The sequence below is a fragment of the Condylostylus longicornis genome, unplaced genomic scaffold (genome assembly GCF_029603195.1).
Source record: "Condylostylus longicornis isolate FDR11 unplaced genomic scaffold, ASM2960319v2 ptg000005l, whole genome shotgun sequence".
In the NCBI taxonomy this organism is placed as follows: Eukaryota; Metazoa; Arthropoda; class Insecta; order Diptera; family Dolichopodidae; genus Condylostylus; species Condylostylus longicornis.
In genome coordinates, this window is record NW_026577974.1 from 6,209,031 (window position 1) to 6,497,388 (window position 288,358).

Below are 288,358 nucleotides of genomic sequence, written 5' to 3' on the forward strand. Positions count from 1 at the left end.
GTATATGATATGTAAAATTCACTGAGAAAAGTTTTTGACTTCACAAAATCGTAAACGTTTTTAAGTACCGGGGATATTTTGATAATATTTTCATCTTCCAATTGCAAGAACACAAAATCATACACAACATTTTCTTTCAATTTTCCTTCAACCATAGTTACAAAATTTCTCTTTAAAAAAGCACATTTTTTCAATATACAGATATAAAATCTGATAGAGAAAAGTTAATTAAAATATTGAGAGGCCGCCACGCACTGTATTTAACGTTTAATTAAATTAAAGTACCAATATATGTATATATATAGTTACAACTAAACTAATATGGTAGCGATAGAAAGTTAATTAAAAAGTTTTATCCAACAGCGTTTTTAAAATTTACTTAGCTATAGAAAAAATAATTTTAGACTCCGGAAAAGAAATTGATAGGATTTTTGTTCAGAAAGTTCATATATGTAGGTTATAAAGTGCGTTATATGGAGGTTTTGTGTAGTATAAAGTGAATGCTGCATATTAAAATACATGAATGAATTTTTGTTGAAAATAGCGGTTTTTGTTTTTCATTAAATTTTAGTTGTTGTTAATAAAAACTAAAAATATCAGTCATAATTAAACCGGTTTTCCTGACCATCTAATATCCTATTTTACTTTTTACAAATAACGTAACATTCTAGGCCTAGTAGAATTTGTTTCTATAGAAGCCTAAAGAAATTTTTCAAAATTAATAAATAAAAATTTCATTACTATTTTTACCGTGGTTGTGAAGATTTTTAACAACCTGTGTGTAATCTGTTGTGTAACAACCTCCATAAAACATAGAAAAGCAATAAAAGAAAAAAATCTTCCACTGTGGTTTTAAAATTTTCGACCAAAAATTTTTTAGCTTTTTTTTTCGTGTGATCTAAAAAAGAAACGTGCCATTTTGTTACTCTATTTTTGGAACGAAATTTTTTTACAATAACAAAAGTTGTGAATTGTCTTCAATATTTATATAAACCTTGTCAACTTTAGGATAACAGTTAGGTAATGCCCTTAACTATGAGAACATTACAAGAGCAGAATATTTCAATTACATTTAATGCACATCATTATTTTAGGTGTATTTTTAAATTTAACTTCCGGCTTGCTCTCAATATTTCGGTAAACATATTAACAACGGTATAATATGTCAAGCTTGTTTTATTTAAAATTCAAATATAGACCTGATAAATTCCATGATTTTTGTAAAATAATTTTCAAAATCTGAACATAATAAAAAATTTTCAAAATGTGAACGTGTCACTTGTATATATTATTAATTCACAAAAATGTTTCCGAAGTTCAAACCTGTAACCGGTTTTTTCGAAGTTCAAACTTGTAGCTAAAATTTCTGCGAATAATTATTAACAACTTGAATCGTGTAATGCTATAAAAATATAGAAAATTTAATTCTCTTCCTCGATTATTTTAGAGTCTCTTTTTCCTTTAAAGCATTAGAAAACTAAATCAACAATTTCCAATATGCATTATATACGTAATATATATATTACCATAATTACGATACAAAATACACAAATAACCAAATAAGGACCCCCTCTTTTGTGTATGTTCTCGACATTATATCAAATCGATATAATACACGTGCTTCGAAGCAATTACGCGATTCTTATAATACTCCTGTATTTGTTTCTACTTGTTTTGTTATTCTTTTTATTTTTTTAACATATTGTTTTTAAATGTAGGTATATAGGGGAAGAGGATTATATATTTATAACCAATTTATATACTTAATTCCATACTGTTTGAATGTATTTTATAATCCTTCAATAAAATTTATTTTTAAACGTCGATATTAAGTTATAAGTATTAATAAAATGAAAATGCGTATGTTAAATAATCCTTGTGCTGCTTACATTTTTTTATTATAAATACATAATACCTATATATATTTGAAATATTCTGCTATTAATATATAAATAATCTACTTGTATGAAATCTTATATAATAATTTTGTAAAAAAAAAATATGAATTATTAAAATAATCGATTTTTACGGCATTTCGATATTATTTCAATATATACATTGTGAAAGCAGTATAGTTGCACCTATACAGGTTTGTCCGATTCTGGTGTAAAATAGGCAACTATACTAAAGAAAAATCCAAGATTCAAACGTTCGCTTTTGTATTTTTCTTTAGTATAGTCCTCTATTTTACAGGTATCGAAAAAATTATTTACAAAAATTATCAATTTAGTTGCAAACGGCACCCTTGTCACGAAAGTTTTGTCAACAATTTCGAATTGTTGATGTCAGTTTGATGTTCGAGTTCCTCTTCCTTCTCCCCGACCGCGTTTTGCACAAGAACTGGACCACCCTGTATAGATGAATTGACAAAAGCAACAATTAAAATAAAATAAATTTAAATACATATATGCACAAACCTACACACAATATAGTATAAGTACAATGTATATGTACGTGTACATTACAATTATTTTAAAAAAAAAAATTGTTTTCTTCAATACCTTCCTTTAAACACTCATTTACAAGTTTTAAACATGAGCTGATTAATTTTTTAAAATAATTTCAGAAAATTAATTAGAAATTATTTTAATGAAAATTTCAAAATTATTATGTAATGTGTAATGATTATTATAATTTTTAATATTATATAAATTTGGAATTTTATAATTGATGAAATTTTTTCAATAAATGATTTTTCGTATTAATTTAATTTTGTTCTAGGAAAAAATATTAGAATATTTGACAGTAATATTATGAAATTGTACTACATTAATTAATTTTCTCAAACCACAAATTACGAGAACTTCCGTCGTTGGTATTTCTAACCCCAATTCTTGTATAGCCATTCCGAATAAATTAATTGAATTGCCAAAATAAAACTTCTAATTTTCCAAATTTTTTCCATTAAATGCTAATCAAATCTCAACATTTTAGTGTTCTTTTGTTAAAAAAATCAGTAGCTTGAATTTAAAATGGTTCCTGAATTTCCTTTTATAACTTACGACCCTAAAAAATGTTAAACAGTATCAATTTAATTTCGATTATTTAAACCAGATATAAAAGTTTAATCGAATTAGTTGGTTCATGTATTGAACGACTTTGAATTATTTGGTTTTTAATAACTTATTTAAGTTCTCCGTTACTTTGTTAATTTTTTAAATTCTTTAAATTGCAATTAAAATTTCACAATTTCATTATTTTTTAATGTGTTTTTGTCGTTCTCGTACTCCTTCCATATTTTTTGCATTATCCTTGCTCTTCCTTATGAATTTTTTCATTGTCCTTATGTATATATGTATAGAAGTAAGTAAGTGTACATGTATATAGCAAATTAAAATGATTTTAATTCCTTTTTAATATCCGGTTCATCTGGAATTGACAAGAGTTCTTTTTTATTCATAATATATACATTATAGTATATATGCTTTAGCGTTTTGTATGTATTTTTCTAACACCATGTCAACAGCAGGCGAATGATAAAAGAAAAATTATTGATTCTAAATTAAACGATTTTTTTTCTTGTAGATTATTTTAGTCCTAAATACACACTTATTTTTTTTGCAATGCGTGTAATTTTTAACATGACTTTGATATTCCGTTTGAGTAAACACAATTTTATTTATTTGTACGTCGTAAGTATGTACTTTTTATAGAAAATTATCAATTATAGGAAAAAATTTTGTAGAAAAAAATATGCGTCTACATTGTGAGTTTTTCTCGATGGCTTTTTCACATTTTTTGAATTTTTTCTTATTCGTATTGGATTGAAACTAGAAATAGAAGAAATGCTATTTAAGGCAGTCCAGAAAAAAATAATCAGAATTAAAGATTTTTTTACACGACAACAACAGCTGTAATTAATTTTAGATAATTACAAAATTTTTTTATTTTACAAATCAAGTTGTAGTTTTAGGCGATGATAGAATTCTAAAGAAAAATATTGCTAATTACAGTATTTTAATTGAATTTACATGAAAGATTTAAGATTTATACCGATATTCAAAAACAAAGCACCTATTCCAAATTACTACACGATAACGGTGCTTAAACTACCAATGATTATTGAATATTAAATCTGTATAATTGCCACAACGCTCCTCTCTTTCCACAATTAAAAAAAAATCTGCCTATTTTTCCTTCTTAAATATTATTTTTCATAGACAATTCGAGAAAATATGAAAAAAAAAAACATTTTCTCATTATTAAATTAAAAAAAAAGTGGCCTACTTTTTTACAAGGTCTTCTTCAAGTTTTTTTTTCATTTTTAAAATAAAATATTAAAATAAATTTTTCATGACTTTATTTTTATATTTTAAGGCGGCTCTATATTTAACTCACTGTTCTTGGTTGTTACAGCAATAACGGAAATAGATTCTATTTTGAATATCAATCGTTCGATATTATTATTTGCGCAAGGTTATTAAAAATAGAATAAAAAAAAAATTACAATGTTCGTCAGTATTCTAGAAAATTTAATAGGATTAAGAAATTATACATAAATTTACATGCATTATATCGCGATTTAAAACGACAGCGAATAGAAATTTTTGGCTGAAGAGTAAATAAACTTGTTAAGCATAAGGTAGGAAGACAAGAATCTGGTATCTATTATTTTATTATAGGGTTTCATGCATTTCTTACCCGATCATCAGACTAATTTGTTTCAATTAATTTTAGCCAATCTTAAATATCCCATACAGTTTTAAGTCGAATATAAATTAAGAATTCATTTGATAAGTTCCATTATTGTATTTTTACAAATGTAGTTCCGAATTAACATTCTGGTTTATTCAAACCCGTTTTAATTTATTATTGTATATTTTAAAAATTGCTATACTGCTAGAAGAGCTTAAATTATTAATTAAAATATAATGTTATAAAAATAAATCAACACTATAGTAAATTACACGTAATTAATCATTTAACAACTACTATAAAATCTTTATATTAAAGGAATATTTTTACTTTGTTTTACAATAAAAAAGAATTCAAAAGGGTAAAAAAATTTTTAATTATTCAATTAGCTTCCAAAATGCATCAGTTACTCTCACTCTTTGTCTCTTTCTCTCCTCTCCCTCTCTCTCACTCTTTTTACCATAATTTTACTTTCTGCAATAGTATTTTTTAATTGAAATTTAAAAATTTACCACTGCATACCACTTTTTATTATAATCTCATATGTTTTATTTAAGTGGTAACATTAAAATTCTTTTTTATAGTACCTTGTACATACTTATGAAATTTTATGTTTTTCTCTATTAATTTATCAATTTTTTTTCTTTCTTCTTTGAGTTGAGGTCTGAGTTATTCTATACCAAATATATAATGTTAAATTTTAACATTTTTGTAAAGAAAAAGAAATATTGCTTTTGGGGTTTCGATCTTCAATAAATTTTATATTAGTGAAAAATTAAAGAAAAAAAATGTTAAAAATTCATTGATATTCGATTTATTAAAAAAAAATAAAAACGAGCAGAATTTATCATGGCAGTAACTACTAGTTACATAAGGTGGTAGTAAAGATTTACAATAAGCATAAAAAACAGAAGTAAGTGATGACGAACGTATATAAATTTGTGCAATATTTTCGCTCTTGCATTTACTTAAGAAAATAAATAATGATTTTTCACTTAAACATATAAAGCTTAACAAAATACTTTGTGCAAGGGCTAAAATTAAAGCACAAGGGGATTCAGATGAAATTTCCTTTTCTATTTTAAAAAATTTCGATTGTTATCAAAAAAAGATCGAATAAACCAAAACCTCACGTCTATTTTAAATGAGTCTGGCATTATATTATTTCTATAAAAAATTGCATATTATTAGGCGTTGGTAGAATTTTACAAAGTAAATTATAAGTATTTAATGTAAATAAATTAAAATATAATAGTCGAGTCAGCAACAGCAAACAAAGCCATTGTTTGAATGTAATTCAAAAGTTTTAATAAAAACATACTGAAACTTGAATTTAAATGCAGAATCCTAGAAATTCAATGATAATTTGCGTTCAGTACTAATTAACACTCAGTAGGTAGTCAGTAAAATAAAATTGTTCTTAAATATAAAAAATAATTTGTAAAGTGATAAGACTGAAGTAGGAGTCAACATAGCACCGGCACAAATATAATACGATACATTGGCTTAAGATCATCTATGAGTGTTGCATTTACTTAACTTACGTTCCTTGATAATAGAGCTGGTAAGGAAATCTCCTCTGAGCAATTAAATGTTGAGTTCTCCTTGTACAAAAAACACCCCGTCAGAATTTATAACTATCTTTATTTCATACTGAAATGCATTTTTAATATTTTTCTTTACTGATATTTCAGAGTTACTTTATCATCATAACCCTTTTATTATATTTTATTTAATGATTTTTTTTTTTAAATTTTATGCATAAATAAAAATGTTATATATGACTTTCATTTTATTCAACATAATATTTACCTACACCTTACCAAACTATAATAAAAATTTTTATGCAATTCAAAAAAAAAGGAATAAGAAAGTAAAAATATAATATTAAAGTAACGTTAATCTTCTTTAGAAAAAAAATCACTTTTTCATAAAATGTTCAGTATGCTAAGAAAGAGAAGAACCCCTATGTAATAATTGAAGCTCCCAATTGATTCAAACTGAAGAAATGTAATAAATTTTGGATTATTGTGAACATGAAGAGGAGTCGAGTATGATTTTTTATATTTTTATAACATATTGTAAATCATCTAAGGTTGTGTTGCTTATATGTATTTAGAATGTAAATGAAACTTATGTGAATGTGTACAGTAAGTAGGTGTAAATAGTATAACGTAGGTAGAAATATGGAATGCACTTTGTCAGTATAATATTATGTAATCATTATCTTGTTCAGGAAGGTATTTAAAAGAGAAGAATATAGTATTTTGAGAGAAAGTTTTAAAGAAAAATACGAAACACTTTATTATATATGGTAATGTGTACATTGGTTGGTAGGTTGATTGACAAATAGTGCCGTTTTGCTACCACCACCCCATGATTGTCATATCGTCATTGAACATACGATTACAGATGGTTTATATAAGCCAATCCGTTCTTTTGAGACATCCATTTAAATCTCCGATGCTAATCTTGGATATCTCGTCCAGTTCTATCACGCATGCCCTACCTCACACGACCAGTCTGTCCAGAGCCAAACACTCGCAGAGATGCAGAAATGGTCTCCTCCTTGTGTATTATCCGTCGGCTGCGAACTGTTGAAGGGCAATCCCAACATAGGTGCATGCTCGACAACAATGGATGTGCTGTGTAGACTGTCGTCCCTTGAAGACATCGCTAGGGCCCATTCGATTTCCTAAAGTTGTAGTTGGGTTACATATACACACGTGTGTGGTAAAATATATGCACATACTATAGTTAATTCATTAGAATTTTAAGAGTATCATTAGAAATTTTCCGAAAAAAATTAATAGAAATGAAAATTTCACATAAAAATCCTATAAAATTTAAACTGTTATATAAAATATAACAGTTGAAAGAAAAAGATAATGTTATTAGAGAAGAAAATTTTTGTCTGGAACTTTTCAAAATATTTTTGGTAATTTTTTTTTTTTGGGGAAAATTCATAGTTTTTTTAATCATTGTTCATTTTTACCTTAGGCAGCTCACATTTATGCTTTGTAATTATACGACGTATGTCCATCCAAAAAATTTACGTAAATGCTTACCTAAAAATAAACAAGAAAAATAAAATTAAATTACTTTATACACAAAATTTTATTATGTTTTTAAATAATTTTTTAGTATTTTAAGTAGAATTTGGACAATACTTTTAAGCATTCCTCAGCCTCCAAATTCTAACAAAATTAATTTTATCAAATCTAAGCTTAATTATTTTTACTTAAATATTGCAACTTAAAAACGGTTTAAAAACAATATAGAATTGAACGTTTCGTCAAAATTTCTACATAAATAATACGGAAGGCCTAAGCTAACACACAAAGAAGTGTTTTTAGCTTTCTTAAATTTCTAAAAGTTTTGAATTATTGAACTATAAACTCAATAAGAATAAAATAAGCGTGTAAATTCAATATTTTAAATTGTGAACGTTTGTAGTTTTTTGTTCTCAAGTAATGAAATGCTAAGATTTCTAACAGAATATAGATAAAAAAATTTCCTTTAAAATTTCTTAATTAAAAGCCTCTTTTAAAAGGAAAACCTTTACCACTTTAAAAACTTTTAAAGAAATTAAATTACCATATTTTAATTTTCTCTTTGATTTTATAAAACTCAATGGAAAGGAAATTCTTCTAATAGTAATAATAAAATGGTTTTCAAAGAATATTATAATTTAATGACCAAAAATTCAACGAACCGCTGTAACATAAATAAAAATTTTAATGGATAATTTAAAATTTAATAATCGTTACTAATCATAAAAAAAATGAAAGGAAAATTCTTATTTATTTCATTTAATAACATAAAATATTACTTTACAAAAAAACAAGCAAAGAAAATTTGAAAAAAAATTTCGTGCTACTTCAAATTTTATTACCAAAAAACCATAGCCGTACATTTCAAACAATCCCCAAAAAAAAAAACACTATTTTATCTTCATGAAAATTTAAAACACAACATCAATAAAACCATCATAAGAATCCTGTTGTAGAACAGGATTTTTTTTTTCATTTAATTCTTGTCAGAATAATGCCGAATATATCCTTGTATTATATAGTAATTCCAAAATAAATATGGATAAAATTAAAATGGCGGAAAATATAACATTATCTTATTAATTTTTTAAAATAGCACATAAGATCAGCTCAATTATTATTGTAAATTGAATTAAAAACTGTAAAATATAAAATCAATGCGAAATTTAAGTAAAGCTTGTAAAGTATAATTTTGAAATATTGGGCTTTCAAGCTATATAAATGAAAAAGGGCTGAATCTGAAATGAAAAAGGGCTGAATAAGTAATGGAAAATACCTCTTTGAATTAAAATTGAAGATTATATTATAGACTTCTAAGAAGAATGTTAGTGATTTTAAGCATTTCTTAAAGAAATGGAGTTGTCTTAATGACCTCTATCAATCCAGTACATAATGACAACGAAACTTCCTCATAATAATGGTAGACAAATTGTAAAATCATGATAATTGCACTCGTGTCGAACTCATTGTGCAACTAATCAACCACGAATTATAATATCTTAACAAATTTCAAAAACATTCAGGCTCCAATTTGTATTTACCGCAAATCTATTTTAGGAAAACGTTCAACCATTGGAATTTAATATATTTGCACTTAATTTTTGAATTATTCAAATTACAAAGATATAAAGAATCATACAAAAATTGGGAGAAGTAGGCCGTAACAATGTTTTAATTACGCAGTATAAACACAGATAAAATATTCTTACAACCTCACAAAATTTACACTTTTAGATTATGAACATAAGACGGAAATTAATTCGCACATAAATAAACAGCAAGTCTTACTTGTATTATAGCCAAGAATCACCCTATATAAAACGAATTCTTATTATAATTACACCACTCAAATATTCTTTTAGCAGCACGATAACATAAATGAACAATATAACAGTTTACTTATACAAATTTTTACATTAAAACTAATTATAATCTTCTGTAATGTGCTAATCGTATTTTTAAATGCACAGTTTTTTTTTTAATTTTGCTGTTAGTGTAACAATAAATGATAAGATTATGTAATTAAATTTCATTTGAAGAAGAAGAGGGAAAACAGAATATTTAACTTTAACAGTTAAATAAAGATATTACGAATAGTTACGGAAACAAAGTGTTAAAAAAAATTAAATGAGGAAAATAAAAAGAGAAAAATTTGTAACATGTTGAAATCATATTAAGTTAAATTTGAAATAATATTTCTTCGTACACAGTCTCTAAGGAATTGAGAAGATTAAAATGGCAGGAATGAATAAGATACTGAAAATTTTTTATAAATTAATATTACTTGTAGGTACCTACTTATATATACTCTGAAATTACAATATTGCCCATAACTATACGTATACTATGTTCATATCTTCTTGAAAAATTTATATTCTTTTTATGAGAAAAAACCATACGCTGCTAAGAGGGGAATTCCATTAAATAAAATTATAAGAATTGGACGATTTTTAGAAAAAACAATTCGAAGTCTTATAGCTCGAGAAGAAGAGGCCCAAAAAACAAAACATCACTTTGCTTTTTTTGGTTTATCTGAAGGCATGCTACCACCCTTCTTCGGTCCATCAGCTCTGGACTGCTGATTCTATATAAAAACAAGTCAAAGAAAATATATTCTTGGTTCTTGATCTTGTTGATTTTTTCCGTTGATTAATTTAGATACTAAAGAATACACCACCGTTATGAGTAGAGATAAAATTATGTTGGATATACATAATTATGTTGCACAGAAGTTAACTAATATTTTTAGTAAAAACAGTATGACCTAAGTAAATTTATAGGTTATATGTAGTCTGCTACATGAAATAACTTGTTTACATAAATATGACTTTCAGTAAACAGATTTTATAAGCTTTAAATACTACTACTCTCATCTATTAGTCAACTAAAGGGGCGGAAGAAGTATTTAAGTATTTAAAAAATCATACATATTTACTCTCAATAAATATTTTATTATATAAGTTTTGATTAAGCGCACTCATTCAATAAATAAAAGATGCAATGAGAACGAAATCTTCTTATCTGTCATATTTTCTCATATTTTGTTTTTTTATATTTATAAAGCAATTACACTCTTTGTTGCATTTTAAACTTATTAAAACTCTCTTAATTTGAGAGATTATTTTTATTTTATTAAAAATATTATTATATTGTGATAAAATTGTTATACAGTATAACAATAATAAATTTAAAACAAATGTTTATTTATTCTTTCGACATATTAAGTATTTGTTTGTTTTTTCTCCTAATTTATGGCTTTATAACTCTTTATTTTATTATTAAATATAAATTCTTAAAATAGTTTTACTATTTTTCAATTTTAACTTTAAAATATCTAAAAATAAATTATTATTTAGTTATTATTCTCATCTTATCTTGAATATTTGTGTTATACATGTATAACTATATAATAAAATAATTTAAAACAAATTTAATTTAATAATCCTTTTATAATATTAAAAATATTATTTTTGTTTTCCTCCTTCTATATTCTAAAGAATGATTTGAATTGAAGATTATTTTTAGCACTTTTTAAAAAAATTTGTTATTGTATAATTAATGTTACTCTGATCGTCTTTCTGGGTTTCTGTTCACAAAACTTTTATACACTGTAATATATCCAAATATTTTATACACAAATAAATATTTACTATAGCGACTTATTTTTGTAAAAGAAATTTTTACCCATAACTTATCTCCCCCCCTCTCTAAAATTTATAGCCCCTTAAAGTCACAAAAATACAATTTTTTGACTATTTATTCTATCGGAACTACAAACATTTCACACACTAACAAATAATTCATTTTTTTAAACAAAAAATTTTTTTCTACCTCCAGCCCCATAAACATTATCGCCTCTTAAATTTTGTAAAATTTGAATTTTCGGGGCCTTATATTCGAAAATACAATCATTTTTAAATTTCTATTAAAGCAACAAAATTCTTGCTATGTACAGTATGGATAGTACATCAAAAAGTGTACTTATTCATCTTAAAATAATTTATTTCACTGCGAATTCAAACCATTTTTTGTCTTTCATCCTAAATGTATGCAAAATCAATTTAAATATGTAGCTAGTAAGCTGTTTTTCACTTATTCAAGGGAGAAGTGCTGCTTTACAAGCCATTAATTTGATTCAAATTTATTTAAAGTAAAATTCAATATACACACACATACTTGTACATTAAAATTGTATATGATAAAAGAAATTTCCTTTAAAAAAAAATTAATTTCTTAAAGTTATTTTTCAGGATCTTTTTATTTTCTTCCCTTATTTTTTGCTCCTGTTTCATTTTTAAAAATATTTTTTTTATTTTATAATATTGAAATAAAAGTTAAAACTAGCCTCTAGTATATTTTATTTATTAAATTCAAATAATATCGAAAAGGAAAAAAACATTATTGTCATTTTTACCTTTTTCCTGAATTTCTCCGAAAATTTCAAATTTTAAAAAAGTGGGTATAACGAAAGCTCACAATATAGAAAGTACAATAAAATTTTTACGATTATCACAATAGTACGAACATTTCATGCAATAATATGATTGGAATACAAGAATTGTATAACAGTTTCAAAATATAGGTATATTAAAGGATGTTTCTAAAATTTTCTTTTTAACATCGACCCCATTTTCTTATATTATTACTTTTAGCTCTATATACCCATTTTAATAATAACATCATAAAATTATTAACTTTATTATTTTGAATTTAAAATAATACATTATAATATGTATAAGGAATAATAAAATTAGAAAATTTAAAAAAAAAAATTAATATAGGATGAAAATTTAAGGCTTTGGGCTCTAAACTCTAGGTACATTAAACTAGTGCTTTACACAGGTTTGACTGTTTTATATTTTAAATAATTTTATATTTTTATATTAAATTGCTTTACTACGATTATAAAGTTAAAAATAATATGTGAAAGCGGTCTAAAAAGGTTTCAATTTTGTTTTCTTTGTATTTTTTTTGATATTAAAGGTGTGTATTTTTCGTGCCCAAAAATTATTTGAAATATAAGCACATATACATTGGGTCAATAGAATAGCATTTATGTATAAATATATTTAAGGACCTAGCTATTTAAATTTGTATGAACATAATAATATACATGTCACGTCTACATATTAATAATTTTTTTACTGCACGTCCTTTAAATATGAAATTTTACTCTTTAAAATTACTTTTATAAGATTATAATTTTGAAAACTTTAGAATTATTTAAAATTTAAAATATTTTCAAAACTACTTAGCAAATTGTATTTTTAATATTAAATATTTTTGTTCCCTTTCTATTTCTCTTGCTATCAAAAGGTTGGGTTCGATTTTCATACATAATATTATAATATTTTAATGAGTTTTGAATGTATTGTACTTTGATTTTACAATAGTATTTTGTTGTAATTAACATGAAACTAGGTATTAGTGTTGATATTTCCGATAATATTTTCAAGACAAATCGAGTTATTGAATTATTGCTAGCTGGGTCCATATTAAGAGTCTTTTAGAGATTATATTTCGAATAAATTTTATTGTCAAATTTTAGTTCCAAAGCAAGCAACTTGTTGAATATTTTAGTTTTACTTTTATTATAAAGTTTGAATGAACCTTAAATCAAAGTAACCACATGTATTTGGTTAATCGTTCTATGCCGCCATTTGTGTAATTTCTAATAGACATTGCCTCTATTCTTCCACGTTCTTCTTTTTAAATTAATCAAAATAATTCGAATATTTGCAATAATAAAAATATTACCTGAACATTAAGATTATTTTTTTAACTTTCTTTTTTTAACCCAAATTAGTAATTATTGGATGATAAAATTTTTTATTACAAAATTTAAGGAAAATTACAGGCAATATAATTTTTAAGATTGTCAAATTAAAAATTTTACCTGTATTACAATTTGAATTATTCCTAAGGAACTTAACAAGATCCGACCAAGTTGTTTACCAACATTACCTATTTTTTTTACAGTATAATCCTAAATAAAATAAAAATTTTGGATCTGGAATTTATTAACAGCTTATCATTTATCTTGTACTTTAATTCTTTTTTCCCAACCAGTAATTTTAAGGTGCGAGCGAGATCTTTTTAAAAAATATTTTTAAAAAATTTGTTTTTCGTAAATTTTTTTTTTATTTTTTCAAGTTGATGATAACGAAATGATTCTCGATTTATTTTTATTTTTTATCCCAAAATATTTTCCTTTATTTATTTTAGATTTACGGGAAAAAGTTGTTTTGAAAAAGAAATCTAGATAGCGGATAAATAATACCGTTTACCAAAAAAAAAAACAAAAAAAAAGGGAAAAACACGGAAAACATTCCATTTCATACAGCGAATAACTTAAAAGAACAACATATTAATATTATAATATTGATATTAGAAGAGCAAATGATACAAACTGTATGGATCAAACGCAGAAATGAATCGTTTTTCTGTTCGGTTCTATGGATGTATTTTGCACATATGGATATAATTCGGTCCTATTGATATATTTCGATGCTAATGATATAATTCAGTCCTATGGATATAATTCAGTCCTATGGATATAATTCGGTCTTATGGATATATTTCTGTGCTGTGGATATATTTCGGTCTTAAGGATGTATTTTCGTCCTAGGGATATAATTCGGTCCTTTAGATATATTTTGGTCTTGTCGATATATTACGGTCATGTGGATGTGACTAGGTCCAATGGATATATTTCGGTCCTATGGATATAATTCTGTCGTATGGATATAATTTGGCACTATGGATATATTTCGATTCTACGGAAATATTTTGGTGCTAGGGATATAATTCGATCCTATGGATATATTTCGGTTCTATGTATATAAATCGGTCCTCTACATATATTTCGGTACTATAAATATAATTCAACAAACTAGCTGATTCTGATCTTTATCACTGCAACATCTAAATGCATATATTTGTGATATTTTTTATTCATATTTGATCAGGAATTTTTGATTACTCTTGATTTTCAGTATTAACAAATACTACATACATTTGTAGATATTTACATAAGCATAATAATCAAAAATTTTAGAAAATTTTTATACTTTCTGTAAATTATTGTTCACCATTCTCCTTTTTTTGTTTTTATTTAATCTTCTCCTATGTTCGTTGCAATTTGTTTTTGTATTTTTTAACTTTTAGATATTATTCTAAGGATTTAAGTAATGGATTATTTCTAAGGATTTAAGTAATGGGTACAACACACATCCATTCTTACATATGTGAAATTTAATGTGTGCATCACATGCTTTGATAATATGCGGTCTTTATGGTTTGTACCTCTCAAATATGTATAACGTCTTGGTAAATATAAGAATTTCTTTTTTGTTGCTCTCATCACTTTTTCTCATTTTTCTATTAAGTTTTTCATTATAAAATTTTCTCAAGGAATATTACTTTAATCTAGTAAGCTATTATAAGTATATCCGATGTGTAAGGAGTATATATAGTATAATTGTAGTATATATAGTAAGGAGTATAATTGACGAATAAATGCGGGAATTATGTTGTGACGAAAAAAAAATGGTATGCATGTATATGTATATTTATATGAGTGCAAAAAATTTGGTTTTGAATTTTTGTTTGTTCGCTTTTTAATAAGAAAAGATCTAAAGGAAATTAAGTGAAAAAAAAAGAGAAATGAATATTTTCTTGAAAGATTATTCCCCCTTCAAGTATTGGTACATGCTGTGCTATAGAGAAATTTTTAAAATATTAGTGTTGAGGACATTATTTGAAATTTTACTTTCATCTTTTTCATTTTGTAATAATTATATTAAGTGTTTTTTTGATGGTATTGACATTATGTATGTGTGATTGTGTGTGAGAATATTGAAAAAAAATTTCAATATTAAAACTAATTAGAAATTACAAAACAGGAGAGGTATATTAAAAAAATTTTATAAGGTATATTATTATTTAAGTCACCGTTTCCCTGCAAATAATGTAAAAACGTATAATGATAAGAAGCTTATACGACAAAATAATATTATTAAAAAACTTCTCTCTGTCTCTTCTTATGCAGTTGCGGAATTCGTAATGCGGTTGCAGACTGCAGTACAAAAAAAAATTGAGAAATTCAGTTGAACTTAAATAGAATAAAAAAACTTCAAGGAGGGTGAGAAGAGAGAGAGAGAGAAACAGAAATTTAAACTAAATAAACTAAATGTAGTTTTCCGATTCAATCTCAGTATGACATTTTGAAATTAATGAAAATGAGTAATATATGACTAATGAGTTATATTATTTGTTAATGTCTTAAATATAGAACTACTTGACACTTCGAAAAATAAGATTGCCATTGCAGATTCACAATCTCTACGAGTGAGAATTTATTATGGAATAAAATTCCTCTGCAACAAATACAATTACTAATTTTTTTTTATACAAAATAGACGCAATTTATTTTATTTTACTTATGATAAAATAATGATCAAAGCTAGCAATAGTAATTTTAATATATTTACTAAAAATTGCATTTAATTAAAATTCTTATGTGTCCTTCAGGAATTCTTATTACAAATATCAATATGCCCGAGTAAATAATAAAAATATGAATAATTTTTATTTTTTAACTTTCAAAATTTATGCGTTATACGAAGGGCAACCCAAAAATTTTATATGCATAAAAAAATTATAACAAAAATTGTATCCCAAAGGATACCTTCTTTTTTTTCGCTATTTCTAAAGAATTTTATATAAAATATTAAATGAGGACAAGAGAATATTATCCTTTCAAAAAAAAAATTCTTTTTATTTTAAATTCTATTTTTCTTTCTTTCATTTTTAATTAAATATTTATAAACATTATACAATGTATCTATATAGGGGACCTTGAATAATAATAACATACATTATTGTTAAAACTACTTATGAATTACAATATTTTTTTTTTGCTATTTTGCTTTTTGCAATATTTAAATTTAATTAATATATTTGTTTTGTTTCATATATATCAAGGATAGAGATATATGTAGTTTTGTTAGTACAACATTTCAAATTAGTATTTTAAATTGTAATAAAATATATAACAATTTTGCTGAGTATGTGTTATAATATATGTTAGTATACAATATTAAATGTATAAAGTATATGAATATTTTATTAGAAAATATATTTTACGAACTCCCAATACGATAATAATAATTTTAATAAATATTCATGTATATATGTAGGTACTAATTATGAATCAAAAATTTTAAATTGCAATTCTCTTATATGAATATACGAGTCTTATAAATTATTACAGTTAATTTTTATGGATGTGTGTGTGCATAATGATTTTCTTAATTTGTATTCCTAATTTGTTATATTACCATTTTTGAATATAATTATATTTTGATGGTCCATGGAATATGATTGAATTTAATTTTTATATTAAATAACATGTAATATCCAATTAGTGAGTGCGTCGATATAATCGGGGCTAGTTGCAATAGTTTAACGCTGATTTGAGTGGACTCCAAGAATTTTGTGGAGCCCACCAGGGAGCGAGAGAAGGTGTTGACCTCGTTGAGTCGTCTAGACTTGAAGCTAATGGTTGGAGTATTTACTGCGCATGTCGTTCACCTTAACAGTGAACAGTGCCATCTCTGCTTGGACGATGATGATACGGCTAAAATCGGTCATACGATTTTAATACTATGGTCTACTTAAGGGTCTACTTAAGGGTAAGGTACTTAGACTGGGGTTTGTAACCCGTTTGTAGGTCTCACTGCTCTCACCGGACAAAATACTTAAATTCATCAGGGGTTTAGAATAGTGCTTCAAACATATAGGGGCCTTGAAACATATACAACAAAATTTTTGTATATGTTGAGTGGAGAAGAGAGATTTTAGAATTTATTAAAAAGCCTTTCAATCTTACAACTTCGAAAAAATTTCGAATTAATTTTATTACTAAACCCCGTAATATAAAGTGTTTTAAAAAGAATTTTTGGGAATTCTTAATTAATGTTATTAATGATATTTTGAACCAGAAAGTATGGCATATGTTAAGTTAGAAGAGATAAAGTCTGTAGCATTTCTTTTATATTTCTGTTGTCATTTATTTTACAATTTGAATTTATCAAGACGTAATATAAAATACTAACATTTTCATTGTATATACGTACAACATAAATATTTAAATGCTCATAATATATATATATATATATATGTATATGCAAATATATATATATATATATATATATATATATCTTATACACATTATGTTTAAAACAACATATTATTATATAAGCAAATATTTAAATAATTCCAAGTAAATTATTGAACTATAATATTAAATGAATATACAATGTTGATAACAATAAATTGAAAAAAAAGACAGAGAGTAAAATAAATAAATTTAATGGAAAAAAAGAATAAGAAAAATAAAATAAAAAATAAAATATAATTTCATTAAATTAATCAAAATATAAAGGACATATTATCAAAATAAACTGATATACTTGAAAAAAAAATATTATACAAATATAAATTGAATGTCAATGTCTGTGAATAAACAATATTAAAATACAATTGTAGTAAGTTTTATAAATGTTGCCAATATAATTCGCTAAACTGAGACATAAAGTTTATTAAATTAAAAATTGTTTTCTTGAATATTATGCTTTCTCATAACATTTTTTAAAGATACTGCATATACAATGAAAAAATTTTAACTTCCGTTTAATGACAACCACGGCTGATCATTACTTGTTTGGCGTCCTAAGCTGTTTCTAAAGTATGCGCTCCCTTCCCCCATCCTATTCCCGTTTTCAAAGCATATGCAATAAATTGTCCATAATAATTCACTTTATAACTTTATTACATGCTAAATGTAAGATTTGTCATGGAATTAAAGCCTACAATTAAGCCTTCAGCTTTAACTTTTTAAGCCAACTTAAAAAGTTAAATTAGTTCGGAATTTATTTAAAAGTTTTTAATAATAAAATTTATTCATTTATCAATTAGTTTCAATTTCATATAACACAAAATTAAATTCTAAACGTATTTCTCTCTAGAAATTCAAACTCATAACTAGCATACTTTTAGGAAACACTAAAAATTAAATGATGGCAACACTACTTATTAAAATTTACTTTTAATAAAAATATTTCTTTTATCATTGATTTCTTTTCAACTCCAGTAAATATTTACTATATTTATATATGTAAATATGTGTATATGTTTTAATTTATATACATATAAGTAGTACTTATATATTTTACGATTATATTTATATAACACTGTCAGAATTGTTAAGAAAATTAGCTTTCTATTTCATTAAAATATATGAAAGTAGCTCTAGTATTTTTCATTAAATTAGCGTGTTACTTTCTAAATCTATATACAATATTATGTAGGTATACATATAAAATATACGCCATATTGTATACAAATACAATATTGAAGATATACAAATACACATAAAAAGGAAAAATAATATTTTGAATATTCAATTTTGCTTTGTTTTCTAAAAATGACAAAATAAAAATATTGAAAAAGAAAACAAAAATAAAAACACAAGTTCGCAAATAAATACAAATAAAAACAAAAAATATACAGTAACTATTAGTATTATATAACGGGATAAAACAAGTTGAATTAAAATAAGTTAGAGAAAGAGACAAAAGATGAATAATATATATAGCAAAAATAATCAGGAGAAAGAGAGAGTTACAATGACGAGAAAGTAAAAATAATAAAAACAAAAATTTTTTATTTTAGTTATTGTGAACTATTTTGCATGTCAAATAACAATACGCCATATTTATTTCGAAATTGTCATTATTAATTTTATTTTTGTTTTTGTTTTATAATATTATATAAAATGCTTATTTAGCATGTTCTTTTTTCATTTAAATAATAAAGTAATAATACAAATAAAATATGACAAAAAAATAGAAATGTGAAGACAACACAAAGTAGCACAAATTATCGAACCCACGCTGTCCATACGGTTAAATTTTCACAGGGGAGAAAATTATAAATTTTTTTGGGGAAAATTAAATAAAAAATTTTGTAATAGTTGAGTAAATTATGTATAGATGCAATATTAGTACGGTCCGTAAAATGTCATTAAAATTGAACAAAATTGATTACGTTGAATTCGGGTTTGCAATTCTAACTACGAAAGATTTTATTAGCTAAAACTGCACTGCAAATTTAAAATATATTTATATATTTCACTCATTAAGTCTCAACAATTATAATACGAGTATACTCTCGAGAAACAAAACACCGCCATATTCTTTCGCTTTTTCTCAATTATTTCTTTAAAATGACAGTAAACATTTTTATGAGTATTGTTGGACTGTATAATATATGTAATTAACTGATACAGTCCACCAATACTCATAGGAGTAATATTAATTTACTGATACATAATTATGCATATTTAAAATTTAAATTTACTGTGGTGGAAGATGAGAGCCAGGGACTTACTGTTAGATAGGAGATTATTCACATTTTTTGTCTCTTTTTTTCTTACTTTAAATAATGATCTATAACTTCATAAGTTAGTTGAGAAATTTATTCATTTTCAGAATTTTCCTTCACAATTTTAAACCATTTAATACCTAAAGTAAGATTTTCCTGAAACAACATAATAATTTTAAAACACGTTGTAATTTTTTGTAATATTATTTAAGGATTTTTTTTTCTTTTATACTTATATTAACCCTAATTTTATTATTATACATAAATACGTTGTAAATACTATTTTCCATATACTGTTTTTAAAATTTTCCACCAAAAGCAGCAACGAAGCATTAGTATACGTACATCATAACGAAACAACGAAAAACCAAAAAAATGGGACAGCGATACAAGAAAATATTGAAAATCCTTTTGGGAAATATTCATTAAAAACTTATAAAATAAATTTTAATTAAACCAATACATAAAAAAAAAAATTCAAATATTTTTTTTATGAAAATCTATGAATGGAAAATTGGATTGTTAATTTTTAATGGCAATAATTAGAGTTTGAGTTTTTCTTTTTTTTTTTTAAATTTGGAAAATGAAGGATTTAGAATGCTTATATAATTTTTTTGTTTTTGCCTTAGTGGTTGTTGGTTTTTTCGTTTGATATTATATAATATCATAAAAGGATACTTTACTATAATAAAAATGAGGTTAAACAAAAAAAAAATTCGAAGTGAAAATAAAAAAATTTCGAAAATTACCAATTTTAAAGTGGAATTTTTTTCAATTTTCCATTATATTGTAAATCTATACAAAATTATGGCTTTAATATTCTTAAATTTGATTTTAATTAGAATAAATAGCGTATATACTTGGAAAAAAATTAAATCATAATAGCGGAAATACTTTCATTATTCGGACAAGTTTTTTTGCCAAATTTCTTTACCAAAGTGCGAAAAAAAGACGGATGAATACAAAAAATTAAAACCAATATGGCGTCTTTTTTCTTATAAAATATTTCTTTTAATTAATGAACATTAGTCAGGTAACGTTCACCATGCCGGATTTATGTAATCGAACTGAACTCAACTACATAATAAAAAATTTTATATATCAAATTTGTTTACAAAATTATTCGATTCAATTATGTCGATTATATCGACTTAATTAAGACATGTTCGGCAAAGTTTGATACATTATTTAAATTGATGTGTTTACAATAGTTTGATACAAGAGTATAATTCCATATTACAAGATTATAATTCCATATTCTGAGAGATCATCTTCGAAAACATATGGAAGTGTTACTAATCGAAAAAAATATGAAAGTAACGTATGCATCAAAGTTGTACTGAGACGTTGAAATTTTTTCCTATAAATCATATTCCTATTCAATAAAGTCTCATTATTAACTAATTTCTCTCTTAAAATTTTTAGCAAAATTTTACAAAGAAAAAAAATTCCCATTTTTTAGAACACCTCAATGAACTCATACATTAATTTTCTGAATATCATTAAAAATTTCCTTCTAAATAACCAAAATATTATTAAAAAATAATTTTCAAAATAATAAAAGAAATTATTATAACCTGTTATAAATCTGTATAATAAAATTTTTTTTTTCTTTTGAGAAATTTATCCTAACACCTTTTATTTTATATTATTGTTAATACTATTTTAATCCATCAGCTAATGTGTAATAAATATAATGAATTCCCCTATATTTATCAAAAAACAAAACAAAAAATATCCTGTTTTATAAAAAACTTTTACTTTTTCATTTATTATTAAAAAAGAAAATCTACAAAATATACAAAATCCTTTAATAATAATAATGAAATACGTGCTCATACCTATTTATATAGTATATGTATATATACTGTTATAAATTATTTAAAACAAAAAATTTTTAGGCTAAAAAGAACAATATAACAGCAATAAACTTTTATAAAAACTATAGATTTAAAAGCAAAAACACAAAACAAAAAATATTCTAAGCTCTTATTTTTATAATACCAAAAAATATCCTCTAAAACTACAATGCATTACATTATACATATACATTCATATTAGTATACAATATGTATAACAGTTATAAATATGTATAACATTATATTATAATAAAGTTGAATATTCTGTTAGGGTTTTTTTTTCTTTTTTTTTTTTAACTTATAAACTTTTAGATATTCAAGGATAATTTTTAAGTATCTTAAAAATATAAAACTATAAACAACAAAACTGATTTCTGTTATACCTTATAATATACATAGAAAACTTATATTAGTGTTTATTGTTAAAAATTTCAGTATATTCGTTTGTGTATACGGTAAAGATCTTAAATAACTTATTTTTCATAAAATTTAAACACTTTTAATATAGAACTTTTGTTTATTTTTTTTTATCTAATATACACGGTATATATGTATAACAAAAAGTATGATTATAAAATATAAGACCTTCTTCATAAGAAGATATGTATAACAGTTTTATCTGTTATACCCTACACTTTACTATTCTTTTTGATCTAAAACTATAGGTTTTTGGCATTGAATTTTTTAATAATAACAGTTCTTAAAGTTAAAAGTGTACAGCTTTAAAAACTCTCAATACATGTACAAAAATGAAGCTTTTAAAACTTATGAATTTTTTACTTTAAAAATTGAAAAATGAAGAAATCAGAATTTTGTTTATAACTGATTAAAGAACGTCTATCGGGGGCGATTTTGTAATGTTAGTAATTTTTATTGGAAAATTCTTGGGAACTCAAGAATTGAATCTTTATTTTCTTTTTCGTGTTGAAGTTTTATTAGAACCTTTTATTTAGGTATCAACCTTGCTTGCAAGTTATTGGTTTTGTCCAACTAAAATATTGCTTCAAAAAGCAGTTGGTAAAGTAATTTAGAAAAATTTCAATTTAAACAAATGTTTCCTGGAAATGCCGAACTCGTTACGAATATACCCTATGTAGGGTATATTCGTAACAGTTTATAGTAGCTGTACCAAATGGCCTACCAAAACTATTTTTTCTCTGTTTTAAATTTTAAAATCCTTTTTTGAGATTCATATTTTGTGTATCTTTATAATATTTTTATATACTATACTGTTGTAGTATGTACTGTATAGAGCATATTATGAAAACACATTTTACTTTTAAGGTACTAGATATTATATAACAGTAAATTTTAAATTTAGTTATAAGTTTGGTTGTTTTTTCTTTTTTTTTTAAAGGATTACGATTTACGTAGAGATATGGATATGATGTTGGTCAATAAACTTTTATAAAATAAATTTTCGGAAAATTTGTTCCATATTTTTCACCATTGATGAGCATACAGAGTAGGAAGAAGACCTGATAATTTTTGCTTTAATTTTAAAAAATTAACCTTGTTTAAATTATTTTGATTTTAAAAATTTTCGAAATAGTGAAAGTTAAAGAACATTTAAGTTGGTAACATGCATTAATTTAATAATTATAGTAGTAAGTAGTTCAAATATGAAATGCAAAATGCATGAATTAAAATTTCAATAATATTATAGAAATTAAAGGGCTAGTTCCAGTTTATAATCAAATCCTGAGACTAGAAAAGTAGTATTCTGTGAGGCAATGGGTAAGGAGATTTAAGCTGCCAAATTACATTAGAGCATTCCTTGCGGGTAATTGTGTAGGTAATTACCCACAAATTTACCCGCAAGATATGCACTACAATTGGTAGCGGTTTTCGGCGTAACCGATTTCTTCAACTTTCAAATTTTGAATTTGTGAGTAGAAAAAGGGAAACAGCGTTTTGGGGATATACCGATTCAATGGCTTTGAGGATTATCAGGATTATTTTTTAGCCTTCTTCAAGGAACTTTAACAGACCTAACGAGGGGGATGTGTCGTAAATGGGTGCCAATGCTAAATAACGAATTAACTAGCTGCGATTCTCTTATATACATAGTTCGTTCCATAATCTAGTACTAGTTGTTTGCGTAATATTATATTACTGCCATCATTGAGGTATCATCTACGCATAGTGCTCCAAATAATGCACTCTGAAGCTCTTTCCCAGAATCTATCCTCCCAATAAATTGTTGAATTTTATTGAAACTGTTTACTCGCAGATCTTCTCTTTCCTTTGAGTGCTGTTCAAGGGAACAAAACTCAAATAAATATTTAAACATTAAAATTTAAACATGAAATTCAAAACGTGAAATTTAAAATATTGTTGAAATTTTGTTCTATATTCACCATGCTGCGTATATCTACATACATTACATAGTATTAGACATAGTATTTCACTCATGACTTCGTATTATATAATTTTTAAACTTCCTGTTTAACATTAAATTTATTTTTTCTTATTTTCACTGAATTTTAAATTTTTGATATTAATAATCGCGTATATTATGCTATAAATTTTAAGGATGTTAATTGAAACTTTTCGGAAATGAATAAATAACATTGCAATTTTAATAATAATTTCTCGGAAAATTATTGTATATTATATACATAAATCTATATTATGTACAAAAAATTTTATTCTTACAATACACATAAACTCATAATATTTACGATAACAAAATATTATGGAATATTGAAATCCCCACGAAAAAAAAGGAAAGAAATGTAAAGAAAATTTTATAATTAAATTTAAATGAATATCCTGTGATTTTGCACGCTATCATTATTACTGTTATTATTGTAAAATTTAAAAATTGTTATGCAAGAAATTTGTATACTATGAAGAACCATTTAATTAAATTTTCATGAAAAATCTGGAAAATATACAAATATACACACTTAACATTGCATTATACCGACTTCTTCTTCTTCTTTTGGCTCTACAGTTCGGGGTGAACTTTGGCCTTCTTCACGATCTGCCTCCAACTATCACGATCCTTTGCTGTTGTTTTCCAGTTTATGATTGTAAGCTTTGCAGCATCACTTTCAATATTTTCTTCCCATCGTCTTCTGGGTCTTCCTCTGTGTCTATTTAGACTAGGTCTTGCTTGCAGAATTTTGCTTTGTGGTCTATGTTCATCCATTCGAATTACGTGCCCTGCCCATTTTAAACGCTGCGACTTGCTATACCTTATTATATCCTCGCCTTTAATTAAGTCGTTAAGCTCATCATTTGTTCTTCTCCTATATTCGCCGTTTTCTAGATTTATGGGCCCAAATATTTTTCTTAATACTTTTCTTTCGAATATTCTTAAATTATTTTCATCTACTTGATTTAGGGTCCATGATTCGCAGCCATACGTTACTACCGGACGAATAATTGTTTTGTAAATTAGAATTTTAACTTGTCGCGATAGCAATTTTGATTGAATTAATTTTTTATTCGCAAAGTAACATCGGTTTCCTGCCCTAATTCTGTCTTGTATCGAGTAAGATATGCTGTTGTCGTTACATAATAATGTACCGAGATAATTAAAGCTTGTCACTCCTTCAAACTCAAACGAACCTATATTTACATTTTGTGGTCGTCTTCTTTCGTTGTTTCTCGACATTCTCATGTACTTAGTTTTATGCTCGTTGACGCATAGACCAACCCTTTTTGCTTCTCTCTCTATTTGTAGGAATATTTCTTCCATTTCTTTATGTCGCTTTGCCACTATTGCTACATCATCTGCATACGCGATAATCTGATACGATTTAGTGAAAATAGTTCCACCTCTGTCAAATTTGCCTATCGCGTATTGCAATACCATATTAAATACTAATGCCGAAAGTGCATCTCCTTGTCTAACACCACTTGTAATTGGAAATTCTTTTGATATATTTCCCTGTACCATTATTTTGGCTTGTGATTCATTCATTGTCATCTCTATCAGTTCTGTAATTTTCTTTGGTACGCCTAGCGCCAGCAGTGCAACCGTAACAAATTTTCTGTTTACACTGTCAAACGCCTGCTTAAAATCAATAAACAATAAATGTATGTCGATGTTGAACTCATAGCATTTTTCCATTATTTGCTTAATAACAAATATTTGATCTATTGTGGATCTCTGACTTCTAAATCCCGCTTGATACTCTCCTATTTGCTCCTCATAATAACTTCTCAACCTGTTACATAATATTTTTGATAAAATTTTATAGGAAGTGTTCAATAATGTAATTCCTCTATAGTTATCACACAGTAACTTGTCTCCTTTTTTGTGAATGGGACATAGTATTCCAGTTCCCCATTTTTTCGGCATTCTGGCAGTCTCCCAAATTCTACATATTAACTTATGTACTCTTAATTGGAGGTGCTCACCTGCCATTTTGAACAGTTCCGCTGTTAATTTATCTTCTCCAGGAGCCTTACAGTTCTTTAGATCCAATATTGCACTTTTCACTTCTTCAATCGTTGGCAATCTATCCTCAGGTTCTGCAGTATACAACTCGAGATTTCTATTTTCTATATCATCCTCATGCAACGTATTTAAAATCTCACCAAAATATTCACGCCATCTATCAAGGATCTCATCCCCATTGCATTATACCGACTAATGATTATAATTTTTGTATTAAAAGAAGAATTTTTTTTTGGAAATTATAACTTTTTAATAGCAGGAAATTATATAATTATTACTTTAAAATTTTATCATGCAATTTTCAAAAGATTCAGATAATTTTCGTATCCTAAAATAAATACTTTGAAATCACAGTGTATTTGGATTTGCACTTACCTTTGTAATGGTATCGTTATTAAATAATAAAATTATGAAATTTAAAGTTATTTTTCGTCCTTGAACTTTTAACTTTGAATTTATTTTCATGTTGCATTAAAAAATTTAAGGATTTTGTAAATAATATAATAAGATTTTGTAATCGATTCATAGCTTTGTAAGAGGAAAATGACAAAGTAAATTGAATTGAAATTATTCGATTGAGGAAAGTTGGGGTTTTTTGCAAAACTGCAGCTAATTTTAAATAAAACTTGTTGGGGTTGTAGAAAAAAAAATTGTAGATTATTTAATAGACTGTGCTCAAAATTTGCTTTAGTGATAGTGAAACAGCAAATAAATAGTATACTAAATTTTAGTATGGTATTTTTAAATTTTCAACAACAATAATATTTTAATATTCTATTTCGGTTTTAAAAAATTTTGCAAATATTTCAAAAATCTTCAGAATTTTACAAGTTAAGATATTTATAAACATTAAAATTTCAGGCATATTTAGAATAATATTTTTACATTTTTAGGAAACAAAACTTATAGAATTAATATTTTATTATAGAGATTTTCATTTTCCTTAACTGTTGAACTTAAATTTTACCCTATAGAATACAGGGTTATAATTGATATAGTAGTTGCAGAATACATTTAGAGTATTTTAATGTGCACCGTCACATTCAACGCTTTTCTCTAATTCAATATAATTTTGGATTTTATAACTTAATTATTATAAAATTTTTTAATTCAAAAATTCTAAAATCTAGCAAGCAATTACTTACAATATGCATTCTACATGTAGATAGACGAAATAACAAACAAATTAAAAAAAATTTGTACAATTGAAGCAAGTAAATCTTTTTAATCATAAGACAGAAAAAAAAATTCATTTTCATTTGGTAATTCATGTTCAAATTGGATAAAATGGAATGAAAACAAGAAAAAAATCATTGACATAACGAGATTTTTTCTTTTTATTTTCTATATCCTTTAATAGTATGTGCAGGAATGAAGCAACAGGAGTTTGACATTTTATTTTGTATTTCGTTTTAATAAGAAAACCAGAAAACTACAAAAAAAATGTAGGTACATTACATTATAAAATTGATGTTCTATTCATGCTTGGTTGTATGTACAAAGAATTCAATTCATATGTTCTTTTTTTTTTATTTTTCTTGTCTACATACATAATTATAAATGTATTTTTTTTTTATCAGAATCAAATTTCACCTCCGAATTAAGGTGAATTTTATATATGTATGTATGTATTTATGTTAATGTCCTTGTACCGTAAAGATAATTTGACGTGATAATGTATAACATGCATTATAAGTTGCTGTTGGGTGTTCCGATGAATTTTAAATAAATAAAATTCTATTAAAATCATTTCCCTGAGTAGAAGTGCACTTGATTCAAAGTCAGACATTATGAAATTTCTGCAATTATTGCTATGTGTTCATATACAAATTCTTGTATTTATAAATTTGAACTGAATTAGCGATTTACATTTTATTAAAATGACATTGAAACCTATGCAAGTGCATTTAGTAACCCGAAAGACGGTTTAATTGTTAAAAAATTAATTAGGATTATTGAAATAATTTTGATTTTGCCGAATAAATGTTGCTCTGATGATTATATACCAATTTGATATGCCCTCTTTAATTTGATTTTAAAAGCATTCGTTCAAGAATTAGTTCACAATTAGTTCAAAGATAGAATTAAAGATTGAAATTGATTCATGCTCTCTTCAAGAAAGACTTACTCAGAATAATAGAAATCGCTTTAACAGGATCCACCTTATCCACTTGACATTGTCTAGGAAAATGTCATCTGCCCCCAAACAAATCTGATTCCTTCTTTTACATATTTATATCTGATTCCTTCTTTTACATATTTATCAATAATATTGATATTAATCTTCAATTTTGATCAATGATATTGAATCCCCAGACGGTAATTTTGGGGGTTTTAATGGGTTAAGCAAATTGATTTATCTATAAACACATAAATATTATGATTATATAAATTTTCTTAATTAAAAAACAATATTCCACGACTATATTCCACATTTTCCTAGACAAATATACAAGCTTCCCCACCAATTAATAAAAAACAGAACAAAGTATCAAAATTTTCGAGAAATCGAACTGTTATCCTTTTATTTTATATTCTTTCCATTTAAAAAGGTATGTCGTTAATATACTAAATATTATTTTACCATTAACATTTCGAGTATAACACAAATATTCAAAAATAACAGTATAAAATATTTTCCAACAAAAAAAAAAAATCGGGGTTATCTTATAAAATATTATTCTTTGTTTCGAATTGCAACAGTTTGCTTTTATATAATAGAGGTAATAACATATTTTTTGAGTTGGAATATACAAAAATAACAGGGAAAATAATAAAGAAACTATTAATACATATATAAAGAGGGAAAGAGAACAAAAATTGTTTTTTCTGTTTATTATTTTTATTATTGTAAACCCTGGGGACTGCGCTTTATAGTTAAAACGAACAAAAAAAGCAAAAAAAATAAACTAAAATAGAAAAAAAAAGAGGGAGTTGATCCGGTAAACTCTATGATACTCGGACGACTTGTTTTAGCCTTAAAAAATTTTAAAGTAATAACGAATTCTTTTTGGAACCTACTAACAGGGGGATCCTGTTAGCAAAATTTTTCATCACTTTAAAAACCTATTCAATTCAGAATTAAATTTTTCTGACGCCAAAAATAATGCGTCAAAAAATCTCAATGGGTTTTTAATTAATCGGTGAAACAGACAGCCAGACACGATTAAATTGACTCAAAACTTGAGGCTGATCAAAAATATACATTTTAGCCCAAATTTTGTACGTCTATGCCTAATCGTAACAAGGGAATCGCTAATACCATTCGAACATATTTTCGTACTTGTATAAAAATGTATAAAAACTCTATAAGTCTGTATGTAAAACTATTATGAAAAGGATCCTCTGCACATTTCATGTGCACACACGGAAAATTCAGTGGGTACTCTACATTTATCATACAAATTTTTTTTTTGCATACATAAAAATTTCAAATAAAATGTTAAAATGCTATACACATGTGTTTGGAATCGTATATGTTGTTAAATTGAAAATAAAATATTTTTGAAATGAATTTGTTTTCTTTCTTGTTTTTCTTACGAATACCTAAATAATTGTTAAACTGTACATAATATATGCTCTTAATATATGTACATAATATATGCTGTATAAATAATGAAATGTAAATATACATAATACATAAATATTATATATATATATATATATATATATATATATATATATATATCAATGCTTAAGGATATGACGTGTAAGTGAACATGAATTCTTATTAAAAAGGATTCTTCATTACATATTATATGTATACATGTTCTGAGAACTTATACTTGTAATTATGACTGAATATACAACTGATATATATGGATGTCATATACCACACGTGCAATATCTATACTTATATAACATTTGACATAGACAAGGAGTTTTTGTTGTGATCCTAAATCAAATTTCAAAATAAAAACAAAAAACTTTTTTATCGTTGATAAGTTGGAGTTCCATACACTTGTTTTGTATAACCGAAAAATAAACAAAAAAAAAATAATCTTAGCCCTCATTTCAACATGCATGTACACAAAATTATTTACATATACCCTTCCTGTCTTATGTACAAAAGTTATTTACTAACAAGCAATATGTGAAAAAAATGTGATGTGGTCAGTACATAGCCGACCGCAACATCCAATTTCTGGGGTATCGAAGGCATGCTGCTCAAGATTACCAAAATATCAGTTAAACACTTCTTTTAAATTTTAACAACGCTTGTAGACTTATGATTCTAGGAGGGAATGAGGAGACTAGGGAATGAGTACACCTTCATAAGAAAAGGAAAATGCTAGGGGATTATTTTCACGGTGGCAGAGTTGCGGCCTTCTAGACCTCACAGAGTGCTCGAGTCAGGAGGTAGGGTCTCGATCGGCTGTTGTAGGGCATTTTTCGCACTCGAAAGGGGAACAAAATACAGCTCTATACCCAGCCGCGATGCACTGTTATCCCGGTTGCATAAATCTGTCACCAATATGTCACCCGAGTTCATCGAAAAGTTCATTAGTTCCTTTCAGTAAAAAACTTGAATCATATACTGTATCTGAAAACAATTTCGTCGACTATCATGCAGAAATGCATTTCCACCCAAAACTTAATACACGAATTTTGATGCCATCACATAACCTCCCTCGTTGTATACAATACAGTCGATAATAAAGAAAATTTCATCAGAAACTGTGTATAAACTCTGAAAATAAAAAAAAAACAAAAACAACAAAAGAGAAAACCTGAATTTTCTTGAGATAACGAACAAATATAGCCGAAAAACAAATAGAAAAATTCTTATTAAATTTTATATATGAAGCAACAGTTAGATTATCGCTTGATTACTCACACACACACACACCTACAAACAGAAAAAAACAAATAAATAGAAGAGTTTATTATTTTTCTATTCTCATTATTTTTCTCTTTCTTACATACATTATTTTACAAACACACACTTATAGGTAAAAGGTAAAACAGTAAAATTTATCTCTTCGTATTTTATTTTTATATTCTCCAATTTGATAGCATCGCTCATATCCTCTCGTTCACTCCCTCTCCTTCTGTTTTTTTTGAAAAATTTATTTGCTACGTACAAATGAAAAAAAAATAGTGCAAGCGAATTAAGTAAGGATTTTATATTAGAAAATCTTTTGTTGATAATGATGAAGAACATGACTGTTTGCTTGATAAATTTTAGTATATTAAAAAAATGCTAGCATACTATAGGGGAATAAAGTATTATGGTTAACAAAGATTTAGCATGACTAATAGTTGAACAAAAATAAAAAGATTCAAAAAAAATTAGAGAGTAGTGTTCTTAAAATTTAAAAAAATGCTCTTGAACAAAAAAGGAGAACATTATAAAGAGTTCACTTTATTTTAAATTTAATTTTCTTGGAAAATTTTCTTTCATGGAAATTTTATCAAAAAATTTTAACTAGTTACTTAAAATTTGAGTGGAATTTAAATTGAAAGATAAAGTAATTAAGACAAGGTGTTTACACTATGATTAAATTATCTCAAAAGCAAAGTTCATACTTATAGTTAACAAGAGTATTGGTCGTTGTAGCAAGGCAAATTTGCCATTTTGCTTAACATTAACAGGACTATAGGGAATATTCTTTGAAACTCTTTCGACGTAAAATATGAAAATGGAAAGAGTGAAATTTAGTTTTCTTCACAATTTTTCTTAAGTTTGCAAATTGAATAGCCTATTTTACAGCCTATAGAAGGTATATTAATCAGAACGTAGAATATCTAGTTATTATTTGAGTTAACTCTTTTACCTATGGGTCTGTAATTCTTTACCCGTTATTCCTCTAACTGATCAATTTATAGAGAGAGGGATTTCAGACTGATTAATGTAGAGAATCGGAGTTATTACCGTAGTTCCCACTTGATTGCTGCAATATTATGTGATCCAAATTATAGTATACTTGGAGTACATCATATTATAGGTGTAACAATTTGTTTAAGTTTGTACTTTCTTAATTAAATGGTAATATACTAAATGAAATACTGAAATTTTGTACTTATAAAAATCTTGATTAAAATTTTCACTTACTTCCTACATTAACAAAAATCTTTAACATAAACAAAAAAATTGCATATACTTAGGGGCTAATTCACATATTTTCATAAATTTTTCTTTAAATTTAAAAAAATTCCATAAAATGTTAATTTTTTTTTATAAACATTCAATTTTTTTCTTTAACTCACTTAAATTTACAAAATTTTCCATGTTATCCAAAAAAATAATTCACTTTTCAGGTTTAAATTTACTTGAACCAATTAAAAATAGGAATTTATTAATTTCAATATTTTCGACAAAAAAATTTTCTATTAGCTGGCATAGTGGATCCAAAACCTTTAAAAAAGCCATATGTAATGAATTACGAGTAAACTATAAAGAAGAACCCTTAAAATATTAGAGACTTTCAAATTTTATATGATAATTTTCAAGATTTATTCAGTAACTAGCTGGCTGTATAATAAAATATTTTACTTGTATCATATGAGATTATTAGCAATATTATGATTCCAATCTAATAGCAATGAGACCTCAGTACCTAACCTTATTTTCAATAAATTTTAACTATCCTCCTTTATTTTATATTCAAAATAACTTATTTTCCTTGAGTTAATTAAAACTAAGTAACTAAAAATTTTTATATTTTCTGTTTTTTATGTTTAATTTTACAGAAAATTACCAAAATCAATATTGTCCCATACATAATAATGTAAATATAAAAAAAACTTTAAGTACTGTCCTTCTGTCCTTAAAAAATAAAATAAATAAAAAATATTTTTTTATGTTAAAAACAAGTAAAAAGTAAACTTACTTAAGTAAATTAACTAAAAATGTTTCAAAAAACTTTGTAATTAGAAAATTGTCCCATGATCCTTTTCACTTTTGTTTTTTTCTTTTTTTTTTCGTGCTTAGGGAGTGGGAGGGGGAGAATGAAGAAGGACATTTATTTTTTCAAATTCAATAAGTATACGTAAACCGGAAACATCAATCTTCTCTTGGGAAAATTTTTATGAAAATACTCACAAATAGAACACAAACACACACATACATACAAATTTAAACTGAAAATCCTTTTATTTTATTTATTTTATTCTGGTACTAAATTTTCACATACACTATTAAAATACATAAATAAGATGAAATTTACATGAATTTTCTAAAGTGATCTGTTGAAGCCCTTTTTTTTATGACCTTTCCTTTTCTAACTTTTAATTTGTTGTTTATTTTTTAAGTTTATTTTTTTTTGTTTTTAAAAATTTTTAACTAATAATGCTACAAGCTATATACACGAACAGGGCATTTTCATTATTATGTAAATCGCAGTGTTAAATTGTAATCATTTAATTTGTGAGAAACATTGTTTTGGGGTTCGTTAACAGGCTATTAAACCATTTTACAAAATTTGACTACAATATGCAAGTATACATGTACAAATTTTAGTAATTCACTAAATATGTAGAATTTAAGGCCATCCCGTCTCCAAGTTTCGATAAACTAGTTGATCACAATTGATTCTTATAGAAAATATTGTTATTTACGGTAAAAGAAATAGCTTGGATTAGGCTTTTCTTCTTTGATCATCATATTTCATAGGCAAGATTGGTCTATCAAAAAATGAGCCTTGTTACTTTCTTACACTTAAAAAATCAGTCATTTTTCGATTTTCTAAGATACTTATTAAGTCAATATAAATGAAAAATTAATATTCAAATTGAAAAATTGCATACTTTTCGGGGCAGTAAAAATAAAACTAAAATATCAAGAAAAAATCTGATCAAAATAGAAATACAATATTGCCAATTAATCGTTCTAAGGCCTAAAAATTTGAAAGTATCTACTTTTAAGCGACCAGAGTATTTCCTAGAGCATTTTTTCTACAGCTCACAAAAACAGCAGAAGAAATTCGAAGAAAATCTATCTCATTCTATTTGTTATGTGTTGTTCGCGATGTTTTCGTGATATGTGTAAATGGGGTCTGAGTCATTTGTTATCAATGACAATTTTAATAACTGAAAACTAAAATTGAAAAATTGCATACTTTTAGGAGAAAACCAGAAAAAATCTTAGTGAAGCAAAAAACAAAAACTTTATAAAAGAGCCCCCTATTAAAGGCTTTAGTTTTCTTTTATTTCAAATAATTTAATATGTAAAAACATTACACAAGGCACAATGATATTTTACACTCATCATAAACCATGGGAAAAGTGAAAGGTCAGGTAATGGTAGTTTTTTTTCCGGAAGTTTGTTATTTTCTTCTTATTCAAGTCTTTTTGTATTCTTTTCTCTTTATTTTTAGTATTTATTATTTTAGTAGTGTTTGTTACTATATGTGCTCATTATTATTGTTATTTTGTGGACTATTGTTCTTTTATAAAATATATAGAAAATGTGTATATATGTTACGTGTAGGTTCTTTTGAGGCATAATATTTGGTTAACCCTAAAAGGACAAAAACAATTAAGCCTAATTGCTAGGGTTATTATTTGGATCCATTTTTATTTTCTATCTTTTTTTTTTCTTTATTGTTTTTTATTCTTCCTGTTTTACTTTCATATTATTGTATATTATACTTTTTTTTCATAATGTCGCCATCTTTTTAAGTCATTGTTTTTGCATTGTTATTCTTTGTTTTTTCTTTTAAATTGTATTTTATTTTGTTGTAATATGTTGTAAGAAAACTTATGTTAAATTCTTAATGCTTGTGTATTTTGTGTACAGGATGTTACAAAATGTAAAGTATATTTTGAACTGTCATATAGAGCAATAAGGATTGTGTGAATGTTAATTTATTGAAATATTTAAGGTATTACCAATATTGGAGTGTCTAAATTTTAAAGTCTTAAAAGCAAAAGAGGACTTTGCCCTTTTTGAATCCTTTTTTTGAAATAAACTTAATTATAGGAGAAATTGAGGTCAATTATCTCTACTTAAAGAAGAATGATTGCGAGACAAAATCATACACGAACATCGAAAGCAGAGGGCTGTTTACTCTCTAGAACATTCAGTAATTTTGTTTAGTTGCAATACTGAAAAGTTATTCGTTGTAGTTTTATTCACAATCAGAGCATTTTATGCTCCTATAAATGGCCTATTTAATACATTTTTTAAGTGGAGCCAGTTCTAGTGTATTGATTTAATCTGATATAGTAGACTATTGTTACAACTTAGTTAATATTGTGAATTTTTTATTGAAAAGTTGTTATGCTAGTGAAGAATTAAGAAAAATTTTTTTTGTTAGACCAATAAACTGACCCTTAATTTTAAAATTGATTTCTCATTTCATTGCAATTTTTAATTAAGGCGTTTCCTGTATGAAAAACATCCTGTACTTCATTTTTGGTTTCGAAATAATTTTTTCGAATTTGTCTACTTTTTCTTTCTATTATTGTTTCTGTTGTGTGTCTTCTCCTTCAAAATTATGTAAGAAAGAAAAAACAATGTCAAAAAGGAGTTCCAGTAACTCTCTTTTTTCTTCTTCTAATCTTTTTCATATTTACAATATTTTACCGTTATATGATGACTAACCGTTAACAAAATATATTTTCATCTTTAGTTTCGAATATATTATTGTTATTATTATTTTTTTTTACTTTTTAATATAATTTTCTATTTATTACTTTCTCTTCTATTTCTTTTTCAAAATGGATACTTGGATTTGTTACAAGAATGATGAAAAACTAACATAAATGACATTTTAATATTAAAGAAAACTTAAGATCGTGAACAGAATTTTTAAATTGTCTTATAGCTAGTTAGAAAAAAAAATATGGTGGGAATATAAGAAATAAATTTAAAATTTTCGATTATTATAATGAAATAAAACCTAAGAATTCTAAGTATTATAGGCATAGGTTTAACTATAATAAATGCTAATATTATATGGAGCGTACTTAGGGAAATTTGTCAATTAAGTAGAGAAGGCTTTCTTAAATACTGAAAGTTTTGCCAGGATATGCAATTAATAGAATGTAGATTCCGATTTCAGATTTCCAATGTCATATATGCACTATGTGCTTAATTAAGTAAACGATTTCGAAAATTTACGTCAGGAAACCTTAGTTCCAAGATGTATTCAAAGATTTTCATAATTTTTTACAGAGTGTTTTTGGCCGAATAAAAATCCCTCTGATTTACCCACAAAATAGTTTTAAAACTTTATAAAATTGAAGTAAAAATAGTCGGACGACCAAATTGTTTTCTTTCATTTTTAATAGTTTATGATTTCTAGAATACAAATTACTTTTATCCCCTGGATATCGAAGGCCTGGTAAGAGTAACTGAGTATTGGGTAGTTACGCATATACTTGCAATATTGATATTGTGAAACACATTAATTGTAATAATATTTGCGTTTGCATTTTAGGTATTGGGTACTGAGTTAATAATAAATTTTTCTGATATACTAAGTTATATCGAATAAGAGTCATTATCCATTATGGTAAATATTACAGAGCTGGCAGATCACCAACATTATTAAATCTTCGGATTATAGTATGAATACGACAAATTTGTATATCTACAGCTCGAGTTACATGCACCCATTCGGATTAATATTATTCTGTCTCGTCACAATATAATAAAATTATAATAATAATTTTTTTGCTCAATAACTTCTGTTTTCTACTCACTATATTGACAATAATTTCCTAACTCAAAAAAATTCTATTTCTAAATCAAAGTCTTTTAAATAATCACAATTATTTCAACTCAATAATTTTTTACTCATTACTTATTCTGTATATAACGCAAAATTTCTCTTTTCTCTTTTTTTTATTTATTCATTGGACGTATACCAAAGTTCTTAAATAATTTCTGAGAAAAAAACCTTGAACCAATCTGTAAAAATAACATTTTAAACGCCTTAAAAATTTCGCTTTTTTTTTTTTGCCATAGGACACATAACAACAATAAAAATACAAAGTAGAAAAAGACTTGTCTAAAAATTACCTTGGAATTTTCATTTTTCATAGCACAAAAAAAGGCCTATAGTGTTTTATTAAATAAAATATAAAAATTTTATATTTTTTTTTGTATTTGTTTGCAATTATAACAAATTTTATATTCATATATAGTCAGGATAGTCAAGAAAGTCAAGATTTTTAACATTATCCTATTTAAAATATTTAAAAAAAATTTTTTTACTATTCTTTTACAAAAGAATTGGTAGTATTTGTAAAATATTTTTATTGGGTATTTGTAGAATATTTTCTTTGGTTTATTGGGCAAAAATTTTAAGAATAAAGATGAGAGAATCAATAAAGAGTAATTATAATGCGGTAATCAAAAGGGCATGATAATAATTGATTAGAATTTTTTTTCTCCCTATATAAAAATAATTTCCTATTTGGAGAGTTTACACTCAAAGTTTAAATGTATTAGAAAGATCACTTTAGTTTAAACTCAAAATTTGAATAGAAATTACAAAAACATTTGAAACAGTAGGCTGTTTCTTTCCAATTTCAACTTACTCCTTGCTAATATCAGCTGATTACTAAAGTAAGTGTCCTCTTCTAATTGTATTTTACAATATTAATTCCATTACTCTTACAAATGGTATCGTATTTATAGAAGATGAAATTTTTTTAAAATCCTAAAGCAAAAAAATTTTTTAAAACAAAAAACAAAAAAATCAAAAAAATTAACAGAATTTTTTTTTTTTTGAATTGCCCATAGCGGCGACTTTGAACCCAATCAAAAACATAAAATTGAAAAAAAAAAAATATTAAATCAATCTTCAAGTTGACATTCAAAAAAAAAAAATTTTTTTTTTTTAGAGAAATAAAAAACTTAAAAATTCAAAACGAAATAGAAAAGAAGTCAAGAATTTTTATTGTTATTTTGATAGAAATGGAAATTCAAGGGACATTTTTATCTTAAATTTTGTGCATACTATTCGTAATAAATCGTGACCGTATTTTATTATCATTGATTTAAGGGGACAGTGATTTATTGGATGGAGACAGTGATTCCCAAGCTAATACTGGTTTATGTTACTCAATAACTTTGAAATTGTTGCAACAGTACATTTTCTCTTATATTTCGTTGATAAAAATAATTATTTTCCAAATTACAATATCATCTCAAATTTAAGAACTAATTTCTTATACAATTTCTTAAGAGAACATTAAACCTATCATACGATACCCATCCAGTTGTATTTTCTATATTATTAATTTAAAATATACTTAAAAACTTGTTATATTTAAAATTTTCAAGTAATATTTTAACAGTATCTTCATATATTCATATAAATATACATATATATAAATATATAGTAAAGTTGAAACAAAATATTCAATATAAACTTTTTCAAAATTAGCCTTATTATAATTCTAGAAAGGGAGAGAGTGGAAAAATAGTGTACGGATTTAAAACTTTTAACACCATAAACTTTCAACAAATAGTTTTCAACAACAAAAAAATTTTTTTTATGTGAAGTACCTTATTAAGGGCACACTTTGTCTACAGTTTAAAATGTCTCTCTTAAGAAGTTTTACATGTGAGAATTGAAGAATTATTTTTCTTCTCTCGAAAAGAAGAAAATTAGAGCATTCTAAATATGAAATAATTTTTGTTTCTCTTTTTTGCTATTTTTGAATGAATTTACGTGAGTGCATATTCTTTACCATATACATTTCTGTGTGTGTGTTAATTTATATTTTTGATGAGAAAATATAAAAAAAAAATAGAAAATTTTTAAAAATAAAATTCTTTAAAAAATTTTATATAAACTGTAATATTAACTAAAACATAAAATGACATAATGACATACTCACTTCCAATAAATACTTCAGTTCACTTTTCTTAATGGGAAATTTAAAATGAGAGAAAAATAGAGAGAAAATATTAAAAAATAAATCTGTTATAATGTAAAATACAGCAATAATTTACTGTATATAAAGAATGAGGTCAAAATTCTTCGAAGTGGTTTTAATTTTCGATAGAAATAGAGAATAATAACAATAATGAGAAACTAGAATGATGTTTTTGCACCTTGAAATATGCTATTCATTCACTAATATAACAGTAACACTTTTTATATATTAAAATTTAAATAACAATTTAAAAATCTTTAAAATTGTTAATTTTAATAATTGTTCGGCTTATGCGTGTATATTCAGTGTTATATTTAGTATTGTTCAATGTTTAAATGTTATAATTTATAAAAATTTGTCCTAAAAATATGCAACATTAATTTGATAAATGTAGTTTAGAAATGATTATACGAGTAATATAAATTTAAGGATAAGCTACTAACAAAATTTTAGATCTAAAATACACTTATAATTAAATTTACCTATAATTACGCGTATACTTACAATATTGATTTGAATATTATTGTGAAGTACATTAACTGTTATAATATTTGCGTTTGCATTTTACTCTTAGTTGTTAATTTTAATCTTTTGTTTATGATCATCTTACAATCTTGAAATCCGCAATGCAAAGTCATAGTGAACGATTGTATATTGATGAATTTTTAAAGAACACAAACAATTTACAATAACATTTTGTTATACACATTTAAGCCTATATAAGTATGTATTCACAATTATTATACAGGGTGGTTCGAAATTGACATCAAAGCTCTCGTATGGTGACTTTCATTATAGAATATTTTTAAAATGAAAATAATCAAAATCCAAATTCCTACAATAAAATTATAAAATTAAATGAAAAACTGTTATACAAATAAAATTTAATTTTAAGATCAAAATTACAAATACCCAATGATACTGCTAAATTTGTAGTAATTTTTCGGGTGTTCATACAATTTAAAATAAGATGCGATAATTCAGTATAACACTTACAAATACATTTTATAACATATTTTTGTAAATTTTGCGTAAAAAAACGTATTTAAAACAATTATATATTCGATAATATCATGTTATATAGCCATAGTTATGTATAAATATTAAATGTATCTTCTTAGCTTCTGATAAATATTGAAAAGCAAACGGTATAACAAATTTTCATATAGATATACCACTTTTCTTCTCTTAAGAAATATTAAAATGAATATGAGAAAAGTTTATTTATAAAATTTACATACAAATTTTAACTCGAACAAAATTATGTATAAATATCACGTATTTTTGAAGCTCCTTTTATATACCTATTTATTTATTATTATACAAGTATATATACATAAGAACATTATACAAACTATATATAGAAATTTTATGAAAATGTGGCTAGAATACAGATAATTCATAATAAAATTTGTATATAACTGTATATATGAATTTTAAAAATTCAATCCCTTGACTTTTTCATATTTTGGTTTACCATATCTGTTATACAGCGAATATTTGATATATATATATAAATAAATATTATAATACAAATAATAACTTGGTTAATTTGAATAGTGTTTACAGGTTTTCTAAGAATATTTATTTTAAGACGATTTAGAAATTTTTGGTGGATGCAATTTATAAATCATAATGCTTTATATTTGAAAAAGGATTCAACATTTTCCATTCAAGAATTAAAGGGAATAATACAATAATTTAATATTGTAAGAATATAGCTAAATAATAATATGCTCTATTGAAATTTAATTATTATTCAAATAATTTTCATACTACTTGCATATAGGCACTATTATGCTACTGAGAATATCATAAGCTTTATATAATTGTGTTGAGACAATAAGTGTTATACAAAATCTGGTAATTTTATTGTAACAAACGCTAATTTGTATTTATGTATTGTTCAAAATGTTTATGAAAGAAATTACGAGATTGAAACATGAGATTTAAATTTTCTGCTACACGTATGTATGTATATAGGAAGAGAATATGTATTGAAAAATATGAAAAGGAAGGAAATCTATTAAAATTAGGAAATTTTATTATAAAACAAATTGTTTATTACTTTATTTTGATGTTAAGTCATAAACAATAAGGCATTTAATGAACATTTTCTATTTTACTAAACAGCTTAAATGAAATTTACAAGAATCTTGAATTATTTTTATACAAAATGTTTTCAATTTCTAATTATGAACAGTTCCTTAAAGGTATATCGAAAATATTATTTAATTACCCTCAATATATAATTGAGGGTAATTGTGTTGCGAGAGTATTTTAAAAAAAGCACATAGTATATGCCACAACTTAATTATTATTACTGTCTTAACATTAAGAATTATTAAGAGCGTAAATTATTGAACGCCAAACATTAATAAATTATTCAGTATTGTTTATTTTACCCTTTAATATCATTATTCTCTAAAATTTTTTATGTATACACATTCTCAGGTCACACTTACTATCTCCATGAAAGACTATTGTATTTGCTGACATGCAACTATGGGAAATATTCTTTATTATACAAGAGAAATGTTTATTATATAATATAACACTTACTTTATTTTTTTTGTTAAACATGCTGCAATTTAAAGTGAGATGAGACCACATTATAATTGAAAATAATTAAGAACCTAAATTTTTTAATGTTAACGAAACAAAACACAATGACAAGCAATAAAAACGTCTCCCGGTTAATGACATTTCTATGAGCATTAAGCGTAATTATTAATGCATTACTTAGCTGTAAGTAAACATTCAAATATATTGTATAACTATATAATAATATAATATTTGCTGAATCATGTTTACGTAATAAAAAAAACTCCGTATTTGAAAATAAGGTCGTTATATAAAGGAAAATTTCATACAAGTTTAATTTTTGTCTTTTTGACAACTCATTCAAAAAATTAGGGAAATATTTTTTGTTATCCTTAAAATTAAATTTTAGACACTCTTTTATTTTTATGCAATGTTAATTTTTGAGTATATTTTTTTGTAATTATTGGCGTTGGTGGGTTTACACAAAACCAAACCTAAAAACAAAATTCTCATATTAGTAAACAAAGCGTAATTTGTTTAATTTTAATTGGGGAAAATTCTAATGCAATTGTATAAATAATTATATATATTTTTTTTTACACTTGCTCTCTTCCTTATTTAAAATTCAAATTATTTTATTTTGGAGGGAAAAACCAAAAAAAAAAAACAAATTGTATTTCTATATACATATAAAAAATTGAAAATAAAATTCTGAAATTCTTCTATGTACGTGTACTTGTAGATTTACCCTATATGTTTGATATGAATGTTATTACGTATATAATACATATATGTAATACTTTTAGTGGTTTGAGGTATTTGAATCATGTTGGAATATGGTAATTAACATTTAAATAAAATTAGAGTTGAAATTTCTAATTGATGAGGTACCTCACTCAACTCTATCGGTTTGAAACCAGATGAATGAACAATACAACTATTTGTTTGAAACAACATAAACAACCAATTTGTTAGCAACAATTTATAATCATACTAAATGTTGTCAGTTTATACATGTTTGATTTCAATATTAATACAAAAATATTGAAATGTATTATACAACTTTCTTCTTAAAAAGGTAATCCATAAAAAGGGAGCTTATAACTTGCTTTTACAGTGACAATTGCAATAAGGTAAATTACCACGAACAATCATGAGCCAGCCGATTCTCAAGAAAACAAATTCTCAAACTATTTAACGGCATCTCTTTAATTTGTGTCATAACAACTAATTATCACATTCTGCGTCTAACAACTCTTGCATGAAATTGGTGGAACAAATACATGTGCCTCATACTCCTATAAGTTTACAAATCCAAATCATACCAAAAATAAAATATTTCAAATTTTTAATCAGACTCCCTATATGCATAAGCATCCTGTATACGAAATTTTTGATTATATTTCTGTAATTATTATTTTCTTTTCCCTTTCTGCATTTTTTTTTCTTTTTTCCACATATTAAGTATTCACAGAACTAAAAATTAAAAAAAGAAAAGAACAAATGCAATCAACATGTCCTTTTGGCGTTTTCATTTGAAAATTGTAATAATTCTTTTTTTGTTATTGTTATTGTTGTATTATTTAATAAAATGAAACCAAAAGGAAAAGGAAGCAAAAAGGCAAAAAAAAATCTGTCGGAAACTACATCAAGTGGAGATAATTCAAATTTTTGTTTCTATCGCCCTTTAAATACACACACAAACGGTATATATATTACACCGCACATGTAAAAATTTTTAGCATTTTTCCAAAAATATTTTAGAGAAAAGTGCCTATTAGGTCACTTCGTCCGTTCGTGCACTTGTTTACAAAATTTCTACACCCTTGAAGATAGAAAACTGAAATTTTGCATTTATAAAGATCTTTACTAGAAACTTATTTCTATCTTTACTTAATTCTTACCTACCCCCTTTTAAAAGTTATTAAACCCCCTCTTTCTTTAAAAGTTATAGTTCCTCAAAGTCCGAAAAATGCCATTTTTTAAGTAATTATTGTAGCAAAACCAGATACATTTTTGAAATTCCAGGAAGATAAGGACTGACTTCTTCTACTGCGACATACCGCATTTGAACTTTACCAAAACAAAATGGCCATTAAAATTTACCGTTATTTAAAATCCAATTTTTCCAAATGTTTGATATTGTTTTTCTTCTAGATCTTCGGTTGTAAGAGTCTAAGATTTTAGCAGTTCTTACATAGCAAATAGTTGATTTTGTTAGAAGAAAATTTTAATAAAAAATATGATTATTTTTCTTAACTCACGAAATTATGTCAACCCCTTAACCATTATGTCAACGTCTCTTTAAATTTTTTTTTAAAGAATACATTCAATGTTCATCCTAAAGTTATGCAATTTTAGAAATATGTTCGTATATGAATGAAAGTAATTTTAAAAGTGAAGTGCATAGCTAGATTGTTTTCAAAAGCAGTATTTTTACTTGTAGAAGGAAAAAGTGCTACATTACAAACCATTGGTTTGACCCAACTTCATTATATATGTACACCAAAACTAAAGAGAGAACTAATAACAGAAAATATCCAAGAGTTCATGAGCCACACACACATAACCTTTATTTATTCTAATTCTTTTTTTTCTGCTACTGCTTTTCTTTTCATATTTACTTTCTGATTTTTCTTTTTAGGTTTTTTTTTGTTCACTCTTCTATTTATATTCTTGCATATCATTATTTCATTATCCTTTTCATCACATACTATTCATATGGTGTGCCTTATTTTATTTTTTATATTGTTATAAGAAAGAAAGGGAAAGAGAAGGGAATAATGCAAATATTAAAATTTTTCTAATTTTTTTTTTTTTGTTATAAAAAGTGTTAATTTTTGCGCCTTCCTTTTTAACATTTTATTCCTATAAGTTATTTTTACAGCATCAACACTATTATAAGTTCTTTTGTTCGTATAACATTATCCTTGATAGTATTTACTAAAAATTCAAATATTTTTATAAATTGGCTTTATTATCGAGGCCATATACTATTTTTATTTTTGTCACAAACTATACATATTATATGCTTAGCTCCCTTGATTTACAACTATGGTTTATTCAAGGGTAATTTGTGTTGTTATTTAAACAATCTCTAGAGAAATTATCTAAGATCCCGGGTATAGAAATTTAGAAATGGGAATTTTTTACTGTAATCAATTAGAGGATTTGGAACATACAAGACGTGTACGTAGAATGAGAATAAATTCACCAGTTTATTCAACAACACAGTTCTCATCCATATAACTCCAACAAATTAGAAAATTCACCAATATTATTATGTAACATATTACCTTGATCTTTTTATAATAAAGCATTTAAGGTGATGGCACTAAAATTTCGTATGTCGGATTTTCGGGAAAAAAGTAAGTACACTATTTTTAGCGGGATATCGGTCTTTCTGTTCGGCCCGTCAGTCTGTGTGCGAATTCTTTTATTTTAAGTTCAGCTAAATCGATTTGATCTGGGGGGGAATCCGATTTGATTAAATTTTGGGATTTAGATTTTTACAACGGTTCGAATTTATATTTCAATCTATTTTCCAAATATTTAAACATTTGATAGCAAAATTTTGCATATTTTACATATTTTACATATACTTACATATTTTGTCATATTTAAGGAACTTCGGCATTGAAATAATCGGCAAAGAAGTTGAAATAATAGAATTTTGTTCAAATCTAATATTTGAATTCTTGAATGAGAACGAAAATAAACGGGAAACTATTCAAAGAACATTACGATGATGTTAAGCAACACCTTAATAACACAGTCTATTATATGCCGTACGATAGTCTTTTGAAATCTTACGACGCAAAGTTTACCTTTGCTATTTTAGCTTATTCAAAAATTTCTAATCAAACATGTTCCAATACTGATTTCAAACTACTGAAAACCAGTTAAATAAAAATCAGTCTACATACCTATGTAGAAGTTAGAACACTTGGAACGAAATTTCACCGGAACCCTATACTACTAACCATTATACCGGGAATTCTATGCCATTAAAACTATTCTATAATCACAAAACTGAATCTACAATACAATACTATAGTAAAAATATTTTGTTTTTCCCATAAAAATTATTTAAACAACATTCAAAAATTTCAAAAAAAAATTCTTTCCTTCTTTATACAAGAAATTCCAATTTTTCTTTTCCTCATTTTTTTTTTTTGCACGAATTAAATTTTATGGAAAATAATAATTAAATTTTTAACATTTTTTTTTATTTTATTTTCTCTCTTATATGCATACATAGTTAGCATCGCGCCTTACTAGATTTTAATTTACCGACATTATAATATTATAAATTACTCAAGCAATACAAAGTCGTAAATTTGTATTAAAGTGACAAAAGACCTGTTGATTAAAATATTTAAAATTTTGTTAAAGAAAAAAATACATTTGACAAGGGCAAAGAGACTAAAGTTTTTGTTTTATAATCGTAATCAAATTTTGTGTATCTGTATATATATATATAATGTTATAACCGAACTACATTGTGTTTATAACGGGAAGCTATAACGTATACGACAATAAAATACCAGAATGTTTTAAAGTTGCAACAATTTAGTATGTAAGAATTTGGAGTTCCCGTGTGAGTTTTGAATTAAAAAGCTTTGTATTTTTCATTAATTGATCATTAAAAGTAGAATTAATATCTTAAAAGTTGTTCCAGGTTTGTTTTCTCAGTGTGATAAATTAACTTAGATAAAATTAAGGGAATCTTTATGAAAATTTCATGGCCACGGCCATCTCATTGGAATAGCCATGGTGAATAACATTGATTCACAATGAATATTCAATTTTTGCAATTATAAATAAATACCCAAGTTCTGAATGCAAGAAATTCTGAAATAAATAACCAACTTTCTCAACTTGGTAAAAAATTCAATGACGTAAGAAACTGAACCATGGTTATCTACAATATTATGCACCAGCGAAGTAGGACAAAAAAAACTCAAGTTCTGAATCTTTTCATAAAATTTCTTATGTCTGGTAACACCATTTACTTTTATTTTAGTTTTTCAAAAAAATTACGTGCAAAATTTTTGCCGTTTAAATATGTGAGAAATAAATAAATTTTTTATACTCGTTTCGTTTCTCTGTTCCTATTTCTTTGTTACTCTCTTTCTGCCTCTGTTATACTCACTTTGCCTTTTATTTTTCAATTTTATTCAACTTATTTTCTTTCTTTGTTCATCGTACAACATTTTTTTTTTATCATATGTGCACGTAGACAGTCAAACGTTTTCATACAATTTGGTAATATTTTTGTTTTTTTATTTTTTGCAATTTTATTTTGCTTTCCTGTTGATTTTCTTAATATCCTTTGGATAAATTTATTTCGCGCTTTAAAAAAAACAAGAATCCATTGTCATGTCATATAACAAATGTATAAGAGCGCAACGAATAAAAAAAAAAATAAAAAAAAAATTGTATAGCAAGGATAATAAATTTCCTTTTTTTTTATTTAATTTTTTCTATATCGTTTATTTTTGGTTTCCATTTTTTTTTTTTGTTTTTTTTGGGAATAAAGTAAAAAATTCAATTGAAAAGATGAAACGAAAATAGAAAGTTATTACTATGGCGTAAACAGTGGTCGGACATTTTATTATTATTATTATTATTAAAAATAATATAATCATATATTTAATTGAAATATCGTAAAAGTATTATCGTAAATTTATTGAATATTTATTTGTACTCACAAATTTTATTTGTAGCCACAAATTTTCTTTTCTAATAAAAAATATCGTAAAATTTGACATTTTCTGTTATTATAGATGACACAATATTATTATCTCAATATATGTCTAATGGTATATTAGAAATCTACATCGTGCTGTTGGTGAAGCCACGCAGGTCGCAGAACAAGTTTAAACCGTGCCTAAATACATTTCGATATATCGAAAAATCGATAATAAATTTAGAATTTAACTCGTCGCGTCAGCTGTACTTGTACTTGCAAAACTTAATCAAGCTCTATCACTGTTAAACAGAAAAGAGAATTATGGTATAAATAACCAAATGAAATATGAAAAAAAAACAATAGTAGAAAAAGAGAATAAAGGTGTACGATGCGAGTATAAAAATAGAAAAAAATTATTTTGAAGATCGATTTAGATTAGTTAATTCTCTCCCTCCTCTCACTCTCTCTCCACGTACTCTTACATTTATTGTTTTCGTTCTCGTTTAAAATTTCGTTATTTTTTTCTTTAGTGTTGTTTGGTTGGTCTTTATTATTAATTTAAAGTACTATAGAGAATAAAAATATATAAAGAGCACATAGAGAAAAATAAAAAAAAAAATAATATTTGTTTAAGTAAAATTTATGAGATGTAAAAATGTTTATTAAAAAATTCTTTAAAAAAAAAAAATACTTTCTAATTTAATTTTTTTTTTGCACTTTTTTTTTCTCTTTATAGACAAAAGAGAGAAAAAAAAACTTTGTAACAATTTTTATTTTGCAATTTACTTTCTCTTGTTTTTTTTTTCTTAAAACTTCATCAATAGCATTGTAATAACATGTAAAACTGTTTAAAATTTTTGTAATAAAGAAAATTCTTTATAAAACACAATGAAGAAAAACAAAGATAGAAAATTTCAAAAAAAAAAAACTTTTTTTTTTCTCATTTTCAAAAAGTTTTTCTTAAAATAAACGAAAATTTACGATTACAAATACAACTATAATGTTATGTAAAAAAAAAAATTTTAACATAATACTAAAAAAAATCTTATACTATAAAAATAAATTCAGGTGCCAAAAGAAGAAGAAGAACACCAAAAACAGAATGAAACAGAAAAAAATTTCTTTTTTTAAACTTTACCTATAAATTATTTCTCTCGGTTTATAAAAGTATAAATATAGAATATATAGAATAAGAAGAACAACATGAAACGAAAGAAAGAAAAGAAAATAATTTTTTAATCCATAATTGTTATACTTGTTAAGATTCATAAATTAAGCATGTATCTCCACCTACCAATTATTGTTATAAGAGAATGGAATGCTTAAATATTTGTTCAAACTAGCTCAGATTATGGTATATAATGTTAGTAGTCTATTTATATACATATATTTAGCACTGGTATAGTATTATAATGGGAAATTCAAAACTAATTCTAGTAACACTATGTAAGGCTATATAGCGCTATAGTAATACTACCTACATAATGTACGAATTTATTGTAAATTAATTCTTTCAAAATGAATTCATACCGGATAATTTATAGGAATTATAAATCTTAAAATTTTTGACAAGTTCAAATTATTTAAATATTTTTCAATATTGCATATACATAGGCGCATATTACATATGCATATATATATAGGCGTAAAAATTATGTCTCTATAGAAATTAAATTATAATTGATTTATAATATAACAAATTAATTAAATTTCATTTGCGATGTCGCGAATCCCTCCATCAGAAATAGATTGGGTATAACCCAAATTTCTAGAACAAAAAAAAATTTTGCAGTAGAGCGAAACGTAGTTTTCATGCATTTTCTGTTAAATTCTGGCCATAATATTAAAAAATATGTCTGAAAAAATCTACGTCTATAACTTTCGTTTGTCCGATTTGCAAAAGTTCGGGTTAAAACGCCCGAAAATTCTCACATCAAATTAAATTTACTCAGAAAATTAATACTTTAGATCCAAATTTTCGCCTAACTCACCTGGCTCTCACAAATTATAGCCCCTAAAACTCCTTAAAATTTTTGAAAATTCACTTTTGAACACAAAAATTTCATTATTTTTTTTAAATACCTTTATTGAATTACCAACTTTAATCTTAAACAAATTCAAGATTTAAATATTTTTAAAACTTAATTTTCATTCTCCTTCACATACACAATCATACATACAATAAAATTTCCATTTTTGGGCGAAATTTGAACTATATGTAATATAAAATGTACGTGAACATTTAAGGTAAAAACAAAAAAAAATTTTTAATAGGCCTTCGTAAAAAAATGATATTAAAAATTAAAATGTCAAAAATTTTTTATAAAAAAAAACCAAAAAATTCTTCCTTAAGGATTAATTTTAGTGAGTCTTTTATCTTTGGTAATAAATCGAAAAATTCAAAACAAAAAAACACAAAACTGAAATTAGTTTACAGGATGAACGTAAAATTTTTGAAAAATGGCTATAAGCTATAAAAAATACCACAATATCCTTATGATCAGATAAAATTATAATTTCTTTTACAAAGTCTTGTTGTCCTACACGCAGTATACAATGCAATAGTTATGAATATTTTTGTCAGAAATCTAAAAATCACATAATTATTATTGATATTAAGGTAAATAAAATGAACGTAAAACGGACGATCTAATGTGGACCAAAAAACAAGGTGTTTTCATTTTAGAATTTTTATCTTATGAATAAATCTCTTTAAATATTTGAAAATTTTTGGAAAATTTTGCAAAATACCATAATAAAAATAAAACTACATTTTAATGTTATTTTTTTTATGTCTGTTCCCATAAATTCGAGCGATAGCAGTTATAGAACTGTTTTTAATTTTGTTTTTGAGAGAAAACCACAAAAAACATGCTTTTAAAAACGAAAATGTAAAATGTGTATAAAAGACTTTAGCAAAGGCAAACAAGAAAACAGATTTGGTTGAAGAGCCCATTTTGTTAAGAAAAAACACTAAGGGTTCAGGCAGACATAAAATTTTTAATTTTACAATTGTTTGATTGCTTATTTGTATTCCATTTCATTTATATTTAAGGACTGTATGATCGCATACAATGAAGCAATCAAACAAATTTTAATTTTTTACAACCTGATTGCAATTTTTAGTTAACGCAATCGCATTTATAATAGAACAGCAATTGTAAAACTAAAAGTTGCATGTTTGCCTGAGCCCTTAGTACTCGTATGAACAATGTTTGGTAGACTTTTAAGAAAAATTTTAAATCATACATGTATGAAAGCATGAATGAAATATTCATATTTGTTGTACACTTAAAGAAACGAAGATATGCAACATGTTGAAACGAAATTGCAACATGTTGGTTGTGAATTTGAATAGACAGATTTTGAGAATCTTTTTTGAACAATGAGTAAAGAAAAACTTTTGGTTTTATTGATCAATGAATATGTTGCAAATAAATTGTTAGTTCATACCAAATTATTCAAACTCGTTGCAAACAAATTTTATAATATGTAACCTGTGCGGAATTCTTTAAACTATTTAAAATTTTCATTTAATAGACTTGCTTTAACGACTATAATTCGTGAATTTTCGTGAGTAAATATTGTGTTTACTTCAAGTTGGGTACATTTTCTCATTAAATTTTCATTAAAATATTAATCTTTGGTTGGTTCATTTTATCCGTTACACTCGGTTTTCTAAATTTATGTTAGGCACATTCAATTCATAATATAAATGAAACTACATCCAGTATAACACATAATTTTTAAATCTCTGCGGTTGTTAAAGTGTCCTTTTTAATGTTTTATATATTTTATGTGTGTGTAGTGGCGAGCTACATTTATTATTTTACTCACTACATTTTTTCTCTTGTCTTCTATATTCTGTGTGCTCTTCTGACGCCATTTTTTTTAATTTTCCTCTTGTTTCTTTTTTTTTATTAATTTAGTTTTTTAATACATTTTCTTTCTTTATTCACTTGCATATTGTTTATAGATAATATTTTTTTTTAAAAAAGTTGGACCAGGATAATTTCTTCTGTTGTTCAGGTCCTTTTTGTTGTTTTTGTAAGAAAAAGACATAAAATTGGCTGGAAGTTTTGTTCAAAATTTTCTTTTTTAGTTTTTGCTGACATTTTCATCTTAATGTTTTTTGTTTTTTTGTTTTTTGTTGCTGTTTGCTTTTTTAGATTAATTTTTACTTTTGTTTTGCCCTACTTATTCTTGTCTTCATATATACAAAGTAATTTTATGAATATTAATAATAAAATTTTTTTTTTAAATAAATTGAAATGTGACACATCGTTAATTTTTTAATGGGAGAGAGGGGGGAGGGAGGTGAGAGCTTATGATTAATTCTTTAAATTTATTCTATGAGTCAATGTTGGTTTTATTTATGAGAATAAAATTGGAAGGTTATCAAATATAAATTAAATATTTGTGAAAATTAAACCACTGCTATTCTTATACATTATAACTGGACCGCCATATTAAAGTAATTTAATAAATTACTTATATAAACGGTTCCAAACGGTTGCTTACTTGCAAATGGTTGCTGTTATAGAATCCATTTCGGAAATAAAAAAAAAGTAAATCGGAATAAAAAATTTGTCCGAAAATTTGTTCGAAAATTTGTAGTTGTCATCTGGGAACACAGCTAAAAATAAAAGTTGTGTTTCCAGCGCTCAAATACGACTCACAACAGTTCGTTATACGCTACACTAGGTTATTGAATTAATATGGGATTAATATGGAAATTATGGTAAAGTGTGGATTTATGCTATACTTTATTATTCAAACAGAAATCCAAAATGTTTTTAAGTTCTTTGCCCGATTTGTGAACGTTTAAACTTTTTACGAAAGAAATATTCTGAAATATTAATAAATTTTTTATATTTAAAAAAATCTATTTTTAGAAAATCTGCCATAATACTACCCAAACCCTAAGAAAATTTTATTAATAAATTATAAAATGGAAAGAGAAACAAAAGAAAATAGATGAAGAATTACTGAAATTTTTGTTTTTTTTTTTATTTATCAACAATTCTACAATGATTAAATCTTAGATAGCAGCAAGCAGTATGTATTTCATTCAATCCATTCATTTATTGACCATAACCAAGAAAATAAGTAATAAATTTCGGAACTCCAGTCTCCCTTGACTTGGTTCTTCTAAATTTACACAAATCATAACAAAAGCAAACTGAAATTAAAAATATTGCAACATTTATCATAAAATATTTTTTTTCTTATACTAGAAATCTTAATTTGAATACCTTCAATATAAATTTTGTGGTAATAATTGCGGTAGAGCCGTCCATATATACATTTCATTTCTTTATTACTGACAGCAACTGGTATGCAATTAAAAGGACATCTCTGATTATTTTCTAAGAACTGAAGAAGCATAAATTTTGAGAAAATTGTAACAAGTTATAAGAGGCTAAGATGATCAGGAATGAAATCGGCTCATTTAGCTATTCTAAAGGCATTATAGCTGTTGCATTCGAAAAATCATTAAATTTAGAATCAATATGTAGATATGAGAAAGCCAGATTAATTTCATACTAAGAAAGATTACAGAATCCAAAATGTAGTTTAATACTAATCCATCCTAATCTTAAGTTTAGTGTGAAATAGCCTAACCTATCATGATTAAGTTTCACAAAAAATTTCTAATTTTAATAACTGCCGTATAGATCTTCCTTATATTTCAATCAAAAAATCTTGTCATTGCCGTTATATCAAATATTTTTAATAAGTAGTTTCCTATTATTATAAAGAATACCTCATAGTAGACAATGCCAATTCTTTTAATTTGTTTTTCATTTTTAATTTCCTCTGCTTTTTCTTCTTTCATTCTAGTTAACCCCCTATGTTATATAATATCTATAGCAATAATTTAAAATGTTCATCACGGATTTTTGCCTTATATTTTTGACTCCATGCTACGTTAGTTAATTAAAAAAGAAATCGTTATTATTATTAGATTAAACGGTAAACGAATTAAAATCATTTAAGAACAGTGTAATAAGTTTAGTGACCACAAAGGATAATAATTATAATAAATTGTATACAAGCAGCACCTATATAAAAATATACCTGAAAATTAAGAGAATGTAGAATTATGATAATTGATGTCCTTTGAAAAACCTGAGGCAATGTACACTTAATCACAATAATGATAATTTTTCGTTTTCATATTTTTCAGTCTTCTTTATTTATTATCTTGCAGATAAGAGAAAAGGATTTGTCAGAACTGAAATTAGGAAGACATAAAAAAATAAAAAGGAACAAATATAAGAGTTTTAAGAGAATCGAAAAATAAAAAAATTATTAATTGCTCAGAGAGAAATCGTATTAATAACGGTAATTTGCCGAGACAATATAAGGAAAATGAAACTCACAGTTTATTATAAAACACAATAATTTTAATAATGATCGATAAACTGAAGATAATTAAGAGAAAAATGGGAGAGGTGTGAGAGAGAGTTGAGTAAATTTTCTTTACCAATTAACAAATTTCCTCATCTCTTCTGGTTTAAGCCACAAAATATGTTTGAAATTTTTTTGGAAATTTCCAAAATCACGATATCCTTAACATATACAATATTTTTGGCTTAAATATAGTCAAAATATAATCTAAGATTTAACTTGTATATTTGCTTAAAATTTTGCAAATTAAATTTGAAATTTTATGCGTAGGACAAATAAACGTCTTCTATATTATATCGTTTTATGTTTTTTCGGTCCTTTTTCAAAATATAAGCAAATCTATTTTAAATAAAAAAAAAAATTAATCCGGTTGAACTTTTTACCGATTTCATAAATAATATAGAATAGGTCACTAAAAGTTTATAAATTTTAGTAAAAATACTAGCATGCACAGTGCCGGATATGTTATATATTAAATAAGTAAGCATTTGCAATGAGTGCCGGAAAACAAGGCTACCATTGAAAACTTACAAAACAAAACTAAATTTTAAAAAATAAAAGCTCATTTTTTCCAATTCTTTGAATTACTTGTTTTTTAGAAAATCTTGCACTTTTTGCAAACATCGTACGGCGCTGAACCAAAACAAGAATCAGGCCTGAGTATACCAAACCATTTTATCGATAAATAATTTGATGTGATCAAATGAAATTTTTAAAATTTAAATTATTTTTATTATTTTTGTTAAACATTGTGAAAATATATTATAGCCAGTGCCGGATCTGCCTTATATGCAAACAAAGCATTTTCAATAGGCGCCTGAAAACTGGGGCACCACTAAAAACTTAAAAAATAACAAAATTTTAAGAAATAAATTTTTTTTTTCAAAATTTTTTCATTACGTTCACACACAATTCAGAACCGAGACTGCTTATACCACACAACATATGAACACCCACAAAACATGTCTTGTTTATACAAAAATCCTTAATGACTTTATACGGAATAAAATTAACAAAATCTAGGTATAGACTTATCGTTAAAAATGTTTTGTTGTCAATTTATCTTCATTTCTAAAGATTTGTCAATATTTTAACAATAATAATAAAAAAAGTACTTAAATCTCTTCAAAAAAAAATCAAATCGTAAGTGTCTTAAATTTTTTTTGTAAATTACACAAAATAAAAAAAAAGTATCAAAGCAAGAAATAAAATGGAAAAATAAAAATCAGAATTCAATTCGATCCTATCTATCAATCAATTAGATCTTATGTCATTGAATTTATTTTTTAAAAATGTTAAAAATAAAATTATATTAAAGGAAAATACATAATATAAAATCATTCCTATTTAGTATATAAGAATTAAGTAAATAAAAAAGAATTATAAAAAAAAAAATGAAAATTTAATTTTACAAATTTGATCACTCAGATTCGTGTATATATGTACGTTACGTATTCGTCCAATTCCCACTTGAATTCTCTCTTTCTAATATTCAATATTTTCCTATATCTAAAGTGTAAATGATAGTAGAATATAGCAATAATATATTCATTCTACAACCCCCCTCTCAACTCATTCTCTTTTCCTGTATCTAAGTAAATTTTAACAGAATTTACCAAATAATATTCGCATTCTTCTCCGCCTCTCGTAAAAAATTTACTCTCACTCTTTTTCTCCTCCATCATGTCCTCATTATTCTATTTACAATTTAAATAAATAAAATACTAAAATCTACAAAACATAAAAGAGAACGAAAGACAAGTAAAAATTTAGAGATAAAAACAAAAACAAAAAACTAATTCAATGCTCTAAAAAAAAAAAACTCTCTGTTCTGAATACCTAATTTACTAGTAATTTTCGTAACACAGAATCAAAAAACGTAAAAACAAAGCAAAACCTAAAAAAACACTTTCTCCACATAAGTCTACCTACCTCTCTTATACCATTCTATATTTACTCATTTTACATTACAAAAGTTTTTTTTTTATGTTTTTCTCTTTATTAATAACATTGCTCTATACTCAATTGTGTGAGTATGTAGTATAGGTACCTCATTTCCATGTTTTAAGAAAACCTTTAAATCTACGTTACTCATGTTTTCAATCTTTCTCATTTTCCGAATTTAATAATACGTATAACGAAAAAAAATACCAGATATGCAAAATTATATTGCGGCACTTTTATTAATTTTAAAGAATAGAATACCAATAAATTCAGAAATTTTTATAAGCCCGAGGAGGAGTTTTCAAAAATTGATAAATTTTTCTTTTTTTGAGTTTAGTTCCAAATTTGATTTTGATTCAATACAATGAACTCAATTCAGTGAGTGATTATAATACTTACACTTGATTATATTACTTACACTAAGAACTTCTTTTGTAAAATAAATTTTTTCTGTAATATGGATTCTTCGTTGACCCCCCAACTCCTCTGAAATCTGTATTAATTACAAACAAGATTTTATTATACATCTTTGCAAATTAATTTAAGACTTTTCGGTTCAAATAACAGTTAGTAGTTAAAACGGTTTTTAGGGTCTCTTCAATTAAAATAATCTCACGCTCCTTTTATCTTTGATTTTGAAAATCATAGTTATAGCTTCAAACATTATACTTATAATCATACATGAAGAGATATGGTCACTCCAATTAATATATGAAGAGGTATTTTTTTTTATATTCTACTTCGCTCCTGCGAGAAGCATAGGACTGGTTAATGATATCATGAAACAATGAGGCAGTTTCTTGCGTCATGAAGTTTACTTGCTAGTTTAGGATTGATATATGAAAGAGTATGGTCACTCTAAAATATATTTCATCAAAAAACTGCTTATGGATAAATAAACAACGTAACAAAATATGAATACCAAATAATAAAAATAACATAAAAAAAATAGAAAATAATAAAATGTTATTATGAGTATGTGTGTGTATGTACGTATAACAGAATGAACAAAATATTATGAAACAAATTCAGTTGTTTTCTTTGCTCAATTTTTTTTTCTTTCATTATTATCCTTATTACAGGATAATGTATTCAAATATTCTCTAAGTTTCTTCTTTTAAATGAAAAATAGTGAAATTATCATGACGTATTGAAAATCCCAATCAAAAAATATTGTTATAAACGGAATACATAATAGAAATATCATAAAAATTTTTGGAAAATATCTTCACTGATGACTGAATTTATGGGACAAGGTATATGAATTTATGGGACGTAATATCCCAACATAATGTACACATATAGCTAGTATAACAGAAAATTTTATTTTTTATTTAAAATAATGAAAATATTTTGATAAAATTTTTTTTATTAATTTGAATAATAATAGCTGGATATTGTTGACTAATAAAATGAACTTACTTTCACATAAATGAATTCTTTGTGTCTAGCTCATATTGTTAGAATCATTATAAACTCTTATCAACATATTGTTATGGCTATTAAAGACCTACTGCAATAGAAATTTGTAAAAATGCAATTTCAATTTAAATTGTTAATATCATTTATTTAATTTCTTTTGGCAAGTACCCCCAGCACAGCACGTATTGAACTAGTAACAGAATACTGTAATATTATATAAAACATTGTGAAAGGGAGGAGTGAGTGAAACCCCATAATCGAATAACATTAAATTCTTACTAAATAGCTAGGCGAAATTCTAAGAAATGCATCAACGCATATTTGAATTAAAGCACGTACAGTCCATTTGCCTACCTCTTCAATTATTGATAATTAAAATGTTACTTAAAAAATTGGCATACACTGGAACAAACAAATACTAAACTAGTGTTTTACAAAAATTTTCTTAAAATTTATAATTTAAAATTGAAAAAGAGCATGAAATATAAAAAAAAAACAATATTATTGAATTGGTGCCCCAAAAAGTATGCAAAATTTTACAATTAAGCGAAATAGTACAAAAAATAGCGATTTTTTTTGTATTTTTGGTAACATCATTAATAAAATTAGGTATAGAAAACATGGAGAACAAAATGTAACAACGAAAATTATTCAATTACACACAAATGTAAAATGGGGAAACAAAGGAATAAACAGGATTCAGAAATAAAATAACAATATGAAAATAAAAAAAAAGAAGCAAAATCAAGGAAACATAAAAAAATTAAAATAAACATGAAAATTTTGTATGCTTTCTTCACATACAAAATGTAGTCTCACTCTGTAATTGTATCTTGAACTTGGAATATGTGCATGTGTATGTAAAAATTATAACAAAAATTCAGAAAAAATCACTTGAAATTTTGCTCGTCTTTTCTTATTTTAATTTTAGTTGTTATTATTATTGTCCTTTTGCCTCACTTCAATAACAAAACATTGAAATTTTCTAAATCAATTGATTGGAAAATTAAACTTTGAACAATGAGCAAAACAAAAAGCAGAAAAAAAAGGAGAGAAAAAAATTGTAGTAATCGCCATTATTGTTGTTATCATTGTAATTTTTATATTTTCATACAAAAATTTCTTTTGTTCTCTTTTTCCAGTTCTCTATAATTTTTCTTTGACTATCATGTTTTATTTGAATAGAGAAAATTATAAAGAAAAACATTACAAATTTTTACTTTGAATAAGATTTTTGAAGAGCAAAAAGTGACGTAGGGAGGGAGAGAGGAAGGGAAGGAGGGGTTTCTCTTATATTTTGTTTTTTTTTATGTTAAACTTTACTTGACTTTATTTTGCTCTTTATTTTTTTTGGTTCTTTTTCTCTCTTTTCCCTATTTTCAATGTTTTGCTGAGTAATTTCATTTTTTTCTTTTTTCAAGTAAAAATTTTATTTTTGCATGAACAAAAACGACCCAGAGCAACTAGATATAGGACTTTGCAATGATGGGAAAATGACAAAAAAAAAAATATGACGACGATAATAAATAATATTATTACAAGAGAATAAGATAATATGAGATTAGAAAAAATGTGTATATACATATAAAAATGGAAATGAATAGAAAACCAATTTCGGGACATAATGTACAGTAAATCTTCCTGAAAATGGATTACTTGTGAAATTGTAAAATTAATTCAAAAATTATTAAATTTAATTGAGTCTAATTAGATAATTTGCAGAGAGATTAGAAAATGTTAGTTAATTTTAATGTGAGCAGTTATTGAAACACGATAATATAACTGTTATACACTCAATTAGATTCTTGAACGAAATTTTAATTGGGATATTATTTCCTTTAAACCATGTGAATGGTTTTCTTATAGAAAACATGAGCCCTAGTATTGAAATATTCAAATTAATCTTATAGTTATCGTAACTATAATAGAGCAACAGCATAATAATCTAAATAGAAAATGTATTCATAACTTAAGAGACAAAGACAACCAGTATAATTTTTTGCATGTTATTCTCATACTGAAGTCAAACCTGAAGTATAACAATAACGCTCTGTAGTAATAAGTCTCTGTTGATATTATGTACTCTAATATTATTCAATTTGTTTTTCATATTATTATTATATTTAAAGTATTTGCCGACATAAAATTTATATTTACCCATGAAAATCACACTTAAACTCATTAAATTAGTAATAAATTCTATTTCTTGCGCCTAACGATATGCAATTTTAACTTTTTTTTATATTTTAGAAATATTTTACTTATCTAGGACATTATAGTCTAAAGCCTTAATACAATTCTAGTTTGAGTAAATTTTATCTTTTCAGATAGCAACCTATTGAATACTTAATTAAATGCCCCCAAATATATGCAATTTTTAAAAATTTTCACAAAATTTTCTTAAGTGTTATCGAAATGTTAAAAAATTTTTCTTATGTACTGTATATAATCATATAATATTTTTTATTAGGAAAATATAAATCTTAAGATAATTTTAAAATCTAAAAAATAAAAAAAATAATAAAGTAACAAGGATTTATTTTTGTGTATGTCCATAAGTCTGTAAAATTAACTGTGAAAAATTTTTCCCTTATGAATATCAGAAGGTAAAATCAATTGGGAAAAATTATTTAATATTTTTCAAGTGTAAATAAACATCTAAATGAGCCTTAAGATATATTTTGAAGTTAACAACAGAGAAAAATATTTTTCGTATAAATGATGGTTTTTTGCGAATTTCAGGGAAAATTGTAATAAAATTTATCTGCAAAAAAAATTTTTTGACAAAAATTAAAAACCGTGGCCGTTAATAATTAAATAGCATATAGCACGTGTAATTTTTACTGTTTGTAAGCTACAGCATACAATTAAAATCAGAATGATGTATTAAAATTTGTGTCTTCATTAATAACACTTTGACTAATTGTTTTGTTAGTGAAAGAGTCTCACAAGAGTGAAACGTTCTACCTTAACTACCGTAACCACGCTTAAACAATTTATTTTGTTATTTGTTTCTTAAATTTATTCCTCAAAGTACTTATCGTAAATTTATTAACACTTTGCTAGTTTATACTCTTGTAGCCCTCATTATTTTCACAATATGCAGTAATACAATGGTAATAATACTAGATAAATATTATAACTCAGACAGAAGAAAAAAAAAGAGAGACGGAAATATAAAAATCACTAATAAATATTTTATTATTCCGTTTTATATATCAACTCTCTTATTTTAGCTACATACTAAGTAAAAAAGAACACAGCTTATGCTCATTTTATAAACTCTCATAAATAAAATATTATTTTATTTTCTTGATTCTTGAAATTTTATAGTTCAAAAATATTATCTAGTCTATAACCAAATGTACTTCGGATAATAAAAATAAATAATATATGCATTTACTTTGAGTATAAGAGAACATAAATATATATATATATATAACTATTTTATATCCCAAATTGGAAAGTAAATTAAATAGTAAGAGTAGTAAAAAATAAAATAAAAATATAATAATAATTTTTAAAAACTTTGTATTGTAGAATTTACAATGCAAGTCTAAGACATTTATTTACTCTATTTTTTTGCAAATGGAAGAGAATGTTACTAATATTTTATTTATGTTCTCGTAATATATACAAAAGTACTTATTATCCTAATAAAATTTATTATCCTTTTTATTCATCTTTTTTAAGTATTAATATTCAGAAAATTTTGAAAAATTTTCTTATTACTCGTATAAGTGCAAACGGAGAACTGCATTTTATTGTTTTTAAAAAAATTTAGTAGATCATTTCTACGATATTTAAATTTTGCATTCTCTTTTAGTATTTAATTTTCGATTCTCTTTGAATACCTTAAGTACATTTTGAATTCTCTTAAAGTATATTTACCAAATTTTAGATTTTCTGTGCATAATTCAAGTAAATTTCATTATCTTAATTCCAAAAATTAGTGTTCCCAAAATCGTGGGAAATTTCCCATTTTGAGGGAATTTCAAAGCATTGAAGGGAAAAAGGGCAAAAATCGTGGGAAATTTAATTCAAATTTTATTTTCTCTAATTTACTTATTATAATTTCTAAATTACTAAACCTTAGTTTAAAAAATGGGAAACTTTCCAACATAAGCTGGTAAATTGAGCAAGAAAAATTTGGCAACGCTGACTACAATGCCAATTATTAAAATGATATACTCATTTGGAAAAAAAATTAATTATGATCTCTTTTTAATTGCAATATAAAAATCTTTGAGTCTAATATGATAGTGTCATAAATGTTTTTACCACACATGTACTTTGCGAGTTGGTCTAGGTATAATAAATTAATTATTTATTAAAATATCGCGAGTATCGAAAAATGAAAAAGACTGAGTACTTTAATAAATATAATTTGTCACAGACGTCACAGTACTGTTTTTATTTTAGTACACATTTATTTTCTGAGAGCTTTTAATATAAAATTTTAATTTGTCTCTCAATAAATGGCATGGCGGTAGTTATTTAGTGAAAATAGTTACTAGTATTTCATGTTTTTATGTCCATTTTTTTATTACATTTTTGGAATAATATTTTTAGTTTACTTATATAAACAATAATTTCAATATAAAATTTTTATGACGTCTAGTAGGATTCACAAAATTCGCTATATTTTTTGAAGGGGATGAGTAAAACACATTCAGTTACGTACAAGTTAGTGTCGTGCTACTAGAGTAAATGTGCAATTAGAGTAAAGTTAACTGTACTACTTTTTAGAACATCCATTAAAAATTCATCAAAATTTCAATAATTTAAGAATAATTTCTCAAGTGATTTCCAAAAATTTTGTTTCTATATATCAAAAAATTTGTGTACGAAAAATTTTAAAATCTTAATTATCATTCTAATTACTATTTTAACATTTAAATATTCATCAGAAAATGAAAATTGTCAATTTATCTTTTAATTGGCACAACAATGCACACACAAAAACAACGTTTACAAAAAATATCCTTTTTCCTAAAAAAAAATTAAGAATTTTGTTTCTGGAATAGAAAATTCATCATTTCTTTACATAACCTCAATAATTATACTTCGGCTATATTATTATATTTAACCCTTTCGAATCGGTTGGTACACATATGTACCGGTAAAATCAAAACATCCTTAAATATAAAAAATGGCACAGTATTTGGTTCTTGGGTGTGCCATTTCGATTTTACATGATTCGGCATACTAAATTTTAAAGCGGATTTTTTGTCATTACAGACAGTTTGTTTTACTATTGTGCTAATTATACTATTTGAAAGCAGGCTCGAAAGGGTTTATATGGCTGGGACTTGATGTAACAAGAAAAATATTTTTTTTAAATTATTTTCATTTAAAATTGAGTGTAGATTTCCTTAGAGAATTTTCTTTTAAATATAGTAAAAGATTAAAGTTCAATAGTGAAAAGTAAACAGACCTAAATATAAAAGGACATCTTGTTCCCTTCCCCCCTCCGTTTTCCTTATTTTTATTCTTTTTTTTTTGTTACAAAAAGGATGCTATTAACTTTATACCGTTTTTTAAGTTTTATTTGTTTTTATTTTCAGTTTTTTTTTTGTTCTCTTCTCTCTCTTTTTTTTTGTTATAGTTTTTATCCTTGCATAATAATAAATAACATTAACATAGAAATAAAAATGAAAATAAAAAGAAAAAAACTAAAAAAATATCACGATTTAAATTAAATATGTATAGGTTAAAGTAACGGTATAAAATGGAACTTAAAATGTGATAATGATTGTGTAAAGAGTTATTCAATTTAAATGATAGATATAATATTGAGTGGTTGCATCCCCGCTGCAAGAGAGCTGAGAGAAGACGCTCTTAATTACATAATCGACTGTATCAGAATGATAGGTCTCGAGAAAGCGTTTTAAGCATGATAGTCGGAAGCGGGGTGGTGGGAGAACAATAGGTAAACCTCTTGGGTCGCGCTGCATTATTACCCAGTGTCTGATCTAATACAATCTAACCGAATTGATAAATTTTCCGAATGAATACTGTGAACATTTGTTCAAAATTATTAAGTGTAAATAAAGAGATTAATTATGAAGAGTAACTAACAGGATTAAAGGGAAGAAAGATTTTCTCTCATACACAAATATGAGAGAAATTCTGATTAACAATTAAAATTTTCACCCTATTCAATTATTATTTGACAAAATATATGCGAATATTCTAGAAAAAGACCCGTTGATTTGCTAGGAAAAGTTAATGGTTTTCAAAACTTGAAGGAGAAACATAGCTAAGTAAGCAATTGATACAATAAATCGTTTCGTCGGGATTGATTAATCCGCTGATAAAGTTGAAAAATTTTTAAATGTAAGTTATCCACTTTAATTAATTTGATTTCAATTGCTTAATATCACTCATGATCCGGACAAAATGTCCATATTGGAAAACTCTCTTAGTATATAAGCAAAACATAAATAATTCTTTATAAATTTTTCTTGAATCTACACTTTATAAATATATATACAAAGATACGTAAACATAAAATATGAGTATATACACACAATACATTTATTCACCCCTAAGCAACTTGAGAGAGTAAAATGAACAAAACAAAAAAAAAATAATAATGAAAATAAAATGAAATTAAGAAGAGAGAAAAAACATGAAAACAAGAACAAAAAAATAATAAAAAATAAATCACCATAATAAAAGAAAAGAGTATAAAAAAAAATTTTTTTTTTAAATAATTGCAAAGAGTTTATAGGTTTGTTTGACATAATACGTCATAAAATGTCAAAAGAGTTGTCATAAGTTTTTTTTTTTCAACTGTAACCTACTAACATAAATTGTTTAAAATAAGTAAACAGGTTTATTTCGTAATATTTAATATTTTAAGTGAGTTCAAAAATGACATTTAAAGAGAAAACTTTAGAGAGAAAATTTTTATATAAAATAGAATTACTGATTTCTTATAGTTTTTAAACAAATTTAGCGAATATATTAGAACGGCCAATATGTTTAATAAAAATCTTTGAAATTTATTGGCTCGTTGTGGTAGCCGGAGGTTGTATCCTCATTGGTTCTGTGTTCATAGCTCAGAAATTATTCAATTTACAAAACTGAATTATTGAACAAACAAATTTAATGCTGTGGCCATCATTTTTAATAAAACTCTTTTAGATTGTATTTTTTTATATGGTAACTATCATATGTGTATAAAATAGCATTATACATAAAAAGCAAGAGATTCTATGAAACTGGTATGTCAATTACCTCCGACAGTTTCCATTCATTCATTTAGTGGTATGTGTATCACAGGGTTGACACGGTCAACTATATTGAATCTCATTTTTAAAACATATTGAGAGAAATTTACGTTTCACTCAAGTACTATTAGGAATATTTGAGTTCAATCAAAAATCTGAACTATTGGTAACTTCGTATATATCAAATTATTGACAGATTTAGTTGAGTCAAATCATAAAATTAAATTGAGTTTTTCAAAATCGATTTTTGCTTTTTTCGGAATTTTGGTGATTTCATATTTTTTTGAATATTTTTCTTTTTGTTTATAAAATCTCAATACTATTCTGAAATTAACTAAATTTTTCTCTGAATTATCCACAAATTCACAATATTCCAAAATTTACAATGACACATATTCACAGTAAATATTAAACAATTTTTTCTCAAAATTTAAAAAAATTTTCGGCTTCAAATTCGTAGTGACACTTAATATTTTTTCCAAAACAACTTGACGCAAGAACATAGGCACCAAATAATTCAATGAAGTTTATCAGAATTTAATCATTTTATTATACTTTTCGCACTACTCCATTAAAAGAAGAAGAACAGCCATACTAATTTGATCACGCACATCTTAAGTTTTAACAAAATTTGATAAGTAAGACACTCACATTTAAAATTTTTAGAATTTAATTTACTTTTCGTCTTACGAAATAGTTCAAAGGACAAATAGACAGAAAATGTGTTAGTGTGTGTGGGTTATAAAAGATATAAAAAAAAAATTGCTAAGTGAAAGAAGAAGAAGAAAATATTATGTTAGAATTTTCAAGGATAATTTTTTGTTTGTTTCTTTTTTTCTTAAATAACGTGTTTTCTCTTAAAATTTAGTATATAAGATGACTGAAATCATTTTATGGCAATGAGATGTTATCGAATGTTAAAAAGAGTGTTAAAAAGTATAAAATAAGACAGAAAATACACTCGTACGTTACACAATTTATATTTTTTAGTGATAGTAGTGATAAAATTGCCTCTGGGGCCAGAAAGTGTAAAAAATTGTTTTTATTTTATTATTTTAACTTTTATTTTATGTTTTTTATTTTCTTGTTTTCTACGTCTATTTTTTATTTTCTTTTATATATAAAAAAACATGGTCTCAGTAAGGACCAATCACTTCGAAAACATTATGACTTTAAAACAAATTCTATTTTGTATTTTTTTTTGTTACAGTAGAAATAAAACCCGAAAAAAAAAATTAAAATAATTTTTATAATGTGTCTGACTGCCTTGCTAAAATGAAAATTTTTTCTTGGTTATTGATCATTAGGCTCTCACACAAATTAATCTTGAAAATGAGGGATTAAAATTAAAATATTAAGAGAATTTATAATAGTTATAGAAAAAGAACATTACTCATAACTCTCATACAAACCAAAATTTTAAGTTTTCTCCCATACGGCTCTCTGTATTTGCAAAAAAATTATTGACAACGTAGCAGTTGTGCGACCAATCCTTACCTGTGGAACACTTATGGTCAACGGTGGGAAAAACATGAAAACAGTGTGCTGAAATATGATCGGTCACAGTAATATCCTAGGGTCGCTTATGGTGAACAGCAGATATGAAAACCCCAACTACATGCCCAACAATTTATTAATTATGGAAGTATGCCAGTAGGCTAACATTTCTCCTCAGAAAATTATGTCGCAATCGCGAGGTGGACCTTTTTTAACAATATCTGCTGGTATCCGGCTCTAGTCGACATCAAACAGCTCACGTTGGGTTGAAAATTAATAGGGTGGCTGGAAGGGTATAGAATATTGATATCGAAGATCCGACAAATTTCTCAGAAGAAATTGATAATTTAGGGGATTCGACTCATAATCGAACATTCTATGATAATTTGGTAATACGTGTTGGTGGTAGAAAAACAGCCTTTAGCGCCAAATGCATTAACTAACCACATCAACTAATCTGATTCTTATACAACAATAGCTCTATAGTTCAGTTCAATTTTTTTTTATAATTCAATTGCATTAAATTTGAGCTCAACTCTAACATAAGTCAACCTTATACATAATATGCTTTAACACTTTATTCGCTATTTGCATTTCCTTTAATAAAACTATCAAATTTTCCGGTTATTTAACACTAATAATGACTATATAAAATATTTTTATAATCTATTTAAATTACTAGATTTAAAAAAAAAAAAAAATGTTTGAATTTAATTTTAATTTATGAAATAATATAATAAAAATTAAAATAAGCTTTATGAAATTATTTTTTAACCTATGGTAGCCAATCTCTCTTCCAGATCATTCAATAAAATTATAAATTAATTTTTTTTTTTTGTTTTATTATTAAAATATCTCACTTCACATTACAACTTTAATTTTTTTTTAAATACTTTAATAACTAATATATATTTTATAAATAAATTAAATTGAATATAATTGAATGTATCCTTTGAAAAAAAAAAAAAGTCAAAAATAAATAAAAATAAATAAAAAAATATTTTAAAATTTAAGTAAATTCGGATTCGGTCAATGGTTTGTAAAGTAGGAAATTTCACTTAAACAAATTGAATTTTCTACTTAAGTCATTCACAAAGTACATCGCTTATTACATTTTGTACTAAATAATTATTGCATAGTTTTGGGATGAGAGCAATAAAAAATATTGCATATATTTAGGAGATGATAAAACATATGCCGTTATTCTACTGCATACTACAGAACAGAAATATTAATTTTGCCATAACTGATGACACACTCTACCTCTCTGCTGTAAGAGAATGCCCACAGGGCGGGGTTCTTTCACTCCTTCTGTGGTATATTGATGTGGATGACTTGATCGTTCCTCTCAGAGTCTCTGGAGTTAGAGTATTAGAATATGCTGACGATGTTGCTTTTATCATTCGAGGCAAGTCTGAGAGCATGATCTCTGATCTTCTACAATAGAATCAAAATGTGTTAGGAGAGTACCGCAAAGACGTGGGGCTACATATAAATCCCAGGAATATCACATTAATTTTCAGAAAATGTAAGCGCAGCGAATGATTAACGAGTCCCATTTTGTTTGGTGAGCATTTTTCGTAATGCGGGTAACCCTATTTGATTGCTTATCCTGGAATACTCATATAGACAAAGTCATCGAAAAAATAACGACGGCTTTTTGGACGTACAGCAGTTTTGTTGTCAAAACTTGCTGTATTAGTCCCTGGAGGGTCTTCCAAGAAATATTCTGGAGGAGTTTGTTAGCAGGAAGGTCGATTAACGACTTACCAATTTCTTACTGGTGATAATGTCGCCAGGGTATTTGTAAAGATTGTATAAATTTCATAAACAGACGAACGAAGAGAGCCACTTTAATGAGCATATTTCTTTTTACATAATTTCAATGGAAATATACTCAACATAGATTGTGAAGAGTTTAAAAAAATACTGCATAATTATAATTTAATTTTGGAAATTTAATTTATTTTTTAATGTTAATCCGAAAAATATTTTTTTTATTAATTCAATCAAAATTAAAATCATCCGATGAATGAATGAGTTAAGAACATTTTTCCATCATTTTTTTTTTAAATATTTTAACCGGATATTAAATAATGAAAAACGGATATAAAAGTACAGTTTAAAAAAAAAAAAAGAAAATGAATTCAAATTAAATATAAGTAGTGCAAATTTGTTTGTTTGTTTTTTTTTTTTAATAAATAAATTAACTTTAATGTATTTGGGATAAAATTTTGTATGTAAATTTCATATTTAATTTTTTTTTCTTGTTTATTTATTTAAATTAATATTTAAATAAGTTGATTTTATTTTGAATTTTTTTTTTTTGTAAGCTTTTCCTGCTTATTTTTCTTTGTTAAATATCACAACCAAAAAAAAAAAAAATTAACCAATCAAGCATAAATCTATATATCCACGTATATCAGGAGATCCAAATGATTTATGACATTAATGAGAAAATTTTTTGAATACAAGCTGGAGGGAGAGGGTCGGAGTAGTTTTTTTTTACATATTTAATGTCCAAATAACTTTAAGAGGATTAATGCATTTAATTAACAAAACATATTCGGGCATAAGCAGAAAAACAGAAAATATGCTCACATAATAATTATTTTGTATTAAATATGACATTAATTTAAATATTAATTAAATAAGTATGAGTATAATTTGCCAGCTTAAAAAGTTTTAAAGTCTCTATATATTTATAAACATCCGAGTGGATTATTGCAAACAAATACTTTTTTCAGATTGAAAAATAATTTCCAAGTTTCAAGGGAATTTTATTTTTCTTTTTCGCAAATGTATATTTAGAGTTATAGCAGAGTATTTTGTAAAATTATTATGTTTTGTATATAATATGAACAAGGTCGGCTATAATATAAGCTGGAAGAGTCGTATATTATAAATAGTCCCCTTCTTGAAAGAATAAAATATGGTTATAGTCATGTTAATTAAGGTAAATAAAACTACGGCAGATTAGTCACCTACCTAGTTAAACTCTATGACGCTATGAAACTAGTGCATGAGAAATCGTGCACTAGCCCTATGCTCCTTCTAGGAGTGAATAAGGAAAAAAAAAAAAAAAAAAAAAAAAATAGTCATGTTAATTATAAGAACAGGGTGAGAATGCACTTCAAACCATCATTAGTTAGTTCTATTGAGCCCGACGATTTCATATAGAAATGGCAGCCAAAGCACTTCCCAGAGGGTCAATACCCTTCCGATGTCAAAAATATAAAAAAATACATATAATTTTTCACCTCCAAGCAAAGTACAAGGCTGCTGTATGACATATAATAGAGTCAGTCATTAGTCATTTCAGGAGAACTATAGGCTGCTAATTATAGTCTACCGCATAACTTGAAAGTTATCAATATATTGAAAGTTTAAAGTACTGGATACTGAGGTCTATAATGTTGAATAATTTTTTTTTTTATTTGGGACCTGATTAAAGTTTGAACCTAAGAGGCTCCGGTTGAAGAATCGGTGCTATTACTACTGCACTATTGGTCAGATTACAAATAATGCAAAAAAGTTGAAAAATGTGACAGTTAAGCTCATTTTTCAAGACAAGCAAATTAAAAATGTAAAACCTAGGAAAATTGCAGTAAAATGAAATTTAAAATCTCAATCAACTCAAATATATAAGCTTACGTAAATCAAAATCCTCAAATAGCTAAATAGAAAACACCAGCAAAATGAAGTTAAATGCAAAATTCGGCAAAAGCCGGTTTTTCGCAAATAACATTGAAAATTGAGAAGAGGGTTAATGATTAAGATAAGTGGGGCGGGCTTTTAATCAAGTTTAAAAATTTTCTACCAACACTTGTTTACTGATGATTTCACTCTTATATGTTCCAGATCCACCCCACGTAGTAGGTTTATTTATTTATGGTATTAAATTTTTCATCTTTATTCGTTAATTCCATTAATAATTCACTGATTTACGACAGAAATGAAAAATTTCCCCGTATAATACTTCGGTTTTTATCCCACTTTTTTGTTCTCCCAACATCCTTTTTTTAAATAATTTGCAACACATTATGTAAGCATTAAACTTAATTAAATTTATACAATATTATAACCATAAAATAACCACTCACCTCACTATCATTGCTATGCAATTCAAGATCAAAACCAGGTAATATATTTGGTGAACGATTAACATCAACCAATGCCATTTCTGCAGCTGGCATACATGCTTGTCCACCCTGCCATCCTCCTTTACCTTGTATTGGAAATATACCTCCAATATGTAATTGATTTGGTTTACCAATTGTCACAGCTGATTTTAATATAAAAACTAAAAAGATAAATAATTTCCAAAATGTCACAACACCATCACATGTCATATCCTGCAGAAAAAAAGGATAAAAAATAATTATTAAAAATCTTAAAGAATTTTTTAACAATAATTTTTCGGTAATTTGTTGAGTGTGAAAAATAATGTATAATATATTCTATAATTATGTAATTGGAAAAAATCCAAGAATATTATTAAAATTTAATTAAGAATGAAAGTGAAGCAAAATTAAAAAATTGTGGCCACAATATTAAAAACAATGAAAATTTTTCATTAAAAAACCAAAGAAAATGGAGCATGATACGCCAACATTCGACAACGTAAGTTAATAAAATTTCTTTATAATTAAATAATAATTATGAAAATTACATTTTTGATAAGATTTTGTAATATTCTGTTCGAAAAATTAAAACTTAATTATTAAATGCATTTTTCTTATAATCAGAAATTACTTTTCTCTCGAATGATCGAAAAATAGAGGCAATTGAATTTTGTTATTAGGGACAACGACGGATGCACTGAAGGCGTTTTGTAATGAGTTCACGACAATCGTTTGTTGGGTTCTCGGTCAGAGGATGGCACGTTAGAATTGAGATGGCGAACTAACTGTCTTAGTTCGCCATCTAATTCTAAGTCCAGCAAAACCTTCAACGGTTGATTGTGCTGACGTAGTAGATAGATCGATGTTTCTGCCGCTAAAGGAATTTAGAAATATCAGAGATAAGGAAAGTAAAAGAATGAACGAGGTCTTGTTGAACCAGGCTCGCAAGTGCAGAATTTCTGGAGCGATGAGGCGATACAGAGATGAGAAATGTACGAAAGCGTTTTTGGAATATAGTCGTCTCTTGTCATCACTGTATTTTGGTGAAGACGGTCAATAGACTGATTTCGAAGTGAAAGAGGTGAAACAAATTCTCTGTAATAGCCTGTTTCTGATGTTAAAGAGAAATGGGAGGCCCTCTTTTACAATATTTATCTTTACCTCGGTTTTTGGGATTCGTTAAAAATATTAAATGATTTACGCGCGTTCTTATTTCTCTCGGAAGGGCTAGTTGGGGTCAAAGGTTGTCGAATGTTTTAATTTGAACATTTCCGATTAGCATTTTTATTGGCTCAGAGCGGGGCAACTATTTTAGGGTATTAAAACACATGCTACATATTTTGTAAAAAAATTATACAAAAAAGTCTAATCTTTCAATTATTTGAATTTTCCAAAATGCAATTTTGGAAAGAACAAATTTTTCATATCAAATTAAAACATTTTATGCAATACTTTGTTTAAAAAATATTAATATAAGAACTTTTCAAGATTTCGAACAGATTCACAATGTTTATTTTATTCAAATTTTAAGTTTTAAGAGAAAATTCTCACTCCCATTAATAGATATTGGAAATTTTCATGCTAAATCATAAATCTATAGAATTAATTGAAAGTTTTAAGTAAAAAATTTAATTTAAAGTTTTTTTTTATTTAAAACTGAAATTGCATAAACTTTAGATAAATTTTGTTAAATCACAATAATAAACAATTTTATATTGTGAATTTATGAAAAATTTTCAGAGATAATAAAAACTTTCATGATTTTTTCTTAATTGTTTTCAATTTTTATCTACTTTAAAAAATTTACTAAACTATATAGAATTTTCTTACACACAACTGTACACAAGGTACTTTTTAATAAACTAAAATTTCTTATCAACTTTTAAAATACAATATATTCTTAAAAACTTACTTTAATTAAAATTTTAAATTTGATATTAAAACTAAAGAGGCGGTGGCTGGGGGAGGGAGGCGAGGAATTTGGTTTTTTTCTTGAAAAAATATATTAAACTTTTTATATCACAACTTTGAAATTGCAAGTTTTTCAATTTGACTATACAAAACAATTTAAGCAAAACAATTAAAAATAATAATTGAATTTTTTTTTTAAAAAGCTTTTACGTTTAGAGAACATCCTAAACAGGATATTTTTAAGGGCGTCCAAGGCAATTTTTTAAGAAATGAGTTGAAAATTATGTATAAGAAATTGTCAAATAACACAAGCTAGCTCGTTTATTTATATCAGATGATTGCTTATGGTACAAGTATTTAGTATAGCAAAATTAATGTCACTCATAACCGACACATAGCCGTGACACTTATACCTAAAACTCAAACCTATACAACTAGTGCAATTCGAATAAGAAAGCGTCATCTTCTAAACAAAGAATAAATTAAACAAGATCAATGTTACCATAGATTGTGAACTTATAAGCACCTGCTTACTAATATTCGTACAAAAAAGTCGACGGATATTTTAAATAAAATTTTTCAGAAAATTTTTGATTAAAGTGTAAAGTTTTTGGAATTAAGTGCTCAACAAATTTTTAAAATAATTTTAATAATATTATTTTTTTTGTATAACAAATTGAAAATTCTCTCAATTAATTTCAATTGCTCCTTTATTCTCAATTAATTGCTTCTTGTCATTTATTCTCTTTTATTGTCATTATTTTAAATATTCTCTCGATGTTATCACCAAAAACATGCAAACAAAAAAATATTTAATGCAATATCTAAGAAAATTCTCTTTCTCTTTATAACGGTATGACATACTCTACAATAAATTATTAGATTGCATTTCAGTTGCAATTATACTCAATATTTTTATTGAATTTGCGAATTTGAAGTTCCGAATAATTGCGGAAAAATAATGAATAAAATTCCGTAATAGTAAAATATTATTTTTTCACCGTTAATATAAGAGTCACGTTTGTTTCCTGTAAAAAATTGTTTTTTTTTTTCCTAATTCCTTCCTCTCGTATAACAATAATAAAATATAAAAGAAGAAAAGTGAGAGAACCTACATTTATACTCAACTTTCCTATTCACATTAAAATTTCTCATAATATAGAAAATATTGTCATCAAAATCTTGAATATTTCTTTTCTCTTTCTACTGTATTTTTTCTCTTTTTTTTTTGTTGTATTCCATAAGGTATAATAAAATTTCATATAATAATAATAAAGATCAGAAAAATACTATCGTTTACTTTAATTTGCTTTATAAACTTTTAAGTAAAAATCACTTCAAAAATGCAAAAAATAAAAAAATAATAAATTTTTATATACACATTGAACCATCTTTGATGCCATAGAAATATCCTTAAAATAACACTTCAGGAATAAGGAAAACAAAAAAAAAGTGGAAGGAAAAAGAAAGATGAAATTCTATTTTCTAGCATTTGGTTATAAAATTTTTAGCCACCAGCATTTCCTTTTTTTTTTTTCTTTCTTCTTATTTGAATGATCTTTTCATTCTACCCAAACATAAGGAAGACTAAGACGAAGCAATTATGTGTGTGTGTATAGTTTAGTTTTCCTATATATTGTGTATAAAATGTAAACAAAAATATCTAAGAAATTCTTTTTTAAATATACTGTGAAACGAATCAAGTAATTGGAGCACAACAAAATATATTCTATATATACCAACAACTGGTATACAATGATAGGAAAAAAAATGGAGTATGTAAGCAAAGTTATCTATATATAATATTGGAAAAAACCAGATGAGTTAAAATTGTTTACGTACATTAAAGAGATTTTTGCCATTCTTTGAGCTACCTAAAATAAAGTTTATGATGCATATACAGAAAAAATATAGAGACTAAGTATGAATGGATGTTGGCTACTTGATAACAATAAGATAAAAATCAATACTTGAATAATCTTGGTCTATATGAAGAGACAACCTAGAAAAAGAAAGAAAAAATATTGTTATAGAAAAAGACAAAAAATTTTTATTTATTTTTTTTTGTAGATTTTATCAAGAAAAATATTATAATAAGTTTGTACAGGGAAAAAGGATTTCAATAAAGAAAGAGTTTAGTTCAACCTAATTGAACAGAGACGAGTTTTGTACAATATTTTTAACAAAAATTTGATAAAAATATGGTAATTTTAATGCTAATAGCTATATTGGAAATTTCGGGGGCCAATTGTTGCTTTATTATTTGCACCAGATTTTTTTTTTTTTGTGAAGTTGCCCCAAGTAACATCCGTGAAATACTGAGGAACACAAGGGACGAAAACTATAGAAAATTCGACTGAAGCTCAAAGAGGCACACGAGCTTCTTGGAAATTACGGTGTTTGAAAACAATTATGAAGATGTCGAGTGACCCATGTTAGAATGATCACGAATTCAGGCTTAAGTAACATCTGAAAAACTAGGAAAGGGGAATGATTGGTTTTATATACTCTATAAGAGAGAAGAAGAGACACCAGTGCACCTTGCTAGAGAACGCACATCGTTGTTTTATATGGGAAGCGATTGTTTAAATACGACTTCAGCAATGATAATGTATTAATCCAAGATATTGCTTCGGACAGTTGCTCGGGTTCATTGAAGTCGTAGGTCTTAGAGAAGTAAGACCGGATACTAAGTGCTTTGAAAGAAGCCTCAATAGATATTTTAGGTAGCGAAATTTAGGGATATAATCTACAATCACCATAAAAATTCTTATTAATAACAATTTATAGGGTCCGTCATTGAGCACTTGAAAACAAAACAAAGTTAAAATTAAATTCTCTAACTCAAATTCCATAAACTATTGAACTGCATACTAGAAAGAAGAAAAGACAGAACAATAAAACAACAACAAATAACTAAAAACTGGTTAAACCAGTAAAAAAAAACCCTCACTTTAACAGTGAAGAGATTATTCCAAGAAAATATCTTTGGGATACTTGTGTAACAGTAGTTTTGCTCATATATTTCTTTTCTATATATGAGAGTATAAGTGACGTGCAAGTAGAAATAACATAAAAAACGCAAAATTATTATTGGTGCGGTTTATTATTTGTTTTTTTTTTTATTTTCATTGATTTGTTTTTGTTTTTTTGCTATTTTAGTGGTTGAAATGAAATTTAATAAAAATGCTGAGTTTATTATACAAGTGTAATTTTCATTTTTCCTATTTCTTATCTTCTCAATTTTATTATTTTTTTCTCTTTCATATTATTATCTACTATAAAGTTATAACTGTTATAAATATAATAGTTATATAATATTATTACTTTGATTTTATTTTTGCTTGCCTCTCACATAAATGCTCACACTCTCTCTCTCACTATATATGTATATATAGATACTCTAGCCATATATTGTGAAATTATTATGTGAAAAGACTAAAAATGTCAATGAAAAACTTACATAAATGGTAATAATAATGAGGATTAAACCGAGGTTCTTATATAAAATCTCTCTAATATTCAATTTATTGAAAATATGTTACCAGAATTTCCTTAAAATATGAAAAGAAAAAAAAAATTATTATTTTTTTTTGTTTTATTTCTTATTACTTAAAGGCATTCGATATTGGCATGTTGTTAAAGAGAAGGATTAAAGATTCACTCATATAAGTGAGTGTTATAGGTTATATGGATATTTTGATTAGACTTAAGACGCACACATATTTATTATTTTGTATATTTAATTAAGAACAGATGTTATTTATATTTTTTGATAAATGCCTAGGTGAGAGAGGAATTCGGAATCAACTAAATAATTGGTTCATTTTAATGTCGAATACAGGATTAAAATATTCCATTAACATTTTTTGAAAGGTTTCTTTATTAAAAGCACCAAAAGAATTTTTTGTAAAATTTACAGAAAACATTTATGTATGTATATATAAGTAATTTTTCCCTCAAACGAAATATTAACTTGTGTGGCGGCTCAAAGTGGCTCAAATTTATCTCAAAACATTTCAGCTATTGAATATGACTTATGAACTGTAAGTATACTTGTTAAGTATTATTATACTTATAGTTCAACCAACTTTAAATATGTACTTAAAAATTACAATCTTTTTAATAATATTTCTAGGGCCCTCAAAGTTAAAACCTAAAATATGAATTTTGTAGATTGTTATATACGCGGTAGTGATAACCGAGCCCCTGTTACATAATATTACAATGAATGATTTTCCCTATAATATTAAAAAAAAAATATTCATAAATATATGAACCAAGCATAAAATAATATTATGATGTATACAAGTGTATACTCTAAGAGTCCTTTTGTAAATACAAAAAAAAGCAAAAATTTTGGTTTATTGTTTTGTTTTTTATTTAGTTTGTATTTCCCTTTTCTTCTTATATATTTTGAATATTATTATGCTATTCATATTTTGATTACAGGGTACTGCATTGGTATGGTATAGCTCCCCCTTGTACAGATTTTGTGCGGACTTTGACGAGACTGCTGTGCACATTCTTTGCGACTGCCCGATACTGGCTGTCCAGGGTCGCAATTATTTTGGACAGGGTTTTCTGAGAATTACTGTTTAACTCCGTGGAAACCTTATGCGGAAGTTACAATAAAACGGGAATGGCTAAAAGGAATGAATTTTTTTTGAAATCTACAATTTAGAATCTACCAGTGCGTAGATTATCGCTTGTAAGGAAAATAATGGTGGAACAATAGGCCTCTATCACAAATGGTTTAGGAAGGAAAGGTTCTTATGATAATTTTTGTTTTTTTTTTTTTTGGACGACTTTATTGAATGTATAGGCTATAATTTTGGCTGTATTAGACATAACAGTAATTTAATACTTTTATTAGAGATTTAGTACAATAGGCAATTAGACATACCCGAACCGTGTAAAATATTAATTTTTGAAAATTCTATAAATAATTCTTGTACTAGTAAGGGGTTCACCCCATATAGAAAAGAAGATACAAAAAAAATATTATATAAAATTATAGTAATATAAAAAAAACTATATAATGGACATTACATAATAATATCCGGATATAGAGTCAGTATTGTCCTTTTGTTCTCTATTATTGGATTTTGTTGGGCGAAAAAGAAAACAAAAATAAAAATAAAATAACAATGAGATTTTTTAAGAGACAAAAGATGATGAACTCTTAAGATGAAAATCATAATAATAGAAAAAAAAAATATAACAGTATGCTGAGAGCACTGAAACAAACAAAAAATAATAATAACAATAATATTAAATTTTATTATTGCGAAAACATTCAAAGTTACAAATTAAAAAAAAAAAGTTTGTGGTGGATAAAATAACATTTTCGAGAATTTAATAATTTAACAGAATGTCTAAAATTTCATATTTAAACCTGTAATTATTGAAAAAAAATCCTGTACTCTTATGCTCGGTTTGTATTGCTGCGACCCTGTGAGTAAGAGAAGAAGAGCGGATATGTCATTGTCGCCATTTAATTTATATTTTAGTGCGGTATTTAAAATAAAGCTTATTAATCAATTTAAAATTTCACAGTTCCGTCGTCTCCATCAACCTCAAATAGAGCGTAAATTTTTGAGCAAAGAGAAGAATTTTATTAGTAGAGAGAGAATTACATTACAATACAATTATAACAGTGACAAGATAGTAAGTAAAGCTTAATTAATAAATTATTTTGGTTAACACCAAAATATTTTAATTGAGAGAGATTAAATAATCACTTTTCAAGAGAGAACTATAAATACAATTATTTAAACAACTACATATATTATAATTTTTAATGAGAGAACAACAAGATTATTATTTAACAAAGAGAGAGATAATTATTATTGGGGTGAATTAATCAATCAAATTTCTGAAAGTATTCAAATGATCAAATCAGTAAAATGAATTTATTTGAAAAAATCTTTATAAATGAGCTTGTATAAAAAATTAAAACTGTTATACATTTCCGGTTACTTATAGTTATAATGTTATACAGCCTTTTATTTTTTTGTCTACCACATTATATTATTATGATTATTATTACATGGTACATCAAATCATAATTCAAAATTTTATAATAATAAAAATTATCATTTACTTATATACTATATTATATGTATAACATTTAGGTCATTGAAAAGATTCAAATATCCGTATGAGTATATTATTACAACTATATATACATACGAGTACATATAATATAATAATTCTCTATGCTCATTTTAATAAATCTCTTTACTTTTTATGAATTTAGGTACATTATGTACTACTGCATTCATTCAATATTATTTATATAAATAAAATATTTATATAAAATATCTACAATGTTGTATGTAAGCATCCGAATTTAAAGATTTCATCTACTTATATATTTATTCAGGCCTGTTTTTCTGTTCATCCAATTGTATATGTGCACTACCTAAACATATTGTATGAGGTACACATATTACTGTATAATGTTCGTGTATGGTATGGAAATATTATATATAATATTAGTATATAAATAGTTATTGCTTATATAAATATGAAATGATATGGTAAAAGAAAAAAAAATATGAATGGAAATGTAACACATTTATTAAAAATCTCTGATGTCCTTTTTCTCTTATATAATAGTATGAATGTATAACACTTATAATATAATATGGATTTGTGTATAAATGTATTGTTTATGTGTTTGTTGTATATGCATATGTTACTTGGAAATGAATATAATTTACTTATATGAACCTTTATGCACCTATATCTACTGTTATACATATATTGGGTAAGGATCACATTTTTATGATATATGAATATTATGCTCTGAGGTTTTATTTCTCAAAAAAAAAAAAAACAAAAACAATATTAAAAATGATTTTCTTATTATTTATTGCAACACTATAAATATAGATATTATGAAAATGTCCTTAAAATAAGTAGTTAGTTGATAAGTTCATATAGGTACTTAGGCAGTAGCAAAATAATATTATTGATATACATACTATAAGTATAAATATGTATTTTATAAAATTGTATAGTATACAAAAGAAGATTTTATGACCTTATGTGGGTAATACAAAAATAAAAAAATTTGTTATATAAAAAATAAATATGTAAAATTGCTACAAATAAAATATAACAGTTTCCTATACATAAAAGTACAGTCGAATCAGAGTATTTCGAATAATATTGTACACTTAATTCAAATAATTAATTAAATTGTCGAAACTTAAAACAAGTCACTTCAATATATAAGAATAGCAATAATTTAAGAAAAAACTGTTTTATTGCATATTTTTAGGGGTAAGTCAAAAATATTGTATTATAAATAGCTAACTGTCTGGTAAATATTAAAATAACAATAAAATTAATTAGGCCATTTAATTATTAATATTAATCATATAATTATATGTTAAGAACAGGAAAAATATTTACTGTTACAAGGAATACTGTTAAATTTTTATAACGGTAATCTTCTCACTACGTTCCGGTTAATGATATTTTTAAATTTGAGCTTCCTATTAAAAAAAGTATTATAATTTATAAATTTAACTCACATATTACATATAATAATTAAAATTTAACAAATATAATGTATGTGAATGAGTTTGACTTTAAAGATTTATTGTACTGTCTATTCTTTTTCTTCCAATTTCTTGTAATAGTGTTGTAATAGTAATTGTCTTTTGGAATCATTTTCCGTAATATGTATAGAGGACATTAATTTATAAATAGTGTTATACAGGTACATTAAAGTTTATATACATATTCAATGCATCATATTGTGAGAGATTTCAGTTAGATAAAAAAAATTACCCACATACTTACCCACATACCCACATACTTACCCACATACCCAAATCCTTACCCACATACCCACATACGTACTCACATATATAACTACAATAGTACATAAATTTAATGAATTTATATCAAATTAACTTTTGGATTTTTTTTTAGATTATTTGACTCGTAATAATAAGTTATTGTCATATAACTAATTAAAATGTTAATATTGTACAGTACATTAAAGAATATTAATTTGTATATTATATAATATAAAATGTACATAAACTTCCCGAAATTATGGAAGGCTCTTCCGAATACTGAATAGAAAATTATTCGTAAGTTATGAGAGAGATAGGGCTTTTGTCCTTCTTAATAAGAATATTCAGAAGTAGCTTGGCTCTCGGATACATCGCTGAGTCCTAACGAGCGCATAAGGGGGTCTTTATCCGCAAGTAGGGTACAATTCCACTCTAATCAATATTTTTTTATTTTTTACAAAAACTTTTGATCTTTTAAGGCACACACAGGTAGTCGCCTAGTTTCTATTAATAATTTATTTTTGTTTTTTTAATTAATTAAAAATTTTATTTCAATTAAAATTTTCTAATATTTTCCTAGAAAAATAAAAAGTTTGAGCAAAAGTTGTACAATTTTCTTTTGTTTTTATTTTAATTATTCCAATGGTGCTTTTTTTACAATAAATTTTTTTGTTATTATTTAGTTTTTGTTTATATTTCTTTTTTATTTTATTTAAACAAAGATAATATTCAAAAAAAAAATGAACTTTTCAAATTAAAAAATAATAAAACTGTAAACTTTTTCAATACAATTTTCTTTTATTTTTTTCCAAACTTTTTTTTTTTTGGTTTGTTTTCTTATTGTTGGCCCTACTCTTAATTGAAAATCAAAATAAACTTTTAAAAATTAAAATACGAAGAAAATATTTAATTTACAAAAAAATATAAAATTACTTAAGTTTTACAAAAAAACAACAAAAAACAAATAATTGGGACTAGGACTATAAGGATTTGTACATTTTAGGTATTATAGGAAAAAATTTCCACTAATTCTAAAGTAAAGTTTAATAGCTAGTTTTTTTTTGGGAAAATAATTAAAAATAAATGAAACAATAATCTCCATTGAATTACAAGATTATCATATTGTGGTCTTACTCATACAAATTAAAAACTCAAACTCTAGATTAAAATTACGATCGGGCAGTCTCGGGCAAGGCTTCTTGATAGGTTCAATTGAATGAATTTGGGTATAGGCAATAAACCAGACATGCTTTTTCACCTTAACATCATCTCTTTCGTCTCCGCCCCATCCCCTTCCCTCCCTATGATCTTATGAAACTATGTTGGTTTGCATAAAAGTTTGAACTTATAATTAATAGAAATTAGACACATGGAACATGTTAATTGAGATGAATTGGCAGATTGTTAAACAAATTATTTTTAATAAAATTTTAAAACTTTTACATATATATTAATAATTTTGTCAGGTCAAATACCGAATAATGTAATATAGCAAGCTTATATATTGAAACTTAATTTAACACATATAAATAGTCCCGCAATATTCCAAATATTTCTTTATATTTAAAAACTTAATTATGAGAGCGAATGCTTACCTAAGAATATAAAAAAAAAATTTTTAATATGTTCTCATGTAGAATGCCTCTCCTATTAATCACTCTCTTGTGTTTAACAATACACTCTCTTAAAAACCATTTTCAACAGACAATTTAAGAGCGTAATTGTTGTTGCCAACATTTTAATGATTTTAATTTCAGCATTAATTTCTGAAAAACTATTTTACTAATTTAAAAAAAAAAATTCTTAAATTTTAAATTCTTAACTTTAAAAATTATATTTGAGAATTAATTGACGTAATAATTATGTGAGCGCATGTCTTTTAAATCACTAACAATTTTATTTGTACGAGCAGCATAAAAGAAATGTTAAACTATATTACAAATTTTTTCGCATTCCAAAGAAATTAAAGCGAAAAATTCCATAGTATTCAAAAAATAAAATTTTCCTGTTGTTTTTTTTGTTAAAAATCATAAAAGAAATAAATTTTCTTTTTTAAAATGCTCACAGTATGTAAATGGAACATTATAGATTGGCATATACTACAGTGTATAGTCAAGAAGAAACTATTAAAAGATTACAAAACAAAACTATTAGAGTATGTGCAAGTTAAACAGTGTTGCCTCATAACTTAAATATCATTTATTATTATGTAGGTTAAATTATTATTTATTTTTCTATATAAAAACAAGAAAAAAAAACACAAAATTCTTCCTTTTCTTCCTCCAATTCTTCTTCTTTTTTTTCTTTAAAAACTTTTTCTCTTGTTTCTAAAGTAAACATTTTAGACATTACTCTAAACAACGGTACCCTCTTTATTCAACAAAAACTGATTTTAATAACTTGAGTTTTTATTTTTTAAAAGAGAATTTTTGAAAGAAAAAAACGCGCGAAAAACTGAAAAATCTCATTTTGCAAGGTTAAGCAGACTGGAATAGAAAATGATGGTGGTTTAAGTTGAAATAAAACAAAAAAAGAAAGCAAAGGGAATGAGATTCTAGTTTTCTAATTTGGTTTTTGTTTTTTTGTTAGAAATTTATTTTCTATTTTCTAAGAAATATTTTTTTAGTAAAAATTAAAAAATTTTTTTCCCTTTACTTGTTGTTTTTACCCGCACTCGTGATTTTCTATTCCTAAATATTCTTGTATTTAAAAATAAAAATGAATAGTCCTGAATATCGTAACTGAATAGCGCATATATTAGTATATACTTTCAGAATGACAAATTTACATTGTATTTAAAATGAGAGAAGGGGAAAGCAACTGAGTAATACGAAAGTACCTAATATGTACTTCTATTCATACGAGCACAGAAAATATTTGCATTATGATCTTTATTGTGTTTTCCCCTCTTTTTTTCTATAGGAAGTTTTAAAATTCAAAACCTTTTATAGTAAACGATATTTAAGGAAAATACAAAATCGGAGGGGATGAGTACATAGTGGAAGGCATTAATGTGTACTTCTTTTAACGTAATACCTACCTACTCTGTTCCAATAAATATATTGTAATTATTTAGGTAAATATGGTGATACTATTGCAGAAGTGATTAAAAATTTTTGAGTATCGTCTATCCAGGGCCCAGATGTAAAAATGGAAAATCGGTCTCTGTTATATCTCCCCCTTCCGGAACAATTTTTGAATATATGCATATGGTAAAAAATATTAATTTAATCAGCTATAAAGGGTTAATATTATTGGAACCAGGTTCAGCTAAAACTTAGAGACTGGATTCAACAAAAACCAGATGGACCGAAAAAAGAGTGACAGAAAGATAAAAAATTAGCCTAAATATAATTTGTTTTCATTCAAGATGAAGGATTCATTCAAGTTGTTCAATTAAAAATTCGAGAAGAGAATTTCATTACATTGGCAATACTTTGTTTATTTTTTTACTGTATGCAACACGACCGGTAAAAATGAATGTTTCTTGTTAATTTTTTAAGTGTTTTATATTCCAAATATAAGTAACAGCCACCTAATAGCCAACTTAAAACAAAACAGACCATCTTCTTTAATATATTTTTAAAAGCTCAGTTTAAAGAATTTTGGCATATAGTTATTATTATAAATGGCAAGAAACTAAAAACCTCTTCAATAATTTCGGAATGTAACTGCATATAAAAAAAAATTTGTTTATTTTTTGTTTAGTAGTAAGTGAGTCACTGACTCGCAATAAGTGCTCCACCCTTTTTGTTCTCTTCCAAGCAGAGATGGCAGATTCCGTCCTCCGATTTGCCCATTCTTTTCAAATGGACCATCGAAAGACTGTGTCCCATGAGTACATCTACCGATAGGCTCAAATTGCACGGCCCGCGCCGTCGGGTACAAGTGAAACATATTTTTTTTGTAGATGAGATGATGATTAACCCTTGTCCGTTCCTCAATTCCCAAATTTGGCCCGTTCCCAATTGAGTCAAATTTTGTTTTTTTTTTTTTTTGAATTTTGTTTCACAACAAATCATTTAAAACAAGAAAATTTTTTTTTATTTCAAATCAAAAAATTTGTTATGTGGGCAAAAGCAAAAAAAAAAAATCTTTCCCTACAGCATTTTCCAAAACGAACAACTTAGTATTTAAATTTAAAAGACTGAAAAATTTTATTTCACATCCAATATACTAGAGTATCTCGTATCTCATTTAAAAAATGTAAAACAACAAAATAAACAACTTGAAATGCAAAAATTGTTGAAGTGAAAAACTTTTTCTTTATAATACTCGCTTTCGGTACAAATTTTATATTTAATTTTTTTATTTGATTTTTGAAATGTGAAGGTATTATTTCATGTACATTACATATGTATGAATGTATAAAATTTATTCTTTATCTATAAAAATAAAAAGTAAGAAAAACAGATTTTCTTTCAAGTTTAAAAACTTTTTGGGCAATATTATTATTACTTTTTATATTTCAAAAGATAGCATCGCAAAAAAAAAAATAAAATAAAAATTTTATTATTTTTCATAAACATTTATACATAGATTTTGAATAGTACACATGAAGTAGTAGTCGTAAGAGAACAGAGGCCACCACCTTACACGAACTCCCGACACTAGTCCGCCAAGAAGCCCATTAGTATAACCTTGTATAACACATTACATCCCCTAAAACTAGCCGACTTCTTTAACAAAACCCAACAGGCCTCCCAAAAACACTTCCCACAGCTTCCTCAGATCGCCAAACTGGACATTAACCAGATATTTCCTCCTCCTCATCATCAAAGGAGGACACTGTTCGATATAAGAAAATTAGTTAAATTAAAGTGTTTGAATAAGTTCTTGCATATCTTGTTATAATGTACGGCATGCTTATTTGAAAATTTCTTAGAAGAGATTTCTCTTACAAAAACAAAGTTTTTCTTAAAATTTACTAGACTTTTGCGAATTTCATTGTGATGTTCGAAATTTTTTAATTCTGTATTCAGGTGATCCAGGAGTTTTTTGCTGAATTATTACACAAAACTGAGTTGTGCGGAGAAATTTTCTCAAACTGAATTGTCCCAAAACTATCCGAAGAAGGCCGCAGAATACACCACAAATTTCTATAATAATTTTACCAATACACAAACACAACTTTATATTGTTTCCAATTTTTCGAAAATTTATTCGAAATTTCGAAAATTTATTCAGAAATAATCAACAATTTTCTGTAAATTATAAGGGTAATGAATATCATTTTCAAAAAATTATTCTTAAATATTATTTTCATTATTACTCGTATTTTCTGCTGCTTTGTATTCTTTGATTTCATTAACATCATTAATTTTTAAAATACAAAAGAAAATTATTTTTCCAACGTTATTCCAATTTCTATAACTATTTGGACGTCCTAATATTTCTTAAAATATGCTTTTGTTTTAGATTTTTTATTATTAAAAATTTTTGGATAATCGTCTCTTAATGTCCTTATCATCACCATCATCAATAATTTTTGTATTCAATTACAAAAATAATTACATATAATTCAAAAATATTTTGCTCCCTTTCCTTCTTAGTTAGTAATTCATCCTTAAGATTATCCTCGGTTACCTTATAATAACAGAGAATTAAACACAATACCCTCCTATATAAACCTAAATTATAACATTTTAATAAATTTTAAGTTTGTGTATAAGGAAAACCGAGACAGATATATAATATCAATTTAAATTTAAATACAGGAATGAAGAAAAAAACAAAACTGAATGTTGAAGAATATAAATCAGGTAACAATAATAAAATTTTTGAAATAAAAATAGGAAGAGAATATCGAATTTAAGAGTGGGGTACATGAAATGAAGAGAGGAGAGAGAAAAACAAAGATAAATCATTATGCTAAATTTTATTTCATCTTTTTTTTCTAACAAAAAAAAAATATGAAAAACAACAAAAAAAAAAAGAAAAATCGTTTTTGGTTGGTAACATTTTCTCACACAAAAATAACAAGAGAAAAAAAAAACAATAAAATGAGAATGAAACCAAAACAACTTAGAAAGAAATATTTTTTTTTTATTTTTCTTCTTTTTTTTTCTCTTCTTGCTCTCCCATCTCTTGTTCTTGGTTTGCAAACAATATGAGTATGAAATAAAGTTGGATCATATCAATGATTTGCAATGTAACATTTTTCACTGAAAACTACAAAATAAGGAGTTGGAATTTTGTGCGTTTCTGGACCTTGAGGGGGCCTTTGATAACACCTCACACAAGGTAAAAGAGAAGGTGTTGGGGAGCAGGGACGTAGATACTACGATATTACTCTGGATGTCTATAAGTACATGTAGTCAAGCGGAGCCCAATAAGCATCTAAAAAACTGAGGTCTGTTGACAAAGTGAAGTTCTTTCTCTACTGTTATTTAACGTGGTGGTGAACGGGCTACTTAAGGAGATTTGTTGCCGGTCCATCGGCATCTAAGCCTAGGCTGATGACATTCTTATCATCGCTAAGGGGAAGTTTGAAGAGATTCTTTGGGACGTGGTACAGAGGGACCTACAGATGAGGCTTAAATTTTAACCGTTATTTTGTTACTTCAATATGTAAACAGGTAAACGGACAGACAATGAAAAAAATAAACAATTTTTTTTTTCTGAACTTTTTTTATGGAAAAATACTAAAAATAAAGCGGTAGAAATTATTATGAATAACAACAATTTCTTTTCTCTGTGAACCAAGGTTTTTTTTTCCTTGCTTACAATCCCAGCAACAAGAAAAATCAATGTAAAATATATAAAAAAAAAAATGAAAATAAAAAATTTTTCATGTTCTACATTTCCACATTCTCTATATACGAAATGATAAACATTTTTACATGTACATTTTAACGGTATTATAGAATTGTATTTCGGGCTATTGAAAACTGTTTTTATATAGAAGGCAATTATTTAACACTGGTTGTTGCAGAGGGAAATATTTATGAGAAAAACAAACCAATCATACAAAAGGCTCATACTAATACAAATTTAAGTCAATAAATACTCATTTCAATTTACACTCAATTCAGTTAAATTTCACTCACTTCACTTCATGAACACACATCAAAATTATAATACTACTAAGAACTACAATAACAAAGTATTTCTAGCGCCTCTCAAGTTTTGTTCACTTTCAGGAGCTTTTACATGATCTGATCATACTGAATTTCAAATGTTCGGGATCTGATCAAACAAAATCTTGCTCTCCTCCCCCCCCCCCCCCCCCCCCCCCATTCCTCTTTTAGCTTAAAAATCTGGCAAAATAATTTAAAGAAAATTAAATTACCCTATTATTTTGTACAGAGACTAAAAATATAAAAATTTCCATTTTAAAAATAACAATGTATGTAATATTGAAAAGGTAAGCAGAGAACGAACCTTTAAGCGTAAATTCAGAGAAATGTGAGTAATATACAAAAAAAAAACAAAATTCTCATATAATCGTTAGTCTTTAGAGAGAACAAGGAACAACAACAAAAAAAAAAAATTTATGACACCGCAATTAGATGTGTAATTTTGTTTATATTTATGACACACAATATCTCATTTCGCATACATACCTACCTACAAACATGAACATATGAGATTGGAGAGAATGTTGTTATTCTTGTATATGAGAGAATGTTGAATGCAATTGTTAAGCTTGATTACGTTTTTATTGAGAAAAAATTTATTTTTAGTTTTCTTTCATAAATTTAAATAAAAAACAAACAAACAAGAAAAATTTTTTTATTTTTTTGAAAAATTAAGAAAAAAAAACGAACGTAACAGCATCGGGGATGAAAGATTTTTTTTTCTGAATTTTTTTTGTGTTCCTATAGAAGCAATAAAAAAAAAGGAAATTTTTTTTCTTCAGAGGCTGAATTGAATTTTTTGAAAGTTTAATTAGGATGCGATTTAAATTGCGTTCACGAAATCGATATTTTTTTTATAAATAATATCGAATACTTTAGATTAAAATCGAAAGTAAGAATTACAAAATTATAATTGAAATAAAAATAGAGAAAAATATTGCAATGTCTTCATTTTAAATTGAGTTTAAATTTCAATTTAGTTTTTCGTAAATTAAAGTACATAATTGTGTCATTACTTATGGCACATTAGAGTTATAACATAAAATTTACGTCATCATTGTGTATATTTTCCTTATTTTTAGTCATACTTCTTCCGAGCTCTTATAATCATTAACATTTTCCAGTAATAATAAACTTACAGACAATAAAATGTTAGCCTTAGCTTTCAAATCACGTTTTCCGAAGCAATCATACCCACAACATCTTTATTATCCGTAGAAATTGAGATTTTCGATATCCGGTTAAATAGTCCCACATATCTGCTTTAGTCTAGATCGATCGCTTCCATTTGTATTTTTCAGGTATCATAATAACTCCTTTTCTTCTATAGTTGATCACTTTTTAGCACTGTTCCAAAAAAATTTTGAAAAAAAGTGCTTATTAGTTTCACTCTGTCCGTCCGTCCGTCCGTCCGTCCGTCCGTCCGTCCGTCCGTCCGTCTGTCCGTGTGTCTGTTTACAAAACTTCTACACCCTTGAAGATAGAAAGCTGAAATTTTGTACGTACATAGATTTTTACTAGAAACTTATTTCTGTAGAACAAAATTTTTACCTATCTCCCCCCCTCTAGAAGTTATACCCCCCCAAAGCACTAAAAATGGCCTATTTTAACTATTTGTTGCAATGAAACCATAAGCATTTTTGAAATTTTGCAAACGCAGAAAGGCAGTGGCTTGCTTCCCCTAGCACGGTATACTATAGTCAAAATTTAGAAAAACAAAATAGCCATTCAAATTTACCGTTATCTAAAGTCCTTTTTTTCCAAATTTTTGATGTCATTTTTCTTCAAGACCCCAGCCTGTAGAAGCTTGAAATTTTAGGAGCTTTTAGACATTAACAAATAATTCATTTCGTTAGAAGAAAATTTTTTTCCTTCTCCACCCCCTCTCCAGTTATCGCCTCTTGAAATTTGTAAAATTTGAATTTTTGACACCTTATATTTCCGAACCCCCCAGGTTTTTCAAATTTCTATAAACACAAAAAGCTAACGGTAAATTCCATAACATTAATAAATATAATTATTTTTCTTAACTCACACAATTAATCCTTAAAATCGAGCATTATGTTAACCCCACATTATATTAATTTTTGCTTTATTTCAAAGACTGCATGTATGCATCATCCTAAATATATGCAATCCTAGAAATAGTTTTGTATATGAATGAAAATAATTTTAATAGTGTGATAGGCATACATACTCGTAGACTGTTACAGAATTTTCACTTGTTGAAGGGAAAAGTGCTACAATACAAACCATTGGTTTGACCCAACTTTATAATATTATTAAATACTGCCATATAATGCAATATTTGAGTTACGATTGTTTCTTGTCACCAACTCAATTATCAAACCATTTTCAACCCATCAAATGATTGAAAAGGAACATGAAGGTACTGGTTCCATAACCGGTTATTGTGACTTTACTAAAAAGAATGAATAAAATGTAGTACTAAACCAAATGACTCAATTTAATTGACTTCAACAGTTAATTAATTGATTCCAACAGTTAGGAATTGAATTCTTTTTGAATTTTAGCAGGATTTTAGAGCAATTTTAGAGTTTTAATAAATTATTGTGAATATATACACATTATTAAGAGATATATTGCTCATTTGCTGCAAAAGTATTAAAGAATCTTCCGTTTGCATCTTCCTTTTCAATACTAGAGCTGCGCCCATTCCGATAAACATTTTCTTTATTACAACCACAATATTTGGAAGTTAATCCAAAATCTATTGAAAACCAAATAAATTTTTTATTGGTAATTCTTCATTTATATCATTCATCTTTAACATAAAATTAAAAATTATTTTATATTTTATTTAATTAGCAATAAAATTCATTGAAATGGAATGAAAATCAAAAATTCTTAATTAATTTTTGTAATTGTCATAGCAACAAACATAGTTTTTTTTTATTTTAATTTGAAAAAATTTTTGACAGTGTGGTTATTGCGTCAATTGTCGGAAATTTTGTTCAAGAATCAAGAAAAATTATTAATCAGGAGATTAAAAATAATAATAAAATTTTCTCGAATTTTGGTAAAATAAAATTTTGGGTTAAAAAATTTTCTCAGCGGAATAATTAAATTTTTAATATTTTTTAATTATACACGCAAATAACAAAGTAATTTCAAATCGTACAATATAAAACCGAATTTCTCATTTAATTAAATATTTTTTTCAAAGATTTTTCATTGTCAATTAAAGATTAAGATACATAGTTATTCCGGATATTAGAAAAAGAAGAAATTCACTGAAAATTTACAAGAATACTATGAAAAACTCTACATGTTAATATTATAAAAGATGGACCCAGTAAAGGACGACAACTAGGGATTCCAAGGCCTCAAAATCACGGATTCTAAAGTTCATAAAGCCTATAATGAAATTATAATAAGTATGTATTATAATTAATAATTAAAATATAACAATTGCTTAAATCACAAAATATATTTTAAACAGAGAGTCCAATTTTTATATTATACAAATAAAATTTTAAAATTCCCTTTACAATTTCTTACTCTTAAGAAGTTGGATTCGATGTTATTCGTTTGTTTCCCTCCAATTAAATTACAAATAATTTCATTCCATTTTATCATAATTTATTGCTCTTCTTTATTTTCTAACTTCCCCCCGCCCCCCGCCCTTTCTCTTTCACAGTTCTCTTCAACAATCTATATATAATCGCAAATTTCTCTTAAATTTGATTGCCTTAAGAAGAAGAAAGAAAAAAAAAGAAAGTAAGATTCAATTTTGAGCAGATGAAAAGTTTTCTTTTTATTTCTTGTTGTTTTTTTTCTTTTTTTTATTTCTAACCCAATTATATTATAATTTTCATCACTAAAAAAATAAGTGTTTATTTTAATCAAATAAACCAACCTTAAAAATGTGAAAGAGAAAAAAAAAGAGAGAAATAAAATTTTTAAGTATTTTTAGTAATAATTTAAAAAACCAAAACAAAAAAAAAGAAGAGAACAGAAAAATGTAGCTTTTTTCCTTTTATACCTATGGGATATTGAAAATTATATAACAATAAGTACAAAAATGTTACGTACAAAAAATTGCTTTAAAAGAATTTTTAAAAAAAAAACAAAGAATCAAGAGAGAAAATAAGAGAGAGAGAGAATCAAGTCAATTACTAAATTTAAAGTTTTCAAAAGTGAGCATTTGTTTTAGTACAATTTGGGCGAGAAATTTTTCCAAAATTCTACAATCAGTTAAAATTGCATAAGCTTGTTGCCCATTATTTTTTTTTAATTGCATAATTTTAGGGGAGATTTTTTTTTCTTAAATTTTACCATTCCCGTTAAGTAAAACTGAAATATAAAAAATTCTTTTCGGAATAAATTTTACAAATTTTAAAATTTCACACTCTGCATAGTTGTTATCACTGTGAAAGCTTCTGGTTTTTAATTATTAGAGTACAGAGAGTCATAAACAAAATTATTACAGCCAGTTTAATAGTTTCCTCTATTCTTTATTTCTAAATCAAAAAAAATAACTTAAAAATGAGAAGAGAAGAAAAAAAAAATTATTAAGTTTCAAATTTAGTTTATAACACATAGGTATACCCTTAAATTATAGATTTAATAGTTACTACCCACGTCTACAATTTTTTACCCACACAAAAAATTAAGTTGTGTAAAACTTTTGTTAACGCACGACTTACCTTTTTTATACACATGTGATATTAAATTACAAATATTTTAACTCCAGATGTATAAAATATTTTATTAGGCGTAAGATAATATGGTGTAAGTATATGGTATATTAAGAGAAACAAGGGTAGAGGGTGGAATTGAAAAAAATAAACAAGGAAAAGAAATTGAAACTGTTTTTAAATTTTTTTTTCTCTCTTATTCCTCTATTTCACATTTTCAGGTGAAAAAAAATAATGAAATTTCATATGAAAATAAGGTAAATGTAATATATGTTATTATTTTGTTTCCATTGTCTTCACAAAAATAAAGAAAACATTTCTTATATTACAGAGAAATAAAGATAATTTCACTTTCATTTCTCCATTATGAAAATTAAAAATACACAACTGAGAATTTAATTTTGTTTATTCAGTAATTTTAATATGAAAAGAAATCTTGATTGTTTCTTTTTTACAAACCAGCTTTCATAGCACACACAAAGTTACTTTACAAAACGAGTATAACAGTGCAATATACAAAAACAATGAGTAGAAGAGAAGAAATGAAATTTCTTTTATAGTTATAACAAGTTTTCGTTACGCTCTACTCTACAATTTACGCACGCTGATATGCTCTCCTTCTCATACCAATTAATTTTCTTCTTAATGCTTCAAGGTATTTTTCTTTTATAAATCACAATTCTCCTAATACGAGTACACGTACACACTTTCCATGTTATTACGTTTTCCCTCTCTCCTCTCTCTTCTCTCTCCATCTATCTCTTTATTAAATATATGAGAAAGAAGAATATGAGTATATGAAGGTATAACATTTATGTTTAATTATCGTATATCTTTTTTTAAAATTTAAAGTTTAAAGTGTTCCCATTGCATGGAACAAAGCGCGAAAAAAAAAAATTTACAATTTTAAAAAATGGTAATAATGAACCAAAAATAAGAACACAAAAAAAAAAGGTAATGAAAAAAAAACATGAGTAAAAAAAAACAAAGAAAAAGAGAACAAAATCCTGACAAAAGAAAAAAAGTTCCCCATCCCAGACACAAACCAAACAGTAGAAAAAAATTCTATTTCTGTTTTCATTTTTTTTTTTTTTGGGTCTTATCTCATGAGAACAGTCCTTGTTAATAAATTCTTTTTCTTTTTTTTTTATTTCGCCTTTTTTTTTGTTTTTGTTCTCTATCTAATATTTACAAAAAATTAACAGTTATTTTAGGATACTTATATGTGTACGAATTCGTTTGAAAGAGTAAATGCATTGTGTATTTGTACACGCGCTCATCAAAGGTAAATCAAGGTTGCAAACCGTAATTAATTTTTTTTTTTTTTTTAGAGAAAAAGATATTTAATTTTCATATTAGAGTTATTTAGAAGGTCATTTTTAAATTTTTATTAATTTTTATAATATTTTCCAATTATTTATTCTGTGACACGTTCTTACATACTATTTTATAATTATTATTCTACACATTCATTTCGATTAATTTTTATTCATTATTCATTAACAATATTCAATTATTCAATATTAACTATTAATCACTTAGTGATTACAGCGTTTATTTAAAAGTGAAATCTTTGATTAAGATAAACGACGTCGTTGTTAATTTAAATAGCTTTGCAAAATTATAGATGGGGGTCCATATTTCGAGCCCTGCCTCGCATATAATGCAGAATCCATAACTTCCAAATGAGATACAGCCATTGCATGGAAAAGATTCATTGATTTAATGTTCTCAGCTATAATCAAAAATACTCTCTAACATGAAATTACGAATATAGACGATATTCGTAAATCGATATTCAAAAATATGAAAGCAACGTTAGAAAGTATTGATCTCCGAGATACGAGAGTAGCCGGAAGCTAGATGGAAGCAAAATAAAGTAACAACAGGCAACAGTAAGAACTAAAGAATACCTTAAAAAGTCTCCGCGTGAATATTTTAAAAGAAATGGCAACCTTATACACAATTGAAAATTTATTTACCCCCTTAAAATAAGAAAATAAGAAAGTACTTAATGTTAGAAAACGTTAAAATTAAGATTGACTTGATACTAAGTTTTGCTTTTCTTATTTCAAATTATTTTTTTTATTTTTTATAAGCTGTCATGTCATATATACAACAGTAATAAGGAGATATTTTAGGAAACAAAGAGAAAAAAAAATAATAACAAAAATTAATATAAATAAAATGAAGAAAAAAAGAAAGAGAAGACATAGAGAAGAACAAGAAAAATAAAACAAAAAACACCCATAGCCTCTAATATAACAAAATACTAATATCCTTTTCTTATCCCATTGCTATCCTTTTTATTTCTAAGAAATTAGGAATTTATACTTTTCTTTACCCTCATCTTTATTTTGTTCATATTTATTCGTTTTTACTTTTCTTTTTCTTTTTACTTTTCATTTTTTCTTCAGTTTTTGTTTTGTTATTCTTTTTTGTTATTACTTTTTGTGGTTTTTGGAAAAAAGAAATAAATATCCTTTATCCTCCAAACTACATTTTGTGTACGTGTACGTACTGTTCCCTTAGATTGGAACAATATTAAGTCCAATTTTTTGTAAAATTTGTTTTTCTACTCTCTGTTGTTAAATTTTAAAACACTTATTGCTGCTAGTATTATGAGAACATATTCCTCCTGTAACCATTGTGGTTAAAAATAAATTAAATTATAAAATTTCTGCTGAAGTTATACATTAATTTAATCTGTATAGCATCTACGGTATTACGAAATTTCAACTGAATTCTGGCTACAACCGGACTTCTGGCATTTTCCGCAACTTTTCTTTGTAGAAAGACGTTTTGAGCATAAATATCTATCGAACCCTTTGTGTCGAATCCAACCTTATCTGGCGGAATGAATTTATTCCGTATTTCTATTTGTGATTTTAATTTGTCTCGCAGAATACTTTCAATTCCAAATCTAGGGTTAATGTTGTTAATAATTTCTGTTGGTGAATATTTGATTTTCAAGAGCATTACTGAGCTGTTCTGTGAAGTTTTGAAGAAATTTATGTTGGCTACTAGTTTTCCCTTTATTACTTGAATTTCTATATAAGCAGCCAAAGCTGCAACATCAAATATATTAAAGAAAAAGGACAACGGCCAATGATTTATTGACTTTTCACTTAACATTTTGTCCAAATTATCGGAGCCGTCCTTTGTACGATCAAAAAGTGAGCTTGAGATTGTCTAAAACTTTCTGTATAAAAAATTATTCGAAGTCACAAGTGAGACGAAAGTTTACTAACTTAAAGTCAGTCTACCACAAAAAATTTAAAATAGGACTTAGGATATTAGTGATCTAAGGTGATGATATATATATATAGAAAAGTGATATATATGAGTGTATGTGTATGTATTTGTATATGAATTTCATTTTTCCAATATTTTCGGTTCCCAAATATTTTTATTTTTTTATCTTTATTGTTGTCTTGGTTTGTCACTATGCCAGAGTTTTCTGTCAAAACTTTAAAATATTTGTTTTCTTTTTCATGTTTTTTTTTTTGTTTTTATTCATTTTCTTAAACTTTTATTACAAAAGTATTAGTATTTAAACAATTTTGTATAATAAGAATCTAGGAACAGACAGTCAAGTTTCCTAAAATATGTTTTATCTTACCCGTCTTGTTATGAACACTGGCTGACTTTGAATATTTTAATAAAATGTTTTCCAAAAGTGATAAAAAAGAAAGATGAATTTTACTAAAAAGAATACAAAAGTTGACAATGTTACTATAAGATGTCTTTATTTCTATGATAGGAGGAAATTTCCAGCATCTATGCCAGCAATAATATTAAGTGGCTTATAAAGAAAAAAAAATTCCTTGTGAAAATTTTCTTTCTTCTACAGAAAATCTATGTCGTATTTGGAGCTCGATTTATTTTATTTATTTTTTAGGAATCAGGATCCTTAAATTCAATCTCAAATCGCCTAATAGACGGAAATTGGAGAGGACGGGTTTGAATCACTATAAAGTGTTCGAAGAAACGTTGTATAATTGATCAGTCTTCGGGCTCTTCTAGAATTCTAGACCCTATCAATATCTGGGGATATTTTAACTAGAGAAATATTGTATTGACATTAGTTTTCATCAATTCCTTGACTATTCTTTCAAGAAAAACTCGGTTTTGTTAGTGCTTCAATTCCCTTCGCTTGATGGTAAATATGTTCATCAAACGGGCAATGGGACTGTTATTCAATTTAAGGCATAAACGAATTAAAAAATTTAAAACATTGTTTTGCAAAGACCAAGAAGGAAAATTCAAATTTCTAAAATTTGGACTTGAAAACCCTAAAAAAAATATTTTCGAAAAAGTTATAAAAAAACTTTTAAACGATAAAAACAAATTTAAAACTAAAAGTCATTTTACAATAACTTGAACATTTTTTCTATATTTCAAAAATATTTTTCTCGCCATAAATGTAGAGAACTATTAAATTTAGAACGAAATATTTTTTTAGAAGATGGTAAAACAAACCGATTTTCTTGTTCTTTAGTTTCTTGTGTTTTTTATTTTTTTCTTGTTTTTTTTTTTAGAATATTTTAAGAAGTTATGAATATTTTCTGTTAACCTTTGTTATCTGTGAAAGAAAATAGTTTTGTTTTCTCATCAAAAATCATTTAAGATATCATGCTGTGTCAGTATTTACTAATATATTCAACAATAAATATTGTGCTCTGGAAATGTTATTAAAGGTTAATGTTATATTCATTAATGTTTTATTTAGTTTCTTAGTTTCATACTGGTTCTGTCTTTATTGTATACTAATTTTCGTTCTAATATAAAAATATAGTTATACGAACATTAACTTTTGACTAATGGTTATCAGCATTTGTTCTTATTAATTAAATACATATTGCGTCTAATAAAATATAATAATGAAACAAATGTATGCATTTAATATCACAGGACTGAGATTAAAAGCAAGCACTGTGGTAAATATAGCTACTGCAAGCAAATGCTTGTTGCTCATAACGAAACAATGATTGAAAAATACAAAGCAGGAATTTCTGAGGAGAATTCAAGACTAAGAGGATCAGATAAATCCAGAACATGCACAACTAGTGAAGAGTGAAGAACAGGGATCATTGCAAAACTTTAAAAAACTGTTATACAAACTGTTATACGAACTGTTATACAAATCAAAAGTCGTTAAGATTTTCAATAGTATTCAAATACAGTTCAAATAATAAGTATATCAAAAAAGTTCAGTAATTTTAATATAATTTACAAGTGTACATTAAATTTGATAGTAACCTTAGCACAGTATATTAATAATAATTTGTGAAGAATGCTTATGTCTGTATAAATATAACACTTGAGATATATAATTTATTCTTTTATAATATACATAAGTATAACAAAAATATAATATTAAACAAAAATGAAAATTTATCAATATCTGAATTATAACAACATTCTCCCCATATTGTTTCTGTTCATATTATTTCATAAGTTTTCTTATGAACTTTTATGTTATTTTTAAAACAAATTCTAATATATTAAATAACATTTTATGAAAAATTTGTTTATATGGGAGAACAATGTATGAAAATTGAGTACTATAAGATTATAAACATGTAAATACTTTAATATTGTAACGCACATGTGTGTACACAAAATCAAGTGTTTTTTTTTTGTTTTATATTATTAAATTGTTATACTTTCATTCACTCGATACTCAAATATTCTTTTCGTAGAATGAAATAGAGTATGATATTATTATCCGTGATATAGAGTGTATATATATAATATTTATGTATAGTATGAAATTGTATGTTTTGTTATACAACATAACATAACCACACTGTTATACACATACGTTACATAATAGAGAATATTATAAGTATTCAATTATAAAAGCATATTTTTATTATAATAAGCAAAATATTACTATGGTATGTGAAGTGGTTACGCATGGAATTAAGAGTGACTGTGGGGTATAGTGAGTGAGATAAGTAACCTGAGAAACAAAATAATTTCTTTGAAAAAAAAAAAATTTCATTATGAATCAAATTTCTTTTAAGAATCAAAAAAAAAAATCTACACACATTTTTTCCTTTCATTATTAATTTTCTTGTCTGCTCTTAATTTCTATTTACTTTTTTCTTTACTATTTTTCTTCTCTTTTTGGGAGCCAAACAGGCTGCAAAAAAAAATATAATAATAAAGAGAAAAAAAGAGCAAAAAAATTATGATATTGTCTTTTCTCTTTGTTATTTTTTTTAATAATTAAAATATTTTTATAAAGCTTTTCAAGAGTAAAAGATTAACATTTTCCTACGCTTTTGTCTGTCTATATTAAAAATTGTTAGACTTTGATCATCTTTAATTTTTCGCAGCTCAATTAATTTAATTTAATTATAATAATTATTAACAATTTTACTCAAAACTCTTTGATTTAATTTAGAGAATTTCAAATATTTCATTAACACAAAATAATTAATTGCAAAATTTTGTTTTGTATAATTACACAATAATCAAAAGGAAAGATTTCTCAGAATTATTGATTTTCTTACAGAAATTTAATATATTGAATAAGCGAATGTTCCATTTTGGTGTTGCTACATCATATGTGTTTCTGCCTCTATTTTATATTATTCTGACTATAACATCTAATAAAATTAAATTAAATAAAGGAAACATAAAATTTATTATTGAAAACTAGAATAAGCAATGCCTCAGTAAACCGACCGTTTTAGTCTAGTAATTGACTTTCACTTGTATACACTTTTAACATTTTAGTACACTATTTATGATTTTTGTTTTACGTATTTTTAAAAGAGAGACGAATGCCACGTGGCCTTTCTCACTACGACCCATATGATCTTTTGCGATTCGGGATCCAGCAAAATGAGTGCTATTTTCAGACCCCCAGCGAATCGCAGTATTAGATCAACTTGAAGTAGTGAGAACTCAGATGGGGTTACAAAGCCCCGCTCGAAACGTTTTAACCATTAGCGGACAACAGCATCACACTCTACCATCTATTCCTCTTCCAAGCAGAGAAGACACATTTCACCTTCCACCTTGTTCATCGTTTTTCGATCAACCATGGTAAGACAATTCAGTTGATAAGATAATTCAGTGAGCACTCCAATCACCACCCTCAAACCTGAATTAATAAATTAGATCAGCTCCTTCCCAAACTCCCTGGATAGCCTCACAAATTTCTTAGAATCCGCCATTTCTGATCACCGACTCCACATGTTATTTTTAGTCGTCCTCACCCAGCACATTTAACGATTAATTGATTTTAATAATATGGTTAAGACCCGGTCACTCTAAAAACATCACATTCTATATTGTATTTCTCCTTGCCCATCACATAAATATTATCTTTGCATTGTTGTACAATATGAAAATTAAAAAATCTTAATGGGCAATTGTAATTACCCTATATTAAATTTTTATATGAGATTAAAGTATGTTTAACCTAAATAATCTTCATTATTTCATATATATACGCATTTTTTTTTTTTTTGTAGAACACTATTCTTGTGTTACACTTATACATATTATTATTACAATATAACACTGTATATGCACACATACAAGGATTTTTTATTCAATTATTTCATATTAAAGGATGTTATATTCGGAATTGTCCCTTTCCGCACACACTTGGTATACATAGTACTCCTTTATTGTTACATATACACTTCGTCTTATTTTATTTGTTATTCTCATCCCCACAAAAAATTTTTATATTTTTCCATCTATCAAGCCGATTTGTAAATCTCTTTATTCTCATTTCTCGCAGTAATCTTTATACAATTTAAAAAAAAAAAGAAAACGGAGGAAATCCTCCGTTTTATTCACACTACAAGTGAATATCAAACAATATAACAAATTCTATATATTTTATATATGTGTACACATATACACATAATAGGTCTACATAGGAACATTTTATATTTCATGTTTATATAAATAATTTTTATTATACAAGGATATAGGGTGCCTACATTTTCTATATACATGTACTTGTACTTGTATGGATACAAGGTAAATGTACAAAAGTCTTCATATTTTTTTTCTCACTCGGTTCTTTTTATGGAATGGCGCATGTGTATGAATGATTTTTACCCAGGAGATGAAATTATTTTCTATAAAAAGAAAATAAGAAGAAAATAAAATAACAGGAAAAAATTTTTTTGTTTAGGTTTCTTGTTGTCTTTTTTTTTCTTATTATTGTTCCTTGTGTTTAGTTATCCTTTCAATTTTATTATTTGACATTTGTTTTGTTCTATTTTTTTATTGTTGTTGTTATTTTCTGTTTTATTGTTTGAAATTTTCTTAAAATAACATCTTTCATGACCATCAGTAGTACGATCGTTGTAGTAAAGTAAGAGTGACCGTAGTAACCCTCTTTTAATGAATGTATAGTGTTGCTTCAATAATAAGAATTGTTACTGTAAATGTTATACTGTTATAATAAAAAAATTTCAATTTAATTTTAGTTAATTTAATAACTTTAATAATTTAGGCCAGCATTTAAAACAATTCAATTGAAATTTGTGCCAAATAATAGAGTAAATTTCTGGATCTTTTGAAGCCAGTCCATCTTAGGCATGAATATTACTAAATTTATTTTAAGGTTTGCCTAGTATTTAATAATCCTCTCACCTACAACAATTTTACAGTACGATGATATAAGACAAGACTAAAAGAAAAATATCATAATTCAGTAGCAGTTGTAAAGAAAAAAATTAGAATTCTGTTACAGTATACAGCCGCCAATTACTAAGTAATAACTTCATAATTTAATCGAAAGGAATGGTTTAAAGGTGTTAGTTTAAATTAAGAAGGAAATTACGTTAAACACACATTTCAATATATTCCAAATCCATCATCACCACAGCATCTGATAAGGTAGTGAAATTACCTCTAAAGTTACTCTTGAGAGTAGCATTACTAATATAAATGTGTTCTCCTAATAAAATTTCTTATATTAGTCTGTCACATTGTGAAAAAGTTTCACAAAACTCAAGTGTCTCAGGTCATCACGTAACAAAACTTGCAAAAAGAAATATTACAATACCGGGTACATGTTCATGAATTAATTCAAAATTTCTAAGGAACAGAACTTTCTTAGCAAATAATTTATTCTCAAATGGCGGCAACATTTAATGATCCTGTAAAGTTAACCCTCCTATAAATACAAACGGTAAAAATCTTCTCTGAAAAACGTTAATGAATCCTCTTCCGCAACGATATTCCTCGCAAAATGCTACAAATATCTGAAGAACGTATTTCGAAGTAAGCCCATCGCAATTCACGTATAAATTCCTGGAAATTAATATGAATCCATATGTTTCCTTATCTGAAAAAAACCTTAAATACAATTCGCTCTACTGTAATAGCCAATGCCCGAATCATTAACACAGATATCGGGTGACGACGAACGGAACTATATAACTGATATATTAAATTTCCTAAAATTCAACAACCAGAATAGCATAAAACCTTGTGTTCGTCAAATATTTATTTAAGAGGAACTCATTCATATAATCATAATTTTAGTTTTATTTTTTTAAAACTTTTAAAATTAGAATATAAAATTTTGGAAAAAACGACATATTATAATTTTCTTACGTACTTAAGCATCTTTCATTTTAAATTACATTAAAAATATAGTAAAATATTTTTCAGCATATGAATGAGTGTAAGAGAGTAAGAGACAACTATAAAAAAAAAAAAATGAACGGAAAATAAAAACAAAAAATTTGTAACTATGCCATTGAAATTCCAAATTGTATCCTTAGAGAAATTAATTTCCTTTGCCTTTATATCCTTTTTTTTTCTTGGTTTTTCTTACTTGCTTACTTGCTTGCTTATTTCTTATTATTTTCTCAACATCTTTTGTAAGCAACGAAATCCTTATTTTTTTTCCACAGTTGTTGTAAAAGTTATTTTTGTTTTCTTTGCATTCTTGAATAATTTTCATATAATATCCTAAATGTTTACTCATACCTCAGGTTTTCAGAGATGAACAAATAAAAAAGAGAACAACTAAGGAGCAGAACATCATAAAGGAATTGCTCCTAGGTGTAAAACATTGAATGTTGTAGGTTTTCCATGTATGTAGGTGTATATAGGTATTTTGTAGACCTAAATTTTAAGAAAAAAGAATTGAAATTTTTGTTTTTTATTTAGTTAAGACTGAATCCACCGAAATGCATAGATAATATGTAGGTGTAATTTTTTGTATTTCTAAAATCACTATTCCGAAGACATCAGGGGATAAAAAAAAATATGTAGAGATTTGGGCGGAAATTTTATGTTCATTTTAAATACTTAATCTTATTTTAGTTTATGGAGAGTATGTAATATGATTTGGCTGAACGGCCTCTGGCCGAAAAGGTGTATTCCAACCCCCTTCTTGGACAATGTATTAGCCGCAATATTAGTAAATTAAATGTGGTTAGCAAATTTATTTCAGAACTATTTCGAACTTAAACACAATAATAAATTAGAAACTAATTATGGCAAGATTTAAAGGCTCTCTAGCATTCTCATATTTTTCAGCTCTACATCTGATGTGCCTTCTTCTAACAAAATATGAAATGACCTAAAAATTGAGAAAATCCTTGCTTATCTCTGTGAACTTCAATATTATTTATTTAATTTAAATTCTAAAAGAAAAATTTAAATCTAAATAAAAAATGAAAGAAAAAGCAACCATTAACCAGCTTTCTAACATTGGGTACCACAATCAAAGTAACATTAACCGCACACATTTACTTTCTCTTTTTGTCATTTTCTTCTATTTTCCGTTCTTTTCATGTAAAAATTTTTCATTCCACATATTTTTTTACATCTGTTTTAAATAAATGACGTAAAAAAAATCATGTTTTTTTTTTTGTTTTCTAAAGAAATTCACCAGGAATTCATTTACTTTGAGGCAAAGAACCAACAACACCAAAAAAAAAGAAAACTGAAACCAAAAAGCAAAGAAACAAAAAAAAAACCCATTGACATCAATGAGTAAATAAAAAGAATCACCTCTAATAAAATGTAGAACTATCCAGGATATCCTGATGAAAACTTTTCAATTTTCTTCAAGGATATCTTTCAATTTATATTAAAAAGAGAAGAAAAAACTAGTTATGTATGTTGTACACATAATTTGAATACGTGCATAATATTTTTGTGTATACACGTGTTCCACAAAGAAATTTCAAAGAAGCACAAGAAAAGTAGAAGATTTTTATCATAAAATTGAAGATTTTTAAGTATTTATAAGTTACCCTTCATCTTTATGGAATTTAAAATGGGGACTCCAATTAAAATTCGAAGGGTTCGAATAGCAACAAAAGTAAAGATTTTACGTGAGTTAAGATTAAATAAGAGTATAGTAGCAGCCATCAGATCAAGAGAATCAATCATCTTCCCGATTATCATAGCTTCGTAACCAAGTAGAAATATAAAGTATTTAGAAAATCAGCTGCTCCTCCAACAGCCAATGTCTAAACACGATCACACCAGGCAGGCTATGCCTGCCGAAATATCATCAAATTCCCTGTCTTTTTTTAAGGTCGTACTTTAGTCACATTTTCCTTGTTTTCGACACATGTAAAAACATGTCTTTCCAACTACAGTCAGTGTACAATAGATTATTTTTATATATCGCAGGTATTTGATGGTCGCAAATATAGAATAAAAAATCGCTCATACACGAGTCTTGAAATTATTCGCCTCCCCAATAACATATTTTCCTGGGTAATTAATAGCAAAAAGTGAGTAAAATTCAAAATATCTTTAACAGAGCAAATTTAATAAAAATTTGAAGAAATCTTCAATCATCTGACAGAGATTAACATAAGTGAATCTATAAGCAATATATTGGAAAGATGAGTGAAATACTCATTCATTACTTAAGAAATTCAAATTGTTGTATATGGCCCTTTAATCGTTTTATAAACTAATTTTTCAAAAAGCAAGCTTAAATTGTGTTTATTCGTGTATGAGATTGGAGCTTCCACAATATTCTCCAAAAATTTTCTCCAATAACAAAAATTTGAATAATATTAAATCACTCTCTCTTTCTCTCTCTCTCTTCCTCTGTTAATAATTATAAATGAAATTCTATCTTAATGAAAATATTCTCTTACCTTACCAAAAAGAAAAAACCGAAAAAAGAAGTGAAAAACATTAAGGGCTCACTATTCAAATAAAACATACGTTGAACACTACACGCAATACACAATTCACTTTCTTATGCCTTTAAATACCTACTAAGGCATGGGGTTAATTTTTTGTCTTCTCTTTCTTTCTCTTTTTTTCTTTCTTTGCGTTTTGTCATCTCTTAGAGTAATTTAAATTGTCACATTTAAAATTTTTATCGTTTCAAAGTATGCCTGTGGTAAAGGTTAGAAAAACAAAATAAAGAAAAAGATATGTGATAAAATTTTATTTTCTCCTTTTCCTGCTATATAGAACACTTAAAAAAAAAGAGTATATATAGTTTAGAACCAGCATACACATAGGTCGATATTATGTATATAAACTTTTATGTACTAAGATCGCATAGTAAATTTATAGTGTGTGTAGTTAAAGAACAAGAAAAGAAAAAATTTTTCATGACTGAGCAAAATATAAGAAAACAAAGATATTAAAGTTTTTTTTTTTCTTAAGCCCAAATGTGAATTACGTACGTACAGATAATTTATAGTGTTAATGTAAGTAATACGCGCAATACATATGTATGTATGTATAGTTATAAAATTGTAATAGAAAAATATTTTACTTACTACAAGTAAATTGAGATTTAGAGGCATTTTCTTTTGAAGAGGAATTTAGAAAATTTTGTGAGAACAAAAATTAAAAGTAATTAAATTATTAACAATAGGTTTAGAATAAGGTTGTCAAGTGAATAATCTCGCAACTTGTTTAATAATATGTAGAATATAGACCGGAAATTTTATAACTCGTCCATTGATCCACAGCCAGTACTGTCTGAGATGTGAGAACGGCATATTCCCACAAAATGTTCGCGGATATATGCAATGCATGGATTTAGATTAAATGTAGTTAGTCTTCCAATAATAACTTTCATGGCATCATACTTTAGATTGGATTTACTGGGTTAGAATTGACCTGTTGTGGCATCGAACGGATCTTTCGTTCTCTAAATCCTCAATGAAATCGGCTGAAATTTTTCAAAAACCAATTAAGGTTCCCTATACATTTACACTCATCAAATTTACAAATACAAACCACGTTGTCAAAAATTGAGTCACAAAAAATATCTGCCTCTAGCTCGCTGAGCAACTGGAGTTGTTTGTAGAAGGTGGAATATGGGTTAGATTTTTCAAATAATTTTCATTTTCACTTTAAAATGCAATTGTCTAACATAGGACCCTGTTAATGCTATGACACTTTATTAATTTATCAATATTGATTTTTAAAGTACTTGCCCTGTATTTCTTTTAGTAATTTGTGTTTTGTTCTCCTTATTTCTTAAGAATTTCACTAATAATTCAATATTGAAATGAAAATTTTACTTTGACCTTTTTCAATATTTTTTTTTTCAATTTTTAATATGTTTTATGCATAAAGAAAAATTCTACAAAAAAAAAAAAAAAAACAGAAAAAAATTGTAAAAATGAAAAATGCTTTAAGCAAAACATTCAATTTTTAAGACAGTTTCAATTTTTTTTTATTTTTTATTTTCACAACCTTAAAACGTAGCAAAACCTTAAACAAAAAACAGAATCCAAAACAGAAAAAAAAAGAAACTGAAAACTTTTGAGAAAAGTTTTCATCTTCAGAAATTTTTAAATTTGACCCAATTTTTTTTGCTGTTGCGTTTAATGAGCAATTGAGTTGAGAAACTGAAACGTTAAAATGGCTGTAACAAACATTTGAGAGAGAGAAAAAAAGAAGAGAATTATTTATAGCAGAAAGAGTTTGAAAAGAAACAAACAAACACTCTTTGGTGGTGGTGCCGTCAAATTTGTCATTTTGTTTTTTTTTTCATTCCTACTTTTTGTTTTTGAGTTTTTTTATTTGCTTATTTGTTTTTTTTGTTTGTGACATCAGCTGCACTTTAATTTTAATGAACCCCAATTTTTGCGAATAAATTTAATTTTTTGAACAGAAGCTGAGAAAAAAAAAATTTTTTCTGGAAAAAATTTTAAAATTTTTTGAAATATTTTTGTTTTTTTTTGTCGTAATCAAAAATTTAAAGGATAAAACAAAATAAAATTATTTTTAAAATTTCCTGTACATGTTTTTCTGGACATTTGATAAAGGACTTATGAATTTGAAGTTCTCTGAAATTTTTAAAAGTTTCGCGATTTTGGTCACTTCTTTTTTTCACTTTTAGTGTTCACTTAAAGTTCTTTGAATACTGATGAGTTTACTTGGAATTTTATACAATAAAGTAATAATTTATAGAAAAATTTTAAAAAATTGCATACCTTTAGGCGAATATATTGAAAAATTTTTTAAACAATATGAAAAATTTAGTTATAAAAATAGTGAAAATAGCTAAATGCCGGTTTTTATCATGGAAATTGACAAATTTTTTACAAGAACAAAATAATTAGTATCATAATCTATTGATTTCTCCTGCTTTATAATAATATATTAATTTTCTTTCTTTAAATCTTTGTGATAATATAAAGAGAATAAGAGAAATAAGGTGTAAATTCATAGAAAATTTAAAAATATTCAAATTTAACCTTTAAAATACAAGATGAAATGTTTAAAAAACTGATCGAGTTGATATTAATTATTAAACCTCTCTCCCAAATTCTCTGTAAGTGTTTTACGAACTAGAAAAAAATTAGCGCTGAATAAGAAGAGCATAAACCAATATAAAGGTACAGGGAATATGAGAGTGTTTGAGAGAGGCAGTAATTACAAAATTAACAGCGGATGGTGTAAAATTTCCTTCTACATCGTTAGTTAAAGGTTATTACCACAGCAAATTGCTAAAAATTACTGGTTTTTGGAGAATAAATACGTTTTATAATTAGAATTTTCATGTGAGTAACTAAAATTTTCATTATAATGTTCATTATATTTGCTTCATAAGATCTAGAATAGTTTGAAATTTTTCATATTTCAAATCGCATCCAAAATTATTTGATTTAAAGAGCTAATATGAGTTTTACAAACCTAAAATTTTAATAGTTTCCAATTTGATTTACTCTAGATTTTATAATATAAATTTAAAAATGAAATTATTTTCGACCGCGCTCTGGTTTGCTTTAATAAATTTTTGGAAAATTCAATTAGAAAAATTCCTTTTTTAAACAAATTTTCTCAAATTTAACAATTTTTATAGCAAAATTTTTATTAATAAAATTACCAAAAAATTTATTTTTAATGACCACATAAGAAGATTTACAAGTTTTTTTCACGCCTCTCTCACACCCCACCCTCAGCAAATCTTAATCAGTTGTAAAGAAAATGACAATAAAAGAAAGATTCCAATAAAATAGAAAAAGATCTTTTAAGATCTTTTTTTTTTAAAATAATTTTCTTAATATAGCCCTGGTATACAAGGATTTAAAATAGATTAAATAACATCCTTAGAAATTGTGTAATCATAAAAAAACAAAAAGAGAAAAAAATTTTATTTTTATTTACTCATTTCTTAAAGTACCCAATAAATTAAAACGATTTATCAACAAGAATTTTTTTTTTTTCTGATATTTTCAAATCCACTTCAGTATTTTCTTTGTCAAATTGTCATATTGTTTGTTTGTATGTATATATATACCATAATAATCCTTATGGATATACTATCAAAATTCAAGTACTTACTTAAATTTAAACAATTAAAATATTTGAAAAAAAAATATACAATATAAATTATCCTGTTGTTTATAGATTTTGATATCCGACAAAAAAAACGCAACAAGAACAACAATAACAAAAATGTATACCAATAAGGATATACACACATATTATATACAAAAACAACAAAACAAAAATCATTTCAATTCAAAACACAATTATACCATTAAAATATTGTTATTTTTTTTTGATTTTTTTCAATTTTTGTTTTTGTGAAAGGATATTCAAGGATAATTCCTGAAACATAGAATAATAAAAATAATATACCGTTATAAAATGACATTATTTTTCGCTTTATCGTAAAATATTTAAATTATTCAGGAAACAAGAAAAAAAAACATAAAAACAAATAAAATAAAATCGTATAAATAAACGATTAAACATATCGCAAGATCGCGGGGGGTTTTTTTATGAATTGCAAAAAAAAAAAAAAAAAAAATTTTTCAAAATCACTTCAAGAAAATCAAATAAAAATATTTTTCTTTTTTTTATGTGTTTTTTTTTTGTGTCTAATTTTAATGTTTCTAGCACTTTTCAAAAAAAAAATTTGGAAAAAAAAAGTGCTTATTAGTTTCAGTCTGTCCGTCTGTCCGTGAACCCGTTTAGAAAACTTCAACACCCTTTTAAGAGAGAAAGCTGCAATTTCATATGTACATAGAAACCTTTACTAGAAACTCATTAATGTAGAAGAAAATTTTTAGCTATCTCTCACCACACCACAAATTTTCATCTATCTCTCAAGCCCCACCCCCATCCTTTCCCTCCTATAAAAGTTATAGATGCCTTCAAAAACCTAAAAATTCAATTATTTTTGCCTATTTATTGTAACGGGAACACAAATATTATTTAAATTTTATAAGCGCAGAAAATTCACAAAAACAAAATGGCCGTTCAAAATTTACCGTTACTGAAAATCCGTTTATTTTCTTTTTAAATACGAGTATGATATTGTTTTTCTTCTAGATACCAAGGTGTAGGAGGTCTAACAGCTTTAACACCATAACGTTAACGCTTCTATAAATTTATTTTAGGTCTCATCCCAAATGTATGCAATATTTCTAAATTTGATAATGTAGATTGTTTTTTTTAAGCAGTATTTTCACTTGTTGAAGGCAAAATTGCTACATTACATACCGTTGGTTTGATCTAATTTTATATTTTTGGTTTCTTCCTTAAAATCAGATATTTTTTGTTTTATATTAGTTTATTTTTCTATAAATATTATGTTAAAAATAGAATTAAATTTTAAATAGTATACGCATACATAAATATAGTATTAAAAATATAGGAATAAAAATTTTATTTTTGTTTTATATGTATAACAGATTAGATAGTATAATAATATACCGGATATTTTAAATTAAATTTATTAGACAATCAAGTAAAAAAGTTAATGGAGTTCATCAGAATATTACGAAAAATATTTTTCTGTTTTCATTTTTAGATCCACTAGTTAAACCAGAAGAGATAAGAGAATTCTAAACGAAGTTTTAAAAACTACATATTGAATTGTTATCTTCAGTTACTTTATATTTGAGTGTCCAACCCAAATCAATTTTGGATGGCGCATACGGCGACGAACAAGTGAGAACCCGGTCAGTGTGCAAGCATTTGTTTTACTCAACAAATCTATTCCAACACTTCCGCATTCTATAACCACACTTCGTATAATAAATTAATTTCTTTATTTGAATTTATTCTCAATAATTTTAATTCTACTGAATATTGAAATTATTTTCTTAAAATATTATTAATAAAAATTCTTTTCATTATGTTAATAAAATTAATTTATAAAAGCCTCTAAATTATTAAAATTACCATGAAATTGTTTTAAATATTATTTTATGTAAATATACGATCATTATTATAATTTACAGCTGTATAAAACTTAAACATTATTTTTATTCTGAACAATATCGAAAATATTGCTAATATAAATAACTGGTTTTTTTCTCCCCGAAAATATAAGAAAAAAAAATTTTATTTAATTATGGTTTAATAATAAAAATTTTTATTATTTTTTGAACAATAATTCTAAATGAAGTAACAACAATATGACAACAATTTGACATATTCACATAAATATATACAATAAGAATGAGATAACGGCATATTTTTGATAATATTCTTTGACATGTTTTGTTTTGTTTTTACCAAATTATGCTCCGACAACCGAACCACTTTAATTTTTTTGTTTTTTTCCCTTTTTTTTTAAATATTATTCCAAGTTAAAAGTAATAGATTCACTCACTTATAATAAAAAATAAAAAAAAAAAATCATTTAATTATCTTCTCTTCTCTTGTTATGCTTGTACTCTCATATTCTCTCTCTTTATCTTACAAATTTCTAATAATTCAATTGTTAAATGAAGAAAGGGGGAAAAAAATTATGGTTATTTTTTGTAATATTGAGCCCGGCTAATCTAAAACCATTGAGTTGATTATTTTTTTTTCTGAGTAAAATAAAAAATTTTCTATTTAAATTTTTGGTTCTTTTCTAAAAAAAAATTTCATAAGTTTCTTTTCATCTTTTTTATTTTTATTTTAATTTTTTAGTCTTTGTCAAAAAAAAACAAGAAAGCGAAAATGTTTTTTACTTGAATCTTTTTCATTTATTATCACTTTTTCGCTCTCTAAGGCGAAAAGTTGAGGTTGCCAAAAGTAAGTATGAGAGTATGTACTTTGAAAATAGTTTTTTCTAGAGAGTTCTGCTTTGTACCCTATACTGATTGTGTTGAAAACATTGCTTTATATTCACTTTTTCTCTTTCATGGTAGTGGATTCAATTCTTGTATTTTCAAAAATTATTCTCAAGGCAAAATAATTATTTCAGGTATATTCTGTTTTTTATATAATTATTACCTTTGAACGTATTATGAACGTATTCAAATAAATTTCATGATTTTTGCGACTCCTTTGAATATGGTACAATCAAAATTTAAATTTGTTTTAATAAACAAACAGCTTTATTATATCAGATTATAAAACAAGTCTTTTTGATATGAGGCTATTTACGGTATTTGCGATATTTACGATATTTACGATATTTACTAGATTTACGATATTTGCGAATTTACAATGTGATTGAGATCATTTACGGTATTAACATCGATTTGCCTTTTAAAGCAGTTTCTCTTACGATAATTAAGCTATTCATTTCACCTCACTCTAAAAACCTCCATAGAAATGCCTAAAAATTTTATTCAATCTTCTAAAACATTTTATTATAGTCACTTTGGTAACCCCAAAAACAACATTTTAAATTATTTAATTCTATTTCTTTTTATTTTTTTTTAATCTTGTTCCTCTTTTACACACTTTTTTATTTTCTTTTTAATTCAACTTTCTTATTCTATCTTCATATACTTATGCAATTCAATCGATATTAAAGAGATTTTATTATCCTGTTTTATTTAATTTACGCTAAAAATTTGTATATAATTTGAGATAAGAAGGATAATAAAAAGAAAACAACAAAAATTCAAATAAAATATAAGGATAATAGAAAAAGAAAATGTTTAGTTCAGCAAAAATAACAAAACAGAGGGCAATGAAAGCAAAACAAAAATGAAAACACAACAAAACGAAAAAAAAAAACAGAATTCCCTCTTGATTGACCAAAGTTGAAAACGAAAAGCATAATAACAACAAACAGAGAAAAAAAAAATCCCAAAACAGATGAATATTTTCTTGATTTAACAAAAAAATAAATAAAAATAAAATAGAAAATAAACAAAAAAAAAGCTCACGTCCTTTTGAATTTTCTTTCGTGAATGAATTCAAAAGAAAATTGAAAAAACAAATAAAATTAATAAAGAAAAAAGCCGACTATACAGAAAAGATTAATTTTATACACATGAATCATTTTTAAATGAATAATTTTTGAACTTGGTTAGTCATTTGACATGGTTATTGTAGCCAATCTGGTGACAAATCTGTCAGCAATATTGTTTTCTTTTGCCATTGTACTGTCCCTAGCAATTAAAGACTCTTATCCAACACGATCTGAGAATTCGGCTATATCATTCAGGGCTATCAATAATTGATTTAATCAGGTAATAATGACAAGATTATTGTGATTAAATCAGTCCCGCTATTGCATCGTTTTGATATTTTACTATGCCCAATGGCCATTAACATAACCTCGAAACATTTCCTACCCTGCTTACATATAGCCAAATATTTTCATATGCGCCTAGAATGGCTGAAATATTCGTTGTTAACTTTAATACACTCAGAAAAATTTTATAGCTAAACTGTTTAAGAACTATTACAATTTAATACACTCAGAAAAATTTTATAGCTAAACTGTTTAAGAACTATTACAACCCGGAATTTTCAAAAATTTCAAAAATCACTTAATATATGACAAAAGCTCCAACCTTATCTACAATATGCAACTCTGCATAACTAACAAATATCTAGAATAATTCAATAAATTTAATTTAATTTAAAAGATCCTTCAGAAAACCATGATTCTACTGTAAATCTTAGACATAATATGATTTTCTAAAGCTATTTAAATATATTATTTTTAAGTGTTCATCGTAACATTTATACAATATTAAGATAATGAATGTTAAAAAAAAAAATAAAAATTCCATAAAAAGCATAATATCAAAAGGACATGTTGTTTGTTACTCACATAAAAATTGAAAATAAAAAAAAAAATTTAATTTTATTAAAAACATTTTATTTTTAATTCTTTTATATTTTATTTTTGGTTTCCTGTATTGTAAATTTCTAAATTCACATTTTCTTTAAATATATTGGACTTTAATTAAAATGAAAATTGCAAATTTTCACTTAATTTTCTAAAAATTAAATTTGAAAATTTAAATAAAAATTCAATAAATTGTAGACTATTCTTTTGGAAAATTTGAGGCTTTATTGTGAATTTTAAGTTGAAAATTTGAATAATATTGCAATTTTAAAAATATAATGGAACAATTGAGTACTGTACAGAATGGATGTAGAATAATGAAGCAATATCAATATAAGACACGCATAAGAGTTAAGGATAGCCAAGAATATCAGAAATTGGGCTCCTAGAGTGCTATTGAATAAAAGTTTTAGTTCCCTTTTGGAAACCGTTTGGAAATTAGGGGTTGCACTGTATCTCTTTTCGAGAATTTCATAGCTCTTTTCTATTGCGACCTTTGTAACTTTGGCTGGTAAAATTATTTTATAAATTAAATTTAAAAGTTATTGAAAGTTCGAATTATATGCAATGTGAAAACACTCGGTTATTGAGAACAGAAAAAGGCTATTCCTAACTAAAATTCCTCTCTTGGAATAAATTAACGAGCAAGTAAATATTTCGGTAAAAAACAGTTCAGTGATGTGATGATTGCATGTTTGATTCGTTAAATTTAACACTCTCTCTTATACAGGGTATGCTCACTCATTTTCTCCTAATCCGATATGTAAAAATATTGAATAACGGACGACGTCCAATAATCCCCAACCATAAAGTATAATAATTCAAAAATCAAAATATCTGTTTTCTCCTAACAGTATGCAATTTTTTGCAATTTTGCAAATTAAATTTTATATTCAATTTTTGCAAATATTTAATTAGTATTCAATCATTTGACATTAGTTTTTAATAATACTATACACATATCTAAACTTTTATAATCATATAATTGCCCCTTCTATATTGCAGTTTCTATTTTGCTTGTATTATGATGATCTAATGAGTAAATTTCCAGTTATATATCAATATTATTTAATAAATTACTTAGTTCATTAAAATATATATATATAATATATATATATATATGAAAGCTTTGTAGTGTGTTTGCTAATTTGCTTAATAAATAAACTATCCTTTATTTTTAATGAACAAATTTAAAATATTTATGTACCTAGACTATATTTACTATATACACGTCATGCTAATGACTATAGAATAAGCAATTAATTAATTAATAAAAAATAGAATTGACATTAATGAGTACACTATGGGTGAAGAATTTGTAGAAGGTAATAATTTTAATTAATATTTACTTTAATATTTGCCTTATTTATTAAATTATTTTTGTTTATTTGATACTAGAATTCTGATATATGGGCAAGAGAAAAATTTCGACATTCTTAAGAAGTCGTTGTGATACGGCGAGATTTACAAAATCCCCCGCATTCACGTTAATCAACCCGAGTTTTTCAGAAACCGGCCAAGAGACCTGACATTTACATTCGCCGGATTCATAGTCCGCAAAAAGAAAAGTGACCCAAGGAATCTACGCCTTCTTCCTGCTAAAGCCAGACAAGAACAAAAGAGATAGGCTATCGTTTTCTTTTCTCCCTTCTCACAACAACTCCTCCAGAAATCGTTCGCAGGGCGACCTATTTTTCTGGCGTGTTCACCAATAGGACAATGACCCGTTATTACCCCTATTACAACCCCTACATCACAATAAAATCAATATGAAATTTATTATTTTGTTAAAAAGTTGGCATAATCGCCTATAAATAGGCAATAATTTTGTGTTTAAAAATATTTTATTTATAATTAATTAATTATTTTCTTTTATAATCGTATAACACATAATGGCTTCAATGCTTCTTCGTCTTTTAATAAGAAAATATTAAAATATTTCTCAACAAAAATTTTACTCCTCACATTTTGTGTTGCACCTTTTATTCTAGCAAAATAACAGTACCATTAGCTATAAATACCAAAAAAATTTTTATTCTTTAAGTAGTATGAGCATATAATAAATACATACATCTGTGGTATGATATATAAGCAACAAGTTGAAAAATACAAAAAAAAAAATCAATGAAATTTCTTGATTAATTGAAGGACATTTTCATTAAGACTAACAATTAATTATCAAACAGAAATATACAAGAAAAACATACACAAAAAAAAAGAAAATCACAAAAATCAAATCTAATTATTACAAAATTGTTATTGCCGTTTTGGAATATAAACACATTGTTGAAAAAAAAAACAAGGACTTAATATTATTTGATTAATTGTTTGGTTCGTTAAATTTTGTATTAAATGAAAGCAAAATTTATGAGATGAGAATTTATTTGTATGTCATATAGGCAACTTTATTGATTTTAACTTTTACATATACCTGGATCCTTTATTTTATAGTACAATAATTTTTGGAATACAATTAAAATAATTGCCATTGAAGTCAATTCATTTACGTCAATTGAAAATAAGTTTGATCCTATAAGTATGCTATAATCATATTTTATTATTACAATTATTAAAAGTAGAGAATTTTACAAAACTTAAGCGTTGTATTAGTAAAATTAATAGTATTTAAACAAGGATATTATTCACTTTAATTTAAACAACAGCACTATTCGCAAGAGAGCAAATTTCGAATTTTTTTTTTTGGTGATTTTAAGATTATAGTCATAGTATAACTGAGATATCGTAATTATCGCAATAACTTCAATATATTGCTAACCACAACAATAAAAGAAATCTTGTATGCATTCAATATGATGAAAACTTCCGTCTGAAAGAAGCACGTTTCGTTTTGAAGACGATATTATTCAGGCACCTCTTGTATCTCAGAGAAAACTTCAGCATCAATTTTGTTCTCATTTCTGAACTGATTAGTGAATGCAGATTTTATATACGAATATTCGTATCCAGTTCTCAGAATAAGTTAATTATCCAAACTTTAATATTATTATCCAAATTACCAAATTAATTTCCTATTGATCCCAAGGATTTCCAATTAATTTTCGTATTTACCAAGGAAAATCTTCTGATTTCCATATTGGATTACTAAAATTATAAAAATAGTTAATTGTTTTTTCGTCTATTCAGATATTTCAAAATATTCTAAATAGCTATGTCTAATTTTTCAAATCGCATATGCATTGGTCGTTGGAACATTGTTGATTTTTAGTTTATAAAAAATTTCCCGAGGAAAAATGTATTTTATACATTTTGCATTATTCGAAAATTATTTACTGTATGCCTCAAATTGGTGAGGAATATCGAGACAAATTTAATCAGCTGGTGCGAAACCGGATTCCTTTAGAATCTTTTAAAAGTAAAGAATCAGAAATATAGATTTTTTTAGTGAACTCTCTTCCAGGATATTGTAAATGGAAGCGCGCTCGTATTATATCTTAATATTTGAAATTTTAAAAATTACATTCAATTAAATTTTTCTCATATCCGTAAATTTTTATTTAATATCGTATTATTTGTATATTTATTAACCTTTAAATTACATAATATAAATAATATTTTTTTAAATATGCCTTAAAATATTGTAACTTTCACCTACAATCATACAAATAATTTAATGTGTTCATAAAATTGCAAAAAAAAAAAAATTATTAAAATTAAAATTGTTAAAATATTTTTTTCTTTTTTTGGTGGCAAAAAGCACATAAAAATGCACAATATGCTTCCATTCACTCTTTTCCGTTTTTATTGTTTGTTGCAATTATAAAACTCTTTATTACCATTAAAAAAAATAAAATTAAATATTTACCGTTATTGTTGTTATTTTAATTACATATATAAAATATTTACTTTATTTTTATGGTGTCCATTTTCTTTTCATACAAACACACACAGACAAAAATTTTTATTTATTTTTTACAACCTGATGTCAGTCCTTCCTATCAATTTTCCCAATCATTTTCAATACAAAATAAATTTTTGCAATTTATTTTTATAAATAAAAACGCACAAATACACAAGAACAGAATAATGAAAACAGAAAGAGAGAAAAAGTGTTATTGACGGTAATATCAAGAACCTTCTGTGCTCACTATCAAAATTATTAACCAGGTAAAGTAATTTTAGGTGTCCAATTTTATTATTTTAGTTTTATAGTTTTTATAACACTTGAGTACTTCACTTAAATTTTTCTTTTTTGCGTTTTGTTTTTCCGTATAATATAAATAATTTTATCACTTCATTTCTTATAGTTATTTGGCAAGATTTTCTTCGTTTTTTTTATTGTTATTGTTTTTGCTCTTTATTTTATATTCTCTTGTTATTGAACGTAACACATTTTACTCTTTTTACTCTTCTTCACTTCTATCGCAACACTATATAGAAGAGCGTGCAAATATTCTTCTCACTCATATTGAAGTGAGTATTAAAAAAAATTCTTTAATTATAAAAATTTCACAATGTGTACGCACTCTTAAAACCCGTTTTCTATTACTTTGTATCACAATACAAATATAAATACGATAAATAAATAAATGTATATATTGACTGAGCTTAATAGGTTCCGCAAATAAAATCAGTCTGTACATATACAGGTACATATATAGCAAAACACGAAAGTCAATAAAAATTCCATTGTTAAATATAAAGAAACAAAAAAAAAATAAACAAAAGTACTATAAAATAAATGTTGTAATAACAACCGGTAGTACAATATTAACCTTATACACTACCAATACCTCTATATATACCATAATAACAAGAACAATAACAATAACAACAATAATCAACTACATTAAAAATATACAGGTGACTAAAAGTCAAATGACCATCAATGACAATTTTTTCCTTTTCTTTTCCTTATTTTGATAACGTAACCATCATCCGAAAACCAAACAAAATATCCAAAAACAAAAATAAATTAAGAACAGAAGAAAACAAAATCCCGAAGACAAAAAGGACAGAGCAATATTATATTGGAATGTAAGAAAAAGAAACAGAAGAGAATAAAATAAAAACAGAAGAGAATTAATGGAGAAATTTCTTTCGGGAATTTTAAGTCAAAAAAAAAAAAAAGAGGAATTTTTATTATACAGGATAACCATCATAAAATTAATGTTTAAAATACACGAATAAATTTTTTTTTTTTACAATATAAATATACAGTGGTGGATAATTTTATATGTATGTATATACAGTGCTAATATATATATATAGGAATTTTTATGAGTATTTTTTATTTAAAAAATTTTGTTAATGAATTTCCCAAGGTTTACATAAAAATTTTTTAATTGAGAAATCATAAGAACTCTAAGAGTAATAAACTATAAAAACAATTGCGAGCTTTCATATTTCGTCAACCCTCTGCATTCTCATTACCCAACGAATATTAAGAAATTTTGTTACTTCTCCGTGGTCAAAATTTGTACAGCGTCAAGGAATATTGTTCAAAATTTTTCAATTAAAAAAATTAGTGTCACCTAAACGTTCATGCAATAGTATCACAATTTATTATTGTTGTCTTGTTCCTGACCATATTTTCACCCTTCGTAAAATGCACTTATTTTTTGATTCCTTCCTAAACTTTTAAGCTTTCCCTTTTTGCACTAAAATTCGAGTAAAACTGCTTATATTTTTGATAAACTGTTTACGTTATCACTGACACAATGCGAGTATATTAGTACATTCAAGTGCGTGCGGGTACAACAGGGTTAAATTTAATAAAATAAAAAAAATAAAAATTAGAACTGAAAATAAGAACAAAATAAAGGAGAAAAATGTTTCAAAATTACCTCAAATCAAACATAAAAGTATAATAACTGTGAAATATAAAAATTAACGGGAATTTCCTTTTATTTTTCTTGAGGTTTTTTATTTATTTTTCTTTTAGGTACTTTTTAATGTTTCGTTGAAGGTACTTTGTCGAATTTCACTGAGCTAATAAACGGTAAAAACGAAATGATCGAACGTATAAATGACACCAAAAACCAAAAGAAAAAAGTGGTATTTCAAGGAGAAGAAGAAGAAAAATGAAAACAAAAAATACAAGAACAATTTAAGAGTGAGAGAGAAAACAAAAAAAACCTCAATTTTTATTTTTTTACCGTTACATATTTTGTTTTTTTTTATGATTTTTGTTATTTTTGCTTTTTTAGTGCTTATTTTTACACCCTTATTGAAATTGTTCTTCTTTCTACACACTTTTCACCAATTTTCAATCAAAATTGGTAAAAACTTCCTTTTAAGTTTCTCTTTGTCTGTCCACCCGTTTGTCTGTTCGTTCGGCCATCTGCCTGTTTAGAAAGCTACTCCACTCTTTAAGATACAAAGCTGAAATTTTGTACACAAAATAGATCTTTACTAGAAAATTATTTTTTTTTATCATAATTCACTTAACCGTTGAATTTTTCCCCGAAAAGTATGCAATAATTTTTTATTACATAAAATAATTTTTCTATGTAAATAAGACTAATTTAAGCAGAAAAACAATTTTATAATTGTTTTTTAAAAAAATCCTATTAAAAGGAAAAGTGCTACTTTAAAAACTATTGATTTAATTCGATTTTATTTAAATTTATAAAAATTTTAAATCGAAAAATATGTACAGCAAAGAGGAAATAAAAGAACACTTAAGATTTTTGTTAGTTATTTTGTGAAAAAAAATTTTTTTAGCTGCACTTCTTCTGCATATTTTTCCTATGGTGATTTTTAATATTTCGTCATTCCAAAGATATTTATGTATACAAGTCAAAAATCCCCAAGTTCGCCATTTTAAAATAAAGAAAATCTTAAGCAAATATTTTGTTTTGGTTTTCTGACGAAAACGGCTGGGTAACTTTTTGCAATTTAATTAACTCAGCTCAATTTTTTCTACTCAATTTCTCTCACTTCCCATTTGTTTTCAAAAAAAAAATTATACCTTTTAATTCCATTGAGAAAATATTTAATCCTTAAACTTATTTTGGCGCTAAATGAGAGAAGATTAATATCGGACTCACTCACATCATTTCCCCGTTAGGTTGGGTAATAAAAATACCCACAGTATGCAAGCATGTGATACGCGTCCATTAAGTTCCAAAAAAAAACCAAAGGAGTGTGATCCAGCATGAACGACTTCTTGGTCTTCGTCTGATACCATAGGGACTGCAGTAGCAAAATCTGGCTTAGGTTAATATGTATAACTACTTATAATATGAGTAGCTCTTCCCCTATGGGAACGAAATTAATTGATTTTACATGATTAAGCTCAGGTAAGAGTCAGAAATAAACTGTAATTTTCATAATTATTATAATTGCTTAATTTAGCAAAGTTAATTCTCTTATTTTTTAAATAATATTTAAAAACTTTTCACAATAATTAACTTTCTTCTAATTTTCTGGTCAAAAAATGATTTTCCATTACTCATTTTTTCCCCCCATTTCCACCCTCACAGTTTTCAAACTCAATTTCAAAAGAAAAATTAAATAAATTTACAATTTTTTGATTAAAATACAACGATAAAGAAATAATCAAAAAAAAAATTAAATGAAAATATCACGAAAAAACTGAATGAACTTTCAATTAAAAAAAAAAAACAAAAAGTTAATGAAAATTCCGCGTGCTAATATAAATTTAATAACGTGTAAAAGAAAAAATTAAAATTAAACTAAAAATACAATTTCACTCCTATACTGTTATACTGAGTAAGGGTATAGTGTTATACTAATTATATAAACAGTTATATACAATAAAATAGTTATATACAATAGTCAAAATATGTCAGGTATGGTGAACATTACAATCAAAAATCGAAACTAACTAGTACGTACCTAGAGCATAAGAATTAAGAAACAATTTTTTAAAAATTAGTTGAAAGTCAAGCACAAGACGTGCACACAAAAATTCCATTTCTTATAAAGAAGGAAAAGGAGGATGATAGGGCCGAGTAGGAGAAGGGGAAGCTGGGAGTGAAAAATATTATGTAAAAGAAATAAAAAGAAATAACGGAATTAACCACTTGATAATGAAAACGAATAAAAAATGTTAAGATATCACGCGATTACTGTTTAATTTTTCTGTTATTATTTTTTTCCCTCTCTTTCTATTTTTCTTCTATTTTTGTCACTTTTCGTTCTCTTTCGTTATTTTTTATACATACATATATAAATTTAATGTTGGTTTGATTGTAACTTTTGCAAATTTTTATTGTTATTTTTTAACTCACCACCAACTACTGTTATTGTTACACATATATTTTTGTTATTTGATTTTTACACCATAAAATAGTGGTAATTTTTAAAACTATATAGCGGTTTATTTTTATTGTTGATATTTCATTGTTTTGAATTTTTATTATTATTTAGTTTTACTAGTGTGGATTGTTGCCAACGCGTATATTGCACGCAATAAGGAAAGTACTGTGATGGCATTAAAAATATTCCAAATTCCAAGAGTTTTTCGTTCATAAATGCAATCTCTCTGTGATAGAGAAACGTCAATAAATTTTTTTTAGTGTTCAATGATGATTTATTGGTCAGTTGACTGGCGCGTGCTCTGCAAGAAAATAATACTAACTTCGAATACAATTTAATAAATATCCCTTATGAAATATATGAACTGCATTCCTTATACAAGATGTTTTCCGAGAGCTACGCAACAAAATATACAGTTATATTTTTGTTTGTTATTCCGAAAGTATTTCTAAAGCCGCTATTTTTCTTAAAACCGGGAGTTATGAATTAAAAATATAGCAAAATTACGTAAAAGCTCTACCAAATTTTCTAGGCAAATGACTATATCCCAAGAATTATTCAGAATTACCATTTAATCCAGAACAAAAGTTGTAGTCATTTTAGATTCTCTTTAACGAAAGATTCATAACATATTATTGCATACCTTTCACAAAGCTAATAATTTCTCATTCTGCATTAATTATGAGAAACTTATAGCTTTGTGAGAATTTGAAAAAAAATGGCGGTCGGTTATAAGCTGCTCGCATCACATTTTTTTTTGCAATAATAAAATAAATGTAAATTAAGGATATTTGTCTGGAATTTTTATTTAAATTGTTCATTTGTTTTTCTTTTTTATTATTTGGTTATTTTTTTTCTGTTTTCTATTTTTTTTAACTTTGCTTTTTCTTGTACAATGAAATTCACTTTCACTTTTCATTTTCTTATAAAATTTTCTTTTACACATTTTCTTCATGCAAATTGTTGTGTATTTTTTCCGTGTGGTTGCGAGTATAATAACCAATATACCATTATTGCAAAAATAATAAAATTTAAAAAAAATCAGAAACAAATATTTAAGTATTTTTTTATTTAATTTTCTCTTGCATGCATATTTTTTCGTTAGAATTATTTTTATAGAGTAACTAAGAGGGAGAGCGTGAGAAAGTGTATGCGAGAGTGTGAGAGAATTTCGAACTAAATGTTTATATTTGATTAAATCTGAATTAAAAATGCAAATGATGAGAATTTATTTGATTTTTTTCCCTCCTTTTAAATAAACCACAAATACACGTGCCTATAAATATATGAACAAACATAATCTGTTATACTAATATATAGGAATTTGCATTAATGTCTAGCTTTTATATTTTATAAGAATATTTTAATTTTTGTGCTAAAGGTTATTGTATATTTAGTGTTAAAAGGTTAATGTTCAAAATGATTAGTGTTAAAGGTTGTTGAGATTATAAAAAAAATAAAATTGCAAAAATCATGTGTAAGTATAACACAATTTTTATTTATAGTAATGTTAATATTGTATGTAGCTATTATCTACATGTAAATCAAAAGTACAATTAGAATATTTTGATTGCATGTACCTAAAGTTCTTGAATTCGGAAACAAAAATTTTAATTTTAGATTTAAGCAGAATTCGGAATTTAATTTAAAAATTGCAGTTAATGCGGCATTGCCTTTAAGAATGTTAATAATTTGGTTACTCCTAAAAGTATGCAAAATTTATTTTATTTGTTAAACGAAAAGATATTCATGATCTATTATTGAATTGGACTTGACTGTTGTCGTTGAAAGCAATAACAAAGAGCAAAATACCAATCGCAACTCAAAACGAATAAAATGTTTAATTTAAGGCTCTGAAATCGACTGTTTTGTTTGTCATATAGCACAATTATGTTACTCAACTATTCTCTCATTTATTTTTCTAAATCTAATTAAATTTTTATTGACAATAGCATGCCAGTAAATTCCAGTAACAAAAATTTATAATTTACAACAATTTTTCATATTGTTTTCATCTCTTCATTAATTTTCATTTACATTAATTTTTCAACATTAATCGGCAACATCACAAAATAAAAAGCCTCTTGGCAAGATTATTGCAAATTACATTTTTTGTTTAATTAAATGGCAAAGACTAACAATCAAATATTGTACACAAATTCTCTACTTTATAATATTGTAATTTTATTTTATATTTTCTATAAAATTTCTAACTTTTGAATGCGGTTCAAAAATTTTATAATAATAATATAAAATTCTCACAAACGCATATATTATGCGTTTATCTATTATAATGAAAACCACAATTAATGGCGCCTGCTATGATTTTACAATAAACTGTAAATATTTAAATATGTGGAATACCTCATTTGTTATAAACCTAAAATATGTAAGCATAGTTAGTTTTTAATAATATAAAAATGTATTAAAATAAAGCCATAATTGATAAACCACAAATTCTAATTAAGGAATAATCATGCATATTTTACTAAAAAATTTTCTATTTATATTATTCACCTTTACTATTATTATAGAAGTCTTCATTTTATTAAAATTAAATGATGTGTAAAAGAATTTTCCATTTAGTATTTATAATGGTTATTATGTAAAATTTGTTTAGAATTTGCATATAGCTATGTATGTGAAATTTTCTAATTTTAGAATAATATTTTTTAAAATTATTGAAGGATTCTGGTAGGTGAAAATTTTGTTTCCAACGAAATATTCTAATTACAATGGGACGCACTTGGCTCTGAGCAGTATTGATTTAAGAAAAATTTTAAAAATTTTAAAAATTATCAAATCCAAATTTAATGAATTTTTGTACAAAATCAGTCCACCATCATTGTTACACGCAATTCTACGCAGAATATGTAGTTTCTAGAATTACCTCCAGAGGTTTAACAGAGCAGCAGCCAATTACCAACGTAAATTTTATTAAATTTAATATTATTTTATTAACTAGAACCTAACTAGCCTATATTCAGCCAGAATAATTTTAATTTACATCAAAAATTTTTAAATAATTATAAAGATGAAGAATAATGTCTTATAATCACCTAAATAAATGATTTTTTGCCTAATGTGATTTGGAAATTTATTTTTAGTATTTTAAGCAAAAAAAAAATTGAACTTTTGAACTTTAAAAAATTCTTGTGAACTTTAACATACACGTAAATTTTATATGATTTTTACACAATATTTCTTAACGCACTTTTATAAATTATAAAGCGTATACACACACACATATATTCTCTTATTTAAAATTTCGAATAAATTATTCAAATAATAAGCAGAATTGTTTTTCACAGTCATAAATTCACTTTGAAACTTATACAAAGATTATATAGGATTAAAATCTATATAACTATATGAGTGTGTATATACAGGGTGATTTAGAAAGGTATACAACAATTTGTACCGTTAATATTGGGTGACAAATATTGAAAGTTTCCAAGATACAGACCCTTAGATAACGTTTAGAATTCGCTGTCCAAAATAATTGCGATGCCGGACAGCCAGTGCCAGGCAATCGCAAAGGTTATGCACGGCGGTCCAGTCATCGCTCTCACAAAATCTGCACAGGGGGAAGCTCGATTTCTCAAGCCTATGCTGATGATACTTCACTGGGATTCGAGAAATTCCCAGTATCTCGTAAATCATTGGGATTTTCTATTCATTTCGGAAAAAAAGTTTCGGATACTCTAAGCAATGACATAGGTTACTGTATACCTTTCTGAATCAATCTGTATACAAAGTTGAATTCATAAAAAAATCAAGAATTTTTACTTTTCTTTTTTTTATTCCAAAATTTTACGAATGATATAAAAAAAAAACAAATATTTTACAATTCATAAACGCACATATACAATTGAATTCCCAAATGATCTAAAAGAAAAGTAATTTTAAAAAAGGAAACGGATATTCATTTCTTAAATAAATAAAATACAAACACATAAATTTGAAGTATATGACATGAACAACAATAATAACAACAATAAGAACAACAATAACTATAACAACACTATTCCCTAGATGATTTGGAATCTCAAAAGTTGAAAATACTCCCATAATTTGTAACATTCACTTTTAATATCTTTCCATTCTCAAATTTAAATAAAATACTCTTCACAAAGGTTATTTTTTTTTGCTCTCACATTTTTGCTTCTTTTCTCATTTTTTCTTTTTGTTTTTGCTGTTTGTTCCATTGAATATCAATCCCATTCTGTTATAAAGAGCACCACAGTAGGACACAAACATATTTGAATACAATGATAGCAACAAAAGAAAAAAATAAAAATGAAGAGAAATTATTAACAAAAAATCAAAAAATAAGAAAAAAGTAAAAATAAAACATGTGTTTGTCCTTGAAATGTCTTGAACTTTATTCGGAAAAGTGAAGAAAAAAAACAAGACATGAAAATACTTTTCGTGTACAAATCTTATTCTATATATAAAATATTTTTATCAGAGAGTACAGTAGATTATCGACAAAGTTCTTTATACTTTTAATAAAGAATATTTTTCGGGGTATGATGCCCATATATTAATAAGGATAATGAATGTAATCAAAATTTAATTGACAACAGTATTAGAAAAATTGGAAGATAAATTGAAAATATCCTTAAGAAATTAATTTGGGGAGAAAATAAAAGTATAATCTGTATGGGATTTAATATTCAATTAATTGTGGTTTTCTTGTAAATTCATTTGATTACAAATATTTTGAGGAATATTAACTCAGTGGAAATTTCTTCATACAACTGCAGAACAGCTGAATGTTGTAATCAAAGGAACTAGTTAGAGAACAGAAAAATAAAACAAATTTTCTCCTAGAACTGGCCTACTGCTAGCAGGACCTACCGCTCCCCCTCTGAGCGGAAGCTCTACCAACTGAGCTACAGAGGTATGAAGCAATTGCCAACGAATTGTTCTTAACATTACTTTATACTGTAATCGACATGATTTTGAGGAAGCTCTGAATTTAAAATTTTCTTCGAATTTTTCCCTAATAAATTAAAAAAATAAAGGTATTGACTTTTATGCAATAATCTTAACATTACATTAACATTACATTCCATCGATTGATTTGATTCCATTACGGTATTTACTTTTGCAAGCAATGAACGAAATAGCTCTTACAGGACTACAACACATTAAAAATATTTGAGGTTCTAAAACGAGTATTACTGGCAATTTTATAATAATTAGAAGAGTGTAAAATTAATTATAAATTGGATTATTATAATTAATTAATGAGTGGCAATGTTATTGCACAGGTGCAACATATACAACCATACTTAGATCATCAATAAGGGCGAGAAATAGTAGTCATGCCGGATAGTCAATAAACCAGTGAAAAACTAAGCTCGTTCTCAGTATATTCTCTGCTGTTGCTTGATATTATCTGGAGGGACTCACTGAACTGGGTAGACAGAACCTGGTGATGCTCTGCTGGATACCATGACGCAGAAATGTAATTTCATATTTTACTTTATTAATTTTTTTCAATGCAAATTTTCAATGATCCAAAACATTTACATGTTTAGTACTCTTCTGTTATTATTCTTTCTTTATAAAAAAAAAATAAGTACAAAAATGTGTTTTCTTCAAGGATATCATAAAGATATAAGACAATAAGAATTAAAGTATAAAATAAATTTGACGTTTCTATAACAATATCTTAATAAAATATTCTATTCCTATCCAAGTAAGAAAAGAAGACAAAATAATATCTACTTAAACTAATTCGGTACGTGCATTACAAAAAAAAATTGGAATATCAAATATCAAAAATTTTTACTAAAAAAATTAAGCTAGAATACGAGTACAATAATTAAGCTGAGCTGTCAAAATAAGATTTTCAAAAAAAATTTTCCTCCTTTCGAAATTTTGTAAAATTCGAATTTTTGCCACCTTATATTTCCAACACTGTAAGCTTCTAAAAATTCCTCTAAGTAAAGAAAGCTAACGGTAAATTCAATACCATTAGAAAAGTATAATTATTAACTCTTGCAATCAACCCCTAAATTCGGGCTTTATATTAACGCCTCATTTAATTTTTTTTAGATTTATTTAAAAGATTGAGTACATTGCTCATCCTAAAGTTATGCAATTTTGTGTAATGATTAAAATTAAAAATCATCACAGTTATTGATTAGAATTTTTGGAAGCTGCTAAGTTCCTAAAGCTTAGGAATGAAATGGAATTTTTTTAGTAGTATTTTAAATAAGCCTACCTCAATTACTTATAGGTATTGAAATTTGAAAGTAGTGCAAATCAATTAATTCACTGTTGTATCCTAAAATATGAACATTTTTCTATGCAATGATTAAATTTGTTTTGTTACTCTACATGTTGTTTTGTTACTCTACAGTTATTGCTTGTCCTAAGCAGTTCCTCTTATAATAAAAAGTGTGATGACTGCAAAATGACACTTAAGCGGGACTCTCTCCTGGCACGAATGGATCTAACTCAAAATACAACCTTTTTAAATAAAGGACATAAAAACCGCAATTTTAAGAACATAATTAAATAATTTTTTTATAGTTCTTTAATAACAAAAATTTCCCCGAATTTCCTTATTTTTTTTACTATAAAATAATTTTAATTGTTTTATTTAGATTTTAATTTTATAAAAATAATATGTTTAGACTTGAAATTGAATTTATTACCATACATTTTCCCAATTTAATATTATTTATACTTTAAAATTAAAAAAAAATGTATTGGAATTAAAGCAAAAACAATTTTAATTAAAATTGAATTTATTCAACAAATAATTTTAAATATAAATTGCATACCTTCAGGCTAAACATTTGCTATTAAAATAGAAATTTTGTAATTAAATTTATGAAAACAACAATTTATAATATTAGAAATAAAACTATTAATATTTCATAAATTGTACAGGTCTATTATTATTTTTGTCTTTTCATTATGAAAATTTTTCGGCAAATTAATTTCACCTCATAAAATCTGGATTATAAATGTATTTTTGACAAAATTAAATAGGACAATTTTAATAATATTACTTAGCAAACAATTTTTTGAGTAGAGCAAAAAGATGGGGCAAGTAATTCGACTCATAGTTTGTGACGTCATACCCTATGATTGGAAGAGAAATTTTTGATTAAGCATATTTTTGCCAATATAATTCTAAAATTGAAGAATTTTTATATGGTCTTTAAAAGAACATTCTTTTCAAATTGTTGCACATTTTAAAAGTTAATTTGAGGTAGAATTTAAAGCTACGAGTTTATTTTTTTTAAATAAGGTACTTAAATCTTAAAATGTTATAGAGTTTTTAGAAAATTTTCAAGTTTATTTTGAAAATTATCAAAATTTATGAAAAATTTTTACAAAATAATATTAAGCAAGTGCAATATTTTCACTTGCATTTCAAATAAATTCAAAAGAATGCCAAACAAATTTAAAGAGATGAAGTTGTATCAAATGAAATGAACATTTTTGCTCATCATTGCTCAATCAATATATCTCAACTAAAGCTACTATTTAAATTCTAAAAATTTTTATTAAAAATATAGAAAATTTTTAAATAGTGAAAGATTTTTTCTATTCCTTTCATGTTCAAGTTTTTCCCATTAATTTAAGCAAAAACGAAAACTCAATTTTCTTTTATATTAAAGAATATTAAATTTAAATTAATTTTCTATGAAAAAAAAAAATACTGACATTTTCCTTTCTTTTTTTTTTTTGTCCTTGAAAATTTTTCTCTTTTTCTATTCTTCCCAATTTTATTTTGTATCCACTTATGCCCACGGATTCGTTAAAATTCAATAATGTTTCATAGAAAATTGATTTTACGTTCTTTTTTTTTTGTCAAAGAAAATTTAATAAATTAAGAATGTTGTTCACTTAATTCAGAAAAACTTACAGTAAAAAGTATTCCAAAAATAATTTTAATTTTAAAAATTGAAAAAAAAAGGAACAACCTTACTTTAACATTGAAGTTCCTAAAAGTATGCAATGAAAAATTTACTAAATTTTAATTCTGCCTTGTAAATTACAATAAATTGCGCCATTTGCGGTCACGACACTCTTATAAAATATTAAAATATTCTTTTGAAAAAATAATTTGTAAAGTTCCAATTGAGTACCTCAAGTGTTTATCGTAATTTTTAATTAATATGCTGAGAATATGCCGGTGCAAACTTAAAACTATTCATTTTGATTTCATTTTAATCAACAATTAATACTTCTAAATTGGTTGAGAATTTCAGTTTAAGAGTGCTGAACCCCATGAAATTAATATGAAATAGAACTTGAATTATTACCCTATAGTTTTCAAAGAATATTAGAAAATTTTCTATAGTAATAATACAAGTCGAATATCAACTAATAAAAAGTTCTAAATAAATCCTTATTAAACCCTAAAACAATTGTTTGCTTCAAAATGACAAAACTATCGCAATAACGAGTTTCCACATTATGTAATAATCAAATAATCAAAGTTAAGTTGATTATAACTGTGTAATTGAAATGAATATGAATGAACTACTTTTAAAATACTCTTAACGAATTCCTGAAACTATAAACCATAGATGTCAAGACTTTTGAAACTATGGGCCAATTTCCAATATTCTATATGACAAAAGGGCCACAAAATAAAACAATTAATTCAATTTTTAAGGTGTATAAACGTTTATTTATTTTTTATTAGAAGTACTGGGAGCTGAGTGACACTGCTTCTGTTGAACAAGTCTTAAAATATTGGGTTTATAAGTCTTAAAATATTGGGTTGGGTCAAATAATTTTTCATACTACAGCCACCAAATATTTTTTTTGGCCAACAAAATCAAAACAGTTTAAACCATAATAATATTTTAACAATTCGTTCTAGAGGGCCGCACCAAAATAAGAAAATGGCCGCATGCGGCCCACGGGCCGCACTTTTGACATCGATGCTATAAACACTACCTATATATTTCTAAAAAGATAAGAAATTTATTTAAGTGATTTCAACAGTGAGAATGTAACACAGTATGTATAAAATAATTAAACTTTTAATTGATAGTTCACTTCATTAAAGAATTTCTTAATTAGAAAATTTCTTAGAAATTAATTTTACATATTAAATATTTTTATAAAATTGCTTCTACTTTTGAAATTATTTTAATTTAAATATTTTGAAATTAAATATAATTAATTAACATTAATAATTGTTTAAATGATTACAAGATAAAAGAGAATTTTAACACAAATATTCATGTACGTTTGATAACAATAAATTCATTAACAGCAGCTACAAATGAGAGAATAATTATAAGAACTATGATTAATTCTTTAAACAAAAAATTATATCATCATTAAACACCACATTGTAGTTTGCTACTTTAGACTGTATTATTATGCCAATCACTGTCATGTCGGTTTGCTCTCTTTCTATGTTACAATTTAATTTTTATAACCAGATAATATTTTTATAAATTATAATTTTCAGGTAATATTGAGAACATATTGAAAACTTATTGAGAACAAGATTAAGAACTAATTGAGAACAAAATTGAGAATATATACATACTTAATTTACGATAAATTACAGGAATTTAATACCGAATGTTGGAAGAGAATTTCAATACAAATAACAGTAAAATATAATTAGTATTACAGTTTTAACTCAAATTAATAATATTTGAATCAATTTGTTAATAATTTACATAATATTGCGAAAAAAATGTAATAATTTTATTAATATCGTAAAAATATTTCAAAAAAAATACAAAATATATATGTATTATAAAAAATAATTACTTTTCAATTAAAGTGTTATATCCAATTCAAAAGAATTAATAATTGCTATTTTTTTTTAATTTATGCCCGTATATTCCGAAACTTGCTTTTACCGTATGATTATTATTATTATATTATTATATTTTGTGCGAATATACAATTTCACTATATATATATATATTACAATTAAATAAGTATAATATTTTATTATAATTTTTTCATAATTCTAAATTATAATTTCAGGAAAGAAAAAAATTAATTTTTTCCAATTTCAAATAAAAATTCACAATATTATTTTTTCTTCATCATATTTTATACACAACATACATACACACGCATTTCAATTAATTTGAATTTTATTTTATATTAATTTTATATTAATTTTAAATTAATTTAATTTACAATTTTGTAATTCACAAAACAATATGAATATTTATTTAATATAATAATTTTTATTTAATATTATTTAAATTTTTAAAAATTACGATATACACAATTAATTTATTTTTCCTTATAAATATTCACAACACTTTTCTTTTTTTTTTTCTTTTTTTTTTTGTTAAATTTTAATTTTTTACAAATTAATTATTATTTTTTTAATTTTAAGATTAAATATTTGTTTTTAATAATTGTAATTTATTTTATTTAATTAATCTAAATTTATAAATAAAAAAAAATTCTATTATTTTTATTTTCCTATTATAAACTACTTAATTATAATTTATAATATTGTATAACAGATTAAATAACATTAAACTTAATTATTTTTTTGAATTTACAATAATTTTATAATAATTTTGTTCACAGCAAACAAAAACTTTCCATTTAAATTTGAAATTTAATTTTAATAATGACAATAGTGTTATCCTAAAGGTATGCAATTTTTCTGTAATTTTAATATTTCTTTGTTATTTGGTTTTAATAATATTAATAAAATCTTAACGCAAATTTTTAAAATTAATTTCAATTTAAAATAAATCAAAAATTTATAATTATTTCAATTTTTCATAATATTAACAATTAATTTTCTTTATAATAATAATTAATTAATACTATTATTTTTCATTTAATGTTCAATTATTTGTATATTCTATTTTTGAATTATAGTTTGGAACTGAACAGAAATTTTATAATAAATTTTCTAAGGAGCATTTAATTGAAATTTATAATTTTAACAGAGAATTTATGTAAAATATTTTTTTAACATAATTATTATATTGAATTTAACATAATTATAATAAATTTTAATTAACAAATTAAATAAACAACACTCTATATAATTATTTAACATTCAGTATAAACAAACTTCAGCTGTGGACTTTGCGATCTGGTCTACGATTTTAAATAATAAAATAATTTCTAATATAAAAGTAATAAAATAAATGCAAAATATATTTTTATCATATACTCAAAATATTTGAAAATTGCAACGAAATATTTAATTTAATAATAATTATTAGGAATTTATAATTAATTTCCATTTATTTTGTTTAATTTGATTGTTTCTATAAATATTGAATATTTCTATTTTTTTTTTTATATTTTAACAAAATTTAATATTTATTAAATTTCACAAAGAGTATAATATAAGAACACACACATTTTTCAATTGTGAATTTTTCCGAATCTGTATAACAGTTTAAATTTTTAATTAATATCAAAATAATTTTAATTTTTCAATATTTTTTTTTTCAATTCTAATTCTTGTTATTTTATTCCTTTATTAATTACCAATAAAATATCTTTATATATATATTATGTGTACATGTCCGTACATGTTTACTCATTTTATATACACATATTATGTGTGTGTGTATAGATTACATGTAGATAATTTTTTTAAAAAGCATATAGAAAGATGTTCTTTTTGACACAAATACATTAATTTATAACAGAAAAAAAATATTATAATAATATAACTCTTGTATATTATTAAACATTTTATAATTATAATAAGGTATGTATGTACATATAACCATTTATACATATATATTTAAAAACGAAAAAAAAAATTAAATAACCGGTCGATTAATATTAGAATTTTTTTTTTAATAATTTTTTTTTTTATTCTTGTATATTTTTAGTTTTTCTTTTTGTTTTCTAAAATTTTAGAACAGTTAATTTTTATTATCTCTTTTTAATAAAATTATTTTTTCTTTTTTTTTATTGAAAAAATCCGCACGATAGAGTTCCCACTGTAAACCGAACAAAAGGAACTCCATGACTGAAGAGCAAATTTACTTACAAAAAAATTTTTTTGCTAAAAAGAACAGAATTTTTTTTCTGTATTTTTTGTTTCCTTATTTTTTTTTTTAGCTAGGATCTGTTGTAAAATATCCTTTTGTTTTTGTTATTTCTTTTTTATCAAATGATGATATATCACAAATTCACCTCATTTAATATTATGTATGAGGTGAATAAAATTTATAGAATACATAATTATTATTGTATTCGTATGATAGTACTTATTTTATATTACAGAAATAATGAGAGAGAGAGGGAAAACTTGTGTAAAATAATCAAGGGATTTTTTTAAAAATACAAAAGAGAGAAAATAAATATCTATCTATAGAGAGAGTAAAAATACAAGAGAGAACAAATATATATTTAATAATAGAGAAAAGAATATTATAATGAATAAAATTTACTGTTCTAATATAGGATTTTTTATGCTCCAGAACAGCTGATTTCTAATTGTTGTATTCCTCATTTTTTGTGTTGTTTTTTTTAAATATATATATAATATTATGTTACTGGCATGCATACATCTAATTATTATTATACATTTGCCTATATGCCTTGTTATAATAATTTTAAAATATTTTTCTCAAAACTCTAATCTACATATTGTATTGGTGGCCATGACCTTATAAAAATTTTGTCCATAATATTTTTTAGATACGTGATAAATCTTGTCTATTTTTGACTCAAAATTATGCAAAAATTAAAATATTCTTGAAATATTTCTTTAAATTGAGCGTATAACAAATTAATACAAAAATTTTTATACTAGATATTTGCAAAATTTTTGCTATGAAAATTTTTAAATTTAATAAAAGCATTATAGATATTATGAAAATTATTATTAAAACTATAAATTTTCAATAAAAATTTGATTAAACCTCCAGATTTTTATAGTATAATTTGATAAATACTGAAAAATTTCTCGGAGAGTAATATTAATGTCGTGGCAAGTACATTTTAATGTAGCGTCATGATACTAAACTAGTATGAAGGTGAAAATAACAATATTATATTTCTGTATATACAAAATATATAATATAAATTTGTATACTCTCCAATTTATGATTTAAAGAATAAATAACAAATTCTCTCACAATTAGAATTCTCCTGACAATCGTTCAGTAATGAGGTTTTTTTTCTAGTTATTAACGGAACAGCGTTTCTTGTGTTAATTTTTATTTTGCTATTTATATTAATTACAATACAAATTATATGTATACATATTTATAATGAAATTTTGTATACACACATATATGCATGTAATATGTGATGTGTATAACCTTAATATTTATATTTTATAATGTGTACATGTTTCTGGAAATTTTTTCCATAATTTTTGAATTCATAGAGAACTCTTATGTATTTTTCTATAATTTTTATATATTTATGTGCATGTATACAAATATAATTTTCAAAAAATATTATAAAACATAAATAAATTCTAGTTATACAATAGTATTATTTATTATAACAGTAACATAAGTAATAATTTTCTTAATTTTCTTCTCTAAGATTTTTTTATGTACACAATAATAGTTCATGAGGTCAAGGATTTGAAAAAAACAAAATATAACATAAACATGAACTTAAAATATTAATATGTAAGCAATAAGCTCATTAAATATCAGAGGCATTTTTAAAATACAAAATTTTGAGCATAAAAACAAATAGAGTATACCTTTGTATACCTATACAATAACAAATGCAATATAATAATATTTTAAATGTATGTCATGAATTTCTATACATATCGTATATTATGTATGTATGCACATACAAGTACGTACACAAATAAATATTATTCTAAAATAATCACTATTATCATATTTTGAGTGATATTTCAAAAGTGAATTTTATAATTCATAAATTTATAATAAATGTTTTGTATGTACGCTCTATATATATAATTTAAATGAAGGTCCCTTTGTATAAGAAGGACAATCATATTATTATTTTCTATTCTAAATTTAATATGTGTGTAATGTAAACAAACCTTCAAAACGGAAATTCAAATTTAATTCCCAATTTAAATAATAATTTTTTAGAATTTTCATTGACATTAATAATAAATATTTTAATAACAGGAACTTTGAAGTTCAATGAAAATTTAAATTGAAAAATTAAAAATTATAAATACATATTCGTGATTGTATACAATTTAAATTGAATTATAGACGATTAATAAGGCAATATTCTAGAATTGCAGGCATTTGAAATAAAATATTTCCAAAACCAAGTACTAAAAAAAATAATCCATCCAAATTCTAAAATGTATTGTTCATTGTGATAACAAATTGTCATGGCAGTAAAAATACAGCATTTAAGAAGTGATTCCCATTACAACTAATTCTACATTCAAAATCTTTATATCTAATTCTTAATGTTCATTTAAAATTCAATATTGGCCATCGCACCATACATAATTTTAACAAACTTTTCTGTTATATGTTATATACATAAATATGTTGAATATACCCTAGATAACAGATGAGCCAATTAAGAGGAAAAAGGCGACAATAACTTAACAAATTTTACCTACTTTTAAGAAAAAAAATTTTTAAAAAATTCCAAAATTTTTAAATGCCTTCTAATTCCATTAAAAATATTTTAAAATAAAAAAATATTATAAAATTTCTCTAAATTTTTCTTCTCTTTTCATATATGTATATTTTTTTTGCGGAACAATAACGAAAAAAATACGTGTGTACTTTCTTGCCAAAAAAACAGGGTAACAATAAATTTATATTTAATTTTATCCCATAAAAAAAAAAAAAAAATTTTTTCTCAAAATTCAGGTTAAGAAAAAGAAAAATAGTTATAAATTTTCTAATTTTATTACAATATTCCAACAACAATAACATCATTTTACAAAATTTCCTTTGACGTAACTGTGGTGAGAAACTGAATCGTAAAAAGCAAATATTTTTATAAGAAATCAATACAAATACAAAAAAAAAATACAGAAAATCTCTCCTTGAAAATATTTCAGTAATTGCTCTTTGTCTCTCTCTCTCTCTCTCTGAGTACATCCGAACCGAATTTTTCTCTCGTTCTTAGTACATTCAAAACAAGAAAATTCTCAATAGAGAGTTGCCGTTTTATAAAAAATTCTATTGATTAGTAATTTTGAGTTTATTTATTATCATATAAAAACAAAAACAAAATAAAAAGAGAATTTCGGATAGATAAGAAAAGCATTTCAATTTTTCTGCTCTCTTTTTTGTGCTCTTCATAGTACGATAATCAGTGTTCCCACTCAATAAAAACAAAATGTATCCAATTTCGAGAAAAAAATGTATCCAAAATGTATCCAGCCTCCTAAAGTAGAATTATTATACTAAATCATCTTATTTTATACCAATAAACTCGTAAATAATATTAATTTGCTTTATTCAACAATGTGAGTTTCGTTATTTATAGTAAATTCTTTTAGAAATCACACGGAATTTCTACTACATTTTAAAATTTAAGTTCAGAAAATATATGTTCTGTAGCTGTTGAACTATGCGGTAAAAACGATTCAGCATGAAAACGGGCAAATTTTATTTAGTCAGCAAATTAAATTTTTTGGAAGATAAAGCACTTAAAAGTTACAGCACTTTAAAAGTTTTCTAACATTTATTTAGTATTCGAGAAAGAAATGTATCCATATTTCAGCAAAATTTTAAAATGTAGCCAATTTCGACATTTTAGCAGATTTGAGTATCTTTGTATCCAAGCTAAATTTTAAAGCAAAAATGTATCCAAATGGATACAATTGTATCCAAGTGGGAACGCTGACGATAATAAAATTTTTATTTACAAAATTTTTAAATTTTTCACTTTTCTATGTTTGTATTAGTACAACAATGTGATAGTGTATTAAAGAGAGTAAGGATTTTTTGTAAATTGTGTATTGTTGTTAATTTCGTATGTATTATGTAAATATAATTAGTATTCAATTTTCATCTGACATATCATTGTTTCTATGTATTTGTTATATCAGTCACATGGTTTTTTTTTTTTTTGAAAATGACATTGAGAAGAAAACAGAATAAAAAAAAGCTCATCTTATCGTGCAAATTTGACCGGCTTTTGTAATTTTATTAAGGATATTTTAATGTATTTCTAGTGTTTTTCTCTTGCTTTTATATTTTTAGTATAGTTTTGGTTTTGTGCTTTTTGTTTTTTTCAAAATGTGTAATATTTTCTACTGTCATGTTTTCATTGAAAAATTTGTTGAGTTTTATTCATTTCAATATTTAAGGATTCAACAAAATTTTTAGAATTGTGTTTTTTATAAAGCTTGTAATATTTTAATAATTTTAATTCAAGATTTGTAAATTTAATTAACAAAAATATAATAACAGATAATTTTGTTTACTTTAATAAACACATCGTGTTTGACTCGAACAAATGAAATTAAAATGTACGCTCTTATACTCGTATATACCTTACTTATGTTGGGACATAAATTTTTCTCTAAGACGACAATTTCATTCCAAAAAAAAAACTCTCATATTTCTCATTATTCAATTTTATTATATACAAGCTCATAAAGAATTTGTCGCAAATTCTTAGAACTTTGTAATAAAGAAAAAATTTGGCAAACCAAGTTTTAGTAAAATCACTTCAGAATTTTATTAAAAAATTGCAAATCATATTAATAATTTTTTCAATTTATTTTTTTTTTTTGCTATATTCAGTCAACTCAATAAAAAAAATCAATGTTTTCAATATTCTTTTTAATTTGTATGAAATTCACTTCCAATCAATATTACACAAAAAACAAAATACACAAGTACTTTATTCGCTTGGTCAACACTATTTATTACATTGAATAATGATTTACAAACTTGAACGCATTCAATTTAAAAAAAAAAAAAAACTTTTTCTTCTTACTTTACAATATAGTAAAAAAAAAGTATTATGCAACAATTATGATCAGACTGAATGACTGACTTCCTTTGTAATTACTATGAAATTTTTCATTGAATCTTGGAGAAAATAGAATATTTTTTATATTCTAATTGTAGTACAGTTTAAATTTTTATTGTATTATATTGAATAATATTGAAAATATTTTGGAATTACACATTATTTAAGATTTAAATATAAATACAATGCCGAATTAATAATTACTGTACTAGTAAACTGTTATACTGTGAAATTATACAAGTAAATTTGAAAGAGAAATATTGGTTGTCAATTAAATATGGGATTTAATTACAAAATAATCAGTATTACTAATTCTGGTATTAAAATAATTTAATAGTTTTCAAACAAAAATAAATCTTATATTTAAAAAAAAAAATTGCATACTTTCGGGGGCTGTATATTATTGACTCAACTGAAATAAAATGTTCTAAAGCTACTTTTTCTCATCAGAATATCCTTCGCAAAAGCATTTATTTTTTTTTTTATTATTTTTTTAATATATTCAAATTTTCAAGACAATTTTCATTAGTATAACAATATAATTTTGATTTTATTTAAAATACAGAGGAATCTCTTAATAACAAACCCACTGAACACACAATAATTACGCTAAAATTACACTAAATCTTGTTTTTTTTTTTTTTAAGAAAAATTTCATTATATTAAAAATTTTTTAAAACCAAAAAATAAATGCCAATTTTAAAGCAAATTGTTTGCTAAATAGTAAATGGACAGTTTGTTATATAGAGATTTCACTGTTGTTACATTTTTATTTCATCAACATTTTGAAATATTTTATATCATAATAAATGTTGTATGTGGAATGAAATGTTATTATAATAAGTAAAATATAATGCAATTAGTAAAAATATTTACTATAAGTAATTAGTGTCTGTCAGATAGTGCAAGGCTATTGGTAAATTCTTAAACGTCAAATTTTACAAAATCTGAGTTGTCTGAGTTTACGAATACTCTACTGCGTTTTTACTTTCAGTCAAAGTTTAAATTCTTAAACGTTTAAAAAAAGTCAATTAAGCGTCAAAATTGCAGATTTTTTTTTTTACATGCAGACAGTCTGAAGTAGTAATTCAGTAAATAAATTTGATGTGTTGAGTGACTATCATTACGTTAAAAATAATATAAAAAATATTTTTATTGTTAATTTTTAATATGTAAGTATAAAATTATTTGAAATCTAAAAAAAATTTTTTTTTTGTTTTGACGTTTAGGGATGATCAAAATTCAAAGTCAATTACGGGTAAAAAGTTTACTACATTTCTGTCCGTAAAAGTTTTATACGTCAGACAGTTTGCAGACTGAAAACAAAATTTTGACGTTAAAGAATTTGCGGTATTGATTTTGAAACCAGTTCATATTGACCTATTTTCTAATATTTTACTGAACACAAAACTTATTTTTGGAACACAAAGGTTCTCCACTTCATTTTATAATTAAACTTCTTCAAATAATTATGAAAATTATTTTATATTATTCCCCAATCAGCTGATCCCAATCACCTCAATCTTATTAAAACTCAAATTTTACTCAAACATATTTTAAATATCACAAACATTTGATTAAAATCACACACAAATTAAACCAAAATTTTGAATACAAATAAATATAATGTAGTGCGGTTGCATATACAAGGAAAAAAAAAATAACGAAAAAACAAAAAAGAAATTTATTTTTATAAGATTATCTGGGTTAAACAATTGAAGAAAAATTCATACAATCACACAAACAAAAAGAAAATTCAAAAAAAAAATATATATAAAAGGTTATTTTATTATTATTGTTTCAAACTGTTAAGAAATATGTAAACCGATAGGTTTAAATATAAAAAACAAAAAAATAAAAAAAAAATAATAAAAAAACAAACAAAATTTATAAGTCCTTGAGAAAGGATATTAGAATATATGGGAACAAAAACAAATGGTAGAAAAATTTTTTTCAACTTTTTTCAACTTTTTTTTTCTACATTCACTTTTTTTTTTATTTTTTTTCTGTATTTACTGTTAGTATTCTTTTTTTTTTTGTTTGTTTTTTATTTTTCTTCTTTTTATTGCTGGAACTGCATATCATTTTGCATTATTGTTTAAGGATCAAAGTAAAAACAATGTAAAGGGGTAAGAAAAACAAAAAAAAAAATACACACAAAATTTTTCTACATGCTGGTTGCAAATATTTAAAAAAAAAAAATAAGGAAGAACAAAAAAACATAGAGAAAAAAAATTAAAGGAAAATGCAAAACGTTTTTTATTACAAATTTTTTTCGTTTTCATTTTTATTTTTCTTTTCTACAATTTTTATTATTTTTTTTCTCGAAATTATTAAAGTGAAAAAATGTGAATCAATCATATTTTTTTGAGAAAAAGGATAATTTTTTTTTCTTCTGTTTTTTGTGTGTTTGCTTTTTGGTTTTTCCTGTAATGCTATTGGAATTTAATAATAAAATGTACAGATGATAGACAGAGAGAGAGAGAGAGAGAGAGAGAGAGAAAATAACAAAGTATATTGAGAGAATGCAGTAGAAAAAAATTAAAAATCTGAAAAAAATTTTTTTTTATAAAAGAATGGATTTTTAATTTTGTTTTTTATTTTTTTTTTACATTTACAGTAAAAAAGGATTTTTTAAATTTGTATGTTTGCTATTATTTTTTTTATATAAGAAATGATTAAAGATTTATTATTTGTTTCCTTTTTCATACTATAAAAATGTTATATTTTATAGCTAATGAATTTTGAAAAAAAAAATTCATAATAGAATTGAAAAGGGTTACAAATAAATCTTTTTTTCTATATTTTGAATTTATTCATTTAAATTGATCACTTATGACATATAAGAATGACTTGAAAATTTGATAACGGAATAGTAACTAAGAATTTATGTAATAGTAGAGTAAAAAAAAGAGTAAAAATAACAAAGAGTTTTTTTTTGTATAAGAGTCATTCGAAATTTTTCTCTTAATTTTTCTGCTAATTATCCAGTAAATTTCATCTTAAATCGGAGGAGGAAATGGTGACGTACCTGGTATGCACACGTTCGGCTCTGACAAACTCCACATACAGATTACTTGAGTTTTAATTCTTCGGGCGCGTTACGGACTCAACCGAAAATGTAAGTGTTATGTAAATGTTAAAATTCTCAGACTCAATTCCTCAATTTTTGAGGAATTGAGTCTGAGAACCAATCGGACTGGTTCAAAAGAGGGGTGGAAAAGAAGTTATCCAGCGGTAGCACAACGATCCTAAATGGCCTAGGTGTACCTTTCAGGGGGACGGGTCAACCTTACATGACATATTCATCTTCTTAGTTTAATGGTAAAATTTTGTTGGTTAAAAGAACGTTTAACGTTTTAAGAATAACGTTACTTAATTGATATTGAATGTATTTAAGACGCCAAATAATTAAATAGATTAAGTTTATAAGTAATTCCGTTTTAATATAGTGTGAAAATTACCATGACCATTGAACTTTTGACTAGATTCTTAATAATTTTCATAAAATATCTTAAGTGAAATTGTTTTAAATTACATTTAAGAGCACATTATACTTAACTAAAAATTTTTAGAAACAAGCATAGGGCATAAGTAATCAAATTATTAATTAGAGTCGCGATTACATTAAATAACGAAGGATTCTGAATAGTAAAAGTATAAAGAACGAACTCATATACTCTCCTTAATGATGCTCTATTTTAATATAATTAAAAATATTTGCCATAAATTTTTAAGTAATATTTTATACCCGTGTAAAAAAAATTTTTCTCATTAAAATTTTTTAAATCACAAGGTAAGCAATAATATTATGCTGTAGACACCTTTTTATAGCTGTAATTTTTAATATATTTTTTCCGGTATACTTTTTTTCTAGCACAAATTTCTTACCATGTTAATGTTTTTCTTTTAATTTTCCTACCACAAAAAGAAGCCCATTTCATAATAAAAATAAATCTTTTCAACAAAAAATAAACTCAAAACAAAATATAATAGGACGAAAGGCGTAAAATTTTAACATTTCAACATTTTACACGTTTCAACAATAAAAAAAAAAAAGTTTTGAGAGAAAAATTAAAGGCAAGAAGCTCTAAAAGAAAGCATACAAGAAGAAATTTCTTAATAATATTTGGAAAATAAAGAAAAAACGTCAATAAATTTAAGGATAAAATATTAGACATGTGATTTTATTTGGAATTTCTTCTATTTTCAAATGATAAACAAACACATAACACACGACCATACACAAAACTCTAAACTTGTATTAAGTTTTCGTTTATCATGTTCAAATACACAAAAATATGTTTAAAGAGTCCTTTAACTCAATAAATTCCTGAAACTGGTATACGAAAGTGTATAAATCCTTAAAAATGTGCTAAAGATATTTAAATTCATATTCAATCTTCAAGTGATATATCTTTTATACATTTCTACACAGTTTGTGTTGTTGCCTGTAATCTAGATTACTTTGCACCGTGAGTATGGTTGAAAAATTTCAAAAATTTAAAAGATATTTTTTAAAATTACAAAAAGTGAAAATTTTTAGTGTTATTTGGAAGGATTCATAAGTATTATTCTTTATAAAAAAAGGGAAACAATATAAAAAATAATCAAAGAATTTTTTGATTTTCCCTAAGTGTTTAAATTTTACATTCTTTGATCGAATTAAAAATATTTGTTTCTAGTTTTAAATTGCACAATTGATTACAAAAAATGTTATGGGAACAACGTTAATAAATCACTATTATAATTCATGAAACATTGAAAATAGGTAAAAAATATCATTTTGAGCATAAATAACAAAAAAAATTTCATAAAACCAATTAATTTGAAACTGCCCGAAATTGCCCGAAACTGCCCGAAATTGCCAGAAATTGCACGAAATTGCAAGAAATTGCCCTACATAACCATTTTATTTTAAATCTAAAGTTTATCATGTCATATTAAACATTATTGATACTCTTTCCTTTATGAGTTAGAGTTATCTGGTAACCGAAAACGATAAAGCACACGAGAAAACGACTTCATGTAAGAAAAGGCGAAAAGACTCTTAAATGAACAAACATTTCATAAAGGAGTAAATTAAAATTCCACAACCCTCAGAATTCAATCAGGAAAATTATTTCAAAATTTTCAAATATTAAAAATGGCTATGCAATTTGTTATTTTCAAATAAAATTTTATGAATTCTAATGAAATTGTCTTAATTTTTCTTTTAATAAAAATTCTAAATATTTTTTTAATCGAAATCCCAAAAATAATTTCCTAAAATAACTTTTCACTTAAATTTTTAAAAATATTCGTGTAACGATTAAGTCTTTATCACATTTTCCGTATATGTATATTGTCGCCATTACCTCTCTACTTGTATATGGAAGCACGTTTCTCTCTTAAAATTAATAAAAATTTGATGATGTTTTATGTCAAAATAAATTAACGTTTTTTCTTTTTTTATAATCCAATAATATTTTTGTATAATTTCATAGTCGAGAGAGGTATAATAAAATTATTCTCTTTCCTTTTGTATTGTTTTTGAGCACTAAGCGACTAAGCGTCGAATAAGTTCATTTGTCAAAACATTTTCATTTTATAATAAACACGAAAACGTAAAGTCTTTAAGAGAGGGATAGAACTAAAGCGGAAGAGAGTGAGATCGAAATTTCTTTGAATAAAGAACGAAATATAAATAATATGAAAAATAAAATCAAAGTGATAGAAAATTAAAAAACAAAAATTCCGAGAAAAAAACAAATCTGCTTTAAATTGACCTTTGCGATTTCATTCGTATTTATGTTAAAGTTCAAGAGTACCACAATGTACCATAGTATTTTCAATGAGAAACAAAATATGAGAGTATTTTTAATTTTTTTTTTATTATAAACTTGATATTTTCTTCTGCGCAATTAAAAAACGTAAATCCAATTTAAATCTCTATTTTTTTTTAAGGGACAACAAACATTTTCATTTTAGCAATGTCCTGCAGCTAAAACGTTATTATTGTAATGAAATTCCAAAATTTTTTTAAATAAAGTATTTTATCTATTTTCATTTTTATATTATTAATTGATTTACGGTGATAGATCATGAGATTAAACACGATTTTTAATCCAAAAAACAGAGGGAATTGTTTAAAAAATTTAACAAACATAAATTATTCAATAAAAATATTTCGAGATAATTTCAGAACACGAGGCGCACGAGCCACGAGATATGGTCAGAATGTATTTTGTACACCAAAATAGAAATGAGGTCAATACACCAATATTTTTGATATCTGTTAAAAAATATCGCCCCCATTTTATAATTTTTCTATTTACCTGATCTGGCACGTGAACATTAATAGTGATCAATAATAGTTGTTATCAAACACAAGACTGCTGTGTTCGACGGAAATCAAAATTATTTTTTAAAAAACTTTAAAAAAATTTCTAAATTTTTTATTTTTATATTAAATTCCAATATTGAAAACAACACTCCGAAATTTAAACATCATAGACAATGCCCCAGTGGAAAATCAAATATTTTAATTGTACACTGTTAGAATTTTTGAAGTCTTCTCCTCAATATCACCTTGAAAATTTTTGATATTTAGAAAAAACTACAAGACAAATCTTTAATTTCTTTAAAATTTTTTTCTCTTTTTGTTCTTTAAATTAATTTAATGTACATACATAAAATTGGTGAGAAAGAGATAATGAGTTTGGTGAATAATGATAATTCCCTTTTCTAATCAAAGTTTTGCTGTTCTAAGGGTAAAAAAAAAAAAAAAACAAAAAAAATTTCTTTAATCACAAAACAATTCACAAATTTTCCATTTCTCTACATTTAAACTTCTTCTTTAATAGAATTTACATGCACTTACATAATATACTAAGAATCACATATATAGATATACAGGCAGGACACATATTGGATCTATTCCATCCCCTACTTATTTCAATATAATTTAAATAATCAAAAAACGTACACCTTATAAATTTATTTCATGTCCTTTCATATTATATAAAAAAAAAATAAATAAATAAATAAATCGTATCACCAAAATCATCAATTTTATATCTAGGTAATTTATACCTACACCTTCACATATATATGTATATATATATCGGTTTTATAACATTTTCTTTTAAGATAAAGGTTAAAGTTAAAAATCATTACAACATTTTCAATCTCTTTGGGCGAAATATCATTGTATGAAAAAAAAAAATTGTTAGAACCTTTAGTCGAAAAAAAATTATTATGTTATCATTGAAATTGCTCCTTGACAAAGCTCAACAGATCTCCCACGGGCTCTCCAGAGAGCTCCTCCAATCCATGAAATCGATATCATCCCAAAAAACTTCTTCATATTGGCATTATAGCCGCTAAATCGCAGCGCACGTATTGTACATCCTCAACCATCCCGACGACCTATCATTCTCGGCAAATATCCGATGAGAAAATGTGCAGTCTCTTTGCCATCTTTCCCAAAAAATAGGGTCCCGTCAAAATGCCAACAATAATACTGAAATTACCTTTTTCAATACCAACAGATAACGCATTTTTGCACCGCTTATCTTCGCCAACAAGGCTCTTATCATTGCACAGGTTCACCCGTCATCCCAAATCGTCTTTTCCTTTCTTCAAGTTACATAAGGATGGAAACACCGAATAATTCATTACCGCAACTGGCAACTTCTAAAACACTTTTATTTTTATATTACATATTTTTATAAACGAAAAATTACTCAACAAAGAAGAGTGGTATTCCTTCAGAAACGAGTAAAATCGTTAAACTATTTAGCGTCATTGTCATGCTAAGTATAAAATGAGATGCTCTAATCAAATAAACTGCCCAATTCCTATCAAGTCACATGTTTACTTTTACTTTAACAATATTCAAATTTTTCTAATTGTTCGAGGTCTAAATTATTGCTATTCAATACTCAAACTGTTTCTTATTAATTTCTCGGTCTCTAGCATGTAATTGCAATATTTTTTCTAAAATTAATCTAAAAAACAAAATAAAATGAACACAACTTTTGAGAAATTTCAGTAGATTTTGATTTCAGATTTCAACTGTAACTGAAACCATAATATTATATGTATATATACATATATATATATATACATAAAAGTGAAAATTATATGTGAAAAGAAAAGATCAACATTTTCCAGGTAAATTGCTTTAACGCCATGTTCTTTTTTCATTTATTTTTTTCTCTTATATTTTGGTTCCAATTTTTCCTTGGGTTTTTTTTTTTTTTTGGTTTTCAGATACACCTATGTACGTTTTAATCCTAAGAAACCAGAGAGAGAAGAAAAGAGACAGAAGAATTTTTTTAACATAAAATTTCTCATCGTCACGCAATTTTCTCTTTTTTTTATTTCGTTGCTTTTTTTTATTATTTTTGTCCTTCTTTTTTTAACAAACAATTAACTGTGATACGGTTTTCTTGTAGCAGAAAAAAATGAAAACAAGATCACGAGAATAAAAAAGTTCGGAAACAAAAGGACAGAAGAAAAAAAAAATTTTATACATTTTTTTCTCATTTTTTTTTTTCTTTAGGACAAATTTCTTCTTAATGTTTACTTTTACTTAAAATGAGCAGGACATCCCCAAGGATAACCAAATAAAAATAAAGAAAATTAAAACAAGATGATTATTTTTTTTTGTTTTTTACTATTCTATTTTGGAATGTGAAACAGGACATGGAGAAAAGATTCAATTTTAGAATAAAAAAAAAAATTAAAAAAAATTTTTTTTTAAATTTTCTAAATTTACAATGGAAAATCTGATGGAAAAGCTTTATGAATGAAAAACTATTCCCTTAAACCTGTTCACCTGTTTATATTTATTTTCCATTCCAATTTAAATTTGATCAAGTAAACAAAAACCTCCATCTCTTTACTCTAAATTTTGGCTAAGGCGTATCATATAGCTGAGATAAGGATATTTTTGACGTAAAGTACATTTAAATAAATAAATCATGAATATTTTAATAATCCAAATTAGAATTTGTGTTTACTAAGAAATCTGGTCCCTTTATATTTCTTAATTCTTGAATGAATATCATATTTTTAAAATCACTAAAATATTCATATAAGAGAATATCATTTATACAGTATTATTGTGAGCATACAGTATTATTGTCAACCATTTCAGTGTCTTCTCTGACAATTACTGCCAGAAATTCTTAAAAAAAAATGAATTTTTTAAAGACTATGTACAACATAAGAATACCACACAACGTAAAGCTGCTTTAGTTCATAGGATACTGAAAATCAGGAGCTTTTTGAATGGGGCTAACATCATAATAACCCACTACAGCTAGAGTAATCCAGGATAGCTACGGCTTTCTCGAGATGACCCGCATTCTAATCACAGTAATCACAAATATCCCGGTATCCCGGGGAAAATAAGAGTCTATTTTAAAAAATTAAAATTCAAATATTAAATCAATTATACAAATGTATGATTATGGCCCTTTCCCAGTATGTCAAAGATTTGACGATCATGTCAATCACGTCAATCGCTTGATTTAGCAAATGACAATCACCTGTAATTTGAGCAATTTTCAAACAAATCACTTATGCATTAGCCTTTAAAAACATGCGAAAAAAAAACTAAAATGACAATCAATTGCGTTAGCAACATATGTTGGGATTTATGACGCTAGCGTCATGTTGCCTTGGGATTCATGACTAACGTCAGTTGCATGCATTTGACGATACTGGGAAAGGCCCTATATAATGAATTATACAAATTTACAAGCTGTTTCAATGTGATTATAAGCCGAAACATTTTACGATAAGGTAGCATTTACATATCGAACAATGTTCATATAAATTCGCATGAAAATTGCATGTGAAAATGTCCCAGATTATGTTTGATTTAAAAAAATAGAAGGTCATTCCATTGAATATTGAATATGTAAACGCTGACTACCAAAAAAAAATTCTCTTTCTTGTAATATCAACCAAATTCTAAAAAAAAATTAATTAAGTATTTTGCTGACCACATTCTTTTACATTCAATATTATGTTACATTTACAAAACAAACACACAACCAACACAGTAATTACAAATAATTAACAAAATTTTTAAAGATTGTGAATGAACAAAGATTTCTCTTCTTTTTTTATATTATTAAAGTTACAATAATTATAAGAACAAAAAAACATATTTTTTAAGGTAAGAAAAAAAATTCCTGATTAATTTTATTGGCAAGCAAGAAGGAAACAAGTTTTAATATTTTTGTATACAAGTAAACTTTCTCCCTCCTCCACCGCCTTCATTTTCATGTTTTATAACTATGCATTATTATTCTGTTTTTTTTTTTTATAACATCGTTTGTTTCAATTATGTTCTCTTTATTTTTTTTAATAAAATCTTAATTATTGAAATGTATACATTATGACCGTAAGGAGGGTACAAAGTGCTCAATTTTAATTCAATCTTATTTTATTTTAAATTTATTGAGCATAATGTTATTTAAGCATAATTATTTAAATCCGCAGCTACTGGATGTATAATGGCTCTTGCGGAAGGAGGGCCTTACTATTGCTAGTTTTCGTAAATAAATTCTTAAGATTGCCCAAACTAAAACCGTGCATAAACATCCCTCAAAATTCGCGCAAATTCTCAAACTGAAACTCAAAACTACCCGCCCTTCGATACTAAGTCTTGATATAGTCGTTGTTTTCGTTCTTAACCCTTCCTCGACCAAAACGACTTGATCGTCCGGGGCACTTTTGCTTTATCCAAAAATATTTTCACTTTGTTTTGTCTATAATGTCTTTTCAAACTCTCCTCTAGTTAAAGCAGCATACAGTAAATTAGTGTTTCGTCATTCCAACCCACCTAAAAATAATCAAGTATAATTAACAACCATAATTAATCATTATCGTAATAGTTTTTGCTTTTAGTGGAGCACCTTAAATGGAGTCCTCATCCAGTCAGCTATATAACAAATCCTTATCGTCCACAATGCTATGTCAAACAAAAACAAATTTTTTTATTTTCATATTCTCTCAAATAACTCAAATTTTATCGCTCATGCTGTTCTTCATTTGTGAATACCACAGGCGTTCATTACCTCTGATAGGAGATTCTATTTTTATTTTCATTTGTGTATGAATTTTTTAATATTTTTTTTTTGTTTTTAACTTTTATACCGTATAACAATAACTTTCCTTTTAACAGGACTTCAAAAAAAAAAAAAAAACAGTATGTTTAATATTTTACTTTTATTTTTTATTATTGGCAAAAAAAATCCATTTTTTTTTTTACCGAAAATAATAAATATTTCATAAAAATAAAGGTATGTACAAATTATAAAAAAACAAAGAGAAACAAAATTGAAAGAGAAAAAATTTTTAGCCTAGGGCGCAACAATAAATGAAACAGTGAATAATGAGAACTAACGGAAACACAAAACATGAATAAAAAAAATATTTTTTTTTAATAAATCAACAATTAAATTGCTTAAATTTCTCGGCCAGTTGACCGCAGAACAGTTAATGATTTAGTTGTCATCATACCCTATCGATATGAAACAATTAAATAAGATTACAAAGTCGAAATCAAAATCGGGTCCGTTACACCAAAGCGTCTAAATCCGTATTGTAGGGTGTTTTAAGCTGAAGTACACGCAATAGAAATCTTAGATGAGAATGAACTTAAAAGGGGGATGTAAAAATAGATCTATCTAGGCGTTGTCGACGTTTCAATCGACTCAGATTCTTCTCAAACTGAAATCAATAAACATTTGAGTGCAGGAGCACCGGGGTGACGAGATTTAGATCCGCTGATCTCCTTCTTTGGATTGTCAAAGTACTTAATATAATAAAGCCTATAATATGGGTAACCACATATTAATAAGGAGCTTGTTACACATCACGTAGTGGTCCTTTGGCGAAGGTGGCAAGGAAAGAGGATATTTGAAAATTTATTGAAAAGTTCGAACAAGGCATTTTCTAATATGTATATGGTAAGTTCTTGTTAAGGATACGGAAATAATAGTGTTTTGTTTTTCTCAGTTTTAAACTTTAAAAATTTCATACTATTGGTCTAAAATTTTCCAGGCGTTCCTATTGAAAAATATTGGTCAGATTTAAGAACTCTGCAAAATGAATTTACAATATTCTTCTATTTTATATTACTTTAATTTTCTACTTTAATAAAACTTTAACTTTTTATATATGAAAATGAAAACAATGAAAAAAGTTAACAAAAAGAGAAATAAAAATCAAAAATTTCTTCTTTATTACTTTGTGCGGTTTCTGTTTAAATAAAATTAAAAAATCCCAAAAATTACTCTATTCATTTAGTAAAGCACTAATTTTAGCTCTATAATTTTTATCTAATTCCAAAAACGAGCCTCCCTTATACTGATACACAAACCCTTAAAAATATTGGAGTGAGTAACAATAAAAATGTCAACTTAATTATCTTAAAAAAAAAATCAGTATTTACCACACATATCCTTTTCATATTCCAAAAAAAATACATACGCACGCACATATAGGATAATACATAGGCACAAATTAAAAAAAAAAAGCTCTCTACTACCCCTATATTATACCGAAATAGAAAAAAAATTCTTTTAACCCCTTAAGAGTAAGTAGCATAGAATTTTTTCATTTAATTTTTTTCTTTTTATAAATTTTTATAGATTTTTGAATTGTAATAAAAGTTTATATTATGATTTTATCCTTTAATATTTTTTACATACTTCCACACATATATACTTTGTGACTATACTGCATATATTAGTATAATTATGAGATTTTATGGAATATATCTAGATTATAGTTAATACTGCTATAAAATAATCCCAGACTGCTATAAAAATACAAATTATTTTTCACTCTAATGACCAATTTTAATACTTTTTTCTTTCTATATAAAAATTTATTACTTTTCTAAATATTATATTTGAATATTTGAATATTCAAGAGATGTAGATGGGCTTCATCGAGAGTTTAATAATTTTATATCTCACAGTATATAGAGTTCGTAAAATTCTTAAAGCGAAATTGGTCGACATTCCTGGAGAGAGATTTGACGATATGAAGCGACTAATGTTTCTTGTTAAAATTCTGCTTGAAATTTTTCAACTCTGAATCTAATGTGATTACATTACAGCCGTTTTTTTAGTATTTATCGGATTGGGTATACTTCTCATGCAGATTGGTGTATAAGAATAATATACGGGTAGAAACAAGAAAAGCTGCAAAATTCCTGTTCCATCGGAAAAAAGATAAACAATTTTTAAGGAGACTGAAACTGTTATACTTATTATTAGAAATGAAACTAATAGTTTCAGTTAAACCATCATGAAAAATTTCCTACATTGCAAAGTTTCCTCTATAGAACCTTTTAGCTAAACATTTAAACTTAATTTGATTTAAAAAAAAAAGTTTTCATTAAATTTTAGTCCGCAAATATTAACGCACCACCATAACGCAAATCCTCTTTACCACTTCGAAAATTTTTCAATATATTTTTTGTTGCTACAAAAAAAAACAAATATTTCTATTTTATTTTGAAAATTAAAATCCAATTATTCGGCAACAAATTTTAAATTTAACAACGATTTAGGATTACTCAAACCAAAAACGAACTTGTCATTCAACTACAAAAAAAAATAAACGTTGAATAAAACGTGAATTTTGTATTACTTATGTACATTGAAAAATATATTCGTATCGCTTTTGTGATTTTTATTTAAATTAAAGAAAAACAGAAGAGAAGAAAAAATTTGAATTGATTTTTTTTTCTGTTTTCTTTTTTAAACCCTTATTAGCCTTAACAACTCAAAAACAAATATGTAGTTAGTATATAGGTACCTGTACATTCAGATGTACAATATAGAAGCAAAAACGAAATCAAAAATGTAAAAAAAAGACATTTAATACGAAAGGGATATGAAAAAAAAATAGAAAACAAAAGCTTAACCATTTATACATTTTAAGGACATCATCACGCGTATGTGATATAATTGAACCTATTCATACTTTTCTATATGGTAGCTCAGAGTACATACTTATAGTAACATAATACAATAGAAAAACGGAATAAGAACAGAAGGTAGGATGAACCGGAAAGGATATTCTTATTTGTTTTTTTTTTGTATTCGTAAATAGTTACTGTAGAATAATATGGGTATTTAAAATTTTCAATAGATCGGGTCCGATTTGAAATTTTTAGCACAGAAATAATTTTTCTTTTCAAATATTTTTCAAATTTTTTTATATAAAAAACAAAATGTGCTTAATATTTTTATTTTGTTTTACTCGTTTGACTGACTCGATAACTGAAAAATTTTTGAGGCAGTTTCATTGTTGAAAACTATTTGCGAATTGAATTTGAATAAATTGTCCAAAATTAATTTTAAAGTAAATTACAAGTATACCCCAGGATTCCTCAGCATTTTAATTAAGTATTGAAACTCAATATTTTTCATCTACGCTTGTAAAATTTAACAATTATATTTTACTATCGCAACAGTAAAATGCTCTCATATAAAGAAAAATTATTCAACTTTATTCTGATTCTCACTTCGCTACATAAAATATGAATATTTTTTTTGCTTTTGAGAATAATGCACGGAGCTTTTATTATTATTTATGTAGAGGTACATATACGTGTAGTTACAAGAACAAAGGAAACAAAAAATAAAACCGGAAAAGGATTATTATTTATTACATTCTCATTTTTTACTTAAATTTTTATACATACATAAATAAAAAAAAATGCATATATGTAGGTGCACATACAGGTCTATATTGTAATATTCATACATTTGATAAGGGTCACTCACAAATAATACAAATCAAATAATATTTTGAGAATATATTTAAATAAAATTCTCGTGCCTCCCATGTAAAACTCTCCTAGATTTATATAATTGTGTATTAGCAATTTGTTGCTATTATACTTAACTTATGTTTTGATTTAAAATCATGTGTCAAATAGATATTTATGATTTAAAAATATTAAATGAGAATAAAAATATAGATCAGGTAAACTATAATAAATATATTTAAATGCTATATTATATAAGACAATTAATCTTATTCAATTTATCGTCCGTGTATTATTACAATTTAGATATTATATTTGGTTATTTGGTAATTTATTGACGTCAACTGTTGAATGTGGAATACGTGTTGAATGATATGGTAGTTATTTACATTGATATTTCTCGTTGAGAAATGACTTGGAATCTCAGACCGTTTTAGAAGTAGACATGGCCCCTGACTATCCGTGAAAATGTTGATGCATCCACATAATATCACATTGCGCGGAAGCCGTTTTAAAACCTCGTTTATTGCGACTACCTCCACCTGAAAAAGGGTGCAATGTTCTGGAAGATGAAAAGAGACCTCCACACCAAGTTGTTTGGAGTTGATTACTGCTAATTCAGCGGAACCATACTAAATTTTGTATTTCCTGCTGAAGATGGCCAGCTCTGTCTTAGGAGGTTATTCTTTCAATCCGCAGCCAGTGGCCCTTTCATTAACGGCTTTCTGAATCAACTCATATTTAACCCCAACTACCAATTAGTTGGGGTTAAAAGTTTATTCACTACAAGATTCCAAAGAAGGGAAGAGAGCACATACCCTGGAGAGACCTGGGGTGTGCCTTCCAAAAAATCACTTGTTGCACGACCCCTCGAAATGCACGATGGTAATTCTGCATATGTTCTATTAGAGACGTCAGGGACTCATGAATCGACGCGTCTGCCAGCGCTACACCAATTAGACTGATTCGTCTACGGTTCTTTAAAAAACTATGAGAGCTTCTCCCAAATATAAGATATAAAGACCACTTTAGCTTAATTCCAAATTCTCAAATGTAAGTTAAGTCTATACAGCGTTCATAGATAATTTTAAGCCAGAGAAGGATAACCTCCATTTCGTTCTGCAGTTCTGCCGGCACTATGTCATCTGGACCCACCGACTTGAAAAATCTACAAAACTATAATTTACTAATACAGAACTATAATTTCTAATGTTCACAATTTATTAATATTTTTATAATAAATTTTAGTGGCCTTATACTTGACTAATTTCAAAAGTACTGATATTATATTTTCGATTATTTATTCCTCCATTATTAATTTCTAAATCTAGTCTTTGAAAAAAAATACAGTTCCACATTTAAAATTCTTATTATTATATTATATAATAATTAATTAATAGTATTTTATTTTAAAATTAAAAATTGTGCAAAATTTTACCGGAAACAATATAACCTTATATAAAGTGCTAAAGCTTGTTATATAATTTATTTTAAGACTAATTTTAATTTCTTTTTAAATTTCTCCGAAATATTTTTATTTATTATTTAGATTTTTAAACATTAAAATAATCAAAGAGTCACAAAAAATAACAGCAAAAAAAAAACCAAATTAACAGACTTTAAAGCTCGTTTTGATAGACTTAGCAAACACTCAAACACATACAAAATCAATAAAGAAAAAAATAAATTTGAAGATTTTGTCTGGTTATTGACCACCATTATTATACAAAATCTTCTAACAAATATCTTAATTTACTAAAGGTCAACGAAAAATTCGTCATTTTGTCTTTTACACTTAATTTCAAACTAGAATCTCTTAAAATTTGATAATATAAAGTTGCACTATTCAAATTAACCTAGATATTAATTATAGTTTTGTGTTTTGTTAGAAATCAAATAACTTGATTTAAGATACTATAATACTATTATTATTATTTATTCATTAAACTGGTTTTACCATTTTCTGTTATTAAAGTAAACTATTATTATTGTTGATGCTAAATTATTTCCTTTAATAAAAATTAAGAAAATATAAATAAAGAAACACAAACATAAAATCATTTCCCATTCATTAACATATTAAAAAATAATATGTATACAAATTATTCTTTAGCAAATTTAAATTGGGATTACCTATATATCGAAAATTCTTGGAAGTAAAACAATACTCTCCTTTGAACATTTTCTGTTTTATGAAAGTTTATTATGTTAAGTAGAATGGTGAGAAATAGTCACCGTTTGTTGACAGTACCGACGAATAATCAGCAATAATAACACTTTAACAGACAAACATAGGGTGGTTATCCTATTTACCTACAATTGTAATACTGCAAATGTCAATGTTCTTCTCATTATATTGACGTTGCGATATATTTGTGTGACTTCTATAATAACGAGTTTATTGGAGCAAAATCCTCTTCCGATATATGAGTCGTTAAAATTTTCTCTCTTTTTTTAATTTGGCATTAGTTTGAACATCGTTACGTTTTTTTCACATTTTTTAATATTTTAATTACGTCCTCAAACACCACGTAAATGATTTACTACTTACTTATTTAATACTTTTTTATTTTTTGCTAATATATTTCGTGCGCTACATACGCACTTTATCAAAGCTGATTTTCTTCTAATTAAGACAACAAACAATAAAAATTGAAATCTATTAAAATTAGGAATATTATACCTGACTTAATATAATTATCTACCTGACTTAATCTAGAATTTGATTATTTATTTTTTTGTTATTATTTACAAACTAAATTTATACCTGTTTTAAACCTTAAAACTGGTCAAATAATTAATTTAAAGAGCCAAGTAGCCGCGTTACCTTCGTCCGTGTCCAGTAGGCAGTCCTTGTTTGATTTGAAAATCTGCATGCTTTCATGAACTTCTCTCCTGTGTTTTCCTTTTACCTCTTTTAATACCTTTAAGTTATCTTCCGTGATTGTGTGATCCGTTTCATAAATGTGTTTTGCAGCCATAGAATCGAAAATCCGGTTAAATCCTACTCTCCTTGCACGTTTTATTTCACTTAAATGTTCCTTAAGTCTTGTTGTAACGGGTCTCTTCGTTTGTCCTATGTAAAATTTATCGCAATTATTACAATTGATTTTGTACACACCGCATTTTTCATGTATCTTCAATTTATCCTTAGCCGAATTTAACAAACTCCTAAGTTGATATATTCTATTGGTTTCCGATGTCCGAATATTGTGTTTCCTTAGTTGTTTATTTATCAAGTTTGTACAGTGATGATCATAACTTAAAGATGCCCATATTGTTCTTTGTTCTTCCAATATCCTGTTCTGTTTAAACAATGTGCTCATATTCTTCTGCTCAATTTTTCGTTTTTTCTTCCAAATGAGTTTGTTAATACGTTCAGTAGAATAACCGTTCTTCACAGCCGTGTCCAAAATGAAGTTTACTTCTGATCTATAGTCTGATCTGCGATAGTGTCTGTCCATCGGTGAGGTTAGCATTCTATGGATCATAGAGTTGAACGCCGACATTTTATGTTTCGTTGAATGGTACGAATCCTTTGGAATGCATCTTTGTGTTGTTGTTTTCTTCCTATATATCTTGAATTCAATTTTTTCAGATTTTCTTTTCACCAGTATGTCCAAAAAAGGTAACACTCCATTTTCCTCAATTTCGTATGTAAATTCGAAATTAATTTTGACCTGAAAGACAGAAAAAAAAATTTCAAATTTAAATAATAATTAAAAATTTTAAGTGAATTATGAACTTACAAATTTTGACACTTTCTAACATATGACAACTCTTTCAATACCTAGTCAAAATACGCCTTTATACGGTAAAATATTATTGAAAAATTAAAACAAGAAAAGAAAAAAGAAAATTTTTATTCACAGCATAATTTTGATTTTTTTTTTTTTATTTCAAATATTGATCAATTCATTAAAATGTAAATTAGCCGCTGTGTTAGCAAAAGATGAAGCAAAACTTAGACGGTTAAAATACAAACGAAAAGAAAACAAGAGACACACTAATTTAAAAACTATGATAATTTGTAATGATGGATTGCTTATGCTTTTACTCTCTTGTGCACTTTGTTCCCATAACATTTTATATGTTTCTCTTTTCCATATTGCTTTTACTGTTTTAATCAGCTGTTGAACCAGTTTTTGACACGCGCTTACATATTTTTTTTTTTTTTTGCTCACATCGTTTATTAATTTCGTTTTAGACCAAAATTAACTGCGATAGTTTTATCAACTTAAATTTTAAAAATATAGTTTTGTTGTATAGCAGAAATTGTGATGACAAAATTCTATTAACAGTGAATGAATGAATATTAGCTCTGGTACACACCTGTAAAATCAACATAATAAAAGATTATTGCAAGTTCAAATTAATAAAACAAAAAAGAAAAAATTGTGCACAAATAATTTAGACATTTTTTCAAGGTTGATTTTAATTTTAAATTAATTTAAAAAATTTTTACTTTTCATATAAATATCGTTGAAAAATATTGTAAAAGCATCAGTTTCAAAATACATTTTGTATTATCAACAAAATTAAATTCTCAATTTAATTCAAAAAAAAAACTTAATTTTCAAAAATGGTAAAAATCTATTGACCATTTAAATAAATTCAAATAACTATAATATTATTATTTTTTTTTTGTAGAAATTCACATTGATCCTTTGCGTTTTAATTGGTGCTGCATGCGCTCAATATGATTATCAACCACAAATTCAAGAAGAACCAGAAATTGCAATCTCTCATCCACAACAAGAATACATTCCACCACCAGCTCCAGTTGCTGCAATCGAACCAGAAGGTTCATTCGATGAAATTGTTGATGCTGCACCAGCTGCTGAATTAGCTTCTGATGGTTATCGTTATAGAACTGTTAAAAAATTCAAATATCGTCATCGTGTCTAAAAGAAAAAGTTTTTATTAAAATTTTAAAATGTTAATTATTCATTTAAAAAAAAAGAATGTTGTTAATGAAAATTATTATAATATAATTGAATAAATTATTTTAAAGATCAAAATCTAAATGCAATTTCTTTTTCATTAAAATTAAAAAAGTTGTTGAAATAAAAGCATAATATTATATCTCATATTCAAATTACAATAATTTTATATTTCTGCGCAATTCAGCAATTAATACTCTTAAGCTGAATTTTAAAATAATAGAATGTTGCTACAAAATGGATATTGGGCTGTATTAACTCATTTTATGTATTAAGGAATAAAAAGAAACACATAACGCTCTATATACATATATTATATAATTACAATTCGGCTTATTCAGCTTTTAAAATTGTAGTGCTGAATAAGTCAAACTAATCATTTTTAACAAAGACCCCAATATAAAATGAATTTGACTTATTCAGCAATATTACTTCAATAGCTGAATTAAGAAGATTCCACATTAATCTCTATTTAAAAAAATATCCAACGTTTTATGTACTTTTTAAAATCATATACCTTAAAATTTTCCTAAAAAAAACATAAACAAATTTTCTCCTATATATGTATATGCAACAAAAAGAAATACCTCAAATCTTGTCAACAGGAATTTTCAATGTAAGCAAAATAATTTATTTTGTACCAAATTTTTCTAAGAATATATGAATGGCTTCTCTATATTCTCTTGCATATACATATTGAATTTATTTTAATTCTTCAACTGACATTATAAGTGAAAAATAACTCTAGTCTTATGTAATACTCGTACTTTTAAAAATGTAAAAAAATCAAAATTGTTGTAGCAAAGTTTTTCAAAATCCATTAAAGATTAGTCCTAAAATTCTTATAGAATTATAATCTCTGTCTTATTTCACACTTATATTGAATAACTTTCTTTTCAATATGTTTAACATATTATTGATTATATAGGATTATTAACGCATACATATTATTAAAATATACGACTTGATATAGGAATATAATGTAAAAATATAATTTTCCTTGAATATCGTATTAAAATGTAATATAGAAAAAAGCAAATCTGACTATAATACAAAAATCAAGTTAAAAAGGCAAATAAAATGAAAATTTCAGGAATATTAAGGATTACAATATGTGAGAAAATAATGTTAAAGAAAATATAAAATTTAAAGTTCAATTTGAATATAATAAAAATTTCCAATAACAGATAACATTTTCTAAGTGCATACATATAAAAGAATTAAATTTGTATGTAAAGAATATAAAATTTTTATAATACAAAACCTTGGGCTTATTGGAATTTTATTAAAAATTCACATTATTATATTAAAAATAAAGCATTTCTAACAGTAAACAGAGAGTCTTTGAGGTTAGCGGTGATTTGTAGTATAACAATTGCTGGTGTTATTTAATATTGCTGAATAAAAATAGCTTCTCAATGAAAATATTTTGTTTAAAAATCATTCAATTTATAATATCCAAACCAAATACAAAAATTATTATATCAAAATTTTAATATATTTTTCATTATAACAAAATAACAGCTTCATTTTAAATTCTAGTTTAATCCTCGAATACGGTCACACGAAAATCTAATATATAGGTATACATATTTACTTTAATTTAAATATTTTTACATATAACATATGCAACTTCATCTCTTATACATATATAATAATAAATTATTTTTGATATATTAAAATTTGGATTTTTTAAAGATTTTAATAAAATATAAAAACGACAACTGTTTTTTTATAAAATTTTATAGAACACAACACTTCATGTGTTCAATTTGCTTCTGTTATAATTTTTGTATACAAATTCTTCAATATTATAGATAACAAAGACTAACACCAACAATTGGCTAGAGAAAAATTGTCAAGTAAAATGATATTTATGAAGAAAATTATTTAAAAAATTTAATTAAATTATTTTTGAATAACATAAGAAACGAGTTCTAAATTAAATTGTGACTTGGTTTGACGTTATGTTAGCTCTATAACATATAAAGATAAATACATATTATTCCATGTTTTCGAATCCACAAGATATATTTATATAATTTGAGAAAATAATCAATGTGTTATAAATTGTATAACAGTTTTAATAACGTAGCAATTTTAAGATTACATAATGTTTCCATTAATTTTAAAAGGTGTTATAAATTATGTAACAGTTCAAATAACTTAGCAATTAATATTTTTAATGTGTTATAAATTGTATAACAGTTTAAATATTGTATAACAGTTTTTAATTTTATAAAACAAATTTCAGGTAAAATGTTGTATATCGGTTTTTAATTTTATCAATTATCAATATTATATTTTAATCATTAATTTGTGAAGCTGAACTTTGAAAAAATCAATTAGAATTCTTTAATGCTCCCAAGAAAGTCATATACTCCCATAAGTTTCATACAGTGACTATTCTTTAAGTTTCATTGAATTCATTAAAGAAGCCTCTATAATTATATTCTAATATCTTAATGTTGGCTAAATCAATTTCATTTATTTTTGTTTCAATTTTTTTTTTCTCATTTTGATTTTTTTTTTTTTTGAATTTCATAAAAAATTTCATTTGGAAAATATTAAAATATAGATTTTTTTTATCATATTGCTAGTTAGGTTCTATGTAATAATTTCAAAAGAAAATTTATCAAAAAAAAAAAATATATTGGAAAAACTAGGCGTATAAAAGAAAATTTTTTTCCTTTAAACTTACTTACATACTCGTACGTTCGTATATGAAAATTCTACTTTATATTTATAATTTGAATTCCAAATTTAAATAAAAATATGAAAGAAAAAAAAATTGAGATTCTCTACTTCCTACTTTTTTTTTTTTGCTCAGTTCGACTCCTTACATGTCAACCATATAGTCTTTTAATATCAAATACAGCATCCGAGCGTACATAATAAATTGAAGAAGAGAAAATATATTAAAGAAAAATTTATTATAATAAAGAGAGTAACTATGAGTTAAAGGGGGCCAGAGAGGGTGAAAGAGGGGAATAACTAGAAGAAAATAATCAAAAACTCCACATGGCACAATATTTAAATATTTTTTTCTTTTGGCTTTGGCTTTAGCTTTAAAGGATATGTTTTATTTTACCAATAATATTTTGTATGAGTAGATCTCCGGAAATTGTGAAAGTTTTTAATAAAAAAGACAAAAAAAATTTTTCTTAAATATTGTCGTTCCAAAAAAAAAAATCACAATATTTTGATATTTTATATTGAAAATTTAGCATGAAAAAGTTTTTTATCTTATTTTTTATAGATAATTTTTGTCCTTCAACTAAAAACTTAAAACAGGAAATTATAAAAATAATTGAATTATTATATAATATGAAAATTGATAAAGAATCAAATAATTCTAAATTTGATTATTAATGGATATTGGTTTAGTTCGATATTGTTAACTTACTTGAATAAATTTTCGTAGTTGAACGTTTAAATTTGCAAAATTTAAAAACTAAAATTAAATACAAAAGAAATAAATTTTTTTAAATTGAAAATTAAGAAGAGAAGTACAAAAATTCTTAGCTTCTATGTAACAAAATATAGATTGATTCTGGGTATTTCTTCTGTAATCACTAGTTTCTAACAAAATTTTGCAAAATATATATGGTTAAAATCTGTGAGAGAAATATTTTGAGAGATACGTACGTACTTGAGAAAAGTTTTAGCAAAACTTAAATGTGTTTTTCTTTCTGGATAAGCTAGAAGAGATAAAAGCAGATTTTTAAAGATATTTTTGGAAATTTAAATAAAATTACTTATGTTTTGGAAATTACTAAAATTACTATGGTACTAAAATGGCTAAAATCAATTAAAAATTAAATAAAATTATGAGATTCAGCCATCTGCTACAAATATCAACGATTATATAATCACACAATAGGAACAGGAAATTTTCTTCTTTTATACTAAAATGTGCTATTCTGTAAAAAAAATTTTTTATTAATACTTCAATTATTAAAATTTATTATTCCAAAAAATATAGATCTGTAAGAATAAATTCAACACAGATTTAATAATATGTATGTATATATATATGTATATACATAATGTATTTATATGAATATAACAGTATCCTTTTACTTTCCTTACTGTTTTTTAGTATCCTAACAGTAATCTTTTACTTTCTTTCACATTGTAGTCAATTTATTTAAATACTGAATATTTAATAGGGTCTTTCCAAAGTCCCGCCTTGATATTGCTTTAAGATAAACTATACAAAATTTCGAAAATACACTATTTGTCTATCACAAGCACGTCTACAAACTTTCATATGAAAATCAAAATTTTCAAAGATTCGCTCACAAATTATTACATATATGGAATAATCCCCGCTCTGAATGTTAAACTCCATTAAACTACTCATTTTAGGCTTTTTTAAAAAGTATAAATCTATGTGAATAAAACAACAACAGAATTCCAGAACTGAAACACAACTTTCAAAATGAAATTGCTAGGCATTTCAAATAAAAAAAATTAGAACATCTACGTTCGACTTTCGAAAGACCCTATGCAATATATTTAGTATGAAAAATAACACTAACTAAACATGTATTACAAATATATAGAGAGGAATATAAATTTTTTTGGATATTATATTCATAAATATAAAGCTAGTTATCTAAAATTTTGTAAAGGATAAATCTGTTTTATGTAAAACTTATTTAAGAAAATCAATTTTTTTTTTCTTAAGAAAATTTTACTTATGTAAGAATTAAATCAAGAGAGGCAAGACTTAATCATGCAACCAGTTAACAAAAATCTCTAAATTGTAGTAAACAAAATATTTTAAAAAATCCCCTCAAAAAAATCCATTTTTTTTAAATTATTTATTGAAATTTTATGTTTAAACCCTTCTTCTCCCTAAATTATAATTAAATTAAGTATTTCTAATGTCAGACATATTTAACTTTTTTTTAACAATGTAATATAAAATTGTCTATGTATAATAAATTAATTTGTAGTTAATAAAATAATTGTATAATAATAATTTAAGTACATCTAATTTAACCTTTATTTAAAAAAAAAACAACACTCATAAATTTTCATACTTTCTTTCTTATATGTACGACTAATATTCTAAGAATGCAATAAAAAGGGGGAAAACACAAGAATTATGTACTTTTCCTTTTCTTTTCTCCAATTCGGAAAATAAAAGAGAAAAACTCACATTGATAAGAAAATGAATTGGTTCACCTTTTTTTTTCGAAGCACCCCCCCTCCCTTTACTCATTTATTTCAATTAACTAAAAATAAATCCTTTACATTCATTATTGTTCTATTAACCTTTTACATGTGGTTACTGAAAGATTTTCAAAATATTTTTCAATTAACCATTGGTAAATTGTAGAAAATATTATTGTTAGAGATTTCATTTTTTTTTTTTGGTAATTTTTAAATATGAATTGGGATGTGTTTTGATTTTGGGTTTTCTTATGGTTTTTTGACTTCAAAATTGTAAACAAGATTGAAAAGTAATCCATTAATAATAATTTATTTAACCGGAACAATTCAATTAACCTGAAATTGCTTGTAATATGGTTACTTTAAAACTATAGAGAGTAATATGGAATTAAACTCAGATCAACGTTTATTTACTCACACAATGTGTTTGATGAGAGAGGAGATAATATTACTCTATATTAGACTTATAATTTTTATTTTCTCGGAATAAATTTCACAAAGCATGTTCAAATTTTTTGAATTTCACGACTTCGTATTGAAAATTTGAATTTAACTCAGAACTAAAACAAAATATTAGATTATATTTCGTCTTTTAAAATTTATCGTTTTTAATTATTGAGAAAATGGAAAAATAAAACACAAATAACAAAATCACTATGTTAATTCTCTCTAAGATTTCTTATTCTGAGTGAGAATGGAAAAATTTACTCTTAACTAATATTGAAATTCTAAAATAACTTACATTCGCTTTTTTAATAATAAAATTTATTTAATTTTCATCATGGCAGATTGCATATTTCAAGGGAATCGAATGGTACCTCTCACCATACTATGTTAAAAACTTAATTTGAATTTAAAAAATTCAGAGAATTTTGAAATAATATGAAATTTATCAATGAAGGACAAACTGCTTTAACAAATTAAAATACTCAAATTATTCTCATTTATTAAAATTGAAAAATAAAATTCTTCATTCTCGTATATTATTGACGATTAAAACGATTTTTTTTTTTAGATTCAATAACTATTAGAATTTCTTAAATATTTTTATAACCTCTAAATTTATTTTATTGAATATAATTTTTATAATCATTTCGGAATTTTTCAATAATCCCACTTAATACTAATATAATATAAAAGTCATTCTGTTACACTTAAAACACACACATATAAAAGTCATTCTGTTAATTTTGTTAAAAAAAATTTATAATCCTTTCGGAACTTCCAATTTTCTTATTTATATATTTTTATTTTTTTATTTTTTATATTACATTTTTTATACATTTTGAATAATTTACAATCTAAAGGTCGCAAACCATATTTTAAACAATTTTACAAACGTAATGTTTAATATACATATCCTTTATATTAAGGATAATATTCTCAATGAATCCATACAAATGAAATGAAAAGAAAATTATTTTTCTTTTTAATTCTTCTTGTTATTGCTAAGATATTTTAAAAGGACCTCGTATAATATTGCGAATTAATTTCTGGAGAAAAATAAGAAAACATTAAGAAAGTCAAACTAATTCTTAAAAAACGAGAAAAATTTCAAGCCCTTTTTTTCTCCATATAGAGGTAGAGTTCTAATAAATAGCAATATGCACAGACATAGGTGCATATTTATAAATAAAATGTACCAAGAAGGATATTTTATTTCTTGTTAATAATTCATTTGCGAAAATGAGGCGAAAATACAATGGGAAAAGGATTTTGTAATAACAAAAGAATAAAGGGACCATTCTATTTTTTCTTTTCAAAAAAAAAAAAAAAAATCGCTAATTTTTTTCTCTTTTTCTTATTGTCTACCATATACCGTTTCTCTGCCCTCTTCTCTTTTATTCCTTTTTCGTCTTCTCTTGTTATTATTCTGCTTATTTCATGGAATTTTTTTCTGGCTGTGCAATAAAACAAACAATAATGTGAACGAATAAAAAATAATAAATAAATGAATAATGACGGAGTAAAAAATTACGGTTTATTTTATTTTCTCTTTCTACCTGTGTGTTTTTATTTTAAATCATGTTATATAATACGCAATTAAATATCTAAAAATCAATAATTCTTTTTACGTAATTTACCCGAAATCTTAATATACTCTCATATTATTATTATAAAGGATTATAGAATTTATATAATATACGATATAAAAAAGGAAGAAATTTTTTGAACTTTTGATTTTTATCTTAAATTCTTTTATTTTATTTTTTGCCTTCTTTCTTATTGTCTTCTTGTATGGTACATATATAAGGATTACAATTAAGGTTATTAACTTCAATTATCCAAGAACCATATAAAACCAAATATAAATCACAATACACGTACCTAAAATACAGTCGAATTTGGATTAAAAGAATTCCAATGATTTTATTCCTATTTACGCCAAAGATGTTGAGCCAATATTTTTTCTAGTTGCAACAAATCGGATATTATTCTATAAAAAGAATCTTAATGTATAAATACTACTAATAATTTGACTATAATGTAGATTTACCGAACGTAAAATAGCTTTTTATCATGATTCCATTTTATCGAGTACCCCTGTACAAAATTCAACTGTATTATGTGCACAGATTTTAATTAACAATTGCTTTCTTAATTTAATTATGGAAATTCGACTTACACATAGTCATTTGTTTAAATTTATAGCACAAACACAATTTTGTTATAGAAATTCTAACATATGACTTTATATTCTTAAAATTCTCGATTTCTTAAATTTTAACTGTATCATTACCATAGAACATATTTTCCATTTCTTTTATTTTACAAATCCTAAACCCTTTATATAACATATTTCGATTCGATCCATGCAATTCCCACCGTCAACAATAATGCTAACAACAAAACAACAATTAAATATGCCGAACTTGCGAGGACGAATATACTAAAACAAAAAACATTATAAAGAACCAGTAACAAAAAATAAGACCAAAAAAAGGGTAAAATAATTTTTGCACAATTATACCCAAGACTCCATAATTTCAAAAATCTTTTTTATTTTCAATCCTTTTATTTGATTTTTTAGTTCCTCCTATGTTTGATATTTTTTAGTGATTAGGAAGGATTTATTACTTTTCGTATACAACTGAAAAGTTGAAGATGGAGAAAAAAAATATCTATCGGATCTTGTTTTTCACGGTCACTTGGTAAAAATGTAAATGGCATGACTTAACGGTAAGTGTGATAAAAATAAAGGCACACTCCAAATTAAAATTTAAGCATTGATTAGCAAAGCTACAAAATATAATGGCAAAGAAATGTTATCCCAAAAGTATGCAATTTTTTTTTAATTATACTTAGTTAAAATACTGTAAAACATGTTTTCAAACATGGAAAAATACTCAATATTGCGAATAACAAAGCGCAAGAGGTCAATTCTTCAAATCTACTTGCGTAAAGCTTAATACTTTTCAAGTACTAATACAAGTTCCCCTTTGAACCAAATTTAATACCTACATCCATCATTAATATTTCCGTCGTCGACCATCATACAAGTTAGGCACACTCCATAAGTTAGGATTGGTCGCACACTATATAGAACAATGCTAGGTTTCAATCAATACCGCTTCCAAACCATTTTCTTCCAATTATAGTGATTTATGTAGGTATGTTAGATTTTGAATCCAGCACAATACCCAAGTACTTTTTAGCGCGGAATCTTTGTTTTTGTCGTGAAAAGTACGAGCTCCGTTTTGTCAGTTTTTACTCTTTATCTATATTTCTTGGAAGTACAGCTTACCGCGGTCAGTCATTCTTCGCAAAACACAGCTGATCGTTGGAAGCTTAAACTGCAAAACTAGAGTAGTCCGCATATGCAACTGCATCAACAGTATTAGACTCGATTATCGTTATATATATTGATATATAATGATTTGCTTGCGAAATCAACCATTCTATGAATAAAAACTGCCGGAGACAAAGTCTTTTATTAAATAATTAAATAACAGTCCTTATTATAGAATCAAATCATTAATAAAATTCTTTTTTTCCTTTTTGGTTTTTAACTTTCATTCAGTCATGGCACCCAATTCTTTATGATATGGTCCACAAAACTTTTACATTATCATAAAAATTGGAAAATTGTTGACATATTCTTGTTAATCCTTAATCAAATTGAAAACATTTTTTGTAACTATAAAAGCAAAAGATTGAAAAATTTTACATCCAAAATCATGTTTTTCAATAGTTTTTTACCTTCCAATCTAAAACAATTCTATTCTTCTCCATTATTTTTATCCAAGAAATCATTTTGAAATTTGCTTTGATTAATATTTTTCATTTGCAACCAAAATTCGTCCAACAAAATTAATCACTTTTTCAAAAAACAAATTTGAGAAAGGAACTTGTAAAAAAAAAATTGATTTTGTTTTTTCTGTACTTCTCTACATAATAAATCAGGAATTCTTCTTTGTAGGTGCCTAATTTTAAAAACACAATCTAAAAACTTTTCACTTGTTCTATTTAAATCATTTCTTTTTTCAGAAAACATTGAACAGCAAATGGAATATTCGTTGCTAATTTTATTACTCTATGATTCATGAACTGATTTCTAAGCTTCGTTTCGTTCCGATTCTTAAAATAATTCAAAATTACCAAACATTTATCCTGATATTCATTCAAATCAGAAATATATTGCAAAGTCATCCCCGTGCATTTGTTCAGATTATATGCTATTATGAATATTAAGTTAATTATTCTATTATTTATACCACAATTTATAAGACGTATTGCTTCCATATAAAATCCCCAATTTAAAAATATTTTCACAAAAAATATATGAATTCCTTTTAATACAAAGCACCATCATATAAGCTTTAAGCGAAAATTTAATTTTTTTCCTTCAAATAGCCACCAAAAGGCAGCTGCATTGTTTCAAGAAAAAAAAATTCAAATATTTGTTATACAATATTTTATAATATTTATACCAACATATTGTAATTTCCTTTGAATACCTGCATACTATCATATCTCCTTAAAAGAAAATACCAACATAATAACAATATATTGAAATTCCACCTTCTTTCTTTCAATCTTTTCTTTATATCCCTGAAAATTCTTCAAAACAAAACAATGTAAAAAAACCTCATTCATCTTGACTGAACTATGTATTTAAAATGCATTACTATTGCCTTCCATTTTTTAATGTATGTAGCATAACTGACAAGTTTTTTGAACAATAACAACGGCAAGAAAAAAAAAATATTATAAACATTTTCTTTTTACATAAGAGAATCAAAAAAAAAAACAAACCAAATACAAAACGAATACCATAAGTGCAACAAATTTTATGCAACAAAGTTTCTATATATAAAATATTTAAAGAGAGCACATATGAGCAATACCATAACATAACATAAGATATTAAAAATATTCTCTTAGGAGAGAATGTAAAACCATATGTGATGATATTATACGAAAAGTATCATCGTTATCATCATCACCATTATCATTAGCATTTTAATGCCCCAATGGTATTTGAAGAATCGAGAGAGAGCTATATATAATACATGACTATTATTATATAGTTAATATAAATATGCATACACAATCTACTTGCATATAAAAGAGAATATAACAGTATACAATGGAAGTGAAGTTTATAATTTAATATAGCTCTAAGGATACTCACTAAGAGTTCTTTTGCCTCTTCTGATTCTTCTTTTAAACTGCTCATATATTACTTTTGCCATGCCAGCATCAGGATATAATAAAAATAATATTAAGAAAGTTCATAATCTTTTAACTTTCATATTATATAAAAAGAATGAATAAAGTTTGCATTTTTTTTAATTCTCCACTCTGTTGCTATAAAAAAGAAGAGTCGTAAGTAAAATTAATTGCTCACAGTTTTAAGCTTAAATATTTGCATAAAAATTTTATAAAATACATTTTAAATGTTGATAAATAAACAAATTTCTTTTTTTTTGGAAAAGTTTAATGAAAGTTTTTGAGGACGTGATTTCGAAAAATAAATATTAATTTAGTTTTCATTTGTTATTGTCATTAATTTACAGCTGCAATATAATCATATTACTGCGCAAAATATTCACAACAAGTTCCTTTAATTGTCACCAGTAAACAATTACTTTTTGGAACGTGAATTAAATTAACTTCAACTATACACAGTAGATGTTCGAAAATATAGAACTAAATCCGAACTTTTTTCTTAAATACCAGAAATGTTATTGAATTCATTTTGTTACACAGGTAGATTTTTCCGCAATTAATTTCAACAATACAAATTGTTTTCAAAATTATAAACATAAACCTTTTTCAAAAATCCAAATTCTAATCATGAGGAAAAAACAATATTCCACCATAAGATCAATTATTACACGTCACATTCTCCACCATATTTGTATATAACGTGACTGACGTTCAGTATATATGACGTGGCAGTGTACAAAATAAGAATGCTGTAATGCATGTTTGTATAAACATATTCAAGATGGATAAATCATCATCCATTGCACATGAAAATAAATCATAACTTTTTATACATATTACATATTTTAAAAGTACATAACCAATATTTTCAACTCTATATGTACGTATATGTAATGGGTATAATGTGTTATACTTTTGAATTTAAATATTTCGCACAAGGTAACATTATTATATTATTTTTCAAAACTTTTACGAATTATTGTTAGTTTTAGAAGTGGAAAAACTCATCTTTTATGGTATTATCTATATATATATAAAAAATATTATAATATTTTTGAAAGTGTATATAAAATATCCTTAGGATATTTTCCAAGGAAATTTATTGCTTTAATAATATATTATTTAAAATAATAGTATATAAATGGTTTGCGTCTGTATTGAGTGTTCCAAAAAAAAATCATATATTCGAATTATAAGAGTTTACAAGACAACTCCTCAACCTATACATAATTTATTGAAAAATATTTGATAAGTGTGCCTGTTCTACGGCGTAACACCACTTCACTTTAAAAACTCTCTGAGAAGTAGAATTTGTAATAAATGCAAAATATTGAGAATTATGCTGAGCACTTAACCAGTTGGAATGTGTATTGTCTAGTTTAGGGAAAGTGTTACAGGAGGTTATAAAAATACCCTTCAAACACTCCTGTCTAATTTTAAGGACGGTAATAAGCTTATAATTAAAAAATATATCTGGAAAATTTGGCTCTTTACTTGACAGTTAGTTGTGGCAATAACCAGAATACAATTATCAAATCTCAAGAAATTCCATCAATTTGTTCCGTAGATATTGTAAAAATTGTAAAATCAGTCCCTATTTCGAATTCGAACTCTGGTCTTTCCCAAAAATTCGTAGATTCAATGTTTTAAAACTCCAAATTTAAATATGAAATTTTAGTTTATTTACGTTTATGAAATTTTTAGGTTATTTACGCTTCCCTACCATGGAGAAGTGTGTTTCCACTGAAAACTTGATATGCAAAATTTAATACCATCACATAGCCTCGCTTTTTGTACGCAATTTGGTCGATAATAGCCCAAAAATTTTGAAATGGAAATTTAAAAATTTAAATTGGAATCTGTCAATTAAGTTTTATACTTAATTAAATAGGGACATCTCCCGGAATTTTCATTGAACCAAAAATATTTTTTTGTCTTTTAATACTAACAACTTAATTTTCATTTTCCTTAAATAATTTTAAAATTCCAAACAGCCTGCTCTTGCTAAAGTTACCACTACTGAGAAAAATATATCGCACATCTGGCACATCTTACACATTAGTAATTCATGTGTAGTAAACTGCATTTCACTTACACTTTAGAACATGAAAAATGAAATAGAAAAAAAGTAAGTAAAAATTAAAATTTTAAAAGAATAAGCGATGCACGTACTTTTCTTATTTGTAGTTCACACACACTTGCACATTCACTTAATATTTTTACATCTACAAATATTAAATATTATAATCAACCGAACAATATTATAATAAATATTTAAAAAAAAAAAATACATTTTAGAAGGATATTAATGGAAAATTCTCCTTTCATATTAGAAAACTAAAATATTAATGGTTTCACATTATTATCTAATAAAACGTGCATATTTCTATTCCATGTTAATACACCAAAACAACATTGTTATCGTGGGGTAGAATTAGTTTTACAATTTCATTTATTATCTTTATTATTATTGGTTATAAAACAGAAATTTATTTTACTTTAAATACATTAGTGTTGTATATGAAACTTCAAATATAAAGGATATTGTATAAAATGATTTCGAATATAAAAAATTTAACAAGATTTTTATTAAAAAATTGAAAATTGAAATTTAAATTATAGGATTATTGTTTAACTACAAATAACAATATTTCATTCGGTTATATGAACAAATTTTTTGAAAATTAAAAATATTAAAATGTTAAACAAAATTAATATTATTTTAGAAACATGTTTTATGAATTTGTTTAACATAAAGGTATAAACGCTATTTCACACTTAGAGTAATCTTTTTCATCTCAAATTTTGATATTTTTACGGACTCTACTTTGATATCAGTCAGTGGTCAAGGAACTTGTCAGAATTTGGCAGACCTTGCTTCTAACTTCCATTACGTATACCACAAAAAAGGCAACTGAAGACGATGATACAATCTACATATTATCACGTCCTTGAGATCCGGTCGCGTACAAAAATGTAAGAATTTTTCTTGCTTAATTGCATGATGCTTCTAATAATATTCATCACAATGGTAAAACTAAATTAAATATGAAAGTTTTTATTCAAGATGAAGGCCTCTCTGCTGAATATACACATTAATCCAAGCTATTTAAAAAAGAATTGGGAGACTGTAAATTTATCATCTCTTGAGGTGTATAAAGATTTAGAAATAAACTGGAATCGCATAAAAAGTAAGTAGATTGATTACATGCATCAAAAAATATTTTGAAATAATTTAAAGATGGTGTAGAACTGGTATTGAAGCCCTCAGGTACTGATTTCTGACAAACGTTGTTATGTTACTCGATTAACGAAGAAAAAACAGATTTTTCTAACTTTCAACTTTTTTATGGATACTAATCGGACAAAATTTCTTCAATCTGGTTTTCTTTGCGAATCTAATACAACAAAATAATAAAACATTAATATCCTTCTTCTTTTCTTCACCTTAAATATAATCATTTATTTATATGGATTATTTTAAAACAAAATAATAAATATTCTTGCATAATACATTCAAGACTAACGAGTGAATAGCAGATTTTTTTTAGATAGTGTTAGATAGTTTACAGAATTTAGTTGCGGAGATGTTAATACTTGCTTATCATCAAGTCTTGAATTCAAAATTGAGTTATTTTAATAATGTTTTTGGATGCATAACATAGAAAATACATGAATAGTGTAAAGTACTTTTCGATTAATGAAGCACTCATAAATTTATACAATAAAATTATGATTTTTTCCACCATTTTTTTACACATACAAGACAGAAACATACAATCTCCCTATTGAATCAAAATTTTTTATTTGGAAAACGAATTATTAGGATTAGTTGTAGTTATAATTTTTATAACTACAACCGCATCTAACGTATTTTAACTCTATTTTCAATAACATATTGCAATTCTATTTTTACTTTCACTACTATAAAAATAATATTTGTATTTCCGCCCGTACTCTAATCTTATAATCGTCTCTCTATCTATCATCCAGCATACTATCAACTTTTCATTAAAGTTTTTAATACCACCCCATTCCCTCTCTGTACCACTATTTTTTGCCTTCATATCAATAACAACAGCTAAAATATTTTCATTACTATTATTGTTACTTTCTATTTATATACACATAATATTAATTATTTAAACTTTTTTCATTAAAACTCTATGGTTATAAACGCGATAATAATAATTATTATGTATCTGCTTTCTCCTTACCTCTACTGTGGTATTATTCTAAAATTTTCTATTTTTCTATAATTTTAAAACGTGCACTTATTTTAATTTAACAATAAAAATAATAGAGAAAAAATACCATCAAATAATGCACACACATACACCCATTACTTTATTTGAAAATATTATAAGAAAAAAAAAACAAAAAAACTAAGTGATCATAATAATAATAATATTATTCTTTTTTAAATCCATTCACAGTCTAGTTACGGGAATTATACAATAAACCAAAAATATAAAAAAGAAAAAAAAAATAAACAAACTAAATTTTAATTAAAAACGAGAAAAAAAATAGAGTTGACCTTGTCAACTCTGTGATACCCGTACGAATTTGTTATCCTATGTGCGAATAACTAATGTGCCATAACTAACTATGGGGCAGACTATGACTTTAAGTTGCAGTATTACCATATTAATTTATGCAAAATTTCAGTACTATGTGTTATTCAAAATACTGGTTGTGCCAAACTACTATTGATGTTGTATGGCAGCTACCAGAAAGAGCCAAGAAATTTCAGCGAATTTTATCAAGCACATCGGCCCTACTAATATACTCACTTGTGTGAAATCTCAATATCACAGCTTTTATAGTTTCTGAGATATAGTAAAATAACTTTTGAAGTTGTATAGCAGGTACCAGAAGGAGCCAAGTAATTTCAACGACTTTTATGAGACACATTGGCCCTACGAATATATTCGTTTGTGTGAAATTTCAATACCATAGCTTTAATAGTTTCTGAAATATAGTCAAATAACTTTTGAAGTTGTATGGCAGGTACCAGAAGGAGCCAAGTAATTTCAACGACTTTTACCAGACACATCGGCCCTACTAACATATTCACTTGTGTGAAATCTCAATATCACAGGTTTTATAGTTTCTGAGATATAGCCAAATAACTTTTGAAGTTGTATGGCAGGTACCAGAAAGAGCCAAGTAATTTCAACGACTTTTATGGGGCATACTGGCCCTACTAATATATTCGTTTGTGTGAAATTTCAATACCATAACTTTTATAGTTTCTGAGATATAGCCAAATAAATTTTGAAGTTGTATGGCAGCTACCCGAACCGGTACCCCGATCATGTCCAATTTAAATAGGGTTCTGGCACTTACTACAATAAATCATCTGTGAAAATTTGGTGAACTTAGCTCAATTAGTTTTTGAGTTATCGTTCGGACGGACGGACGGACGGACGGACGGACGGACGGACGGACGGACGGACGGACGGACGGACGGACAGACAAAGCTAAATCAACCCAGAATTTGACGCTGATCAAAAACATACACTTGAGTCTATATCTAACACCGTTATTTCTTAGCGTTACAAACGGTAAGGCAAATTTAGTATACCCTTCGAACATACGTTCGTACGGGTATAATTATTGAAAAAGTTCAAGAAAAACGTGATAGTTATTTAATATTTACGATTACTATGAAATAGAAGCAAAATTTAATAAAAAACTTGCATAAACTTAGGCGCACTGAATATAAACGTATTAGAAGATAAACAGTGGTTTTAATAAATTTTTAATTTTTTTCATAACATTTAAAAAAATTTTAATTTAAGAGCCATAAATGCTTTCAGGTGCAGAATAAGCTTAACTAGTATTGAGATTTTTGAGCTTTATAAAATATTTTTCAGAAATTTTTTGAATTTTACTTCAAAATTCATACCACAGATAAGATGTTCGAATAAATTCATAGCATAACTCATTTAACTGCAAAATATTTTTATAGTACCGAAATATTATTGTCAAAATTGCAATTTTTAGAGACCAAATCTGAATTTTTCATTTTGCCAGTAAATTGTTTTTTCATGAAAAAATACCACATTTTACAGTTGAACGATGTTTATACAGTAGCCTCAACCGTATAATATCCAGTAATAAAAGTGCTTCCCTTAAATTGTATACGGGTACTCCCGTATTTCGTTACAAATTTTCTAATATTTTCGAAGAATTTTTTATTGTGTCAAACTGATTGTGACTGAAAATTGTGTTAAAGTGATTAAACTAAAGATTAAAGAGGATAATTACACAAAATCAGAGTAATTAACAATCTCGAGAGTAATTTTAGTTGTTTAATCTTTCATCAATATATAGCTTGCAATTTACAGCTTGTCTTAGCAGCTTGTCTTAGTCACCACCAGTTCTTAAAGGAATAATGCTTCTTCTATAAGAAAGATAGCTAAAATTTAAATATAAAACAAGAGCTCCAATATTTTTTTGGGAAAAAATCATTTCTCTTTTTTTTTTTTTTTAGCTACAAATTGTTGGAATTTCAGAAAATTTAAAATTTCTAGTTTATTTTTATAATTTTTCGTTTAAAACAAGAAATAATGCATACCTTAATTTTTAATTCAATAACAAAAACATTGAAAAATTAACGTTTTTCTACGGTAAACAAGTTGTTAACCTAAGAATCATCATTACCTAACTTATTAGATCCAAATAAACCTGTTTATATCTATTCATATACATACGTATATGCATCTGTTTAACTACATTTTATCCTTTCTACACATTTTGTCTATTTGCTATTAAACGGATATCAACGTCAATAACAATGATAAATGTTGTAACAAAAGGTATACTACAATATACTTTTATAAATTATTGTGCTACTGACATTAATGAAGATTTTTTATAAATAGAAAAAGTTTTACTCAATATTTTCCACTTTAAAAAAAAAAAGGTTTCCACCAAAATGAAAAATCAAAATAGAATTCCGTACAAATAAAATATTTTTTCAAAGTCTTAATTAGATTAGGTGAATCTTGTGTTTTTATTTGTTATCGCATAGATATGGTAAGAATCAACTTGTATTCCTTGCAACTTTTTATACAATTGAATTGCATTTTCACCATAAATAAATGGTTTTTTTCTTCATTTTTGTTTTTTTTACTTTTGATATTTTCATTTCAAATTCTTTTCCATCTCTTATGTTATTTTTTTAATCATTCTAGTTCAATGTTTTCCTTTCAGACATATAAACTTTTATTATTGGATTGCATTCCCACCGAATTAAGGAATTTTAGTTTTCAATTTTTTTGTTTTTTCTATTATCATCAATTATGGCAGTCATGTGTATTATTTAACACAATATGGGCCAAATTTAAAAGAAGCTAGTATGCTCGGATTGGGATAATAAAGAGTGAATAGGTTTCTATAGACGGAGAACTACAGATTTTTAAATTGCCAAATCAATTTTACTTATAAATTGTACTACTGTTGAAAAGCAGTTCCAAAGCAAAAATATGACAAAATTTTTTTGATTTTCCTAATTATTCACTTAAAAATATAAAATTTAATTTCTAAAAAAACAAAATTCCTAATGAATTTGAGCACCTATTTCTTTATAGTTAACGAGAAATTGGCGGAACAGATCAATTAATTACGCGAACCGTAGATTAAGCACTACTGAATTCAATTATTGTTGATTTATTTTGCTTTCAATAATTTTTAGTAAGTATTTTTCCTGAATTTTTAAAACGGATTCTTCATTAATATAAATCGAAAATTATTGGAATTGAAAAGTGTAAATATCCACCAATATATTATAGCTGTTTATATCCCAATTGACATCGGAATTATTCGGGCATAAATAAAAATTAAAAATTTTCCCTTTTTTAGAGCTTTCATTGAACATTAATCCGCGAATAACCAAGTATTTTAATCTTTTCCTATTTAAATTTCAGGTATAATTAACAAAAAATTCTTCCTGACAGAAAATATGCTGCACCTTATACCAAGTAAATAGTGATAAATAAATAATAATGCAAGAATTTGAATATTAAATTTATAATACTCGTACTTCTTTTGAAATATCGCAGATAAAATTTTGTTTTTATACTTAAGCGAAATAATTCAAAGAATACTTATGAAATTCCTAAAATTACACTAAAAATCCCATAGTATTCAAAACAAAAATTCAATAAAGTGATGATACAAAATTTTCTGATAAGTACTGCACAGCTATTTTTATTTTTATTTTTCTTTAAAGTTTCATAAACAATAATATAAAATATTTAAATACTTTATATACCAATACAATCTTTAATAAAAAAATAAATTTTTCACTTGAAAAACTACTTATAAAGAATATCAAAAGTTTCTTGCCATACTTAGTTTAGAAAAATAAAACTATTTTTCTATTTTATAACAAAATTCTTTATAAACAAAATGAATTACTATTCTTACAAACTTATAAGAATAATTTTAAACTTATACACCATACATGTAAATAAAGTGTGCCGAAACGGGAATGTTCAAATTAAATAAAAATGACATGGAACAATTTGCAGAGTATAATCAATTGTCATGCTATCGCTTTGGTGCTTTATATTTTAACTTCATTCTCAATATCTGGAAGAATCATATCGGCCGGAGATATGAAAGAAATTGAAATAATAGGAAAAGGCGGATAAGGGAAAAGACTAACGAAAGAACTGAGGGACAGGTTAAAGGAAAATTAAGAAAACAGGCAGGAAATTAAATTTTTTCTTGTGGAATTTTGAAGTTCAAAGCACGGTCTACTTAAATTACAATGAGTTTGTGTGGTAATTAAGCGGAATATGAAGCTCATATATTTTTTTTTCCTTTTTAGACTTTAAACTGCTTTAAAAACTTAAAACTGCTTTAAAAATATAAAATAATTTAAAATTTTTCATATAACTAGTCTTATTTACAAACTTATTAAAAATTGGGAAAAATTTTTCTTTAATATCCGGGTAATAAATAAAAGTTTTGCATACTCAATATATGAAAAAATTTACTGACTATTTTAATATTCGGAGAAATTTGGGATTTAATAATATCCTTAATTAAATCTTAATTTTATTAAAAAAGTATTTTCAAACAGTATAACAGTTTTTTCTTAAATACCAGAATGTACTCGTATATGATTCTGAACACAATTAAGAATAAAAATGATGTAAATTTTCAAAATCGAAAAATTTAACCTACATTCCAATTTGAAAAAAAAAATTGCATAGATTTAGGGGTAATCACTTTTCCATAACTCACACATAAAAAATGCATTTGCTACATATAACATTAAAATTGATTCATAATAATATAAAATATTTTTACTTTAAAATTCTATTCTTCTTATTTATCTTTGAGCCATCCACACGCGTAAATGTGCAATAACAACATAAGTGAAAATGTATTCTGAAAGCATACATTTCAGTCCATTTTTATTTTTTAAAATCTTCTTTAATAATTTTCTTGTTTTGTTGTTTGTATTTGAGAAAAGGAACAAATAAAGTGATAACAATAGATTTCTAACATATTAATTCTAACTTTAATATGTCCCTGTTCTAATTTTTTTTCTTTAACTAGGATACATAATAGTATCCTAGGAGAATAAATAATACTATCTTGTAAAAGCGAGTACAAAACTGTTACAAATATCCTCGTCCTTCAACAATTTCTTTTTTAATGGTTTCCTTTGTTCAGTCAAGTCAATCAGTCTTCTATATTCACCAGGTATAAACTTTAAAATTAAAATTGAAAGAAAAACTTTTGTTTTTTTTTCTTTTTGTACAAAATTTTTATATATGAGATAAAAAATTTAGAGAAGAAAACTTTATACAGGAGAAAATAACAATAAAAAACAATGAAAAAATCAAAAAGTTTTTCAATCTCATAAACAATTTTTTCTTTTTTTTATCTACATTACTTTATGTATAATGGTAATTTAGTTTGTTTGAATGTGTGTGTTTCGATAATAGTTATGTTAAGTACTATTCTTATATATGTATACACTAAATATGGAAAAATATTCTTATATTAATTGCTTTATAAACATTTTTAATATCATATTATAAAATATTTAAATATATATTTGTAAGTCAGTATAAAAAAAAAATTTAAATTTATGAGAACTCTGGGAAATTATTTTCTATAAAAATAAGTGGCGTAAAAAATTGTTGATATCTACATCAAATAAAATTTTATTTTATTAATATATTTTTATTAAGAAAGATATTTGCAGTGATACAGACACTTTGCAGAATTTATGAGGATAATTTAAAAGATAATAAAATTTTCAGAAAATTAAAAAAAAAAAAAAACAGGCCATCTCTTTGATTTTAGTGTTCAAATAAGTTAATTCTGATAAAACCTCAGTCTCTCGATTGTTTCAGTCTTTCTATAATGTTAAACGTTATTAGGTAATAAGTAAGAAACTTTTATACATACAGATTTTCATAATTTTATAAATATATCTTTGTATTATAATTTTTTTATCTCACCCTCATGGAATGGAACGGAATATATGGAGCAATGGACTCAACTTCTCATGAAAATTCTTCTCGATAGCATTTTGGTTATCTGACACCTCGATGCGGCCCAAAGTGTCAGATAATAAGATTCCAAGTAGTGAAGGATTGAAGTTGGACGGCCCTCATTTGTGCCAAATAAAGGATCAAACAGAGATCGCTCTATGTAGCGCACCAGAGAACTATGTTTTTCTGTATGTTATGCTTCCAGCAGTTTTGCGAGGATTTTTAATAGAAATGACGTAAAACTGATCGAATTAAGGTCCTTTGAGCAGATATGAGAGCTTTTCCGAGCCTCAAATGTGAAGTCTACTTTAGTTACATTTCAAATTCTCGGAATGTAAGTCAAGTCTATACAGCGCTCACAGATTCTTAATTCCTCGCAAAATACCTTCAAGCAGAGCTTTTACACTCACCTCAACTCACTTTTGTGATTCCTCGATTTCCTGATTCGCTTCGCTACTGTTGAATTGGGTGGTAGAGCTATTTTGTAGGACCTTCCAATTTACAGTCCACCATCACGGTTTTCACTTTCTTCTTAGTCGAGTTAAAGAGCATGCCAACCTGGAAGCATTGTTCATGGCCTCTGTGAGTGTCCCAACCAACCCTTCCAGATCTGCAGTCGTGCTGGGATAAGTGAGAGTCTCGGACCCCAGGAAATTGCTTAGAGAGTCTCTGTATTTTGACCAATCGGTTCTTTGGCGATTTCTGAAGGTCCGTGTAAAATTCTGCTAAGCAGTAAATTCGAAATGTATATACCGATTTGCTGATTTTTAGTAATAAAAATGGGTTCTGAGTCTCGATTGCATAGGCTTAGTTTAGTACTCAAGAAAAATTCTAAAGTATACTAATGCTCCCCAGGACTTCCTACCTCCGTTCTCCAGACTGATTGCTGCCAAGTTCTCGTTACTGTGAAGAGACAGTAAAGAAGCATTTCAGTTTCTTTTAAAAAATTAGAACGATCTTACCTTTCCGCCGCTGATAATATAATAAAGCTTATAAGCATCCCGAACAGATTTGTCCTCCCGCAACCAAAGGTTTCTGAATCAGAACTAGATCTTCTCCGCCCCACTACTTCAGCGCCAGTTACTCTTTGTTGAGCATAATCCAGGCTATTTTGCTAGGCAGAGCTATTTTGTAGGACCTTCAACTCTACAGTCCACCGGTTTTCGCTTTCCACTTAGTCGAGTTAAAGGGCATGCCAACCTGGAAGCATTGTTCATGGCCTCTGTGAGTGTCCCAACCAACCCTTCCAGATCTGCAGTCGTGCTGGGATAAGTGAGAGTCTCGTACTCCAGGAAATCGCTTAGCGAGTCTCTGTATTTTGACATATCGGTTCTTTGGCGATTTCTGAAGACCCGTGTAAAATTCTGCTAAGCAGTAAATTCGAAATGTATATACCGATTTGTTGATTTGATAATAAAAGTGGGCTCTGAGTCTCGATTGCATTGGCTTAGCTTAGTACTCAAGAAAAATTTTAAAAGTATACTGATGCCAACAGGACTTCCTACCTCCGTTCTCCAGACTGATTGCTGCCAGGTTCTCGCTACTGTGGAAAGACAGTAAAGAAGCATTTCAGTTTTTTTAAAAAGTAAGAAAGATCTTACCTTTCCACCGCTGCTACTATAATAAAGCTTATAAGCATACCAAGCAGATTCTTCCTTCCGCAATGCAAGGCTTCCGAATCAGGACTAGATCTTCTCCGCTAAACTATTTTAGCGCCAGTTACTCTTTGTTGAAAGTAACCCACGACTATTTGTAGTCACCTTTTTTGTCCTCCAATTTTGCAACCTTTCAGTTTGATGTTGGCAGATTTGGATTGCATATATTTTGCTCGGATTTTTATGGACTCATACACAAGCATGCCTACTGACGGCGTTACTGACCAATTCACCGGGAATATGTATATAGAAGCCCTCCATTATGTGTCGGCATCGTACCCTGTGAAAACAAATAAATCAGGAAATAAAACTATATAAGCAAAAAAAATTATATATAAAAACAATTTAATCATTGTATACTAGAAATTTTTTGATTACAAAATAAATTGAAAATGTTTTTGGTATTTTCCCATACATTATGTACAACATCCAATTTTCATCCCAATCTCAATTACTCTATGAAGAAAAACTTTTTTCTTTGAGCATCTCTTTGAAATATGGCATACACATATATACATATTATACATTGCTTATAACCTTGTAGATAAAAGAAATTTAATGGTTTCTAACTATAAAACAAAATCATTAAAATAAATAAAAACTCTACTTACCTTATAATTTTAAAAAAGTTATCAATTTCACAAAATTAAGTACAAAATACTTGAATATTTTAGAATTAGTTGTTACAAAATTCTGAAAAAAATTATAATTAGCTTTCAATTCAATTAAAGTATTTGAATTTTTTTGTTTTCCAATAAAATATCAAAAATTTTAATTTTGAATTTCTAATATTGAATCCGTTAAGAGCAGAATTCCCCATTTCACATTGTGTGGTTTAGGTCTGATCCTCTCAAGTTCCCGCCGTATGAATTAACTTATTTCGCCGAACGTTGCTTCACCGTTTTCGTTGGGGCACGTATCTTTTAGAGAAAATTCGAACAACTTGAAGCCGGTAGAGCTTTATGGTAGGAATGAGCCGATGACTAGGATGTTACGTGCCACCAATTCTAACTCTAGTTATTTTGATCTCGGTATTGGTAAGGGTGCTCTGAGGTCTGTACTTTATAGGAATCTAAATTATGTTTAATTATGAGTTATATAACAGTGTTAACGACCTCAATTCTTTTTCATTTCTGCTATTTTTTTTTTTTTTGTTTTTCCATAACACTTTTTTGTGTCCCTCACACTGTAATCCTTACTAACAAACTGCAATCCTTACTAACCCTCCACGATCCACTTTTTCTGGCTCATCAAAAGATAGCAAATTTGCTAGCCAACCTGATTGTGTTGCATAAGGAATTTAATTTATACTAAAAAACTTTCATATTACTCAATACTCTTAATAATATATTATAATATAAGGTAAGTAGAGTATCGATATTAAATTATAGTAAATTTTTCCGGTAATTTTGAATAAGTTGAACCTTTAATGTATTCATTATAGCATATTTTGAACATATGTTCAAATAACAAATTTATGCATTCATCTAAAAATTATATAAGTTCCTATTTTATCCACATCCTCATTTATTTCCTGATTTAGTAGTTTGTACAGTTCTTCCCAAGGATTTAACATAAAAATTTAATTACTTATATGTAAAATATTATTGTAGTTTGTATATGAAAAATTTAAAATTTTTAGTACAACCCTCCTCTCTATATCATAAACAATATAAAATAAAGAAAATTTTTGAACAACTTATAAATTTAAAACACCGACAAACTACTTAAATTTTACAAAATTTTGTTTTTTTTTTTTTTGTTTAAAAAATTTATTTTAAAAGAATTCAAAAAGAACACATTGTATTTAAAAAAAAAAACAAAATTTTATTCAAAGTATTATTTTTTGTTACATAGAAACAAACCAATTTTTAAATTTTTGTTCTAAATTTATGCATTTACTTTAAAAAAGAGCTCATATTACATATTGTAACTGTATACCACAAGTACAGGCAAGCACTTCAACAATTTTGTAAAAAAAAAAAAAAAACAAAAATTTTTTTAATCATACAAGGTACTGAAATTAGCATTCAAATAGTTTAAAAAACAAAGTATTTTTGAGAAATTTTTATAATAATGTTGTTAAAAATTTCTTCTCTTTAAATTTAGTATAAAGGGTCAATGGAAAAATTTTAATGCAACTATGTAACTTAAAATTTGTTTTAATTAAAATTACTAGTTCTAATAATAATACTAGTACAGTGTGGGACACTATTGTAGAGAGGTAGCATACGATTCTGACCTTAAAATGATTTTAAACTTATAAAACCCATAGTTATTCTGTGGAATAACTATACAAATCGCTGCGTGAACTTCACGAAAGTAAAAATAAAAAACTTAGAATTTATCGAATTTTTTATACTAAATGCTTCCATATAATGGCGCGTCAATTGCAAATATAATTTAATATCTCTAAGATCTCGTATCACAACATATTTTGTACTCCTATAAGTCTACAACTTATTGGTTACTCTCAACTATAATTTATATTTTGTCGTGCCAACAGCCTAAAACGAAAAAGAAAATTAATGATTATTCGTTTTCATAAAATAATATTTCAATTAACTAAGATAAATTATAATGAAAATCTTAAAATAATTCTAAAATCTTGAATAAATAAATAATAAATCTTGCCATAAATAAATTTCAATATTAGTATAGTATGGACCCAAAGAAATTCCCTTTACATACCAATATTGACAACAATTGACGGTTAAATTATTTCTAAATAAAAAAAGTTATAAGTACAAAAAAATTTGTTTTTAAAAATAAAATATATGTAGGTGAAATTACAAAATAAAAACTAAAACCTATCATACACATAAATATTTATATAAGGTACACCTTGAAAATAGTTTTACACATATATACGAATACATACACATTCCGACATATAACACTTAAACTTAAACTAAATTTTAATACCTATACAGTTTTTAACAACAAGCCTTATAAAAAGTTTTTAATAGAAAACTTTATTTCTATAATTTTTTTACATACAATTACTTGTTCTCACTGTAGGCTCTTGAGCTCAAAACTTTTTACAACACTGTTTATAAAATATATATGAGTACTTTGCTAGAACGTATAGAAAACTTAAGTTTTTGCTTCAAAAGTATTTAAAAAAGAAATTTATAAATAAACAGAATGACTTTATGGAAAATAAAAATATTCAGTAAGGCAGATTTCTAAAAATTCCTATGGCAACTTAATGTTTCTGCAAAGATCTCTCTTTAATTTGACTTACTGTGGTGAATGATGCAAAATTTTTTCGTATATCAGCTGTACAAAGCTGCAGTGATCCTCGAAATATTCAAACTTTTCCTTTGTACATCTAAGAAAGATTTTACCAAAATAATGCTAAAATTTATTCAATTTTCTTAGATTATAAAGCAAATTTTCGATATTCCGAACTCTATTTTTCAAATCGAAGTTAGCCACATCTTTTATACAGAACCCAATTTATCAATAAAAAATGGCAGACTTGTGATTGTCATGTTAAAATTGCATTTCTCTTTGTGCACTACCACAACTAGATTTCCTGAATCCATAAACTCCATTTAATCTTGTGTTTATCAATACTAAAATGTTAATAAATTCAAATATTATTATTATAAATCTTTATTACCATTTATACTCACCATAATCTAGAGTAACACTCAATTTCTGTATGAATAACATCAATTCCCTCCTTTCTCTCTTTTGCATTATACTCATTAAACTTTACATCATCTATGTATATAGGTAATTACTAATGAGAAAACTTTTATAATATATTTCAATGAGAAAAATGTTGTTGACATCGTCTGGTTTTGAGAAAAATAAAATTATTAAATAAATAAATTTCGATTTTAAGTTTGTAAGTTTAGTAAACAAGTACATTTTCATGTCGAATTTAATTTTGTTATTACAATTTGTGGATTTTCTGCATCATTTTGGTTGCTCATTCCGCATATATTTTAATTAAACTTATTTCGATCTTTCTTTATTTTGTGGCTGCAAAATTGACTTCGGATGATCAAAAAATTAACTTAAACCATGTAGTTTATTATATTTTAAACTTCACAACAGGTACAATATAACTTCAATCTCTTGATGCATCCCAAAATCTTGATTAAATGTTGAAATCCGTTAAATTTTTGTAAGTTTTCAATAATTTTTTAACATAAAAGTGCTAGAATATTTTAAAGATTTGATTGATAATGAGAATATTAGAGCCGGACGACTGAACTTAAACGACTGCATTTTTACTCTAACAACTTTTCAAAAACAAAAATATTAAATAGGATTTTTTAGTATAACTTTTCCATTTAAATAACTTGTTGTTAGTTTAACACAAAATCCTTAAAAAGAATAAGCAAAAAATAAAAAGTTCAATATTTTCAAAAATAAAATTCATGCAGAATAAAAATAAAAAATTATTTATAAATAAATTTTTCATATTTTGCAATAGAGTTTAACAAATTTCATTGATCCCTAAAAGGATTATGGCTTTGGGAATTATAAATATTATTTATAAACTATTTCTTTTGGTTTTTATTACTCGTACTTGAATTGAGAATTTCATATATGTATATAAAATTCGTAAATTAAATATTTTGTAATAATTTCCAATTTAAAACAAAAGTATAATATTCAAAAATTCTAATTTTTTTTTTGTAAGGAATATAGATAATGATACTTTTAAGGATAATTTCTAAATAGGAAGGAAAAGTTAAATTGAAAAATAAATTTTTTTATTTGAAAATTATTTCATTTTTTATAAATAAAAACTTATTTTAATATATTGCATTTGAATAAAATTAAAATGAAATTGAATAAAAAAAAATTTTTCAATTAAATATTTTAATGTTTCAAGAACAAATTTATTAGGCAGTAAGGGTATAAATAATTAGTTTTGATGACAGTTCAAATAATTAGTTTGAAATGAAATTTTCTATTTCATATTGCATTTTCCGGCTAAACTAGAAGACATAAACCGTTTTTAATAAAATTTTTAAAAACATTAGTTAGAGTCATACTGTAACAAATATGAAAAAAATTTTCATTATGTGATTTAATAAAACACTTGGGAGTTTATGAACTACTTTAACAGAATAAGGCTCTATAAAAGAATTTTATAAATCAAACAATGGGATTTATTGCGGACTAAGCCAAACTGCAGTGCAATTGTACTCTCTCTCTCTAGCGAACGCAACACTCACACTGGTTTAAAATAAATTAAAGTCAGAAACACCACAAAAATTTTAAATTTGATTATGATTTTTAAGAAAACACACTTATATTATAATAATATTAAATTTCTAGAACATAATTCAATTAAATTACTAAAGCATCTGCTAAAGATTAAGCAATAGATGACCTTTATTTAGTAACAAAGATAATTTCATTTCCAAAATTTTACAACTCATACTAATTTAATAAAGATTTTCTTCGTATATACAAGTAATTCTATAAGGACAAACTAATAATTCTTTTTTATTGGCCTTCAACTTCTACTACATATTATATATTTTGTAAATAATTTTATTTAATACTATAAATATCTAATTTTATATTTTCATAAATAATAATTTTCTCATATATGTATATATATAAATTATTTTTCTAATACGACGTACTTCAAGAAAAAATATGTCTATTAAATACACAATATTTTAACATTTAAGAACAACCATTATTCTTATAGTACTCTAACATAAATTCTTAAACATTATTATCCTTAAATTTTATTATTTTTTTTTTTTTTCAAATTTATGAAAATAGTCTTATACTTATATACAAAAAGATAATGAAATTTTATACACAAGTTCAAGTTCTCGTTTTTATATTACACAATACATACTCCCTATATTCTATAAAATATTATACTGTTTAATAAATACTAGCTATATATCGAATTTTTATCCTTTCAGCCAAAAATTTTCAACAATATTGAAAGAATTAAAGGGACTGTATATAATTTTTATAACGTCATTGAAATTTTGGAAATTATTTTATTATCAAAAATCCAATGTGATACATAACAAGGTAGGTAATGGTCCATGAAAAATTCTTTACAAAAGAGCGACAACACACACAAAACAAAAAAACAAAAGAGAACAGTGCATTTTTATTACATTTTATAGAATATTTTTGCACAAACAGTAAAATGCTATTATATTGAATACACATTGTAACTCAAACAGTGCAACACTGGAAGAATAAAATTTGTAAACTTTTAAATACTAAAATTTAATTTTTTCGTCTTATTTCAAAAGTCGTTGTGACATAACTGAGTGATTTCATTTTTTAAAACTCTGGTAAAACTTTATATAACCGAGTTGCTTCATGTACGAGTAATAAGCTATTGAGTGAGTTAGTTCTTTTGTAAAGAAGCAGACTAAAATCAAATTTCTTTGGAAATATTCAGGAAGCAGACCGAATCCATATCAGTTTTAAAACCATGCTTGCAATACTGGTCCTCCTAGTAACTTTTAGAATCACTTTTGCTGCTCTGTTTTGAAATTTTTGCAATTTATTCCTCTTTTCCTCGCTACATATAAACAGCATAGACGAACAATAGTCTATATGTGGAAAAATTACAATATTATACAAAATTACAGCACATCTTTCGGATATAGATTTTCTCGGCAGAAAACCAATTTTTTTTTAGATTTTCCCCGTATATTGCCTATGTTCGTCGAATTTTAATTTGTTATCAACATTAGCTCCTTAACACTTTATACTTTGAACAGATTCAATTTTTACATTTGCAATTTTAAGCGTAATGTTTCTATTTCTACCATTTTCACACATAACTTTTGTTTTTGAAATGTTCAACAATAATTTATTCATACACAGTCACTTGTATCGCCGTCATTTTTCTATTATTGCTATTGAAGTATCACCGTCAGTCACTTTTACGCTAATAAATTGGTTTATGAATATGTTGATTTGCTGTTAAGAAAAGACAGAATCATTATAAAACAAATCATCTCACTATTTTAATTTCTTTAAAATTTTCGAATTATAAACTCACTTTTAATTATTCACAAATTAATAGCATTCAATTCACTGTGGTGACTATACATAATTTATTTTGGGGTAGGTAATAATAACAGCGCATATATTAATAATGCCTAAGCTAAAAATTTTTAATATTTTTACTACGTTTCTATAATCATATTAAGCTCTCGTGTAAGCAATTTTCAAAAAAATATTTATGTAAATTTTTACAAAATAAACGTTTTCACTTTTTTTTGCCTTATTTGTTGTCTTGTTATATTTAATAATAAAATCAATAATAAAATTCCAATCGAATAGTCGTTAAATTTCATTTTAATATTGCAATAAAAAAATTTTTAGAGAATATTTTATACATATATTCGCCAAAAATAAAACCACTACACACGTTTGTTTGTATAATGTGGAAATTGTACACTTCAAAATAAAATGTGAAAAATTTTGTAACAAAAATTCTTTTATAATAGCTACTCTGAAAATGATAAAATTGAAAAAAAAAATCCTTTTTTTAAAAGAATAAAAGAGAGAAAAATAAAAAAGAAAAACGAGATAGCTAAAAACAATCCCTGCTGAATGCTTCATAAAAACAAATTTTACTTAATACACACTACTCACTCGCACACACACACTTTTTTAATTTTAACATTTTATTCACACATATGAGCTTTTTAAACCAAAACTCCGAAAATATACCATTGTAACAGAAAGTTTGTTATTTTTATTTGCCCTTATATACAAAAACTTGTTAGCCTGTCGTCCCTAATATCGTTAAAATTTTAGCGATTTCATGATTATATTCCGTTTTTTCTTGTTTTTTTTTTTGTTTCTCATTCAACTTTCATTGGGATTATCTGGGAAAAATAAAGGGATAAAAAAAAAAATTGTTCACATAATATGGAATAGATCGAGAAAGAATGAACTACAGTTCTGCAGATGAGTTGCTATATATGGGATGGTAGTAGAAACAATAAAAACGACAAACAAATTAGATTGAAAGACAGAGAAAACAAACAAAAAAACGCGATTTTGTTTTACTGTAAATGGCAATTTTCCTACATTTAACAAAAATTTAAATTCACTTTTTTTTCTTTGTTTTATTTTTCGACTCTTCTTAAATCCTTATAAAAAATTTTTTTCAACATTTTTCCGCTTCATATCTTTTCATTTTTCTTTTTTTCTTTTTTAAAGTTTTTTTTATTGAATTTATGTATTTTTATTTCATGTTATTATCCTCGTATATTTTATCTGTTTATGTAGACGATCTGTACTACAACAAAAAAAAAAATATTAGATAAACTTGATTGAATAAGAGCATCACACTGAAAACTCCTCAATGACACAATATATTTGTATACTCCTATTAAAAGTTTTTGAAAAAATTTTAATTTGAAGAGAAATAATATAATTACTTTTATCGACTGGAAAGTTGGCAAAAAAAATAATACAAATATAAGTAATTATAAAATAATTTTTGTTAATTAAAAGCTTATAATTACTTATATAGTTTTTGAAAGAATGGTCAATAACTTCAAACTTCATATTACAGCTTAACAAATTACTTATTTTGTATTGCAAATTCTGTATTTTTTGTTTTCAAAATTTTAACCAAAAATTTTTATTTTTCTTTTTAAAAAAATAACTTTTAATACTCAACAGAAAGATTATCTTTTTTACTATCCTAGCTTCATTAATTACTATACACTTATGGTTCAATGACATAATATTAATAATTACTTATACTCAAACTGTAACTGTATATAGTCGGGGACGTACTTCCAAATTTTTCAAAATATTGAATTTGGTGTTTGAAATGAAAAACTTAAAAAAATTTATTTTTGAATATTTACATTAAGATGTTAGAGTATGAGTATAATTCCTTTATTAAAAATAAAGAATTGAATTCGGAGTTAAATTCGGAATCATATTCGGAGTCGGAAGCAGATCTGGATTTGTGTTCGGGATCACGGTCGGATTCGATTTTAGAATCAGAATCAGATTCGGATTCGAATTCCGAAGAAAATTCGGAGTCAGATTCAGAGTCCAGCTGAAGTCGAACTCATAATCAAACTTAAATTTAAGATTATATTTGTGATTTGTGTAAGTAATTAGAGCTGAATTCAGAGTCGCACTCACGAATTGAGATCGGAATCAGAGATCGAAATCGAGGTCGAAATTAAAACGTAAATTTATAAAAACACCCGATTGGTTCGCGTTTATAGATGAATCAAGATTGAAAACGAATTTACAAAATCTTGCAAAAGAAGTCGAAAATTATGGCACTCACGCCTTGGAATAATTTTTGGAAATACATTTAATATATAACGTGCTGAATATAAAATTTAAAAATCTAATAATTCTCAAGAGAAAATTTAAATTTAAATAATAAAATCGTTGTACCCAAAATATTAATTTTATTAAAATTTTAATAAAAAAAATTACAAACTTTAAAAATAATATTTTTAGTGCATTTCTTAAAATAAAATCTAAATATTTAACCAAAAATAACCAAGATAATTCTTGTAAGACCAATAAAAGTTTAGTGGTTTTTTTTCCTGTTTTAATTGTGTTGCGACTCTTTTAATAATTAAGTACCACTAAATAAAAACAATACCCAGAATATAAGTTTTTTTTTAATTGCTTTACAAAAATAAAACAAATTTCTTAGCCAATAAAACAATCGTGCAAACTAAATTTATTTGCGTGTTTCTTTTTTTTGTTTTCATTTTATACTCGTATACAATAAACTTATAATAAAATTTTTTGCCTTTTGTTCTTAAATTAAAGAAGAGAAAGTTTTATTTCTTTTACTAAAATTCTTGAACAATTTCTGTAATTAAAATTTTAATAAGCCACTATATGTTGCATAGAACAGTTAAAAGAATTGATTTTCTTATACTATATAGCTGTAAATAACATTTAAATTGTAAGGACAAAAGTTTTATTTATAAAAAACTAAATTAAAATATATTAAAAATCATATTATAAAATATACAGTTGGTGAAAATTCGTGAATAGCTAGGATTTTTGGTATTCGGTTAAAGAATCTGTGCCCATATTAAAGTTATGGTAAGAACAGTGTTGGAAAACCTTATTTGATTAAGAGACTTACTGCTATAATTAAGTAGAACATTAACCGAATAGAGTAGAGAACTGGAAGCAAAGTGTTAACTTATAGTTGTCACTAAAACTAAAATTGAAAGGAAGTGAAGAGAAAACAAAATTTACAACTGAAGTAGAACTTATTTGCTTGCACAACACATTAACAATAGCCATGATATAGAAGAGTAAAGTGTATGAAAGAGACATCTTAACTGCCAAAAATAAACTCTTATTATTTATGCAATTTAAAATTTTATCTCTGAATGAGTAAAACGTACGTGGAGCACGCAATTTTGTTTCTCAATCATAATTATACAACCAATCAGTTTCAATTTTACTACATCTGATCACATGATATTGCGATTTTAATATTGCATTCTGTTTTTCTTATTCTAAATATGTATATATAGGTATGAATACCCTTTTCATTTCAAAAACATAGAAAATACATACAAAAAATTCTTGTAACTCTTTAAAAATACAAAAGTAGTTTACAATAGAAAAGTTTTTCTTAAATAATTTTTTAAGCTAAAGAATTAAATTGGCGAAATTTTTTAGTTCTAAAATAATTTTCTTTATATTTATTATTATAGTATCGAGATATATATATATATATACATATATTAGTTATGTATAACAAGGACATTTTAATTGAAACGATTTATTCTGTTCTGATGAAGAAAGATTTCGTTTCAGTTTTTTCGTCCTTCTTTATTTTAAATAATAATAAAACAATGGCTGAAAAGAAAAGTTTTCTTTAAAATAAAAAATTAAAATAATATTCTTTACCAGAATATTAAAGTTTACATAAAATATATTTTAAACAAAAAAAATTTAATTGAAATATTTTTTTCTTAAATTTATTAAATAATATATTTAAGAAATAAAATGTTTTTATAATTTTTAAATATAAGTTGACCTTGGAAGAATCAAACAATATCATGTGAGAATATTTTGATCACAGTTAAAGTTTAATGTTTTTGTAAATGTGCTCTTTGTTAAAATTTAACGAAATCAGTACTCGTAATATACAAACATATTGAATATGTGTCGTGCCAAAAGACGACATAGAGTTACATATAACACAACAAACAATATTTATATTATGTATGTTTTCAAAAAAATCAGGTGGTAAAAGGAGACCTAGATTCATGCCAAATCAGAACGATTCTACTATGAGAATATTTACAAAAACTTGTGGAATTAGGTCGGAAGAATAAAATCCTGTTATTTTATATCATTGTACATTAATTGCATTTTAGGTTGCATTGGTTATAGATTTGATATGGCCATAAATCCCAGTCACTAGAAGTCTACTCCAGGCACAAATACATCATTTGAACCTTTTCAATATTCAATTTATTTAAAATGACAATAAAATGAATTAATTCTATATGAATCAAATTTATTTTGACTCTTTCGTAAACTTCAACTTATCGGAATTTCTATCGCGGTTCAACTTATCGGGAAATTTTTCTGCGGCATAATGAGCTGCAGAAAAATCTCCCGATAAGAGAAAAATTTCCCGATATTTCTCACAAAATTTGATAATAGGATAATGCAACAAAGACGCATATTATTATAATTCTGTGACGTTCCACTAAACACAAAATTGTGGAAAATCTTTAATTTAAAAGATAAAAATAAATTCTCGTTTTGGTTATAGAAAATTTCCTCTCTATATAGAACGTGACTTTTTAACATTTTAAACAAAAAATTCAAAATTCTATATCTCTTAAATCTTTTAGTCATTTTGTTTTTTCTCTCTCTCTCTCTATTATAACCGTTACAAAATATCCTTGTAATATTTTTCAGTTTGATTTTTTAATAATCATAAACTAACACAAAGAGAAAATAAAGAAACTTTTAAAAATTTTAATAATAAATTTTTTCTTAACAAAAAAAAAAATAAAGTAGAAAACTTCTTTCCTTATACGAACAAAATGATTGTAAATTTTCGTTACATCAAAATAACTGTATACGCTTTTTTTTACTTTACATAACACCAAAAACGTACAATTTAATTTCCTATATATGTTAGGAAAATTTATTATTTTTACCTTGTATGTAATTTAAACTACATTCGGTTTAATTTATTTTAAATGAGTAACTTGACTATCAGTAGAAAATAGCTTTTACAATAGTAGATCTCTGCAAATATAATGTAAACGAAGAAGGTGATAGGGAAATATTAAGTGAACATAAAATGCGGTACAATTCAAGAAGTCCTTGAGTGAACGTTAATAATACAATTTGGATTATACTACAGCTGCGGCTTACGATTGAGAATATCAATGAAATAAACCATTTTCGCTATGCCTACTAAGCAGGCTGACCCAATTTAAAATATAAATGATTTCGTTTTGGCCAAGACTGATAGTCAAACCAAGACTGACAGGACGACTGATCATCAAGTGAATGACACAAAAATACAAATAATATTAGCAACCATTTTAAATAAAAGTATACGTAGCTAATAAGGATGGGATTTTGGATAATGGGATAGTCCTCCATCAAAAATTTAATGAAATAAATACCACTAGGCGGGTGTTCAGTGTAAGCTTAAAGATTAAATACTAAGTTAAATATTTCTATTTAAAAATAAAACCATGAAAATGAAAATATCTTCTTCAACTTCAAATTTACAAAAATTACGAAAAAATCATTTCTAATTATTATCTCAACAGATGGATTTTCTTCCCTAACACACACGTTTTGTGGTTAAAAATGAAATCGAAATATAAAAAATAAAAATTTCTTCTTCTCTTCATCTATAATTTATATAAAATTTTTGAGGCAACAGACCAAAATGATGTGTCGAAAAATGAAAAAAAAAAAAACCTTTAGCATTCAAACATGATTAAAATTTTAATTTATCTTATTGCACCGTTTCCTCCTATTCCTTACCATTAACTTAATTCGTTACTGCATTAGACACTTTATTTCTATTCTCGTAACCATTACTTGTTATACACAACTACGTGTCTTAAAAAATTTTCATTTCTTTCCTCGTAAACTTTTCACACTTCAATTTATATTCTAATATGAAAGGGATCTAAAATGCATTTCTAAAATAGAAAAAAAAGAAAAAAAAACAAAAAATTACGTACTTACAAGTACAAGTGTTAGAAAAACAAAGCAAAAAGAAATGGAAAAATTATAGTTTTTAGCAAGTCCTTTGAGTATTTTCTTTTCATTCTGTTAAAAAAAAACCATAAAAAAATGAATAAGTAAAGCTCACTTATCAGTTCAATTCATTTTTAAGATTTGAAAAAAGTTCTTCTTTAAATTCGCATTAGGGAATTTCAAATTGATAATACAAACTCTAAGGTTGCTCTTTTTAGTGCTTTTAACTGAAAATCAAAAGTTAATGAATTTTATTGAAAATATTAAAAAAAATTTAAAATATTTCGTTACCAATTTTAGGATTTTTCGACTCATTTTAATCTTTCACTTTTATTGAACAGCCTTAAAAACATTTTTTGAATAGAGAGGCGTGAACCCAACTTTTGCTTGCAAGTTAATTATTCTAGATTTGCTGACCTCACATCAATTAACTGTCATTTATTCTTGCACTTTGCCATGTCCCGATTCGATTTTTATGAAGACTATTCTGTATTGCAGCCTTCTTTCAAATATTCTAATGTTTGAAGGCCTCACTCATTCAATGTAACCAAAAAAGAAAGAAAATTTATTTAATACAATTAATGAAAGCATCCAATATAATACAAATCTTAATACTCACCATTTTCAATTAAATCTGCTTTAAAAATCTTTCTTATTCTGATAAGAAAAGCAGATATTATGAGTAGATTTTCATATTGTTAAGATCCATTAAACTCCTATCTATCTGGTCCTTTAACCGAAGGGTCTCGGGTTCAAACCCCGGTCAGGTCACCATAAAAATTATATTCAATATTATTATAACTTAATATACAATACTAATAAAAATATTATACAAGTAATTTTCAAATATTCCTAATATTCGATATTAAAAAAAAAAAAAACTAAGAAAAATAAATAGTAAATATTAATAACCTCAAATAATTAATATATAAATAAAAACTACGGCAGGCTAGTCACCTACCTAGTTAAACCCTATGACGCTATGAAACTAGTGCAAGAGAAATCATGCACTAGCCCTATGCTCCTTCTAGGAGTGAACAAAGGAAAAAAAAAAAAACTCCTAATAGACCGATCAACTTTTTGGATCGTATAGGAACAATTAATACTGCTTAATACAATGCTGTTATCATCATATTTTCATCGTCACACTCGTACTTTTTATTGAATTTCTCTCAAGGGCATTATAAACCAAATATACTCATGAATTTTCGTATTTTGAATTATGGAACACAGATACTGGATTTTGATCTTTAATTTTATTTTACACCATAAATTTTTTTTTCATTTCTTAATGGTTGTAACATGATAGTTTTTCAATTGTAAAAATTTTTCTATTTGAAAAAGTCCCTAATGCAAGTTTCTATCAGTTCTCTTCAGCTTGCTTTTTATATTTTTACCATAGTATTTTTAAGTTTTTCAAGTGTATAAAGTTGAAAAATATAAATCTCTAATTTATAGTTTAAATTCTCGAAAATTTCTAAAAAATTGTTGATATTTCAATTAAAAAAAAAAATTTAATGTTTTGATTTTTACCCATTCTTATATACAAAGAGAGTTCGTGTTTAAAATCAAATTGTAATGCAATTTTCTTTAAGAAAAATAGAAAAAATATGAAGTATTTTTTTTTTGGAATAAAAAAAATTTTGAGATATTTTTGAAAAATCATTAAATAATATTTATGGATTAGGGTTATAAAATTAGATTATAAGAAATTGGAAAGAAATTTTTTGAGAAAATAATAATTTGAGTTAATTGAACTGAATCAATAGAGTGTATAAAAATATTTGATAGGCAGGTACTTTGACTTTATTAAAAAATGTTGAATTAATTTTTTTTTTAAACTATAAATTGCCTAAAATTTTTACTCAGTAAAATTGATTTTCTTTTTCTAATATCTTTTTAGAGTTAGCATGAGTATAATCAGGATTTTGTGCTACAAAATTGCTTACTTAAGTGCGACTAAATCGAAAACTGCATTTTTATTTGCAATCAAGAAGAGGTTCCTATAACCTACAAATATGCCTATAAGACTGTATTTAACCTCTAATATTATACAAAAACTAATATTATAGCAAAACTATATTAACCTCACACTTAATTTGTAAATAAATTTTGAAGATCATGTAAGAGTTAATGAATTCAATATTTGAAATCATACCAAATTTATAGTTAAAATGATTAAATTGAATTATTTAAATAAAAATTTATTTAAATAATCTATTTTTTCATTGAAAAATTTGTATCGCCTCATGATGAAATACGCCAGAGTGATGAAATACTCTCTTTCGCAAAAACGTTATATATTTGCATGTTCGTTAAATATTTTAACAGAAACCTTTTAGGCTTTACCTACTACGACCTACTTTTACTATATGAACTTACACTTATTATTAAAGATTATAAATATCATTAAGATTACAACCATTTTACATAAAATTTTTTTACTCGATTTACAATTTCTTTGCAATGAATATTTTCTTTAAATGAACAATATCTCTACAATACCAACAATATTATCGGAAATTTCTTTATCAAAATTATAAAATAACACAAAAATTTTGCAATTCATATTGGAAAATTAAAAAAGCACGTTCTTTTTCAGATTGAATGAATATAGTGAATAAACACTTGAAATTAAATTAAATCTCAAAAAAAATTCCTCAAACCAAAATTAATATTATATGGAAGCCTAAACGAAAACCATATAAATATTTTCTCACAATTAATTTTTAATAACATTTTTGTGCTTCCTACAAAAAGATTAATTATTAAAAATATCAAAAAATCTTAAAAATAAATTTCATTAGAAAAATTTATCAAATTACAAACATGACTGGGGTTTTATTTTTACATTAAAAATTTTAGTAAAATTAACCTACTCTACGTTTCTAACTTATTAACAATATTCTCTGTTTATAAAATAATTTTTTTTTAATAAATTAATTTAAAAATATAAAATACAAAAAAAAATTAAAAAAAAGTTTCGAAATAATTTAATTTTGTTATTTTTTCTTATTTCCTTATTTCCTATATTAAATTTTCATTTTTTAGTTTCTTATTTTATTTTTTATGTTTTATTTAATTATTTAAAATAATATGATGATGTTATATGAAGACATCTTTTTATTTTCTTTAAAAAATTTATACTCGCATTTATAATATCAAGAGCATCACCACTTTTTTAATTCAAGATTTATTCATTTTACATTAATATAACAACTATACATTACACTGCAAATATATATGTTATAATTTTACATTACATATATGATCATGATTATACATTATTATATGTAATATATTATAAATATTCAAATTTTAAAGTGACCATATGTTGGAGTATTTTTAATGTATGAGTGGCTATTAATTAAAATTAAAACACGCTTTTCATACATTTTATTCTCCCTAGAAATATACATTATCATGAATTAAATTCATTAAAATTTTATATTCGCAGTATTTCTGATCTTAATTTTAACACAATAATTTCATTTATCGTACATTTTAAATTTAATATAAATTATAAACAAAAAATTTTTTTTAATGGTTGATAATTTTTCCGAAATACTCGTATAATTCTTTTTTTTTATTGGTATGAAAAGAAAACTTCCTTTTATTCGGAATAAAATACTTTTTTTATTTTTTGCTAATATATTTCGTGCGCTACATACGCACTTTATCAAAGCTGATTTTCTTCTAATTAAGGCAACAAACAATAAAAATTGAAATCTATTAAAATTAGGAATATTATACCTGACTTAATATAATCTACCTGACTTAATCTAGAATTTGATTATTTTTTTTTTTTTGTTATTATTTACAAACTAAATTTATACCTGTTTTAAACCTTAAACTGGCCAAATAATTAATTTAAAGAGCCAAGTAGCCGCGTTACCTTCGTCCGTGTCCAGTAGGCAAGTCCTTGTTTGATTTGTATATCTGCATGCTTTCATGAACTTCTCTCCTGTGTTTTCCTTTTACCTCTTTTAATACCTTTAAGTTATCTCCCGTGATTGTGTGATCCGTTTCATAAATGTGTTTTGCAGCCATAGAATCGAAAATCCGGTTAAATCCTACTCTCCTTGCACGTTTTATTTCACTTAAATGTTCCTTAAGTCTTGTTGTAACGGGTCTCTTCGTTTGTCCTATGTAAAATTTATCGCAATTATTCCAATTGATTTTGTACACACCGCATTTTTCATGTATCTTCAATTTATCCTTAGCCGAATTTAACAAACTCCTAAGTTGATATTTACTATTGGTTTCCGATGTCCGAATATTGTGTTTCCTTAGTTGTTTATTTATCAAGTTTGTACAGTGATGATCATAACTTAAAGATGCCCATGTTGTTCTTTGTTCTTCCAATATCCTGTTCTGTTTAAACAATGTGCTCATATTCTCCTGCTCAATTTTTCGTTTTTTCTTCCTAATGAGTTTGTTAATACGTTCAATAGAATAACCGTTCTTCACAGCCGTGTCCAAAATGAAGTTTACTTCTGATCTATAGTCGTGTTTGTCCATCGGTGTGGTTAGCATTCTATGGATCATAGAGTTGAACGCCGCCATTTTATGTTTCGTTGAATGGTACGAATCCTTTGGAATGCATTTTTGTGTTGTTGTTTTCTTCCTATATATCTTGAATCCAATTTTTTCAGATTTTCTTTTCACCAGTATGTCCAAAAAAAGTAACACTCTATTTTCCTCAATTTCGAATGTAAATTCGATGTTTCTATGTAATTTGTTGATGCATCTGTTTATATTCTCCAGTTCTTCCTTGTCCACTATCGCGAAGACGTCATCAACATAACGCATCCATACTCTAGGCATCAGAGAATTCTCCTCCATTCTTTTTTCCAATTTGGACATAAATAATTCTGCGATAAATGGTGAAAGTGGATTGCCCATCGATACTCCCGATGTTGTTCTGTACATTTCGTTTCTGAATTCGAAGTAATTCTCCTCCATGCAAAGTCTTGCTAATTTGTGGTATTCTTTTACTTTGTTGTTCCAATTTTCTGTTTCTACTGCTTGTGTTGATAACCATACTTTCAAATAATCAAGAGCTCCGTTAACTGGAACACTGAGAACCAAAAAAAGAATATATTTATTTACAAATTAAAACCATAAAAATTATGTTACGGTACTTGAAATATTTCCGAATTCAAATTACGGATCAAATAAATTTCTACCAAGAGAAGTGAATAAAAAATTAACTTAAAATTAAGGAACTTCAAAAAGTTGCTTATAATTTTTCTTACAATTATTAATATCTACGTCCCGGAAATTGTTGAAGAGCTTATGGGCACCTTTATATATATATATATTTATATCACCTTGATCTACTACATCAAAATTTCAATTCATTTTAACTTAGGTTCTGTTATTTATTTAGTTGTTAAATATTTATATACTTTTGAAAAACGGTATTTTAAATATTTTACTTATCATTTTTCGTTTTCATTTTCTTGAATACCAAGTCAAAATTTATAAATTTCATATTTTAAGGAAAAACGTTCCTTTTCAATCTCTTGCTTTCTTCTTCTCTAATATGCCTCATATTCTAAAATCTTTAAATTTTGCCTATATCATTTTCCATATTAGAAAAAAAAAGTAAAAAAACAAAATTTTTAAAGAATTTATAAACTCCTAAAAATATACTTTTTGTAAAAAAAAAAAAAAGGCAAAAAATTATAAAAAAATTTGTTTTTTTTTTTTTTTCTTCAATTCATTCTTCCAAAAGAAAAATTATTTTTCATTTTTATTATTAATATTTTGAGTTTTTTTTACGTTATTCTTTTCATTGCTGTTGCTATTTTGGTGCGTTTACACATTTTACATAAAAAATATTCATTTTCATACATTATTATTTATTTTATTCTAAAATTACAAAATATTATTTTACTGGGTGATGCATTTAAAGCATAAAAATGGTTTCTCTAATAATTATTGTAATATTATGTTTAATTATTTAATAAAGCAAAGTAGTCAATAATTTTTATTGTATGTGCTACGCCTAAATGTGCAGGCAGGATACCGAAATTTTATCGCACAGCGGCATAAAACTTCGAAAATTAAATTAATGTCTTATTTCCAGCACCACCCGCTTGGAATTAAAATTCGAGTTCAATACGGTCGCGAAGCCGCAATTTTGGTAGAGTATATTTAAAATACATAGAAACAATTTTTTTCCCGACAATCGCATACCATAGTTCGTGTATATTGAAATAAGCACTTAATTTCTCGAACATAACTTCTATATTTATACTTCTATGTTTCAAATCTTTAACATTGTTTTAATAACTAATCACTAATTTTTACTGTCTTTTACATTTTCTCTTAGATTATATTCTCACACATCACTTAAATGACTTCCAGTTCAACATACACCATACAATTCATAAAACAATGAAAAAATCTGTATTGATAAACAATTACAGAGAAAGTCACTCACTTTTCCATAGAATCTCTTTTAGAATACAGTTTTCACCTAAAAAAATTAATATAATTAATTAAAGTAAATTACTTTTGATATTGTGAAAAAACTTTTGTGGTCCTTTTTTTCAAAAAAAGTTGTAAGAAAATTAAAAATTGTATATATTATTATAAATTTAATGCAAGAAAATCCTTATCTGCCAATTCTATGAAGTTGCTCTTGCATCAATCCGCAAAATACCTTATTGCTCTTAAATTATGAATGACAATAGTTCGTTAGAATGTATAGCAACTTATCCATCACTGCCATCAATATACATAATTTTAACTGCATTAAATTAATGTCAAAATTTTTTATATAATCTTGTATCTCCATTCATACAAAAATTTTACACTATTTAAAATCCATCACTAATTCTATAAGTATATAAATGTATGTAAATGAATTTTTACATATAACGTAAGTACTTCTACATAAAACTTCAAAAAACAAAAATTCAACCGTTTAACTTGATTATAACAGTGAATTTTTTTTTAAAATGATGATATTGCAACTTCTCTTGGAAAATATAAATGATCCTGTAAAATATATTTAATTTTCCTTAATACATATTAGTAATATACAAATGTTCATATATTATTACACATCAAAACTTACATATATACATAAATTATATACGCATATATGTTCCATATAAAATCATTATGTCAGTGTTTACTTCATTTTCGTCAAGGTGAGATGACGGGAATGTTTTGCATTTCTTAGTTTTTCTTCTCTTGTTCTATTCGCATTAACATAAATATGTATGTTTGTATGTATATGTATAGGCAGCATGATATTTCACTTAATCATTTTTAGACTGTTATACTTGCTAAAGGAAAATCTTCTTTCCAGCTCCTCTACTTACCAAAATATTAATGTAAAAGAACAACTTAACAAAGTACCTACATAAAGAACAAAAAAAAGAAAGAAAAGGAAAATAGATTTTTGCTGAATAAAGAAAATGAAATTCAATAAAAAGTACGAGAGAATAGAGGAGAGGAGAGGAGAAGTTATATTAAGAGGAACCAAATAAGAAGAGCTAAGAAAAAATTTAAGGAATACAATTTTCAAAAATATAAAAACAAAAAATTTATTTTTTTTCTTAAGAAATATTTTTCCTAGATGAGAAAGTTGAAATAAAAAAGATGCTACATCAACATGGAAATTATGACAGTAATGAAAATAAAAAAATATGTAAGTAAATATGTACATAGATATATATACATACATACATTCATATATCTCTTTTTTTAATAAAATAATAGAAAATAAATTGAAAATCAATATTTTTTGGTAGAAACTAAAATAAATGAATATATAAAAATATGATGGAAGAAAGACAGAAGAGTGAAATATTATATAGGAAAGAGAGAAATAAATAATATAAACAAACTATTTGTATATTCTTACCACTCACACAATAACAGTATTTCATTCAGTTGGAAATATTTTATGCTACACCTACATACTGCTACACATTTTCGAAAAATTTGATTGTTTAAGCTTATTCAAATATGCCTGCCTCTTTGACCGCCTATAGAGAGCTTTCATTTCACTTTTTTTTTACAAACAGATTCTTAGTAATATTTTCTAAAACGCTGCAATCTATGCGGTTTTCCATATAATGAATTGCTCAATTAATTTATTAATGCTTGTGAGAAAAATTCTCTTTTAGATACTTAATTTGGAGAAATGCTCAAAACTAATGCTCAAAATTAATTCACTAATTTATTTATAGCACTATATTAGTCAATTTGTGTATTATGCTGTCTCTTATAGTATTAATTATATCAATAAAATAATTGATCCGCTTCTGAAAATCCTTTTTGAACACTACTTGAATTAAACACTTGATTTTACTTTCGAACACTGCTAAATAAAATTCAATTATTTAGACTATTTTTTAATTCGAATAAATAAGAATTTATGAAACAGAGTTCTAGAGATTCACTATTAAATACATAGTTAAAACACATAAGCTAATTTTTTAAAAATTGAAATTTAATTTTGTGTTTTTACAGTCAAATTGGTTAGAACAAAAATTTTTACAATCCATAATTAGCTACTCCAAATTGAACAATTAATTGTCTATGGCTAATTACAACCAAGTAGAACTTAGAATATGCAAATATTATTAATTTAAATTTTGCACTTGAATTGTTTTTTGAAATCTCTCACATTTATGTCAACAGCGCCCATATCTAAATTCTAACTTAATTATAAAAAAAAAAAAGAAGAAATATGTAGATAGTGAAAAATAAAATTAAATTAAAAAACTATTTTATTAGCTTTTTACATTTTTGTTTTATTTACTCAAATTAAAAAATTCAATTTATAAATTTTACATAGAAAATTTACTATTCAAATAAGTGTGCATATGATTAAAACTTTTTAAACAAATTCATTTTTGGGCTAAAAATTTTGAAACTTTTTAACAATTTGTTTTTTTTTTTTCTATTCTCTTACTCTTCCTTTCTCACTCTCTTAAGAAGAAATTAAAATTTAAAATAATCCTACACTTAATATTTATCCATTTGCTTTACTAAATTTTACATATTATGTAAAACCATAAATTAATTTACTACCCAAAAGCAAAAAGTTTTTGCAAACAAAAAAAGAACCAAAAACAAAAACAATTAATTCCTTTTCATGTCGATTAAGTAGCACAATTACACAAACTTTAGAGATTTCTTTTTTTTTTTTTAATGTATTTACCAAAGAATTCAAAAATAAAATGCATACAAAATTTCGAATTTAATTTATGATTTGAAAAAGGGTGCCCTAATCTAATAGTAATTTGGAAAACTCCAAAATATATATTATGAAAAAAGAAGTTGTTCTTTGAATATTTATTGTGTATGCAAGACCTTTTTTGTTCAAATAATTTTTTTTAACTTACATAATTCTTGGGGGATATCCAGATCCTTATGAATATCACTATTGCGCACATACCAGGAAGAACCCGCCATATTACGAAGGACCCTTTCTGGAAAGTTTGTATTTGTTTGATGTGCGTTTGCTTGGCACAACCTCATAGCTGCAAGCTATACGTTACTATAGGCTTTATCATTTAATTGTACTTCAACACCTTATTGTATGTTGGCAATCCAGATCTACGACCCAGGAGCAAATAGTTTTCCCTATATTTGTTCCCTAATTTCATTTTTTTCTTCTTTACATATTCTTTCTACCTAAGCTTGATATCCAAAGTCATACCTGGGTATTTCGCTGGTTTTGAATTAATACTTTAGCACCATTAAAACTCAATTGTGGTGGGTTCACTAAATTTTTGTTTGTGAAATTTACATGTACAGATTTACTTTCATTTAGCTTTATTTTCCATGTATTTGTAGTTTGATTCGCAAAAGTCTGCCGGATAAATATGATTCAAGTAAACCCACGAATTGCGAAGGTATCAATTTTTTATCGAACACCTGGGCCACATCCAGAAATATTGGCGAACATATTTGTCTTTCTTCTAACGCCTTTTCCACAATATTTGTTATTCTGCGTACTGAATCAATTGTTGCATGCTTTATTTTAAAACCAAACTGATGGTTTGGAATCAATTTCTTATTTTCTATTATAGGAATCAGCCTTGTTAACAATTTTTCAAAAAGTTTTGATAACGTTGGCAGTAGAGAAATCGGTCTATATGACTTTGCCTTATTCAAAGGTTTTCCCAGTTTTCCTATCGTAATAACTTCCGCTACTTTCCAAGCACTAGGAACATACCTGCATAACGGCTGCACTTATAATTTTTTTTCAAAAAGGTCATAGCCTTTCTCGACAATTCTCTTAATACCTCAGAAGTAATGAGATCTGGGGCATTATTCGGTTTAAGAGACGTTATCGCTTGGCAAATGTTTCTTTCACTAAATAAAGCTTTCTTTTATGCTTTCATCCATATCAAAATCTTCCACAAAACAAACACTAAAATTCAGTTCATTTGGTTGAAAAATTCCTTCCAGGTGATGAGCAAATAGTTCAGCTTTATTCCTGTTGCTTTTTTCCATGACCCATCTGCTTTTTTTAGTGTCTAGCAATTCTTTTTTTTCTATTAAACCAGCTATGTCCTTCGGACTTAATTACTTGATACAGGTTTGAGTTGACAGAATCTTTTTTTTCTCAGGCGGCTTTCTGCATCAATTTGAAAAAACCCTTCACTTCAAAATCTAGTTAATCTCTAATCTGCAGTTGAGCATTAAGATTTATATGTCTAGCCTCATCATGAAGCCTACCCAATCCGTGGTTTTGTTGACTACAGTGGTTATGCACCGTTTGTTAATTATTTTCTCACTAGGCGTTAATATGAGAGCAGAGTGATCGAAATTCAAATCAAAATCCTCCTCCTCTAAAAATTTGCCCAAATCCTTTTAGATATAAAAAAGTCAATAAAATATGGGGGACAATATACTGAACCAATATTGAAGTACTGCTTGGTAGACTGATTTCTAGCCACAACAAGCTGAGCCTCTTCAGTCTCTATTTTGACTTCCTCATCATGCTTTATGGTTTTCTTAATTAAAATAGCACTACTTCCTACTAGGATGAGATGCCCTGCATTATCTCCTACTAGGATGAGATGCCCTGTAGCATCTATAACTCAGTACATCCAAGTCCTCCCCAAGTAGGTTTCTAACAACAGCCACACGTCGATATTTTTAGATTAAAGAAAAAACCTCTAATTCATGCTTTCTACTTAGAACGGCATTAGCGTTCCATGCACCATTTCTTATTTTATTTGCTGAAATCGTTTCCGGGGTTAACGTGTATCTATTTTCCATAGAGTCTCACTAAGCTTTCGTGAATTCTTTGTAGCACGTCTTGCATCATTTGAATTATGCTATAGTCAATTTCATTAGGTTTTTGCATTGTATTATTGTCATTATTATAAATTATAATACATATTTCTTTATTATTCACACTTTTCTTTGGTCTTTTATCTACTCAATTTCTGCCATTTTGGATGCCATTTGCGAGTATGTAACACCATTTTTTACCTTATTTGATGTGAAAGCATTAATCGTTCTTGAGGTTCCTTCATGATTACCCATAACCCGTTTAAGCCGATTCCTTTTCATTCATCTTTTTTGTAATTCCTTAGCTACTAAACAACCTCGGTAACTAGCAGGTATAGCCTCGGTAACAATTAACACATTTAGCCTCGCTTTAGCAAAATCTTTGTGTATGACCAAACCTCTGGCATTTCTTGCATTGCAGGACGAATCCATCATTTCTAAGAGGCTCAACTCTTACTATAATGTGCTGAAGATATTCTATTTTATATATTTTATTTATGTCTTCGATGTGATCAAGAACAACATAAAAAGGGACAACTTTTAATATTATTTACATCATTTCTTTTATTTTTTTAATTTTATTTATGACATCCACGCCTTTGTATCCCCTATGGATAACCTTTATCCTACCCTCTGGTTCACATGATGGATGTAAGTTTCTGACAGTTACTTTAATTGGCCTCATCAATTTATTTTCATAAGCATGCCAATCCAATTTGGCCCTATTAACAGCTTTAGTTAATTATCAATATTCATTTTTAACCTTTAGTTTTAGTTGATCGTTGTTCATCATATTTACGTTCACGTTAAACTTTCTTTGAGGTTTGGTTAATTCCTCTATTCTTCATCTGTTTCGCACACTATTTTGTCTTTCTCGGTGCCATTTGAAACTACATTCTGCTGTCCCAGTAACCTCAAATTTTCTGCCTTAAGTTTGCAAATCTCTTCTTTCAGTTCCTTACACAGGTTCTCCAGGTCGACCATTGGTCCCTGATATAACGGGCCTTTTACATTACTTTCAGAGATCTTACTTCCGTTGTCTTCTTGAGACACTAAGAAATGACAAAGAATTTCATCTTAAAAAATTATAGTACATATTTTGTAAAGAAAAATTTATACATACCTTATGATTGGTTTGATCACTCTTAAGAAGACGGAGAAGAACCTGTAACATAAAAATGTATTTCAGTATAATTATACAACACATATATAGTAAATAAGTAAATATAGCAAAATTACATGCTTTTATGAAAAAATATATGTAACCTAATAACGTAAATTTAGGGAATAAATTTGGCAAAGCATGTTTAAGAGAGCAAAAAAAATACATAGAGAGAAGAGCATAACATTTCTAATGTATGTTCACTTTATTTGTTTTTTCCTTCCAATTAAAAGAATTTTTATTTGCGGGTGGTTGTTAAAAATCACTGTGTTTTTTTAAAACGGAGAACAACGAATGGTTCTTTCTCTTCTTGCACATATGGTGGTTATAATTAAAATTAAAAGTAAAAACAAGAAAAAAAATTATTAATTTTTTTTTCGTCATTCTGCTTCATTTTTGTTTCTATCTTTTTTGTATAACAGTATCATTGGTAGAGTTTTAATTGAAAATAAAAAAAAATGTTATACCAACACATTTTGAATCACAGCGGGAATAAAAAAGAAAACCTACATAAATTTTTTTTTAAGTTTAAGAATATTAAGAGGATATCAAAGTGATTCAAAATTGCTGAAAATAACAATTTTACTAGATTTGCTTTTATTTTTGATTATTTAGACATCCTACGTTGAAAGTTCTAAAACATGGTTGTCAAATAAAAATAAAATGTCGCCAAAATAAGTCATCAACGGCAACTCTCTAGCATCAGCCTTCAACAATAAACGTACAGATGTGTATTCATGGCTGTCGTTTACATAAAACTCGATTCTGAATAAGAAATTTAATATTAGAAATGATATAAGAGTAAACCTTTTCTATTTACTTGTAATATTTATTCGTAAGAAACATACCTTAGAGTTAACGGAACACGTTTTAATGTTTACACCACAAAAGAATGCTCTTTTCCTTTAATGTTTTTAATTTTTCTTTTAATTAAAACTTTTGTGTAGGTTGGTTAAAAATATTTCGTGCTTCATCATTTTTCTACTTCATTTCGTTCTTTTTTTTCTAAATCAAGAGCCTGTATTTATGACTAAAACATTTGTTTCTTTTTTTCTTCTAATTTTTTGTAATTTGATTTAATAATTTTTATAATTTTCTTTATTATTTGTGTCTAATTAACCGATTTCATATACCATTCCAAACGTTTTTTTACTCTCCGAAAAAAACAAGCATATATTCCCCAGCGTGGTAAAATCAAACAATCGAATTTTTATTTAAAAAATAATGCGAAATTTCCTCTTTAATTTAGAAAAATTTCTTATTTATATAGAACTCAAAGTCTTTTATGGAAGCTGAAACTACATAACTTTATTTTATGGACTCGTTGAGGTAATATTACAGAATAAAATTAGAGAATATTTCACGAATAACCCAACATCTAAATTCATGAGAATCAACTTCACAATCAGAAAAATCATATATAGAAGAAAAATCAAGGGCAAGAAAATATCCGACAAATTATGGAAAACCTGCAAATCATCCTAAATATTTAAAAGTACCAAAGAAACAACGAAAATAGGCTACGAAATAAGTTTTGATTCCTGCATAAGTAGTTCGCGTGTCACAAATAAATGATTGAACTAAAAATTAAGAAAAGAAATTAGAACTACATTAAACCACACTTAATCCTAAATATCTTCATATAAGATTAAAATGTAAATTGAATCAAATGCAAAATCATAATAGAACTAAAAAGCAACCTCTCAGGATTCAAAATGCAATTAAATGCAGTAAATATTTTAATAGTGTTACCAATTGTATGGTCAGTCATAATAAAATATTTAAAAATCTATTAAATTTCTTGTAATGTAGACATTTCTCTTTAAATTTCAATAAGCATGGGAATAAATTTTACATATTCCATAAATGAACTGTTCAAGTGGATAACATTTTTTAAATTTATTTAGCATCCTTGAAATATTTGATATCCTTGATGTCATATATTATGATATCAATAACTTTTCAAAATAAAATGAAATGAAAACACAAATAAGATTTCTGCTCCTTAATATTTGTTTTTTGAATCAAATTAAACTAACTGATTGCTGAAAAAAATAAAATAATTTTTTTTTGTTTGTGAATCCGATTAAACAGTTAAAGGATTTAAATTAATTTTTTTTATTCCTGATATTCTTTTTATTTTTCCATTGATAACTTACAACGGAGGTCTGTAGTATCAAAAAGTTAGAATTCTATTATGATTTTTCCATTCTCTTCCAGTATATTCTTTGAAGTCAAAATAATTTTATAAAATTACGTTTCATTGCTTGTTTTATGACAAGCTTTTCCTATACTAACAAAGTATCATTTTAAAGCAATTTTGAAAAATAAGTTTTAAAAAACAGTACATTTGAGGTGAAGCCTTTCTGATCAAAAGGTTTAGGATTAAAATCCTGATCGAGTCATTATAAAATACACTCGACATCTGCAATTATTCAAAAATATATGCTAAGAAAAACAATAGAAAACTGATTGCAAATTGTAAATTTGTACAACTGGGGTATAGGTGTACGGCGACTCCGTGTAAGGATTTATTGTGAGCTTCCCTGAGTGCCTGACATACTCTTACAGTACCCATTTAAGATTCACCCTTCTGATGAGCTCAAGGACCCGAAATTCGAAAGATTCACAGTATTTCGCTTCTTCTACGAGCGGAGGTGTGATGAGGTTTCACCATCTTCACAAAATTTGCAAGACTTGTCCAGCAATCTGACCGTCTCCCTCCTAATTCTCGTCTTAGTTCCCAACGAACAGTGTGTAGTCCAAATCCGCGAAACCTGAAACCATGTTATTAAGGATACGAGGCTACTAAAAAAAAAATTCGTTCTGAAAACGTTTTAATCTAGCTTCAACAAACATTAAACAACCTCTGTCGACTTACTAGAATGAATTCTTTAAACTTAGATCACATTCTATTTTTTTTTTTTTTTTAATGACTATAAAATGACAAACTAACTTGAAAAACTATAAATACACCATTTTGTAACTTTAGATACCTTTGCTTTTCCGCATTTTTACTCGTAATACTCGTAAAAATACAAAAGACATTGAGCTTGAAAACTTATTCCTTTTGAATTTTCCTAATTTTTTTTTTTATTTTTTTTGGAAAAAAAAAACAACATAAATTCAAAGGATATAAACTGAAAAATACTTTAACATTTCATTTTTATTACTTTTAGCTTTTCTTTTCAAGTTTTCCAGTTTATTGACTTTTTATATTTTTGTTTTTTTTTTCTATAATTCATCTTTTTCTCCCCGTTTTCTCCTACTCTGGCATAGGGCAAGATATAAGAAAACTTTAAGAATTTTCTTCTTTGAATTTTTTAGATGTTGTTGATGTCGTAGAATGTCGTTTGTTATTGCGAATTTTGGTTACATTTCCTTTTTAATTTTTTTATTTTCTATTTTTCTTTTCATTATTGTTGTCATGTTTTTTAATTTTACCTTTAATAAAAAATAAAAAATTTTTTGTTGACATTTCTTCTTTCAACTTTCATATAGCATCAAAATTGAATCGAATTATAAAGAAAACAAAAAAATTAAGAATTATGAGGAAAAAAATTATGTTTCTGATATAAAAGAAATCATTCAGGAGAAAAATAATAATTTGTACATGTGTACGCTAAGTAGTTGATGAATATGCATGTATCTATTTTTGTTTGAATACAAATTAGTGTATGAACATGTGTATATATTGTTGACCAAATATTGTTTTCAAAGTAATAAATTGTACTTCAAGATCAAAAGTAAAGATAACATTACTAAAGGTAATCAGTCAAGAAGACAAGGGAATGTATATTTTTCTTTTTATGTTTTATGATGTCTTTAAAAGAGAAAATGAAATTTATTGATGGCATTGTGATACTGTCGATTCCCATTACTTCTGCATTTCTCAACTTTCATTTTTGATTCGAGAATTTGTTTTAATTCAGAGCATATTCAATAAAGAGATGTGAACTCAGTTTCAAAAATTTTACGATTACGACTTCGACTTCAGTTTTTATATTTCATATTCAATCTTCGATTCCGACTTTTTGACTCCGGCTTCTTGATTTCAGCAGCGACCGTTTGATTATAACTCCCCAACTCCGAATACTTCACTGTAAATTCTTGATTCTGAATACTTGATACAAAATTCTTGATTCCGAATTCTGAACTTCAAATCCTCGAACACAATTTCTCAATTAAAACTTTTTGGCTATGAACTGTCGACACTAATTCCTCGACCTTGACTCTTTGCGACCTATGCACCGATTCCGCGATTTAAACCACTAAACTAGAATTCCTCAATGCAATTAAGAAATAATTTCAAAACACTCTGTCTTCTAAAATATGCGTACGTTCAAACTTATTACAGAGTTTTTCATAAAACAAAGCTATACGCAATAATAAAATTTCACTTATCGTCATCGATGGAACAAGAGCAAAAGATATTTTTTCCGGTGATTTTTCCTACTGCTTTTTTTTCGTAAAACATATTTCATGTTTTTAATTTAATTGGAAGAACAAAAATCTGCAAATTATAGTCATTAGTTTTATACCTTTTTTTTTATTACTAATCAAAAGTACAAATCTTTTAGAATGAAAAATTTTCTGTTTTATTAAATCCATAAAAGTATCTTTAAAATATTCGATTTGTTCCTGTTTTGCATGTATTTTGTGTTTCTTTTGATAAACATAAAATGATAAAAAATTCAAATAAGAAAGATCATATTTTTAATTTTACTTTAATAAAAAATATGAAATATTTGATAAGAATTCATTAATTAAACAGCCTCCTCTTTGATGTTAAAATAATTACATTAAAAAATGAATATCTACAAAATCAACTTGTTATTACATGAAATATATGTGAAAAATTTTGACTTCATGTGTCCCATAAGGCGAAGTCTAATAATTTTGAAAATTTTGAAAATTTTGTAAAAAGAAAAATTTACGTCTTCTAAAAGTGTTTAAGGGAAGAAAGCCAGAAAACTATTTTAGCTAAGCTAAAATAGTTTTCTGGCATTCTTAAATTAGCTAAAATAGTTTTCTGCCGAGCTTAATTTAACTAAAGAAGTTCCGAAACTATGACCAAAAATTTAAGAAACGACAATTTTGTTCTTTAATCAAATGTTCAGTGCAGTATTCAAAGCTCGACTTCACAAAAGAATTAAAAAGAAAGCAGCATAAGAAAAAAAACCAAAAATTCTATCCTATAACATTTATTTTTTAATCCCTCTATGACATAATAACAAACTGAGACTATTTGATAATGGCAATTTACATAATAAAAATGAATCATGCATCAGGTAATTCGCCTATTAATTTATTACTAAATATATGCACAAGTTTACAAAATTAAATTTTACATTAACAATTTTAAAAGAGTTGTAAATTGATTTAATTAAACCAATGAGGAAAAGTATAATAAATAAATTGATTTATGTTTTTTTCATTAATTACTGAATAATTCATATTGTTATAATTTCAACACTCTTCTAGCAATACTCAAACTTTATTTTTATTTAAATTTAGAAAAAAACACGACTCACGAATTAAGTTTCAACAACAATATATACATTATATAGCCGCACGAATTTGTTGTAATTTTTATACCGAGTCAAATATCTAGGTATTTAAAATACAAAATATTTAAATTAATTGAAAGTTTAAAAACAAAAATCAAACTAACAATAATGACCATAAAACATACCATAAACGTGTGTTTATTCGAAACTGAATACACTATATAATTAAAGAGAGACTATTGAGAGACGATAATTAAATGCAGAAAACAAAAAAAAAAATAACAAGCAATTGAATTTTAACATTCTCTTTAAACAAAATGCTGTCACTTTTAATAATTAATTATACATTGAAATTAATTAAAGTCACAATTTTGACATTTTGTGAGATTTATGCACATATGTACACTTTATTGATATTACATACAACAATAAATTTTATTCACAATGATAAAAACATTTTGCAAAAATGTTAATGAAGAATTTTTATTGAATATATTAAGTTGAGTACTACAATATATTGGCAAGGTTTCGATTATTATTATTAACCATTCAATTTGAAATAATAATTTCATATTATTAAATGACTAATGAAACGAAAATTTATGATGATTATTGAAAAGTACTTTATTTTATCATTGAAATTTTGATGCTCTTCCTGTGTATTTTAAAGTGTTGAAAAAAAAAATAAATAATTATTTTTAAATAATTGTCCATTATTTGGTGAATTGGCATTATGATTTGATATCACCGCACTTATGATATAATAGTAATGTGGAAAGGAAAATAAAATTGTATAGAACGTATATTGAACCATTGAGTAATAAATTATAAATATATGTATACACTATTTCAACTGGTCTGTAACTATAATAGGATGATACAAACACAATATGTATATTATCGTTAAGGAAAAGAACTTTTACACCCTATTATAGTAATTTTGTTTTAGAATTGTGACACACATTTAGAGTTTCAACAAATTCTCTGAATCGCACTCTGTTTTAGGCTGTAAAAACATTATTTCTGAATACAATTTCCCATTTAATTCGGCCTCCTTAAGAGTGTTTCGTCATCACATGTTACAAAGTCTATCCACCTTCCACTTTCCCCGTGAATTTCAATCTAACAGCTATGATATTATTCGGCCTTTTCTAATGTGCGACCTTGCCATTCCCCTTTTTTTCTTTTAGAACATTCTACATATTATTCTTAAGCATGTACTTAAATATGGTTGTGGCTTATTTATAAACGCTGTTTCCGCCCGCTATGCCTTACAACCGTGCAGATCTGTAAAATATGTACAACCGTGCAAATTGTATAAATTTTACATAGGCATTGAATATCCTCATCTTTGTGCTATTTACCAAGTTCGATTAATTCCATAAATTGTTGAAAGCAAGAATGGTATTTGATTCCAGCAAGGAAACATGACACTACCTTTGGTTTGTGTCATGTTTCGTTTCTCCATTCTCCATTCAGTTTTGTTTCAGAATTGTGCTACACATATTTACTTCAGTAATTTTTCTTAAAGTTTAAGCTCATGATATCAATGTTCCGGCTAAATCAGGTTATTAGGACAGATTAGCTATAATCTATCCTAATAAACTAATCCTAATAATATAATAGGGAATTTTGTTCTCTTCATGTCCAAAACAAACCATTAATTGTTTCACATTAAAAGCATTAAAAATATCACCTCCAAATTGAACGAACATTACCGCTGGTAGCAACAGTATTAACTTATAATATTAAGAGTACCATCAAAGCTCTAAATTTTCTGTGAATTGCCGAGTTCGAAAATTATAACTTCTATATACTTGTAATATTATACTTTCTGAAATTTACTAAATTTGTTGAACTCCACATAAACACAAGTTTGAGGTATTAAAAATAAAAAATTTCATATTCCATTTCTAAATTCGTTAACTTCGTTTTTATCTAAAATTCAATAAAGGAAATCGTGTGGGCACGAATACATGTTTCCTAAAATTCAAAAGCATTTCATACTACTGAACAGCTAATTTTCATATTTTATATTATTTAAACTTTTAAGTGAATCTTCTGAGAATAAGCATATTTATATAACATCAGTTTCATTTATTCTGATTTTTTTAACTTTCTTTCATATATTTAATGGAGGAAAAGTTGAAAATCATTGAAAAAAAAATAGTACGAAATTCAATTAAATTTGCTATTAAAATAATTTTTTTTTCCTTTTATATATTAAAAACCCATTTTGAAAATTTTAAAAATATGCACATGAGATTTTCAATAGAAAATCTCATTTCAATTTTCCAACATTTTTATGAATTGAATTTTATTTATCATGCCAATAAAATAATTGGGAATCCATTAAACATAAAAGTTAATAAAAAAAAATTTAATATTCAATTTTTAAAATAATAAATTTTTTTTTTATTTTTCAAAATAATTGAAATGTAAAATTTTTGCAATTTCATCACGAATTCTAATTTTAAAACTCGAAATATAGAAAAAAACGAAAATCACTTAAGTGAAGATTTTTTCTTTTCTTAATAAAAAACAAAAAAAGTTTAGTGTCCGATAGTTTTTTGTTTAAAGGATAATTTATTATTCACAAAAGTGCATCTATGGTACTGGAGTGCTACTAGCATTATGCATAACGTAAAATTCTATTGTTTTTAACTTATATAAGAAAATGCTTCAAAAAAAGTTCCATAAAACATTTAGTGATTGATCACGGTTGAATAACTAAAAATATTTTATATAAGTAAATAATTTTTTGCTTTGATTTATTGTTCTGACCTTTAACATAGTTTGGAAAAATCATTAGATAGATATATTCCAGATTTTATAAACTTATTGAGTAACTATATTGTTCTATTATGCATTATAAGAGTTCGGATAATTTACTCGTTTTTTATCATCAATTTCTTTTGCATAATTCATTTTTAAATTTTTAATAATTAGTGCGAAAATTTTATTAACAAAAATACTAATTAACAAAAATTTGTTTGGAAAATACTTCCATTAAAAAAGAAATACATTTAAAAATATTTTAAAATAAAGTTGGGTCAAACCAATGGTTTGTATTGTAGCACTTTTCCCTTCAACAAATGAAAATTCTGCTTTTAAATACAGTCTATGTATATCTACCACACTATTAAAAATATTTTCATTCATATACGATACTATTTCTAGGATTGCATATATATAGGATGAACGATTTATGCAGTCTTTGAAATAAAGCAAAAATTAGTATAAAGTGGGGTTTAAATAATACTCGATTTTAAAGGTTAATTGTATGAGCTCAGAAAAATAATTATATTTTTTAATGTCATGGAATTTACCGTTAGTTTTTTGCGTTTATAGAAATTTAAAAAAGCTTGTGGTTTCGGAAATATAAGGTGTCAAAAATTCAAATTTTACAAATTTCAAGGGCGATAACTTGAGAGGGGATAGAGATGGAAAAAAATTTTCTTCTAACAAAACTATTTGTTAATGTCTAAAAGCCCCTAAAATTTCAATGAAATAAAAAATGTGGCAAAAAAGGACTTTAGATAACGGTAAATTTGAACGGCCATTTTGTTTTTCTAAAGTTTAACTATAGTATACCGTACTAGGGGAAGCAAGCCACTACCTTTCTGTGTTTGCAAAATTTCAAAAATACTTATGGTTTCATTGCAACAAATAGTTAAAAAAGGCCATTTTTTGGGCTTTGGGGGGGGTATAACTTCTAGAGAGGGGGAGATAGGTAAAAATTTTGTTCTACGAAATTAAGTTTTTAGTAAAGATCTATGTACATATTAAATTTCAGCTTTCTATCTTCAAGGGTGTAAAAATTTTGTAAACAAAAAAAGTGTCCATGGACGGATGGACGGACAGACGGACGAGTGAAACTAATAAGCACTTTTTTTCAAAACATTTTTGGAAAAGTGCTAAAAATGGAGTACAATAGGGTGGATGATACACACTATTAAATACGATCACGTGAAAGAAGAATGACTGCTCTAAAGATGGAGGCGGAACCAAGGAATGCACATTCTGCTTCAGTACTTGCAACAGGTGTCAGTTGTATTGCGACCATTAAAGAAATCAAAATCGCAATGTTTATTGAAAGAATATCTCTTAATTATATTAAAACAACTAGAGCTTTCTCAATTAACGAGATCATTCCTCGTCGAATGTCGAAAAATACAGATCAAGAGCGGTTTATTTATACTCCAAAGAAAATTGGAGAAAATCAATTCCATTTGACAACTTATATTACAATTTAAGAACTTTTATACATTATATACAAAATTTATACAAAAATATATTCATTTCCTTCCAAATCAGTTTTTATTACTTTGTACAAAACTACATTACAAACAAATTTGTTTTAATGTGTGTAATCTAAATTTAAGATTTTAATAGAAAATACTTTTTGAATAAAAATTTTTTTACAATTCAATAAAAACTCTAACTGCATTATATACTTTATTAAATTTTAAACTTTCGAGAATACTTCAGTGTTAATTCAGTGAGAAGGAAATATTGTAAATTTTGAGATATAATACTACATCGGCATATTGAAGAATTAGTTGTTGTTCTCTTTTTCTGTAAAAAAAATAAGTACTCTTAGTTAACATTACATGCTCATTCTTTTATTTTTATTTACTTTTAAATTTCATTTGTTCTTTCTTCTCTAAATTCTTCTATAATTTTCAATTTTTCTCATATTCGAATTACGTATTTCCTAATAGTCATTATAATACTAAGTTACAAAATTTTTAAAATAGAAAATATTATTTTCAATTTGAAATAACATTTTTCACAAAACGTATTGTGTAAGAATGTAAAATTGTAAAAATTCGTTTTTCATAAATTCTTTTACAAAATGGAATTTTTCATTTAAAAAAAATTTAATTTTTGCTCTTTTAATTTTTGAATACGGATGCAACCAATAAAATCGCCATACTTTCAATCAGAAAAATTTTTGGCATATTAATTTCCTCCCGAAACAAAAGGCAAAACAATATTTAAAAATAAAATTGAATGTGTCCTATATACTAAAATATTTATATTTATATGGTAACTTTCCAAAGAATCTTAACCTCAACTTTATATTATTATATACAAAATTTTGTATTTAATTGAAGATTATTCATTATTATCGTCGGTTCTTGTACAAAATTTCACACAAAATTATTGTAAAATAAATTATATACCTAAAAGTATGCAATATTTTGGAATTTACAAATACTTTAGACATAAAATTTTATTTCATGACCCTTTTACATTGCATTTAACATTTCAAAATTTAACTTTTACAATTTTTAATTTATGGTCAAAATTTTCAAAACCTCTTATTATAAAAGTGTGTTATCAATATTGAAAGTTCTTTGAGCACTTCTTTTGATTAATTTATTAATTAAAAATGAAGTTTTATAATTACTTTCAAATGTGCGTCACAAATAATACATAAATATATACATGCACCTATTTTCTAAATATTTCACTTACATAACAGAGTAATAATTGCACTTTCGGTACCATAAATGAGTTTTCAACATTTAATGTCAAATTTAATTTTTTTTTTTGAAAATTTCCACAAATTTTAAAATTTACTGATGTGAAAAATTTAATTTTTTCTTTTTTAAATAATTTTCTTTGTCTTTGTTCTCTTTTTTTGATATAAACTGAAAATTATCTTTTTCTTTCTTCTTGAGAAATGCATGATGTTCTGCTTAAGTATTGCATGTGCATTTAACGTACTACTAAAAAGTCTTATTTAATATCTTAATTATTCATTGAAATATCAAATTTGAAGAGAAAAAATTACTGGGAAAAATAAAATTACAGGAAAAGGATACAAGTGCAACATCAATTTCATTTAAAATTTTTTGAATTTTATTATACCTAAAAAGTAAAATTTGTACCTAGGTTCTGTACAATAACACATAAAATGCAATATTTAAAAAAAAGGCAATAAAATAAAAGTACATACTTCAATCTCTCATATGTAATTTTTATTGTAAGTAAAATTTTGATGAATTTATAGAATTTTGAGAAGAAAACCAACTTAGTAATTCCATTTTCTGTAAAATTATTTTTATGAAACATCAAAATTTTATGAAGTTTTCATGTTTTCTGATAAAATTAAGAAAAATTAAACAGAATAACAAAATAATAAAACAACAAAACTTAAATTGTAAAATTTACAAAAGAAATTTTAGGTCCAACAACAACCACTCAATCATATGTGCATTTTAATTTAAGTTAAATCAGAGTATTAGAAATTCTACAAAAAGCAATTTGTTAACCTGAAATTTAATCCAGTATGGAAAATAGATCAAAATCAGAAGCAACAACTACGATTTATAAACGATTTATTTGCAATTTCTGAATATTCATTCGTGAAAATTTAATAAACTAAACGAAATAATATCCACTTAGTCGCTGGGACAGACCGACAGAAATCAAATGCGTAATCTAAGAAAACAAGTATTACAAGTTCTCGAATTTTCCAACAGATATGCATAGTGACAGAACAATTTGGCTAGATTTCTATAAAGGAAAAATTACTTTATTATGACCGTACAATTATTCATATCAATTAGACTTAAGATTTGGAAATATTTCAAATAACAAAGCTTGAGCTACAAGTATGGAAAACCATAAAGTTAAAAAAATTTGTTACAACAGGATTTTAGTTGAAAAATCGGAATACAACATTGTTATACACTCAATGTTCTTACAAAACTTATGCTTCAAAAAATAAAGGCCACACCTAATCCAATGTAGTTGATATTTTATACTTTTACTTTTTATAAATTATTTACAAAAATAACTAAGGTTTAACAAATTTTTTATCATTTTAAATCACTAGCAATAAATAAATAATAAAACTTAATTACCATAAACGAAAATTTCTTCTTTAACCAATTTTAAAATCTCAAAATGGCGTACATTTACTTTACGTTTTTCTTTTACTTTTTAAGTTTTTACGTCAATTTCTCTTTATTCCTGTTTTTTTTTTTTAATATTTTAAAATTATAAAAGTATTCTCGCTTTATTATTCCAAATATTTATAGCCATGCATTTTATATTATGTTATAGCTATTCAGATTACATTTCAAACTCAAAGTCTCTAGGACATTTTAAAATAAATTATGCAGAGCATGAGCTATTTAAAAAAAGAGAGAAAAAAAAGAAAACAGTATAAAATAAGGAATAAAAAACTTGTAGCAGTAGATATAAGTAAGCATCTCTCAGATGACAGTTAACTGTATACTGAATGAATGAAGGTAACAGTAAAAAAACGAACGAACGAAACAGAAAAATGTAAAAACCAAGAAGAAATGTAAAAAGTGTTCATTTTCATTTTGCATAATGCAAGTAGTGCTGGGAATTAAAAACCTTTAAAATCCAATCTGAATTCATTTTTTGTTTACCTATACTTTTCGTTTCTATCATTTTTATTTCTTTCGGTTTTTGTCTGTTTTTTTTTTCTTTTCTTTTTATTCCTGGATATACTTTCAGAATATTAAATAAATTTCAAAATTGATTTGCATATCAGGAGTATAACAGCCGCTTAACATTAAAATTCAAAGGAAACCAAAAACAAAAACCAAAAGAAACAAAATAATAAAGTAAAGAAATGGGTACTTAAAATTGAGAAAATAAATTTTTATTTTTTCGAAAAATATAAAATTTTACAAAAATGTACATGGTGTCCTGATTTTTAATAAAGCTAATTAAAATTGCACATGTATATAGCATCCAAAATTATACCGGCATTTAAACATGGACCACGTTCTTTTTAAGCGCATACCTATAACACTCCCATCTACTCCAAATTGAATTGAGTATATTGGTGTATAAAAGAGTAAGAGTATATAAAAGAGTAGTAATCAGAGTTGTCAATATTGTTTTATTACAAACAGTGCTGATGAAGAATATAAGAGAGTTTTCAATAATAAAAATTAATTGCGGTAAAATATTGCCCCACTTAGGTAAATTTACTTTCCCCTGATCGGGCGCCAGTACTATTTTTTCAATGGATAGAATGCTTATTCCGTTTCATAGTCGTGCAATTAACTAAATGCAAAACCAATTTATATTTTTTTTTATATTCTTTTATAAATATTTTATAAATTATAAATGCTGTCGACCATTCATGTCATCCTACATGCATATAAAAACATTCCAATATATAACAGAATAAAAAATTTTCAATTAGTACCTAGATAGCAAATGTATGTACGTATATAATATGTTATATATTATATAACACTAATTTTAGAATATAAAAAAAAAATAAAAAATGAATAAGAAATCATGCTGAACGAGATTTCTCTCATATAAAAATTTTCCATTTCAGTTTCATTTACTTGGTTGGTGGTTGATGGTAATGTAACTTTTTATGATTTTGTATTTTTTTAATACAGAAAAGATTTTAATTAGAAATGGAACATTTTAAATGACAAGTATTACATATTAATAAGAGAACCATTTGGTAGGTGCTTTAAATGAAAAATTGTTTTTCCCTTGTTTTTTTTTAAATTATCATTAAAAATCCTAAAATATTTTCTTTAGCTGAGTTTATTTTGCGTAACGATTTGTCATGCTTTATAAAATACATGTTCGACCATTAAAAGTTTTTAATATATTGGGCGTTTATTTCAGACAATTTTATTGCTGTATGAATTTTAAAATCTGATAAAAATAAGCAGAAGAATAAAATAATATTTACCTTAGAACTTTAAATATCAAACTTTTCAAATGTAATGCGAAATATTTAGAACTTGCGACTTAGACTAATTGTAGGTATTCTTCAGCTAGACCCTTAATAAAATGACTATAATTTGTAGTTTTATTTGTACTGACGCCCGAAAAGGCGAACTAAATTTTATTCTAAATTGTATAGCATACTCATGCGACAACTCATAGTACATAAATATTACATTGCGTAATATAAAATTTTGTTTCTTCTGCTCATAAAATATTAACACAAAATTTTTTTGTTCTCCTGCTCGGGCACCAGTATGCATTCATTTTTTATAAATTTTAACGTGTTTATGCTCCTTTTTAATTATTTTTGCCTTCCTTTTTTGACTAAATTTTGTACATGATTTGACAAGCAAAAAAAAAATTATTTTCTTCGTTGAAAATTAATTACTTTTTTAATTAAAAATTAATTTTTTTTTTATAAAATACCATAAATTTGTAATTAATAAGTGAAATATTAGCTTTGAAGTAATAGTTTAGTTCACAAAAAATTATATATGCTTTTCATTTTATAAATGCTTTCTGGCCTGAAATAATTGCTTACGAGTAATACTTTGGTTTTCAACTTTTTTGTGATAAATATATACAAAGATATTACATAATATTTATAATTGTTATATACGAAAATTTATAAAATACAATACAAAAAAATTTCAAAACCCAAATAAGCAAAACCGCTAATTAACATATGCATAAATTTTGAAAGAAAGTTAAAAGAGATACAAAATCAAAAGCTATTATAAAAAACATCGATATTATTTACTTGTAAGTAGCTTGCCATATATTTTGAAGCATCATTAATTTACGGTAGTTCCATGATAAATTTAATAATAAAGTAATCACTATTATGCAACAATAGCGTAATTTTTCGCTAAGAAATTCTGTCATTTTCAAAAAAGTGTTGTGATACTTCCCACTTTATTACAAAACTCTCGAGATTGAAATTATAGCAGAAATTAAACTAAAATTGTTATTCATAATTTAGTTTTTTTTGAGAATTCAAATCTTAAAATAAACAACTTATTATTGCAATTTTAAAATAACTAAAATGTAAACAAATAAATTTTTGTCATCAAATTTCCCAAAAAAAATTTGTGGTTGGTATTTGAACTCATTCAATATAATATTATTATGGAAATTCCACTTTCTTTATGAAAATACTATAAAATGTATTCCAAATTATAATTCCAGAAATTATATAAACAATAAAAAACCCAAAAAAAATTTTTTCAATTCGGGCTAAAAATAATATCGAATTTTTTAAAAATTAAAAACATTGACATCTTAAACTTAACGCCATTAGCAAAATTACTGGAATACTTAAAACAAATATTTATTTATTATTAGCTATATAGGGAAAAATTATTTTTTATTGGTATACTTACAATAAAATACATATACTTGAACCAATTAGGTCTAGTCGAGAATTTTAATAATATCTGTTTTACTTTCTTCAAATATTATGAAACAAGTTCAATTATTGGGAAACAAAACCGATATTATTGCAAAACAAATTGAACTCTCGCGAAACAAAGCGAGTCTCAGAAACTACCAGAAGAACTGAGAAATTTTAATTTTAAAAATCACATACAAATTATACGGCAGGCCAAATAGATTTTTAAAAAAAAATATTTAATTTCTTTCCATTCAAATTTGTATAATTATCAGTAATTTACCGAATAACTTGAGAACGTCACAAACAGCTAAAAATTTATGAAAACAACAATTTTATAAAAAAAAAATAAAACTGGAAAAATATGCTAATCAATTGGTTAATTTTTATCAAAAATTTAGATTTCTCAGACTATATTACTGTTTCAATATTTTAACGTCATAACACAAAAGTTTTGAATACAATGCGGATAAATAAACAAAAAATTTAAATTCAAGATAGTTGTTTCCAAAACAACAATAAATTAATTGATTTTTCATATTTAACAGTGATTCAGCTTAACATTTAAAAATTATAATAATTTTTTCGAAATCTAGAAATGAAATTCATAGAAACTCTAATAAACAACTGCCCGATTATAGAAAAATGTAATTTAAATCCTATTGACGCGGATTAATTTTAAATTAAAATGTTATAACTCATTAACTTAATTAATTTAGAAATATTAATATCCATCTTCATCAGAAAATGATTACAGAAAGAAATAACATTCGTCAATGCGCCGAGTTGTAACATACTGGATAACAGGACCGTTCCAAAATGTTAAAAAATTATTTAAATCTATGCACGTAATGTATCGAAAATATTTTATAATAAAAATCGAAGATTAAAATAAACAGATTAAAAAACTTTTTAAAGCTTAAGATGTAAAAGTCGAATCACGTCAACAAAAATATCATAATTAAATGATAATTGGTATTTTTAAAATATTTTTATTTTTAATTTTTTGTAGTTTTGGAAATTCCCTTTAAAATATTCTATAATTACTGCTTTTATTTACAATGAAATGTTATGGTTTAAAAGTGTATAGTTGCGCTTAAAAATACCCATTACAAATGTCAAGAAATTTTGAAATTTATTATATTATTTAATATTTTAAAATATTAGCAGTTAAAAATTCAGAAGTGTAAGCTAGAATACAGACAATCATAACACACTTGAATAAAGGGCGAGATGTTCAGTCCAAGCGTGAAAATGAAAGCCATGGATTTTTTGATGCCTACATACAAGAAGTGAATTAATGCGAAGGCCACTCCGTTCTCCCTGGTTGGAACCCTCTTTTCAATTTAAATAGAAAAAATCTCCTCGAAACGCCTAAAATTTTTAAATATCAAACGTGTTATAGAATGTCCCGTAATGTTAGTGTGTGCGCTTCTACCCAATTTCGGTGAATTCATTCCAGTTTCAGAAAATTATGAACAAAATTAATAAAGTATAAACTTTTATATAATATAGTTGTAATTTAAACTAATTGCTTTAATTTAGTTTGCATATGTAGTTCTGTTTTATTTAAAATCACAATTGCATTCAATTCTTCAAATAATTTGTTAGCTTATTAACCTAATTCATTCAATTATTGTTAAACTATTTAAAATTTAAATGAAATTGATAAAAATATTCAATATAATCTCCGTAATTTGATCTATTTCACTGTTTAAAACAAAATATTGCAAAATAATTTCTTTAAACATTCAAACCAAGCGGTTTTGAAGCGGCAATAAAAAATTAAAGCAATTTTCATTAAAGTAGATAAAGCAAACCAGTATAAGCCGGCTTAATTATACACAGCTATACACAATTTAAGAAGAAAAGCTAAGCCGCAGCAAAATAACAGCAAACATAAATTTCATTACAAATTCTGTTACAACATCAATAACAATATTTGAAATTATTACCAATTCTTGAAAAGCTATTACAAATAAATCAAAGTTACTTAAGTCAAATCAAACTATTAGAGTACTAGACTACTATCGATTGGAGTTTTCTATAAGTTAATTGAAAAATTTATAATCTTAATGATGTGTACATATACAAAATATATTCACAAAAACAGCAGCAAAAACAAAACAAATACAACAATAACGTGTTGTTGATTAAAACAATCAAGTTTACAAAATTCAAATTTAAGAAAACTGGATTGGCAACCTTTACTTTTTTTTTCCTCTCATATTATTTTATATTTTATTTTTTATTTCAAATTCAAAGCTAAGCTTAAAAAGATTAAAAGCTTTTCATTTCACAAAAAAAAATGTATTTATATTAGTGAATTTATCGGATTTTTAATTCAGTCGAAATCGGTACATTAGAATAGACGGTTCGTTATAAATTTATAATTATAAACTTAAATTAAAATATTAAAAATTTAGGTAAAGAATAACGGTGAAAGAATTTAAAAAAAAATGAAAACAATAACTGTACTATTAGCATTTTTTGCTATAACAATGGCAAAAAAACTTGAAGAACGTTTTGCTTGGAATGTTATGGAATATGATTGGCCAAATAGTGATGTAATGGAACATTATATAAAAACTGGAAAATATATAAAAGATAATAATTTACCATTAGGATTAGAAGTATGGGGTGATAAAATGTTTATAACGGTGCCGAGGTAAGTGAGACAGTAGTTTTATTATACATTCACAAAAAATTTTAAAGGAGCTATTTAGGTTTTATGAATTGGTGATTCATTACTATAAAAATTGATCACTTAAATAAAAAGTCAATAATCTAAAGCTTAATTATAATATTTGAAAATATACAATACATATTATTATTTAAAATTTTAGATTTAGAATAATTAAATAAAAAAACAATTATTATATAATGTTTAAAGTTGTTTATGTCACGATTAAAATTATTATAAGACAATAATATCTTATGTCACGATTAAGATTATTAACAGAACAATAAGTGGTTTTTCTCCGAAAAAACATAGTATTAGTGTATCAAAAGTCACTAAATATAAGAAAAAAATTTATGAAAATTACTTGCCAAACCTAACTTTTTTCGTAAATTTACTCTTAAGTCAACTCCTTAAAAAATTTACTAAAATATTTAAATCACTGTGTCGTCTAACTTTTGACTTTCATCGACCCTATTGCTTTTAAGGAAATTATTAACATTAAACGAAATACAATTAATTTTTTAATTTTTAACAACATTTTTTGACAATGTATATAAAAAATATTTAATTTTTAATGCAATAAACTGCCAATATTCGAGAAATCGAATTCTAGATTTTGAATTTTAAGCTTATATTTGAAGTATAATCAAATTTATTATTAATATAAAACAACTACTAAATAAAACAATATGAAGAAATATCATTAATTTTTCCTTAAAAATATTTCATGTAATACGTATAGTAAAGATTTTTTATAAGTGTATGAAATTTTTTTTATTATGACTTTAAGAAACCGCAAAAAAAAATTTATTTAATACAAAATATTTAATATCTTAACCTACATATAGCTTAATTCCCATAACATTTTAAAAAAATATTATAAAAATTAATATTTTCAGATAAATTTCAGCATATATTTGTATATTATGTATATATACAACATGAAAACCATATAATTATTATACTCGTAACTATAAATTTTTGTATTAAAATTATAAGTACTTATATAATTTAATACTTAATATTGTACCATATAATTTTCATAATTTTTCATAATTTAATATTAATTGTTATTATTATAATATTTTCTTTGTTCATATAGGTACTTATAGAATAAAAAAATAATACACTGAATTAAAAAAGGAAAAAACTCTTATACACTTATAAACTTAAATATAAAGAACAATTTCAATCCTTGAATCAATTATAATATTTCGACATATTATTGTCTCTGGGTGGCCATAATTTTATATACGTGCACAATAATGCATATAAGACTAAAATTGCCTTAAAAGAACATTAAAACTATAAACATGTGTATATGGAAATTAACATACAACATTGTTATTGACCATAATTTCCGAAAAAATTTCAATATTTATTTCATGAACTTTAATACAAAATGAGTAATATATACTTTATTATTTTTTAAATTTATTAAACATTGTTTTTATATGTATTTATAATTCAATTGAAGCTCTTTAAGTGGTGTACCATCATTTTTCCATAAAAATATTGATTTCATATGCGAAAAATATACACTGATATTTTGTTATGATAATAAGATAAAAATAAAATTTATTTATTGAAATATTTTTTTGTTAATTCTTTTAAAAATTTCTTAAATGCACAAAGTACGGAAATTTGTAGCTCGAATGAAAGCTCGCATTAAAAGACAATTTGGAAAAATGCTCGTAAAATAATTCTCAGCAGAGGAAACAAATTAATGATATTCTTTTACAAGTAGGACACATTTGTATGCATTTTAATTTAAATGGCCTCTATAGGTGTAATTTAAGAACAATTTTAACATGCATTATATACATAAGTACATTGTACATGACACACTTATTTTGCTTATAAAATGTTAAAATTATCGTATGAAGAAAATATCCTCAGCAATTTTTATGACACCATCGAAAATTAATAAAAATAATTCGAAAAAATCTCTTTATGTTTAGAGTTTCGCAAATATTGTGTGGTATTAAATTATGTATGAAAAGGTTTTTTCGGGTTTTAAAAGTTAAGACCTGAAATGGAATTGGAAAAAGAATTAGGTTTGATACACTACTTATACCATGAGGCCTACTTTAAACCTAACCAAGCTTTGTATGCAATATCCGAAAAATTCAAATATGATTATATAAAATATTAAAAAATAAGTGACTTACAATTTTTATACTAAAATCCTGAGTACAAAACAATTCTGACTTCGCCAAAAAAACCAAAGTACATTAAGCCTCTGGCACTTCAGTTGCAAGCACGTGTAAAGTATATACGGTGCATCTTATGTAGATATATTTTCCAAATTAATTTGCTTTTAAATTTTAATCTTCACAGTCCAGGTATTTGAACTATTTCCATAGGCTAAAAATAATTTTTTTTCATAATAATCAATTTGAACTCTTCTATATATTGAAAAGATTAACCTTTATAAACTATGCACTGATAACACTACACATACATTCATAGATAGAATTACTGAATATTAAAACTTTTTATTTCTTTAATATTTTTTTGTATTTTTCACCACAAATTCACAATATAAAGAAGAAAAATAATAACTTTTTTATATTTTTGTTTTTCAATATAATTTTAATAAAATTAATAATTTGTATAGTGATGCAAACTCAATATTTCATATATGTATACTTTAACTTTCTTTATTGAATCATTAACGATTTCATTCGTAGAAAAAAAATTCTGTTTAAACTTATTTTAGGAAATTCCAATATAAGTTTTTTTTCATAATAAAACAAAATTAAAATAATATAGAATTGCGAATAATAAATGAAATTCACGTTAATTGATATCATTTTTCACACAAAAAATATTTCAAGGTATATACAAACAAATAATAAAATTTTTGATGAAATTGTGATCAATCCTAAAAAGATAGATCAACGGCTGTAATCACTCTTGTATTATACAACACTATTATTATATATGTTTGTTTTTGTAGTAACACTGTTAAAATAACTCTTTAATAATTAAAACTTTTTTTTTTTTGTATGTATGTTCCGACCAAAATATTCTTTTTGACTAGGAAACCTTTATCTCTAATAAAAATAGAACGACTTATAAACTATTGATGAGCCAGTTCATGCGTACTTCATTTCCAGTGAGTATCAGCTTCTTCGCTTCCTCATTTTAATGGTTCGTTAGTCTTTCTTCATGTTTAGAGGCAAATCTTTTGATTTCACTCTCAACACTACTAATTTTAAGGTCCCTATGTAGGTCTTTATTGCGAACATACCATGGTGCGCCAACAATCTGCCTAAGGATCTTATTTTGAAATCTTTGAATAATTTCCACATTAGTTTTTTTCGCACAACCCCAGAGTTGGATTCCGTAAATCCATATTGGTTTTAGCACCTGTTTATAAATTAAGATTTTATTGTGGATAGACAGTTCGGAATTACTGCCCAACAGCCAATTTAGTTTTCTTGATTTTATATTTAGTTGCTCCTTTTTCATTTTTATGTGCTCTTTCCATCTTAACTTCGCATCCAGAGTCATACCCAGATATTTTGCAGAATTCGAATATGGTATTGTTTTAGAATCTATTGTGATCGGGAGTGTTGAAATGTTTTTGTTTGTGAAGTTCACATGTGCGGATTTAGACTCATTCAGTTTTATGCGCCATTTCTTTGCCCAGCGTACAACGTCATCCACTGCAGCTTGTGCCTTTTCAGTTGATGAATTAACATTGTCAGCTACTGCTAGCAGTGCGGTATCGTACACGAAATTCTCTGTTCGTCAAGTATGAGTTTAGTATTTCATAATACTGAAATGGGAGGTCACGATGTATTTTGAACTTCAGGCCTTCCAGCCAGACCTTATCGAAGGCTTGCGACACGTCAAGAAAGACTCCAGTACAAACTTGTTTTGCTTCGAGAGCTGATTCAATTTCATTGGTTACCCGATGTACTTGCTGAATAGTCATATGACCATCCCGGAATCCAAATTTATGTGAAGGTATTAGATTTCGATGTTGAATAGTGGGAGCTAATCTTCTGTACAACAGTTTTTCAAAGATTTTTGACATAATTGGCAGCAGCGATATAGATCTGTACGACGAGACGTCAATAGGAGATTTGCCCGTTTTTAATATTACTATGATTTCTACAATTTTCCATATTCTAGGAACGTACATTAACTTAAAGCAGGAGTTTATAATTTCTTTGAATCTCAATAACGCGATTTGGGGTAGGTTCTTCATGATTTCACGAGTGATGAGATCGAAGCCCGGGGATTTTTTGTTACTGATGTTATTAATTTCAGATTTGAGCTCGGCTAATGTTGTTAACGGAACTTTTACCACGTCGTTTTTATAAATATAACTGGTATCCTTTTCAGTTTTCGCCCACTGGCCGTTTGGTCTTTTAATTGGCGGGTCCTGGATTTTTGGACGCCGGATTTTTTGGTTGCCTTCCATAGTGAGTAATCTGTTTTTTTATCGTTGCCAGTTCGCTTAGATACTTTCTGATGGACTCGTTTTTAAATTCAGTAACCATCTTTCTTAATTTGTTGTTTCATTGATTAACTTTTGTTTTGTCACCTGGATATCTAGTGATTTGCCACTTTTTCCTAGCCTTTCTTTTTTCTTTAATTAACTGTACAATTTCAGAAGGATAACTCTTTTGCACGTTCTTTGACTTAATTGCAGGGGTACTTTCGAGTGCAGCTTGCTGTATATCCGCCGAAAGTTGCTCGACCTGTTTGTCCAGTTGTGCGCATGTGAGAATTGCGTGCCCAGGCAGTGAGAAAAATATTAGTTTTTCCTTGAATACAGTCGGCTTTTTTATTTATCAATCGGGGAGCAGTTTCCTTTTCAATAAAGTTGTCACTAATACTCAGTGTTACTGGAGTGTGATCAGAATTTAAGTCGAAATGTGATTTAATTTCCAAGAAGTTGCTATTGATTCCTTTAGCGACAAAAAAGTCCAAAAGGTCAGGTTTTTGTTTCGATCAGATGGCCAATATGTTGGGGAGCCTGTTGATAGGAAATCACAATTTATTTCTCTTGCAGCGTTAAAAAGGGCTCTGCCCCTAGGAGTTACCAGTCTCGAACCCCAGAAATTGTGCTTAGCGTTGAGGTCGCCACCAATTATGAAATTGTTATTAAGGTGACTAAATATATCTACAAACTGTTCCTTCTGAATGGAAAAGCCAGGTCGACAGTAAATAGCAGATACCTTGAATATTCTATTTTTATTTTTAGTTTGGATACAGATTGTTGTGAGTTGGATACTTGATGTTTCGATTTTGTAATCTTCATACGACAATAGATTTTCCTTGACAAAGATTGCTGTACCTCCATGTGCAACGTCGTTTGGAAGGGAAGTAAAGTAGAAGTTAAAATTACGAATATAACATATGACTGGTTAGTAAGATGTGCCTCGGGTATTAAGCAAATGTCAATATTATAGTAGTTAAGAAATATTTCTAGTTCTTTTAGACGGGATAATAGTCCGTTTGCATTCCAGTTATACGTAAGGGACGAATAGGAGTCATTATTTATGCTTATTCTTAAGTTGGAGATGTCTTGGCTTGCTTATTTCATAGATAATTTTTTCATAGGACTTTTTCTGCCCGTCCAGCCTTCTAATAATATAATTCAACAGCACCTTGATCGAGTCTTCTTCATTTTTCCTATGATTCTTAACAATATACGAATATGTATTTTCAATATCTTTGCTATGACTTGGGATACTTTTTATGACGTCCTTAGTATTTTTAACCTTGTCTTCTGAAGAACTTTTTGCCTTTTTTTCTTGATGCGAAAGAAAGTTTTTTTCAGATAACAGCTTGAGTCTCTTTTTCTGTTGATCTTTTGCGAACGGGCAACCCCTATAGCTTGCGGGATGCTCGCCCCGACAGTTAAAATTTAATGAAATTATTATATTCATTTATGTTCATTTTCTTTATGAGTATTTGCATTAACAACGGGTTACACAATTCGGTAGATATCTTTAAGCTTTTTAATGTGAGTAAGCATTCCCTTTCATGTAACGACTATATTGCATTGCTATTTTCTGTTGTTAATGCTGATTGCGGTAGTAGCTTATTTATTAGCAATGTTATTAGAAGCCTGAAGTTGACATTTAATGTAGTTCCTATCAAACTTTGATTACCCAATATTGGGTAATTTTATTGCTGAATTTTATATTGTTACATTCACCTTTTCGTCGCTTCACAGCTATTCAACTCTTGCGTTTCCCCAATTAATTGGAACACAACTGCTTGGTTCTCTTCTTCTAACATGTTGAAAACATTCATATTATATACTTCTTCAAACCGGTTGCATGTAATTGTCCTTATCTCGTCATAATTTTTCTTAACTAGTTGCCATAGTTCTCTTATGTTATCGTACTTCACTTGACAGCATACAAAAACTTTAGTTTCTTGAAACCTTTGTGTTACTTTATTCTTTTAATTATATTTTGTAATGAATCAATTTGAATTTCTTAATTAATTTTCTCAGATTTCCTGTGGTAATTACGGCCAATCAATTAAATTGTTTAAAAATATGTTATGGTATTCTTGGTATTTGCCTCTACTTTTATTATAATAGTCTGCTGTAAAATAAATGATCCAACTTGCTGCCATAAGTTTTCAAAAAATCATATTTTTTCCATAATATATGGTTTTACCAAATTCTCTGGTAATTTTTCTTCGAACTTTTTCCAATTTTCATTTACCTTAAGGTAATCTGCTGTTTTCCGACTCCGATAAGGAACAAGTTTTGAAATTTCAGACAATACGTGGCATTTCTTCACCTGTTCTATGCTTCTTATCTGCCAATGATCCCATACTTAATGTTTGTTAAAATATTTACTGTGTTAATATTAAAACTAAATCTTGTTCGTTTTGCTTAAAATCTGATGCATGTCCGAATTTCTATGTTGAATCTGAAAAAAAAATAGCTATATTATTGTATTATATTAAATACAAAAATTTATTAAAGTTATTATTTTAAAAATACATTTGGGATTAATCAGCAATAATTTCGACATTTTGAATTATTCTAATATTATTATTATTAGGTTATTTCTTGCAAATGAGTAAACTAATTTTCAATTTTTCTGAAATTACTAATATATTGTGCCAATTAGCGTATACTAACGTAAACATCTGTAATATAAATGTACCTAAATAATAATTCAACCACCATATCATAATAACATTCTAATTTCCTGACTAAAACTACAAATGAAAGCTTATTATGTTTTATTAACTAAAGCACATATAATAAATTACATACATATATAAAAACAAAATTATATACATATATAATTTTAAATAGGCTTCAGATTATTTTCGCTATGCACATTGGTTTTTTTTTATATATTAAAATTAATAATGAAAATGAAAATATGAAATATATTAACATATTATTAGAACTTCTAACGCACACAATCGAGCTGTTAATAGGTTATATTATATACAATTATTTTCACATTGGAAAATTTTTCTTTGATTATTTTAATTCCAATGACTGACTATTTTGCCAATAAATTTCTTTTTTGATACCGCATTAAATATATTTTTAATTTGCCACTATTAAATAATCAAATATTATAATGTTGTCTCCCATTATTTATTCTGATACTATAGATTTGAATTATTTTATAAAAAAAAATTTAACGCTTTTATTGAATACATTCTACAAATTATCACTTCAAGCATTTTCCAGTTTTTATAATGTAAATATAATTTTTAGAGAGAAAATAATTATCGTATAACATATAAAAAATATTAAATTAAATTATAACAAAATTGGTGGTCATGTTTAATGGTTCCATAATGTACAATAAATTTATGAAATTTTATATAATTTAATAAAATATAATTGTCGCATAAGTGCCTTTCTTTTGTATGCTTTTTTACAATATACATAGGTGCTTATTAATAATAGTAGAGCACGTTATTAAAATAATATAAGAAAATATGCATGAAATTGCATCAAATTTTCATATGATAATGAAAAATCGAATGCTTTAAGGAATTTCAAATTAAAATATGTATATGATTTTTTTAAAATGAAATTTTGAATTAATATCTATTATGAATTCTTTAAATCATGTCTAGGGAGGGATTATCATACAATTTATGTTCATAAAAAAGATCACATCGGATTGTATTTGATTCAATTGACTCTAAATTTGTAGCGAAAATTGCCATGATCTGACTATAAAAATGCGATTATACCGTATTTACATAAACAGTTTATGAGAGAGAACTGTCATTTTATGTAACACAAGTAAAACTTCGAAGTCAAAGAAATTATAACACTGTCTTTACAGAACTTTCTTGAATGCTTTATACTACAGTCTTACCATCATTATAAAAATGTTTTACCACAATAGTAAGGCAATCATATTTTCATAAAAATTGAATACTATTTTATTAATTTTAATTAATTATAATATGTATATGAACATAAATATATTTTCAGAGCACATAATTAAATATGAAAAGGAAAACATTTTTTTTGTCTCATTAAATAGCATTATTTTTTACATTTTCTATACATAAACAAAATCTTTAAATTATTTTGAATATTTAATAGCTTATATTTTTAAATATTCTATACTCTTCGATACCCAAATACACACACACACTCTACAGATAGCTTTTAATGAAATGCGTTCGTTTTTTGTCCTTGAACAGTAAAACTTCTTTTTTAACATTATTTATATTGAACAGTAATTGTAATATTTAATATACAGAAATAACTGGTTGGTATGTTAAATTCGTGTAGGTTATGTGACACAGTATCGCATTAATGCAAAAAGCGATATATAAAAATGCTTTTAGCATTCAAATTATAAATAATGTGCAGGCATTTCCAATATTACGAGTACAAGTGCAATTTTTTATAACCGGTAAAAAAATAACACATTTTTTTTTAATTTTGCGGTGTAAATTGGCATAAACGATTTAAAAAAAGAAACACATGTTCAAAATTTTGTCGTTTAAACACCATATGTACGGCTTTTTTTCTTATTATGTATATACTAATTAAAATGCATAATATGTACGTCAAATATATTTTAAATCGATTTACTCTTTTATCATTTTTAATTATTGCTTACAACACACAGTATACAATGAGTGCCTTTCAAATATTTCATTGAAAATCTCTTCTGTTTTAAGTATTTAAGAATTTTCAAAAAAAAATTATTATAACGCAATAATAGCCGCTCCTTAAACTGCAACATTTGACAATTCGACAGTTAATTCTTTGCAAATCGCTTTTATTACAAACCATGACCTTATAAGCTGTTCACCATTATAAATGATTCTGATCAAAAGTACATACATAAAAATTAATAATTTATTCATTGTTTAATAATATCTTTAAGTAATTCATAATTTTCTCTGTAATATTACATCTAATTATAATTGTTATAATTATTATTACATTACTTGATAAAATTGAACGTGAATAATGATTTAACAAATTCACAAGGCAAAATAAAAGAGATAAACACTTCCTAAAACAAAACTTGAAAATTATTTAACATATTTGCAATTTAAATTATTAAAAAATGCGAATTATAAACATACACACAAAATAATTCGGATGACAAATCCCATTAAATTTAACTGCATTTACTAATCATAATAATTAATAAAATATACACATGCGTGCATGTAAATTTAATTATCAATTTGCGTGCCTAACATTTTTATAAGAAATCCGGTAAAAAAAATGTAGTTTCTTATATGAATAAGCAAGCAAAAGCTACCGGCAAAAAAAAATTGTGTTAAATAATAATCATACATATAATTTTTATATATATACGAAAATAGCAAGATAATGATAACATGCACAATATAATTGATTTTACAACGCCTCTTCTATAATTGGTAATCGTTTTACTGGTGATTTTTTAATTTTAGAATTCATTCATTACACCAACTATTTTGTAAATTAATATTTTTATTAAATATTTTTCGAAGGCTTTCCATTACTTTTATATTATATATACAAGAATTACATTTTTATTACCGATTATCAGAATATTAAAAGTTGTAATGGTTGTACAGCCACAATGCCATTTTTCGGTAACTTGTCTATTATAATTTAAAAACTAAACCATAAATTCAATTCATTTCAATTAGTGTCATTCCCTATTGCATTTTATTATTTTTATTATTCAACCATTCGTAGCCAAAAATTCAACACACACAACATTCATAATTTTTGTTGAAATTTTACACATATAATTAAATAATTTGTAACTACACAACCGTATACAATGTAGAAAACAAGAAAAAAAAGAAGCAAACATTTTTTTTTTTTTCAGAATTTTGTTTTAAAATTGAAAAAAAAAAATAATGGTTAAGAACAGGTTCTTTGGCTCAATAAATTTGTTAAATATTTTGTTAACAAATTTAAATACATATTTATTAAATGTATACAATGTTACACACAATTGTATACAAATGTACCTGCATGCATATAGTTATTATGTATGTAAAAATTAAAAAACATCAACAGTGTTATAAACAAGTCAAACCAAAACACAAAACATAAAATAACTGTTTTTTTTTCCAAAACTGAATAACATTTTTTTTTCTACAATAATTTTTCTTTTTTTTTTATTTTAACAGTATATTTTATTTTTTTCACTTTTCACGGTTATGTAATTTTTAGTTTTTGGCTACCCAATCTGGAAAAAACAATCATGTAAATTTATATGAGGGTCAATGATTCGATAAAATAATAAATATTTATTTTTTTTTTATTTTTATTTTTATAATTTATTATTTTTTTTTGTTTTATGCATGAGAATTAAATATGTACATTAATATTATGTTTATAAGTATAGTATGAATACATGAAGAGATGGTTCATCGTAATGTTATTCTAAATCTGTATTTTGGGAGTTTGTTTAAATCTATAATGACTGACTATGTGAATACTAAATTCATATAAAATGTAAAATTCTAAGATATTTAATAACAACAAAAATATCTCGATAATAAACCAAGCTGTTTTGTATAGAAATCGTATTGTACAAGAGTAAAAACTAACCTATAAATGTAAATTCTGAAAATCTACCATCTTCTACTACCATATGCCAAAATACTCTCAATTAATCTTTATATATAAATAAGCTAACGTAGTCTGCAATATTAAATATTTACCGCATTTAAATTTAGATTGTAATATTATGTATAACCTTATGAGAAAATTATAGCACTACACAATTCACCTTTTGAAACCGAAAAGCTGAATAGTATTATTGAAATTTTGCAGTAAGCCATGCTCTTATATAAATGTACCCATTTTATTATCAAATCATTATTAAATTATAACCAAATTTTATGATAAGAATGTTGTATTAAGTATCTGGGGATAATTATTAATGCACATATATTTAAGTTAATTATAAATTTCCCTTCATGCCACTGAATTCATTTTATGTAAATATGTATCACATTATATAAGCACATTACACTTTAAACAAAATAATAATATAAAAAATCTAAAAAAAAAAAACTGTAATACTTTTTTTTCTTATTCAATGTTAAAGTTATAGTTGAGTGAAGTTTTGATCGATTAATAAAAATTTTATTTTATTTTTCAATTATAATTTATTTGTATGTGAAGTGTGTATGTTGATTCAAAAATAAAATCAATGAACAAAAACCATAACAGAAAATACACAAAATTAAAAAAAAAAAAACTGTTATATTTATTAAAATACACAGTTAAAATATAGAAAATGAACTTAAAAAAAAAGTGAAAGTAATTTTAATTTAATTATTATTGCTAATAAAAACAAAATGTTAAAAAATAAAAATAACAGCAATTTAATTTTAATAATGAGAATAAAATAATTAATAATTTTGTTATAATTTTCTTTTTAATTCAATAAAAATCGAATTTAATTGTTATTTTTAAAGATAATCTCTTTTTTATAAAACTGTTAATTCCTAATTTGTTCAATTGAAAGCTATAGGTAATCGATAAAATTTCAATTTAGTAACTTACTGTTTACATATACGACAAAATGTACGACAATTTAATCTAAGTCTAATGAAACTCGTTTACGTACATATGTGTTTGACATCAGACTTTTGACGGCAAATAATAGAAGGTATTCTATTCCCATCAGATTTACTGTCAGATTTTTGAAAAACAAAAAAGCAACAATTAATTTTATTGTAGTAGTTTGGATCAGCGGTCAGCTGACTTCTGTTATTGTTATAATTTTGGTAGCAAAATTATTTAAATTTTGACATAAATTCTGAGCGCCACGTCCACCAAATAATTTCAGTTTCATATGTAAACAGTCATAAGGCGACTTTATCGTAAATTTAATGTGAGATTGTGTAGTACATCTAAACAGTATCTAACTTTTTAATTCCTTATTTATGCAATTATTTCAGCTGTAAGCCTACAAATATGTTCATATTATATTGGAACAAAATATACAATAATGACAAAATAACCATCATAATTATGTCAAATACAAAATCTAAATAAAAGTTTTTCATGTTTCAATTTATATCAGAATTTCATTATTTATTCAAATTTAATGCCAATATATCAAAATGTATCTTCGATATTTTTGGACATATGTATATAATCGTACCAAATTTTACAATCATAATTACATAAATGTCAATAAACTCATATAATCCAATTATAATATTAATAAAGACGAATTTCTGAAAATTTAAGCAAATCAAATGCAATCAATTAATAATAAATTGTATTCATTGTATATTAAAAATATTATTTCAACAAAGAACCACTATGTAATTAATAATGATTACCAAAATTATATCTTTTTTACTAATAATATTGTGGTTGAAAACGATAATTATATCTAAATAAAAAAATTGATAGTTTTTCACTTTATTACAAATTCAAATTTACTGTATAAATGTAGTACATACAGCAAATTTGAATCCCAATAAACTTCTAATTTATTTTTTTCTATAAATTAAATGTAAACTTTGTTGAATTTACATAAAATTATCAAAATATATATTTGTAGCTTAGACAGTCCTTCTTTTAAATGTCTGGAATTTTAGTTTTAATATATCATTCTCTAATAATTAATTTTTCAAGTATATTATGTAATTTTGTAACTTTTTGATTGATACATCCCCGAGGTATTGCTGATATCTTTAAGCATGTTGCTTACAACTTTAATTTATCATTAACAACTTTTATATATGTCATATGAAATCAATTCAATTAGCATAAATATGCTAATATAAGGAATATACTTGATTATAGTATTCCAGTCATATTATTTTTAGATTTTAGGTCGAAAACATTTTGATATCAAAATAATTTAATTAAATGAGTAAAACTATAAATTATTACAACAAACATTTATTATGTCGGAAAAGTTATGATTAATATTTATTACATCTAGGTCAGAATGTTGTGAGTTAATCAGATTTCCCATTTGAATTAAATAAAAAATTATGTAGTGTGTAATTTGTGTAACCGAACTTACAGCAAGTAGTGTAGAGTGACCAGAAAGTTTTGTAGAGAACATTTCGCCAATAATATTTCACACTTGTGCAGCATAAAGTTCGCTTAGAATTCGGTAATTCACTAGTACGAGTCCTGTTTCATGAGAAAATTTTTTTAATTTTACCCTCAGGACTGTTTCTTTCCCATGTCATCTATCTGTTCTGCAGTTCGCATCAATTAAAATTCGCAGTTCGAGTCAATTAAAATTTTTTAATCACCTCTATATGCAATTAATAGCAGTTTTTTTTCAAATGCCACATTTAATTTTAATATTTTTTTATGGCCTTCAAATTAATTTTATTGTGATAAAATTATACATTTCCCTTATTCTCTTCATTATCCATTTCGTCTACTCAATTTTATATTAAAGTATAACAATGACTATGCTATATTCGATCATAACTGCAATTATAAATCTATAGTTAAGCCCATTAAAAACACTATTCAACAAAAATACTTCACCTATTCCTAATTACCGGCAATCCAAAACTTTCAAGACTAAACTTTTTTTTTTAAATGAACTCATAAAGTACCTACTTTGTAATTAACTAACTGGGATTTAAAGTTTTTGCATACATATACACACAAATTTAAATCTTTATACATGAATATAATAAAGAACATTGATCCCCTTTTGAATTTGCGAACTGAAAAAAAATTAATAGGATATTAAAGTTTATTGAGAATTTTTCCACTTAATTAAGTTTTCGATCCTATTCTATTTTCAAGTCTAAATTTTTTCTGAAAAATAAAAATTGATTAAAAAAATTTTTAGAGAATCCAAAATCTAAAGTTCATTTTTAAAAAAAAAAAAAGAAAACGAAAATAAGTGAACCTGTCCTTGCTAAAATTTTTATCACCTATAAAATAAAAAAAAAACAAAAGCAGCAAATAATAAAATTAAACAAAAATTTACTTGATTGGAATAAAAATCATTTCATTATCAATATTGTCAACCTTGAAAAGGTCAAAAAAAAATTTACTTTTATTTTTTGCCCAAACTTATCTTAAGTTCGTCGTATACACAACATTACTGGAAATCAACTCACAGAAAATCCATTTCATTCCTTAATTGGAATTTTATTTCATTCCACCTTTTTTATGCTTATCACCCAAAAAAAGAAAATCACTCATCTGTATCAAATCACATTTAATAATTACTATAAATTTGTTGATAAAAAACGACTAAAATAAATATATATGTAGTTTATATTACTAAGAATGTTTGTATATTATACGAAAAATCATGATTTTAATTAACAAAATGACAAAAAGACGACCTACCAAATAAAAAGTAGAATTAAGAAAAACCCCATTGATCGTCATCAAAATCCGATTTTATTCAAAAAAAAAAAAAAGAGAAAAACTACAAGGAAAAATTGAAAGCAATTAGAAATGAAAATATTTCATTAAAATCGAGAGATATGCGATGCTAAACGCTTAAATTAATTATTATAGAATTTAATAACTTTCAGAAATTCTCGTGTAATCCGGTTTTAAATCCTATGGAATTTTAATTGGTTTGTGTTGTAAAGGAGTATTGAGTGAAGCATCTATTTCAGAAATTAAAACTTTGTTTGTAGGTACTATGCCAAAGCGGTTGATTTAAAATTACAAAAGTGTTAACATTAAATGACTTAAACTTTAAAAGTTTTAGTTAAATGCTCTTGAATTACTTAATAACATTTCATGTTTAACAACTTAACTAGAGTTAATAATCAATGTTAACTTTTTATCCTTCCTTCCATTTAATATTATTTTAATTGAAATAATTTCCTATACAAAATTACAATAACATCAAGTATGCAATATTAAAATACATATATATGTTTTCAATGTGTAACATTATTATTGGTTGAATATTGTGATTTTCAACCAACATCCAACACATTCAATATTTTATATTACAAAATCGGGCTCGAATTATCTAGTTCAAAACTATAATTAAAAGCAGGTTTTTTTCTTTAATTTTATATATGTAAAGACAAATAGGTGTAACACTTTTTAAAATAGTATTAAATGCATATTAAATGCTTGTTTCTTATATACAGATTTAATCAAACTCAGTTTGAATTATAATTAGAGTATTAAACTTTTAATTACAAGAAAATAAAAGAATTTACACTAACATTTTAGCCCATACTTGTTAATTCCTTGTTGGGAAAAATAAATTTCAACTCATTTGAATAAACTGAGATTAGTTAACCAATAATAATTACAAACTTAACTGAATCAAATCAATTTTGGTTTGTTTTTTTTTTCCTTATTTTACATAATTACTTACAGCAAATCAATTAAATCTATCGTGAAAAATCAATTTAATAAATAATTTTGCTGATTAATTCAATTTGAGTAATTATCAAATTAATTTTTATTAATAGTATGAAATTGATTATTATTCAATACCTACCTACTTGAACAACTACTGAATTTATGTAGAAAATACATATTTCACAATTTATTTTACAACCTAATTCTATTTCACAATATAGTACACAAATTCAAACATTTATCAAATATGTATCTGCTTACCTATAACTAGATCTCCAATTTTAAAAATGCTCTCTGCGAACTAAAATTAGTTTCCATAATAATGAAATTTTCTATTTTCAACTGGGTAAGGCTCTATTTTAGTTGGGTAAGTCATTCTGTATCATTTATTCTTCATTCCTACAATAAAAAATTTCAAAAAATTTAAGAATTCAATAAAAAATTTTAATGAAATTTCTATTGTGACATTGAGGTATTCAATGTTATAATGCCATACCTATGCAGTTGACTGCAACAACAATTTTCCTCACCTACATATATATTATTCATGCGTTAACATTTCTAATTTCTATAGATTTTCTATAGATTCTTCATTTCTTGTGATTAGTGTCGTTAATCAATTGAAAACTAATTTTTTCTCCTTTCAAGATTAGATTCTTATTTATTGATTCGTTTTATTGTATTCATTTGGTAGATTTACATCCGAACAAAATTACATTAAAGATTTCCGACTAAATTTTATATTTTTTGCACGATCCAGTTTTTTATAAAAGCAATTACATATTAGGTTTTGTAATGTACAATGGAAATGAAAAATAAATCTAAATTAGCAAAACGCGAAGAGTTCTTAAATTTTTTTCTCCATTTCCATAAATTAAAATCCAATTCCATTGTTCATATTCAAAGAAAATTTATATTTTAACACCTTAATAAGAGTACGTATTCAAACATTTTTAAATTGAAAATATTAAAATTTATGAATTTCAATTGTATTTTAATGGCGTCATTCATTAATTTAAATTGATTTTTTTTTTTGTAAAGCTTCACCATTCAATTCAATTTAAACGTTTTTTATGTCCATAGGTACTTCAGTTTTATGGCAATTTATGTGTAAAATAATTTTGCTATTATCTCACTTAATTTTAGATTTCACCATTGATTTATTATTGAATTCAATATTTTTCTAGTTAGGTATGTAAAATTTTTAAAAGTAATAAGAAAAATTAATTTTTATTCAAATCAAAAAAATTAATTAACGATGAGCTTTATGAAAGGTTCAACAGACGCCAAGAAAATGAATACTTGTTGAGTCATGAAAAATTTTCTTTAACCGTTTTTTGCATTCCATTTACGTATTCAAACAAGTCAAGAATAGGCAAAGCTGAGCGCAACGCCACAACTGCACTACTTCGAACAAATGAGTAGATGGTTGGTGTAGTTGTTTTTTTTTTCGGTTGGATATAGTGTTTTTAATCTACTACACCAGATGAATTTTGTGTTTTCAAAGTTAGTATTTAATATTAATATGTATTTATAAAATCTTTTTTATTTAATTGACATTTACTTATATAAGAAAGTAGCAAAAGGCCGTTCTATTCACAAGTTACATGATTAGTTTGAACACCTAAATAAAACGCAAATATTGAAGTCAAAACAAAATATTTACATTCAAAATGAAAAAATATAATACCGATTTCAATTTTTTTTTTAATTAAGAAGTAGAAAATAAAATATTGAAAATTGATTAAATTTTTGACAATGGTTTTGGACCCTTTTTGACAATATTGAAAAACAAATAGCAAAAAATTTTTACGATAATTTAACACCAGGTGTAAACAGGTCCTATTTATGGTGATCTTGATCAGCATACATACCCTAAAACCTTTTCTTATTACCTTCTATAATTGTATAAAGTTTAAAAAATTTGTTATAGACACGAATTATTTGTGTTTTATGATTTCTGTTTATGATAACATAATCTCCCACTTCCATATTTCTTATTCCTATATCTATAGAATTTTAATCAAAATTTTTAAATATTTATTATATATCGTATTATTATTAAAAATTTCCTGTGCAGACAAAAATAGCTAAAGAAAAAAACTAGAGCAAAAACAAATCCCCTACATACAAACTCATGAAGACAATATAGCAATTATACAATCACAATGAACTTAAATTTTCCATTATGAATTACAATATTCAAAAAAAAAATATTAGAAAAAAGAAAAAACTTTCTATCTATTGTTGAATTAAAAAAAAAATTTTTTGCAATTCATTTAACAGATTGATGGTATAGAATAATTTCACCGTATACACTTCCTATTCACGATTAGCTCCCTAAATTTTAAATTAAAATTCTGAAAAGAAAAAAAAAATTTTTTTGAGAACAAAAGAATAATATAAGTTTTCGAATTATTATAAATATTTATAATTACCAATAATAATCTTTTAAAATAATAGAAAGTAATTATTAAAAGAATAAAACCTACAATTATTATAACAAAAAAAAAATTAATTTGTTTATTTTATAGGAAAAATTTTAAACAAAAGGACACAGTCGATTGTTTATTTAAATGTCCAAAATCCAATCTAAAAAATTTTTTATTGTTAAAGTTAATAATTATTATTTAAATTTTGATAATAACAAATAATTAATAATTTTGACATCACGATATTAATTTGTTATAAATACAACAAAAAATTAAATCAAATTAAAAAAATTAAGTTCATTCTCTACAAATATAAGTTTCTCAGGTAAAAATATTAAGACGTCAATAATGATATCTAAAATATAGGACACACTGATTGTTTTTCCAGCTTTCCTTACGTCTTTGCATCAATGGTTGACTTGACATTACGTTTAAGTAATGCTTTGTTGGCAATAGAAATGAAACATACTATGTCAACTATTGATACAAATGTCGTCATGTAAACACAAGCAATCCCAACGTCGTTTTAGCGACTTTGACAAGGGGAGTTTTTTAAAATTCAGCTACAAAATATGAGATCCAATTTGCTAGTAAAATGACTTTGTTCCTAAAAAAAAATAGCAATTTCTAGCGTTTATTAAATTTTCTTTTAATTTAATTGTAAATTTTTTAGAAGATTTACAATTAAATTACAATAAATAGAAAAGAAAAATTAATATATTTTAGTCATTTTCGACAAATTAACAGTAAAGTACAATAAAATCTTTTTGAATATAGAGAGTTTCCAGATACAATCTATCGATTCTTTTTTCTTATGACGGCAACACTATTTCAAAATTTCACTTTATTTTACTAAAATAATGAATTGTCAAAGCCATATGAATTCTCAAATTTAATTTTTTAATGAAAGTTGGTTACATAATAAATTAATACATAATTGAAATAATTTAAAATAATTGAAAATACTAAATATAAATAAAAGAGAATTTGCAAATTTGTAAACAAATTGACAACTTGAATGCAGTACAGAAAAATTTAAGGACAAAGAAGAATTTGAACGTTGAATAATCTGAAGAACGTTAATTAATTATAATTCTTGTACATACACATACCTATTGTGTACGATATGGAAATGTTTATAATACATTACCGTAGATAGCGAAAATTTTAGTTAAGGAAAAAATTCACAAAAAGTACATTTGAATATCTACAAAAAAGTATTATTTCATAGCCTTTACAATTATCATTAGGTAATTTTTAAAATATAGAAATTTGTTGAAAATTCAATATATTATTTTAAAAATTAAAGAAAAATTAGGAGAAGTTGCGATATTTCACCGTTGTCATTGGAGCGAACTTTTATTCCTTGATTAAAAAATTGCATATTCGTTACATTTAGAATAATATCAAAATTACCAGTTAATTAAAGCCACAAAATCAGAAATTATCTTCAAATTTGTTTCATAAATTAATGGACTTCAAGAATTTGTTTTGGAACCCTCATTTTTCTTGCTTAAAAATTGGAACCAGCTACAATATTTCTATTAGGTATACAACAATTATTGTAATGATTATATAGAATGCCAATCATTCCCTACATTATCTTTATTAATATTTTATTATTGATTTATTTATAAAAAATCAACAATGTAAAAAAAAAGGATTTTTTTTTAATTCAAAATTCATTTGAAAATATGTAAGACAATTTGCCTTTCAATACCTTACAATTTACAATTGTATGTATACGATATACACTCTTCAATCTTGTAACATTTAATAGATCTTCAGATGGAAAAATATCTGTGCTCTATCATGTGTACATATATATTCAAGTATCTATATAGTTTTAAACAAAATCCTTTATATGTATGTATTTAAAAACTAAAATTTTGTAAATTCTTTGAATCCCTCATTTATAATCAAATAAATTATTCAGATTTTAATCTAAAAAACTGATTTCTTTACAAGAATAATTCAATGGTTTGGGGGGAGGAGGGAGGAAAAGAACCAAAATTTTTATAAATGTAAATTTTAAAAAAAAACAAAAACAGATTTTATACTACTCAAAATATTTGAATATTCTTGTTTTCTTCAAGAAATTATAAATTTATTTAAAATTTTATTTTTATGTTAAAATTTTTTTTTTTGAAAAGAAAAAATTAGAAAACATTTAAAAGACATTGACTTCATCAATCGTTCTTAAAATATTCATTATAATTTTAGATTATCAACAATAACAACAATTCCAATTTAACTTACATATTTTTGGAAAATTTGAACCTTATTTTAATTTCATGATGGGTGAATGATGTCTTATATTTAAATTGGATCGGATTAACAAAAAAAAAAAAAAAAAGAAGAAAGAAGAAATTCATTTGAATATTTTATTATTAATATTAATTGCATAACCTTGGACTTTTAACATAAAATGTTTTTAATAAATTTATAAATTAGATTTTAATTAAATTATATATAGACCTCTATATGTAATAATTCTCTATATGTATATATATAATAATAGAATAAAATGAAAATTACTCACTGGAAGGTAGATATTTCGAAGAATTGCAGAGGAGGTTCTACATATAACTCTTCAGAGATCTCTTAAATCGTATCCATACTTCTTCATTCTGTACAAATTTGTTACAAATTTTTTAATATGTTCTTTTCAAAAATTACCAATATTGAAAAGAACTCAATTTATTGTATAAAGGCACATAACCTTGAGGAACATATGTTTAAAAATTTAATTAATAAATTGATTTTGTTTTTAGCAAAAGTAAATTAATAATCAAATTTAATTTAAAAAAATTTAGATTTCAATTTCTTTATAAGGAAAATAATTAATTAAAAAATTACAAGATTTTACTCTTTGGGATACTCTAACGTAGGGAGTTAGGCGCCATTAAGAAAACATTAATCTTTTCAAATAAATTAGTTTATAATCTTAAAAAAAGCATTTAATAACGAATGCTATATCTTTTAATGGATCTAAGACTCTAAACTACAATAACTCATAAATTTATACATTTAAGATACAATATTATTAAACGAAATTTAAATTCTTTTCATGCATCATTTGCTTTTCGTGCAATGTGATATTCTTGAGTAAGAATAACACTAAAAATATTTCTCATAATAATTTTCACTTTTTATTGTAAATTTTTATCTCAATGAAAAAGTAAAGAAAAATTGTAAAAAAACAACCAAATCAATAAATCAAAAAGTTTTTTAAGTCACCTTCCTTTAAGTGGAAAAAAAATTTATACCCTTATTTCTTTCTATATCGCGTTTAATTCAAAAATATTTCCATTTAACCTAAAAACTCTCATTTTTAGAAAAAAGAAAAATTTGTAAAACATTTTAAAAATATTTTAATCATTTTTATAGAAAATTTTAATAAATAATTTATAAAAATATTAATAACATAAATTTTATCAAAAATTCTTCTTCTCCTCCACTTCCTCCTCCACTTGATTATATTCGAAAAATTTTAAAATTGTGGTTATAAAAACAAAATGTACGTGAAAAAATTTTTAACTTGTTTCTTTTTCATATGTAATATTCAAATTTTTTAAACAGTGTCTAAATGAATAAAGGTTATTATGAAGAGTATAACAAAATATATGAAAATACAATAAAGGATTAAATAAATTATATAACAATTCAGTAATGTACACATGCATATAAAAATATTATCCTAATTTAAATTTTATATTCATAATACATTGCAGGAAACCGGAAACTTTAGCAATATATGAAGTAGTAGTCTTTTAATTTACATGAATTTTTATATTCAATATTAATTACAATAAATGATGATTGGAATACCTGATGAATTCAACTACAATTGCAGGGGAATAAATCAAGAAATTTATTGAAATTCCTTTAAATCAAATCGATATCCAATATGGATAAATTCGCAGAGGCAATTATATACTACAATTAAAATAATAAGAACAATAATATCATGAATAATCATAGGCGTGGTAAAAATGAGAACAAATATATGTAGTCTACTAGAGCTAATTTTCCAGCTAATTGTAACAACTCTACCAGGAAAAATTTTCTAACTACTTACTCAAATCTAATTACTATAAATATGTGATCATAATTATATGTTCACATTAATTGTGAAACAGTTGTATACTTACAAGTAAAAATACTATATAATGTTTTAATATTGTGAACCAAATATTGTTTAAATTTCCGTGCTCTATAATATTATTCTAATATCTATAATGAATAATTTTAATGGATAATAAATTTAATGGATCACGTCGTGTACAATACAATTTTTATACCTATATATAATTATAGTATACCTTACATTTTCAAGAGTTTTGAGAAACTTTTAAAATTATTATTTTTATTAAGAAATTTAAGATAATAGAAGAACGAAAAGGCTATAAGAAGTAAGAACAGAAAGTTAAAAAGTGAAAACATGTCTAAAATCAGAAGAAAAACGAAAACAAGAAATAATTCTGGGGGAAACTTATTTTACTAATAAAAGTGTCCGAATTTCAAAAGGAACCGAAACAAAATGAAGTTGAAATGTGGTACGTTTAGGTAACTATGCATAGAACATAGTCATAAAGGATAACAATAACAAATTTCTATTAATACAGTTTTATATTAATGGGACTTTGAATTTGGCCCAAATAATATACAGTCGAATACGGTCCAAAAATATTTTGATATCAAATATGTTTTCATTTTATAAAGATTAATTAAAATTTTTACCATTGTTACCTTTTCCATAATATAAAAAGAAAATTAAAATTAATAATTAATGCATTTTAAGGGCATGCAAAAACGTACTGTCAGGAATATATTTGCAGGCTGTTTCCGAACATATTGTACTATCACCAATTTTCCGAATTATCGGTACTTTAGTACTTTTCAGAATTTATAAAATTTTATAAAATTTTTCGGAGAAATAAATTTTTATATCAAATTCATACTATGACAATATTTTATAAATGTCATTTCGGAGATTTGAATTATTTAACACTCTCTTTAATTAATATGAAATTAAAGCACGGAACATAAAAAATTTATAATAAATAATAAAAAAGAAAAAATAATATTTTTATTTTTTCTAATGCCAGAGTTTATTATAAATTTAAATATCCCTATAACGAAAAAAAAAAAATAACAAAACAGGAACAACAAAGAAAAAAATATAAAATAAAACAAGAATGCTTTCAAATTAAAGTTGACCTCAAGGGGTTAAAAATCATTTATCAAAAACAGATAAATTTTTATATATAGAAGGGATTAAAAGATGATATTTTCTCCTATTCTGATTCTCTCCTCATTCACCATCACCATCACTTTCTTGTTATTATTTTTATCATCATTATTATTATGTTTTTTTAATACATATTGCTTTGTTGTTGTATTATTGTATTTCATTTATTGTTTATATGTTTTTGTTTCATGTTTTTTAGGAACATTTATAGTTCAAGTGACTGACATTCATCTTTACCGACGATGATGATGATGATGACGACAAAACAACGACAATGAAAATGATTTTTTTTTTTTTTTGTTTTCATCCTTTTTAATATAGTAGTAACAATGATAATGAGGGTAACACAAGTCAAAATATTATAATACAGAGGCAAAAAAAAATAAAATAACAGAAACAAGGAGAGAAAAAGGTCATAGGCTGAACTCAAAAACTAAAATTAAGTTTAAAAGTAGAAAAACTTGCAAAAAATCATTCCAGGACCTAAAAATTAAAAGCAAAACAATAAAAATAGGAAAATAAAACACAATGTTATGATAGGCAGGATAATGAAGATATTTGAAACAATGAAATTTTTGTTAAGATATGAGAGGGATAAAGAAAAAGAATTGAAATAAAAATCAAAATAAAAGAGAAACTTTATTAAATAGTCATTAAATATAAAAAATTTATAGTTGACACAGTCACAAAGGCACTGTACTATAAAAGATGAGTAATAAAATCCGACTGCATCCTTAAATTTTTTCCTTTTTTTCTAATAAACTTTTATAGATAATTTTTATTATTGTTTTCAAGTAAATTATATTCGTAATTTGTATATAATTAATTAATTATTTTGATTGTTTTAATATTTAAATATTCTTTTTATATTAAAAAAGTATTGTTAAAGACAGTCAAATTAAAGAGGCGTTGAATTTAAATGAAAATTTTTATGATTTTGATTTATTGTGTGGTGATGATGATAACATTCAAGATTGATACGATATTCTTATATAACTAAAATATAAATATTACAATAGTTTATGTAATGAATATTTTGATTAATAATAGAGAAATAACATAATTATTAAGTAATACGATGAAGTTGTATAAATATGAAAAATAAATATTATATATAATATAAGAAATGGTTAAATAGATAGTTAAAATACTAGATTGTTAAAAAAGGAGAGAGTGTATAGTGGAAGAAAGAAGAAGAGAATATGTTAAAGAGACAAAATGTTGAAAATTTTGAAGAGCCCCAGTTGAGGCGCCAGTTTTATGTATAAACATACATGATGTTATATTAAAAAATTTGAAAACTATTGAAATTTTTGACATGTCCCGTCGGGCACCAATTCTTTATATATATAGATACATATTATAATTGTGTTATATTAAAAAATTTGAAAAATATTAAAATTCTTAAAATGACCCCAGTTCAGGCGCCAGATTTAATTTAATCTCTTTCTAATGATATATTACCTCTTTAAAATATTGATAAGAGAAATTGTAAAACAAAGAGAAAAATATTTCAATTCCGAAAAATATTTTTAATTAAATTTAATTTATAATTTTATTTTTTTTTTTTCTATTTTCTAGATGGAAAGCTGGTGTTGCATCATCATTAAATTATATTGATTTAAATAGTAAAGATAAATCACCAAAATTAAGACCATATCCAAGTTGGGAAGCAAATGAATTACCAATTGAAGGTGATGCACCAAAACTTGAAGATCGTATTCAAACAGCTGGTAAAATATATCATAAATTTCTTTAATTTTTTAAAATATATTTTGCATTTTTTCTTTATATATTTTAGGCAAATTTTTTTAAAAATATAAAAATAGTGGTGGGATTTTTTTATAAATATTACTCGTATGTGGTTTAGAATAAATAAATAGGGCTATTGAAAGAAGATGAAGTATAATTTTATAAGCATATTATGATCTTATTGAATTTGAATTATAAATTTTTGTACAAGGTATCTATGTATATGTTAATGTATATAAAAATACGTGTATTCGTAAGATATCTGGTAATAACTTTTTCTTCAGGGTATTTTTAAGCTTTTTTTTTAAATAATATGACATAGGTAATAATATAGGTATTATGTATTTTCTATGTAAAGGAAAGAAATTTAATTTTGGATTTTATTTTTCAAAATAATTTTTTTTAAATTGTTCATTTTTGTATAAAGAATTATTTTTAAAATGTTAAGGATTGCCATAGGTTTATTTTCATAATTTTAAATTTTAAAACCATGAATATAGTGCAGAAATACGCTTCTAGGGTACTACGAGTACAATATGTTCCCACTTTTATAATATAATATGTTTATAAATGACAATTATAATACAATATGTTCCCACATATTCAAACAAACTCCGAAATTAGGATGCCTTTTAAATTAAAAATATTAATTCAATACGAGAATAAAATTAATTGTGTAAAAATTTATTTTATATAATGAATTAAAATCGATTTAATTTAGAAAATATTTTTTAGAATTAGTAATTTCAATATTGAAAATAATTTATAATACTTGAGAATTTGTTAAAAGCATTTCGATTGCAATGCAATTTTAATGTATAGTTAAACATTTTTTGACAAATGCCCGAGAATTAATTTACGAAATTAACAGAATTCACAAAATTTTTAAATAAATTTAATAAATTTCCCGGCAAAAGATGGCATTCAAATCCGCACATGAAATAAATTAAAACGCAATCAAAAGATATTCTCACTAGTCACTACTCTTCTTGCTCTCTAGTCTCTATTACTGATTTGACACGATTCATTCCGACAACGACATTGTACTTGTACAAATAGTATTTACGAATACGATAGCGCATATATAAATGCATTTAAAATTCCTTAATATAATTTGGCAAGCTTACAATAATATTAACCATATGAATATAAATGATTTGGAATTTCAGTTACTATACTGCACATAGTTTACATTTTTACAATAAATAATCCTTTACAACGTATCATATAGGTATATGCCGCATTTACATTATACAAAATTTTATTAATTTATCCTTTTCAACATCATATGCTGCCATTCTTGACTCCGTATACACAAAAATTACGTTATGTTGACCTAAAAAAAAAAAAATCTTTTTTTTTTTGTAATAATAAATATTTGAGAAAATTTAAACGCTTAATGTGTGTAAATATTTTAGAAAAATTTGTTTTGCTTTTGCCAACATTTTTCAACATGTTCGCCTATACGTATGCAATATTGAATTTATTTATGTACTTTTGCTTCTTTTACACTGCGTTTTAAATTAAGTAGAAAATTTAAAAAAAAAATGAGGAATTTTTTTTTTTAATTTGCAGTAAATTTATCCCCTTATTATGATCGGTGAAGCGAATGACATTTTTAGCAAAACATGAAAATTTTAAGCGCCATGAGTTGTCAAAACTCTCTAAATGACAAAATGAATATTCTGTGTGACAAGTTTGACAAATAAAATTAAAAATCTAAACAAGTAATTTTTTTATCGCATTTTTTTTTTTTAGTGACTTGAGCTGGCAACATTTTGGACCTGACGAACAAAATATTCGCCAAGTTCGATTCGCTAAGTTTATTCGATTTACTAAGCCATTCGCTTCGTCGATCATATTAACGGCAATATTTAAAATTTTAAGAGGTTTAAGAACGGAAGCCAACATTATTTAAGGACAATGAAAATTATGTTGAAATTATTAAAGTTTCTACACAGTTTCACTTTAGATTTGGTGAAGGAATAAAATTAAATTTAAAAAAAAAAATACACAAATATTTTAAATTAAATATTTTCAATTCTAGGATAATTGAAAAAAAAAAATCTGAAATTGGACAAACATAAAAGAATTCCGAAATAAAACTTAAGCACAACAATGTACATACTTATAACTTGATTATACATGCACTTAGAACCTATTTACAAATTACAAAAAAACAATTGTTTACTCTGTATATACAAACATAATTTAATTACTGGGAAAGAGAGGACTGAAACAGGATACATTTTAAATTTTGGATTATTGGAACTAATTTTGACATATAAATTATTACAAGTTTGACTGAAAACTATATACATACTTGTAACACAAACATTACATACTTAATTACTTTATAATATTTTCAGATTGTAATAGAAAACCATGTGAATTTCATATGATTAAATCTCAATCACAATGGTTCTTTGGAAAAGGACATAATTATCATTTTGGATTTACAGTAACTGATAAATTAGTTAAGAAAGTTCCTCGAGGTATTTTTACTTACATATATAGAACCATTTGACATCCCAACCCATATATACCTTTTACTAGCAGCTTCTCACTTCTATATTTTTATGAATTATTTAAAAACTGACCGATGTATGGTACACGCAGATGTGAAATTTACATGAAAATAAAACGCATTTTTCTGCTCCCATTTCCAAACAAATTTTATCAACTTGTTCCTAAAAAAGAAAGCACAAAATCCATTTCCAATATTGTAATAAAATATGTAGGTCTACCTTACCCCCAATAACTGACGATTGGATTATTAAAATTTTAAAAACTGATTATGATTTTAAAAAACTCAAAAATTAAAAATTAAATTATTAAGATAAATAAGATTCCAATATTAATTACATTTATATTTAAATTTTTTTTAGCTGGACGTGATCATGCTGCCAAACCAGTTGCTGTCGGTGATGGTCTAAAAGATAATTCAACAATTATATCAACATTCCGTGTTCAAGCTGATGAATGTAATCGTTTATGGGTAATGGATACTGGTTTAGCTGATATATTAGGGAAACCAAATCAAATAGCACCACCAGCTATTGTTGTATTCGATTTAAAAACAGATCAATTACTTAGACGTTATGATATTCCAAAAGAGCAAATTAAAGAAGATACATTTTTTGCTAATATTGTAAATACTAAATTACTAATATATAATAAAATTGCTGCTTTATTTCTCTAACCTACTACTTTAATTTTTAGGTTGTTGAAAGTGATGCCGATGATTGTGGAAATTCTTTTGCATATGTACCAGATCTTGGAAGTTATGGTTTAGTTGTTTATTCATTAAATGAAAATAAATCATGGCGTGTTAAACATAATTTCTTCCATTTTGATCCATTAAATGGAGATTTTAATATTGGTGGTGTTAATTTCCAATGGACTGATGGTTTATTTGCTTTAGCTATTGGTGATAAAAAATCAGATGGTACACGTGATATATGGTTCCATCCGTTAGCAAGTACAAAAGAATTTGTTGTATCAAATAAAGTTTTACAAAATGAAACTCATGTTACCGGTCTTAATTATTATTATGATTTTAAATTAATTGGTGATCGTGGTTTAAATGGTCAAAGTTCAGCTGAAGTATATGATAAAAAAACACAAAATATTTTTTATACACAATTAAATAAAGATGCAATTGGTTGTTGGAATACAAATAAAGAATATAGACCAGATTCAGCTGGTTTAGTTGATTCAGATAGTAATGCATTAATATTCCCAAATGATCTTAAAGTTGATAAAAATGGTAATTTATGGGTATTATCAGATCGTTTGCCAAATTTCATTTATAAAACATTAGACAATGATGATGTTAATTATAGAATAATGAGAGGTACAACATCAGAAATTATTAAAGGTACACCATGTGAAAATTGAAAGGAAAATATGTTTAAATACATAAATGCGTTGGAAAATTAAAAAAATTTTTTAAATGTGATTTAAATTTTTTTTTATATTTTGTAAATTTTGTAGATTTAAGTTTTTTATAATTGTAACACCTTTTTTTTTCATAAAATGTGTAATTTAATACATTCGATTTGTACCTATTTGTACCGATTCGTAACTGTAATGAAAATAAATTTTAAAAAAAGCATTTTGTAAGATAAATATTAAGAAATTTTTTATTGTTTATTGTATGAACTGCAAATAACAAAGAGGAATTTGTCCCTTTTTAAATGAATAATATTAATATCAAACCTTAAAATGGTTTTTAATAAAACACTGGCAAGTTAGAGCCCCCGTGGAAGTTAATTATGTGTCTAGATTTGCAACTTGTTATCCGTAATATTATAAGAGAAGCAAGTATAAGTAACAATATGAGCTATGGAGGGTCATTTAATAACGGTAACATTGTAAAAATTTAGGAACAATTCATAAAATTTTCTTCAAACTAAGCCAATTTTACGAACAAAAAGAGAATAGCAATAATATTTTAAAATTAATGAAGAAGGGAACTCTGTTATTAAGTTTATGAACTATTAAACTTTTAGATATTTAGATTAAAACATATAGCGACATCTATTAATCAATCGATTCCACAATAAATTAATCGTATGAAATCAATTTTGCAATTTAAAAAATTAGATGAATTGAATTTAAAACAATTTCTAATTTAAAATTGCAAAATTTATTGTGGATTATCTAAATATTTTAAATTATATAAGACTACAAATTTATATGGTACGGATACTGATTAATTTATCGTTGACACGAATCAAATACAATAATTTTACAATAATAATTTACGATTAAAATTTTAACAAATTTATTTTTATCATAGACACAAACTATTTGGAATCATGAAAATTGGCATCACTGTATTTCCTATATTTTTGACATTTCTTATTTTCTTTCATTTAACAACAAAAATAATGACATATTATTATTTTGATTTAGAAATTTTTGACAGCTACAGAGAATAACAAAATTTTTATAACAAAGTTATAAAATTTTTACCTTAAAGAATTTGAAATATACTTGTAATTAATAAAAATAATAATTATAAGAAATTACCAAATATGTTTGCTGAAGTTGATGTTTTCATTAGCAATTATACTTTAGTAGATCCCGAAATATATCAGTTATGGATTGAAGGATATTCTTGTAAGCATATACCATACATAAAATTTTATTTTTTTTTTTGTAAATTTTGAATTTCTTGAAAAAATTCTTATTTAAAAAAAAATTATAGCTAGTGATGCTGTTTCATTTTTAAAACAAAAAGGATTTGATCAATTTATGGGCGCACCATTAGAATTAATTGCTTCAGATGTTTTAGATCATTATCGTACTTATTCTTTAATTGAACGTTTATTATATACACCAACAAAACTTCAAGAGCAACCTTCATTTCAATTAGAACCACAAACAAGAAATTTATTAATTGAAAAGTAAAGAAATTGTACATATTTATATTTATCAATTATTAAAATCGGAATCGAAATAAATTTAGAATAATATTTTTAGATATTATTCATTAGATGATAGTGTTGCACGAGAAATTCTTGGTAAAAAATTAACATCAAGATATCGTAAAGATTTAGATGAGGTTTCTGATAGAACATGCGTCCGCCTAAAATCATGTAGACGGCAATTTGATAATGTAAAAAGAGTGTATAAGGCAGTAGAAGAAATGCCCGGCAATATAACAAATAATATTAAACAATTATTTTTATTACCGGATGAATTGGCAAAGTAAGAATTCGTAGAGTACTTAAATCAAGTTATAATCAAAAATTTTACAAGATAGTATTTACTATCTTTTAAATAATTTGATATTTATCTCCTTATAATCAAATTAAAATTTTTAATTGTAGAAAATACGCTACCGTTGTATTTCTAGCCTGTTTACGTTTTGAAACAACAAAAAGAAGATTATCATATTTAACATTCTCAGATTTCTTTGATTGTTCACAAGCTATAATGACATTTTGGACATACACATATCAACATTCTGGTCCAGAATATTATGATACAGAAATGGATAAGGAATTTCTATTAGATCTTCGAGAATTAAGATTTTTATTGGATAAAGAAAAAGAAATAAAACAGTATGTAAAAATAATAATAAAATTATTTTCTATCTAAAGAAAATTTGAATTATTTCAGTCTTGTTTCGCTGAGGCTTAAACCGGTTTTATTGGAAAAAACTTATCATGAATTAGATACAAATTTTAGGTTAGTAAATGAATTTTTTTATTTTGTGAAATTCTAAGAATTATTTTATTTTTAGATCATATTGGAGATCATTAATAACAATTGCATGTAATTTACATAGAACTCGTGAATTACGTTGTATATTTGTAGAATTTGCTGAAAAATTAATTGATCCATGGCGTACAAATAATTGGAATTTAGATCAAGTAAAGCAATTTTTACCAGCAGTTACACAAAGTGTATTAGATTTAGAAATATCAAGGGATCAAGAGACAAGATGTTTATGGGATAGATATATGCAAGTTGTTAGCATATGTTTAGTAAAAATGTTCCACAATTAAAATATAAATTATTTTGCAATAATTCACAAAATTTCGTCACAATTTTTCAAATAGCTAATAAGATTTAATTATGTATTTTATTAGAAAAATTAATTTAAGATTAAAATTAATATAATATGTATGTACATTACATAATTTTCCTCCATGTATCACTCAATACTCTGGTCCTTAAACATTTTTCGTTTTTTTTTGCTTTTCTTTGGCTTTTAATAGAGAAAAGGAACATTTATGTAATAAATATGTTTGTCATAATATTCAAAGCATTTTTATTTACATCTTAAGAGAAGAAAATTATAATTTATGTACAAGAGCTTTTCGGCGCAAAGCAACTATTCAATATTCAAAGTCCAAATATAACACGAAAATTACAAATACATAACTTGTTTTCCATAACTTAAATTGAAACTTAATGTAAATAGGTTCCCAATTTTACTTAAAATATTCCTGCCTTTTATTTTATATTTAAATATTAATGTTTACCTAAGAAACCAGATAAATCAAAAGATAAAGTTCCTTTACCCATTGCTTTTAATTTTGCCTGAGATAAAAGTAATTGAAATTGAACTTGTAAACTGTATGCATCAGCCTTAGGGATTTTTTTTAATTGCATTGCAACACTTTTAGCGAATGCATCAAATTCATCTTCATCATCTTCACTAGCCTTATTATGTGAATTATCGTATATAGTTGTTGAATTTTGATTTTGTACTGTATCAGATTGTAACATTGTTAGATTCACAGAACCTCCATGATGATCAGGTATTGATGAAGTTGTATTTACATCTGCTTTTATATTAGAAATTGATTGTACAGATATTGGAACTGAATTTGTTGTTTGTTGACTAATTGGTATCATATTAAATGATATTTGATTTAATGATTGTTGTTGCTGTGACTGAGTTGTTGTAACTGATTGTTGATTATGTTCTTCGGAGGGAAATTTCTTTTCTTCTAGAACAGGAATTCCAGTTGATTCAGAATCGGTTTTGATTCGTTTCAAAGGTACTTCTATTTTTTTCGTTTCAGTTTTACGAGATTGAATTTTTTCTTGTTTAATTGTTAAAGGATTTTTAATTTGAATCTCTTGTAATTGTTGTTGTTGTGGTTGTTGTTCATGTGGTGGTTGCTGTTGAACTTCCAAAACATGTAATTGAAGTTCTTGATCTTCATTTTCAGCATAATTTGTTATTTGTGATTTTGGACATTCATACAATTCATATTGTGCATATTCTTCTTTTGGGAATCCAACATTACTTACTTCACCATCATTTTCAAAATTTTCACTTTCAACTGGTGGTGGTAAATCTTTATTGGGATCTTTAAAAACATCACCATGCTAAAAATAGCATTAAAATTAAAATTAAATCATGTCGTCGTTAATTTCTTAATTTATTCGAAAATTAATGATTTTTAAATATAAAACTCACCAAATACGATTTTTCTACTACATAATTTCGTAAAAAACTGTCAGCTAAATGAAACCATCCCAAATGTGTCTGAAATTTTTCACCATTCTTTAATCTTAATCTCACCTTTCTTCTTTCATAAAGGTATGTTGAACGTAATGCCCGTACTTTTAATACAACATAACGGGAATCAAATCCAGTTATATTCATAGCACTTGCTATGCTTTCTAAAGCATTTTGACGTTCTGCTTTATCTTTATATGCAGCATCTGTGTGATCCCAAAGGCATCTATAATTGCGATAAAGTTTTAAAAATTTTTTTGTTGTTGCAATATCCCATTTTTCAAGTGAACCAAGTCCTAAATTTCCTGATTTTGTTGTCATTTTTAAATTAGTTTTTACAATGGAAAATTGAATATTGTTTATGCCTTGTCAAATATTTAAAAAAAAAAAAGATAAGAATTTCAATGCCTCGATAATAATTATTATCACCTCGAAAGAGACTCAACAACTAGAGGAGAAATACTGACGAGACAACTGAAATATCGTTGATATTTTGTACTTACTTAAAAGTATGAGTATTTTATGTAAAATATGGTTAAATGTAGTTGGTATACAAACACATGAGCACTAACGTAATTGTATTATCATAGTGTCAGAAAACTATCTCTATTAATTGTCATGGTATTGAATACACATCATTTTACTAGTATCACTTATTATTATAAAATTTACCACATTATAGTTATTGCAAATTTAACAAATGACAGCAACAGTAAATTATAAAGCACTTTGATTTTTTTTCAGTTTTTTTTTTCTCATCGAATTTCATTGTTTTTGTTTTTGTTTATAATGATAGTATTTCTACTAGCATTAAAGTTATTGTAAACTTGTTTCATTTATAAAAAATTACTGTCCTAAAATTTTGTAAATTAGAAATATAACTGCAAAAATATTTACTGTTTTAACATTAACAAAATATTTTATTTCGAAACTTGGTGAGTATATCGCTTTTGAAATTGATCATTGAAGAATCGGCAAATATTTCATTTCTTTAACGTTTACCAAATGTTCGCCAATTATATAGTGCTTAAGTTTTTAAAAACCCATGATTCCATTTCGCAAACTAATACCAATTGTTTTTTAAACCGTTTTAATTTTAAATAAAGTAAAATATTGAAAATTACTGCCGCAATACAAAAAAAAATATGAGACAATAAATTCAGAATGTTAAAAGTTTTGAAAGTAATTATGAATGGTTAAGCCAGCATAAAACATCCATAACAATATTATTGACAGTATTCTCTGACCAGTGCTCCAACAATACAATCTCACAAAATCACAACTCACAACACAATCCGCTTTCATTTACTTTACTCTCTTTACTTAAAATTAAGAATAATAATTTTAATTTCTGAGACAATAAAAATTCAACACTAAAATTATTCATGACAAGTGACATGACAACTTATTATTGTGTTGGAGAAATTGTCTGTAAAATGAGAGAAAAAAAAATTTATGCCGTAGTAGTAAACAAAATAATAATATTAAAAATATCAAAATGCAAATATATTTTTTACTCGCACGAAAATATTTTACTCTTTTTCCTTGTCTCTCTTCAATAATCTAAAGCAAAAATCAATTTTATATTCATCTTTTTCTTAATGTCAATAATAAATAATTTTGGCATTTAAGTTAAAAACTTTGAGTGATAAGCTTGTGTTTATTTTTTTCATTCATTGTCAAATTTAATATTAATTCTGGTCTTGTAAATTTTAATTTTATTACAAAAAATTTAGAAATGCAATTGAACAGAATTAAATGAAAATTCAAAATTTGTGAAAAATTGAATAAGAAATTTTATTGCCAAAATTATAACCTATAATAATATTAACACCAGACATGCCAAAGCTTAAAAGAAAATTTTATATTAAATAAATTTTATTTGGAAAAATTTTATGCTTGAAAAAAGAAGAAAATTTGTTTGTTATAGATGCTTCAAATTTTGAATCTGCGAAAATTTGCTTGTTCAGTGCCCTGAGTACTGCGGTATATAACAGTAGATAATCATCTTTCAATAAGAATATTGGATCAAGGATACATTTTAGATTTATAATCTATGCGAATGCTAATGAGCATATTAAAATTATTAAAATTTTATAAATAAGATTTCGTTTAAAAGATTTACATATTTTCAACCAAGATTTACACACATCACTTAACCAACATTATTATTGATTTTGTTCAAGTTTATCACATTTTGTGAATTTACTTAATTGTAAAGTAAATCTTTAAGAAATTTTAATGTCTTCAGATAAACATAGCAATATTAGAAGAAGAATAAAATCAAAAATTAAATCATTCCCGAAATGGGACTCAGCAACAACTATAAAATTTCTAAAGCTTTATCAGAAACATGAATCTTTATGGAATAAAAAACATCCACTTTATCCAGACAGAGGTGTTCGAATGAATTGTTTGCGCGATATAAGAGACAAAATGAAATTACCAGGTTTTGATATACCGTTAGTAATAACAAAAATCAATATCGTAAGAACAATGTATGCAAAAGAATGTAGAAAAATGCAACAATATTTACAATCTGGTGAAGAATATAATACACAACTGGAATGGTTCGAATATGCAGACGCTTTTTTAAAAGATATTGTACAACATAGAGGAACGGTAAACCATTTTTGAATAAAATTTTATTAAGTAACCAACTAAATTTTTTGTAGAATCTTTTAAACTCCTCTATTATTATTATATTTTTTGGTTTTTTTTGCATATTTTTAAATGATAATTTTAAAAATTTTTAGATTGCTGATAACAAAATAATGTATGCTAAAAGCATTTTAAAGTCATGTGATAAAAATCGACTATCATTAAATATGGTAGATGATTATAGATCTGATGACGGAACAAAAGGAAGTTTAATGACATCAAATGAAACTGATGATGAAAATTTTAATCAATATTCTGATACAAGTTCTATTGAAATAAAAAATGAAGCAGTTAATGATTGGCCACCGATAACATCTAATATAATAAATAAATCTAGAATAAAGAATGAAGAACAAAATAATTTAAATTCAGAATTTAATATGGAATATGATCCTGGATTATCAGAAGAATATATGGTAGCTGATGGTAATGCAAATACTGATTATGATGATGATTCTAATTTATTATGTGTAACACCACCTGAAGCACGTTCAAATAAAAATATTTATTCCAAATATAATAATGTAGAAGTTGAATATAATAATACACAAAATCATAATATTCAGAATAAAAATAATTTTAATATTGAAGATGAATTTGATATATTTGGTAAAAGTATATCAAATCAATTAAAAAAATTACCCTTAAATAAAGCTTATGAATTAGAATTTAAGATTCAACATTTAGTAACAAATGCAAAATTGGAAGCAATTGGAAGAGAACCAATTCATTTGTAAAAATTAAGAGGAAATATTGTTGCTGAAAAATTTAATGTCGTAACATTATATTATTATTATATTTTAATATTATCGCCATTTATAATATTATTATTATTTATTTGTTTCAAAAAAAAAAAAAAATTTAATATACATAACTAGAAAAATATAATTATAAGAAAAACCGATTTTTTTTTTTTAGTTTTTATTTGAGGTTAAGATTGATTTTAAAATTCACCACAAAATTGAGAGAATAAAATTTTGTTTTGAATATTTTTCATGTTAAGCACACAAGTAAAATGACATTTCAATTTACAATTCCAACAGCAATTTTCTATTATAGAAATTTTAAGTAAGAGAGCAAATTGAGTAACTCTTTAATTGAAAATAGATAATATTCATTTACTTGCATGCAAGTAAATATTCAATTTCTCTTTCTTACTTATTCGTTTAATACAAAATTTATCTTCTATTTTTCCTTTTCTAATTTTGAAGAAACAATAATAATAATATTTATTTGTTATTATTTAGTCTGAAAACTCTGGATTTTACAGACGTGTTTTTCATTTTATAAAAATTCGATTAAAATTAAAAATCTTAAACAAATAAAAAAGTTAGAGAAATTCTATTTTATTATAAGTTTTTTTAACCTGGTTGCATAGGTAAATATATATAGTCAAAATACTTAGTATCTAATTATCTAATGTGAATTTTCTCGTAAATCCCATCTGGAATCTTTGAGCGTATGAGTTGCTATCCAGTTCCTTGTTCCTTTATACGTATCACCAAATATACTAGCACAACCCTTAGCGAATACAGAGTTACTGTTTTCATTAATGAAACTATTTATTAATTTTATAATATAAAATCCAATCCTGATACAAGCGAAAAGAGTTGTAGGTACAATATGAAACGTGTAGTTATACTATTCGGTTCATTCAATTCGTAATTCATACATACATACATACTTGTATTAATTACCCCATTTAAATTACTATCACTCCAATTCTGTGGTTGATTCTCTTCAAAAACTTTTTCTAATAATTCTCTAATGTTTAAGATTTTTGCTTAACAAAACAATTAATATTTATTTTTTAGAACTATTTATCAACAGTTGCATTATTTAACATAAAAACAATGGAAAAAGTGGAAAATAAAAGGTAAGTAGGTACCTTATCTACACCAAGTTTGGCTGCTTTCTAAATTTTTAAAATTCGTTCTTTCTTACATAAGTAATCTTAAATCAAGGACTACAAATCCAAAACAATTTCGGGCAATGATCGATCTAATGAAAAAATATCCAAAAATAGAAGAAAATGGTAATCAAAGAACTTCCCAAGATGTTCTATACTTCTGGAAAAATTTATCCATACATTTAAATGCAATGGGACCACCAAAAAAAGATGTAACGCAATGGAAAAAGGTTCAGATAATTACATTTTTTTTTACATTCAAAAATTAATAAATTTAATTGTTAATTTTAATTTTAGGTTTGGGCTGATTATAAATATGTTTTAAGGAAAAAATTGCTCGCCCAAAAGAAACTAAATATGATGAACATGAATAAAAAAATTAAATTCACTCCTTTAGAAAGAGAAGCTATGCAATTATCTTTATTTGAATATTATCAAGAAAAGTCAAATCAAGTTAAAATTTTTACAATTCCAAAAGTTGGTTCTACAGAAAATGAAAATAATTCGTACATTGAAAATGCTGAAGCAATTGATGATAGAATTAATTATGAAAACAATGATGAATCTTTATTTCCAATTGAATTTTTTTCAACTCCAAGAAGTGATTCAACAGAAAATGAAGATATTACAATCATAGAAAATATTGAAGTTGTTGATAGAATAAATGAAGAAAATAATGATGATTCTTTAAATCCAAGTTTAACTGATTCACATTCGGAAAGTAAAACTGGTGGAGTTAAGAGAAAATACAAATATAATTTTGAAAATCGAAGCAATTGTCAGGAGAAATTACATGAAAGCTTTTCATCAAGTATCTCTCAACAGAATAATAATCAACAAGATAATAAAATTGATAATAAGGAGTTGAATGCATCATTAGGAAAATTATATGAACAAAATAAAATCACAAATAGAATCTTGCAAGAGCAGTTGTATGAAATGAAACGTCATAATAAATTGATTGAAGAACTTGCTAAAAGAAAAACTCATATGCAATCCAAGATACTAGATTTAAAATTACAAAAATTAAAAAAGGTTTGGTTTTTATTCATTTTTTTATATGTAGTCTAAAATTTACTTTTTATTGTAAGAAAGGTTTTTAGAGAACTCATATAGTTTTTATCCTTAAAAGTTATCATGGTCCAGGTTTTGAAAAATGATTTTCTTTCATCGGTTCTTTATTGTGTTCCGAATGAAAATAAGACGCAACGAGGGCATGGTTCATGTCGTCGGTTGTGGCCATTATAAAATTTTTAAATTATTTGAAATGTTCTATAATAAAGAAAAAAATTATATTTTAATCTGTCACCTTAAAAAATTGATGTTTTGTAATTGTAAATTTTCAGATTGGCATTAATAGTGAATTAAAGAATGTATTCGAAACCAGAACAACAATTATTGATGAAGATGATAACCAACATATTAATAACAATGACTCCAATTCAAGTTTTATTGAAGGTGAAAATGAAATAATTGATGATATTCCAACTAGTTCTTCCTATATACGAAAGCAAATAACTTGTACAAATGATAATGAAGAAGCTATAGAAAAAATAGAATTGGAAAATAATGAAGAAGAAATTTCTATAATTGATATAAAGAATGAAACTATTAACGATACCATAACAGATACTTTGGATTCGAGAAGATGTTCTAAAATAAATTCTATAGAAAAGAATTATTCAAATTCAAAAAATAATGATCTAAAATTACAGAAACAAAATAATAATATTAATTATGATAAAGACTCCAATTTCTTATGTTCAACACATCCAAAACCGCCCCGTTGTAATTCAAATGTTAGTTGTAAATTCAATGATATTCGAAACAATTATGATCACTGTCATAATAACTGTGAACATGAATTAGAAATATTTGGTAAAAGTGTTGGAAAACAATTAATGAATTTACCTTTAGATAAAGCTTATGAATTAGAATTTAAGATTCAACATTTGTTAACGAATGCAAAATTACTATTAATTAAAAAAAATCCAATTAGCTTATAAAGTAGAATGTAATCTTTAAAAAAATTTAATGGTATTGCATTTCTATAATGTTCATTATATACGTATACATATTCTCAAATTAATTTCTGGCTAAATAATTATAAAAGTAGCTCTCTTGTAAGATTTCTTATTTGTATGCCATAAAAATTAGAGAAAAATTATTTATGCTACTTATTAAATTAATAAATTTAAAAATTAAATTGCAAATTTTTATAATTGAATTAAAGTGAAAAAATTTTTAATTTTGAAAATTATTTTAGGTTTACAATATTATATTCCAAAATTGATACATATTTTTACTGTGTCACAGTATGTAACAGTTCAGGCTGGTAGTTTTAGTGCATTGAATAATAAATATTCTAAAATAGTTAATTTTACTGTAACAATTTTGTAATGCTTGGATTTCTTGAATAATAATCTGTAAAATTTCGAATTAAACTACAAAATTTACTCAAAAATTTTCTAATCCTGATGAAGTGAACAAATTTTTAAATTATTTATTAAGTACAAGATGTGATAACCACCTACTATTAAAATTTATTGAATTATTTTTTCTTTGGCAATTATTTACTAAACTTTTATAGTTTTAACTACGAAAAAATGAAATGTTTTTGAAAAAATTTGAAATATATAATTAAGGGTTTCTTTTTTTTTTTTATAATTTTCTTTTTAGTTGAATAATTTATACAGGTGATTATACTAAATGCTACATAAACTTTTAAAATTTACTTATTCTCATTTCACTTTTGTATTTTTTAACGAACAGTGTAAATTAGAAATAATCATTTATTTAACTACATTATAAAAGTGGAAAACAAAAATTAAATATTCAATTAATTTCTTATTTTCTAGAAATTATTTTAAGCAATTTATAATAATTTTTCCCAAAAGAGTAGGAAAATTTTAATTTATTGATAGGTGTAAAATATAAAATTTATTTGAATCGATTAATTTTAAAGTACATAATTAAATGATTTTAGTTTTAAGGAGATAAAATGAAAGTAGAGCAAATTTCAATTCGTGATTAATTAAAATTAAATAAAATCAAATCTATTTCACCAAAGCATTGTTAAAAATTTTGAACCCATATGGGTGCCTATCCATTCAAGTAAGAAGATTCTGCTCATTTACAATATCAATGGTATTTACAATGAAAATAACAATCTTTGTCAGATTTAAAGTTACTAGCCTTCTCAAGCAAAACATAAACAAAAATTACTAGATTTAAGATCTTCATAATTGGAATACCGTATCAATTACAATAGTAACCATCCGATTAAATAAAACATTTAAATTAATAACTCATATTGTATGTGTCGTATTACTTCAGGTGATGGGATATTTTTGAAAAATATGTATGTTAGTTTTCATTATAGAGCTTCAAATTTTGGAATTGTTTATATTCACAGAAAATTGGAAAAGTTTTTAATAGCAACACGACTCAAGTGATTCAAATATGCATGAATATTTCATGTATTTATCATTTCAAGATAAAATCTAATACAATATGTGGGCACGTTCATGTAAAATAAGGTGATGAAGTTTAATACCTAATTTTAAATTAAAATACTACCATGTAAAATAGATGAAATATTCAAATAGATTTGAAATTAAAAGAAAAAAACATTATTTCTTTGTAGTTTCTTAGTTTAAATGGGTAAAAATTTGGGTATGTTAAATTGCCAATAGTAAAATCTACAATTACAATGCATAATAATTTTGCAATAACATTGTGTAATACTTGTTGTTTTGTGTATGTTTTTTTTCTTGTAAATTTTCTATTGAACAATTTATTGAATTGTAAAAAGTTTTCATCAACTATTTGGTTACCTACTGTTCAATTTTGTAGTATGTATTTTATAAAGCACCTTTTGTTTTCGTGGTTTTAGTACCACAAAAAGTAAAAAACCAAATTCTTTTCAAATAGATTTAAAATTGCTCAAGGCTATTAAATACATATATTGTTATAAAATATTTAAGTAGCAAAATAAAAATGTTACGTTTACATTATCATTATTTGAATAGCATTTATTTTATGTTCAATATCCAGTCAATACTTACATGTACTAGCTGAATACTGCAATAAATATGTACTTAAATTAAATACTTAGAATTTATTGATTATTCTTTTGAAATTGTGCCATTTTTTTAATGTTTAAATCTTCGGTGGTTCAATTCAATACGAAAAATGAATCACAAAGAATTTTTTTTTTATTATCTTTGTTACATAAAATGAATTTTTAAATGAAATCTACTTATACATTTAAGTATAAATGAATATAAATAAATTATTTATTATGAATACAACCTATAATTTAGCTGCCCAATTGTCTATAATACTTATAGTTACTGGTTAACTGAATCAAAATTTATAATATATAGTAAAGATGAAATTCTATTCAGGCAGCTCGTAACTATAATTATTAACGATTGATTTAATAATTAAGCGTTGTTAGCGACTGAAATCAATCATAGCTATAAAATATAATATTGAAACGTCTGTCGGATAATGTTACACAATTATGAACATCTATTCCATTAAAACTATTTTTGTTCCAGAAGCGCCTAGAGAGTGGTGTTCGGACCACTTTAATTGCAGTAATATTATTTATTATAACACAATTAAGCAATTGTAGGGGGGAACAGGTAGTATGACAGTATTTATTATTGCAATTTCGAAGGATGTTGTTAAATCACAATTTAGGAATTAGCATGTTTTGCATCTTGTAATGTAGTAGTAATAAAATATTATTAGAATTTCGAAGGACAATGTTAAATATTAAAAAAGAAATGCTTTCACTTGAGAAACAGAAGAAATTAATGATATTAATTAATGATATTTATTGAAAACCGAAAAAAATTGAGATATTTGAGTATCATTTTCGAGTTCAAAATATTTTATTGTCTCTGATATTCTAACCTTTTTTGCATTAGTCGGAATATTCCTTTTTTATCAGATTCTTTTTTATTAAAATGCCTTGAATTTTTCAAGTCTATAATTTTTTTTTTAATATTATAAATTGAAATTTACAATCTTAAGAACTAAAATTACAATCTATGAAATTATTTATGTAGTATGTATGTATATATAATGTACTAAAAAAAAAAATTAATAATTAATATTCTTGACGTGTTGTTTGTAAACTCAAGTTTAACTACGTGAACAGGTACTTACATCTATCAGAAATTCGAATCATTTTCTGTGCAATATTGTTAGCATCAATAATTTATTGCCATCAAATCTATTGTACATCTACATATATATTTATATTTATGTTCTTATACATATAAAAATATTTGGATTTTTATGATTTATTTTTTATTTAGAAATTTAATATTTTATAAGAAATCGGAATATAAAAGAAATTCAAAAAGATTGTATATTGCAATTTTTAGTTAAAGAATTTTATAAACAATTATACTTATAAATGGTAAAAGACAAAATTAAGATAGTATGTATGTAGGTATAAATTATCTTTCTTCTGAGAAATGAAATGATATACCCGTCCTTAAAAGTTGAATACTATAATAATATGTTCAATAAAATAGTCTGCATACGTGCGAAATAAATTGTACTAAAATGATTTAGGTATATAGTTTGCATATACGTGACTTTAAAATTACAATTAAACTCCATTCAGAAATTACAATTAAACTCCATTCAGAAATTACAATTTACATAAGAAGAACCGCGTTATTTTAATACACAATTTGTTAAGTTAGACAATTTTTGAAGTCAAGAATATTACAATTGCTTGGTTTAATTAAGTAAATTTCTCCGATATTTAAAATTCATTAATGCTGTGTTATTACAAAAGCTACAGTGCGGATAATACTGTAAAATTCCGGATATTGCAAAATCAAATTGCAAATATTTTATTACCAAGTATAAATTATTCAGCAACTGACTCTTGTAGATTGAATCACATACTAGATACCAGTATTGGTCATCAGCGATATTGTATATGTACAGTACTTTATTCCTTTACCGCATTTTTATATCCAGTTTTGCTTACAGCCTGCATAAAATTTTTCTACACTCTGTATTTAAATACAAAAAATTTAATTTCTCATTCTCAATATTTTTTTTTATTTATTCACTTAGATTTAGATTGCAATTTATTAAATGTTTTTTTCTTATTACAACTCTCTTTCTTTAGTTTTTGTTATTGCCATTTTGACAGTGACACACTCCTATCACAATAGTATTATAGCGAAGAAGAAAAATATCATTGAAAGAGCAAAAAAATTTAACAAAACAGGTATAACAAAAAAAAATTTTTTAGCATAAGTAAATAATTTTTTTTTTCTGTTGTGCTCATATTCTTTGGTTTGTGCTACTTTCAAATAACGTGTTTATTGATAATTATAAGGTTTGGTCGCAGGTAAAAAAACTATAATTCCAAAGAATAGAAGAGTATTGAAATTTTTAGTCTTCCAAAAATTATGTTGGTACTTATACTTTATATATGCATGGATATGTATGCAAGTAAAATGAATAGTTTTTTTTATCTAGGAAGTGAGCCTATGACAAAAGATTTTGTAATCCAACAAAACTAAATACGTAAATATGTATGTACGTATTCAGTGAACAAATTCATGACATTTTAGTTTTTGAAACACTCGTAACAATAGTACAGATGAGAAAGAATTTGTAATGTAATAATGTAAAATCTGTTAAATGTAGTCTAAATGGAGCAGCTGTAATCGGAAACGCTATATTTTGTAAATAGGCTGTAAATGTACCATAGTCTAATTTTAAATATATAATCGATTAAATTTATATGAATTTTAGGCTGACCGCTATCACAAAAGGCACTTTCAATTAAGGGTTGTTTTCTACATACGCTACAAATGAGTTACAGCATACATACCTAACGTATTTAGTCATCAATTATAAAAATTGAGGTACTGTACCCAAATACACACAAACTTATTTATCACCACTTACATACTTATGACCGATTTTATTTAGAAATTAAAATTGTGTAGTTGAAATCAATTTATGTCCTCTCAGCTCCAATATGTGTACTTTACCATCATAGCAACAATTCTTTTACAAACAATTCCACAATACGATGACTGTGCTTAAATCGACTTACAGAAACTTTTGATGATCACATATGGAAAAGTGCACAGTAACTGCATAATGTTTTTTTCTCAATGGTTGAATACAATAAAAATTTTAATTGGTACTCTCTTGAAAAAAAGAACTACAAAAATACTACAAAATATTGAAATAATCAAGAAATTTTTTTTATTTATACGTACACAGCAGAATAGATGTTGGGCTACAAAAAAGTAGTAAAGAACTAAAGCGTGCTGCGCTGAGCTGATTCTTCTCTTTTTTTTTGTAAGTTTTGTTATTTTTTTTTTCCTTTGATATTAATAATGATCTTCTCTTGTGTACATTTTTTGAGAAATCAAAAAAAAAAATATTGATCATTATATTTTTCTACCATAACTGGTATTCTTAAAGTCTACGTACTTGTTTTTTTTTTTCACCAAAGATCTTTAATTACATTTTATATTCTGATGGTGTAGAAGTTTTGATGAGAATATAAGAGGCTTATAAAAAAATATGTTGTAAATATCCGTGTACTTACATACATACATAATATGTACATAACATATAAAATATCTCAGTCAGTCGTAATTATGATTTTGTAAACAAGTAATACAAGTAATGTAAATGTGGTAAAAGTAGCCGATATATTGATACATTAAAAATTGAATTGCTGAGCGTATAAGAGAGAGCATAATAAGAGGGAGAATAAATTATTTTCAATAATAATTTGTATAACACAACGCCGACGCTCTTCAATATAGAATTTATAAATTTTCAATATCGAATTTTCAATGTAGAAAACGGTAAGTATTTAGTATCTAGAAATTGACAATCTAGTCCCGGAACTGAATAAATTTTAAAGTTATCCCTTAATAATTCTATTTTATTCTGAGCAAATTTTGTTCGTAAGAAAATCTCGTTTCGTAAGAATAAATAATTTTTTTTAAACACATCTTTCTTAAATGCATATTCTCATATTTGTCGCACGTCTCAGTTGTCCTGTTATGTTGTTATTCTGATATAATGAGGTTTATATATGAGTGACATCTAATGGTGAAAGTATGTAAGAAAATAATCATACTTCAGAATTGGGGTATTTTAAAAATGCACTCCTTAATGTTAGACAACAAAATTTCACGGATGGAATAAATTCCTCCTTTAAAATCCCTTCTCCAAATTAATATTAGAGATACGTTACTGTTATTCTACAAAAAAAAAAAAAATAAATAAAACGCGTGCGTCTATTGTAAAAAAAAAAACAAGTAGAACAAAAAAAAACATACATATTAAAAATTATAATTAAGGAGTTGACTCTGAATAAATCAAAAATATAATAAGAAACATCAAAGAAAATATTATTTTGTATGTCACTGTATATCTATACTGTCATAAACACACCTATTTATATACCTACTTTTAAATAAATTAAAATAATATACAGTCTTAAGTTTGTATAACACATAACATATACATTCATATATTATTAATAATATCGAGACTTATTGTCTCCCAATATCAAAAATATTTTTGTTTTTTTATAATTTATGGTAATATTTTCGGCAATTTTTTGTATACAAAAATATTTTCGAACAAAAAAACTATGTACGTTTTAAAAATAATCGAATTTTATTGAATTTTAATCAGGTTTATAACTCATATATGTACATTCGAACATGTAAGAGATTTAATAACCTAGAATTAGAGAAATTCTAAAAAATCAAAGTTTATTTTTTTTTTTGAAATCAGAATTCCATCTGTAAATATTTTAATATTTTCAGAAAAGAAGAGTTTCATGAATTCATTCTGACTCTTATTTATTTTAATCATATAAAAAATTATTTAATTAAGGTAAGATTATAATTGAAGAGTAGAAAATAGATCTAACAAAATTGTAAACCCATATGACATGTATTTTTCAAAAATTCCTGACTGAATGGAGTCCAAAATCTAATTTGAACAATTGACTCAACAACACCATGGTGAGAATCTTCCCTTGGTGAAAAATCAAAAATCAAAGGTGAGTTGACGTTGACATTGAGACGTATGTCATAATAAATAACACATGAAGCGTTACACTAAATCTTAACAGGAACAAAATCACTCTACAACACACACTATTTACGTGTGCGTTTCCAAATATTCCCAATGATTTTTTAATACATTTATGCGTACCGAACAGTAAATATATGAATTTTATATTCTTAAAATTTCCTTTTCGGAACAATGAGAAAAAAAAAAAACAGTTAAATAAATCCTCTTTTCTTAAATAAAAGCATCTGCTACATTTTATACCTATAACTTCTCATCATTAATTTCGAATAAATTATTAATAAAAACTGTTATAAAATAAACCGCTGTTATAAAAAAATAATTTCACCTGCTTAATTTTTTTTTGTTTTTAACATCAAGCGGGAAATATAAATTTCATTAAAAAAATGTTATAATTTTTAACCTAATGAATTATAAATTTGTTATACAAAATCTTACTAAAATAAGAACGAAAGAATTTGATGATGTGATAACAATTGAGGAATGAGGATTCTTGAAAAGTGACTTAAAAAAGTCAAGAAGTGAGGAAGATTAGGCCAGGAGGAAAGGGTATAAAAGAGAATTTAAATGCGAACATTTTTTTAATACTTTCTTTTCCCTTGTAGATTAAAAATGTTTTATTAAATGTCTTCCAATGCATTCTGCCATAAACTCCCATAATGTACTGAGAATAAAGTAATGAGTATAATGTAATGAGAATGAAGATGTCTGTATTGTGCACACATATTTCTCGTAAATGCTCTCTGTTATGATGTACAGGCATAATTATGTACATAATACGTAGATGTTACGTGTAATTTAGTTACGTGATGGTAATATTGACCAACTGTAATGTCAAAAATAAAATATTAAACAGGTTACTTAAACGCATTTATGTATATATATATAAAATACTGCCTTATATGCCGGTATTTTTCAATTTTTAAACAATATTTTTCAATACACAATATAATTCTTTACATTTCAATAGGTCTAAAATATTACCTGGTTTACATATAAACGAAATTTTTGAGACATTATGGAACACATTTTCCTTTTCAGCTGTAACTATTTTATTGTTGAAATAAATATAATAAAAAACTTATAAACAATAGCATAAATAGTGAGATTAGAAATTAAATTGCAAATATGAGGTCGAGCTAATTCAATTAATAATATTTTGAAATGAACAATAGTTTTCAACTCGCCCTGCAACTTATATAATTGTATTCTGTATAAATGCAAGAATAGTAATAGGAGAGTAAGTGTTTTGTGAACACAGCAATATTTTTATTTTAACTCTAAGGATATAAAAAAAAAGCTTTTAAGTTTATGAATCATGAGAATAGAATTTTGTTACAAAATTTCACCATTTACTGCTGTGAGAGTGACAAGAGAGTAATTGGATGCAATAATTTAATTAAATGCAGTCAGTAATCGTAAACGTTGACATTTTCCGTGAAACACATATAATTTTTGTTAATAATCATTGCCAATTATAAAAATTTACTTCCCAGCTGACGACAGTAAAATGATGATAGTAATTAGAGAAACACTATTATGTACAAGCTTCTTTTTTGGAGTTGGATAGTATATTTCAAATAAAAATGCTTATAATTTTCCACGTGTATATTTTTCAATATATTTGAGACAATTATTTCGATAATAAATAAAATATAAAATCAATAAATTATTTTATTTCAACAATACAAATTTATTGTATACAATCCAGTCTACATTTACTATTGACTGTTATATTGCTTTGAAATTACGTCAGAGCACCCAAACAATAACTGTAATAATAAATTTTTATAGTTTTTTCCCATTTAATAAATAAAAATTAGTTTTATTACAATATTATTATATCAAGTTCATGGTCGCAATATTATTTAAGGATTAATGAACCCAAAGAAAATAAAATTGATAATAGAACCTCTACATACATACATATTTATGTTTGTATATTTGATATAACACAATATTTTTAATTAGGATTATCTCTTAAATTATTAGTTATATATAAAGTTCATATGTATTTGTGTCAAATGTAATTAAAATGATATTAAAAATAAAAAATATTTATCATTAATATTATGGGAAACACCTTAATTCTATTCTATTATAAAAAAAAACAATAATCCTTTGTGGATTTCTTTTGACATTTATTGAATATACGAGCTGCCTGTCATTTACTATTATCAAAATTTTTAATATTATTTTCGTTCATTACACCTTTTTGAAATTTGTTCTTTGTATTTTGTTATTAATTTATGATCTCATAGTTGTTATTAAAACCATTAATAATAATAAAATTTTTATTATTTGAATAGATGACACAAAAGGACATTATTTAAAAACAAAAGGAAATTATTTGCTCAACACCACAATCTCATTTACAAAAGGCTCAAACAAAAGACTTTTCGACTCAAACTACTCAGAGTCAAAATGAAGAGCGAATCAAAATTTTAATCTCTTTGCAATTTATTTGACTACTAGCAAAAGCAAAGTTAACCGTTTTATTTGATTAGCAAAATTATAATAACATTTTAGATAACATAACATACGAGAGCATAATGTTATATAGTTTGTTTTTATTCTCTTTCAATCAATAACAGTTAATTATTTCTCTTTAAATTTAAAATAACAGCAAATATTATAAAACGCTCATATTAAATTTAATTTAAGTTTTTATTTTTTGCTGTTATGATTTGTTTTTTTTTTCATAACAGCCGTTCCTTTTGTCATATTTTTTTATTTCTTTTTCTTTTATTATCGTTTATAACATTATAACAATTTTTTGCCTTACTTCCAATTGAATGGCATGTTCATACATACAATTGTACAATATAAAAAGTGTTTTAAAAAAATCGCGTTTTCCAATTCAATTGCAAGGTAAGTGGAAAAGGCAAGAGAACAAAAAAAGTACATACATATCCAAAGCATATACTACTATACATACTAATATACTAAATGAAATAATTACAAAATAAAGAAAAAATTATGTATTAAAATTTTTAATATCAATTCACTCAGAAAAATTTTATTCACTCAGAAAATTTTTAAAGGTGGAATTTGTATTAAATTGTTTGGGAGAAAAAATTTCAAACGAAATTTATTGATTTCCGAATTCGGGGAAAAGTTTACTTGGTGAGTTTTAGAAAATATACAATCCATCTGTTGTAAATTTAAAATACTATATTCAACTATTTTAAATTTAACTTTAATTTAAAAATACTATATTCAACTACCGGAAAAGCAAAATAATGTTACTGCACAGATCATCAACGGTATGATTTATTGGAAGTAGTGTTGTTATAGATCAGTTTTGGCTACGCCTCATCAGTTTGAATAGGTAAATTGAACGTAATTATTGAAAAATTGTTATTTTTGCAATTTTAATTATAATAAAAAAAAATGCTCTCCCGCATTTTTAATATGTCAAATTTTATCAGTGTGCTAAAAATTAAAATATATATTATTAATTATTATACATGTGCATATATGTAGGTATAGATGTAGAAGATATGATATGTATTGCATTAGACATAATATGATTCTATTACAACACTATTGTGCATTGTGTCATATATGTATATGTAGTGAGCCAGTATACAATCGTGTCAAAGATCAAATCGGACAAAATAGCAAATAAATCTAATTGCTAAGCTTAACTTTCACTTTAGCGCAATAAAAACTTACCTGTATTCGTAAGGAATTTACAACAAAATATATTTTTTATGTTCTAAATGTTTGGATTCGGTTTGGCGCTTTTTCGAATATGACTTTGGTATTTTTTTGCTCTAACCGACCGAATTTAGATCGGCGGTTTTTAAATTGTTTTAGTTTTTTTTTTTTGAAATAATTATTTTTGACATGAATTGAATTTAATATTTTTTATATTTGGTCAAATTAAATGGACGAATTATAATTTCGCCTCAATTTCAATAATATCTACCTATATAATTTTTAAATTTAGTTTTCTATTGTGTCCGGTTTTGACTTAGCATGAGTGATTATATGTTCGAAAAATAAATGTGTAAAAAAAACAGAAAACTTATACATACATATATTCAAAATTATCTATGTAGGTAAACAAATTTATCGATATGCATGCATATGTACATACATATTCACACTGAATAAAATAAAAATATATGAAACCAAACGGCAAATACAGTAACAATAAATTTTATTAGCAACTTGTTAGTAACGAAATGGTAAAATACTATATGTATGTATGTCATGATACTAACTTGACTAACAAAATTGACTAAAATATTAAGTATACGTACGATGATTGTATATACATATGTGCATACAATCCATATACAAGCCAGGTATGTAATATTATTGTTTACACACATAAAAACAAATTTAACTTACACATTAAACTATCGTAGTTTGCTTATAGCTTTGTAATTTAGTTATATTTTTTTTTTTGCCAGCTTATTAAATAAAAAATTATTATACATACACACAAACATAGTTTAAACCGGAGATTTTTAAAAGGTACCACATCCATATAGGATTTTATACATGCATGAACACATATACATTAAACGTGTTTATTTTTTTTTTTGAATGTGTGCACGTTTGTAACGTGAACGAAAGGTGAAAAATTGAAATAACATGAAAAACAAAAGCAAAAATAACATAAACTAGCAACAATAACAATGTTTTAACTAGCAACAACAACAATAACAATGGCGAGCTAAGCTCAAAAAGAGCTACAATGTAAAAGCTATTGTTGTTGTTGTTGATTGTGTTGGGGGACTTTTTCTTCTTATGTTTTTTGTTATTATGCCTATTTTATATATGGGAGATTCAATCGACTCGAATCGCATACGACTCAAACAACAGTTTTATTTTTCTATGTTGATTTTCTGTTTTTGTTTTTGTATCCATTTTGTATGTGTCGTTTCGTTTTTCTCTTTTTCTTCTATTTTTGTTTCTGTTATAATTTTCAGGCTTCAATATTAAACGTCTCGATACTTATAAGACAGTAATCAAGTCGGTTAGCCAAGGTAAAGACGTGTATGCTTTTTTTTCGTCACTAAAGAAAGCAAAATAATTTGAAAAAAAAATAACGAAATAAATTTTTTTGCCTGAGTTTTTTTTTAATTTCTATTTTACTGGTTTCTTTAATATTAGTTTTTTTTTTACTTTTTTGCTTATTAAACTCGATTGAATCGCGGAATAAAAAAAAATTGTTTGCTTTAGAAGAATATTTTTTGTTATTTTAACAAAATTCTCTTGCTGTTGCTTTTACTACAATTTTCAAAATGAAATTGTAAAGGAATAAAAGTAAAACAAAATAAAAAATAAAAAGCAGTAGAATAAAAGAACAAAAAAAAAATCTTATTTTGGTTGCATTGCAATATAACAGTTACACACATGCATATACAAATGTACAAACATTAGTATTTTGTATGTAAAGTGTTCATATGTGTTAAATATTTACTTAACAATAATAATAATTATTAAAATATTAATCATATGGTAACTCTAATAAAAGTAAATTGAATATAGAGTACAAAAAATAACAACAAACTATTGTGAATTGTGCTATTTAAAATTAAAGAAATTTTTTTAATTTTAGTTCTATTTAAAGGTGCATAATTTAAAGGAAAGTACCTAACTACCAAAATACTTTTATAACAATAAATTGTACTTACTTAATAGTACCGGGCCGGTTTTTATTGAGAAAATCTCGTTTCTTATTGTAAAAGAATAGAAAAATTTTGCGTTCGCGTTAAAGAACTTTTGGCTTACTCTGTTAAAATTTTACCATTTAACGGGTTTAATTTTTCTTGTGCTATTTTATTTTTTAAATTCGGTTGTGCTTGAATTAAAATAGTTGAAAGTTAGTGAATAAGAAATTTTTTTTTTTTTGGAATTAAAATAACAAAAAAAAACCATAAACAGTTTTACTCTTGTGTTTTACGAAAATATTCTTACCGTTTACGAAAACTTGCCGTATTTTCTCATAACGTTGTGGCATATCATTTTTCTTCATGTGTTTTTAGAAAATTTTATAAGTGCTATTTTTTATACTACACTTGCAAAAGTGATTATCTCTTTAAAAATTCAATTTTTTAATAAAAATATTTAATAAAAATTCCTCAAATTTTCTTTTAAAAAGAAAATTCTAAAAAAAAATAGAAAAGTAGTTCTAAATTGGTTCTAAAAGTGTGATTATGAATTAAATTTAATGTTATTGTGCCTCTAATTAAAAGTGTAACTAAATAGGTGCCTTATTACTCAAACCTCTTCATTTTATTAAAGGATAACTGAATACAAGAAATATTTTCAATAAGTTTTTTTTTTTTTTGGAACAAAATTTTGGAAATTTTGGATTATTTTCTTCTGACGAGGATTAAATCATCTTTAGAATTGAAGTAAACAAAAATATAAATTTACGTTTTAATTCAAAACATTTAAGTATAAACAAAATAACAACGTAATTTATTTACTTATTTACTACCAATTTGTTATTGATATAAGGTAAGTCTTATTATTTCTATATCTATATACATTAGTTATTATTATCAATATGTATAGATGAATATAGTTTATTGTTAAATAACTAAAATATTAGTCATCATTTGGATTTATTTTCCATTTTTTTTTTTTGTGTGTTAGATGGCTAGATTTATTGACAAATCGTTAAGATTTAAATTACAATAAGAATAAGTAGTTAGTTATGGGGGTTGAAATTATAATAAGTAATTATAATTAGGTGGGTACTTATTTTATATTAATTACATCACTGTTATTGCGGAAAAAAAATTAATCGAAATCATTAAATTTATACGGGAGAGCTCATTTAATAAGTTTAATATTGGTACTTAATTTTATAGTTACATTACAAGTACGTTACTTTGTCTATTTGTAACTTGTATAGGTAGGTACCTACTTACTCAAAAATAAAAATTTTAGAAGATTTTAGAAGAATATAAAATTTGTTACTGTATTGTTTAAAATTTGTTAAAAGTATAGCCTATAAGTAATTTATTAGATTGAAGAGGAAACTTAGGTAGTAGGTACCTACCCAGTTATAATAATTAGATATTGAGAAAGTAAACTTTAAAAATCTGTCTTAAGAGCTGCAAGTGTTTTCAATAAATCACTACTTCTATCTACCAATTTTTTTTTCAAAAATAAAATTTAATCTGTAAAAATTTTAAAATTTTAGTGAATCTGTTAAGTCAACATTAAGTATTGTTTTAATTTTAGCTGCCTTTAGTTTGCTAAAACACTATTTTTTATTTGTATTTAATGCTGGCACCTTAAAATTAATAGTTACTATTGAACAGTAGTAGTAAGTAATTCATTGTTTAAAACAAAAAAAAAATAATAAAAAAATTACTCAAATTACAAAAAAAAACTAATTAATTAGCAAGTTGAAATTCTTAATGACTTAGTAAATTGTGGCCAATATTTTTTAGTATGAATAATATTTTAAGTTACAAATTAATTAGTTTAAATGCAGTCATCGGAGTTTAAAGGAAACACTTTTGATTTTTCTTGATATTTAAATAAAAAATGACTCATTTTTTGAATGTTTTAAAATTAAATAATCTGTGCTAATGTTAATTATTAGATTTCTTACTAATTTAAGTTAAGAAAACTTTTGGTTACGTCGACAATAAATAATCAACGTTGACACCTTTTTAATTCTTTTTTTTCTATAATTAAATAAAATACCTACCAAACTATTTTTTAAATTACAATTATAAGTTTATACAAAGTAATAATATAATTAATTTTCTTAAACAAATTAAGGTTCCGACAATATTTTCAGGTTCTTACTAGTAATATTGATGTAATAATAGTAAATTAAATTTTACTTATTTTATATTTGCTAAAGTCTTATTATACTTATTAATTGAATTTGTTAGCAAAACTAAAACCAAAATATCGAGATATAGTCTTGGCTTTACTCCTTCTGTAACTGGTTCATTTAATTCAAATAGATCCGTTGTGTTGTTGCAGGTACTTGTAATTCAATCCACATGCAAATCAGTTCCAGCTCTTTAAAAAACTAAATTAAATTTTGTTATGCTAAAAGTATAAAAAAATTATTTTATATACTTAAATTAAATAATTAAAATTAAGTAATAGAAAGAATTGTTTATTTCCGAATGTTCCTTATTTTTGAAATCCAATTGTAATTATATTAAAATTTCTAATTTTATAAGAATTAAAAATCCAAATTAATTAAATCTCCAAAACGAGAAAACTTGAAAAATTAATCATTTTCAAAATTTATTCGCACCATTCTATAATTCGAATTTCTATAGGTAAGCACTCCAGTTTAAAGAATGTATTTGTATATTTCTTAAATTTGCGAGGGTTGAAAACAAGTAGATATGCATACATTCCTACATTATGTACGTATACTAAAATATAAAACAAAGTATGTACTTATATATTATAATAAAAACAAATTTAAAATAATTTTAACAACAATGGTCATATCGTTTTACTTATTAACGAGTAGACATTTTCAAAAAATGTTATTGACCTCATATTATAAGTAATTGGTTTGCAAGGACGTCTTATAAAATATTTTATGTCCAATATTTACTTCGTTTGGGTGGTTCTTGTTTTTGTATATGAGCTTGTACCTACAAGTATTAAATATGTATGTAAGTATACGTTCAAGGAATAAGTTTTTCGTTTTGTAAGTACTTACTTACTTAATTTGGAAATTTTTCGCATTCCATTTAATTCTGAAGTTATTTCACATTTAAAATAAACAAGAAGAAAAACAAATAAAAAATTTTAATTTATATTTTCCTTGCAGGACAGAGGAAGGAAGACAATTTTTTATTTTGACACTAAAAAGAAAAAAATTCTTTATAAAAATTAATACAATAAATTTAAAATAAAAATTGTTTTATACTTAAAATTTTATTTGTCTTTTATGTAGAGAAAAATGTTTTACAAAATATCCTTTTTCTGTCATTTCCACATTTTTTTTTTGATTCAATCGAGTACAAATGCAAATTATATGCAAATGCAGTAAGTACTTAATTATTTTTGTCTTTCATAAGTACTTATAAATACATACATAGGTACTTGAACAATATTATAAAATTTATTTGAGTAAATATTCTGATATATTAAATAAAAAATTGTTAAATATGAGTTGGAGTAGAAATAAATATGCAACAAGTGTTTATTGAAATGGAAAAAAAATTGTAAATAAATGCAAATGTGGTGAAGTACTTATTTACCTTTCATACTATAAAGTTCCTATAAGTACTTATTATTTTTAATTTATTATTAATGTTTTTGAGTTTTGAGAGAAATTTAATTCACAATAAACTTTTAAAAAAGTACTTGTAAGTACTAAGTAATAAGTACTTTTATATTTGCATAAAAATAATATTGAAGTCAAAAATTTGAAAAAGTTTAAAAAAATTAATTTTTTGAAAGAAATTTTAACAATAATTGGAAAATATTTGAAATTTTGAATACTTTGATGTTATTAATTGTTTTACATTTTCACAAAATAACAATTCGAATTTAATATTAAAGAGAAAATATCTATTGAATAGTGTTAAATTTCTAATTAGTTTCCTACAAATTTACATTTGCATATTATAAGTACACTTATGTATAAATACATTAAAAATTTTCATTAGGACTTTATATTATAATACGTAAACTGTTATACTTAATTACCTATGACATATTGAAAAATTAAATACAGCAATATCAAAATAGAACACGTGTAAGAATTTTTCAAAATGCAATTGAATTTAAATTTTTTTATTAATTTACTTTAGTTTACTTACTTATTTGTTCTATATCAACACAATAATAAAATAGTATTTATTTAGTTGCATATACATATATTTACATATACAAGTATACGACTATTTTTAACAAGTCAATTTAATATCATTACAATGTTCAATTAAAATTTAATCTCAATTAGAAATAATAAATTTAAAATGTAGAAATAGAACAAAAAATTGAAAAACATAGCAAATATGAAACTAGTTTTAAGTACTCTCATGAGATCGTTTATAAAGCGTCAAAACGCCCAATAGTTATTTTGTTATACTTATTATATTTGAATGTAGATTGTAGGTATACAGAAACTTAAATATTTGCTCAATCTATACGTCACAGTCAGTTCATTTTTTTGTTTTGTTCGTTTTTTTTTTATGATCAGATTCCAGATCCCACATTTTGTTGTAGTCAAGAGAATTTTTTTTAAAATGTAAATTAATAAATTGGAGTGAAAATTCTATATAAAAAAATTAGAAAAGAACAAGTAAAAAATTCATAAAATTTATGTAGTAACATTGAATTTGAATAGTTGAATTGTCGTCAATAGCCTGCAAAAAAAAAAAAATAATAATAATGAAACATGTAAATAGTAGAATAATTAAGTAAAGAGAAATTTATTGAACAAAATCGTGTACATTAAATTTAATGAAATATTTTATAATTTATTTAATGAATAATTTTAATTATGTTTGTGTTTAAATGGATATACCATTTAGTTTAAATATATGACTTCCCTGACATCCAAAATGCAGTATTAATGTATTACTGCATTGTATCTGTGATCCATATTGCAAAATAAAAAATTTGTATAATATAGCAAGATTCAAAATAGCTAAAAGTTGGTTCTAAGTACACAGTGAGAAAGCAAACAGCACAGTGAAAAAACCGAGGTTAATTTTTTACTGCATGTCAAAATAGTGTTGCTTATTTAGTTAGCACTTTCGTGTCAATTGAATTTAACGTTTTAATTGCTAACCAATATGCTTTTGAAATATTTTTTAACAAAATTCGTTGGTTTAACGATCATTTGTTTTCAACTGTTGATATAGCGATCAAAAATGTTTAGACTTTCTTGTACTCAAAAATACAATAAGAATTTTTTTTTTAAATTTTTTTGGAATCTCCCACTGATTATTTTTAATTCTCATTACCTACATAATTGTTTAATATTCTAACTCTTTTTTTTACTCCGTTGGTAAACCTTGAACTTGTCTCTTAAAAATTTTATTTAGAAATTTAAGTTCAAATTTTAAATGTTGAAAAATTGTTAAAAGAATTGTTGAAATATTAAATGCAATAATCATGGTCATTGACGTTTTGTTCATTTGTTTTACTTATACTTCAAATATACGAGTACAAAAGGGTAATAACTAAATAAGTACTCGTAACTTGTTATAAAATCAAGAGCATTGTATTTTTGAAACTGTTAAAAAATAATTAAGTATAAATACATAATTATGAAGTTTAATTACTAAATTTTTATTATTATAAAAAAAAAATTGTTATTTTATTCAGTATAAAAGAAGAAAAACAAGAATTCCCATAATTAATAATTAAAATTTTATTTCCTTAATTTTAACTTATAATTATTGTGAACTTTTTTGGGTATAGGTTATGGTACAGGTTAATTCATATACTCTATCATTAAAAAATATAATTTGAACAAAAAAAAAAATTCACTTATTTGGAATACAAGAATTTATAGGTAATTGCTTAGAATTTAAATTGTACAATAATTTTAAAATTTATTTCTTAATTTATTTGAAAATTCACCACACAGGTTGAAATAAAAATAACAATTAAGTACTTAACATGACAATTGAGAACATAAAAATTGAGTATATTTCAAATTATGAGTACAATTATGTTGAATAAATCAAAGAAAATTTATTCATTAATCTTAAGGTACTGTTTACACATGCGATAAAATCTAGTATTAAATTTACGATAAATTCGGATGAGTGTTGGACATATTGGATTGAAATTATTTGATGGCTGTCAGATTTAATATCAAAATTTAAACAAGCTCATCGCTGTTAATTAATTGTTGTCATTTTACTTTTAAAAAATCTGATAGTTTGATGGGAATTAAGTAATTTTTATTAAGTAGTTATTCGATTTTAATTAAACCATAGATCTTTTATCGTATATATATTACTTAAACTGTAACTAAAAGTACCTAAACATTATTTTGCAAAAACTTGATCAAATTTGATATTGTGCATTGTCCTTGACAAAATTCGTATTTCCACCTTAATTTCGTTTAGTTTACTTATTACTTGCGTGTACGTATAGCTTTTTTTTAGTAAATATTAAAATTGTGTTGAATTAAATTTCATAAAGGTGATCATTTGGAAATTAATGTTATAGCAATTAAATTATGACATTAAAAATTTATTAAATTCAATGTTTTCAATCGAAATACTAAAAATATTAGAATTAAGAATTTATAATAAAAATTATCTTATAATACTAATGACTAAATACTAGTTTAATACCATTATATACTTACTTGCTTACTTAATGTAATTCACACAATTAAAACACCCCGCCTAGCTTAACTGTTGTACAATTGTTACTCTATAAATCGTTACAATAAATAATACGATAGTAACTATTAATAATAACTTATTATGTCATGATATTAGAGTTATAGAGAAAAAATGTTAAATAACGCCATTGACCAATACAAAATATTTTTCTTTTTTGATATTTTTGCTTTATTTTTTTTTCGAAATAATTGTATATGTAAGTAAGTATACAAAGGAAATCTTTGTTAAACGTTCAAATAAATAAAATAATAACCATAAAAATATAGAAGAAAATTTTTCTTATAATTTTACGCGATTTTAATAATAACTTTTTCTAAAAGCATCGTAAACTATAATTAAATACAAAGTTGGAAATTTATTAGTTTTTATTTAATGATGGTTTTTGTTTGTACAGTTGATGAAAGAATTCATTCTATAAGGAATAAATAAAAGTGAATACATACTTGCGCTTTATTTTTTCGAATAATAGTTAGAATTTTATTATATAGAAAGATTTTATTATTTTGAACTTTGATATTTGTTTTGTTTTTACAGAAAATTAAGCGCATAATTTCATTTTAGGTATGGTCCCACCTCATATTTCACACTAAGAGTATGTACGCTCATAACATGGTTTAGTATATAAAAAATATTTTTGATTAAGATTTTAAGAAAAATTAATTTTAGTTATGATTTAAACAGCATTCTATTGGTAATTTGTTGACGAGAAACTTAATCGTTCTGTTCATTTAAACTACCAATTACTTGTTTTGATTATTTCAATTACTTATACGGAAAGTTGAAAAGTAACTAAGTACATATACTTATAATGTGCTTTTGGAACAGAACCAAAATATTAAAATTGTTTAGAAATTACAAAAAATTTACATCTTTAAGAGAATTTGTATACATATAATTGCTAATTTCATGTTATAGAGGCAATATTGTCATTAAAATGACGTTCATATAGAGAGAAATGAAAAAAAAATTATTCAAATATAAGTAGCGAGAGATTTTCAATTTATGGAGTTTTCGTGCAAAGGAGTCAAATATTCAAGAAAATTTTATTCATAATGCAAAAAACAACAAAACAGTTCGTGTTAAAGTGTTTTCCATCTTACGCGAGTCTTCTTAGTTATAGGAGTATATTAATTACTTATTCAATAAATTGCAGACATACTACTACAAGATTTACAAGATTCTGAAATAAAAAAAAAAAAAAAATTAATAAATAAAAAAGTTATTAAGAATTCAAAACATATCGTTCTTTTTGCGCCACCCTGTATAAGTAAGATATCAATTAATATCAAATTCTGTACTTACAAACAAAAATTACCTAAATCCAAAATTGTTCAAATTAAATTTCAAATTATTCGAGTACAAAATTTAAGTAAAAGAATATTCTTCCCAAGTTCTAACTCAGTTCTAAATAGTTTATTTTTAGTACTTACTGCTTGTTAGCATTATATCACTACTAAGCATAACTACAAGTAAGTACTTATGTACATACATATGTTTGTCACATATTTTAAAAAAAAAATATTTTCTTTTTTAATTTAAAATTTAAATACAGGTGATAATAATTATGAAAATAATGAAAAAAAAAATAAGAGAGAACAAAAAAAAAAGTAAAAATATTTATTAAATAAATTAAAATATGTGCGAAAATCTGTATTTACTTAAGTACTTTAAGTATATTTGAATTTTGAAAGATGTGAAAAAATATTTTTTTTTCTTTCTCTTGTTAATAAAGCTCTCACAATGTGATGACAATAATATTTTGATTGTAGAGAATTATGAAAGTTACTTTCACATATGTACATATTTTAGTGTTTCTCTTTACAATCAAATCGGCATCAGAATAGAATTAAATCCACACAGATTAAAATGTTAAAAATATAACATTGTATAATAAGAATTAAATAAGAATTTCTTTAACAGGTTATAATTACATTCTGTTATCCTAATTACAATGTGTGATAACTTATTATGAAAGCAATATTATGAATCGTTTATGTTAATTTCAACCATGTATTAAGTACTCAAATTTTTTAAATAATAAACAAAAACAATGTTAGCAAAATAATTTTCTCTTTTAGTTTAAATGCTTTACTGCTATCGTGCTCTATTTATATTATATCAGAGAGAGAGAAAATTTCAGATTGAAGTAAAATAGAATAGTGGTTGCTATAAATTGATAGCATATTAGTAAAAGGAATTTTTAGTATGTCACACAAATAACAATGAATAATAATGTTAATCTACTGTTGGTAAATTTTATTTGCTACCAAAATGAGAGTGCAAATTAATTCTTTTATTAAATTAATCAATGTAGTTAGACAAATATTTTAAGTTGCAGTGAAATTTCTTAAAATTTTATTAAAATAATTATTGTTCTTCCTGATCTTAAAATAAAAAAATCTTTTAAAATTTTCTGTTTTCACCTAAAAAATATTTTTGTATTCAAATCAAGTTCAAGTGATTATTTATATAATTATTCAATTTTTATTCATTTACCGCAACAATATACTTAAATACTGCATTCAGATGTAGATATATAGATCGTATGTGACAATAGAGTTAATTCTTCATTGAGATGAATAAATTTTTTCAAGAAAAAAACAAAGAACACAACGAAGCGATGAAATAGAACATAGATGGATTTTTGTCTTTTCTTTCTATTTAAATTTAAAGTGACAAAAGATTCATTGTACAAGTGACTAAGTATACGAGACTAGAAAATAAATTAAAAAAAATTTCTTTAACACAATTAACTAAAACTCATTGTTATCTCTTAAGTGTTACTTATTTTAAAAGTGCATGCTGGATGATTTCTGAGACTTGGTCGTATTTAATAATGTTGTGCTGCCTTTTGTTTTTGAAAAATTGCCTTATTCAAAGCATTTAAAATAGTTGAAACAAAGAAATGCAATTTATTTTAGAAAAAATATATAAAAAAAAAAAATTGCTTTCAGATTCATATCGCGACTTTGTTTTTTTTTTTTCGGTATTTTGAACTCAATGTGAATTATTACTTTTTTTTTTACTCCTGTGTATTGAAAAAAAAAAAATATTAATACAATTATTAAGTAAAGAGAAATTTAATTTTTTTTTTTATTTATAAAATTGAATTAAATGAAAAGTAAAAGTTTTTAATAATAATTTTTTTTTGCAATTTTTTTTGCAATTTTTTATAATTTATTTCTTTACTTTTGAATTTGCATTTGAAAAAATTATTGTTCTTGAAATGAAATATGAGTTTTACTCTACTCTTTTTCTGTTATTATAGGTTTTTTTTTCTCAAAGGTACAAAGTGAATTAAGTGAATAATAAAAAAATCTTCCGGTTTGCTTATGATTTTGTAAAAAGGTACTAAATTGTAAATTTCTAATCTCGATTTTCTGCAATGATATCGGAGCCTTCAATATCCTCGTCCACAAATTCTCTTAGTATCACTTTTCCGTTTTTCTCACTGTAATAATCCGCCTTAATTATTTTCGGTAATAATTGTTATGAAGCCAGTAAAAGCTCAGGGCATTTTGCACAGAAATTCTATCTAAAATATATACATTTTTTAATTTAGAATCTGTAAATTGATGCTTTTATTATATTACTTACAGAAAAACACTATCTTTGATGGAAAATTAGAATTATATTTACTTAAATCTTGGAAAACATTTAAGAATTGTTGATTGTATTATTATTGAGTCTAAAAAATCGACTCTGCTTTAATTTAAGGACTCATTGACTTTTATGGCTTTCTTGAGATTCACATTTCTAAATGTAATACAACTAACTTTTCCGATTGAATATTCTTGAATTGCGTGCTCCTTATTCAGCTTTTCAACTACATAAGCAATGTCATCTCTTAAGGGGTTACAGCTCTATTACAGTAGTTCCTAAAAAGATAAATATTAAAAACATTGATTATATAGGCATTTGCAAGTATATAGCTTAAATATTGTTTAGAATTCAATTAAATATTACTTATTTAAATAATTAATTTATTCTGAAACTTAGAGGCGCATATTCATGTGGTGGAACGTCTCCAAATTTTCCTGTTAAATTTTAAAATTTTTTAAAATTTAAATAGCCAATTTTACAATTTTATATAATAATTTAAAAATTAGAATTTTATCAACCTGTAAGTATAACACTTTCATTCATACTCACTCTTAGTACATATACTTATATGAAAATAATTTACTATTTTCAAAATAAAATAAATGACTGAGTACTATTTTATTCGTACCAGCTTTCATACGTTGCTGATATTATTTCTATTATTTATTCTCTATTGAGTTGAACTTAGCTCAGCTAGTTTTTTTTCTCAAGAATTTTTCTCAGTTATAAGTACAAAATGATTGCATTTCATTTATTTTTATTTCTATTATTTTCAATGCAATCTCATATACGTGATATTGAATGTACGTGATATTCAATGATCAAACTGTACTTACATAGATAGCGTCTACTTTATGATCATAAAAATTGCAGCAAAAGGTAAAAAATCATACTTAAATTTATCAAGCTTATTTTAAACCGTTTGCTGCAATATATATGTATATACTTAAATAACGGTAATAATAAATTATTATATTTTTTTATATTTTTTATATTTTTATAATTTTATATAATTTTTTTTTTTCTTTTCTATTTTTGTGATGATAAAAATCTGGAAAAGAAGATAGAAAATTTTATATTTATTTTTTTTTTATTTCGCGAATTAATCCAACCGCGTCTAAAAATTCAACCACGTGAGAGATGTTTTTTAAATGTAAAATTGTATTTATCAAAAAAAAAAGGAATAGAAAAAAATTTTATTTATGAAATGTAAGGTGTGCCAAATATTTATTTAATGTGGCGTATAAGTGGGTGCAAAAGTATAATTTTTTTTTTGTCTTTTATAAAAAATTCTTAATCAATTCGATTTATCAAACTAGTCATACCTTATGCTAAATAGGAAGATTCAATATCTTACTACTTTGTCGTTTCATTGTTGTAAATGTAGACGATATTTCCTTGTAACAAAAGTTTAACTGTTATATTGTCAAATTTAATGCTATTATTACTAAAAATTAAGAAATGTTCTTTGTTGAACCTTGTGTCAGGAATATAATTGTT

The 288,358-nt window shown here is 25.1% G+C and overlaps 6 protein-coding genes and 1 long non-coding RNA gene across 7 annotated transcripts; 4 read left to right on the forward strand and 3 right to left on the reverse strand.

The window, feature by feature from the left end:
- Positions 1-7,590: 7,590 nt before the first annotated feature.
- Positions 7,591-130,206, reverse strand: LOC129615919 (gamma-aminobutyric acid type B receptor subunit 1-like). Its single transcript, XM_055531345.1, has 3 exons — positions 130,092-130,206; positions 70,103-70,354; positions 7,591-7,703 (listed from the first exon to the last, which is right to left on the reverse strand). The coding sequence occupies exons 2-3, from the start codon at positions 70,349-70,351 to the stop codon at positions 7,647-7,649; spliced, it is 306 nt and encodes a 101-aa protein (XP_055387320.1). The 5' UTR covers positions 70,352-70,354; positions 130,092-130,206; the 3' UTR covers positions 7,591-7,646.
- A 74,371-nt stretch (positions 130,207-204,577) lies between these two features.
- LOC129615387 (uncharacterized) lies at positions 204,578-226,358 on the reverse strand. The gene is made up of 3 exons (XR_008697450.1): positions 226,181-226,358; positions 205,634-205,675; positions 204,578-205,562 (listed from the first exon to the last, which is right to left on the reverse strand). It is a non-coding gene; the product is annotated as an uncharacterized LOC129615387 (long non-coding RNA).
- On the forward strand, positions 223,665-253,365 carry LOC129615379 (L-dopachrome tautomerase yellow-f2). Its single transcript, XM_055530549.1, has 4 exons — positions 223,665-223,994; positions 249,064-249,215; positions 252,123-252,385; positions 252,457-253,365. The coding sequence occupies exons 1-4, from the start codon at positions 223,786-223,788 to the stop codon at positions 253,132-253,134; spliced, it is 1,302 nt and encodes a 433-aa protein (XP_055386524.1). The 5' UTR covers positions 223,665-223,785; the 3' UTR covers positions 253,135-253,365.
- An 807-nt stretch (positions 253,366-254,172) lies between these two features.
- Positions 254,173-255,939, forward strand: LOC129616055 (acidic fibroblast growth factor intracellular-binding protein). The gene is made up of 6 exons (XM_055531511.1): positions 254,173-254,361; positions 254,450-254,648; positions 254,725-254,952; positions 255,075-255,308; positions 255,367-255,435; positions 255,491-255,939. The coding sequence occupies exons 1-6, from the start codon at positions 254,277-254,279 to the stop codon at positions 255,753-255,755; spliced, it is 1,080 nt and encodes a 359-aa protein (XP_055387486.1). The 5' UTR covers positions 254,173-254,276; the 3' UTR covers positions 255,756-255,939.
- A 231-nt stretch (positions 255,940-256,170) lies between these two features.
- LOC129616223 (uncharacterized) lies at positions 256,171-257,622 on the reverse strand. Its single transcript, XM_055531757.1, has 2 exons — positions 257,183-257,622; positions 256,171-257,091 (listed from the first exon to the last, which is right to left on the reverse strand). Exons 1-2 carry the CDS (start codon positions 257,543-257,545, stop codon positions 256,225-256,227), a joined length of 1,230 nt encoding a protein of 409 aa, XP_055387732.1. The 5' UTR covers positions 257,546-257,622; the 3' UTR covers positions 256,171-256,224.
- A 1,256-nt stretch (positions 257,623-258,878) lies between these two features.
- Positions 258,879-260,735, forward strand: LOC129616049 (uncharacterized). The gene is made up of 2 exons (XM_055531497.1): positions 258,879-259,846; positions 259,981-260,735. The coding sequence occupies exons 1-2, from the start codon at positions 259,466-259,468 to the stop codon at positions 260,620-260,622; spliced, it is 1,023 nt and encodes a 340-aa protein (XP_055387472.1). The 5' UTR covers positions 258,879-259,465; the 3' UTR covers positions 260,623-260,735.
- Positions 260,736-261,142: 407 nt separating this feature from the next.
- On the forward strand, positions 261,143-263,825 carry LOC129616137 (putative uncharacterized protein DDB_G0287457). Its single transcript, XM_055531617.1, has 5 exons — positions 261,143-261,263; positions 261,700-261,761; positions 261,835-262,024; positions 262,092-262,829; positions 263,141-263,825. Exons 2-5 carry the CDS (start codon positions 261,739-261,741, stop codon positions 263,798-263,800), a joined length of 1,611 nt encoding a protein of 536 aa, XP_055387592.1. The 5' UTR covers positions 261,143-261,263; positions 261,700-261,738; the 3' UTR covers positions 263,801-263,825.
- Positions 263,826-288,358: the final 24,533 nt, after the last annotated feature.

Excerpts from the sequence above, each read along its gene's own strand:
- LOC129615919 (XM_055531345.1), bottom strand. The coding sequence starts at position 70,351 with ATGACATGTGATGGTGTTGTGACATTTTGGAAATTATTTATCTTTTTA. Across the intron at positions 7,704-70,102 it reads TGCATAGCAATGATAGTGAG|GTAAGCATTTACGTAAATTT; the intron begins GTGAGTGGTTAT and ends GTTTATTTTTAG.
- LOC129615379 (XM_055530549.1), top strand. The coding sequence starts at position 223,786 with ATGAAAACAATAACTGTACTATTAGCATTTTTTGCTATAACAATGGCA. Across the intron at positions 249,216-252,122 it reads AGATCGTATTCAAACAGCTG|CTGGACGTGATCATGCTGCC; the intron begins GTAAAATATATC and ends AATTTTTTTTAG. Across the intron at positions 252,386-252,456 it reads ATACATTTTTTGCTAATATT|GTTGTTGAAAGTGATGCCGA; the intron begins GTAAATACTAAA and ends TTTAATTTTTAG.
- LOC129616055 (XM_055531511.1), top strand. The coding sequence starts at position 254,277 with ATGTTTGCTGAAGTTGATGTTTTCATTAGCAATTATACTTTAGTAGAT. Across the intron at positions 254,362-254,449 it reads ATGGATTGAAGGATATTCTT|CTAGTGATGCTGTTTCATTT; the intron begins GTAAGCATATAC and ends AAAAAATTATAG. Across the intron at positions 255,436-255,490 it reads GAATTAGATACAAATTTTAG|ATCATATTGGAGATCATTAA; the intron begins GTTAGTAAATGA and ends TTTTATTTTTAG.
- LOC129616223 (XM_055531757.1), bottom strand. The coding sequence starts at position 257,545 with ATGACAACAAAATCAGGAAATTTAGGACTTGGTTCACTTGAAAAATGG. Across the intron at positions 257,092-257,182 it reads TAGTAGAAAAATCGTATTTG|CATGGTGATGTTTTTAAAGA; the intron begins GTGAGTTTTATA and ends TGCTATTTTTAG.
- LOC129616049 (XM_055531497.1), top strand. The coding sequence starts at position 259,466 with ATGTCTTCAGATAAACATAGCAATATTAGAAGAAGAATAAAATCAAAA. Across the intron at positions 259,847-259,980 it reads TTGTACAACATAGAGGAACG|ATTGCTGATAACAAAATAAT; the intron begins GTAAACCATTTT and ends AAAAATTTTTAG.
- LOC129616137 (XM_055531617.1), top strand. The coding sequence starts at position 261,739 with ATGGAAAAAGTGGAAAATAAAAG. Across the intron at positions 261,762-261,834 it reads GAAAAAGTGGAAAATAAAAG|TAATCTTAAATCAAGGACTA; the intron begins GTAAGTAGGTAC and ends TTCTTACATAAG. Across the intron at positions 262,830-263,140 it reads AATTACAAAAATTAAAAAAG|ATTGGCATTAATAGTGAATT; the intron begins GTTTGGTTTTTA and ends GTAAATTTTCAG.